Here is a 202,288-nt window from a genome sequence, read left to right as displayed (position 1 = left end):
ATCCTAAGGCTAAGCTGCTAATTAGTTGTTATAGAGCGATAGATACATACTATATCTATGCGTATGGGGGTATATATGTAGATAGTTGGTGGGGGGTGGGGGGCAAGGGGGAGAAAGTAAACAGTGAAAACAGTGAATACATTGTAAACAAGGGTGAAAACAGATTTTTGTATAAATTGCACATAATTTTAGACTTATATAACTACCACCATACATGTTTTTGTTTTGTTTTCAATGATAAAAAGTTTCAATTTGGTCGATGCTCCTCCTGCTCCTTTCTTTCGTGTGTGTGTGTGTTTGTGTGTGTGTGTTGGAGAGGGGGTGGGCTAGGAGGGGGCTTGACATATAATTTACAATTCTCACTAGGGGTTTTCATACATATATGTTTTTCTTTCATTCGTTTTTTGTTTTCTATTTGCAATTGGCACATACATAATTAACTACTAAAACGTTTGTGTGTGTATGTGTTTGTGTGTGTGTGTGTGTGTATTGCACGTTATAACGGTACAGTTCCGCCAAAAGGCAGCGCCCCTCTGTACTGAAGAAAACTGAAATCAAAAAGTCCACAATAATAATCGATAAGCAAATCAATAAAACAAATAACAAATTAGTTAACTAAACCATTTACTAAACATTTATTGAAATCAAAAGTAGTTGTTGTTGTTGTTGTTGTTGTTGCTGTTCCTGCTGTGGTGGTGGGGGTTTGGGGCCGAATCGATACTCCAGTCGACAAATCAAAAGTTAAACTTGCCTAAAAACTAATTGCATTCTTCTTCTGCTTGTGAATATCGGCTTGAAATCGGGTTACGAGTACGAGTGTAAGTGTTGAACAACGAACAATAAAAAAAAAATAATAGTAATAATAATAATAATTAGTGTACGTATCCAATATGTATATAGTATTTATAATCCAAAGTGATTAACTGATAAATCGGCTGCATTCTCCTGCGACTTGTTGCAAACTAAACTACGATACACTTCACTTTCGATCGATAAACGATAAACGATAAACGACAATCGATAATAGATTACAGATTACAGATTAAAAATTACAGATTAAAGATTATTGATATAGCATTAGGGTGGTGTGTTCTCAAAAGTAAAATTAATAGAATAAAAAAACATAGGTACTTCTTACTAACTAATTCAATAGTAATAGACAGTAATAGACAGTAATTGGGTGCCGTGTGTGTGGTGGTGGTGTTGGTGGTGTGGATGGGTGGGTGGTCTGAACCCCATTCATTATCCTTCGCCTTCCATGTTTCGCAAAACACAATTTGTCCGTCAGAAACAAACAAAAAAAAATACTCTTTCAAACGAAAAAAAAAATCTAAATATATATATATATATAGATATAGATAAGGCGGAAAAAAAAAAACGATTTTCTATTAAGGCAAATCAGGTTAAAGCGATCGATACTCTCTCGTTCTCTCGTGTTTAAGTTTTAACATAATATTGAATATAAAGCTGCCAAAGCCATGTATGTGTGTGTGTGTGTGTGTGGTTGTGTGTGTGTGTCCTTAAAGTAAATTCTAATTTATGGTTTTTTTTTTGTTGCTTCTTGCATTAAGTGTGGGGGGGAGGGGGGAGGGATATATCCTATAATTTATCAAATGTTTTGCTGAATTTCTCTCCTTCTTCCTTTCGGTTACTTTAACTACTATTTTATGCAGTGTGTGTTCCGTTTTTTGGATTCTCCCCCTCCTCTCCACTCGCCACTCTCTTTTCTGGAGTAGAGTGGTGCTCTTTTTTTTTGTTTTGTTTTTGAAAAGGTTCCGTTTTCCCTCAGATGGAACAAACAAATTTAACTAAATTCCATTTACAAATATAATTTAGTGCACTCCTGGATTCACCCTGGAGCGCCCTGGGGCCGAGTGGCTTTTACAACATTATATTATTCTCATCTTGTGGTTGTGTTTCTGTTTCTGGTTCTGGTTTTTGTGTGTTCTCAATTATAATTCTTACAATTAATTTAACAGCTCCACTCCCCTTTCACTCTCTCCTCTCCGCCGTCGCTGGGTGGCAGAGCAACGAGTGGATGGTGGATGGTGGATGGTGGAGTTCATGTCATATCATCCACAAATATAGGGATCGCCTGGTTATACACTATATATATTTAGATGATTACAAGCTTAAGCTTCTATTCTGTAACTCTTTTTCTGTCTTCTAACTGTTTCGGTTTCTCTTTCTGTTTCTTCTTTCTTTCTTCGTGTTGTTGTGGATTGTGTTCTGTTGCTTGTGGAACAAACTTCAAGCATAAACTAGTAAATGCTAAACAAATAGGACAAAGTTGAGGGGTTGAGGGGCTCGATGAGAGGTTGCTTAGGCAGCCGTGTCCACCTCCTCCACAATGTGATTGGGCGGCACCTCGCTGCTGGCCCCCGATGCTGCTGTGGCTGTGGCGGTGGTGGTTGTTGTTGATGTTGTGGTATTTGCTGCTGCTGCTGCTGCCGCCGCTCCTCCTCCTACAGCTGCAGCTCCTCCTCCGGCTGTTCCCTGGGCAGCAGTGGCCACCAGGGCACTCACTGCACTGTACTGGGCGCCCGCGCCCACAGAGGCAGCCTCAGCGCCCGCACTGGCCTCCGCAGCCGCTTGCCTGACATTGACCGCATAGGGTCCGCACTTCAGTTTGCGCGCCTCGCGCTTCTGCTTGTGCTGCTGCATGACCAGGCGCAGCTGGTCCATTTTCGACTTGGTCTTGAGATTGTCCAGCTCCTGGGTGCACTTCTGGCACGTGTGCTCCTTCTCGCGTTCGCGCTCCTCCCCGCCGGCCACAAGGCGATAGCGACAGCTGCAGCCATTCCCGTTCCCATTTCCATTGCTGTGGATGGAGGCCGATGTTGCTGTTGAACTGCCGCCGGCATTGCTGCCCTCCAGGAGGCAGCAGCTGTGCGTGGACTTGGACGATGTGGAGGCGGAGGATAGTGCTGCGGCGGCGGATGCCTTCGATGCGGAGTAGCCGCCAGTCAGGGCTGTCGACACGGCTGTGTATTGGTGGGCGCGACTGCACTTCACGCAGTTGTGGTGCTTCGATGAGTACTGCGGAGGGAGGAGGACGATTAGGGGATTAGTTTTTGGACTCTCAGGAGATGGGATCTTCGGATCACTTACAATTTTACCGCGGGATCCATGATGCAGTCCACTGACTGCAGCTCCTGCTGCTGCAGCAGAGGAGGAGGTGGATGCAGACGAGGATCCGGACCCGGACCCACTGGAGACGGAGCCACCACCCGTGCCACTGGGTGTCTCGAAGCTGATGCGCGCCGCGCGACTGTACTGGGGCGTGGCACTCAGCAGATCGTTGAGAATGTGAATCACCGTCGAAATGTCGCGCTTGGGGCGACCGTAGCGGTCCTGCAGGGCGGGATTTAGGGTGCCCGAGAAGGTGCCAGAGTAGATGCCTTTCCCATGGTTCTTCATGGACTCAATGACGGCCCCGGATCCGCCCTTTCTGGGCGTCTCATCGCCTGCACCCCCCGAAGAGCCGCCGGCCACGTGGCTGCCACCACTGCCGCCGGACCCCGAGGAGGAGGAGGAGCCACCGCCGCTGCTGGAGCTACTCACACTGGCCCCGGACAGATCGATCTTGTTGGTGAACACCTCCTTAGAGAGCTTGCGCAGCGTCTGGGTGAGATTGCGCGATGCCTCGGCCAGTGTCCGGGTGTCGGACACACCCAGCGATGCCTCATCCGGCTCTGAAGAGGCGGAGCCCGAGACGGTGGCCTGGGGCGTTGTTGCTGCTGCTGGAGCCGCTGTGGGTCCTGCTGCTCCGGCCTGCTCCTGCTTGCGGCGCGACCCCGATCCCGAGGCGGAGAAGGCGGCGGCATTCACGCACGGCTGCTGGTAGAACTGATTCTGGCTGCTGTGGCTGTGGAAGTGGCGGTGCTTCGAGCGCGCAATGCGGTTGTTGCCCGTCTTGTGCATCATCGAGTTACCCGAGAAGGTGACCCCGAGGCTGCCGCCGCCGCTGCTGCTGCCGCTGGTCGTGGCCGAGGAGCGGGACGCAGCGAAGCCAATGCAGCTGTCGGGGCATTTGTTAGACCTGGGTGCCATTGGGGCGGTGGCAGAGGCAGATGCAGGTGCAGCAGTGGAGGCAGTGGAGTCCGTCGTCTGTCCAGCTGGCGGTGTGGCCAGGCGCGTGCAGAGGCACGACGTCAGCTTGGCGGCTATCGGATCCTGTTGGCAGCCGTTGCTGCTGCAGACCACGCCACCCGATGCTCCCGACGAAGCGGAGGCGGAACTGGATGTGGAAGCAGGTGCCGTGGCGGGGTTTGCGTTTGAGCTGCAGCTGCAGCTCGAGCCCGAGGGAATGTTCTTGATGGCCGTCATCTTAATGGGGCTCGAGACGAGATTCGAGAGCGATTTGATGGGCGACTGCTCCAGCAGGGTCTTCCCGGTGGCGGGGCCAGCGGACGATCCGGAGGACCCAGCCGATCCGTTGGCTGACGCGCGCGTGGTCTCCTTGAGGGCAAAGCTCTTGACAATGTTTTGGATGCCGCCCTTGATCAGCAGTTTGGTCAGATCGGGTGCATTGATGAGGCCCTGGCCCTGGCCCTGGCAATGTCCCTGGCCCTCCTGCTTGCCCCTGGAAGCACTCGATCCTCCCCCTCCCGTGCTGGAGCTGGAGCTGGAGCTCGTGTTGGTGCTGGGACTGGAGCTGGGAAGCTCAACGTACATCTTGCGAAGCGAGGACATGCCCCCGCCGGTGCCGGCGGCCACCGCCGAGGCGTTGTGATGGTGGTGATGATGATGGTGGTGGTGGTGATGATGGTGATGCCCATGCCCGTGCCCGTGCCCATGCCCGTGCGCGTGGCCGTGCCAGGAGCCGTGATGCAGGCTCGGATGTTGATGGCTGTGCACGTGGCCATGCCCGATCTTGCCAAGGCGCTGGCCGGACGGCCGAGCACGTGTGTGCGACGATGAACTATTGTTGGAGGAGCCACCGCCCCCCAGCAGCACGGCTGATGATCCGGCAGCGGCGGAGGAGGTGGAGCCGCCCCCGGCTGTCGAAGCGGCGGCTGCAGAAGTCGCGTTGGAACTGGAGCTGGTGGAGGAGGAGGAGCTGCCACCCGCAGAGGCGGACCCGCCGCCGCCCGAGGCGGACACCACAGTGGCGGCACTCGGATTGACGGTGCTCAGCTGGAGCTGGATGAGCATCATGTGGTCGCCCAGGCGCATGCTCAGATTGAGCGGAGTCTTGCCGCTGAGGAAGTCGTTAACCTGCGAGTCGTTGAGCGATTCAAGGGCCTGCATCACCGTGTTCTCCGGACGCTGGGCCTGCAAAAAGGAAAGCGAAGGAAAGGATAAGAATATTAGATGTGTGAATATATTCGGGAATCTACTGCTTGGACCGCTTAACACAGTCTGCCCTGCAGTGAAGTGCTTCTAGTGAACTGCTTCTCCTGTACGTACTCCTTGCTTGGACTGCTTGCTGTTTAACTGTTTAACTGCTTCCCGCCCTTTAACCCACTTTCCGTTACATAACGAGAGTTCGGTACGCGGGGGGGAGTATAGCATATAGTGTATATTCCCCTGCCCCTCCCCCTTTCCCTCCACACCCACCACAACATTCCAGAAACAGAACCAAAGCCAGTATAATATTTGCTTTTGCTTTTGTCGCTACGTGATTCAATGCACTGCCTTTGTTGACTTTTCTCTCTCTAGTCTCAGTCTCTACTCAAATAAAACAACAGCCGCGCTGTAGTACAGCGAAGTCCCTATGTACGGACATTCCAGAGACTGGAGATCCCGCCCGCTGATCTCTCCATCAACCATTTCCCTGAGACAGGCTTCGATCTGGATGCAGGAGAGCTTTCGTTCCCTCCACAAATCGCGTATTCAAGGGCGACTCAGGGGTCGGACGCTGGGGGTCTGCGGTTAATTAATCATTTTCATTCCATACACACAGATATATGTATCTGACAGATGCACTCTCAAGACAGAGTGCGAGTGAGAGTCAGAGCCCCGCTTGGGGGTTAATTTTTATTGACTCTCGGGCTCTGGTGCTCTGGTGCTCTGCCTCTGTGACACAGTGACCCAATAATATTCAAATGAAGAAACTCAACTGATGGGAAAACACGACATTGACGCTACACCGATACATGGCTACATCTACACTTTCCCTTTGCCGCATTTGACGCCGCAGCAGACCTTATGCAACCCTACCAAAAAAAAAATATTCGGCCTAGCAACCGGACGGACGACCAACAAAGCGAAGCGAAAAGCTAGTCTTCGGGGAGATCCGAGGCTTTGGATACTCTCTCGTTTCAATGAGAAGATTCGTCACAGACAGAAGGAGGACCTCCCTGGGATTACATCGTTTCAATCTGGGTATATCCCACTCTCCTCTCTTGTCTCGGGAAAGGGCATCACAAAGGCTAAAAAGGCCTCGATGCGGTTCAGGCCTATTTGGTGACGTTGCTGCTGCGCGACTGTGACTGTGACTGTATCCATGGCTGCTGGCTAACTGTACCAAGGTCAACTGACGTCGTCGCACGCAACTTACGTCACCTCTCCAGCTCCAGTGTCGGCGTCAACGCCTGCGTCTGCGTCGTGGACAGCAGCAAAATCGAAATTTTCAAATTTCAAAGCAAAAACAAAACCAACGCAGGCGGCAATGCTGTAATTTATTAACTTTTTGCAAATTGAGTGGACGTTTTCTCTCTTTTGGTTTTGATTTTGTTGCTTTGGTTGTAACTCTGTGTTCAAACCGGTTTTTTAAGGGGGCCTGGAGGTTGTGGTGAGTGGGGGGGGGGGGGGGGGGGGGGGGGGGGGTTGTCTCCATTAGCTGTGTGCCAAAAATCAGATAGCTATCAACATCATGAGCTCAAAGTGTGTCGTCACCAAAGATTTCCGTCATCTTCAGGGGAGAGAGAAAAGAGACACCCTCTCTTCTTATATTCCAGCAGTCACGTGCTGTACTGCTTGCGTTGATGCTCTGTTCTGTGCACTGCTTGCGTTGGTGCTTTTTACTGTACAGCACCATAACTGTACTGCTTCATGCAGTATGCATATAATTATGTATATTTCTTCATCTACGCCTCCATTTCCCTCTCCATCACCGTTGCTTGGCGGCTCTTTTCACTGGTTTCAGTTGCATTGTACTGCTTGCCGTGCATACACTTTTCATCCACTCCTCCATCTCCCCTTCTCCTTCAGCGTTTGTTACTGTTTAAAAAACAAGCAGTGAACACGCACTGTTAAAGTTACAGCGCTGCTTACATCTTGCCCATATGTACTGCTTTATGAAGTAATAGCTGCACTCCTCTCCTGCTCCCTCTTCCACACCTTTGACCAAGTTTTGAGTAGAGCTATGTCCGTCTTGCACTGCTTGATGGCTCATCGAACAATTGGGGGGACATGCAAAGAGCTTCCGTTCCCTTTCCCAGGCCTCTGCCGTCTTCCTCGTGCATCTTCGATCGAGCAGCAGCAGCGGGCAGCAGCAGCGGGCAGCAAGCATCGGGCAACAAAGCGCTAAACACAGGCAACTTTGTTCCTACACATATGTATGTATGCACCTACATACATACACTATTTTTTTTTTTGGACAAAGCAATCTTTTCTTTCTTGTTTTTGTGTGTTTTCTGCGTTAGTTTCTCTTTCTGGCTATCTGTTCGCATGTGTGTGTTCGTGCGTGTTTGTGTGTGCGTTCCACGCTCGTGTTTGCTGACCATGAAATTATTTTTATTGCGTAGCTTTTTGTGGCCTGCCATTCCAATGGAAGTTTTTTTTTTCAGCGCACTTTAAAATTTGTAACAAATTAAATTGGTCGCTGGCCGGCGGCCTGTGTTTTATAAGAGTAACGGAACACAACTGTTAAGCAGGGTGGGCGGCAGGGGGGGGACGTATTAGTTGCACCCCTTTTTTGTTGTTGTTGTGTTTTTATTGCACTAGTTCCAGGCACAGGCACTGGCACGGGGACAAAGACAAAGACAAAGACCGGCGCCAGTCCCAGTGGGCCCCGTGTTTGCGTTCATTATCTGGACAAGCAGTGCGTCAGTCGGCACACAGTTTGAGGGCAACTGGTGCTCGTTGTCAATTGGTTTTTCGGCTTAAAAATAAGTTTATCTTAAGACAAATATATGTATAGTAGGGCCGAAAGGCATGTGTCATGGGAGTACCCGCCGGGGGTCCCTGTCCATCTAGTGAGCTTTGATCCTCCCTCCCCCTCTCTCTCTTGTCACCCTCCTTTTTCTTATCAACTTAATGATGGGAAACTTTCTGTGCACTTCGAATCGAATCGAATCATAAGGCGCCACAAGACGGGGGGACAACAACAGCGACAAGTGAATTCCTTGGGCATTTATTACTCATGCCCCCAAAAGCAATTAAAGCCAACTAATAATAGCCATTTGTAAATGGCAACGCGGACCCTGTGCTCCCCAACAAAATCAAAAGCAATAGAAATAGAAATATAAATAGAAACAGCAATAGCTTTGGGATTGCGAATCGATTCCACAGAAATGATAAATATACATGAATATACAGATACAGATACAAATGCTTGTATCTACTTTTGATCAAACAGAGAAAAGATACAGACAGAAGAGAGCGCCAGAGAATGATTGGAATGTTATCAATCGGAGAATTCTGGTATCTGGAATGGAATGGAATGGGTCATCGGGGTACAGTCATCTCCCCGACTCCCTCAAGACGTGTCTCGCACACACAGTTTTTTCTCTTTTTTTTCTGCAAATCTGTTGCAGATCCCCCCAGCCACTGATCATGGGCTGATTGCAGATGAAGCAAGTGGCAGACGATAAACCGGATTCACGGAAATTAAGTGAGCAAAAGCAATTTTTTATTTATATTATTTTTCTTGTGTATTTCCGTTCCATTCCAGGCACAACTTGTTGACACATCATCCACACGGACGGAGAGGATGGTGGACATGCAGATTATGTTGCATCTGTGAGGGGAAATGATATGAGTGTTTCAGGGAGTTTCTATCCAAAGACTCATCCGAGACGAGGGAAAGACAAAGCGGCGAATAGAACTGGTTAATAACCTGTCCACATTCTTCATCTGCCTCCCCCCCCAGATCGTGCTGGTGCCCAAAAAGAACACAACATACAAAGGACACATAAATTTTGGTCTGTTCTGGTCTCTGGTCTCTGGTCTCCATGGCATACATATATCCACGCATCTGTAGAGATTTTCAATGTTTCTTTGGCTTTTTGGCACTTTTAATGAGCCATAGCATCCCACCACCACCACCACTGTTCCATTTCCATTTCGTTTCATCTTTGTTGCTTTGTCTTTCACAGCCACTGCCAGCATCCAGCGAGCGCCCTTTGTCTGCGCCTTTTGTCTTTGGCTTTTCTGCGCGATTAATGCCATTAAAAATCATTTTCATAAATCTATGCAACATCCCACTCGTCTCGCTCCCCCTCCCCCCTCCCCCCTCCCAACTCGTGTCCAAAAGGCCAGACCCGAAAGCAGAGTTAATTAATTTGACAGGTAAACGCCAGCGCATCATTTAAATGGCATAAATAATAAAAACGAATCGAAACGGAACGGAAGGGAAGCGAACGGGGAACGGGGGAACCACTCGACAGATTGTGGCCTCCGATGTTCTCCTTTCCATTTCTTTTGCTGCCACCCACACGCTGAGACAGTCATTCGGTTGTTGGTGGTGCCAAAAATAAAGAACAGGGGGATCCATCCCACATTCCCCATCCCCCATGCCCCACCCATGCCTGAAATGGGTGAAAGTGTCGTCCAATTTCGAATCAAACAACACCTCGGCATAATCGCACAGTTTAGAAACAAAGAACGAGGACTTTACAGCTCTGTTCCATGCCACTGTACCAAAAGCAAGTGCCATTTCCATTTGTTTCGATTCTGTGAAGCGGATACGTCCCTAATTCATGGAAGCACAGATTCCTTCGAAGCCCTGCATAAACATACAGTTTAGAAACAAAAAAAGAGGTCTTTGCAGATATGTTCCATGCCACTGGTCCAAAAGCAAGTGCCATTTCCAGCTGTTTGGCTTCTGTGAAGTCCTAATCACAGATTCCTTCGACGCCCTTTCGTTTAAGGAAATTCTGTTCTTATTCTTGCTGTTCCCCGTTCCATTCCAAAATGATTCATTAGTTTAAAATACGTGTTCCTCTTCCAGCGTTCTCTTTTCCTCCCTTATCCTATTCGTATTCATAATATCGGTATTTATAGAAAACTAAGCAAAATCGAAAGTTTCGTCATCAGCCTCCCACCCACAACATCCACTCATCATCTGGCGGAATGATGACTATATAGACTCTATACAGTATCGATGGTGTTGCCAAGTCTGCAGTTCCCCTCGCCCCCTTCCCTCTCCCCCGCCCAAGCAGCACTGCATTTCGTGGCGATAATAAACTTTACAAAATATTATTACTGTTAATAGCAGCTGAAATAATTCTCTCTCTCTCTCTCACTCATTTCTCTTTTTTCGCTGTAGATACAGATGTATCTGTGCATCTGTATCTGTACGGAGGGGCGGACAGAATGTGTCAAGATAAAATTGGAGCAATATGCAAATGCCGTGACAGATACATATATACATTATATATCGGGTTGGCCCGTACTACTATATTTAGGGGGTATGTTCTCGTTTATTTATACTTTTCTGTCTCTTAGACGAAATGGAAAGGAGTACGATTTACGATATACGATGCTGTGCAGAGGAGTATGCCTTTGGTGGTCACCTTTTGGGTTACTCATCCCGAGAGAGGCAGAGATCCACCTGTCACATGTTAACACACATTTCGCAGAGGCGGCCTGCCACCGAATTGCAAGTGTTTTTCGACTTATTTTTCGCTTGTTTGTGGCGTTAATTAGGAGGCGGCAATGGCAATGAGTCACACGGCGAACAGAGCACAGTCCAGGGAGCAGGGTCACCTCTTTTCCCAAAAACGGGGAAAGGTCACACCTTTTCCAACAGCTGACACGAGAATGGTCATACCTTTCTTTAAAAGGGAAGGCGGGTGCTGCAGTTCTCCCCCACAAGCCCCGAATTTCAACAAATACAAAAAAATATATATGTAAATAAAATAAAAACAAAACAAAACAAAAGAGCAAGAATCAGCAGAAAGAACAACCCAAAGCCAAACCCAAGAGAGACGCAAATTGTTAATTGGCTATTTAAACATTTCTTTTCGGTTTTTTTTGTCTGTGGATTTTGTTTTTTTTTTTTGCACGAATATATTGCAAATTCATTTTGTTTTGTAAATAAATTTTAATCAGCTTTTTTTTATTGACTTTCCAGCAAGAGACAAAGAAGTGTCCGTCCCGTTCCGTTCCGTCCCGTCTGGGGCCGTCCCGTCCCTTCACCTCAGCGGAAGAGGAGCTCGAATTTGAGTTTCGGTGAATTTCGAGCCGCGTGCCCTCCCATTTCTGCTAGCGCTCGATGATCCAATCGCTTAGGGGAACATTTGTACGAATGCGAATCGGGGATACTCTTCTGCAGGCAATAATAATAATTTGTTTCCCTTTTTTTTTGTGCACATTTATGGGAACGTATGTAAATTTACCTTCGGTTTTGTGCTGTTTTTGTGCTTTGGATTTTATTTTGTGTTGTTTTTTTTTTATGGATTTTTCGTGCACGCCAAAATATTTCTTTGTTCGCATCACGAAAATTGCATGAAATTTTATGTACGTGTGAGACACAGAGACGGACACACCCACACGTTGACAAGTGTGCTTTGAATGCAATATGAAATGCAATAAATATTCAATATTTCACCGAATTTGGTTACATTTTCAATGACTTTGAGGAGCCCACAAGTGAAAGGTATCCTTGGGATTCCCAGGATTTCGATGCCATTCGATTCCAAATATTGCAAGATTGAGGAATCAGTGGTTTCACGTTTCATTACCCACGGGTTCCACATCGCGGCTCTTTGTTTCATTCCAGCAAACCATTGTACCATTCCATATTCCATAACCAATTGGCTAAGGATGTGGGCCGTTTCGTTTCACACGTTCTTTTATGGGCCTTCCAAGAGAACAGAAGAGAGTCCAAGTTTTGGCATAACATTTCCCAAAAACCAACTTGAAACATTCTTCGTTTCATTACACACATTCCATCATGGGAAATGTTCCGTGTTTCAGGCTTTCAGACTTTCTTAATCAGGCCGTTTAGGCCGTGACTTTTGCGGAGCTCAAAGATGGGCTATCTTTCTGGTGATTTTCTTGATGTTCGTGCAACTTTTTCCTTCATTGAAGGGAATCAATTTCACACGTTTCAGATGAACATTGAGGGAATTTATACGCAAAGAGGAGATGGAGGAAAAGAAACCGAAACTAAAGCTTAGACTGCGAAAAAAGAAAAAACAACGCATGAGGTAGAAAGAGAGAGATAGAGAGTAGTCTCTCAGTCAAGATTGAAGGCGATTGACATGGCTTGGATAATAAAACGGTGATGTGAAGCAAGGGGAGAGGGGGGGTGGGGAAAAAAGAATGGATCCAAGATATCTATGGAGCTCATAACTCGAAACGGTAAACGGTACATCAAACGGTTGTGTGTGCCGCAACCATCGCACACACGACGCGCAAAAGTGGGCCACAAGTGGAGGAAAAAGAAGTGCAAAGAAGAGAGAGAGGGAGAGAGGTAGAGAGAGAGAGTACTCCCTCCCCTTCCCCTCAATATCTCTGTCTATCTTTGCATAATCCGTATTTCCACTCTTGTTGCCATGCACACACAGACACTGCTTAGCCGCACTGCTTACCTCATCCCAGACTGCTTACACCAACAGAGATGGCGATGGCGATGGAGAGGAAGAGGGACAGCGGTAGAGAGCGAGACAAAGCTAGGGCCATGACGCGCATACAAATGCAAACTTGACCTTTAGATGGCGTCGGTTGTCGCATAAATTTTCAATTTCAACCAAAAACTTTCTCATTAAAACAACGCACAAAGAAGCGACACACAAAGAAACCTTCAAAGGGTAGAAAGAGAGAGAGAGAGAGAGACAGAGAAGGAAACCCAAAGACTTGGCGATCGTTTCGAACCCCCGAAAAAAAAAGGAATAGTTTTATTTCGATTCGAGTTGAGATTTGTCACAAATTAAAGGCCTGGTGTACTGCCCCACTGCCACTGCCTCCTGAGGCGTGTACTCCATCCGAAAGTAGGCTAAAAACCCGTTTAGTCAGAGTCCAAATCATCGCAACAAAATGTCTGTCTGTCTGTCTCCGTCTGTGTCTGCCTTTGTGTGTGTGTGTTTTTTTTTTTGGTGTGTAATAAAATAAATATGCAAAGAAATTCAAATTAATTAATGTCAAACAGCTTTTGGCAAACGAACGAACAAATGACGAACACATGAAAACGATCAACAGCAGCAAATCGAGCGGAATGCAAATGCAAATGTCAATTCGCAATCGAATTCCAAGTCAAAGTCGAATTCGAGTTCGAATTCGAGTTCGGAATAGAATTAGTCACAAAGTCCCAAAAACAAGAGACTAAATTCGGCATTAAAGTCTCCTTAGTTTCATTCTTCAAGCGAATATCGATAACAGTTCGATATATGATCGATAGCTGCTAGAAAGTGTGCAAAATGGCGATTATATGGCTACAGGTTATAGGAGAATAGAATTAGTCACAAAGTCCCAAAAACGAGAGACTAAATTCGGCATTGAAGTCTCCCTAGCTTCATTCTTCAAACGAATATCGATAACAGTTCGATATATGATCGATAACTGCTGGAAAGTGCGGAGAATGGCTATTATATGGCTATTATTTTACAGGTTATAGGAAAACGAACTCGATTTCGGAATATAATTAGTCACAAAGTCCCAAAAGGGAGTCCAAATTCGGGTTTCAAGTCTTCTTAGTTTCATTCTTCAAGCCAACATCGATAACTGTTCGATATATGATCGATAGCTGCTTGAAAGTGTGCAAAATGGCGCTAAAATGGTTACTATTCTACAGGTTATAGGTTCCTGGTTTGAGGCCTACGAATCATGTACTTTTTTTTTCTCCTGTTTTCCCTTACTATTATTTTTGTGGTAAATTAATCGCGATTCGCATGATGTTCTTGCGATAAACTCAATGCTCAAAACTTACCAGTAAACCAGTTTCCACATTTGGTATTAAAATGATCTTGGAACCATCCATTAAGTTGTGATCTTTGAGTGTCCCATCCTGTAGTTCTCTGCAAGAAGAGGGCAAATGATAAAAAGGTTACACAGAGAGAAAGGAAATATATAACTAGAATAAAAGCAAAAGGTGTGCAACAGAGATCCCAAAAACTTCAAGGTACAGTGACGCACAACCAAAACGAGGAGAGAGAGAGAGGGAGAACAGGAAAGGAGATCGAGGGACAGGCAGACAGACAGACAGGCGTTGATTTGCTGCTGTCAGCACTCGCGCGCATGCGCAATGAAATTTCAAGTGACATTTCATTTCAAATCTGACCAAATCCGAGAGATCGGCAGGGGCCAAGCAGCACCAATTGCTACCCTTTCGGATCCATTCGTTGTGGATATGTATAGAGATCCGATACGATTACACACTGTTGGGGAAAATATTCGAGTACCCCTTCAGAAAGAGGATAATTCAGGGGCAAGGGAGGCAGAAAATGAAGATGACATCAATATCGATGCGTTTTTTGCCACTTTAACAATACAAAAAAAAAGTTGCATATCAATTATCGAGAGACATAACGATACATATGTATCTCTGAGATACATATCTCTCTGTTTTGATAACTACAAAAAATGGGAACAGAGAATTTAGTGACAAAACGAATTGTGAGAAGATTAGAATCGGCTCTTAAGGACATGCAAAGATATGGCCTTGGACTGCATCATCGGCGGGATCTGTTACTGTGCTTTAAATGTTCCTTTCACCTTCATTCTTCAGCCTTTGGTTCATTCTTCATTCTTCATCCATTCATTCTACATCCATTCATCCCTTGATTCATGCCTCGTGGATTCACTTTGCCGCCTTAACTGTTGCCAGACCTCATAATCAGCTGCAGCTTGCACTACTTTCCAGTGTTGCCTAATGCCCGAGACAGTGTTGCCCAAGCTCTGCCACTATCTAAGGTATGCGCAAACACAGGAGCCCACAGCCCCAGCAAACACAGGGTTGCAAAACCTTGGAATGAATGAGAGTCCAGAGGCGGTGGAGAAGGCTAAGGGCAACGGGGGGTCTACTCACTGCTCTTTAGAACTTTAGCAACAGCTTTTTTGTTTTTGCAATATAATCCCCACACACAGCACTGGAGAAATACGACAAATTGTCAAATTGCACTCTGATCCGCAGAATAAAATACGAGCAAAGCAGGGAGAGAAGAGGAAAGAAGAGAAGAGGAGAGGAGAGAAGAGAAGAGGAGTAGGAGAGAGTAAAACCTAAATGACAATTTATAAGCGCACAAGCAAAAAAATTAAAGGTTCAAGCACTTTACAGGTTTGCCCTCACAGTCGGAAGGGGGAAAGGGAGAGAGACAGAGACTGAGAGAGGGAGAGAGAGAGAGGTAGAGGTGCCTGCTGCTGTTACTGTTTTCGGGTCCCTCCCCGTTGATCCGATCTGTTATTTTTGCTGTTTTTTCAATGAAGATTTGAAGATACAATGTGTAGAATATCTTCAAACCGAATACTGTTTATGCCACAGCTATGGAGCGGCACGGAGTGTACACACTTTTCACCTGCAGCGGCATCAGGTGTTGAACAGCGCCCCACAAAAGTGGCCGCAGCAGGAGGGTAGGAGGTGGCATGTGGGAGAGAAAAGATAGGAGATAGGAGGCAATGGCAATGCCAGCAACAAATAAACAACACAGCTGGTTTGGCTTGGCTTGGCTTGGCGGCTATTTGTTTAATTCTGTTGAACTTAATAAATAAATAAATGTAAGAGACGGTTAAGAGGCGTTCAGCCAGTCAGGGGGTAGGGGGTTGGGGAATGGGGAGTGGGGGTGGGCGTGTGCATGAATTGTTTAATAAACAATTGCGTCTGCGTCTCTGTGGGTGACGAAATGCTTAGCTTTTGTCTGGCATGAATCGAATCGGATCGTAACTTTGGCAACGTCGCCAGGGCAATGGCGGAGAGAGAGGAGAGGGGAGGGGAGGAGAGCCTGGAGTCGCTCGGAATCGAATTTGTGCACAACGAAATCGAGTTTCAAAAATGATATTCTATTTTGGATCGATCATATTTCCGAGGTTTTCTCAAAAGCTCAACGAGATATTGGAGGCACTTTAGGAACAAAAAGTGCCACAAAGCACATGGGGCTTAAGAGTTCTTTTAGGGCCACCGAACCGCTATATAATCGTATAATCAATGCCGATGCAGAGGGAGAGCGAGTCCTGCATTTGTTTTGGCTAGCAACGCAGCTCAAGGCGACTCCGTGCCCACCCATCAAGCCATAACAGAAAAAAAAGGCTGCAATCGAATACAAAAGAAGAACAAAAAAAAACACGAGGCAGTGGCAGAGAATGCCCTGGCGACAGGTGGGCATACACCAGAGAGAGAGAGAGAGAGAGAGAGAGAGAGAGAGAGAGAGAGAGAGAGAGAGAGAGGGAGTGTTGTCGCAGCTTCGCTTCCGTTGCAAAAGACAGAAAGAGAGAGGTGACTGTACGACTGCAGAGAGCAGAACATTACTTAACTGTAATTATGCTCCAGAGAGAGAGAGAGAGCGAGCGTTATTCAAACACAAAGGAAAGGTTAAAAAAAAAAAACACACAGACCAGAGGTGTTTTATATATCTCCAAAGCTATACAAATGGGCTTTGGGCCATTGCATCAGTGCCGTGCCTGGCTTTAAGCAGAGAGAGACAGCGAGAGAGAGAGAGAGAGAGAGAGAGTTTACTATCCGATGCGGTAACCCCGGCAACACCAACATAAAACGGTAGCCATGGAGCGCGAGAGCGAGCAACGAAACGAACCGAAGCGAAGCGAAACGAAGCAAAGAGAGCGCATTTAATGACTGCATGCATGATTGATGAATTGATAAGATTTCGGGCTAGCGGGCTAGCTGCTGCCGCCGTCGCTTGCTTTTCTGCTCCTTTGCTGCAAGGCACCGAAAACCGTATTTGGGTCAACGAAAGAGGCGTGGCAGCAAATGTTGCACGCAACCTCATGGACATGGTATACACACGCACACGCACACACACACACACACAGGAGTGGGGGGGGGAATGCCGCAACGTCACGCATAACGTAACCAAGCAGAAGCCGGCCCATCACGTAAGCGGAGAGTAAGTTTTTGGTCTTTTCCATAGATTTTTCTTGGCCAGCCACATGTTGCAATAATGTCAGCAGCCACAAGCGAAACTCACCACAGAAAGAGAGAGAGACGCAGAGAGAAAAAGAGGAGGGGAATTTAAGCTTTAAATTTGATTTTTCTTTATTTCTTTTTTCACGAATATTACTGGAAAAAGCTCTCTTAAAGCCTAACACGAGGCGATGTGTGTGTCTGCGGGGGTGTCTGTGTCTGCTGCCGGCGTCGCTGCTTTTACGCAATAGGCAGACGACGCGACGCAAAACGAAGGCCAAACGACGAGCCGTCGTCGCCGCCGTCGCCGCCGCCGTCACCGCCTCGTGGCCCGGGCCGAGTACTGGCAGCCCAGACAGACACAAGGGGTGGGGGAAGGGAGTAGCAGCTGAAGAAGGCATAGACAGCATTTGGGAGTGGGAGTGTGAGGTGAGAAAATACAAGGCGAAAAGGGAATAGAAAATTCAATTGGCTTCTGGGACCAAGCGGTAGAGGGCTTCTCAAACTGTCAACGCTAGAGGTGCTGCCTCTAAAACTGTACAAATTGCTCTTTTGCTATTTTTGGGGGATACATGGAACAAGTTTACATCAGGAAAATTTTGTATTGAATTCACTTATATTTCGTATTTGTATGTGTATCTGCAGGTCCTACAGTTGAGGTTAGGTTTAAATTTCACCCCCTCTACTCTTTTTACACCTCTCTGCGGGCAGAAGACAGAACCGTAGCCCGAATGTAATTTCAAACCGTAAAGAAAACCCAAGTGAATCTCCCCTTTTGTTGTCGTTAAATTCCACCACCCTGCGGCACAGACACATGGCTGCCACTGCCACTGCCACAGGCACTGCCGCTGCGTAAATTATCAGGTTTAGTGCCTAGAAATATGTACAACATACAGCAAAGGAAGAAGGATATAGATGTACATGTATATACATCTGGATTTGCCATCTATGTATCTAGCCATCTCTTTCTCGCTCAGTCGCTCTCTGTGCCTCTACTGCCGTGGCACAAGGGTAGGCCTATCCTTAAAAGAAACAACATAAAGGCGATGGAGAGAGCGCAAAAGAGAGACGAAATTGAAGCTGTGCAATGAGAAAATTCCACCAGCAGAGCCGTGGTGGAGTCAAAGCAGTAGAAGTAAGCAGTTCAAGAAGGAGAAACAGTAAAAGGAAATGAACGACAGTTACGCACTTTAAAGCGAAAGACGCAGAACCGCCTTTCCAACAAGGCTCAAGGGCAACTGTACCACCACCCCCACACACCCCCACCCCCCCACACACACGGAGAAAACACTGATTGAGCATTAAATAAGGAAGAAGCCAGGAGACCCTTTTCCTTCTATACTTTTTTTTTTAGGTTTATTTTGGAATCCTTCCATTTGTGTATTCCTTTTCTTCTCATTTTGTGGAAGAACGCCAGCAGACCTTTAACATTTTCTAATTAATCGAACCGGATCCCCCATCCCCTCCCCTTCTCGTCACCATACCCATGGAAATCGGAGAGAGGGGACAAATTTAATAGATCTGGTTTTAAATTTCGTTTTTTTCTTTGTTTCTTTGTTTGTCTATTGTTTATAGATTGTTGACTATTTGAATTTCAATTTCGTGTTATCTTTCATCGAGTGGTGGAGGAGGAGGATGAGGAGAGGCAAGCAGATAACCGGAGGAAAGAAAAGTCAACGCGTTCTACAAGAAATTGTTGATTAAACAACAATCCCAGACGCGACACAGACGAGGCGACAGCAGAATCTTGAAACTGAAGAATTTTCGCCGACCATTGACGAAATATTTGCCAAAGATATGAGGAAGTGTTTCACGTATTTTTTGTGGGATACATACAAAGATACACACAGATACACAGAAACGTGATAGCCGAAACAACAGTCGATGCTTCGGACTCAAAGATAGCTGGCCACAAGATACTTTTCCACATACGCTCGTATAGAGGGGGAGGGGAGAGATCCACCAATCCCCCAGATAATAGTATAAGATCCTGTGGGATGTCCCGGAATCGTGTCGTTCTTAACGAATGTGTCCGTTCGCTTATGGGAAATTCGCTTCATTCTTTTCATTTTCATTTTAGTTCCTTTTCTACCATCATTTCATACTTTTATCAATATTGCATCTCTTTCGCTCTCTCGTTGGCCACATCGAAATTGTGGTGTAGATACTTTGGACTTTTTATGGCAGATACTAAAACATTTTGATCCCTATGTATCTGTATCCCCCGAGGGCTTGCCACCCCCTGGGGCAGAGGCTACTTTAAAGTCAACTAATCCCAGGCTCTGATTGCCGGGAACACCCATAAAAGGAAGCCTGCTTGATGCATGCACCATCCACAGGCACATCCACCCAGAACGGGTGGGTGTCAGCAGCAGCAGCAGCAGCATTTCTATTCAGCTTTCACTTGGAAGAGGAAGCTTTTCCCTGACATCTCGGCCTCAGTCTCATCCCTGAAGGGAGGGTGGGGTTGGGGGTTGTGCTGCAGCAACCACAGACCATCATTCGTCCGCCCATCCAAGGCCCAACGCTGGAACCGGATGACTTTCATTCATTTCCGGCCCAAAAAGCTATTGAAAATGTTGAGGGGAAGGTAAACGGGGGGGTGGAGTGATTGGAGCGGGATGGGGGGGATGATGTCCAACCAACCCGGGGACTAGAACCAGGAACTGGCATTGACCATATGCTCCTCGGGTGCCGCTCTCTTGGCCGCTCTCTTTCGCCTCGCTCTCTCTCTCTCTCGCTCTGGTTGTCGCTTTTTTCCACCTAACCTCAAACCCCAAGAGCATTTTGTTAAAGCCTTTGTTTAGGCCAGAGGGGAGGGGGTCATAAAAAGCACACGCTGCAGCAAAAGGGTTAAAGAAAAAGGGAGAGAGAGAGAGATGGAAAGAAAAATCTGCTGGGAAAATCGATGGAAACAGCTGAGGGAAGCTGTGCAACAAAGCTGTGCCTCTCTGCCACACACTCATACCCTTTTTCCACCGTCACTTTTTTTGATTACTATTTTTCCCCCATTCCTCCCCCCCCCAGGCCACCGATGGAATGTTTTTGGGGGATGTTCGAAAGGCGTCGGTGGAAAAGGTATCATGCAACGGTGGCAAGGCATTTGCATGCAAACAGAGAGGCTCAAGCAAAAAAGAGGAACAACGACCGAGGCAGAGGGGAAGTGCTAGGAGGCAGAGCCATAGGCAGAGACGGCAGCAGCGACAGCGACAGCGAACAGCATCCATAACAAAGACAAAATCAAACAAAGAAATCAACGAAAGAGCGGCAGCGAAGGGGAGGGGGGGTCTGCGCAAACAATACAAACAAAAAATCACAGCAAAATGCGAGCAAAAAAGCAACTAAAAATAGCAAAAACAAAACGCAAAGAAGAAGAGAATGCAGAAAAGGCAAAACGCCCACAGCAGCAGCAGCAGCAGCCCCACCCGCCCACAAATGATTCTAATTTGAAAAAATACAAATACAACAAAAAAAAACTATTGATTCAGAAGGTTGCTATGCTGCTGCTGCGCTGCCAGTTAGCGGTAATAACAAGCCACGTAGTCGACGACGGCGATGAAGCAGCAGCGACGGCGGCGGCGGCGGCGGCAGCGGCAGCGGCCACCGGAAGGCATTTTGCGAAAGGGCAAACATTGAAAATGCAAATATAGAGAGAAAGAGAGAGAGAGAGAGCGTGGTTGAGCAGAGGGATTTGTGTTTTAGAACAGCCAAGGTATATCCACTCTAAAGGTGCTTTACCGCTCTCGGAAATACAATTACCAGAAAAAAGCTCACCTTACATTCATATACCCTGGACACTGCACTGCGCTGCGCACACACGAGCACAAGAGCAACAGAGGGAGGGGGGGGACACAGGCGGCGACACACTACACTGCACAAACAACAATTGCCGGCCGGCCGCAACAGATCAAGATGTGAAGAGAGAGACAGAGAGACGGAGAGAGCGCAGCAGAGCAGCAGCAGAGAAGAGAGCACACATGCGAGGCTGCATGCGAGGGGCATAGCAGAGAAGCAGTGGAGTGACTCCCTCTCTCTTCCTCTAATGACGTTATTGATGCCGTAAGTAGTTGCTTTTTGTTGTTGTTGTTGTTCTTTTTTGTTTTCATTGAAAGTAAATACCCGATGACGCTGACTGTGACGGCGACGACGACGGCGACTGCGACAGTGACGCTTGGAATACCCTGCTCCTTCTCTTGTATGGGAATGCAAAATAAGCAAAGGAAAGGCTAGAGATCTACTGTTGCCATGAGAGCATCTCAAAGTCGGTTATCCCCAGTCAAAGAGCGCATTCCCCAACTTGTTTTATTACCCCCCTACCGCCCACCCTCCCCTCGCTGTGGCTCGGAATGAAAATATAGCCGTAAATATGAATGAAAAAAACCAGAATCAAAGAATCTATCTATATTTATGTGGATAAGGGGGAAGGGGGAGGCTTCCAATGAAGTGTGAATATCATAAGCTGGATCGGATGGCCCCCCAATCTGCAGGCATCGTCTATCAATCCTTTTGTGAAGAAGAAGTCTTTCGCCCAAGGGCTGCTGGTGGGTGGTGGGTGGTGGGTGGTAGGTGACAAGTTATGCGGGTGGGTGGTTGGTTTACAGTTTATGAGCAACATTTTAATATGAATTTGCATAAACAAAACCAATTTGTGATGCGTTCATTTCCCGGTAGACGACTTTTGGTGGTTTGTGCCTGGTTTGTGGCATGCGGCAAGAAGGGTGGATGTCAATGCACCACCAGCGACGAAGAAAGTGTCTTTCTCTGTGTTCCATAAATAGGATGCAGAATGTACATCGTATCTGTGGTTGCCACAGCTTCCTTTCAGGCGGCTGCTGCTGCGGCTGTTGCATGCAATTTGGCACAATTAAAGATGTATCTGGCAAATACAAGATACACATTCTGTGCCTGTGCAAAAAAAAACAGGCAAACGTGCCGTTAGCTTCGATTTGGACTTTGTTTATTTTTGTATCTTTCAGATACACACACAGAGACCCGCACAGATATGTATGTATAGGCCCCGGAACACCTTAAAAAGCCCCCAATTCCCACCGACAGCAGAGAAACTACCCACTCTGCGCCGCCCACTCCCACTCCCCACTCCCACCATCCCCATTCCCATTCCCAATTTCAGTCCCATTCACCGTTCAAACCATATTCTGCCCCTCTGTCTTCCCATCACTCTCTCTCTATCTCTTGCTGCTTTCTATTTTTAATGTATAGCGACTGCTGGCAACTTTGTTGCAACATGCGATGGTTGCGGGGGGGGGCAAGCATCTATCCCTGTATCCTATCCCAAGTGGAATTTTGTATTCTAATAAATCAATGGGTGGAAAAAGATACATACATTTGTAGAGAGGGGTAGAGAAATCAGCATGCAGCAGATCAAGCAGTCTACACTGCTTACAGGGTATCAAGCAGTGCCATCGATCGAGCAGCGACCCATCACCATTTTGGGCGTGGCGCCATCTAGCGCCGTACAAAGCCAAAGCCTGGAGGGCAGCCATAAAAAAATGATGGACGACCCTTTAAGAAGCGTGGAATGGAGACGGGGTGCCGAGGCACACTTGTGGGGCTTGGGAATTGGCCAGCAGAGAGCGAGTGAGTGTGGGGGGAAGGCGTAGGGGGGGGGGATAAGGGCAGCAGGTGATGGCTTCAGTGACTCTCCCCCCCGCCCCAGCGCTGGGTGTTACTTTCCCAGAAACTAAACGAGTTTTCGTATACAAAGAGGAAAAGGGAGAGAGGAGGGTGAGAGAAACGAGAAATGTAGTGCAGGGTATACCCCTCTCTCTCTCTCTCTCTCTTGCCCAAAAGGACAGGCAATCAGAGAGGGAGAGAGAGTGCCCAGGCTGCCGCTTAAGTCTTGTGTAACCTGATCTTCACTCAACCTCTCTCTCTCTCTCTCTCTCTCTCTCTCTGTCCGGCTAGAGATTGATAGAGGGAGACAGCAGCAGCAGCAGAACAAAGCATCGTCTCGTCTCGGGCACGCTTCCCAAACAACATCTCGCCCTAGTCGTGACTGCTCGCTGCCGCTCGGCTGCTGCCTAATCAACGACAAACAACGCAAAAAAACGAGCTAACAAAAAAAAAAAACTACGCAGCAACTACTTTTTGGTGGGGGAGGGAGGGCACTGGGGATCGGATCGGGAAGAAATGGCAGGGGGAGCCTGTGGGATTCTGCAAATTTTGTGGAAGGGAAGCCCCCTGAATAGGGCTAGGCGAAGATTCCACGCTTCTACAAAAACAACAACAACAAAAGCCCAGTACTCGACAAAACTCACCACACACAGAAAGAGAGAGAGGGGGAGGTGGAGGGGAGAAAAAAGCAAAGCAGAAAAGAGAAGAGAAGAAAAATAAATACACGCGCCGCTAACTGATGACGTCGCAGAGGGCAGTGCCAGAAGTGAAAGAGGAAGAGGAGGAGAGACCCTATCCGACACCGAAGGGCTGACCGCCTGCCTTCATCCCACCCCTTCCCCCTTCAAGCGGCGTTTCGATGGCGTGGATGGATACATTTGATACCCTGCAAAATGCACAGAAATTTTCAAATGATTCTAGTCATTGCCTGTGAACAGAAGAAAATCACTCGGACTAAAATTAAAACTGTTGTTGATTATAAAAGCAGCGGCACCAGCAGAGGCGATCCCAGGGCCAAGCCAAAACAGAACGACGCTGTAGACTGTAGACACTGCTTTGTGCTGCTTCGTTCCACACACAATTAAACGTATACATATCTCTATCTGAAGAACCCTAAGGTGACATGTGGGGCGCCTTTGGCTTATGTCATAGCTGGAACAGCCAAGCACACACCTTGAGAGTGCGCCGTACTACAAAGTACTCGGTAGTAGTGGGGGGAGGGCGAGGCTGATAGCAAGCAAATCTAATCTATAAGAATTTTGTTGTTCTGATATGGTATTTCCTACTTTATGCAATGTGCAGTACAAAACATACACAAATAAATACAGAGACTACCTTCTGGTAGAAGCTAGATTTGGTATTTTATACCGTATATACTAAATGGTATCGATTTGGTGCAGAATATATTCTGTTCCGTTTTTATTTTAAGTTTTTTTTTGGTTGCCTGCTTTCAGCGCACGTGTTAAAGGGTTGATGGTATAGATCATTTCCTCTTTTATCATTCTGTTCTCTGTTACTTTTCTCCTTTTCTGCTCTCTCTCTCTCTCCGTCTTCCTGCTTCGCTTCCCACATGGGCAATATATTCATGAGGAATGTCTGGGTTGGTTTAGGCTGGGTTTTCATTTTGGGTTTGGTTTTTCGTTTTTGGTTTTTGGTCTCTGTTTCAGTTTCAGTTTCGTGTTGGGTTGGGCTTTGCTTTGGGTTTGGTGGTGTTTGGGTTCGGTGGTGACTTTATAATGAATGCCTCTCACAGAGAAATTCCCATTCATGTGTGCCAGTGCCACATTGTCTTCATTTGTTGGCTAGTTCTTTCCCCAAGTTGCTGCGCGTCTTCTAGCTGGTGGTTAAATGAGGGTTTTCCGGCCTGCTGCTGGCAGTGGCAGTGGCAGTGGCATTGGTGGTGTGAATAAGCTTTCACCGAAAGCCTTGTTTCTTTGCTACTTTCGCTCTGGTGGTGGTAGTGGTGGTGGTGGTGGTTGCTGTTGTTATCAGTCCTAGGCCATGCGGGGGTGGCATCTCTATGGCTGCCTCTCATCTACGGGTTAACGATGCATGTGTATGTGTGTGTGACATTCAAACAAAGAGAAACCCAAGTCCGTTTGCCTCTGTGTCCGATAAGCGCAGCCTGTCGGTCGGTCGGGTCTGTCCACAGCATCATCGTTATGAAGCAGAAGCAAAATTAAGCCGATGAAGAGGACGGGAGAAACCAAGAACAAAGGCACAAAAAAATCTTCTCCACACACACACACACACACGCGCATAGGCTGTATAGAAAACACACCACGCACACACACACACACACACACAGGCACATGTGACCAGCGCGCCGGTTAGCAGCGCTGCCCAAGCCGACGCTGGCAGGGAGCATTAAAACATGAAGAACGAAGAGAACTTCAAGTGGAAGAAGATGAAGAGAGAGAAGAAGGAGAAGCAACCGTGACGCCATTGCCCATTTTGCTTTTGGTTTTTTTTTTTTTGCTTTCGCTGTAAAGTGGCATAAAACAGATGCACCAACAGACAGACAGACAGACAGACAGAGAAAGAAAGAAAGAAAGGCAGCAGAAAACCAAATCAAAAAAAGGATTTCAAGAATCAGTCCGGCAGCAGAAGAAGGCACCAAGAAGAAGCCGATAAACACCACAGTAGAGAAGAAGAGAGATGTGGGCACAAATTCTTATCAGTCAAGTTTTGAGATTTTTCTTCTTTTTTTTTGCAGAAGCGGCAGCCGCAGACAAAGGTAAGATAATGGGCAGATGGAGGGAGCAGTAAGATACACATCTCTCGCTCTCTCTCTGTCTCTCTCAATTAGAAATCTATTTGCAGAAAATACAAATGAAGGGAGTAAGGGGCGGGAGGGAGACGGATGCACAATGTCTGAGTACAGTCGTCTGTCTCGTGTGACGGAGGAGACGGACAGAAACCCGCATGCATTATTGTTGCGAAGCGACTGAAAGAGAAGCCACTGTAATGCGCGAGGACTCATACGCACACACACAAACACCCACACGAACAGCAAGGGAAAGGGAAATAATCAGCAGAGCCTTTTAACAGCTCACTAACAGAGGATAGGCAATAACAGCAGGCTGAACAGACAGTTAACAGTTAAGCCGAATAGGTAGAGCGAGGGAGGGGGGCCGGCCAAGCCATTCAACTGTGCAAGTAGTTGTTGCTGGGGAAGTAACAATAGAAAAGGAGAAAACTCCACCGTTTATGCTGATTAGGAATGTACAATTCTTGGGGGTACAGACAGAATGAGTAGGAGAAAAGCAACTGTAACAGCTTCACTTAACAGCGGGCATTAACAGTTCTTCTTGTGCTGCCGCTGCGGGCCCCTCCATGCAACTAGTTGGCGGCGCTGCTACAGCTCCTACTCATTCGCCCGCTCTCTCTCTCTCTTCACACACACACACACATACCGACCGACTCGTTTTGCATTTTCTGTTTTTGTTTGATTAATTTTTATTTTTTTTTTTTGCCGGTTTCGTGTTATGTGCCGCACATTTTCCCCCTTTTTTTTGTGTTATTTTTCTCTCTCTTTCTCGCCGTCTCTTTCTTTTGCGTTGTTTTGACTAAGTAACGAATTGATTATGAAATCGCTTTGCCCATGTATATGTGTTTGTGTGTGTATGTCGTCTCTCTTTGTGTGTAGATCAATTTGCACTGCACTGCACAATCCCCCACCAAGCCCCTCTTATAGCACTTGGCCCTTCAAACGTTTTTCTTTTGTTTCTTTTTTAGTGGATTTTTTGGAGGTTATATCAATAATAATAATCATACCCATAACGAGAGAGAACGAGAGAAAAACTAAACAAAGAACGAAAAGGACAGGGGCTGGTTTGTCCAGAGCGTGGAGCGAAAGAGAGCCCACAAATAAACGATAATCAAAGGCAGTTACTATAACAGAGGCAAATAAAATAGCCTCTGGGGGGGGGGGGGGGGGGGGGGGGGACAGAGCAGGGGAGAAGCAAAACTAACAGTTTTGGGGGAAAAAGTGGATGACCAAATAATGCCGCAACAACGAAAAGAAGGGTTAAAGCAGTTTAGGAGTGAGCTGGAAAATGTTGAACGTAGGTTTGGTTTCATTAATGGCGGAGGAGTGCTCACTTTTCACGGTGCAGCAGACATATACGATCCTTTGCCACCTTCAGCTTTTTGGCGATGATCTTTTTGAGGCTCTCCACGTTGATGTGCGGCTCCACGCTGACGGCAAAGTTGCCGCCGGTGGTGGTGCTGATATTGAGGTTAATCAGCATGCCAGCGTTGGAGGAGCCACTGCCACTTCCACTTCCGTTGCCGTTGCTTGTGGCGTTGCCATTTACACTTGTTGTTGTTGTTGTAGTCGATGATGATAAACGCTGCAAGGCGACGCCGTTGCTGTGGCTCCTATTCCCGTTACAGTTGTTGCTGCTGGTGCCGTTAGTTGTGGTGGTGCCACTGTTGTTGCTTTTGTTGTTGTTGTTGGTGGTGGTGGTGGTGGTGCTGCCACACCCAGCATTTGGCTGTGTTGCCGCTGCTGTTGCCTCATTCTGGGCATCGGCCGGGGCCGTGTTCGTTGTGGTTTTTGTTGTTGGCTTATCCATTTTCGATCCGGAACGGAACTAGGAGAGAGAGATGGAGCGATAACGCTCTTGCTTCTTCTCTATCTCCTTTCAACGCACGACACGCACGCACACACACACACACACCCACACGCAATCACCGAAAAGCGGGTGGCACAGGCAAAAAATATTTAAAACAATTTTTTGATATGTTGCAGAAAACGGCGCGCGGTGGATTGATTTAACAAAAAAAAAAACCGCAGAACGGCTCAGAAATGTTGGTAATGGAAAAAATCGTAACAGCACACGCGGCTGCTGCTACGGCGACTGCGGCGTTGGTTCAATTGCAATCGATTTTCTATATACACCACACCTTACGCACACACACACGCACCGTCGAACAGAAAGATGAGAGGCACAGCACGCACGACGTAACCGCTGCCGTAGCGTAATGCGCAATGCGAAGCGACGCGGCTAAAGGCAGTGTGTGAGGCTGTTATGTGAGGGCCGACGAGGTTGCGTTTGAATTTACTGTTGCTGCCAGTCACACGCACGTCTACGGCAATGCTGTAAATTGTTTCTTCGTACTTTTGGTTTTGGGCTTGCCACTTCGTGCAACTGTTTTTGCACCGATTCAAACTGGGCTTTTTCTTCTTCGATCTCCGCGCTGCCTATTCTCTACACTCTGCTTCTCTGCTTTTCCACTTTTCTCTCTACCTCGACCACACACACACACACAGTCGGCTTCAAGTCGCACACCAGGCAGTGTGACCGCGGACTTAGCGCTAAAATACATCGTCCGAACCTCGGAAATATAACAAAATATACAGTCTTATTTTAAAAATATACCGGAAATATACTGACGACTTCAAGTTATATTTTATACTACTGGAATACAACTAGCCATCTAGATCTCTCAGCCCAGCCCACACAGTGCTGCTCGATTTCTCGGCACACGACTCTGGCCCATACAAATTGAATGTTGCCAGCAACATTAAGCGTAAGAAAACCCATACCCTTTTTAATAGCCCATTCTAAATTGCGACTCATTTGTTTGTTGCAGTAGAGAGCAGCAGTGTGACCATCTGACCCTCAGAAATATACCGTCTCATTTTCAAAATAACCCCCTTTATTCAAACAGGGCGCCGAGTTGAGCCGCGCAATGTTATACTAATAATACTAATAAATCTTCTGGTAGATCCATTGGTCCATGATCCATTGATCCATCCATGGTCTTTCGTTCTCTATCCATGATCGGAAATCATATTCCTTGATTTGTCTTTTGTTGAGCCCATAATTTTAGCCCATTCATGATGAAATGTTCTAGGTTAGGTTAGGTTCAGGCGGTAGCCTGCGGGAGTGATGAAACCCTCCCAAGCTCAATGTTCTCAATGTTCAATGAAATGTTCTAAGTGAATGGCAAATTTTAAGGACTCTCTTTAATTTGATCGTGTCCAAAATAACGTTTTTTTCGTTTTCTACATATGTTTGAGCCTGAGACGAAAAATACTTCATCATTCAAGGGTATGCGGAATGCTCTTCATTGTTGCATTGCTGCGCGGCACATGTGGCTGGTCCATGCAAATGGAATGTGGCCAACAGTGTTGCTATCTCGCTTTTTCTTCCGGGCAACAGCTGTTACATGTATTAGTGTTAGAAAATGCATATAGCTTATCGATATACATCGTTATCGATCATGCTGTAGTTGGATTTTGAAATAAATGCACCGAAATATATTTAATTCACCGCCGTTTTATCGCATTAAAGTACCAATAAGTTCAACTACCCTGAACATTAGCCAGCAACTTAGCCAGTCTTGTAGGAAAGTGATTCGTCAGCCGTATAAAATGAAATGCTCAGTGCTGAGGGTCCTAGCTACTATTTTGTTTAAGCCCTGTTTTAGTTAAAATACAATAAAAGCAAGGACTAAAAACCTACCAATCAAGTATAGAATTGATTCACCAATCCTATAAAATTATGTGGGCATGGCTAAATCTTCCATATAGCTGATATTCTACAGAAGATCAAAATTGAGGGAATCGTCGTATTTGTTGAATCGGTAATGGCCCGGTTGACAACATTTAAATCCTTGTCGCTCACATTCAAAAAAGTTAGATTTGGCGCGCACCACTCGTAACCAGTCGATAATATCGATAGCCGAACTTGAATCGGGTTAGGACCTCTTTTACCCGATTGACAACAATGAGTCTCATTCCATACACACTGTTGCGGCAACATTAATTTGTAAACCGTGATTTAGTCAAAATACAATACTTAAAAGCAATTTAAAGTTGTTAAAGTTGTAGAAAATGTATTCATCAATGGGATAAAGCTAAGTGGGCAAAGCTGAAAACTCTATATAGCTTGTAATATTCGACGGGAGATATTTTTGGCAATACACGGTTTGCAGCATTGAGTCCCATTCCATACACAAACATGTTGCTAATTCCATGCACACATACCCTGGGGGAAATGGATGATATAGAGTTGCGGAAATGTATGTCACCCCATGCTCTAATTAATGCAGAAACTAGATAGTCTCTGTTTTAAACGATATTTTGCAGCTCATCGTCTGTCTACAGAGACCAAGAACTGGTACTGGGATCAGGATTTATTTACAAACACCTAATCAAATGCATGAATAGACCAAAAAAATGCAATCTAAGACAAGGTCTTTACTAAGTACGTTTGAAAGCAGGTTGGAAAACAGTATCTTTATATAATATTCACGAAATAGGGTATACAAATAACCACACTCTGGTTGACAAGAAATGAGTCTGCAAATACCAGCAACATTGACGTCACAGCCTGCGACTATTGAACATTTTTGTTGAAATCGTGTTTTTGTCAAAACAAAAAACATGCAAGTACTTAAACGTAGTTAATCCTGATTAAAATTGATTCAACAATCATATAAAATTATCTGGGCTAAACTGAGAGATCTATATAGCTGGGAATATTCGACGGAAGAAAGAAATAACCAGGAATTAGTCGTCATAACCGGTTGACAACAATGAGTCCCATTCCATGCACACATACCCTGGGGGAAATGGATCTTATAGAATTGTGAATATGTTTGTCATTCCAGGCAAAAACAATTTATTTTCAATATATTTTAATATTATTCAATATTATTTAATATTATTTTCAATATTTCAACGATATTTTAAAGCTTATTGTCTTCTTGCAGAGACCAAGAATAGGTATCAGGATCGAGAAATATATACAAAACACTCATCATATACATGAATATGTCTAAAAAATGTCAATTTGAGAAAAGGTCTTTATTAGTTACGTTTTATCTTAAAATCAATATTTATACTTTCATATAAAATTAACAAAATAGAGTATACAAAGGCATATACTACGGCTTACACGCAATATAGCGACTCTTTTTTGTTTAACTTTTTCGTTAAAACCATTTTTACAATAAATACAATAAAAGCAAGGATTAAAAACAATCCAATCTTGTAGAAAATTTATTCATCAATGGGATAAAACTATGTGGGCATTGCTGAGAGATTTAGTTAGTCAGCATTATTCAATGGAATATCCAAATTGAGCAATTTCCTTTTTCGTTTGTTTTGATTGACCTATTTCGCTACTTGTTTTTTGTTTGACTTATTTCGCTAAAACCTCTTTTTACGCAAAATTCAATAAAAGCAAGTATTAAGAATACACCAGTTAAATAGAAAATTGATTCATCAATCGTATAAAATTATGTGGGCATGGCTAAATGTGCTATATAGCTGAGAATATTCCACGGAAGATCAAAAACGGGGAATATGTAAAATGGAACTTGAATTCGTCAGCATATTTACGGTATATTTTCAAAATGAGACGGTATATTGCGGTATATTTCTGGGGTCGGACCGTATATCTTATCGATAAGCCCGCGACAAAAGTTCTTTTCCGGTTTTGTTCACCAACCAAGGACTAAAAACTAGCCAATCTTGAAGAAAATTTATTTATCAACGGCCTAAAATGATGTGGGCAGAACTAAGGGTTTTAGTTAGCCAGCATTATTCAACGGAAGATCAAAAACGAGGAATAAAATTGACTCCACTGCACTTTTCAAAATCAAAGTAGAGATGGGGAAGTGAACGATAAGAGCTCTATCGAGTATCATGAATAGTAGCAAAACCATCGATAGTAGCACCAAAAAACATCGATAGTTCTCCACCTCTACGCCACATGGTATCTGCCGCCACACTAACGTATTAACCGTTCAACTTGCTCCCACGGCCCACTGCTGGACTGGTAAGTGGCAAAACCATGTGCTCGGCCCTCCACTCCCACCCCCAGCCCTGTCCGGACCCCATTCCACGCAATAGAGGACTGCAATTAACCTTGTTTCTATGCTGCTTTTCATTGTGCCGCCGCCACAGCTAAAGGTTACGTCTCACTGCAATTGCGTTGTTCCATCGACAATTGGACAGCCCTCATCCGCATCTAGAGTGCCAACCAGCTGCCACAAAAAGCGCCGCCGCATCGGGAATCCGTTGAACCTGTGTGTGTGTGTGTGGTGTGCGTCTGTGGAACAGAGCGCCATTAAAAAAAACCCGCGGCATTGATTGTTGTTTGTGTTATATTTTTTTGTTCCTATTGGCTCTTTTTCCTATTTTGTTTATTGTTATCGCCGTCTTTGTCTGGCCCAAATTAAACGGACGCCACTGCCGCAGAGATGGATAAAAGCAGTAACAACAAGCCCAAACTCAATGGCTTTGTGGATGGAGAATCATCCGCTGAGGATCAGCTGCAGGACGGCCTCAGCTGCAGGGAGTTGTTCCAGAACGGGGATGGACTCACCTACAAGTAAGTGCCAGGCCACCACAGAGATCTTTCTGTCAATCAGTCAATCAATCAATCAACACATCCCTGACCGTATCCTAATCCTCGCAATCTCAATCTCAATGTCAATGTCAACATCCCCAGCGACTTTCTCATATTGCCCGGCTATATAGACTTCACTGCCGAGGATGTTGATCTTGGGTCGCCGCTGACCAAGAAACTTACATTGAGGGCACCGCTGGTTAGCTCGCCCATGGACACCGTAACCGAATCGGAGATGGCCATAGCCATGGCGGTGAGTACTGTCTCAGAATCTAGAGCGGATTGGGGGCTCGACTCGGATTCGATCGCATCGCTCTAGCTGTGGTTGTAACTCAACACTCTTTTGTGCCTCTCTAACCGCTCAACCGCTAACCGTTGACTGCGCTCTGCTGCCCGTCCGTCCTTGGCCTGGACTGCCTCCCATGAACTGTGATGGACCGACACTCGACACTGTCGTCCGACGCGCAGCTGTGTGGTGGCATCGGCATCATCCATCACAACTGCACGCCGGAGTACCAAGCGTTGGAGGTGCACAAGGTTAAAAAGTACAAACATGGCTTCATGCGCGACCCGTCCGTGATGTCGCCCACCAACACCGTCGGCGATGTGCTCGAGGCCCGCCGAAAGAACGGCTTCACCGGCTATCCGGTCACCGAGAATGGCAAACTGGGCGGCAAGCTCCTCGGCATGGTCACCTCCAGGGACATCGATTTCCGTGAGAATCAGCCGGAGATAGTGCTCGCCGACATAATGACCACCGAACTGGTCACCGCGCCCAATGGCATCACCCTGCCCACGGCGAATGCCATTCTGGAGAAGAGCAAGAAGGGCAAACTGCCGATTATCAATCAGGCTGGCGAACTGGTGGCCATGATTGCGCGCACGGATCTGAAGAAGGCCCGCTCCTATCCGAACGCCTCGAAGGACTCCAACAAGCAGCTGCTGGTGGGCGCCGCCATTGGGACGCGCGGCGAGGACAAGGCCCGGCTCCAGCTGCTGGTGGCCAATGGTGTGGATGTGATCATTCTGGACTCGTCGCAGGGCAACTCCATCTATCAGGTGGAGATGATCAAGTTCATCAAGGAGACCTATCCCGATCTGCAGGTCATCGGTGGCAATGGTAAGTGGCCCATCCACTAATCTCTCCTCATTAGCACATCCTAACCACATCATCGTCCTCGTTTCTCTCCTCCTTTTGTGTGGCTCCTGCTTTTGGTCCCCCCACCCCCATCCAGTTGTAACACGCGCCCAGGCCAAGAACCTCATTGAGGCGGGCGTGGACGGACTACGCGTGGGCATGGGCTCTGGCTCCATCTGCATCACCCAGGAGGTGATGGCCTGCGGCTGTCCCCAGGCCACGGCCGTCTACCAGGTCTCCACCTATGCGAAGGAGTTTGGGGTGCCCGTGATTGCCGATGGCGGCATCCAATCGATCGGACACATTGTCAAGGCCTTAGCTTTGGGCGCCAGCGCCGTGATGATGGGCTCCCTACTGGCCGGCACCTCGGAGGCGCCCGGTGAGTACTTCTTCTCGGATGGCGTGCGCTTGAAGAAATACCGCGGCATGGGCTCCCTGGAGGCGATGGAGCGCGGCGATGCCAAGGGTGCGGCCATGTCCCGCTACTACCACAACGAGATGGACAAGATGAAGGTCGCCCAGGGCGTCAGCGGCAGCATTGTGGACAAGGGCAGCGTACTGCGCTATCTGCCCTATCTGGAGTGCGGACTGCAGCACAGCTGCCAGGACATTGGAGCCAATTCCGTGAAGAGATTGAAGTGAGTGCCTAGAATTCATTGCTTGGAATTCCATCATTGAAGATGTGTCTTTACAGGGAGATGATCTACAATGGCCAACTGCGATTCATGAAGCGCACCCATTCCGCTCAGTTGGAGGGCAACGTTCACGGCCTTTTCAGCTATGAGAAGCGTCTCTTCTAACATATGGCCAGTGCTGCATCGGCCACGGGCAGCGGATTGGCTGCCTCTGCATCACAGCAGCAGCAGCAACAGCAGCAACAGCAACAGCAGCAGCAACAGCACCAGAATCGATCTGGGGCAGCCAATCCGAACCCCTTTGCCCGGCTATACGATCGCAAGTGATTTCGAAAGGGTTGAGAGTTTCCGCGCATGTTCCGCGCATGAGGCATCCTCGAATCAATGGTCCCAACCATACATACATGTGTATACCTACCTTATCCATCTGCCCGCGCTGGCAGAAACCTAATCTTAAGTGTTTACAGACCACGATCTGTATAGAAATATGTACTCTAATCTATATATCTACAATATCTCGTATCTATGGGCATTGAGCGCCCACCCCGTTTGTTAGTTGCATACACGCACTGTTTATCGCACGATCGGTACGATTATATGGACATATATACATACTTGTATTCTATACCTACATCGGACCTTATATTCCGGTTGTGTTGTTTTGTAGTATATTGTATTGTAGCAAACATACATACACACATACACACATATATGCTCGCTATATGCAGCTCCTCTCACTGAGAACCTTTCAAATTCCTTATGCCAAAACTTATTAAATGTGAACTGAAACTGAAGCTGAAGCAGGATTCCCTTCCCCCCGTATGTTTGTACTTACCTGCAAAAGTTTTTAATATAATGGAACTTCTTAGCTGTTTCTGAATCTTTGAATCTATTAAATGTCATATGAAATATGCTAACAAAACGTTTTCAATTGGGTAGTCGTTCGTCTCTGGCACTTAACAATAATCAAGGAAAATTCTTAACAAAGACCAATATGGTTATACTATACATCAGCGGTGGGCACGTCCTTGTCTCGAGATGCACAAGCGAATGCCCCCAAAAAGAGAAAGAAGAGAGTCGGTGTCTAGCCACAAAAGCATATATTTTACGGCTTCAATGACTTTCTTCTGGTTGGGCAAAGATCTTTCTTTGTTGGTGCCTCATCTCATACAAAGAACATCATAGAACCCGCCGTTCAGCTGCAGAGCCTTGCTTTCTCTTCGCTATACTTTGTGGAACAATTCGATGCTTTAAAGATAAAAGTTCCAGTGCAATAATATCCTATCCCATCCAGAGAATGAATATAAAGATTGGCTGGCAGGCAGAATCTGATCGACTCGGAATGTTACAAGTTTTAATGCTGCTAGATGGATGCAAGAGTTCCAATTGTATCCCGATATTTATTTCGATATATATTTAAGTACATAAATAATTAGTTTTGATTATAGATTGAATTTAGCAATAAATCGAAATTATTTTGATGTTGATTAACCCTTGATAAGGACACTTAAAAAAAAGCTAGTATATACAGTTTGAATGTATACAAAAATGCCGATAAGAGCCGAAAGTATATAGAACAGATATAGAAAAATTGAGGTTATATACGAGATATCGGAAAGCAGATACACAAGCGCACTCTCTCTTTCTCTTCCTCTCTATGTCTCTCTCTCTCTCTTTCTTTCTGTCTCTCTGTCTGGCACACACACTCAGGCAGGCATATCAAAAATATATATATATGTATATGTATGTATGTATGTATAATATATATGTATGTTATATTACTGTATTACTATTTATGTGTATATTTGGAGCTAAGCGGGAAGGATCGGTTGGGTGTTTGATTGGTTGTGGAGCAGCCGTAGCCGCACCCGCTAGTGGGCGGGATTATCGGGGGCCAGGCAATGCCACTTCTCATGAAAGTGATCAGGCAATCGGATGCAGTCGTGCCACTGCTGGAGGCGTTCGCCCTTGCTCTGGGCCCCCAGCTGGAGGCTGCCCAGGAAGTCGTTGCTTTTGCCCAGATCCTTGTCCCACACGGTCACAATGAGCATCTCCTTGTTGAGATCGTGGGGACTGGCCTCAAAGTAGAACTCCTCGTTGTAGATCGGGTTCAGGGTCCGCCACTTGACGCTCGTCTTGTGCTTCTTGTTCTTGTGCGCATCCGGTTTGAGCTGACTGGAACGGAACATTAGCAAATTAATGATACAGAAGTACAATAATCTTGAGGATTACTCACAGCTTGACAAAGGGATCGGAGCTGCCGTTGTTATCCATGGCCATCAGATTGATGCACTGCTTCACATTGACGACCAGAGCCCGCCGCTTGGTATTGTAGCACAGGGATATAAGAATTTTGCCATTGGGCCACTCCTGGGCCATTTCCGCCGCGCTGCTGTACTGATCCTCCACGCCAAGCGGCAACGAGATCCTGTACTGGGATGTGCTGTGCACCTGCAATGGAAACGGAAGTCGAAATGGAAACGGAAACGAAACGAAAGGCGAAGCAGCAAGAATTAGTAGGGTTCGCTTTGTTCGCCTGCAATTTGACGCTTAAAGTTCCGTCCGTTCTTTAAATTCAATTTCAGATATTTTCAGCCTAAAAATGGGCTTCATTTGAATATTTTTGGGGTTTATGTTTTGCTGCCAATTGCTCGGCGAAGATGGGCCTAAGGCTTGCTCTTCACTTTCCTCACGTTTCCTTGCTTGCTGGCTTGCTTGCTTGGAAACCTGGCGGCCATCATATCAAGGTGAAAGTGAAAACCGGAGAATTAGCTTCGAATTGGCCGGTGGATGTGGCACCTTATCCTGGAACCCTATCCATCGTTGGACTCACCGTGGAGAGGCAGACCTTGGCTGCGCCTAGGAAATCGTGCCCGTACTTGTCGTCGTCGAAGAGGGCCACATACAGCAGGGAGTTGCCGAGCTCCTCGGGCTCCACGCCGACAAACTGGAGGGTTTCGTTGAACTCTGGATTGCGGGTCTTGTGCACGGTCTTGGTGCGCTGCCAGCGCGTGTATTTGGTGAGCGCCTCGGGCGTGATTATGTTGAGCTTGCAGTAGGGATCGGTCAGGCCAGAGGCGTCCATGGCGGGCAGGTCCCGTGCCCGCACCATTGTGCAGTCCAGGCTGTGGAAGTTCTCCCGATAGCAGATGGCAATCTCCAGCCAGCCGAGCAGCGGATCCCGGCAATGCTGTTGCTGGGCTTGGGTGTATTGCGATTGCGATTGCGACTGGGACTGTGACTGGCTGCCGGAATTACCGGAGCCAGAGCTCTCGCTGATGGACCAGGAGGAGCTAACCGAACCACGGCGCAGGGAGCTGCTCTCGCGGCGCAGCTGGGCCACCGCCGAGCCGTTCGTGAGGCTGATGCTGTCGTAGTCGGTGCACTCCGACGGCCGGTGGCTCTGCTGTCGACCGAAGAAGAAGGAGTTCGACAACTTTCGCTCGCCGCCGTCGATGAAGCTTCGTATGGAGCCGTATGCCCGCAGCCGGAAGCTGTCCTCCCTCTGCAGGCGGCCCACGGCCGAGCCCCTGGCACCGCCACCGAAACCGCTACCACCCCCGCCGTCCAGCTCATCCTCCGGCTCGGAGGGGCCGCTGCTGGAGCTGCTGTCGTTGACCCGTATGGTCAGCTTCTTGACCCGCGCCGGCCGCGTCGGCGTTCCGTGGCAGCTGTGCACGGCCCGCGTGTCTCCTACGATGACATAGAATATCGATATTAGCGATGGTTTCGGTCGATTCCCGACGCAAGCCTCCGATAACAGGTCGATTAGATATCGATTGAAATCGATAAGGTGCTGAAATAGGGCAACGCAAGGGCATGGAAAGGGAAAAGCAGCGCAGCTCATGCGAAGCCAAGTTCCGGTCTTAAGTTTCAGATTGATAATGCTGATAACTATCATGAAGCACAGCTCTGTGCTGTCGATAACAAATCGATTGATTACTGGCTTAACTAAAGATCGAATTGAACCGCGATTATTAATGGACACAGGCAAAAAAGGAATGGATCAAAGGACTGGACTGGACTGCGAACCAAAGTCGAGTTCTGGGTTCTGGATAGTTTGGATAGCGAACGAGACTCATTTGCAGGCATAGCATAGCTGTGCCCCACTTTGCACTTTGCACTTTGCACTGGTCCTTGCGAAAAGCGGAAGTGGATAGTAAATGACGCGACAGGACATGACCAATCCCTACCTGCCATGGATGCCATCCCTCCTGGTGTGGGTGTGGGCGTAGGCGTGGCGCTGGCACTGCGCGGCGTGTCGTACCGCGGCAGGCCCTTGAAGAACCAGGCCCCCGACTTCTTCCACATCTCGCGCGTCTCCGAGCAGATGCGACACAGCCAGATCTCCCGTGTCCGCTCGCTGGTGTGATACCGGATATTGATGTCCACGCTGCACTTGGTGCACACGGACTGACGGCAGTCCTCGCAGATGATGCGATGCGGCCGCAACAGCCCAAAGGTGTCGCCGCAGAGGCGACAACAATTGGGGCCCCGCTCGACAGCGTGCTGCTTGATCTTCTCGACTCGCTCCACCAGACGGCCGACCCGCTGCCGTTCGGCAATCTCGATCTCCTCATTGCGCCGTATCACGGATATGATGGCCTCCTGCTCCTCGGGACGCAGGGGTTCACTGGTCTTTGAGCTGCTCCAGCCGGCCCTCAATCTGTGCGGGAGAGATAGGAAAAGCCAAAAAACGGGGAGACCTTGTTAATGTGCCAGCTCCAAAAGTGCTTCAAGTGGATGGAATGGTATGGGATGGTATGGGATGGGATGGGTGCCCTGCCTAATGAGCATCGTTAGTTGCGGGCTGGTTAATGCGGTTTCCATGTTCCTCAGCAGCAGCACACGGCCAAAATGTCAAGTTCAAAGTTAATTAACTCGCCCATGTTTAGGACCTATTCCCGTACCCGTTGCCGTACCCGTAGCCGGCGCCTAGCTCGGGTTCATTATCCCCCGCTGTACACCCAGTAGAAGGCAGAAGCGGAGTATGTTGTATTCGTGTGGCGCTATGCTCTAAAGGAGACCCACAAATACAAGGGGTATCTGCTGGTCGTGTCACTCTAGTAAAAAGCTTTTAATGCTGTTTTATTTCCGTTCCGCTCCCTTTCGTTGCGTTGCGTTTGGTTTCAGGAGGTGTTCGGGGTCCGAAAGCGTTTGTTATAGCCACTTTGGAATCACTTACACATGGCATTAAAAAAAAGAAGCAAAGCCGAGCCAAGCGCCACCCCAAAGCCCACATACGGGCACGCACAGCAACCAGCGGTCGGGCATGCAAATCCGGGCGTAGAGCCTCTACTTTACCTAAACATTTTTTTCGCCTTCACAATGGGTTTATTGACTTGACTCTGCTCTTGCCCTGAACTCGTACTTGTACGTGCAATTCATTGTGTGCGACCGTGGGCCCCGTGTCTGTGCGTGCTGTGGCTCCATGTGGAAATGCCCTTGCGGGTTCTCCAACATCATAATTAAATTACAAATTCGCTTAGTACTCTATCAACATTGGCCCGGACCAAAATAAGTGCTGTGCTCTCCTCTAAGTAACGAAATCAATGGGGAACCGAATACCAAATCAAATCACTCTTGAAACGGGCTTCAAACGGGGTCTCAGCTGTCGTCCTTAGCTGAGGCAGAGCCAAGGGCTTATGTTTCAACCAGATCTGATTGTCGCATACGAAACAAATCTGCCAATTACAAGAGCTCAATCCAAAAGCTGTCTTGTCGAATGGCAAAGGAAAAGTGTATGGCTTCGAACATGAGGAACAACATATTGCACAGTTTTTACAATGAACGGAGAAAAAAACACTGATTTGTTGAACGGTTTCCTTTCTTCCCTTAGCCTTACGTTTATTTTTTGTACGATTTCTTTTGAGGACATCCCATATTTCCTTTGTATTTCGTTGGGACTTGCTGGAGATCGGTGTGACGATGGCCTGCTCTTTTCTGACACTGGCTCCATAGCACTGCCTGAATGTGCTCGCTCCTGAGTGAGTGCTCATTGGCTTACCCTTGAACAGTTCTCCTTGCCCCCTTTGGCCATGATTTTCCTCTTCCTGATGTTGCTCCCTTGAGCTGTAATTTGAATTTCAAGTACAGAGCCAGCCAATGCCAGAAAATGAGAGTCAGAAATGAGAGGGAGAGGGAGAGAAGCGAGAGGCGAGAGCCGCTAAGCGGGAAGCTCTCTTCTTTCCCTGCCCGTCCTGTCGCTCGGTTAACGGCAAAAGCTCTTTGTTTCTATGCTTCTGTATGTTCGTGTGCGTGTCTGTGCCTGTCTGTGTGTCAGGGTGTGAGTGGAGTGGAGTGTCAGTGTGAATGGTTACAATGTAGCGAACGAATGAACGAACGGAAGTGTAAATTGCACACTTGAAACCTGCCCTCCATGCCCTGCCTACCGCCCACCCCTCCGCTCTATTTTTCGCTCTGCTTTCCGTTCAAGCTGTGCCGTGCCTGTCGGTGCGTGTCCGTGTGGCGGTGTTTTTGTATTTTTAATGCGCCCAAGTCGCATTTACAGTCAGCTGGGATTGATTTGAGCCGTGCTCTTGCTCCTGCCACTGCTCCTCCACCCACGGCTGCCCCACGCAGTATGCTACAGGCTCGTACAACCAGCATATGCTGGGCATACATATGTATATGTACATATACAAGTAGGAAAATGGTTTCGTTTTGTGGATTCTGGATTCCGGGTGCGGTATGAGACATGCGGCATGCGATATGCGATATGCGACATGGGCGTGTTGCTTAAATCATGTAAATGGCTCGGCCATGCCCCAATTCCCACCCCCCGTCAATTGCAATAAATAAATGAAAGCCTCTCTGTCTCTGGACCATTATGTGTATGTGTTGGTGGGGGGGCCATAAAAAATTGAACATTATTAAAATTTAATTAATCTGTCAGCGTGCAACAATTATGATTAGAATTGGGCCGACACAGAAACCATGTGGATCCCTTCCCTTTCAGTTTCAGTTTCCACTCCCCTTAGCCTTCAAAGTTGTTCGCTCAGGGACATGGCTCCCGCGCTACATAGCCGTCGTCGTTGTCGGCGTCTGACAGTGTGTGCAGCACACACATGTATATTATTTGATTAGGCCACAGTTTAGGGCTGTGTGTTTTGGCCAATCATGCACACACACACACGTACACAGACGGAGTAAAAGTTAATTAAATTACAACTAAAGCTTTTGTCGAATTTTGGTTGCTGTTAGCTCTAACCCTAAAACACACACACACACACAGAAACACACATATGAAAAAAATAACATTTGTTGCTATTTCGCGACTGGCCATGAAACGGAGAAATTATAGGATAGCCAATTGTTGCATTAGTCTCCCAATGCCCAATGCCTAATGCCCAATGACAATGACACTTTAGCTTTAAGCCCAACTTAGCTTTCAGGCCATGCCTGTCGGTTACTTCGAAAGCTAGGCTTTTGGGGCTTATAACGGTACTTACTTGGCACGCAAGGCCAGCTGCCTGTCGCTGGGACAGACGAACTTGTTGGCCGTGTTATTGCGGTTCTGGAAGTCCATCTTGTCACATTATATTTGGATGATGATATTTTTTTGGCTGTCTGGTCTTTGGTCTGCAATGCTGTTTATCACTCTCCCGCTCCGCTGCCGGATAGTGTGGCTGGCACTCAATCAGAGTAAACAACGGGAATCATTGCCTGCCGATAGGCGCGGCGCACTCACTCTCTCCCTCTCTATATCTATTCTATCTGCAACGTTGTTATTGTTTGTCGCTGTCCACGGTTATTTTGCGGCTCCGAACGAACGAAACGAAATGGCAACAAGAACGAAATGGAAACGAAATGGAAAAGCACGCAGGGGCACGTCCAAGTGCGCACGCTGGCGCTGGTGTGCGTCGTCTGGTGCAAAACAGCTAGCGACAGCCGCAATTATATTAATACAGTTACAATCGCAGCCAGTGATGTGCCGATAGGAGCTGTCCCGACAGATGCGAGAGTATCGAGGGGAGTTGCGTTGCCCCACATCACTGGCACGCACACTATTCGTTTGTCCTCTCGTTGAATATATACATATGTAAATATCACAGGTAACGGTCGCTTAGCCGGAGCTTCTGCAAATGTAAAGCTTCTTGCGATCCATGGTTTTTGTGTGATCTCTGTTAAAGGATTTAAATTGGCATAATTTGAGACGCCCCGAGTGTTATCTATCTCTCTCGTTCTCTGGATGTGTGATAGTCTACACATACTTTTGGGTAACTTGAATAAAATAAGCAAACTACCGTTAAGATCGGTCTGTGGCAAGGCCTCACCTTGTGGAAATACACCTTGCATAGGCCTTAGAACTCAGCGATAGGTGCGTATACTATCCAGTGCCATCTCTAAGAACTTTCGCCCTGCCGGAGTGACGGACGCACGTCGTCCCTGCGCCACCCGCTGCTCCCTCTGCCTGTTGCACAGTGGAGTCGTCAGCTAACGGCCATATGGCCACGCGCAGGAAGCTGTCAAAGTGGCGGGGTAGTGCGGCGCGGTAGTGCTCGCGGGGGGGAGCCACTTGCCGGAGGAGCTTTAGTCATATTTGCACGCGAGCAGGCTGAAAGCAAAGCTCCGTCGGAAGAGGGCGGCTGAGGGGAATGGAAAGTGGTAGTGGAGAAGTAAAGCACTTGAGCACGAATAGACGCACACGCGCTCGCTCGCTCCCGTTCTCTCTGTCCTTGATTTCCCTGCTCTTCCTCCCGCCTAGTCATAACTGTATCGCATACTCTGGTGAGCCGACAGCAATGCAAACGTGTTTTTAGAGCGGCAGCGGAGTGGAGCTTTGCTGCCCTTCACTGGTGGTAAAATGAGGGGGGATGGTTGTCTGAGTAGGAATCAGGGGGCAGATCGAGTGGGAGGAGGTGGCATTAGTAAGTTTTATGACTAAATGCTGTCAGTTTTTTTTTGTGGTTTTTTTGTCCTATCTGAAAGTAGTGATCCGGGAGCTGCACAGGCTGTGTATCAGAGAACGCACTGAGCGGCAGAGAGAGACAAGCGATTGCCCTGCCGAAAACGTCTCTTCATCTTCGTCTCTGTCGTGTCTGTCTGTCTGGGCGTTGGCATGGAGCGTGAGGTGTGACCAGTTTATGCGCACACGACCTCCCCCTCACCCGCTTCTATGTTACCTTTGCCCTGCAGCTAAATCCTTGACGGTAGCAGGAGACCACTGTAGCTGGTTTCCCCCCTTTCAGTGGGAAACGACCCGCCGTAGCAGAGCAGTAGAGAGGAGTATGGCCGGGAGTGGAGCGGGGCAGTAACGGGTGGAGAATGTGTCCATTTTAAAAGAATTCTGTCGACAGCTATGTAAATGAAAATATTTCTTGTTGCTGGCATTCTGCACGTCCTGTCATGTCCGAGTATGTCAGTCCGTCAGTGCCCGCCCCTGCCACTGTCACTTTGCCTCTCGCTCTGGCCAAGTGTTGACATTGGACCGTTAGCCGCTGGCAGTTGTCATCGCTGTTTGCATTTCTCCTTGCAATTCGCTTCCAAAGGGCGTTACGACTTGTACGAGATGTTTCACGCTGGAAGCATGTAGTAGCATGTGCAGCATTCCGTATGTCCTTTAGTTACACTCGTTATAGTATATGCACATACATATGTATGTAAGAGCTAGCCGCTAAGATCATAGTCGGGTCGCTGTACCATAGCAACGATCGATCTGCAAGGGTATCAGACGATTCGGTGGTGCCGACGCCTTTCTTCAGTTCTTGTTATTTCAGCTGTTGTTCTTGTTGTTTTACGGAACTGTAGTTGTTGACAGGATTAGGCATTCAAAGCGCGTCGCAAAGCTCGTTTATTCCATCGTCTCCCATCCCTTACCGTCCACTCCACCCATCCACGTGGACGCGGCAATTGTCCTTCGAGCTGGCCACTCGACTATACGTAAGACATCACGTGGGCGGGGAGGGACAGTTGTGTCGGCAGTCGTACCCGTTGCCAGGGGCTTAATGAAAGCCAACTGTTGATGACAGATCTGAATCTGGAAATGAAATCTCAGTCAAATGGAGCGGATATCTTAATGCAATCAAGAGAATCCAGTCCGCTTGATTAGGCAAAACGTCCGTCTGTGCATTTGTTTATTCATATTACGTTTATTTTTCCTATTTTCTTTTTTTGTTTCTGTTTTCAGCATTTCAGCAACCATTTTACTTCTGCTTCTACTCTTCTTCAATGTCTTTTTGCACAATTTGCATTTTAACTGCCGACTAGCTAGCCCCTCTCTGTCCGTCTGTCTGTCTCTCTCTCTCTCTCTCTCTCTTTCTCTTTTACTTTTCATAGTACAGTCACACACAGATGCATACATACATATACATATGTATATTTCTACTTATTTTGTTGTTGTTGCTGTTGTATATTTGTTTTTAATTTTTTACTAGTAATTTTCTTGCTCCTTAATCTAAGTTCTCGAGCTAGCGCCGCCTTATCCGTTCCGTACCGGCCGGATGCATCTGCCTCTTGACATCCCATACAAAGCGTACACTTCCAAGCTGAAAATTTGACTAAAACAAGGACTCGAAAAAAAAAAAAAAAAAATATACATATAGGTACAATAACTTAAGACTTCGATAGGAAACGGGTTTGGAGGGGGTTCTGGAAATTGTATCAACTCGAGAGATTTTGGGCTTGGGGCTTGTGATTTTGGTTTGAAGTCTCCTCTATTCGCGTAGGGCCCGCTGCTTGGCATGCTTTTTGGATGTGCCCGTGCCCGTGGCCGTGGGCGTAGGCGTGGTCGCAGGCACTGGTACTGCCTTGACCGTCGCCGAGCCCGAGGCCGAGGCCGGACCCGTCCCTAATGCCGGTGACGGAGTCTTTCGGTGCAGACGCTTGTGATAGCTTTGCGCCAGAGAGTTAACAATTGACACGACAAAATAGCACACCATTCCAATTACAAACGCCTCGAAAATCTTCGATAGCAGATTGCCTGAATCGGGGCCAACAGCAGCACCTTTGCCACGCTGTTGACGATGGAGGCGCTGCTTTTGGTTTTTGAGAAAGGCCTTAAAGGGCTCTTGCAGCTTATGACCGAAGTAGGGCAGCGAGGCCAGAAGATCCACTGCTCGCTCAATCAGCGTTTCATTAAAGGCAATGATCACGAAGATTTTCTGTATGTGCATTTTGATGATGGCCTTGCCGATCAGTGTGGCTCCGAAGAAGGTCCAGAATGGCACTAGAAAATGGCCGCAAGTGATGCCAGCCAGATCGAATAAGGGATTCGGAATCTGCAAGGGATTTCATAGTCAGTATTGTTCTAGGATTTTCCACATCCGTTCCCACTTACACTTGCACAGGCCAAGATGCCAAAGAAGCCAATGCGCTCCACCACGCGCTCCATGAACAGCTTGCCCTTGTCCATTAAACTGAGGTTCTTCTGATTCCTCTTGGCGTTCAGGGCTTCGAACTCGGCCAGCTCCTCAGCATCGTCCGGATCGTACCCGGAGAGACGCGCCGCCTTGGCCATGAAGTACGGCGGCAGCTCGCCCAGGGCCGTGCCAGCGCCCCAAAGGAATGCCTCCAGTCGAACCTTTGACATGATGGCCCACAGATTGGGCACCCGTTTATCATACGGCTCCTCCGGGCAGATGATGCTGCAGATGAGTCAGAAGTATGACAACGGGGAACGGAGAACGGCGATGGGGAGATACTCACTCATCTGGATATGGAGGGCGCGGGAATTTCAAGGAATTGCACTCGTATGCGGCAAGCGTGACGCTGGCTATGTGCGGCCCCAGATATAGAAGGAACGTGTGTAGGCCAGTGCCAAGTCCCACTGAGGAGAGCACGCCCAGACCCAGCCAGTAGACAAAGAACCAGGTGTTACGACGCACTAGCTCAATGGCCAGCTGATGTGGTCCATCAATTCTGTAAATTATACTAAATAATACGCCTAATACTATCAAAGCGGCCAGCAGGAGACGTTGCTGCAGCAATCTGAAAGATGAGAACGGGTTTGAGTATCTGCCTGAACATACCTCACCTCACGTCTCGTCATTCAACATTACCTTGAGCTCCATGTTCGCAGCAGCGCCATCAGTTCGAGGCCACAATACAAGGACGTATCCAAGGGTCGACGCCAGAGCACAAACTGCTCGCGCTCGATGCGCTCCCTCTCGCGCTGTTTGTCTTTTTGGTTCTTCTCCTTTTTGCTCATTTGTAATTTTCCCTGAACCTGCGACAGTAGGGGTGCCGACGATGAGCTGGATGGGGAGACGGAGGAGCTCGATCCTGATCCTGATCCCGATCTCGATCCCGCTGCCGATCCTGTGGCCAGCATTGTGGATACCTTGGTGGTGGTACTGCTGCTGTTGGAGTTTTGGTTTGGTTTGGTGTTGGAATTGGCCTTTAGACTGCCGTTGGGCATCTGCTTTTTGTGACTGTGTTTATTCGCGCTGCTACTGCCGCTCGTGTGGCGTGTGCTCTGGGCATGGCTTTTCGTGCTGTTGGCGGCTGTGTCCTTTTCCCTTTTCGAGTGTTGTGACATTTAAGCGGTTTGCAAGCGGCTAAGAATTAAAAAAAAAAACCGATGCAAAAATCACCAATTTAATTATTGAGGCCAATATTATCGAAATAAAAATCGTATTTTACTGAATTGAATTTGAGTTTCGATGCGAGAATGTCTGTTAATGACACCGATTCTTCGATATCGTAATCCTGGTAATTGTCGTGGCCTACTACAATTTGGTTTCGAATTTTCGCAGAAAAACCGCGCATGCAGGCGTTGCCAGATCGGAAAGTAAAAAAAAAAAAAAGCTGTGCAACTAAGAATGAAATGGACTTAATTCTCCACCGTAACTTTCCCACGAAAACGGAAACACACTGTGAATTGTGTATGCACTTTTCCCTCCAATATACGTATGCGGGTCCAATTATATTTCTAAATTGAATTAAAATGGTGAAAATTTTCGACAGGTTGGCAGCCACTCAGCAACACACACATGCAGAGCTCCCACATGCGCTGCGTACGTGTACTGTGCATGCGGATGTGTGCGAGAAGCCCGCGGAAAAGCACAACAAGAACAACAATAGAACGGAGATTATCATACGATACTTGTGAGCACCAATAAAACGAATCCACATGCGCGTTTCACAGAGCAACGAAATACTGTCTGTGCCGCTGGCTGGTGTGCGGTGTGCGGGCGGGTAGGGGCACGGTGTGGTGCAGTGTCTTCCCTCTAATCAGCGTTTTTGCAATACAATAATTGGAACGGACACACGGGCGCTCGACTCTGACCAACTTCACACCCAAAGTCGATGTTTTTGATGGCATTGCAGCTGTTCTGCCCTTGGAGGGTCGGTTTTTTTTTGGGGTGGTAGGGCGGCCCAAGAGTGTGTTGGAGCGACACTGACACCAATAACAACAAAGAAATGACAGAAAGCAGTATCTCCAGGGGGAGGGGGTGAGGGAAGAAAGAAAGAACTGGAGACAGGGCAAAACAACCAACAAACACAAAAATCAATTGCATTTGCACAAGTGCAAAAACAACGACACGAAAACAGACGACCGCGAACCGAGAAAAAAAAACCATGAACTAAACTACGCCACTTCTTTGCTAATTTGTACGTCACGAGAAACCCCAGCAGCACCAGCAACAACAACAACAAACACAAAAAACGTACAGCAAAAGCACTTTTTTCGCTGTTTTGTAACTGAGTTGTAAATTGTTAAAAAAAAATTGCCGAAAAAAACGGGGTAAAGGTGAAAGGTTCGTCGGGGTGGCTACTGCACTTTCTAATCAACGGCCATATTTACCTGGAACTCTAAATATTTTCTAATGTCACCGGAATGGTTTTCAGCCGTATTTGCACTGGAACACGACGTTTCACATGAATGTTATTAATAATGTTGTTAATAATAGTAGAAGGTGGAGAACTATCGATGGCACTATCGACACTATCGATGGTAGGGCACTATCGCGCTACTAAACTATCGATGGTTCAATGTTTCGATAGTGGGCGATAGTGGTCGATAGTATGGTTTACCCATCAGCAAAGAAAATTTGTGCGCATTTATTCAAAACTCGCTTCTTTCAAAATGGTAATAAATACACTTCGCAAGATATTAGAAAGTATTTTTACGAATTTTTTTACTTATTTAAGGCAAACGTCGCAGTTCTACAGCGAATTGCGAGTGCAGCAGCACCGACAGCGAAAAAAGTTCTGTGACCGAAAAATCGACAAAGACGAAGAAAAATAAAATTTCGGATGTATGGAAGTATTGCAAAAGGTGTGATGACAGGAAATTCGCCAAGTGCCTAAATTGCAACAAGGAGTATAAGACCAGTGGAAACACTTCAAACTTGCATGACCACCTAGCTAGGTTCCACCCGAATTTGAGGAGCCATACTCCCGATTCCGGCATACCAGCTGCAGATGCTTGTACTGCCAGCGAAAACATTGCATCTACTAGCAGCAGTTGCAGATCGAGTATGCGGTCAATAGAGTCGTATTTTAAAAGAGCTGTTGTTTATGACGCAAACTCCAACCGAAAAAAAGACATTGATAAAGTTTTAACAGAGATGGTTGCAAAAGATGTGCAGCCCTTTAGTATCGTTGAGAACGAAGGCTTTATCAAATATTCCCAAGTTATGGACCAAGTATATGAACAATATACAGAGTTTTTAACTTTTATTATTTTTAGCTTCTAGTTGGACCGCAAATTGCATTTAGAATTGTAATAATGCTTTTAGCATCGAATCAACCGTCTTTTTACACTTTTAAAAACACTCATTTTTATTACGACTATCGACCAATATCGATGGTTTTGAAAATACTATCGTCCACTATCGATGGCGCCTACTATCGATAGTTCTCCACCTCTATTATACATATTCCTCGTTTTTGATCTTCCGTGGAATATTCTCAGCTATATAGCACATTTAGCCATGCCCACATAATTTTATACGATTGATGAATCAGTTTTCTATATAACTGGTGTATTTTTAATACTTGTTTTTATTGCATTTTGCGTAAAAAGAGGTTTTAGCGAAAATGGTCAAACAAAAACCGAACACTCACAGGGCAGTGATGTACAGAACTGATATGGCAAAATAGGGGTGCCAGACCTGGAGCGGCTGCTGCCCATCTGGTTGCAGGTAAGCGCCAACTTTAAATGTAAATTTTTCAAAAAGTTATTTAAATTATTTATATGCCGACTACGCCAGTTATTTATTCTGCCTCTATAATTCCCTGACTACGGCAGTTATTCATTCTGCCTCAACTTTTCTCTGGCCGCGCAAAAACAGAATATTGTAAATTATTTTCTGAAGCCCGTAAACTCTGTTGATAGAACTCTCCATTGAATGAATCGATCTCCTTTTAGCCAAGCAAGCCAAGCAGAATGACGCATGCATAGATATATTGCAGGTGAAATATGCATATTGCATCATTTTGCAATGCCGCAGCGAGAATTGCTTCATTGAATGTAGGGATTTCAATGGGCATGGCATGGCCTCATTCACAAGACGAAGTTCAAGCTTTTTTTTTTTTATTTAATAATAGATTAATTACCGTAGACTTAAACCGAGAGAGTCCTATTCATAACCATACACACTAAATATGCACATCATTTGCTGCATTATTACACAAATTAAAAGCAAAAAAAAAAAACAAAAGAAAATTGAAGAAAAAATTACACAGAAAATAGCGATTAAAGCAATGTATGTATGCACGGGTGCGTGTGCGGATGCGATTGCACGGACCTCCAGTACAGCTATGAAACGTAAATGGGGGAGTGGGGGCTGAACAGAACGGGGGCCCGAGAGTTAATGGTAGGACAAAAGCATAGTTTTAATCGAAAATACTAAGGTGTATAGAAAAAGTTATATATATATATATAAAACAAGGTTCACATAACACTTCATTTTTGTCGGTTTGCTCATTTCCTCTTGTTCAGATTTTTTTTAAGTTCTTCTTGTTGCATTTTGTGGTGTTTTTGTTTGTTTTTATCAATTCGTTTAGCTAACTCGCGTCGTATTTTATAAGCTGCATGCTAAACATAAAATATATTTATTTATATATATATAGATTTCTGTATAGGGGGTTCTTTTCATCTCCATCTCCTTTAATGATAGTAGATTCCATAGACATTCTCATCGGAGTAGGCTATGTACAGGAAGTAGTCCTCCTCGTGGTGCTCCTGCAGGATATTTATAAAAAAAGTAAAGGTTAGATGGTATTGTCCAGCGGAGGGGTTGCTTCATAGGACGTACCTGGTACAAGGAGCCCATGGTAGCCGATGTTGGTGGAATGACATTGTTCACGAAGAAAAAGAGGGCATCTTCGGGACGCAGATGGATGCGCTTGCGTATGAGGAAATAGAACTGGCCCACAGTCAAATCCGATGGCACCAGATACTTCTTCTTGTCCAGATCCCCGATGCGTGCCTTGGGTGCCTTCTCTACAATCACCTGCAGGAATACAGATACAACAAAGAGAGGCGAAATCAGTAATGTTGAATAAGAAGGAAATAGAAACAGTCTATAGAGAGGTACGTGCCCTTGAAATATTTCAAAAAACACATACATTTGGCGAAAATCAAGAAATTGTAATTGCATTTAGCATTTTTCAGTGTCGCCACACAAGTGGCTCACAGTATGCAACACGACTACGTGATACCTCGCAAATGTTTGCAAGGAATTGAGGAATTCCTCAATTATCTCTGGGGCTAACTGGTTTCCCCCCCTGGCTATTCGGCAGCCGAATTGAAGTTGAGACATTGAGCAGGAAGCATAAGCATAATGAATATAATGCATAATTAATATGAATCGTACGATTAGAGTTCCGACTGATTCTCAGTTTTCTCTGTCTTTCCTTACCCTGCTCACCCCACCACCCCTTTGTTAGCCGCATTAGCCAATCTGGTTAGCGTCATTGGCCGCAGCCAAGGTGTCGTATATGCTTAGATATAGCAGTCGTTTGGATATATACATATGTACATACATATATATGTTTGGTATGTATGTATATGGTCTGACCAACCAGCTGGCCTTGCCTCTCGCTCTGACGTTCGGTCAGCTGTTATGTGATTTGTGTGGTTGCCAAAAACAAAAACAAAAGCAAAAAAACATCAAATAATCAAACTGGCAAAAAGCAATACACCACATATGTACATATATGCAGTCGATTTCTCCTGGAATATGACCACATATGTAGTATATATGTAGTTCAGGTGACCCGCGTCCGACTAGGAACACTTAAATTGATGCAGATGCTTCAGAATGATGCAGGGATTAGCATCATATCACAATGGAATCGCATATGTAAATACAAAGGATGGGATGGGGGAGGGCACCTCCAGGTGGACTGCACTGATCGACTGATCAAGGAGCTTTCGCTGATAAGGCGGAATGGTATGGAAATGGTGAAATAGCGATAGCAAACAATGGAGAAGTTCACTTTCAGACTATGACTAATTTCTGGGAAGCAGAGAGAGGGTTCTGTTCTGGTTCTGTTTTTGCGGTTGCTGCACAAACAAAAACAATTCCTAAAAACACAACAACAACAACCCACTGGTTGTACTAAAGAGCGATTTGCTTTTATGCGCAGTATTCGTTTTTGTTTTTGTTTTTGCAGGCAAACAAAAACCGAAAAACAAAGTCAAAAACAACTGGTTGGACGATTGGTTAGGACGGGCAAGTGGTAAGGGGCTGCTTGGTGGGTGAGATCTGTAGCAGGCAGAGCAGAGTGGGAAGAGAACAACAGCACAACAGCTGAGCAAGTGGAACAGCTAGCTGGCTTGCGCACACTCGCACACACACACTCAAAACGCACACCGAAAACAGACAAAAAAAAAATGGAAAGAACAAAGCAACTCTATATGCGTGTACGTGTGTATGCGTGCTCGCGTGTGTGTGAGAATGACAATTTTTCATTTTAATATTATTTGGCACCTGCTGTAATGCGTTTTATGCTTAGAAAATTAGATCTGGTTAATAACCGCAGATATACATTTTATTAACAATTACCCACAATATCAATATGCGCATTATTGATTTTTTTCGCTGACTACAAAAAAAAATAAAATGATACGAACGACGCAAAACAAACGCATACATACATAGCCACACTCTTTTGCAGGAACCACTCATACAAACACTTACACAGATAATTTATATACTTATATTTTGTATACTTACGGGTACACGATCTGGATATTTACGACGAATCTTGTCGCCTTCAGCGCGACGCTTCTCAAAAGCATGTTCTTCCTTATATTGGAACTTCATGATTTTGACAAGTTTAGCACAATCAGCTAAGAAACGCAGTTTTCACTTTTTTCAGACCAACGAACAACAAAAACGATATAGCTTTTTGACTGTGTGTGTGTGTGTGTGGGTTTGACTTTTTCAGTTTTCGTTTTTTTGCTGCCTGCCTCCGTTACTCGTTATTCGCTATTGCCGTTCGCTGCAGTGTGACCGCGGACTTATTGAAAAAATATACCTTCTGACCCTCAGAAATATACCAAAATATACCGTCTCATTTTTAAAATATACCGTAAAAATACTGATGAACTCAAGTTCTATTATACATATTCCTCGTTTTTGATATTCCGTCGAATATTACTAGCTATCTAGATCTCTCAGCCCTGCCCACATAATTTTTGCCAATTGATAAATCAATTTGCTACTTGACTGGCTTGTTTTAAATACTTGACTTGTTTTCCTGCTACGGTGATTGCTATTTTTGCTTTTCAACAAAAAAATGGAGTCTCGTTATGATAAAAAATCAAACTTAGCCCACTTCAGCCCCTTTATTTAAATAGTTCAACTATTTCAGGTAAATGGATGAAAATGAAACCATATTATCCTCCATTATGATATTCCGTCGAATTTTACTTAATATATAGATCTCTCAGCTTTGCCCAAATAATTGTATCCTATTGATGAATTCATTTTCTACAAGTACGATTTGTGAACGACAATTCATAAAAAAACCTACGTATCTGTGTTCTTAAATATACCATTAAAATTTAATAGATTGAAGAATTGATTATGTACCGAAATGCCGTAAATATACCGTCTGCTCAATTTTCACGATATTTATTTTAAAGTTCGACGACCAAGGCCCTCTACTGGTGTTGCTTTTGTGGGTCGAGGTGGGACTCTTGATAGGTTTGCATGGTCGTCTACTCTTCACCAATGGTGGATGTAAAGGATTCTTAACAAATATAAATCTTACAAATACAAATATATTCTCTGGCCAATGACAGTGCTAGAACTCGCTCTTGCCATCGCAGGCCACAATCTTCACCTTGTCCACCTTGACGAACTCGTGCACCTCGCGAAATTCCACATCGTTCAGCATAAGCGTCCAGACATTGTCACAGAAACGGTAGGTGTTCAGCTTGCCCGCCTTGAAGGTGACGCGCGCCTTTACGCGCTGGTTTAGGGCATTGTTGATGCTCTTGTCGAACTGGAGGAGCACCTTGAAGGCCAGTCCTGGCGTGATCTGGCCGTACTGGATCAGCTCGTCTAGACTCTCCTGCAACGTGTTGCCCAGGGTGGTATTACGGTACAGCTGGTAGGACATTATTTCGTTGTTTTTACCGAAAAATTGCGTTTTTAAATTAAAATTTTCAAAATATATATAAAAGTATTAAAAATATCGTAAGCGGTCACCCTGGTTCGCTGGGAAATTGCTGTACAAAATAGGATAGAATAGGCAAAACGCCACTGAAAGTGCAACGGATGGCAAGGTAAAATTCACCCCTTTTGCTTAACATACCTTGGAGACTAAAAGCCGCTTTTCCTTCAAGGTATATTGTGGTCATACGCGAGGTGAGGTTCGTACGAACCTTGCAATTTGCCTTGGCTGGTTTTGCCTGTTGTTCCTACCCCTTTTTATAGCCCATTCAAAATTACGACTCATTTTTTCGTTGCAGGAGAGAGTCAGTGGGACCCTAAAAATATACCGTCTTATTTTCAAAATATTTTTTCGCTTCCGTTATGGCTCTTTTTTGGCATTTGTATACCCTATTTCCTTTAATTTGCATTACATTTCTGTTTTCCAAGGGGATTTGAAACATAAGTAATCTACTCTCAGATTGACATGTTTTCGACCTATTCACGCATTTGAGTTTCGATGCGAGAATGTCTGTTAATGACACCGATTCTTCGATATCGTAATCCTTGTAATTGTCGTGGCCTACTACAATTTGGTTTCGGATTTTCGCAGAAAAACCGCGCATGCAGGCGTTGCCAGATCGGAAAGTAAAAAAAAAAAAAAGCTGTGCAACTAAGAATGGAATGGACTTAATTCTCCACCGTAACTTTCCCACGACAACGGAAACACACTGTGAATTGTGTATGCAATTTTCACTCCAATATACGTATGCGGGACCAATTATATTTCTAAATTGTGTGGTGTGGTGCAGTGTCTTCCCTCTAAACAGCGTTTTTGCAATACAATAATTGGAACGGACACACGGGCGCTCGACTCTGACCAACTTCACACCCAAAGTCGATGTTTTTGATGGCATTGCAGCTGTTCTGCCCTTGGAGGGTCGGTTTTTTTTGGGGTGGTAGGGCGGCCCAAGAGTTTTGTTTTGTTTTCAGTTTTGTAACTGAGTTGTAAATTGTTAAAAAAAAATTGCCGAAAAAAACGGGGTAAAGGTGAAAGGTTCTTCGGGGTGGCTACTGCACTTTCTAATCAACGGCCATATTTACCTGGAACTCTAAATATTTTCTAATGTCACCGGAATGGTTTTCAGCCGTATTTGCACTGGAACACGACGTTTCACATGAATGTTATTAATAATGTTGTTAATAATAGTAGAAGGTGGAGAACTATCGATGGCACTATCGACACTATCGATGGTAGGGCACTACCGCGGTACTAAACTATCGATGGTTCAATGTTTCGATAGTGGTCGATAGCATGGTTTACCCATCAGCAAAGAAAATTTGTGCGCATTTATTCAAAATTCGCTTCTTTCAAAAAGGTAATCAATATCGCAAGATATTAGAAAGTATTTGTACGAAATTTTAGACTAATTTAAGGCAAACGTCGCAGTTCTGCAGCGAATTGCGAGTGCAGCAGCACCGACAGCGAAAAAAGTTCTGTGATGTATGGAAGTATTTCAAAAGGTCTGATGACAGGAAATTCGCCAAGTGCCTAAATTGCAACAAGGAGTATAAGACCAGTGGAAACACTTCAAACTTGCATGACCACCTAGCTAGGTTCCACCCGAATTTGAGGAGCCATACTCCCGATTCCGGCATACCAGCTGCAGATGCTTGTACTGCCAGCGAAAACATTGCATCTACAAGCAGCAGTTGTAGATCGAGTATGCGGTCAATAGAGTCGTATTTTAAAAGAGCTGTTGCTTATGACGCAAACTCCAACCGGAAAAAAGACATTGATAAAGTTTTAACAGAGATGGTTGCAAAAGATGTGCAGCCCTTTAGTATCGTTGAGAACGAAGGCTTTATCAAATATTCCCAAGTTATGGACCCAAGTATATGAACAATATACAGAGTTTTTTAACTTTTATTATTTTTAGCTTCTAGTTGGACCGCATATTGCATTTAGAATTGTAATAATGCTTTTAGCATCGAATCAACCGTCTTTTTACACTTTTAAAAACACTCATTTTTATTACGACTATCGACCAATATCGATGGTTTTGAAAATACTATCGTCCACTATCGATGGCGCCTACTATCGATAGCTCTCCACCTCTATTATACATATTCCTCGTTTTTGATCTTCCGTGGAATATTCTCAGCTATATAACACATTTAGGCATGCCCACATAATTTTATACGATTGATGAATCAATTTTCTATATAACTGGTGTATTTTTAATACTTGCTTTTATTGCATTTTGCGTAAAAAGAGGTTTTAGCGAAAATGGTCAAACAAAAACCGAACACTCACAGGGCAGTGTTGTACAGAACTGATATGGCAAAATAGGGGTGCCAGACCTGGAGCGGCTGCTGCCCATCTGGTTGCAGGTAAGCGCCAACTTTAAATGTAAATTTTTCAAAAAGTTATTTAAATTATTTATATGCCGACTACGCCAGTTATTTATTCTGCCTCTATAATTCCCTGACTACGGCAGTTATTCATGCTGCCTGCCTCCGTTACTCGTTATTCGCTATTGCCGTTCGCTGCAGTGTGACCGCGGACTTATTGAAAAAATATACCTTCTGACCCTCAGAAATATACCAAAATATACCGTCTCATTTTTAAAATATACCGTAAAAATACTGATGAACTCAAGTTCTATTATACATATTCCTCGTTTTTGATATTCCGTCGAATATTACTAGCTATCTAGATCTCTCAGCCCTGCCCACATAGTTTTTCCCAATTGATAAATCAATTTGCTACTTGACTGGCTTGTTTTAAATACTTGACTTGTTTTCCTGCTACGGTGATTGCTATTTTTGCTTTTCAACAAAAAAATGGAGTCTCGCTATGATAAAAAATCAAACTTAGCCCACTTCAGCCCCTTTATTTAAATAGTTCAACTATTTCAGGTAAATGGATGAAAATGAAACCATATTATCCTCCATTATGATATTCCGTCGAATTTTACTTAATATATAGATCTCTCAGCTTTGCCCAAATAATTGTATCCTATTGATGAATTCATTTTCTACAAGTACGATTTGTGAACGACAATTCATAAAAAAACCTACGTATCTGTGTTCTTAAATATACCATTAAAATTTAATAGATTGAAGAATTGATTATGTACCGAAATGCCGTAAATATACCGTCTGCTCAATTTTCACGATATTTATTTTAAAGTTCGACGACCAAGGCCCTCTACTGGTGTTGCTTTTGTGGGTCGAGGTGGGACTCTTGATAGGTTTGCATGGTCGTCTACTCTTCACCAATGGTGGATGTAAAGGATTCTTAACAAATATAAATCTTACAAATACAAATATATTCTCTGGCCAATGACAGTGCTAGAACTCGCTCTTGCCATCGCAGGCCACAATCTTCACCTTGTCCACCTTGACGAACTCGTGCACCTCGCGAAATTCCACATCGTTCAGCATAAGCGTCCAGACATTGTCACAGAAACGGTAGGTGTTCAGCTTGCCCGCCTTGAAGGTGACGCGCGCCTTTACGCGCTGGTTTAGGGCATTGTTGATGCTCTTGTCGAACTGGAGGAGCACCTTGAAGGCCAGTCCTGGCGTGATCTGGCCGTACTGGATCAGCTCGTCTAGACTCTCCTGCAACGTGTTGCCCAGGGTGGTATTACGGTACAGCTGGTAGGACATTATTTCGTTGTTTTTACCGAAAAATTGCGTTTTTTAATTAAAATTTTCAAAATATATATAAAAGTATTAAAAATATCGTAAGCGGTCACCCTGGTTCGCTGGGAAATTGCTGTACAAAATAGGATAGAATAGGCAAAACGCCACTGAGAGTGCAACGGATGGCAAGGTAAAATTCACCCCTTTTGCTTAACATACCTTGGAGACTAAAAGCCGCTTTGCCTTCAAGGTATATTGTGGTCATACGCGAGGTGAGGTTCGTACGAACCTTGCAATTTGCCTTGGCTGGTTTTGCCTGTTGTTCCTACCCCTTTTTATAGCCCATTCAAAATTACGACTCATTTTTTCGTTGCAGGAGAGAGTCAGTGGGACCCTAAAAATATACCGTCTTATTTTCAAAATATTTTTTCGCTTCCGTTATGGCTCTTTTTTGGCATTTGTATACCCTATTACCTTTCATTTGCATTACATTTCTGTTTTCCAAGGGGATTTGAAACATTCTCAGATTGACATGTTTTCGACCTATTCACGCATTTGAGTTTCGATGCGAGAATGTCTGTTAATGACACCGATTCTTCGATATCGTAATCCTGGTAATTGTCGTGGCCTACTACAATTTGGTTTCGGATTTTCGCAGAAAAACCGCGCATGCAGGCGTTGCCAGATCGGAAAGTAAAAAAAAAAAAAAAAGCTGTGCAACTAAGAATGGAATGGACTTAATTCTCCACCGTAACTTTCCCACGACAACGGAAACACACTGTGAATTGTGTATGCAATTTTCACTCCAATATACGTATGCGGGACCAATTATATTTCTAATTATCTATTGAATTAAAATGGTGAAAATTTTCGACAGGTTGGCAGCCACTCAGCAACACACACATGCAGAGCTCCCACATGCGCTGCGTACGTGTACTGTGCATGCGGATGTGTGCGAGAAGCCCGCGGAAAAGCACAACAAGAACAACAATAGAACGGAGATTATCATACGATACTTGTGAGCACCAATAAAACGAATCCACATGAGCGTTTCACAGAGCAACGAAATACTGTCTGTGCCGCTGGCTGGTGTGCGGTGTGCGGGCGGGTAGGGGCACGGTGTGGTGCAGTGTCTTCCCTCTAATCAGCGTTTTTGCAATACAATAATTGGAACGGACACACGGGCGCTCGACTCTGACCAACTTCACACCCAAAGTCGATGTTTTTGATGGCATTGCAGCTGTTCTGCCCTTGGAGGGTCGGTTTTTTTTGGGGTGGTAGGGCGGCCCAAGAGTTTTGTTTTGTTTTCAGTTTTGTAACTGAGTTGTAAATTGTTAAAAAAAAATTGCCGAAAAAAACGGGGTAAAGGTGAAAGGTTCTTCGGGGTGGCTACTGCACTTTCTAATCAACGGCCATATTTACCTGGAACTCTAAATATTTTCTAATGTCACCGGAATGGTTTTCAGCCGTATTTGCACTGGAACACGACGTTTCACATGAATGTTATTAATAATGTTGTTAATAATAGTAGAAGGTGGAGAACTATCGATGGCACTATCGACACTATCGATGGTAGGGCACTATCGCGGTACTAAACTATCGATAGTTCAATGTTTCGATAGTGGTCGATAGCATGGTTTACCCATCAGCAAAGAAAATTTGTGCGCATTTATTCAAAATTCGCTTCTTTCAAAAAGGTAATACGCTTCGCAAGATATTAGAAAGTATTTGTACGAAATTTTTGACTAATTTAAGGCAAACGTCGCAGTTCTGCAGCGAATTGCGAGTGCAGCAGCACCGACAGCGAAAAAAGTTCTGTGACCGAAAAATCGACAAAGACGAAGAAAAATAAAATTTCGGATGTATGGAAGTATTTCAAAAGGTCTGATGACAGGAAATTCGCCAAGTGCCTAAATTGCAACAAGGAGTATAAGACCAGTGGAAACACTTCAAACTTGCATGACCACCTAGCTAGGTTCCACCCGAATTTGAGGAGCCATACTCCCGATTCCGGCATACCAGCTGCAGATGCTTGTACTGCCAGCGAAAACATTGCATCTACAAGCAGCAGTTGTAGATCGAGTATGCGGTCAATAGAGTCGTATTTTAAAAGAGCTGTTGCTTATGACGCAAACTCCAACCGGAAAAAAGACATTGATAAAGTTTTAACAGAGATGGTTGCAAAAGATGTGCAGCCCTTTAGTATCGTTGAGAACGAAGGCTTTATCAAATATTCCCAAGTTATGGACCCAAGTATATGAACAATATACAGAGTTTTTAAACTTTTATTATTTTTAGCTTCTAGTTGGACCGCATATTGCATTTAGAATTGTAATAATGCTTTTAGCATCGAATCAACCGTCTTTTTACACTTTTAAAAACACTCATTTTTATTACGACTATCGACCAATATCGATGGTTTTGAAAATACTATCGTCCACTATCGATGGCGCCTACTATCGATAGTTCTCCACCTCTATTATACATATTCCTCGTTTTTGATCTTCCGTGGAATATTCTCAGCTATATAGCACATTTAGGCATGCCCACATAATTTTATACGATTGATGAATCAATTTTCTATATAACTGGTGTATTTTTAATACTTGCTTTTATTGCATTTTGCGTAAAAAGAGGTTTTAGCGAAAATGGTCAAACAAAAACCGAACACTCACAGGGCAGTGTTGTACAGAACTGATATGGCAAAATAGGGGTGCCAGACCTGGAGCGGCTGCTGCCCATCTGGTTGCAGGTAAGCGCCAACTTTAAATGTAAATTTTTCAAAAAGTTATTTAAATTATTTATATGCCGACTACGCCAGTTATTTATTCTGCCTCTATAATTCCCTGACTACGGCAGTTATTCATGCTGCCTGCCTCCGTTACTCGTTATTCGCTATTGCCGTTCGCTGCAGTGTGACCGCGGACTTATTGAAAAAATATACCTTCTGACCCTCAGAAATATACCAAAATATACCGTCTCATTTTTAAAATATACCGTAAAAATACTGATGAACTCAAGTTCTATTATACATATTCCTCGTTTTTGATATTCCGTCGAATATTACTAGCTATCTAGATCTCTCAGCCCTGCCCACATAATTTTTCCCAATTGATAAATCAATTTGCTACTTGACTGGCTTGTTTTAAATACTTGACTTGTTTTCCTGCTACGGTGATTGCTATTTTTGCTTTTCAACAAAAAAAAATGGAGTCTCGTTATGATAAAAAATCAAACTTAGCCCACTTCAGCCCCTTTATTTAAATAGTTCAACTATTTCAGGTAAATGGATGAAAATGAAACCATATTATCCTCCATTATGATATTCCGTCGAATTTTACTTAATATATAGATCTCTCAGCTTTGCCCAAATAATTGTATCCTATTGATGAATTCATTTTCTACAAGTACGATTTGTGAACGACAATTCATAAAAAAACCTACGTATGTGTTCTTAAATATACCATTGAAATTTAATAGATTGAAGAATTGATTATGTACCGAAATGCCGTAAATATACCGTCTGCTCAATTTTCACGATATTTATTTTAAAGTTCGACGACCAAGGCCCTCTACTGGTGTTGCTTTTGTGGGTCGAGGTGGGACTCTTGATAGGTTTGCATGGTCGTCTACTCTTCACCAATGGTGGATGTAACGGATTTTTAACAAATATAAATCTTACAAATACAAATATATTCTCTGGCCAATGACAGTGCTAGAACTCGCTCTTGCCATCGCAGGCCACAATCTTCACCTTGTCCACCTTGACGAACTCGTGCACCTCGCGAAATTCCACATCGTTCAGCATAAGCGTCCAGACATTGTCACAGAAACGGTAGGTGTTCAGCTTGCCCGCCTTGAAGGTGACGCGCGCCTTTACGCGCTGGTTTAGGGCATTGTTGATGCTCTTGTCGAACTGGAGGAGCACCTTGAAGGCCAGTCCTGGCGTGATCTGGCCGTACTGGATCAGCTCGTCTAGACTCTCCTGCAACGTGTTGCCCAGGGTGGTATTACGGTACAGCTGGTAGGACATTATTTCGTTGTTTTTACCGAAAAATTGCGTTTTTTAATTAAAATTTTCAAAATATATATAAAAGTATTAAAAATATCGTAAGCGGTCACCCTGGTTCGCTGGGAAATTGCTGTACAAAATAGGATAGAATAGGCAAAACGCCACTGAAAGTGCAACGGATGGCAAGGTAAAATTCACCCCTTTTGCTTAACATACCTTGGAGACTAAAAGCCGCTTTGCCTTCAAGGTATATTGTGGTCATACGCGAGGTGAGGTTCGTACGAACCTTGCAATTTGCCTTGGCTGGTTTTGCCTGTTGTTCCTACCCCTTTTTATAGCCCATTCAAAATTACGACTCATTTTTTCGTTGCAGGAGAGAGTCAGTGGGACCCTAAAAATATACCGTCTTATTTTCAAAATATTTTTTCGCTTCCGTTATGGCTCTTTTTTGGCATTTGTATACCCTATTTCCTTTAATTTGCATTACATTTCTGTTTTCCAAGGGGATTTGAAACATAAGTAATCTACTCTCAGATTGACATGTTTTCGACCTATTCACGCATTTGAGTTTCGATGCGAGAATGTCTGTTAATGACACCGATTCTTCGATATCGTAATCCTGGTAATTGTCGTGGCCTACTACAATTTGGTTTCGGATTTTCGCAGAAAAACCGCGCATGCAGGCGTTGCCAGATCGGAAAGTAAAAAAAAAAAAAAAATCTGTGCAACTAAGAATGGAATGGACTTAATTCTCCACCGTAACTTTCCCACGACAACGGAAACACACTGTGAATTGTGTATGCAATTTTCACTCCAATATACGTATGCGGGACCAATTATATTTCTAAATTGAATTAAAATGGTGAAAATTTTCGACAGGTTGGCAGCCACTCAGCAACACACACATGCAGAGCTCCCACATGCGCTGCGTACGTGTACTGTGCATGCGGATGTGTGCGAGAAGCCCGCGGAAAAGCACAACAAGAACAACAATAGAACGGAGATTATCATACGATACTTGTGAGCACCAATAAAACGAATCCACATGAGCGTTTCACAGAGCAACGAAATACTGTCTGTGCCGCTGGCTGGTGTACGGTGTGCGGGCGGGTAGGGGCACGGTGTGGTGCAGTGTCTTCCCTCTAATCAGCGTTTTTGCAATACAATAATTGGAACGGACACACGGGCGTTCGACTCTGACCAACTTCACACCCAAAGTCGATGTTTTTGATGGCATTGCAGCTGTTCTGCCCTTGGAGGGTCGGTTTTTTTTGGGGTGGTAGGGCGGCCCAAGAGTTTTGTTTTGTTTTCAGTTTTGTAACTGAGTTGTAAATTGTTAAAAAAAAATTGCCGAAAAAAACGGGGTAAAGGTGAAAGGTTCTTCGGGGTGGCTACTGCACTTTCTAATCAACGGCCATATTTACCTGGAACTCTAAATATTTTCTAATGTCACCGGAATGGTTTTCAGCCGTATTTGCACTGGAACACGACGTTTCACATGAATGTTATTAATAATATTGTTAATAATAGTAGAAGGTGGATAACTATCGATGGCACTATCGACACTATCGATGGTAGGGCACTATCGCGGTACTAAACTATCGATGGTTCAATGTTTCGATAGTGGTCGATAGCATGGTTTACCCATCAGCAAAGAAAATTTGTGCGCATTTATTCAAAATTCGCTTCTTTCAAAAAGGTAATCAATATCGCAAGATATTAGAAAGTATTTGTACGAAATTTTTGACTAATTTAAGGCAAACGTCGCAGTTCTGCAGCGAATTGCGAGTGCAGCAGCACCGACAGCGAAAAAAGTTCTGTGACCGAAAAATCGACAAAGACGAAGAAAAATAAAATTTCGGATGTATGGAAGTATTTCAAAAGGTCTGATGACAGGAAATTCGCCAAGTGCCTAAATTGCAACAAGGAGTATAAGACCAGTGGAAACACTTCAAACTTGCATGACCACCTAGCTAGGTTCCACCCGAATTTGAGGAGCCATACTCCCGATTCCGGCATACCAGCTGCAGATGCTTGTACTGCCAGCGAAAACATTGCATCTACAAGCAGCAGTTGCAGATCGAGTATGCGGTCAATAGAGTCGTATTTTAAAAGAGCTGTTGCTTATGACGCAAACTCCAACCGGAAAAAAGACATTGATAAAGTTTTAACAGAGATGGTTGCAAAAGATGTGCAGCCCTTTAGTATCGTTGAGAACGAAGGCTTTATCAAATATTCCCAAGTTATGGACCCAAGTATATGAACAATATACAGAGTTTTTTAACTTTTATTATTTTTAGCTTCTAGTTGGACCGCATATTGCATTTAGAATTGTAATAATGCTTTTAGCATCGAATCAACCGTCTTTTTACACTTTTAAAAACACTCATTTTTATTACGACTATCGACCAATATCGATGGTTTTGAAAATACTATCGTCCACTATCGATGGCGCCTACTATCGATAGTTCTCCACCTCTATTATACATATTCCTCGTTTTTGATCTTCCGTGGAATATTCTCAGCTATATAGCACATTTAGCCATGCCCACATAATTTTATACGATTGATGAATCAGTTTTCTATATAACTGGTGTATTTTTAATACTTGTTTTTATTGCATTTTGCGTAAAAAGAGGTTTTAGCGAAAATGGTCAAACAAAAACCGAACACTCACAGGGCAGTGTTGTACAGAACTGATATGGCAAAATAGGGGTGCCAGACCTGGAGCGGCTGCTGCCCATCTGGTTGCAGGTAAGCGCCAACTTTAAATGTAAATTTTTCAAAAAGTTATTTAAATTATTTATATGCCGACTACGCCAGTTATTTATTCTGCCTCTATAATTCCCTGACTACGGCAGTTATTCATGCTGCCTGCCTCCGTTACTCGTTATTCGCTATTGCCGTTCGCTGCAGTGTGACCGCGGACTTATTGAAAAAATATACCTTCTGACCCTCAGAAATATACCAAAATATACCGTCTCATTTTTAAAATATACCGTAAAAATACTGATGAACTCAAGTTCTATTATACATATTCCTCGTTTTTGATATTCCGTCGAATATTACTAGCTATCTAGATCTCTCAGCCCTGCCCACATAATTTTTCCCAATTGATAAATCAATTTGCTACTTGACTGGCTTGTTTTAAATACTTGACTTGTTTTCCTGCTACGGTGATTGCTATTTTTGCTTTTCAACAAAAAAATGGAGTCTCGTTATGATAAAAAATCAAACTTAGCCCACTTCAGCCCCTTTATTTAAATAGTTCAACTATTTCAGGTAAATGGATGAAAATGAAACCATATTATCCTCCATTATGATATTCCGTCGAATTTTACTTAATATATAGATCTCTCAGCTTTGCCCAAATAATTGTATCCTATTGATGAATTCATTTTCTACAAGTACGATTTGTGAACGACAATTCATAAAAAAACCTACGTATGTGTTCTTAAATATACCATTGAAATTTAATAGATTGAAGAATTGATTATGTACCGAAATGCCGTAAATATACCGTCTGCTCAATTTTCACGATATTTATTTTAAAGTTCGACGACCAAGGCCCTCTACTGGTGTTGCTTTTGTGGGTCGAGGTGGGACTCTTGATAGGTTTGCATGGTCGTCTACTCTTCACCAATGGTGGATGTAAAGGATTCTTAACAAATATAAATCTTACAAATACAAATATATTCTCTGGCCAATGACAGTGCTAGAACTCGCTCTTGCCATCGCAGGCCACAATCTTCACCTTGTCCACCTTGACGAACTCGTGCACCTCGCGAAATTCCACATCGTTCAGCATAAGCGTCCAGACATTGTCACAGAAACGGTAGGTGTTCAGCTTGCCCGCCTTGAAGGTGACGCGCGCCTTTACGCGCTGGTTTAGGGCATTGTTGATGCTCTTGTCGAACTGGAGGAGCACCTTGAAGGCCAGTCCTGGCGTGATCTGGCCGTACTGGATCAGCTCGTCTAGACTCTCCTGCAACGTGTTGCCCAGGGTGGTATTACGGTACAGCTGGTAGGACATTATTTCGTTGTTTTTACCGAAAAATTGCGTTTTTTAATTAAAATTTTCAAAATATATATAAAAGTATTAAAAATATCGTAAGCGGTCACCCTGGTTCGCTGGGAAATCGCTGTACAAAATAGGATAGAATAGGCAAAACGCCACTGAAAGTGCAACGGATGGCAAGGTAAAATTCACCCCTTTTGCTTAACATACCTTGGAGACTAAAAGCCGCTTTGCCTTCAAGGTATATTGTGGTCATACGCGAGGTGAGGTTCGTACGAACCTTGCAATTTGCCTTGGCTGGTTTTGCCTGTTGTTCCTACCCCTTTTTATAGCCCATTCAAAATTACGACTCATTTTTTCGTTGCAGGAGAGAGTCAGTGGGACCCTAAAAATATACCGTCTTATTTTCAAAATATTTTTTCGCTTCCGTTATGGCTCTTTTTTGGCATTTGTATACCCTATTTCCTTTAATTTGCATTACATTTCTGTTTTCCAAGGGGATTTGAAACATAAGTAATCTACTCTCAGATTGACATGTTTTCGACCTATTCACGCATTTGAGTTTCGATGCGAGAATGTCTGTTAATGACACCGATTCTTCGATATCGTAATCCTGGTAATTGTCGTGGCCTACTACAATTTGGTTTCGGATTTTCGCAGAAAAACCGCGCATGCAGGCGTTGCCAGATCGGAAAGTAAAAAAAAAAAAAAAGCTGTGCAACTAAGAATGGAATGGACTTAATTCTCCACCGTAACTTTCCCACGACAACGGAAACACACTGTGAATTGTGTATGCAATTTTCACTCCAATATACGTATGCGGGACCAATTATATTTCTAATTATCTATTGAATTAAAATGGTGAAAATTTTCGACAGGTTGGCAGCCACTCAGCAACACACACATGCAGAGCTCCCACATGCGCTGCGTACGTGTACTGTGCATGCGGATGTGTGCGAGAAGCCCGCGGAAAAGCACAACAAGAACAACAATAGAACGGAGATTATCATACGATACTTGTGAGCACCAATAAAACGAATCCACATGAGCGTTTCACAGAGCAACGAAATACTGTCTGTGCCGCTGGCTGGTGTGCGGTGTGCGGGCGGGTAGGGGCACGGTGTGGTGCAGTGTCTTCCCTCTAATCAGCGTTTTTGCAATACAATAATTGGAACGGACACACGGGCGCTCGACTCTGACCAACTTCACACCCAAAGTCGATGTTTTTGATGGCATTGCAGCTGTTCTGCCCTTGGAGGGTCGGTTTTTTTTGGGGTGGTAGGGCGGCCCAAGAGTTTTGTTTTGTTTTCAGTTTTGTAACTGAGTTGTAAATTGTTAAAAAAAAATTGCCGAAAAAAACGGGGTAAAGGTGAAAGGTTCTTCGGGGTGGCTACTGCACTTTCTAATCAACGGCCATATTTACCTGGAACTCTAAATATTTTCTAATGTCACCGGAATGGTTTTCAGCCGTATTTGCACTGGAACACGACGTTTCACATGAATGTTATTAATAATATTGTTAATAATAGTAGAAGGTGGAGAACTATCGATGGCACTATCGACACTATCGATGGTAGGGCACTATCGCGGTACTAAACTATCGATGGTTCAATGTTTCGATAGTGGTCGATAGCATGGTTTACCCATCAGCAAAGAAAATTTGTGCGCATTTATTCAAAATTCGCTTCTTTCAAAAAGGTAATCAATATCGCAAGATATTAGAAAGTATTTGTACGAAATTTTTGACTAATTTAAGGCAAACGTCGCAGTTCTGCAGCGAATTGCGAGTGCAGCAGCACCGACAGCGAAAAAAGTTCTGTGACCGAAAAATCGACAAAGACGAAGAAAAATAAAATTTCGGATGTATGGAAGTATTTCAAAAGGTCTGATGACAGGAAATTCGCCAAGTGCCTAAATTGCAACAAGGAGTATAAGACCAGTGGAAACACTTCAAACTTGCATGACCACCTAGCTAGGTTCCACCCGAATTTGAGGAGCCATACTCCCGATTCCGGCATACCAGCTGCAGATGCTTGTACTGCCAGCGAAAACATTGCATCTACAAGCAGCAGTTGCAGATCGAGTATGCGGTCAATAGAGTCGTATTTTAAAAGAGCTGTTGCTTATGACGCAAACTCCAACCGGAAAAAAGACATTGATAAAGTTTTAACAGAGATGGTTGCAAAAGATGTGCAGCCCTTTAGTATCGTTGAGAACGAAGGCTTTATCAAATATTCCCAAGTTATGGACCCAAGTATATGAACAATATACAGAGTTTTTAAACTTTTATTATTTTTAGCTTCTAGTTGGACCGCATATTGCATTTAGAATTGTAATAATGCTTTTAGCATCGAATCAACCGTCTTTTTACACTTTTAAAAACACTCATTTTTATTACGACTATCGACCAATATCGATGGTTTTGAAAATACTATCGTCCACTATCGATGGCGCCTACTATCGATAGTTCTCCACCTCTATTATACATATTCCTCGTTTTTGATCTTCCGTGGAATATTCTCAGCTATATGGCACATTTAGGCATGCCCACATAATTTTATACGATTGATGAATCAATTTTCTATATAACTGATGTATTTTTAATACTTGCTTTTATTGCATTTTGCGTAAAAAGAGGTTTTAGCGAAAATGGTCAAACAAAAACCGAACACTCACAGGGCAGTGTTGTACAGAACTGATATGGCAAAATAGGGGTGCCAGACCTGGAGCGGCTGCTGCCCATCTGGTTGCAGGTAAGCGCCAACTTTAAATGTAAATTTTTCAAAAAGTTATTTAAATTATTTATATGCCGACTACGCCAGTTATTTATTCTGCCTCTATAATTCCCTGACTACGGCAGTTATTCATGCTGCCTGCCTCCGTTACTCGTTATTCGCTATTGCCGTTCGCTGCAGTGTGACCGCGGACTTATTGAAAAAATATACCTTCTGACCCTCAGAAATATACCAAAATATACCGTCTCATTTTTAAAATATACCGTAAAAATACTGATGAACTCAAGTTCTATTATACATATTCCTCGTTTTTGATATTCCGTCGAATATTACTAGCTATCTAGATCTCTCAGCCCTGCCCACATAGTTTTTCCCAATTGATAAATCAATTTGCTACTTGACTGGCTTGTTTTAAATACTTGACTTGTTTTCCTGCTACGGTGATTGCTATTTTTGCTTTTCAACAAAAAAAAATGGAGTCTCGTTATGATAAAAAATCAAACTTAGCCCACTTCAGCCCCTTTATTTAAATAGTTCAACTATTTCAGGTAAATGGATGAAAATGAAACCATATTATCCTCCATTATGATATTCCGTCGAATTTTACTTAATATATAGATCTCTCAGCTTTGCCCAAATAATTGTATCCTATTGATGAATTCATTTTCTACAAGTACGATTTGTGAACGACAATTCATAAAAAAACCTACGTATGTGTTCTTAAATATACCATTGATATTTAATAGATTGAAGAATTGATTATGTACCGAAATGCCGTAAATATACCGTCTGCTCAATTTTCACGATATTTATTTTAAAGTTCGACGACCAAGGCCCTCTACTGGTGTTGCTTTTGTGGGTCGAGGTGGGACTCTTGATAGGTTTGCATGGTCGTCTACTCTTCACCAATGGTGGATGTAAAGGATTCTTAACAAATATAAATCTTACAAATACAAATATATTCTCTGGCCAATGACAGTGCTAGAACTCGCTCTTGCCATCGCAGGCCACAATCTTCACCTTGTCCACCTTGACGAACTCGTGCACCTCGCGAAATTCCACATCGTTCAGCATAAGCGTCCAGACATTGTCACAGAAACGGTAGGTGTTCAGCTTGCCCGCCTTGAAGGTGACGCGCGCCTTTACGCGCTGGTTTAGGGCATTGTTGATGCTCTTGTCGAACTGGAGGAGCACCTTGAAGGCCAGTCCTGGCGTGATCTGGCCGTACTGGATCAGCTCGTCTAGACTCTCCTGCAACGTGTTGCCCAGGGTGGTATTACGGTACAGCTGGTAGGACATTATTTCGTTGTTTTTACCGAAAAATTGCGTTTTTTAATTAAAATTTTCAAAATATATATAAAAGTATTAAAAATATCGTAAGCGGTCACCCTGGTTCGCTGGGAAATTGCTGTACAAAATAGGATAGAATAGGCAAAACGCCACTGAGAGTGCAACGGATGGCAAGGTAAAATTCACCCCTTTTGCTTAACATACCTTGGAGACTAAAAGCCGCTTTGCCTTCAAGGTATATTGTGGTCATACGCGAGGTGAGGTTCGTACGAACCTTGCAATTTGCCTTGGCTGGTTTTGCCTGTTGTTCCTACCCCTTTTTATAGCCCATTCAAAATTACGACTCATTTTTTCGTTGCAGGAGAGAGTCAGTGGGACCCTAAAAATATACCGTCTTATTTTCAAAATATTTTTTCGCTTCCGTTATGGCTCTTTTTTGGCATTTGTATACCCTATTTCCTTTAATTTGCATTACATTTCTGTTTTCCAAGGGGATTTGAAACATAAGTAATCTACTCTCAGATTGACATGTTTTCGACCTATTCACGCATTTGAGTTTCGATGCGAGAATGTCTGTTAATGACACCGATTCTTCGATATCGTAATCCTGGTAATTGTCGTGGCCTACTACAATTTGGTTTCGGATTTTCGCAGAAAAACCGCGCATGCAGGCGTTGCCAGATCGGAAAGTAAAAAAAAAAAAAAAAGCTGTGCAACTAAGAATGGAATGGACTTAATTCTCCACCGTAACTTTCCCACGACAACGGAAACACACTGTGAATTGTGTATGCAATTTTCACTCCAATATACGTATGCGGGACCAATTATATTTCTAATTATCTATTGAATTAAAATGGTGAAAATTTTCGACAGGTTGGCAGCCACTCAGCAACACACACATGCAGAGCTCCCACATGCGCTGCGTACGTGTACTGTGCATGCGGATGTGTGCGAGAAGCCCGCGGAAAAGCACAACAAGAACAACAATAGAACGGAGATTATCATACGATACTTGTGAGCACCAATAAAACGAATCCACATGAGCGTTTCACAGAGCAACGAAATACTGTCTGTGCCGCTGGCTGGTGTGCGGTGTGCGGGCGGGTAGGGGCACGGTGTGGTGCAGTGTCTTCCCTCTAATCAGCGTTTTTGCAATACAATAATTGGAACGGACACACGGGCGCTCGACTCTGACCAACTTCACACCCAAAGTCGATGTTTTTGATGGCATTGCAGCTGTTCTGCCCTTGGAGGGTTGGTTTTTTTTGGGGTGGTAGGGCGGCCCAAGAGTTTTGTTTTGTTTTCAGTTTTGTAACTGAGTTGTAAATTGTTAAAAAAAAAATTGCCGAAAAAAACGGGGTAAAGGTGAAAGGTTCTTCGGGGTGGCTACTGCACTTTCTAATCAACGGCCATATTTACCTGGAACTCTAAATATTTTCTAATGTCACCGGAATGGTTTTCAGCCGTATTTGCACTGGAACACGACGTTTCACATGAATGTTATTAATAATATTGTTAATAATAGTAGAAGGTGGAGAACTATCGATGGCACTATCGACACTATCGATGGTAAGGCACTATCGCGGTACTAAACTATCGATGGTTCAATGTTTCGATAGTGGTCGATAGCATGGTTTACCCATCAGCAAAGAAAATTTGTGCGCATTTATTCAAAATTCGCTTCTTTCAAAAAGGTAATACGCTTCGCAAGATATTAGAAAGTATTTGTACGAAATTTTTGACTAATTTAAGGCAAACGTCGCAGTTCTGCAGCGAATTGCGAGTGCAGCAGCACCGACAGCGAAAAAAGTTCTGTGACCGAAAAATCGACAAAGACGAAGAAAAATAAAATTTCGGATGTATGGAAGTATTGCAAAAGGTCTGATGACAGGAAATTCGCCAAGTGCCTAAATTGCAACAAGGAGTATAAGACCAGTGGAAACACTTCAAACTTGCATGACCACCTAGCTAGGTTCCACCCGAATTTGAGGAGCCATACTCCCGATTCCGGCATACCAGCTGCAGATGCTTGTACTGCCAGCGAAAACATTGCATCTACAAGCAGCAGTTGTAGATCGAGTATGCGGTCAATAGAGTCGTATTTTAAAAGAGCTGTTGCTTATGACGCAAACTCCAACCGGAAAAAAGACATTGATAAAGTTTTAACAGAGATGGTTGCAAAAGATGTGCAGCCCTTTAGTATCGTTGAGAACGAAGGCTTTATCAAATATTCCCAAGTTATGGACCCAAGTATATGAACAATATACAGAGTTTTTTAACTTTTATTATTTTTAGCTTCTAGTTGGACCGCATATTGCATTTAGAATTGTAATAATGCTTTTAGCATCGAATCAACCGTCTTTTTACACTTTTAAAAACACTCATTTTTATTACGACTATCGACCAATATCGATGGTTTTGAAAATACTATCGTCCACTATCGATGGCGCCTACTATCGATAGTTCTCCACCTCTATTATACATATTCCTCGTTTTTGATCTTCCGTGGAATATTCTCAGCTATATAGCACATTTAGGCATGCCCACATAATTTTATACGATTGATGAATCAATTTTCTATATAACTGGTGTATTTTTAATACTTGCTTTTATTGCATTTTGCGTAAAAAGAGGTTTTAGCGAAAATGGTCAAACAAAAACCGAACACTCACAGGGCAGTGTTGTACAGAACTGATATGGCAAAATAGGGGTGCCAGACCTGGAGCGGCTGCTGCCCATCTGGTTGCAGGTAAGCGCCAACTTTAAATGTAAATTTTTCAAAAAGTTATTTAAATTATTTATATGCCGACTACGCCAGTTATTTATTCTGCCTCTATAATTCCCTGACTACGGCAGTTATTCATGCTGCCTGCCTCCGTTACTCGTTATTCGCTATTGCCGTTCGCTGCAGTGTGACCGCGGACTTATTGAAAAAATATACCTTCTGACCCTCAGAAATATACCAAAATATACCGTCTCATTTTTAAAATATACCGTAAAAATACTGATGAACTCAAGTTCTATTATACATATTCCTCGTTTTTGATATTCCGTCGAAAATTACTAGCTATCTAGATCTCTCAGCCCTGCCCACATAATTTTTCCCAATTGATAAATCAATTTGCTACTTGACTGGCTTGTTTTAAATACTTGACTTGTTTTCCTGCTACGGTGATTGCTATTTTTGCTTTTCAACAAAAAAAATGGAGTCTCGTTATGATAAAAAATCAAACTTAGCCCACTTCAGCCCCTTTATTTAAATAGTTCAACTATTTCAGGTAAATGGATGAAAATGAAACCATATTATCCTCCATTATGATATTCCGTCGAATTTTACTTAATATATAGATCTCTCAGCTTTGCCCAAATAATTGTATCCTATTGATGAATTCATTTTCTACAAGTACGATTTGTGAACGACAATTCATAAAAAAACCTACGTATGTGTTCTTAAATATACCATTGAAATTTAATAGATTGAAGAATTGATTATGTACCGAAATGCCGTAAATATACCGTCTGCTCAATTTTCACGATATTTATTTTAAAGTTCGACGACCAAGGCCCTCTACTGGTGTTGCTTTTGTGGGTCGAGGTGGGACTCTTGATAGGTTTGCATGGTCGTCTACTCTTCACCAATGGTGGATGTAAAGGATTCTTAACAAATATAAATCTTACAAATACAAATATATTCTCTGGCCAATGACAGTGCTAGAACTCGCTCTTGCCATCGCAGGCCACAATCTTCACCTTGTCCACCTTGACGAACTCGTGCACCTCGCGAAATTCCACATCGTTCAGCATAAGCGTCCAGACATTGTCACAGAAACGGTAGGTGTTCAGCTTGCCCGCCTTGAAGGTGACGCGCGCCTTTACGCGCTGGTTTAGGGCATTGTTGATGCTCTTGTCGAACTGGAGGAGCACCTTGAAGGCCAGTCCTGGCGTGATCTGGCCGTACTGGATCAGCTCGTCTAGACTCTCCTGCAACGTGTTGCCCAGGGTGGTATTACGGTACAGCTGGTAGGACATTATTTCGTTGTTTTTACCGAAAAATTGCGTTTTTTAATTAAAATTTTCAAAATATATATAAAAGTATTAAAAATATCGTAAGCGGTCACCCTGGTTCGCTGGGAAATTGCTGTACAAAATAGGATAGAATAGGCAAAACGCCACTGAAAGTGCAACGGATGGCAAGGTAAAATTCACCCCTTTTGCTTAACATACCTTGGAGACTAAAAGCCGCTTTGCCTTCAAGGTATATTGTGGTCATACGCGAGGTGAGGTTCGTACGAACCTTGCAATTTGCCTTGGCTGGTTTTGCCTGTTGTTCCTACCCCTTTTTATAGCCCATTCAAAATTACGACTCATTTTTTCGTTGCAGGAGAGAGTCAGTGGGACCCTAAAAATATACCGTCTTATTTTCAAAATATTTTTTCGCTTCCGTTATGGCTCTTTTTTGGCATTTGTATACACTATTTCCTTTAATTTGCATTACATTTCTGTTTTCCAAGGGGATTTGAAACATAAGTAATCTACTCTCAGATTGACATGTTTTCGACCTATTCACGCATTTGATTTTTTTTCTCTACATATATCGCGAAACCGATAAGCATCCGTGGTTCTTGTAAAAAAAAATAATATAAAATGCGAAATTTCGGTAAGATAGCTTTCAAATAGAGACTGACTAGTTTCTCCATTCATTGGGGCCTGGGATGTCAAAACATTCTAACGAATGGGCAATGTAGATTTGAAAGTTTCTTAAACACTGTTCTGTATAATATATCTAAATTAGGTTAAAATTGGATTTGAAATATGTCCAGGCGCGATTGCCAGTCACTGTTTTCAGGGCTGCATTTGAAAACTATCGGCTATATATCTCATCCCGGATGGATGGTGGAATAACTGGAAAATTTTTGGAACGGCAAAACCTTGATTTTCAACGTTATATAGAAATCCAATAATATCTATTATTTAAATTTAGCCAATCAATTAGAAAATTGATTCATTAATCGGATAAAATGATGTGGGCATGGTTGAGAGTTCTATCTAGCTAGTAATATTCCACGGAAGATCAAAAACGAAGAATATGTAAAATATCACTTGAATTCGTCAGTATATTTAAGGTATATTTTCAAAATGAGACGGTACGTTTCGGTATATTTCTGAGGGTCGGTCGGTATATTTTATCGATAAGTCCGCGGTCACACTGGTTAAATCTAAGTGGAAGTGCGAACACCGTTGGTGGCGATAAAATAGTAATAATTTTATATTCTTTTCAACAATTCTTGTGTTATTTTTTGTTTCAAAACGCTGACTAGGTACAAATACCTTATATATGTGTACATGAAAAGAAGTGCTAGTAGTGATAGTTCACTGAGTCAGCTTCTGCGGTGCATGCGTGTGTGTGTGTTTTGTGTGGGCAAGCAACTCCACAAGTGTGCGAGAAAATCAAAATAAAAGGCGCAAACCCGCCCCTGATGGAAATACATTGTTCGAAATCCAATTGAAAACGCATCAAACATTGATTTCAAGTGGTGCGAGCGGCTAGAGCGCGAGTGAAATATCTTAAAAGTAGTGAAATTACGTAAGAAATGCTATCAATTTTGACTGCAATTGACCAAAAAAGAAGTCATCCACACACAAAAAACCGTAAAACTGGATATGTGCTGTGTGCTCTCTCTGTGTATTGCTCTGATGATTTCATTCGCAATGACGACACACGCACACAGACACTGACACAGAAATATATATCTTATTTGGCTTGCTGAATCCTCTACAGGGTGTACTCTGCCTGGTGTGACAGTTTTTTTTTTAAGTTTAAAGATCGGCCGTACGCCTCAAATGTTGACGCAGTTGTTGATTACTCTTTATCTCCATTGCGATCCCCACTCCACCTCTTACCCCCCTCTCCCCAGACACCAGACACAACATGATTTTCAATGAGAAGGAGAGACAGTGTGCGCCCTCTGGCAGCGTTGGAACTAGTACGCCCACATTTATGTGCCGCAGATGTTTGTCTGTTGGTCTGTAGGCGGGCCGCACAGTGGAGATTCAGCGGGGTGATCCAAAAGCAATGGCCAAAGCTGATCGCAACACTTCCAATACCCCTACCCCCACCTCTCACCCTGTTTGCAGATGTGGGATTCAGTTTTTTTCGGCGGTGGCGGCAGCACGAATCTCGCAAATAGCGTCTCCCCTGTGCGTGGGCGGCTATATATAGACCTACTCACCCACACGCATACATATGTCTGCATATGTAGCTGCAGGCAATGGCAAAGTGAGAAAGAAGCCAGCCCTTCTGAGATTGCATTGAAAATCTGTTCTGTTATTGAATTGGAATGAATCATTACGGGCGATTTCAGTCGAGTGACCGGATTCATCATGCGCGGGTTCCCGGAAGACATGCTGAGCCATTCGGAAGTGGCCCGAACCCCGTAACACCCTCTTAGGGAGTGCACTCACAAAGAGCTGGCATTGTTTGGGTCTCGTCTCTCTCTTTTGCACAACTCACATTCATCCTCTCTGCGGCCGACCTTTGTTTACGTTTTGCATTTCCTTATGGAAGAGAGTGAAAAGTCGGGGGATTCAGGAAAAAGAGAGGGAGTGACTAAATGATGAATGAGAGGGGGAGTGAGCGGGTGGACGAGCTTGAGTGAGTGGTAGAATAAGGAATGTGGAGAGGAATGGCCAAAGGGAAAACAGGGAATAAGGACTTTGAGGAGTGGTAGTGTATGATGAATGACAGGGGGGGAAATGCGTGCTAGCGAGGGAATTATGAATGAGAGGCGGAGTGAGCAAGTGTCGCTAGCGAATGCTGAATGAGAAGAGGAGTCAGTGAGGGCCATTGACAGCTCCAAGGTGTCCACTCTATCCTCTTTGGCACAAATATTGAGTGGAGCAAACACACACACACACACACATGTAGGTATAGCTGCAAATGCGAGAGCGAGTGCTGGTGTGTGTGTGTGTGTGTGTGTGTGTGTGTGTGAGATGAGTCATCTGGCCGTGATGATGTTCCATTTCATACGCTGGCCCGATAACGGGGCGGGGAAATATATAATTAAACGCAAAGGTAGAAAGACAGCACAAGGCAAAAACTAAACAAAGTAAACAGTAAACGACAAACCGGCTTTAGCGATACCCTCTTAAGAACAAGTTGAAAATAAGTTAAGGCTAAAATGTTCGTTCAGTTTTTGCATAATTAAAAAATTATAATTAATTCAAAAAAGTTTCCAACCTACCCGTACGTCCTGAGAGTACGGGGTATGATATCTTCTGACACACAAATGTATGGAAGATTAATGGAAACTCGCGGATGCCAGCGGTGTGACCAGAGTGCATATACACACCCAAACACACACACACATGCATACATGCGATGCAATTCCTAACGGATATACTCCAATTGGAAAACAAACTCGATCACTCAATTGCAGTTATTTTTTTGTTCTTTTGCAGCCGCACAAAAACGACTGAGAAGGCTGACAGCGAGCGAGTGAGAGGTGCGACAGAGATAGAGAGCCGAGCAACGGCTAAGAATAAGAGCAGCAGACAACACACAGAGAGAGAGAGAGAGACGGGGAGACAAGAGCAACGATAATGTACGTCGCAAAGACAAAAAAGAGCTGCCATTTGGCGGTGCTATCGGTCATGGTCCTGGCCCTGATGCACGCCTGCCTGGTGCAGTGCCAGCTGGCGGGGAAGCTAGTCCAGAATCCGTGCAGCGGCAAGGACAAGTGCCACACGTGCATCCAGACCCAGAGCTGTGCGTGGTGCATGCAGCCAAACTTTGAGGGGCGATCGCGCTGTTTCCAGCACACTTCGCCGGATGTCTGTCCCGAGCAGTTCGTCTGGAATCCCGACACCTCGGAGCAAATTCTCATCAACAAGAACCTGACGCTAGCTGGCGAGAGTCAAGCCTATGGCTCGGCCGGTGGCTTTGGCGGCGGTGGCGCCGCCGGCGGCGGTGGTCAGTACATCTCTGGCGGCAGCTCCTATCATCAGAGTTCCTCCTCCTCCTCCTCCAGCTCCAGCGCCAGTTCCTATGGCTCCCAATACTCTGGATGGTCGGCCAGCTCCGGCGAGATTGTCCAAATCAAACCCCAGTCTGTAAACCTGAAGTTGCGCATCAGTAAGTCAGTCCGGGATCCACATTCGAAGCCCGCCCCTAATCCGGCGGCTGTCTTTTCTGTTAACAGATCAAGTCCACAACCTGAAGGTGAGCTACACCCAGGCCGAGGGCTATCCCGTGGATCTCTACTACTTGATGGACCTCTCCAAGTCCATGGAGGATGACAAAGAGAAGCTGTCTGCCCTGGGCGACAAGCTGTCGGAGACCATGAAGAGCATCACATCGAATTTCCGCCTGGGCTTCGGTTCGTTTGTGGACAAGGTGCTCATGCCCTATGTGTCCACCATTCCCAAGAAGTGAGTACCATCCAAGATGGAGCAAAACAGAATAGAAATTAGGTTTTAGGATTACCAACCAAAAGATTACGAGTATCGGTCTTTTGATGGACCAGCGATGACTCATGAGTATTTCTCTGGAGCCGGCCGCTGATTGTATACGTTTATATAGTCGATTGGATCCTAAGTATGAGTAATTGTTGAGTCAGGCTATGACCTAACGCAGCGTCAAGAGTTTTCGCCATAACAGCCATACAGCCAAGCCTCTCCTTTTGGTAGAATTTCCCTTCTAAAAATTTCTAACCTAAAAAAACTCATTAAATATTGATCGAAAGATGCGAAATCTTTTGAGCTGCTGTTGATGATTATATTCTCATGAATAAATATCCTTATCCGTACCTACATACATAGTATTTACTTATGTTTAAGCTTTATATTATAAACTGACTTTTAACCTAATTTATCTAATTTTATTAAATCAATTCACTAACTTTTGATAATTTATATGATATATATACACCATATATATATATATATTACAACAACATCATGTACACCAACAACAACAACAACAACAAACTACAACAAAAAAACAACACCATCCAATGAATCCGAATCGGAATCGGAATTTGTAGACTCGAGCATCCCTGCGATAACTGCAAGGCTCCCTATGGTTACCGCAATCACATGCCACTCAACAATAACACCGAAAGCTTCTCTGTAAGAGACAATTAATCAATCTATAACTACATATATATATATATAGCTATGCCTGCACCAAATACATATATCCATATCCCCATATCCCCTATCCCTACTCATTTCTTGCTTATGTTTGTGGCGTCCTTCTAACCCTATAACTAATACGTATACCATATCCCTGCTTATGATTATTATGCTATATACATATATACCACTATATATTTATGATATTTCGCACATACAATAGATCGTAAGAGCTATATATTGTATCATTAAGTGTGTGTGTGTGTTTGTTGTGGAAAATCCTACCATTCAGGCAGATGGAATGGGGGGGATCTATTATACTACATACTCGTACAAATATAAATCGTATTGCATTCGTATCGTATTATTTATCGTAATTTAATGCACTTTCTCGATGTCGTCTAAACATTTTTATACAATTTTTCTTTTGTGTTTCTCTCTCTCTCTCTCTTTCTCTCTATCTATCATTTATATCACTCTTTCTATATCTCTATGTCACTATATACTCTTTCCAAAATATTATACAAAATTCAAAAACCAAAAAAAAAATACAAATTAAAAACTAAATTAGCCTGGAGGAGCCATGCCCCAAATGCGCTGCTCCCTATGGCTATCGAAACATAATGGGCCTGAGCACGGACACATATAGATTCTCTGTAAGTCGTCGTCATGCGCCAGATCCAGATCCAGGTCTATATCGGATTGGATCGGATCGGATCGGATCTAACACACGTCCGAGACAAAAACATAACATGCATATTTGGCATTGCATTAGCAACCCATTTAACATATTATTTTTTGATTTTATTCATTATTTTTACTCTAATTTTAATTTATGATAGTTTGCACGTTGCTTGGGACTTTATATGGTTTTGGCATGCTACTTATCTATATCTAATTCTATATAGTATACACTGTGTTCCTTATCTATATTTAAACTTGATATATGCATGGGCATTGGAACGAATCGTTGTTGCATTGCGTGCTATTTCTGTTATCTATTTAACACCTTCATATATCCTCTACCACACATATATCCCTCTCCCACTACTATGATCCCTACCACTGAGAAACAGTATGCAAGGCTATGGCCTCTGGCTTGTGCCAAACAGACTGTCCAGCAGTTCTTCGCCCTAAGATCAGGGAAGATCAATCTTTGAGCCAATTCCAAACAGGTTCTAGCCCCTATATGATCATGAAACTTTAAGAGAACGACTAGCAAATAGCTTCCAGTATTGGCCTATATTTTTGCCCTTAATATGCTCATTGTATCGCTAAAAATATGAGACCGATTGACCTATTGATCGATCGAGTATGATGTCATGAAACCATAGAACCGATTGAATTTCAAATATCGTAAAGTTATGCCTAAATATATATACTGTATGGCTTCTATGGAAACCCTTGTTTCTTGATAATGGAACCTTGAACAGAGCAACAGTTCGTCATGTATGCATACTGTATCTTATCGGGCATAGAGCCGACACCCCTTATCTTGACTAATATTGATAGAACCGAATCGGAGGTGGTCTAAAATTCCTACTTCTCTTCTTCCACATCTCTCCCTCTCACTTTCACTTGCTTTCTCCTTGGCTAACTGCTCGAACAACACTGCTAAAACCCATCAACAACGACCCAACAAATAACTAATCCTGTTTTTCTATTCGCCTGAGCACAGAACGAGGTGAAAGATGCCGCTGTCTCTGGTAATCTCGATGCGCCCGAGGGCGGATTCGATGCCATTATGCAGGCCATTGCCTGCCGCCAGCAGGTGGGATGGCGTGAGCAGGCCCGTCGCCTGCTCGTCTTCTCCACGGACGCCGGCTTCCATTATGCGGGCGATGGCAAACTGGGTGGCGTGATAGCGCCCAACGATGGCGAATGCCATCTGGATCTGCAGGGCATGTACACGCATTCGGTGATTCAGGACTATCCGAGCATCTCGCAAATCAACCAGAAGGTCAAGGAGAATGCCATCAACATCATCTTTGCGGTGACCAATTCGCAGTATACCGTGTACGAGAAACTGGCCGCCCACGTTCAGGGCTCCTCGGCGGCCATCCTCTCGAATGATTCGTCCAATGTGGTCGATCTGGTGCAGAAGGAGTACAACGTGAGTGAACAGTAACTCTTTATGCTCTCTGAACTGTAAAAACTATAACTATACAATTACAGAAAATCTCCTCGTCGGTAGAGATGAAGGACAATGCCACAGGCGACGTGAAGATTACGTACTTCTCGTCCTGTTTGACAAACGGACCCGAGATCCAGACCTCCAAATGCGACAACCTGACGGTGGGCAAGCAGGTGAGCTTCACGGCCCAGATCCAGGTGTTGAAGTGCCCGGAGGATCCACGCGACTGGAATCAGGTTATCCAGATCTATCCCGTTGGCATCAACGAGAGCATGGTGATCAAACTGGAAATGCTCTGCTCCTGCCCCTGCGAACATCCCGGCTCCATTGGGTATGAGGAGCATTCGCCGCACTGCAACAACTACGGCACCTACATGTGCGGCATCTGTGACTGTGGCGAGCATCATTTTGGCAACACCTGCGAGTGCTCCGTATCGGACATGAACTCAACGATCAACAACGATGCCAGCTGCCGGGCGGACAACACCACCAATGTGGACTGCAGCGGACGCGGCAATTGCGTGTGCGGCTTCTGTGAGTGCTTCAAGCGACCCAATCCGGAGGAGGTAATCACTGGCAAGTTCTGCGAGTGCGAGAACTTTAGCTGCGAGCGTAACAAGAACCAGCTATGCTCTGGGCCCGATCACGGCACCTGCGACTGCGGCCGTTGTGTATGCAAGCCCGGATGGACGGGCAGTAGCTGTGCCTGCCAGGCCTCCAACGACACCTGCATACCGCCCGGCGGTGGCGAGCTCTGCTCCGGTCACGGCACCTGCGAGTGTGGCGTCTGCAAGTGCACGGCCAACGACCAAGGCCGCTACTCTGGCCGCCACTGTGAGAAGTGCCCGACTTGCTCGGGCCGCTGTCAGGAGCTGAAGGATTGCGTACAGTGCCAGATGTACCACACCGGAGTGCTGAAGAACGTGGATGATTGTGCCCGCAACTGCACGGCCTTCACGCCGGTGGGCGTTGAGAAGGTGACAATCGATGAGCACAAGGACGAGCAGATGTGCACATTTTTCGACGAGGATGACTGCAAGTTCATGTTCAAGTACAGCGAACAGGGCGAGCTGGTGGTCCATGCCCAGGAGGAGAAGGAGTGCCCGCCCAAGGTCTTTATGCTGGGCATCGTGCTCGGCGTCATCGCCGCCATTGTGCTCGTGGGCCTGGCCATTCTCCTGCTCTGGAAGCTGCTCACCACCATACACGATCGCCGTGAATTTGCCCGCTTCGAGAAGGAGAGCATGAATGCCAAATGGAATGCGGTAAGTCATTGAAAATACTTGCTCATGCTTGCTCGTTCGTTATTCTGATGATCTGTCTGTCTTCCTTTTTCTTTTAGGGCGAGAATCCCATTTACAAGCAGGCCACCTCCACCTTCAAGAATCCCATGTATGCGGGCAAATAATCAAATCAACTGGATTCACTATCCACCATCTAACTAAATATTAGTGAAAAATTCTGTGTCATCCATGGATGGATTGTTTGTGCCTGGGGAGAGACACGAGGCACGAGACACAAGAGTGTCTGTGTGTCTCTTCCCCCAATTAATATCTAAATCTAACTCAACAAAAGCTGCGCCCGATAGTTTCCTGTTGAAGTCAACTGCCACTGAAACGCGTTCTAAACTAAGTCAAATTTATATATACAGATATAGAGCTATATATATACACCCCCCGCAACACCCACCCCCTTCGAGGGCAGCCTTTATACAATGCGTATACTTAACGAGCAAACGATGTGTGCCTTGCTATAAAATGTTTTAGACTTGTAAAATCCATATATACACATATATTGTATAGAGAGCTTCCGTCTACAGAGAGCCAACAGAAACAGACAGCACAAACAAACAGCCAAGAAAATGAACTACGAAACGATTATTATTAGGAATAGATGATTATGATTTATGATTTATATAATGACATCTGTGTTCAGCAGTTCAGCAGAACCCACCCATTACCCCCAACAAATTATCCAGCCAGCACATGAATTTTTGTTTGTATTTTATTTCTAATTATTTGTTTCTTATAATTTGTATTCCATTGATTTTGATATTCTTTCTATTGATTTCTTTTCGAACACTTCTTTCGAGTAGTTTTTAAGCGCAATGTGTTTTTGTACGTTTTATTTACATTTACATTACATTTATATATATATTATATATATGTATATATATTTGTATGTGTATCACTCTTTTAAAGGCAATATATTGCAAATTGTATTGAAAATGACTTAACTCCCTGCCTGCCTGCACCGAAACGGCCCCACCCTCTGATGTCTAAATGTGTTTTCTTTTGTTAAAAATGAAAAAAAAATAAATCTAACTTTAAAATTGTAATATTTAAGCGTATATTAACATTTAAGCTTTTGTAATTGTTAATCTAAAATGCAAGAGTGCGACCGGGAATTTGATTTCTATACGATTTTCATTTTCGTTTTGAACTCATTTTGTACGTTTTTAATTTTTTTTTTAGTTTTTAATTTTCTTTGTATTTATGAGAATATAGAGATAGTCTCTTTTGTGTGTGTTTTGTTTTGAATTGATTTTCGTTCATTAATAGTGAATTAATACTACTATATAAATATTATATCTTTTGCCATTTGTACTGATTACTGATTAACATTTTAAAAGTAAAACAAACGAACGAAAAAAACATTTGTATAAACAAGCAAAAAATAAGCAAAAAAAAAAAGAAGCGTAAAACATTTTGGAGTCATTTTATTTAACGAATACCAATACACTGGCAATATACAAAAATAAGATGGTTAAGAAGAAGAAAATCAAATTGTTTGACGCTAATTTTAGAGGAAATCAAATAAAACGAAAAACAAGTAAAACAAACCAAACGATTCTTGGGGATGTACTATTTTAATGTGTCAAAGTCCAGTCAAAACATTAAGGGGCAAGGGTGCAAGGGGGACAGGAAGGATGGAGCCCAGCTACTATACATGCGCGTGTATATATGTATGTAAATATATCGAATCTATATAGATATTCCCCCCGATCTAAATGAAATTATGGTATATTCTTTATCTCTTGTGTGGGCGCAGGTTTAAGTGTGGGAACAGCCATCGGTTTGGGTGGTTTCGGGTATGGTATGTACGGATGCATATATTTACAACATACATATATGGTATATGGTTTATGGTATATATGCATTTCTATATATGTATCAATCGATTGTGTTGCTCTTCAGCAGAGGGGCGGTTTTTAAAACAAGTCTAGGCAATCGTACGTACTACTATGTGTATGGTTAATTTATACTCTGATCTGCTCTTTATGTACACCATAGCGGAGGGTATCGGATGGGGGAGGGCCTTATAATTTCTTGAGCTGCCATGCCGCTCGATCTGTGCTTGCGTGGGGCATGGCATTGGCAATGAGTGTAGAATCTCCTGGGCTTGCTAGCGCGCTGGCGATGGGTCAAAGCGGATGAGCGCTGTGGTGGGAACTCAACTTAAGTACGGTATAAAAACGTGTATGTCCAGATGTCCTGTGCCTGAGGATTGGACTTAAGCATGGACATGAGACACGGTGTGGATGTGGAAGTGTATGTAGGTTCCTGCAGTCAGAGCATCACGGACTCTTGGAGCACATTTTCCCTATTCGTATTCCCTGTTACAATATTTCAATATTTCGTAAACTTGAACGTTGTTGGGGGCACCATCCATCGTCCATCATCCGCTTTACCCATGGTTACTGCGATGCCAGTGTGTGCATTCCCTGATTGTTAGCTTGACTTGGATTGGTCTGGGATCTGTGGCCCAGAATCGGCCTGAGGCTGTCTGTAGCTGCTGGGCGTCTCAGTGAAATATGAGATCCGCATCGGGGGCGCCCTTTTGGTGTTTGAACTTGTTTTTGTTGGGCTTCTGGTAGTAGCTCTGAGTGAAATTTCGATGCTGCGGCGGCAGGAGCGACTCCTGATAGTCCTCCTCCTCTATGCGCTCGGTGATGTTCAGTGTGAGGCGCTTCACCTTTTCCTTCTCCTCGCGTATCTTCTGCTCTTGCACCTTCAGATTGATGGCCAAGTGGGAGTCTGAGGCACAGACAAACGATTTAAACTGCTGCTTGCCGCCCCTGTTGCCGCGCACCATCAGCACAAATGGAACAGCTGCTGCTCCTCCTCCTGCTGCCGCTGGCGGTCCTGCTGCATTTCCTGCACCTCCTGCATTTACGGGCGGTGCCTTGCCAGAGCCCTCGGGCAGATCGGGTGCTGGCGAGCGAGGAGGCAGGTCTGGACAACTGACTACCTTTGAGATCTGGCCAGCTGTGATCTGCTCGTACGACTTCTTCTGCAGACGCGCCATCATGGGTACGGGTATGTCCTTGGCAGTAGCCTTGACGGGCTCCTTGAGCCGTTCCTGGTACGAATCGGTAGTCATTCTCTCGTATTGCTGCTCGAAATCCAAGTCCTCCTTGGACCATTCCGGCGGTGGCGGTGGTCCCAGTGGCACATCGGTCTCGTTTTCTGTACATTCGTTGCTCTGCTCCGGCTCCAGGCCGGCAGCCTGACGCTCCCGCTGATCGTTCGAGGAGCCAGAGTCCTCGTCAGTGGGCTGTGAAAATGGTCAACGCCGTGAATCATCGAATGGAATCAAGAGAGTTCAAATCTACTTACGCCCTCGTCTAGCTCGCTGTTCTCATTGATGCTGGTCAGATTTGGATCGCTGGCATGCGATTTCAGATGGGGGAAGAGTCTCTCCTGCAACTGATCGATGGACTCCTTGGCCTGCTCCAGGCTAGTGTACAGCTTCAGCTTGGGACGGACAGCGCTCAGACAGTCGCGATATGTGTGATCAACCAGTATGGGAAAGAGATCCGCAGAGCTCGCATTATCCCTGCAGAATACGGGATGGGACTTCTTGAACCAGTAATAGTGCTGGAAAAAAACCAGGAAATAGTCCAGCCTGAAACAGACAAACAAGCAAGAAAGTGAGTGATTAGGTGGGTGTTTCCTTCCCCTCTCCTTCTTGGTTCCACTTACTTCTTGCGCGTGGCCTGGCTGGTGAAGTAGGGGCCGCAGGTGTCGAGAAGCATGCACGCCAGCTTCAGGCGAAACAGGCTGTCCGGCGGATCCAACGGCGACACCACGCTCTGATCCGTGGACACACCCAGCGAGATAATCGAGTACAGGGTATTCAGAATGTGTGTGGACTCCACCAGCTTGTAGTTGTACATTTCGCCCAAATACTTGGCCATGGCTATGCGACGCTGGGCCATACGCGGCGAATGGATCTCGAGGCCGGCGCGTATGTCCTCGAACACATTGTCAATGACAATGGTGACGGCCCGGGGCTGGTAAGAGCTGAGGCCGGACACCAGATCGGCCAGGCAGCGAATGAGTGGGAAGCGCAAAAGAAATGCTTTGCTTAGGCACTTGATGGCATAGCCGCTGGTCTCCGGATCCAGCCAATTGATGCGCCGCAGCATTTTGATGCACCGCTCGACGTTCTGCTTGCACAGCTCCTCGAAGATCAGGTGGCGTATGTACTCGTGAATAACGGGACGTGGCGCGGATTCGCGCTTGGACGACTCTGGGGGCTTCACCAGATAGTAGACACTCTCAATTTGGGCGGCATGACGCGAGTCCATGGCTGTGGCCATCTTCAGGCGAAGCATCTGGTCGAGGAAGACGTTCATGAGCAGACGGGAGTCGCGACAATTGTACAGGTAGACACCGGTCACCTCCACAAATGCGCAGGCCATCTCGATCTGATGATGCTGGAAGTCGCGCAGCAGCATCTTGAGGCATCCGAGGGCGTCGAACTTCTTGAAGAGCCCGAACTTCACTTGCTCCCCAATGAAGCGCACTATCTTTAGCTTGGACTCGATATTCAGTTGATTCTTTTTGCGTATATGCCACTTGAACTCCTTACGCAGCAGCTCGGACAGATCGGCGGCCACGTCTGTGTTGCACATATGAACGATGGCCATGAAGCGCGACAGATAGGGCAGGATATCCAGGCGGGTGCGCTGCACCGAGAATATCGTCCGGGTCAGCTTCTTGCGCTGGTGTTTTGTGTTGAAGTTGAGCAGAAATTCGATGGCGGCCGAGTCGATTAACTCCTTGTTGACGCAATTGAAGAGATTTACGAGGAATATATCGAATTGCTGGCGTATCTGTTGCTGTGTCTGGGCCGTGGTCTGCGGTTGGCTTTGCAGCTGCTGGCGTCCCAGCTCCATCAAAGCGCTGCACATTTTCTGCGGCTTCAAATCGTTAGCCGAGGAGCCCGTGGTTGCCAGCAGGGGTGGAGTGCTTGGCGGTGGCTGGTCTTCGGCTATGTTCTCAGACGGTGGATCTGAATTTGTGGAGGGTGGATCGTCGATATCCATTTCGGCGTCTAAATTGGCATCAATGGCCTCTTCGGTGAGCTCGCTGGGCTCTTCCATGGTCTCTAGGTCCACCTTGGGGGCAGAGAAGTCGGGTAGGAACTGGCGCAGATCGGGCAGATCTGTGTAAAAGGCACGTGTCTCCTCATCGCCCCAAGGATCGAGCACCCCGAAGGCGGCACTGTCCAGCATGTTGTCAATCACTGTACCCGGACTGCAGCACTCAGACTCCTTGGCCAGCTGCGGCAGCGGCTCGGCCAACAGCTCCGACAGGGTCTGGGCGGAGGCCAGCAGCTTGTCGAAGCTCGCCTGCATCATTTCGCACTTCTCGCGCTTCTCAGAGGAGATCTCGCCCTTGCACTCCATCGTGCGGCGTATGTTCTTTGTCATGTTCATCAGTTCGGTCTGCTCAGCCAGGACATGCTTGCACAGGGCCTTGAAGTAGCCCTTGAGCATGGTGCGCAGGTTTGCCTGCTTGTCCGCTGCCAGGAAATCGGATTTGGGCACCTCGACGCCGTACTTGAGAGCCAACTGCTGCATTTTCTGCGGCACCAGGCCAGCATATTCCTCCCCGCAGTGACGGCAAAACGAGAGTATAATGGAGAAGTTGTTATGACCGTCCTTGTCCTGGCCGATTAGCTGCACCAGTACCATGCCCAGCAGGGCCAGGCCGGGCTTCATTTGGATAACACCCGAGCTAATCAGCTCCGCAAAGAGGCGCAGGTCGACGCGCAGCTTGCTCGGGTTGCTGATCTTCTCGGCCTTGATGTTCAGCACCTTCTGCCAAGCCTCCAGGAAGTGCGTGTCGAAGTCCACATAGGTTGCGTGAAGGCGTGAGGATAGCATCACCACCGAAGGTACATCGTTCATCTTGAGCTTGGCCTCCGCCAGGGCGGCACAGATCTCCGAAATATACTTGCTCAGATTCAAGGCGGACAGTTCACGGAGCAGCGGCTCCAGCTGCGTAGTGGTGAACATTTTCAGCTTTTTCACAAACGCTGTGTTCTTCTTCAGGCTGGAGTCGAGGCGGGCAAAGAACTCCTCGCCGGGCAGCTCAATGTTGGCATTTTGCTGACGCAGCAGCCGCTTGCTCTCGATTTTCTCACCCAGCTCGTGGATAAACAGCCGCAGCTCCTCGCGCTCCTCTGCCTCTTTGGCAGCCTCATCGCCACCGTTCGGCGACGCCTCTGGGGCTGCTGCTGATGATGGGGCGGCATGGGATGAGTTTGTTGTCGCGGTTTCCGGTATCTCTACCGGTCTCACTGCTATAGTTGCGCCCGACTTGTTAGCGGGCATGGTGATGGCGAAAAATGTAGTATAATTTTGCCTCACGCACGCCTCGATGTTCTTGTTTTACCGCAAAATCGGGAAATCTATGTTAGGCAAGAAATTTGTTTCATTTAGTGTTGGATGTTAATTTATTACATGCTACACGGCAGGTACACGGTAACTACACATTTGCTACATAATGTGTAGGAAATGACGGTGTGGGCAACAGGCAACAAGGTCCAGCAAGTGCAATGCATGCTAGGTGAGATCCACCCCATATGCCCGATATACCTTGGAGACGAAAAGCCGATTCTTTCTTCAAGATATATTGTCCTCACACGCGAGGTGAGACTCGTAGGAACCTTGCAATTTGCCATGGCTGTTTTTGCCTGTTGTCCATACCCTATTGAAATAGACCATTACAAATTACGACTCATTTGTTCGTTGGAGAAGAGAGCAACAGTGTGACCCTCAGAAATATACTGACGAAATTATATGTATTCCTAATTCCTCATATACCTCGATTTTGATATTCGGTACATAAATTTATCCGATTGACGAATCACTTTAGTAGAAGACTGGATAACTTGAAGTTCTCATTTTTAAATTGTTTATAACATAATGGTTAACACTTTCGACAAAATGAAGTTGCTAACTACACATTCGCTACATATTAACTACACTTTTAAGTAATTATCAAAAGCGACACCGGAAGAAGACAAGTTTGGCCGTTATTTTCTAATTTAAGCCCAGTTAAAGCACCAGTGATCAAGAATATACATTCGATGTGGCCTGGGACATGCCAACTAACAAGGTGAGATACTTAGATAGGGAAAAAAATCGATTGAGCTTAAATAACGACCTAGTTACCCAGAACGAACTTTTTCAGTAATAAATTAACTAAATTCGTGTGCTGTGTGTTTTAGAGATGACAATACCTGCAATTATTTATAGTGACTGCTCCTGGTCACTGCTTGGAGAATACTTTGATAAATATAAGGTGGCTAATCCAGGAAAAATTCAATTCAATACTGAAATGTAAATTTGTTTTTCAATGTCAGATTAACTTAAATTGCAACGGGTTTATGATCTGGGATATAAGTACTATTATAATCTGAGCTAACCTATTACTTGTTTCTTGTGCTCACTGTCACTTTGCCTATCAATACTTATACCAACAACAGAAAAAATCGAGCATCAAGTTTGTATCGTCCATTTTCCTGTTGTTTTCCATAAAATGATTTATATCTATAATTTGGTTGCTTTCCTCGTCATCAAATACACAAAACAGCTATTCTCATGACGCAATAACCTGCGTCTGCCAGTGTAAACGCATATTCTGCGTCATTGCGTCATTTCCGATATCGATGGTCGGCAGTGTAAAAAGACTATTACAGTCACAGCCGTGACTTCTGGAACTCTCTAAAAAATGAAGTCGATTTAGTATCGGTTAGTATCGATTCCATTGCTGTGAATATTCGCGCGCTGCGAAGAAGAAGAAACGCCAGTTACAAGCGGCAGTCTATCGTTTGTTTATTCCGTAAAATCTTATTTAAAAAAAATGAAAAATCTCAGCTTTCGTTTCACATTCAATCAAATTACGATATTTCACACAAGCAACAAATATAGCAGAAATATATATATATACAGAAATCGGTTGAAGACAGAACATTAACAGAAGGGCAGCCCCGTAATGTATCAGAACCAATTTATTTTTTCGCGAGAGCGACGCCTCTTCGGGCGCCAGTGTCTGTTCCAGGACCGCAATGAACTGATGGTCAGTGTCCATCCCAGTGGACGACTACGTCTGAAGTACATTTTACGCGATCCGGCAGTGCATCCCACGCAGCTCAGCGACCAGATGGCCCTCAGCATCATGGAGACGGAGAATGTGAGCTTCGATAATCATGGGATGTTCCATTACGAGGGCGGCTGGCCCAGAGAGGTGAACATCAACGACGAAGAGCAGACCGTGCGCCATCGCAAGAAGGTGGAGCGCGATGACAGCTGGGGCGAACAGGTCGCCGACATGATACGCGCCATGATGAATGTGGCCGAGCAGAACAACGCAATCAACATCTATCAGAACTTCTTTGCCGATCTGAACCCAGAGCTGGGGCAAGACTTCCGTCTGCGCTTTACAGCGCGCGTGGTGAATGTGTTCCACGACCTCTGGGTGCCACCGCGCCAAATGACCGTCATCGACTGGATGCCCAACAACGATAATCAGTTTATGGCCCAATTCACGAACCAGTACCGGCTGCGTCAGGAAGCAGATACGATGGTCCCAGTCGATGCGTGGAGTGGCGGCGACAATGCCTTCTACATCTGGGAGATGAGCAATCCGCTCAAGCCGAAAATTTTCTACGACAGCAAAGAAGTGGTGACGCGTGCCAAGATCTGTCCCAAGGACGAGAACAACCTGGCTGGCGGCACCTGGTCGGGCAAGGTGTGCCTCTGGAACACCTTAAAGAGTGGCCAGCCGTTGCGCATCTGTCCGCTGGAGGCGGCCCATCGCGAGAACACCAAGGCCCTTTGCTGGGTGCACTCCAAATCCAACACAGAGTTCTATACGGGCTCCCTGGACGGCTCCATCAAATACTGGGACACACGCGACCTCATGATGCCGGTGCACGAACTGCTGCTGGAGCCGGTGCCGCAGGAGCGCCAGAATCGCCAGGACGCTCATGGGGTGATGGTGCTCGAGTTTGAGTACACCATTCCCGTGCGCTTCGTTATTGGCAGCGACATGGGCTGTATATTTGTGGGTAACCGCAAGGGAATGACCCCCCTGGAGACGCTGCTGGCCTACTATCAACTGTTTGCCGGTCCCGTGCGCACTATCAATCGGAATCCGTTCTTTGTGAAGAACTTCTTGGTGACCGGCGACTGGCGGGCGCGCGTTTGGTCCGAGGAGTCCAAGGATGGCCCCAGCACAATGTATTTCCGGAAGAAGACCCAGGTCGTCTGCGGGGCCTGGAGTACGGGCCGATGCTCCCTCTTCGTCACCGGCGATAACAAGGGCGTTGTGGACTTCTGGGACCTACTGTTAAGTCAGCGTGTCCCCATCTACAGCATAAACTTTGGTTCACCGATCCAGGACGTGGTCTTCCGCTCGGAGGGAGCACTGCTGGCCATTGCCCTGGCCAATGGCGATACGAAGATCCTCGTGCTGGACGATGCCATGAAGTCGGCCACCGGCAAAGAGAAGGCCCTCATAGCTGCCGTAAGCGTTCTCAGGCTCTCCGGTTATATTTTGATCTTATCTAATCCCCCAACCCCGTAGATGTTTGAGCGTGAGATCTCGCGTAGCAAAATCCTGGAGGCGCGCGTCGAGGAAATAAAGCTGAAGCGTCGCACCCAGCTGCTGGCCGAGGAGGAGCGCGCCAAACGCACTGGCGATGACATCGAACTAGATCTGGAACTGGATCCCGACAATCCCGATCAGTTTGTTCAGCTAATCGAGAGCGACGATCAGTTCCGCATGGCCATTGCCGACTTCCAGGACATGCTCCTCACTGTGGAGCGCAAGCGTTCGAAGCGTAACATGATCATGGAACGCACAGCTTTCGAGCAGTACTACGTGGAGGAGGCTCAGGTGGTCGAACCCTCTAGAGAGTCCCAAGAAGCTGTTAACCCAGAGGTTTCGGAGCCGAAAAAGAAGGCAGAGGCCGCAAAAGCCAAATAAACATCCAGACCCCCAGACACCCCGGAGGCACTCTGGCACCCAGGGCCTACTCCCGCTGCACACTGACCCAACGCTCACCGAGTCATTTATATTTATGGCGACTTTATTACGACCCACACAATTAGCATTAAAGCATTTAAGTAACAACCTTTTTAACAGCTAAATTGAGCTTGCTGAATTCCCATTTCTCACAGAAATGAGCTACAGTTATACACACAAAGCAGTTACGGGAAATTAATTATAAAAAAAAAAAAAAAATAATAAAGCTCTAAGACCTAAAGCAGAGTGTACTCTCGTGCGAGTACATCCTACTCTTTCAGGCGGTAAGGCCATTCCTTTCCATGCCATTCCAGTGCATTCCATTCCATTCTAGTACTTGTCGGTGTCGACGCCAGCGTCGATGAAATCGTTTACCAGTCGCATTGCCTTGCGAGGAACGAGACGTCCGACCTTCTCCAGCGTCAGGTAGCTGCGTGGAATGGCTGCCTCCTCCAGGCCCTCGCGCTGGGCCTGAATGATGGAAGCGGCCGCCACGTCGGCGGAAATCAACTGGAACAGGCTGGGGAAGCGGTAGCGGGGATTCTTGCACAAGCCCGTATCGATCATGTACGGATAGATGGTGGTCAGTTTCACCTGGAAGACGAACAAGAACATTCAACACAAGCTGTGCTTGGCGCAAGGACCAGGCAGGGGCCACACTTACGTTGTTCTGAGGATTCTTCTGGCGCAGCTCCTCGGTGAGGGCGGCCATGTAGCCACGGACAGCGAACTTAGTGCCGCAATAGGGCACCAGATTGATGAGACCAAAGAGTCCGGCACAGGAGGAGAGGGCCACAATGCTGCCTTCGTTGCGCTCCACCATGTCGGGCAGGAAGGACTGAATCATCTGAAGAACGAGAGAGAATCAATGAGGATGCCACATCGAATGCAACCGAAAACGCCTACCCAGAAATGAGAGATCACATTGATGTCGTACATGAGACGAATCTCGTTCTCGGTGTGCTCCAAAAGGGGATGGCAGGGCATGATGCCGGCATTGTTAACCACCACATGGATGAAGCCATGCTCCTTGCGCACCTTCTGGGCCAGCTCCATCAGCTCCTCGCGTTTGGTCACATTGCACACATAGCCGAAGGCCTTGCCGCCCTTCTGCTTGATATCCTTCACCGTCTGGTTGTTGGTCTGCTCGTTCACGTCCCAGCAGATGACGGTGGCCCCCAAGGCGGCGTACTGCAGGGCCATCTGCTTGCCCATGCCATGGCCAGTGCCGGTGATCAGCACAAACTTCCCGTTCACATTATCCTGCGGCTTTGTCTGGAAGAGGCCCACTATCGACTCAACTATCGCCAGCCAGAACTTGACAATCAGCACCACAATGTCCACCACTAGCAGCACAATGTTGTAGATGTCGCTGCTGTTCGTGGTGCTGCTACCGTTAGCATTGCTGGCGCTAAAAAAAAGAGGAGATCAGTGGATTGTTCAGGGTGCTTTGGCGGGGCGGGACGGGGCGGGGGCCATGGGAAGCGCGAGTGCGTGCCGCCTGCTAATTAGACTCTTGATCTTTGCATCATAATTATTAAATGGGGAGTCGACTCGAATTCGACTGTAGTGGACTCTAATCTACTTCTGTGGAGTGTATGGACTCTAACTCTTGCCTGACCCACGGCATTACCAGACTACATACGAGTACTACAGTTCGTGTGTGCTTTAATCTCGTTCACAGCGACAATCAGCTGACCTTTCTCTCCTTAAGATACCCTTCCTCGCCTGGAAAGGGCAGTCTTCCTTTGATCAAATGCTTGCAATTAATATCCTGGATCAGCTGGCCCTTTTCCTCCAACCTCATCTGTTCCACACACAGTTCATGTAGAATACGTGGAATATCTATATGATTTAATGGGCGACATTAATCGGCGATCGAAATCCCATTATTGTAAAGACTTAACAAGCTGTAGTTCAGGTTTTTATTGGTCATAAAGCCGGTATAGAAACGATTGTTCTGATCTGCCCAGAGTATCTTATGGTTCGGCTCCCTCCTCTCCGCTCACTGCTGTGACTGCTGACCGCTGGTCTGGCCCCACGCGGAAGTCGTGAGTCGGGGCGTCGGTAGAGGGGCTACGGGGCTACCGGGCTCGTCTTTGGTCAGCTTTTTTTGTCATGTATGTATGTATATACCCCCGTGCTCGTATTACAATAACAATTACTGGCCTGCAGCTGCGTGAGATCTCTTGATAGTGCCGAAACTTTTTGTCAGATGTTTCTTTGTTTTTCTTATTTTTCTGCTACTTGTGACACACATCCATAGGCGAACGGAAGATCAACCACATATGATATACATTTATGTATATATGGGTCTGGGTATAGACAGATGATCGTGCCATCAGTTGACCAACCATGACCGTGGCCCCCACTGCTCTCGACTTCTCCCTGTCCCGCACCTCCAAAGAATCTCTTATTCGCTCTTATCGCTGCACTTTTGTTCCATTCTATGCTTAAGCAATATATAGCCCATGTACCTCTTACTGAATACCAAAACGAACGCCACTTGAAACACATATCGAATAGAGCGATTCCATTCGATTAAAAACATTGTAGATTATGTATTTTACAAAGAATAATAATAGTTTCTATAATTTGTGGATGACTGCAAATAGATTTTGGGTCTGAAACTTGTGTTAACGGATTTCTCATGTGTGTAATATGTGCATATACATATGGTTCATAGGCATTCTTTGGGAAGAGCTAATAGCTTTTATGCCTATACAAATATATGGTTTCGTTTGGTTGATCCTACATAGAGAATTTATCATGATTCGTGATCACTGATCATGAAGGACAACAGCTTATTGGAACCGGCTTCCTGCTCTGCTCGAAAACGTATCATATACGTATCAATTATCAAAATTTGACGCTCGTTATTCTTGGTCTAGTGGGCAGCATTGTACAGATTGTACAATGCATCCCGATTAGAGGTAACCAGAGCCTATCGGAACTGAAGCGTGTCGATCAGGGTCCATCGCGAGTTCCCTGGGGGCGTTGCACAGTGGCCCGACGGTAAAGGTTAACGAAATACGCTTACCGGTCATGCCAACCGGTTCGATTCGCGATTTGGCAATTAATCTGGTAACAATAATTGTAATAATAATCTGGATAATCGCCAGCACTTACACACATCAGCGACCCCATTGGACCCTGCGAACCCTGGCCCCATCCGAGGGACCGACCCGTCGATAAGGAACGGACTCCAACCAAGAACCTCAAATGGGTGTTATCTGGCGGGAGCTCTCTGGTAGAACAAACTATATATTTGTACAACAAAATTCCCATGTGCATATACTATGTAGCTATAGCTATGTTTTTCTTTCTGCTGTTTCACGATGATAAGATTATTTTGCAGTTGCTAACGAAGGTGTTCCTCCGTGACTGTTCGCCTCTTTCCGTTATTCCCCTCACAAGAATCGTATGTATTGTACATATGTATTACTGACCTTTGCGACACTTTGGACATGTTGGCGAGGATGTCTGTTCAAGGATCGATGGAGGGGTGCTATGTGCTAGCAATGCGAGATCGTGGAGCAGAGCAAGAGCAAACCGTTAGCGGCTGTTAACGAATTCGGACTGAGTTTCCACAGAAGTAAACACTACGCACCGCATGCCGGTCGTATAAGTTATTATTTCAAATATACTCTCACTCTCACTCGCAGTCGCAGTCGCACTCACACTCGCACTCGCACTTAAAGCTGGAGCACGCTCACATTCACATCTACAGTGCCACTCATAAGTAGATACACGTCCACCAGTAGCACGACGAGCCGACAGCGACAACGACAACGACAACGACAACGCCGACTAGAGCTACAGCTACGGGCAGAAGCGTTCTATAAACAGTGCTCCGATCCGATCGGATCCGATCCGATCTATATGGAACGACGGTGACAGCATGCAACGACGAATGGGCTCGTTCAGATTAGTCCAGCTTTCCAGTGTGTGTGTGTGTGTGTGTGTGCGAGAGCGAGTGCGGAGCGTAGCGTGCATGTGTGGGAATTAACCGGGGTCCGATATTAATAGTACACCACTCTGGGGGGGAACTGCTTGTAGTCCCCCATTATTAGCCATCAAATGCAGTGCTCATGTACGGCGCCGCATGCACACATCCAAAGATCTGGAAAGAGTTTGCGTTTACGATCCCCAGCGCGGATGAGCCACGAGTAAGAGCCGACTAAGAGCAGCACATTTCTATCAGTGAGATCGGAGGCTAGTTTGGCTTTTTTGACCCAAGTCCATGCACTATCTACCAAAATTACGATAAGGTACATACATACATACATGCACACGTGTGTACATCTGTAAGTGCAAGTGCACAATCAACAAAATAAAATATACGTATGTACTTTTCTTTAGAGCTCTCCCTCCGCCCAGTCATTACAAAAGTGTAACAAAAAATGAGCTAATTAGTACTTTGAGCACTCATTACATCATCCCAGCTTGAGGTGGCTTTAATTTTCGGAAGCAGCGATAAGATCTCCTATCTACAAGTAGGCGAGGGTCCTAAGTAATGAATCACTTTTTTAATACGGTACTAGGGTACTAAGTGCACACCCCAGGTACTGAGCAGTCCCAACCCTTCAGAAGGTGATTGTGATTTGAATGTACGATAAGCTGGAAAAGTCAATGAAAACGACGCGGCAATGTTTACAATGTGAAATCCATATGTCAAACAAAAAATAAACAACTTCACCAGATCCCAGACATGACTGCATTGGACACCCGATGATTAGAAGTAATAACACCTATGGCGAAAGACAAGATTACCAATAAAAAGGCCTGAAGATTCATCGTTCCTTGCGATGGACATATACATAGATAGGATCAGGTTCTGATAGCTTCGATAGAGACAGGGTAAACAAAGTCGGAGTTCAAGATCTACAGTCTTTGTACAACTAACAAAAAAGAAGATCAATGCTCCAATGAAACCAATCAGTAATCGAATTTGTATACCCTTCAATCAATCAAATAAGTAGCAGTGAACTAATCTGTATCTATCTCGTAATATACAAGATCAATGATCTAGCGAAATGGAAAAGTTGAAGCATCTACGAATCCATGTTCTATGTTAGATATTCTCAAAATCGGACCTAATCTTGATCAGATAGCTACCATAGTAACGAAATATATATTGTGGTTTTGTTATTGGATGCTAGGGACCGACTCAGTGCAACCGAATCGGTATTAAAACCTTACCAAAATCAATCGGAATCGATTGTCTGTATGATAAGTTCTCAATGGAATTGTGAAAGAGCCACACCTCGTAGCTGTGCCATTAATATATGCACGTATGTGCACCAACAGAACATTGGTTATATCACCCTTATAGATTCCAGATTCAGTCAAGATTCACACATGACTGCCAAGGGCACTGGCTCTAGAGTGGCTTCTTGGTTTCGATCCGATCAAATATCGTTATCCCAAGCCGGCGCGGTCCGGCCCGGCCTTCCTTTCCTGCTACTCAAAATGTGTGTACGAGAATATATTATGTAATTTAATGCCACTGTCTGCTGCACTCATTCCGGTTCTATGCCAAATCCGGTCCACCTTCCCAGTCATATTCAGTATTGAGACGGTTCACGGGCAAGTGCCATGTGCCATGTGGCAGTCCGCGTCAGCGTCGCAAGTGGAATGGGAAGCTAAACAGCGTGGAACTTGCTTTGGGCGTTGCATGAATGCATTCGATAGATAAACAAGATTCGTGACCATTTGGGTTATCTGTATGTGTGAGTGTGTGTGTGTGGATGCGGCTGGCTAATCGAATAAATTAGCTCGCATTACCGGACCACTCGACTCGGCTTATTGTTTCACTTGACGCTTGCATAAATATGACTATGACTAGCTGTGGTCCTCAACTTGCAACATGCCGCCTGACACCGACAATCGCCGGAACTCGAACCTTCATGTACGGCTCGATGGCACAGACGAACGTCGAGCAGTGCCTCATCTCAGTTGATTTCTTCAGTATTACGTGCAAATTGCACAGACATCTGTTCGCAGAAATGAATTGCATCTCTGTCATTGGTCGGGGTCACCTTCTGGGCACTCTAATCAAGCGCATTGTCTCTTCGAGTATGGGGTGACACCACAGACACTGCTCGGGGCGTTTGTGCAATAAACCAATAAAGAAAGCAGTCCAGAAAATACGATAGCATCCCATGGCATCCCAGTGGTCTGGGGTCAGCCATCTCTAACATACGCTGGAACCACAAGAGATATAATATAGGTATAGGTAGCATTACTCCCGTTCTACAATAATCTAGCCCTGTTTTCGGGGTCACCAGCTACCAAAAATGGGCCATCAACATAAGAGATTAATTGTAGTTCTATTGGCTCGATGGTCGCTCAAAGTTTGGGTTCGTCCTCCTCCCGCAGATATTATGGCCAATCCGTCGCAATGCGGATTTTCATGAATTTTGTATCATTAGGGTTCATTCCAGAATGGTCTCCAGAATGGCCGTGTTCCTGGAAACCACCAAAAAATAGCGAACAAGCTCCTTCGTATATGGATTGTGGATGGGATAGCATAACCTCTATAAATCATCGATATTTTCGGGTCTCCCGAATAAAGTAAACCTTCGCATCGACTTTCGTCTAACGTACTTTATTCCCCTAATTCACAAAATAAAAAACAAAAAACTATTGATTAACAAACCCACCAAATATCGTACCGTAACATATGATATTGTGCCTGTTCTGGTTCGATTCGACCTACACCTGCAGCGTTGAGAAAAAGGAGCCGACAGCACTGTCCGTGGGCAGGCACTGGCCAAAGGCTTCAATCAGCAGCGGTTCCGCCGTGACTGTGGTCATGAAATCCTCCAGCGAGACCTGAGAGAGGTGGGTAAATGCTTATAGAAGGGATTCAGGGAAATGATGGGGCATTGCTCCTACCTTGCCATCCTTGTCCAGGTCGAACTTCTTGAGGACGATCTCTACAAGATCCTTGACGCCCTCGTCGGGATCCTCGTCCTGCGGCTGCTTGATAAGGCAGTTCCGCAGCAGCGTAAACATCTCATCCTTGGTAATGAATCCGTCCTGATTCAGATCGTACACCCGAAAACAGAAGCCCGCCCGCTCCGTGGACGTGCCGCGCAGAAACGTTGACAGCCCGATGAGCCAGCCCTCGAGCCGCAGGGGCAGGCCCTCGTGTGCCTTGTCCCAGCTGCAGAAGATGCGCTCCATCAGGATCTCCTCGGTGACAATGTCGAAAGTGCTGTGCAACAGCTCCCGGAACACGATGCGGTCAATGCCCTGCGTGGCCAGAATATGTACACTCGTTTCTCAGAGTCTGAGGACGGGTATCCTCGGCAAGACTCACCTCCACGGCCGCATGGGGCTTGGCTATAGCTGCACTGGAAGAGCTGGATGCCAGCGTCTTGGCCGCATACTGGCAGTTCGACACGAGCTTCCGATAGATCCGGCACAGGGAATCCAGTTCGTCTCTGTAACGCGGGATTAGATGGATGTGGATTGGGTGTTGGCTCTCGGAACGGGCCTACTCACTTGCTGAAGCGCGTCTTCTTGCGCAGACTGTCCAGCAGCTTGGGATTGATTTTGCCACTGAGCTCCTCCATCCTCCTTTGGCGCAGTTGCCGCTTGTTCTGCAGGGCCGCCGCGGCGGCCTTTGACTGTTGGTTGCTCGAGTTACGTTTGCCGCTGGCGAGGAATACCGAGACCGTTTTCAGTATCGTTTTGTTCGCATGTAGTGTGGATCTGCCGGCTGTTGTTGCTCCGGCTCCGCCTGACGTTGCACCACCACCGCTGCCGCTGCCGCCGCCCCCTCCGCCTCCAGCTCCAGCTGCGGCTCCACCTCCAGCTCCGCCCCCACCATTATCACGATTGGGTGTCGGAGTTGGCGAACGACCCTTGGTGGCGCCTGCTTTGCCTGCAACAAAACAAATTTCCAATACATGGCCGTGTGTGTGTGTGTGTGTGTGTGTGTGTGGATAGATGGGTTCCCTGTTCCTCTTTATGTGTCAAAGCCAACACGCTCATCCCCCTCCCCCACCTGGACTCCCCAGTCACTTCCAATATGTACATACAACGCCCAGGTATGTGGATATGTAGCCCAAAAGATATGAGCAAACAAAAGACAAAAGGCTAAAGGCCCAGGAGGCCCAGGAGGCCCAAAATGCAAATGCCCTTCACATCGCATTACATCCGAATGGGTAATGGCTAATGGCAGCGTTCACATTCACATTTCGCCCATAAATTGTTTCAGCCAGCGCCGACTGCAATGAGAGTACACTGAGAGAAAACTTCAAGGAAAGGGCAGATCCAGTAAATCTAATTAACGGGGAGATATACGTGGAGAGAGGGAGAGAGAAAAGGTCTTGTTAATCGGTGACCAACTATCGTTGGCTTTGGCCATGTCGTAGTAATGCACTGTAGATTAATCCAAGGACACTAGAATGGATCGTAAGTAGTGGGTCCAAGCAGTGTAGATGGATCGTAAAGTAGGGTAAGTGGATCTTAAAGTAGTGTAATTGGATCGTAAAGTAGTGCAAGTGGATTCTAAAGTATCCTTAAGAATGTAGATGGGTCCTAAGGCAGTGTAAATGGGTCCCAGTGTTTATGGGTTCTAAAATTATGCATGACGTTCTTAATGGATGCTTAGAGAATATGGACCGGTCCAAAGGAGTGTAGATGGGTCCTAAAGTAGTGTAATTGGATCCTAAAGTAGTGTAAGTTGATCCTAATTAATACTTAATAATGAAGATGGGTCTTAAAGCAGTGTAAATAGACCGAAAGACAGTATATGGGCTCTAAAATTGTGCATGGCATTCTTAATGGATGCTTAAAGAATATGGATCGGTCTTAAAGATGGGTCTTAAAATAGTGTAGTGGATCCTTATGTAGTGTAAGTGGAAGCTAAGGTAGTGTAAGTAGATGGTAAAGTAGGGTAAGTGGATTCTAAAGTATCCTTAAGAATGTAGATGGGTCCTAAGGCAGTGTAAATGGGTCCCAGTGTTTATGGGTTCTAAATTATGCATGTCGTTCTTAATGGATGCTTAGAGAATATGGACCTGTCCAAAGGAGTGTAATTGGATCCTAAAGTAGTGTAAGTTGATCCTAATTAATACTTAAGAATGAAGATGGGTCCTAAAGCAGTGTAAATAGGCCCAAAGACAGTATATGGTGCATGGCGTTCTTAATGGATGCTTGAAGAATATGGATCGGTCTTAAAGATGGGTCTTAAAGTAGTGTAAGTGGATCCTTATGTAGTGTAAGTGGAAGCTAAAGTAGGGTAAGTGGATCCTAAAGTAGGGTGAGTGGATTCTAAACAATTCTCAAGAATGTAGATGGGTCCTAAGGCAGTGTAAATGGGTACTAAAATTGTGTATGTTGTTCTTAATGGATGGTTAGAGAATATGGACCGGTCCAAAGGAGTTTAGATGGGTCCTAAAGTAGTGTAAGTGGATCACCATGGACGGATCGTGTACAAGATATGAAATAGTATAATAAGATGATATTTGATAAGATATATGTAGATCTTTGGTATGGATCCTACTTAAGATGGGTCTTAAGATAGTGAAAATGGAGTGTACAGCAGTATATGAATGTGAATGTGTCCGAGGGCAAGATTATCCATATTTAAATAATTTTGAAGCAAAGAAAATAGATCTTAAGTAACCGAAAATCTATCTAACGATATCGAACAAAAGGAGAGAACACATGCCAGAGCATAGAGTAAGAAAGGGACCACAACAGAGCCACTTTAGGGAGGAATGAGAGAGAGAGAGAGAGCTGCTGTATTTCTGCCAGTGCACTCATTTACTCTTTTGCTCATTTAAACTTTACTTCAACTCTCTATCTCTCGCTCTCTCTCAGTCTCTGCCCCCATACAATGAGGGGGGGGCATTGTATTGTTGTATCGCGCTAGACCTGGCGATATTTCATTTGTTCCTTACTCTCGCTCTTGTGTGCAATTCCGTTGCGCAAAATGTTATTATCTTTTGATTACCCAAGAAGAGGGAGTAGCCCCGACATACAGACCAGACCCACCTTCTGCCTGTCTGTCTGTCTGTCTGTCTGTCTGGCGGTAGCTATAGCTATTGCCATATCGTTTCCACATACATATATGTATTTATGGTCGGCTCCGCCCTTGGCACTATAATTTTATTTGCGTTTCCACTGGCTTCGATGCGTGCCAGTGTCGGGGACGAACCAATACTTTGGTATGCAACGGTCTCTGGGTCTTGTATATACACATGTATGTACATATGTAACGGTTGTAATTTGTTGATTTTTAACCATTTGCTCCGATCCGTTGCCCGGTTGCCACCCAAACAAATCATGTATTGGGGGCTTTTTCCTCGAACTCTTTGTCAGGTTGCAAGTCCACTGACAGCCCTGAAGGGAGCAAATCAAACATGTTTGGACTTGGCAGTACATCAACAGCAGCTGCTACTCCTTCTCCACACACACACACCACACACCACACTCCACACACACACACACACACACACGAGCACGAGGATGCACATGTACTTGGACCAATTGGCAATTGGTAATGCAACCGATAGTTGGCCAAGACCTCTCCATCCAAGCAGTTTAATTGCCCTTGAGCTCGGAGCAATGATATCTGGGATATCTGTTAGATACTCGTACAGTGGATAGATACTTTGGAGTGCAGCTGCCAAAAAAGGAGCCCCACTTCAGGCAAGTCCCAGGGTCTTTCTATCCAGTGATCTTTTCATTATTCCAGGTAGCGATAGCGGCACTTCTTAATGCTCATTTCTGACGTCATCGGCATAGGTATATGTATCTTTGTAAAGTTCCAGCGAAAGACACCTCCGTCACGTCACGGCATCAGCAGACTTCAAAGTGGAACACTTTCACCATTTCTTCGAATATGTTCTTTTAGATATGTATCTCCCACAGGTGGAGGACACGGACATCTATTCAAAGCTGAAGAAGGCTCTTCTTCTCCGTTATGACGACTCGTCATCGCCATATCCCAGCTCCGTATCAGCGTGCGCTGCAATGTATGCTATGGAAATTGTCCTCATGTCGGCCGTAATTAAAGTCTAAACTGGTTTAAGATACACCCACCACACAGTCACACACACACACACACACACACAGAGAGACAGAGAGAGGGAGTGATAGAGAGAGGGGAAGAGGGCAAGCGATGCACAGAAAGAGTTGTAGAGTTTATAGATCTTTAAAGTAGATACCCATGTCTAGGTTGTTATTTTGATTGCCCGATAGACTCCACGCAGGAGCGTTAAAGCGTGTCCCTTGGCCCTCGGGCTCATCCACAAATGGCAAACGGCCAAAACAAAAGGAATCAACAAACTGCAACTTTCTTTCAGTTTCCAAGGCGAAGACAGGCCACAGAGCCGCCAGAGTCTCAAAGTGTGTGCTGACAGTCCCCAGGCATTGTCAGTTGGAATAGGTAAGGGCAGGCTGTGGGCCCCCAAGGAACTCTATGGATAACCACCACACACCGGAGGGGGGGCGGGCCAAACTATTGACAAAACAAGGCCAAGATAAGAACCAAAAACCTTTCATCACCCCTACACCCATCGCACCATCGCCAAAATCGTTACGAAGATTTTATTTGCATTTATTTCAATTTCCTTTCTATTATTTGTTAGATTTATATTTCTCTGTAACAACATTTGGTTTTTTTTTTTTGCTTTTAAGGATATATATGCGTTATTGATCCCTCCCGCCGACTGACACTGACTGCCTTTAACCTACCCACTGATTTCGGTCTCGATTGCTTTCAATTACATTTCAATTATTGTATTTTCTGATAGATATCATATATTTTGTAGGTATATTGTGTATACAATCACCAGATTACATGTGCACACATTAATTGTTCAGCTTTTAGTGTAAACTTAGGCCTAAAATATGGTTATACATACGGTTCGTAGTGCTAGTTAGTAATACTACTACCTAAATAGTACAGTAGATCGATCGGTAATGCCTATATACGTAGCTATTGTATGTATATGTCGCTCAGCTCATCATCTCTGACTCGCGATGCACTTTGATTTGATTTACAGCCCCTGTACTGCACTGCACTTTCCATTGAATCCATTGTGTGCTGTGATGATCAAGCACAAAGGGCACAGCACAGCACTGCACACGATTCAAACAATGAGAGGGATAGAGGGATAGAGAGAGAGAGAGAGGGAAATCTCCCGCATGTTCGTTTTGGACCCCAACTCAAGGAAATAAAAAAACAATAAATACTCAATACGCAATAAAAAACCGATTTTGTTTTGGCTTAAACACAGGTGGCATAAGTTAGGCATAAAAGTTATTGCATTTAATTACACGCTCAATTAGAATCCTATTTTAAAACATTACATAATAACCGTATGATAATATTAATTAACAAGAAAAGAACTGCAACGTTTATTTGTATCTCATAATGCTTCAATTCTTTTAGGATTTGTCTTGGTTGTCTACTAGTTCTATGTACGTTTACGATCATTTACGTTTCGGGCAGGGCCAAGGCTGCTAAGTCAGATTGGATTCTGCATTTTGGGCTCACAATTTTCAATTTTCCATTTTCAACATTAAAGTTTCATTTGTTTTCTACATACGAGTACGTGTATACGTTTTGTATATCTATATTGCGAATTGTGTTGAATTGGAAAGTCCTATAAAATGATGGCGCCAATAAGGCAAACCAAAACACAAATTAACATAAATTTTAAAATACTCGCACACTTCGTTGATCTACTCGTACTCAGAAGCAATCCATCCTTTTACGGGGGTTACGTTAAAATATACTATCTGGGATTGTGGGGCCTTTGGGGGATGCGATGTGGGATAATGATACAGAACTTGCTGTGGATGGTGGTAATTGTATTTCATCTCGATACGTTTTGCACTTCTTGCACTGCTTAATTGCTATATTTTGAAAGATCGGGCCTCGTCCTCGTTATCCGTTATCCGTTCTCCTTTATCGTTTATCGTTTATGGTTATGGTTATCGTCATCGTCTGTTTAGTGCCAGACCAAGGCCAAAAGCAATTTTTGTTTCATCATTATCCGATTTGTTCCGATTTCAGTTATTTTATTTTGATCCACTATTTTGTTTTTTGTTGTTGTTTGTTGTTGTTGCCTTTTTGTGTGTCTGGCCCCGACTCGGCCTTACTCTCCGACATTGTATTGCGTGTGTACTTTACTTATTAGAACCATTTCATTCCATTTAATATTGATGCTCCGCTCCGTTATGTTCTTTTCGTAACTGATCCTTTCCGTTTCCGTTTCTGTTTCGATACGAGATCCTTTACTCCCTGGTCAGATCTTAGACGTTTCTTTGTCATCGTTTTGTTTTTGTTTTTTATCAGCTACTAAATGGCTTAACTAAGAGTTTTCAAATCTTGTTTTGTTTGCGCTTACATTAATAAATATAAATTTATGTATATATATATATATATATATATTTATATATGTTGTATGTATATGTATATATATATATATATACATACATATGGTATGCATGTGCATTGTCGCCTCACTCTCTATCTTAAAATTCAATTATCATTCCTATATATATATATATATATATATATAGATGTATATATGTATAATTTTGTTGCCGTTTGCTGTTGATTTGCTGGTTTGAAAGATCGTCATCGTCATACTCAAAAAGGGAGAGATGCAGGGCGAGAGAGAGAGAGAGAAGAGCTGCGCTAAAGCATTAGTATTAGGCATTTGTCGTTAATGTTAATGGTATTTGATTAGAGTTAAACCGATATTATAACTCCATGTCCCGGGCCTCATCCTCACTGTAGTCGGACATGCTCGACTCGCTATCGCTGCTCTCTCGCTCCTGTTGCGCCGCCCGCAGCGCATCCTCGGTGGCATAGCGTTGCACATAGTCGGCCACCTTGCGATGGTACTCTTCCGGCTCGTGCAGGTACAGGGCGGCGGCATCCCGATTGAGCGGATCCACCGGATTCGGATATGTGAGCAGCTGCGGCAAAAACGACTCGAATATGTTCGATAGGTCGTACAGGGCCGTCCAGGCCTGATTGATCACATCTAGACAGACCGTGCCAGACGATTCGTCAATGTTCGGATGGTAGATCTTGTTCACGAACCCAATGCTCGGCGACTTGAAGGGATAGTTATCCGGCAGATAGACGCGAACCTTCCACACACCGCCCTCGTAGGGTGTTTCCGACGGGCCAAAGAATTTCACATGGAACTCGTTGAGGCCCCCGAGAATGGTGACCTCGTGTTTTGATTCAATCAGTTTGATCACGTCATTGTCCATGCGACGCTTTCCAGCACTGGGTGACGACATATTTGTAGCTTTAGCTTTTGATTGACTTTTGAATTTGGGATTTGATAAGGTTAGGATAGTGCTTTTGATGAAGTCGGTCTCGATCTCGATCTCGGTCTCTCTTGTCCTCTTCTTGTCGTTGTATTTTACTAAGGCTAAGGCGGTGTTTGTTTATTTGTTTCTTTGTTTCTTTCTATCTCTGTATTTGTTGTATATTGTAAATGTTTTTATTGCTGTTCCGGTTCCCGTTTGTGGTGCTATTCTCCTTCTTTCCGTTTCCTGTTGCACGGCTCCTTCTTCCGCATTCGTCAACTCTCACACACACAATCCAGCGCAATCAGAAGCGTCGCAAAGGGGCTGCTGCCTAAAAGAGCAAGAGAGAACAATTTGAGTATGTGAAAATTTGAATGTTTCCTTTTGGGGGGTATAAAGGGATTTATTAAAATTTTAGTTGTTTTGCAGTACAAGCAGCTAGTCGCAAGACCACTTACACATGTATGAACATGTATCCATTCCATTCTATTATCTAGGTCATTCAAGACCCAACTTTTCCTTTGATTCTCTTTTGCTCACACACACCCACACCCACACGTATCCACCCATAGGAATGCACGTGGCCTAACTGAGGAAACTATGTCAGCCATCTGTGACGTCGCTCTCCTTTCCATTTCCACTTCCACATACACTCCCCTTCCAACAGCCTCTCACAACAGCCTAGCAGCATCCCTCTCTTTCCCGCGAAGTCCTACTACGTCGTTGCCATTTGGCAATTGGTTGTCCTTCAATGGAAGGTCTCCCTAATTCCGTTTATTTTCCACAAATATCCCCGTGTTGCATACTTCGGGGATGCCGCAGCGCTCAGTGTGCCCCCACAGTTACGTTACTGTTAATTTTGGGCAAGCTCTCAGCATGCATTTCTTTATGGCCTATGACTGCTGTCCTTTCACGAGAACTTCTGGTGCCGTCATATAGTCGTCATCTGCCACTGGCCCCATTTTCAGGGCGCACCCATACCAAGAGGGTCGGACGGAACGGGATGGTTGACTGTTGTTTTCAAACAAGCTCAGCTGTTTAATGTTGTTGCTTGAAAGAGAAAAGCGAGAGAGATGGAGAGAGCGAGAGAGCTGGGCAGAGAAAACCAGCTTGAGCCAACCCCAAAAATCATCTTGAAATCAACAATGTACAGTGGGCTCGGTTCAGCTCGGCAGCTGTTCAGCTGGACCCAGTCGACACTCAAGGCTAAATTCTATTGTTACACACGGGCAATGGTATGTCTTCTAGTTTTTATCATGGAGCATAGTCACAATTAGGAAGGTGGGTTCATTTGAAATACATTGGTCAAAATGTTCGTAGAAAATGTATAATGTAGAGATTGTCATGTAAAAGCCGCTATAATGATTACACTTGAAAAATTAATATTTCCTCGTACCGGCAAGCAACAAAAAGCTAACAGGCCCCACTGTGCCCATGCACTTTTACTGTGTTGTCTCCTCTATATCTTTCTCTCTCTCTCTCTGTCAGACTGTTGGATGAGCTAATTCTGCTTTTACTTTGACCCTCTCCGCTCTCACTTGCTGTTTCTCTCACGCTTACTTGTTCGCTCCCTATGACTATCTGTGCCTCTATTCCTATCTCTATCGTCTATGCCACTGCATGCTCCACGGTCTGGCTTCGATCGGGAAAACACAAAAACTGTGAAATTCTCTTTCGATTTGCTTGTGTGGTGAATTGGTTTTGGGCACCGAAGTAATACTGTAGGTTGTTTAGGCTCCACAGTGGGGCTGCTTCTGGTGTTGTTGTTGTTGTTTTTGTTGTTTGCGTTGCTTTTGTCAGACATTTGTCTTTTGGCTCTTGCGTATACATACATATGTACATATCTACATATATACCTGCGTATGTGCATATATGTATGACATTTATGTGTGCGAGATGCGCCCACGGTTCTCTTGTCACATGGAAGATCGTCAACAGCAATAACAATGAGAGTCATCCCAAAATGAGAGTCAGCTGCAAATTGAAGCATTTGCCGTCTCTTTCTCGCTCTTTGCCTCTGCTTATATTTTTGAAATATTTCACAATAAAATATAAACAGGAAAGAGCTATTCAATAATTTATCGCGCACTACCGTTTGAAAGTTTATAACTGTTTTTTCTTTTGCACAAACACACAGCACATGGAGGACAGTCACATATGTATGGATGTATGTATATGGATTTGTTATACAGTGGATTTTTGGAGTTCTACATTTAATTGCGACTACTGCTGTTCCTGGTTTTGTTGTGCCTCCCTTTTGGCTTGGCCTGCACTTACATATGTACATATATATTTCTTCTTTTTGGTGCTCTTTCTTGTTTTGTTGTCTACTTCAACTAGTAACTGAAAATTAAATGGCATCTGAGCTGAAGCCCCCAGCGAGCAGAGCAGAGTGGAGCAGAGACACTGGCAGAGGCAGAGCAGCGCCTCTGAGAGCAGTGAGCGAGCAGCATAAGAAGTGAAAAAAAGCAGCGAACGGGAGAGCAACGCGCACGGTATATTCAATTAAAGGTGAGACAGTGTCATACAAACCTGTTTCCGATTTTCCCCACAGATGCCGGCAAGCAGTAATACAACTCTCAGAAATAATACAATTCGATTGGAAACTAGGGATAGTTTTGAAAATATGAAGCGTTTATTTATACCAAAAAAAATCTTTGCTAATCAGATAGAAGGAGAATATTCAAATTGTAATATAATTTTGACAATTTTCAAAACATGTTCAATGTCCTAGGCTTCTAAGATTCAATGATATCCATGGTCGTTTCCATGAAAAAAATCGATTTTAGCATTGTACATTTTCGGAGACGAGTAAAGGTTTTAAGTTCTTTAGTATACATACATATGTATGTATATATAAATAACTGCGAAACATGGCAAGTGGTCGAACCAATGCCAACACGATTGGAGCTCTGATCTGTGCATAAATATGTGAATTAAAACCGAATTTGGCTCGATAATTTTGAGAGATGAATAACGGTTTGAGTTTTAGAACAAAGCTTTCCGTGCAAAGGTAACCACAAAATAAACAGAACGAATGCTAAGAGGGATACAAATCACAATGAATAGCAACTCGAAAAAAGAGAACGCCACAATCAGAAGGTGGTACATACTTTTTATTTGATGTACCATGGCAGCGCGCACAGCCACGAAAGAGAGCACGAGAGAGTGTCAGAGAGAGCAACCAGTGCTGAGGGCAGAGCGCAGTGCAGTGCAAAGTGCTTGCTTGCTTCCCCACGCGCTTACCTTACCCTTCACACCCACCAAATGTACAAAAGCAAAATCATAATAACAAAGCGAGCGCCAAAAGCCAAAGCGATAGCAGCAGAAACAACAAATTAGACGGAAAAAAGCGCACAAGCAGAAGCAGCGAAGCAAAAGGCAGCAGCAAAACCAACAACCAGTCGTCAGTCCACGATTCTGCCAAAGCTAAGAAAAGCTATAATCAAGGACAGCGACAGCTAGCAGTAGCAGTAGCAGCAGCAGCAGCTGTAAACCAAACACACAGGCACGCACACACACATAAGCATACATATGGATGAGAGAACCAAAATGCAGCAAAGGCAAAAACCAAAAGCAAATGCAAATGAAACAAGCTATAGAAAAGAAATGAGGAAATAATGATTTACGAAAACACTGAAAAGTCGAAGACTTCATGCCCTTTCGCATTGTCAAAATAATGACAGTCTCATATTCACAGTGATGCAAACAGAGCTCTGCTCTCCAGGCATCCACATGAGCATATGCACGACGAACCCATTGAGGTATGTACACCCACGTCCCTTCATTAGGGGTAATTGATTTGAGGACAAAAGCTAACGAGGTCACATGCTGGGACAACTAGGATTCCATTCCTGCGAAAATCGTTTCCCAATGGATGAACGTACATATGTATGTTCGAGCATGTTAGACACAACCACCCACAACTACCGCAGTCAGCGTAAACGCAGGACACAAAAGAGTGCGGTCGTTGACTGCGTATACATATGCATGTGTATATATTCAAGTTTTTTGCTTAGTTGGTCGTGTGGTATGAAAGCTGATGATGTGCGGAGAGTGGGGCATGGCTGTTTGATAAGGGGTTTTCGCTTATGGAGGGGAAATACACACACACATACACGCATATATGGGCTAAGGCCAAACGACAGTTGAGAACGGTGTGAAAGAAACACGACACATGATCATATACATATGTACATATTTATTTATGCATGTGTCGTATTGCTGATAAGATTTAAAACGCAAAAGCAAATGCAAAACGAAAAACAAAAAGAAATCGGTAAGCACAACGCAATAAACGGGGCCAAAACCAAAGTGCGTAGTATATGGTAATGGTTGGGGAGTTAGAGCTCTAACAAATAGGGGAGGGACAATGGCAACAACACAAAGTAAATTCAATTTGAGTGGAGGATACTTCTTTTTAATGTTATTAGACATGAAATACACATTCACACGTCCATAGAAACAATAGAGAATTGAAAAACACTGAAATATAAAAATATAACTTTGCACTTTTTTTGGAACAAGAAAAAAAAACAAACGAAAACATTCACAGCTGAGTGGCGGCGGCGACCCGTCACTATCGCACACTTCCTTAGCATTGAAACACCGACCCAAGGGAATTGTACACACTCACAGACACACAATACAGGGGGACAAGAACTATTTTTTTTAATAATACAGTTAAAGAGTTTCATTTAAGTACTGTATTTACATATATTCCATTAAGCACATACACATACACACGCTGCACACATCTCGTAATACCTTTTATTTTGATTTCTCTGTTATATATTTTTGTTTGCTGTTGCTGCTACTTTTTCTATTGAGGTGTTGGCGTGGGTCTTGATGGCTGGGGCTGCCGCATTTGGTTTTTTACGCATCGATACTTCTCCACATTGTTAAATGCACTGGCCGCGATCTGTGCATTTTTCCACGTCTTTCCCCTTTGTCCGCGCAGTCACGACGATTGCTGCGGTCTTTGTTATTTTTTATTGCTCAACATTTAAAAATGTACTGCGTCGCTATCGGTGCCATACCTATTTGGGGGCGGCTGCCCTGTATCGATACATCGATATTGTACTCGTACCTTCAGGGGTGATTTCAGGGGCCAGTCCTATCGATAGGTGTTGCATTCGACTAGAGCCAATATTGTCGCGGCAAAATACATATATCGTGTTTGTTAAAATAATAAAAATAAAGAATCTAACTTTGCACCATCTTTGCACGCAGTAATATGACATTGACCCCCTACGCGGACGACACTTCCTTCCCAGCAACCATATCCTCCAGGAGGACTTCATCCCGTCTTATGACAGCTGCTTGCTCCCACCTGGCAGTGGCTCTAGGGATGAAGTCTAACTAGTATGATTTATTTATTTATAGCTAACACAATAATATGTGCACCTGCAATAAGTGATCGCACAAATACATCGATATAGATATTTTTCCAAGCCGCCAAAAATCATATCATCCATATATCGATATAAACAACATAGGAGCATCACATATGCATCTCTAATTTGTTAATATTTCTCGCTCGGAACGGTTGTGGTTTTCGCGGGTTTGACCATTTTTTGTTGTAGTTTTTTTTTGGTTACGGGCTAAGCGGCATCGCTACCTGTCCATTAGCCGATTTTTCTGGCGTGTGTGTGTGTGTGTGTATGTGTGAGCGTTCTGGCTACATACACCTTACTTTTTATGGCCGAATGTTAATCTTATCGCAAATCAAACTGCGAGCATGAGTCCGCAGCAGAAATTGTAATTGAATTTAAGTCTTACATTCGAACGGCCCAATTGGAACTTTACTTCTTCTGGTCCTGCTGATCCTCGCAAAAGCTCATCTATCGACCACAACGCATTGAGAGATCCCCCTACACCACCATGCCTGTAAAGACAGTGGTCCGCCAGCAAAGCCAGACGCCCGCCCAGCAACTGCAGCAGCAGCGGCAGCGGGATGTGGAGAACGGCCTTTATCCAAATATACCACCCGAGCGGAGATCGCCGCCCTCACGGCCCCAAACCCTGCGCCAGGACACCATCGACATGGAGGAGATACCCCTCAATCAGACAATATCGCAGGAGCCAGAGGATCGGCGCAAGATGAGGGAAGTATTTGACAAGGTAAGCATCACAGATCACAGCACAGGAAATAGGGGACCTGTTTCTGGGGAATTTCGTAAAATTACTCAAACCATGGGAATTTTTTTGCACTTGAGCCGGCAAAACGATTCTTCGTCTTCCCCCTTACCTCCTCGTTCGTGTGTGTGTGTGACTGAAAATTTTTCTGGTTTTTTTGTTTTTGTTGTTGCCGGCGTTGCCATTGGTGAAAGTTGGTGAATTAATGAATGAATCATCATCCATGGCATTGCATGTGGACGGACACCCTTTCCCCACTCTCAGCTGAGGGCGGCTCTTCCTTTCCTGGCTGCCACTCATCTTCGCACCTTGCGTATTTACGGCAAACATATGTACATATATGTGTACATAGACGTTTTTTGATTTCCCCCTTTTTCTTTAATACCCTATACTACAAGTAGGTATATAAATTATTAGTAGTTGCTATGGGAAAAGGTTTCCGTTTATAGTACCTTCTCCGATATTTTGAATTGCAGTTTTATGTATTGATACTCGTACATATGTACATATATTACACAGCCCTTTGAACTATCGGTCGAAACTACTGCCATAGGAACGATCGACGCGGAAGGGTATCACAAGCTTCTGCACTTTTTTATTTGTTGCATTCTATTTTCTTAGCATTTGGTTGGGTGGGGCAGGGAAGGGGGAAGAGGCGTTGTCTTATCGCTGACAGCTGTTGGTGGAGGGAGGGGCAGGGGGCAGCGAAAGAACCGGTTATAAATTATTGGTTGCTTTGTGTCGGGTTCCGTCTTTCGGTGGTGGTGGATTGTTGTTGCTGTTACTGTGCCTGTTCTGATGTTAGGGGAGGCAATAAAGTGGCGTTAGTCACCTTGACCCCCCTCTCCCAATGCCAACTCCTCGCACCTGTTTGCATGTTCTTGTTGCTTGGTGTTTTATTATCACTTCCACAAAACGGATGTGCAGAGTCCCGACCATAGTCGCGTATTTGTGTTCTAAAGGCTTCATATTATGCATACCCTGGTTGATTGGCTGTACTGTATATATTTCCCACAAACCTGCAGTGCTATCCTTGATTAAATATGTTCTTCAGAGTTTTAGATAATTATAGGTCGATAATAAAACGAGTCAGTGCTGACTGAGAAAAGAGAAAACTGAACGGCAAATTGACACTCACGCGTGAACGTGTAAATAAAGATTTCAGGGGAATGGTGTTTCTGTTGCTAACGGAACTCTAGCCAAGAATTTTTTTAGAATCAACAAAAACAAAATAGCTGCTGGTCAGTTGCAGAGGGTTCGGGGGTCTGAAGATAGTTTTTATGTGTGTTCTTTTTCGATCCAAAGAAAGTTGTCTTCTCTTTGAATGTTATTCCGCTTCGTTCTGTTCGGATGGCAGAAATTAGCATTGGCCAACTCCTCCAGTCCGATGCGATATCCATCCTTTCAAATCAGACTGGAAAGAAAGCGAAAAGCATTTCGATTGGCATTCCACATAGCGGTTCAGCGTTCTGCCACTCCCCTCCCTCTCGCAATCTAATCGACTCGACTCTCTTCCAGCAAACATTCAAGTGGCAGAGAAGCAAAAACAAAAAACCCAGCAGAAGCAGCAGAAGAAGAAGAAGCAGAAGAAGAAGAGGCGTGGCATTCCTTAAGCTTTCATTCAATAACGCAATCTATTCATGATATAACTAGACATACACTAGTCTTTAGTATATATGTATATGCATCTATCCATATGTATGTATGTTGTGTACTGTGTGCTGGAACAAAACAATTGGCGTCCACTGTCTGGCCACTGGCTAAGAGTGTGTGTGCGTGACTAAACCCCATTCACTCTCTTTCTGGACTGGGCGACTTGGCTTCTTGGACTACCATGTGGGAAAGATCAGGAAAAGCTTCCATTTAGGAGGAAGTTTCCTGCTAGCCATCTACGAATTCCCACTCTATCTATTTGAATGGATTTCCAGCAGTTGGCTGGCTTTCAATTTTGATTTTGATTAGCCTCGTTTTGGTTGCAGCATTCCAATGTGACCTGGTCCTGGAACCGGACCGGACCGTATATAGCCACAATATGTTGCAGTCGACACAGACGACCAGCACCAAATGCGGTGCTGTTACCACATCAATGTTGCACGATGCATGATGCAGTGCGCTTTTTATTTTGTTGTTAATTTATTGTGCCGCTTATTCTTTGAATTTGGATTTAAAATTTTGTATGAGACCCGATGACCCAGGCGATGCTCTGGCGTTGGCTATGGCTTTGACCTCTATTTATCGTCCGACAGGATGTCAAAAAAGCAGTCGCCCTGCTGCTGATCATCCTCCTTCTCGTTCTCGTTCTCCTTCTCCTCCTGGTTCTTGTTCTCCTTCTCCTCCTCCTCCTGGCCAAAGGGATCATGCCAGACATCTGGCGTCGACGCGACCCTCTCTGTTGCCTTCCCCTGACGCTTGCGGGGACTGACAGAGTGACGACGCCTGCGTGGAGCGATGGAGTGATGTCGTCCCGAACGCCCGCTTTGACGGCTCTTCTTGTTGAGGCGTGACTGGTGCTCCGTGTGTTGGTTGGTGAGGCTGTTGATGCAGAAGAAGACCACTGCCATTCCGAGGTACAAAAGGCAGAAGGTCCCAAAGCCGGATGACTCCTGCTGGGGGGTCAACTCCTCGTCGCTGCCATTGCTGTCGCAGGACCAGCCAGAGAACAAGCTGCTCAAATGTTTGGTTGTTATCTGTTCAAGCGGCGACATTCTGAAGTCAGTCGGAAGGGGAATTCGGTAAGACCTGTGGGATAGTTGGGATCGGGTCGGGTCTCTGAACTTTTTGAATGTGTGTAAGGGAATGATTGATATACGATTGATTGCTTTGATCGGATTGGATGCCACGAAACTAATCGGGTTTTTCCCAACTGTTTTCTGTTTACCAGCACGACTCCGACCGCGATGGCCTGATCAGCACACACGAGCTGAAGGAGCTCATTTCGGACGGCTACTGCCGGGATATACCCGCCTATATAGCCGAGCAGATACTGCGCCGCAGCGATGTGGACAACAATGGGCATCTGGACTTTGAGGAGTTCTACACGATGTCGCTGCACCACAAATGGATGGTGCGCAATATCCTGGCCAGATACTGCCGGTATGTGGTGCCGCCGCCCAAGCCGCTGGAGGGCGATGAGCCCGACGGTGCCTACGAGAAGCAAATGTCTATCTGCCCGCCGCCCCTCACCATGGTCATCTTCTCGATCATTGAGATCATCATGTTTCTGGTGGATGTTATCCATTTTCAGTGAGTATGCAGCCACCATTGTCATGCCACCGGTTCAATTGTTCACCTGTTAACCTGCCTCTTTCCACACAGGGACGATCCCAACCACAACGATCGACTGGGCGAGAGCACAAGCGGTCCGGCAGCGACGCTCTTTATCTACAATCCGTACAAGCGGTACGAGGCATGGCGCTTCGTTAGCTACATGTTCGTCCACGTGGGCATCATGCATCTGATGATGAACCTGATCATTCAGATATTTCTGGGCATTGCCTTGGAGCTTGTACATCACTGGTGGCGCGTGGCGCTGGTGTATCTGGCCGGCGTCCTGGCCGGGTCCATGGGCACATCGTTGACGAGTCCGCGCATCTTTCTGGCCGGCGCCTCCGGCGGTGTCTACGCCTTGATCACGGCGCATATCGCAACCATCATAATGGTGAGTGTTTCTGACATTCGATCCGATTTTGATCGGATAACCACACGGATATGCTTTGTCTTGCAGAACTACTCGGAGATGGAATACGCGATAGTCCAACTGCTGGCCTTCCTCGTCTTTTGCTTCACCGATCTGGGTACCTCTGTGTACCGCCACCTCACCGATCAGCACGACCAGATCGGTTATGTGGCGCATTTGTCTGGGGCCGTGGCCGGGCTGCTGGTGGGTATCGGGGTGCTGCGCAATCTTGAGGTGAGGCGCTGGGAGCGCATCCTCTGGTGGGTGGCCGTCATTTTCTACTTTGCGCTCATGACCACCGGCATCATCATTCACATCTTTGTGCCCGACTACTTCCCCAAGCAGGAGTACAACTGAGAAATGCCCGTGCGCCGTATCGACCACAGAAATATGTATGTAGCTTTAAGTCGTCGTCCCCTTAGCCCTAGACCTAAGATGACCCCCTGTCCACCAAAGTGCACTTGATGTGGATGGTTGAAGCGGAGGCGCTGCGCTGTGCAACTGCAGCTGCAGGTCGCACAATGCTTTAGCCTTGCCTGACCGCTAGCCGCCACCCGACACCGCCTGGACGTGTCGAGCCTGTGTGTGCTATATAATTTATTTTCGTACGACTATTTTTTGATGCCCTTTTGCCGAGAGTCGTCCCGATCCTCTCAGAGACAACCGTCCACACAGATGGAGTCTGTACGCACAGATGTATGCACGAGCATGTGTGCATATTTATACGTATTTTATATATATTCTCGATCGTCATGATCGTCAACGAAGCAACGATTTGAATGCACCCCATAGACGGGGATGCGTGTATTCCCGTATTCCCGACAGAGAACAAAACTCACTTGCATTTTAATTGTACAATTTGCCTATCTTTTATAACTATTTTACCGAACAATAAAAAGGTATCTTGCTCGAAAGATACACATCCATAAGTATTTACTTATTTCATGCCATATCCCAGCTTAAACTTATTTTTATTGAATTTAGAACTTATGTAGAAAGTTATTTACTTAAATCTAAAACTTGTCCATTAACCATTAACCTTTTTATTAAATTTTGTATAAAAGAGATCATTATTTATTACTATTTATTAGGCAGGGAAACGTTGAGTATTCCCACTAACATTCTGTAGTCCTTCTGAGGTAGTACTTTTCCATTGCGTTCTGTTGTACATGGGAGGCAGGTTCTCAGTTTTTCCGTTCGCCAGCAAGACGCCTTCCTTAGCCAGAACGTCCGCTGCCCCGCTTCCTTCGATGCCTTGCTGGCTGGAGAACCCAATAGATCCGCAGTGGGCATACCTAGCGTTGAATTGTAGCTTTGGTGCTCCAAAGATTATATTATATTATATTATATTACCAACCAACCTTGATCTCTTATCAGAATATGGCCATTTCCGATCGTAAATAATACCGCAAAAGTCTGCAGTCTGCAGTCTCTGGAGTTGCTAGGTTCTCATTTTATTGTAAGATAGCCGTGATGTTGTGAGTCGAGGCACACGTGCCGTGACACTAAGATATGCACAGATTGGAGCTCTATTTAATTAAAAATTGCATAGCAGAAGCTTTAATCGGGCCCATATCATTCGTATGATATAGCTGAATATAATGCGATTTTTAACAGTCATCAATCTTCTTAAGGCCCAAATATCATCACGATAACTCTTTATTTACGCTTGTAATTAATTTAATGCCGCAAGATTTAAAATTGAAAACGAGGTGGAACGTTGTGAGTTGCTGCGGACACCGCAACTCTACGGTTATACCCGATACTAAGTCAGTATGGCTCTCCTCCGGCAGACGCCGCTAATATTGAACGACACGACAAAGAGTGCGTGCGAGAGAGACAAAAAATCAGTCTGAGCGTGACGTCGGGGGCTGCGTAGCCACTGCAAATTGATTTGTTCCTTTTGGCTACAAAAATGATCCGATCTGATCCAGATTCAGCAATCTGATAGATATGGTCATTATCTATGATTCTGCGTTTTTAGTTTTCTCGAATGTGCAATATTGTGGATGCAACAGATTTTCGTCTTTTGTGGGGGCGGAAGGGGGTGGGGCGAAATTCTGAGATATACGTTTTATAGTGAGATCTAACAGGAGTGCGGATACCAAATTTGGTTACTCTAGCCTTAATAGTCTCTGAGATTTGTGGATGCCCCAGATTTTCGTCCTTTGCGTGGGCGGAAGGGGGTGTGGCGAAATTTGGACACGAAACGGTCAAGGTCCGATATCACAGGAGTGTGGATACCAAATTTGGTTGCTCTGGCTCTTATAGGTTCTGAGATCCTTGAACTCATATTTTGCAATTGGCAAAACCGACCATGAAACCTGTGTGTTAGAGAGAGACAGAGCGAGAACAAAATGAAATTGTTTTCTTGATTCTGGCTATAATAATTATACGATCTGGTTCAGATTTTGCACTCTAGAAGATATAGTCATCTTCTACGATTCTGAGTTTTTAGTTTTATACTATCTTTAAAAATGTAGATGCCACAGATTTTCGTCCTTTGTGGGGGCGGAAGTGGGCGGGGCGAAGTTTTGAAATATTTTTGTAGCAGTGACATATCACAGAAGTCTGGATCCAAAATATCGTTGCTCTAGCTCTTATAGTCTTTGAGCACTAGGCGCTCAAGGGGACGGACGGACGGACGGACGGACGGACGGACGGACGGACAGACGGAAACGATTCCTTCTGGACGTTACACACATCCATTTTTACCACAAATCTAATATACCCCAATACTCATTTTGAGTATCGGGTATAATAAAACAAATATTTATTATTATGTATAACTCTCAATAGGTACGATGGTTGGTGGTAAGGTTGATTTTGAGCCAATTTTAGTTTATTTCAAAAAGAAATAATTACCAAAAACCGAGGCACTTGAAAAACTTGAGGAAATCCTTCATTGAAGTCTCAAAAATGGTTTTGATAAGAGCCAAAAACTATTTATTTTATACCTACAACCTAACCTACAAATTTCTTAAAACTAAGACTTAAGACTTAAGATGGTTCCATGCTTCTGGGATCATTGAAAGATATTTGAATATTAAAGAGAGACTTTTATCACACACATAGGAGATAATAATAATGGAATCTATGGCATAAAAATAGCCAACAAAATGAGCTTTTGCTGATTTTAATATATTTTTACATAAAAGTTTATGAAATTGTATTTCAAGTTTGTTAAATTCAAAAAATTTATATGAAGGAACATGGAAATGTGTGTGTTCATTGGCTGTTTTTAATTTTTCTTTCCTTGGTAGTGGTCCTTATATGCAGGACTTCCGGAATAACTATAGCTATACCATGGTCAGGCGAGAAAATCGTAATATAAACTTTAAAGACGGTTAACGGAGTTACTTCTATTTAATGAAATCGATTCTATATGTTTGTTTGCTGCTGTAAGGCTTTTTCGATTTCAGTATCCATCTAGTAGTCCCCTTATTTCAAAACAGAAATACTTTATTCTACTCTACCATATCGTTTGATGTAATTCAATTTAAAAATTCAGAGGTAATCGAACACTCACAAAGAAATATACAGCCCGTCAAATCAAATCAAAGATCAACGAATATGAAAACGATGTCAAAGAATCTTTTCACGGGTCTTATGACGCGGAAGGGCACGGCCACGGCCACGGTCCATGCGAGAAATTACATCTTTCAGAAGAGTTTCAAGGCTCGCCAAGTGCTGATGGCCAAGGCTAAGACGAATGGGGCACCAGAGCCAGAGACCTTGGAGGACCAGACGCCGAAGCAAACGCAGCCGGAGAGTGCTTGTCCGGAAATGAAGACAACAGGAACAACTGCTGTGCCCTTGGCTGAGAATACACGCAAGACAGGTGAGACTTTCGTGTACTTTTTTGATGCTCAGAATGGCAATGGTATATCCTCCTTCTCTTGCAGTTTCCCTTAAGGAAAGCTTTTCCGATCAGAGAGAGAGGTGGATGGCCAGGACCAAGGAGATCCAGCGCAAAGCCATGCTGGCAGCCAAAGAAAGTCCTTCCAAGGCTACAAGGAACAAATGGTCGACTCCCGGCAAATACGACTGGCAGCAGCAGCTGTCGCCGCAAAAGAAGCCAAATGGCGATAATGAGATCATCTCCCCAGCGGAAGGCCAACGCGTGTGCTGGACGAATCGCGTGCACGGCTCACAGATGCAGAAGCAGGAACAGACACGGTTCCTTGAGGAACCGAGTGGCAGGCAGCACGCCAGAAGGGATATAGAACAGAAGGGACATGGGATACAGCAGATATCCAGAATGGGGTCCAGAGCTTCAGCAGCAGCAGCCCCTGCAGAGCCAGAGGAACCGAAGAAGAAGTCGCCCGAGCGTTTGGCTTACCTGAAAGCCATCCAAAAGCTGAACAGCTACCACGCTTTCGACTCGGAGCCCGGGCGGGTGGGCCGGCTGGGCTCCTATTGCCAGCCGGATCCGATAATAGAACATACCCTGGAGTGCTTGCAGAGGACGAAGCTGTCTAAAGCGCAGTTGGAAAGCATTCCCGTCATACAGGTAGCCGGATCGAAGGGCAGAGGAACCACTTGTGGCCTCGTTCAGAACATCCTGCTCTCGCATGGTATCAAGACAGGGCTACTCTGCTCGCTCCATCTCTTCTTTTCCTGCGAGGGAATACGCATCGATGGGCAGCCCTTGAGTGAGGTTCAGTTCACGAAGCTCTTCTGGAAGATTCACGCCAGGCTGGCGAAAATGCAACCACCGCCAGCCTACGACCAACTCCTGACGGTGATGGCCTTCCATGCGTTCCGCCAGGCGAATGTGGATGTGGCCATTGTGAAGGTGGGCAGTGGAGGCGCCAGCGATTGCACCAACGTCACCTCGCATGCGGGAACCATCGGCATCAACACTCTGGGCCGGGACCAAAGGTCGAATCTGAGGCATACCATGCGGGACATTGCCTGGGCCAAGGCGGCAATCATGAAGCCCTCTGCCAGCATATACACGAATGTCACCCAAGCAGAGTGCTGTGAGGCCCTGGCCCAGAGGGCCAGGGAGCTGGGCGTCCAGCTCCATCGAGTGCCCACATTCGCAGCCCTTATCGAGGCAAACCTCAACCAAAAGCACTTGCTCTCCAAGGCAAACCATTCCGTGAAGTTGAATGGCTCTTTGGCCATCCAGCTGGCGTGCGACTATCTCAGGCGCCACAAGCCGGAGTTTGTGGTGGGATTGGATAAAAATACAATTAAATTGTCTCAGGGCGTGGTCCACGGAATTGGCAGCTTCCAGCCGGCGGGACATTTCGATGTGATCAGACAGGACAGCCTTAATGTCTATTTGGACACGGCTGATTCTGTCGAATCGATGATGGACTGTAGGGAGTGGTTCTATGCCGGTACTCGGGCCAGTCGCTCGCCAAAGATTCTGCTGTACAGTAGGGGGAACGACTTCAATGCCAAGGATCTTCTAGCGATCCTTCGCTTCAAAGTGCGCTTCGATGAAGCCTGCTTTGTGCCATGCCCCAGTTTCTTCGAGGGCGAAATCGTGGCCGAGGAGCTATCCGCGGCCATGGTCTGGGACGACAAGGAGGAGCTGCAGCGGGCAAAGAGCAATGCCAGAGCCTGGTGTCGTCTCTGCGAGGAGATCGGAAAGAAGGACACCTCCCATCTTACCCTCTCGGTCAACTCATGCTTTGAACACGTCCGCACCAAGTATGGCCAGCAGAGTGAAGTCGATGTCTTGGTAACTGGCTCCCGCCAGTTGGTGGCTGCAGCCATGACGACGCTTAACAAAATGAGGGGCTCTAAGGCTCCAAGCCACCACAGTTGATCCATTTAAATTTTGTAGTTTTTCTTCCAAATTTCGAAAGCCAAACGAATATGGAATGGAATCACCACCAAAAACTCCAGCCAGGGGAAAGTACGATTTTAAATAAACCCCAAACAGAATAGTTTTTATCATAGACCAATGAAATTTACGCGATGCCAATCTGTGAGGGAGTCATGGCCTTTATCTCGTGGATCTGTTGGTCTCTCTGGAAAGCTCCATTGTCCCATTGTCCCATTGTCGGTCCCGAAACCCAGTTAAACACAGTTGTAGTTCGGAGAAACTCACACAGATTTTAATGGTAATATATTCGTGCTCAAAGGTCAGCCAGCAAGTCGCAGTGCAGATATGCAGTCCAGATATGGCTGTGCTGCGGCTGTCCTTGAAATTAATTAACAGACTGAAGGGCTTAACACTACAAAATCAAAGTCTATACGATTGAATATAGTCTATTGTTTTGTTCGATTCCAGTCAAACGTCTCTTCCACGGCTGGCATGTTTCCTTTGGAATGCCAAGCCCCTTTTGATTATCTTTCAGTTTAGTGAACTTCTATGCGGCCATCAATCGTAATAGCAAAAAAAAAAATAAAAAAAAAATATCTTTTCATTGTAGTGGGTAGGAGTACTACACATCGAATTAAATTGAAACAGTAATAGTAATAGTTATATCTAAACTAAACGACTACACTTTCTTCTCTGGTGTATATACGAGCATGTATATACGGGTTTCGTGGTGTGGTCATCAGTTAATTCTTTCACTTCAGTGCCGCGTTCAGTGCGACGTTTGAAACGCGCCTTAAACTAAGTTAATCCAAAATGTAATGCAAAAATCAAAATAAACAAAATCATTTCCATTTGTAGCCACTTGGCAGCTACGATACATGAAATACGATAACGTAAAATAAAGCGTCCTAATACTTTCATAGCTTAATTGTTTAACTCTTTAACTTGTGTTTATCCGTGTGTTTGTGATGGCTCTCAAAGACTCAGTCTTGACTTTCTCTGATGAAGGTGTATTCCGTTGGTTTGGTGGGTTGGGGAGGGGTTGTCCTGGGTAAGAAATGACAGGATATTATTTTGTTTGGCTCAAAAGTTCAGGATCATTATTGGTGTCGGGACCGCCGCATCGGGAGGAAGACGCTCAAGCTGGATTGAAGGTGTGTCCACCATGGCCGTGGTGACTACAGACAGAGACGAATACGGCATCATCTCTGCCATTATAACTTTCAAACGTTCGAAGGGCAAAACGGCCACACACATGGAATGCCCCTGCTGATGACATTCATCCGAGCAGATGTTCAAGGGATCGTTGAGCGGTATACCGGGCACAGGACGGACTACGGGGACCATGGGCACATCGGGATTACCGACCAAGGCGCTCGTTGCGGTGAGCAGCTGGGTGACGAGCACCAATTTAAAGAGCTTTAGCTGATTTCCATTTTTGCTGATATCCATTACGGCGCGCATCATGAGTGCCGAGTTGGTCTGGCATTTGGGGATCAGCAGCAGCTCTTCCACCGTGGGACACTTGGACAGCAGATCGCTAAAGTTTCCGTCCAAATCCACGTTGACCAGCTCGAGGCGACGGACGCCCCCGGCTTGGGCGAGTCCCCTCATGATCTCGTCGACTGGGAACAAAGTCTTCTTCCTTTGGTCCGTTTCTATGCGGAACGTCTGCAATTTCGTGTGTGTCGGGAGCACCTCGTTGCCCAGCTGGAGGCGGTGCATGCTCTGGCAGTAGCCCAGAATCAGAGTCTCCAGATTGGGTAGATCCTTTAGAAACAGCAAGCTACCCAAATTCTTAACGCCGCGCAGGCCCAGGGCGCGCAGGTGCGTCAGTTTGCCTACGAGGGGCAGACCGGTGATCGATGCCTTCGTATCGGTCATGCGAACGCGCAGCTCCTTCAGGTTTTCGATCTTATCGATGTCGGTCATGTTGAGGCCCGAGCTGACGCAAGTGCACATCAGCTTCTCAAGTTGAGGCAAGCTACGGAAGATCTGGTGCAGGAAGTCAGCTTTCATATGATCGGTGCGCAGCGAGCGCATATCCGTCAGCACGCGCATGTCCCCAGCGACGAGGGTACCGCTAGTGGGTATGATCGCGCCCATCATGTCCAGATCGCGTGTGCCGTTGCGTGCCATCTCACGCACCAAAGCTGGCCAATTGTTGACCTTTGTGTCGCGAAGCGAAACTGATTTCCATACTTCAGCGTCACGGGAGCACAAGTGCCACAGCTTGGACACTTCCGAGCAATTGGCCCTTTCCTGAAAGATACATTGATTCGATTCGGTTCGGTTCGGTTGGAGCCTGCCTTTCTTTAGATTCTTTTGGTAATTACCTGCTGGTTTAGTGTCTGCATTATGCTGGTTAAGTACCGGCAATTGAAGCCGCTTCCAAACATCTGCTCCCACGGATTATCGGGTGGAGACGATTGCTTGGGTGCAGCAATCCGTTTATCGTAGACTTCATAGTAACTAGTCAAGTCCGGCGGATTTGGGACAAGTCTGGTTTGGGGATAGGGCAAAAACAATGACAAAAATTTATTAGTGGACTGTTAAGGAAGAAAACGGGTATGCGAAGGCATCAACCACTAATCTAATCAGACCTCAAGGTCTCAAGGTCTCAAGGTTCCAAGTGCCTAAGTGCCCAAAGACTCACACTTTTTGTTGGCTTGTCATAGCCGGCTCTGCAACGGCGGAAATCGCCTTCTGACCGCTGATGACCACGACTTCTTGGTGCGTGTACAAATTAATGGGCGTAGGGGATGGGGTTGTGTCTGTGCTGAGTAGCTCCGCCGGCGGCATCTCGCCAGGCGGCTCGAGCACTTTTATGTCGTCCAGCCCATTGCTAACAGTGCCCGCCTGGTAGCTCTTCTCGCTTTCCCCCTCGCCGTCCTGTAGCTCCCCGTATGCACCCATCAGGGGAACAGCATCCACTCCCTCCGCCGACTGCACGCAGCTCTGCAATTATAAAATCGTGCGATATATGTGACAGTACACACAAAATGTGAAACACAAACACTGACCTGGCAGACGCTCCCCTCGATTAGCTTTAGGCAGAATCCACAGGTCTCGCGCGTTTCCTGGCGCACTGGGGCGGCGCTACAGAGTAAAGGATTAAGGTCAGAATTAAATCAGGAATGCACAGGGTAAGGGACATGCTTACCATGAACTGCTGGTTACGGTCGAAGATGCAGCAGCTCTGGCGTTCCCATTTATGGCGGCGGCAAGGAGGCGCGCATTCCCCTTGACGGCCATGGTGGCGGTCCAACTCTCAGGGACAGAGCTGGCGCCCTTCGGCAACTTGGGCTTGGGTACGTGTTTGCCCATTACAGGGGCTTCCACCACTTTGGCTGCCAGTATTTTCACAGGTTCGAGTGCCAGACGTGTCATAGATTCGTCTGCCATCGACAGCAAATCGTCGATCGATTTGAGACGTTTGCCAAACGCCGCTGTGCCAGCTTCTGCCTGGAGAACCGAATGGGACTCGGCTCCGATCGTCTGACGACGTTTCTGTTTAGCCTTTGTTTTGTCGGTTTTGTGGCGCTCCTTTAACGCGGCAAGGTGCTCTTCACGATTCAAGGCCTGGCGGATCGTCTCGTACTGGGCTTCGGCACCCAGGATATGCGTCCCGAAGAGAAAATTTTCTTTGGTGAGTTCCCCCTCCAGCATTGGTATAATTTCACTAATTTTTCGGCACTTCTTGCCTGAGGGCGATGTGTAGAATATGTGATTCGAGCTGTTGGTGGAAGGGCTTGGAATTACCACCTCACGCGTCCAGCCATATTTGAACGGCACGCGATAGAGCTCGTCGATAATATTTGGCTTTACCCTTTTGCCTGACTCCGAGTAAACACTCTTGCGTCGATTGGTCGTCGCGGGTGGCATCACTTCCTCTGGATCGTCGTCATCCGCGCAGATGAGTCTTGGTGGTGGCCCACGATTCCTCTTCTTGTTTTTTGAAAGATCGTCGTGGTCCTTAGTTTTGATTGACGACCCTGGGCGTTTTCGTGAAAAAGGATTCGAGGAACCGGAGCGAGACACCGGAGCCGTGCCAGCAGAAATCACCGCCTCATCCTAGTGGGGACAAGAGGAGTGGAAGAGAATGTCAAAGGTTAGTGTGTGGTTTTGTCTGGTCTGCGTGTCTACAACGATATCAGTAGGCATTAATTATTTGTTAGTAGTTATATTTCTTATCTCTTATTGCTTTGTTTTGTTTTATTTGAATTTTAATTGTTTTTCACCACCTTCTTGTCTAAATCTGTTGGTGTTTGCTGCTGCTGACTTGCAGTTGCTGTTGTTGTTGGTGGTGGTGGTTCTGGTTCGCTTATGCTTGTGCTTGAAGCCACAGACGAGTTGTTTGAGATGTTCTCCAAAGAGTGGTTGCTGTTGTTGTTGGCAGGTGCCGTTGGTGAAAATGTTGGGCTGAGAGGAGTCGTCGGAGTCGGAGGGGTCGTTAATGGTGTTACTGGTCTTACTGTTGATGCGGACGATACTGGAGTGGTTATATTAGGACAGGAGGAAGTTGTTGTTGTTGATGTAGTTTTTGTTGCTGTTGTTGTTAGTTGGACGGAAGGATGGGTCTTCTCCGTGCGGGAGGATGGTGATGGTGATGTTGACATCGGAGTGTCCAGACTAGCGGGATCAGCTGGAGCACCAGCAACGGCCTGTGCTGCTGATTTTGCCGTTGATTCTGTCTGTTGTTCACGGGGGAATACCCTCAGACCACTCGTGCAAAGGGCCCTGATCTCAGCTGGCGACTGTTGTAGTGGATTATAGATAGAGGTATAGAGAGAGAGAGAGAGAGAGAGAGAAAGAATATAGAGAGAGCCAACCAAAAAGAACACCCTCTCTACGAATTCGAAAACGTATCTCTAGTCAGGTGCTACTTGCCCGCGTTTCCTCTTCGGAGTCATCTAACATTCCTTGCTGCATATAAGATAGGGAAGGATTTGTTCCGGAATATCCCTTCAATCCGGCATTTGTCGGTTTGCGGTCTTCTTTCGACTTTTTATTCTTCTTTTTGTGCTTCTTATCATTGTTTTCTGTGTTTTGGGAGGGGGCCAAAGAGGAGGCGAAAGCAATTAGAATCTGGATATTGGAGTTGATAATATTTCCAGCCCCTTACCTTTGGCCAGCTTCAAGGGGCCATACACATTGTATTCACTGTTTGGGCTGCTGTTGGATTCGTTTGCGGACATTTCCGCAGCAAAAGCATTGGCCACCAGCACGCGATCCACCATTCTGGAACCATTGACGCCATTACTGGGTCTGTTCTCGGGGCGCCGACCAAAGTTTCCCGATGGCGACGGCATGGTTCCGCTGCTGGAGTTTCTGCTGCGGGAATGCCATTTGTCGCGTCGCTTTGAGCGCGACTTTCTGCCATTCGACGTTCCGGGAATGTCGTCGTGCGAGCTCATAGCGTTCTGCAAAATTGGAGGATCAGACTTGTAGCTTTTTGTTTGAATATTTAACAGCTTCGCTTTCAATATCTCCCGAATAATTAGAGTCTAATTAATGACTTCTTTGATAGCAAACACACACACACACACACACACACACACACACACACACACACTCACCCGTGTGGTGAGCGGGCAGTAGAATACCACCACAGCATGTCACAGCTTGTCGTATGAGGCGACTAAGAAGACACGGGGATGTTCTGCTCCCTCTAAAGAGCACTAAAGCAACTCGTAACCGCCGGCACATGCCAGGTATCCCCCGGATAGGTCTAACACACTTGTGAAACACCTAGCTAATACGAGAAGGCGACTAAGACGGAGACCAGTAAAGTCTTAGGATAGGAACTGGACCCCCCTTTTTTGGATTGATGACCCCAGGGTTGACGGAAGCCAGCATTCTAGCACTTTAGTACGCGGAATGAAACCCCGCCGAAATGGCTGCTAGGTTAATGCTGCTTCTGCCCCCGTCCCGTGAAAAATTGGCAAATCTCTAAGCACGCTCCTTGTTCCGTAGCCATTAAATTGGACGTACAGGCTCAGTTGAGTCACTCCTGACTAGCGCGGATCCGGCTCTGAACTCCCGACCCCATAAGGGCGGGAGTCAACCCTCGCATGGCCTCCCTGCTTGCATAGACAACCATGGGATCATAACGCGACTGTACAACAGACAAGGACAACGGCTTACGAGTTGGGACCCAACAAAATGAGTAAAAGTATCACACCCATAACGACGAACGACTCGGAAGGCTTCAATAAAAGCAAAAAAATGGCGAGAACGCCAACTGGTGAGCGGACCGACGCCCCGCTGCCGGCCCTCCCTGGCCCGGAGCAGCACCAAAAAGCTCAGGGCAGCACAGCGCTGCGCGATCTAGGACGAGAGATCACGCAGCTAGTGGAGATGCTCGAGGATGGCAAGAGGCGATCCATACACCAACCCATGCGGGACTCGATCGAGAGCATAAGGGTGCTGTATGAGCTGGTTGCTATCCAGCAGCACGACGAAGAAGCTAAGGCGGTGATCAGGACCCACCAGTCCTCTCAGACGTCACCGATTTTCAGACCTCTCCCGGAGCCTAAGAGGAAACAGGCTGCAGGTGCACCAACACCCCGGACAAAGAGGACCAAGGCAGCGGTCGAGGTCCAGACCACACCAGGAGTAGCAGTTGAAAAGGACGCCCACGCTGAAAGGGAGAGAAAGGAGCCGGAGGAGACCCCATTTCTGACGGTGACCAACCGGCGCAGAAGGAAGAGGCCGCAAAAGCCGACTGGAGCGCTCGCGGACAAGACGCGACCAGACGCCATCGTCATTGCCACCAAAGGTGAAAAGACCTATGCAGAGATACTGCGCAAGGTTAGGACGGACGAAACCCTGCGTGGACTCGGTGATGCGGTCGCCAGGATCAGGAGGACCCAAAAAGGAGAGCTACTTCTACAGCTCAACAAGTCGGGAGAGGAGACGGAGACGTTTAAAAGCCTGGTAGCCAATACGCTGAAGGAGCACGCAGAAGTCCGTAGCCTGTCGCACCGGGTGACCGTAGAGTGCAAGGACCTGGACGAAATAACCACCACGGAGGATATATGCGAGGCTCTGAGAAGCCAGGTGGAATTGGCGGAGCTGTCTGCGGATGACATCCAGCTGAGAAAGGCATACGGCGGAACCCAGACGGCCACAATCAGGCTGCCAGCGGAGAGCGCTCAAAAGGCTCTGAAAATAGGAGTCCTAAAAGTAGGCTGGGTAAGATGCAGACTGCGTGAGCGAATCAGCGTCACCAAATGCTTCAGATGTCTCGAGTTTGGGCATATGGCACGACAGTGCAGTAGCAAAGTAGATAGGTCCAAGCTGTGTAGAAGATGTGGAAAGGAGAACCACCTGGCAAAGGACTGTAGCCTGGAACCACAGTGCATGCTCTGCAAGAGAACGAGCGCAGACTGGAAGCACGTGGCCGGCAGCGGTAGATGCCCCCAGTTTAGGAACGCCCTGACTAAAAGATCAGCATGAGGTGTACTCAGCTGAACTGAAACCATTGCGAAGCTGCTCAGTCTCTCCTGAGACAAGCAGTCAGGGAGAGGAAGACCGAAGTCGTGCTCATCTGCGAGCCATTCAGGGCGATACCAGGAAGCGGTTGGACCAGCAGCAGTTGCGGCAAGGCGGCCATCTGGGCCGTACAAATCCACCCCCAGGAGATATGCGCAGCCAACGAAGGATTTGTTAGAGCGAGGCTTAGAGAGGTAACCTTCTATAGCTGCTATGCCCCGCCGAGCTTGGACCTAGCGCGCTTCCAAAGTATGCTAGCGCATATAGCGGAAGACGCGCGCGGAAGAGCCCCCGTAATAATAGCGGGAGACTTTAATGCGTGGTCCGTAGAGTGGGGCAGTAAGGAAACCAACGCCAGAGGCACGTGTCTGCTCGAGGAATTTGCGTCCTTGGACGTAATACTCGCAAACGATGGCAGGAAGCTAACCTACTTCAAGGCGGGTCGAGGGTCCATTATCGACCTAACCTTCATGAGCGTCTCACTCCATAGGGGATCTACGTGGAGAGTAAGCGAGGAGTTTACGTTCAGCGACCACCAGGCGATCCACTTCGAATGCGGAGCAGCAACGAAAAGACAGCTAGCCAAAATTACCGGACCTAAATGGAAGGGCGACCACCTGGATGTGGAAACCTTCACGGAATATCTGCGCAACGCCAGCTGGAGCCCTGCGCGAGAAACGGCAGAGGGCCTGGCTCAGAAACTGGCGAAGCTCATGGAGGAGGTATGTGATGTGGCAATGCCAAGAAGGAAGCCTTGTAAAAGAGGAGCGCCCTGCTACTGGTGGAATGCGGAGGTTAACCAGCTAAGGAAAGCCTGCCTACGAGCAAGAAGGCGCTACCAGAGAGCACGAGGTCGGCCTGAGTTCGAAACCAGGGGAGAGGAACTCCGATCAGCGCAAAGAGCCCTTAAACGTGCCATAAAGGAGAGCAAGTCAGCCTGCTTCAGGCAGATATGCGAGGAGGCGGACGTCAACCCTTGGGGGACGGCATATAAGGTCGTCACCAAGAGGATAAGGAGCCAGTCAACACCGGAAGTGACCTGCCCGATCCTGCTTCGTAGCATCGTGGAGGCCCTATTCCCACAGCACCCGTATAGGGAGGAGAGCGTCTCGAGCCAAGACTCCGAGCTGTGGCAACAGATTTCTGTTGAGGAGGTGATAGCGGCTACCAGGAGAATTGGGGATAAAAAGGCACCAGGACCGGACGGTATCCCAAACAAGGCATTGAAGCTTGGAGCAACCACCAGACCAGAAGTATTTGTTGACACGTTCAACAAATGCCTACGGGAAGGAGTGTTTCCAGAGCAGTGGAAAGTGCAGCGGCTATTACTTCTACCCAAAGGAAATAAGTCCCCGGAGGAACCATCAGGATACCGCCCAATATGTTTGCTGGATACGGTCGGCAAAACCCTGGAGAGAATCGTCTACAACCGACTGCAAGTTGTGATCCAGGAGAAGGAGGCCTTATCGGAGTCCCAGTACGGATTCCGGAAGGCCAAATCAACGGTCGACGCCATCAAGGCAGTCACCGACATTGCATCCAGAGCGATCGAGGGAATAAGATGGAGATTTGGCACAAAGGAGTACTGCGCGGTGGTGACCCTGGATATCCGTAACGCGTTTAACTCAGCGAACTGGTCTCGGATAAACGAGGCGCTCGGGAGAATTGGAGTTCCCACCTACCTGCTTTGGATAATAGCCAGCTACCTGTCGGGTAGGGTACTGAGGTACGAGACGGAGGAGGGACCAAAGCTCTACAGGGTGACAGCCGGAGTTCCACAGGGATCAGTCTTAGGACCTCTACTGTGGAACATAATGTACGACGACGTCCTGAGACTCCAGCTCCCGCAGGGATGCACGCTTGTCGGTTTCGCTGACGATCTCGCCCTGGTCGTGGTAGCCAAAGAGCTCCGAGATGTCGAGGCGACGGCCAACGAGGCAATCCGGATCGTATCCAACTGGATGGAAAACGCGGGATTGGACCTGGCTGGCCACAAAACGGAGGCTGTACTCATCACGAGTCGGAAGAAGGTGGAGTACGCGACGTTTCGCGTGGGTAATGCGACTATTAAGTCGCAGGAGTCAATCCGGTACCTAGGCGTGATGCTGGATAACCGATTGAACTGCCGGGCCCACATCGAGTACGCGAGTCAAAAAGCCTCCCGGATGCAGGCAGCACTCGCAAGGATGCTCCCCAATATTGGTGGACCCAAGGCAGGTCGTCGCATACTCCTGGCGAGAGTAGTGGCCTCGATCCTACTGTACGCTGCGCCGGTGTGGTCTTCAACCCTATCCGGCAACACGAGTCTAAGAAGAAAGATGTCAGTGCCATATCGGCTCTGCGCTCTTCGAGTAGTGTCTGGATATAGGACGGTGTCGGATAACGCAGCCCTGGTCCTCGCGGCCATGATACCGGTGGATATACTAGCGCTCGAGATGACACATGTATATGAAGCGCGCGCAGGGATGCGAACTAATGCATCGCTAGAGACCATCCGTGCGTCGGAAAGGCGGGCGTCGATAGAAAAATGGCAGGCAAGATGGGACACGGCCACAAATGGACGGTGGACCCATAGACTAATCCCGGACATTGAGTCATGGATAGGGCGGAGAAGCGGAGAGATGAACTACCACCTCACCCAATTCCTGACGGGTCACGGAGGATACAGGAAGTATCTACATAGGTTCAAACACGAGGATACTCCCGAGTGTCCTGAGTGTTCGAATGAGAGCGAGGATCCGGAGCATGTGATCTACCACTGCACGAGGTACCGCTCAAGTGCAGAGTATTTCCCACGACCAGAGGAGTTAATGGCGTTCATGACGGAGTCCGACGAGAACTGGCAGCGCGTTAGCAACACCCTAATAGCCATCCAGAGCGATCTGAGAAGATGCGAAAGGGAGCGACGCGTAGAGGAGAGTGCCTAACGTAGGCAACCCATCCCCGCGAAGTAATACCTTTCGGTGATCCCGCGGGGAATGAGGTGTGCAGCTGTGCGTGGTGGTGAGTTTAGCTGGGAAGCCCCGAAGGGGTAGTCCAGTTCGTTGACTGGTACGGGCCGGTCGCGTCTCTTAGAGATTCTCACCCGCCGTGGCGTATCCATGGAGAAAAAAAAAAAAAAACACACACACACACACACAGAAACGAGCGCATACGCAAAGTTCGTGCAGAACGACGCGTGTCCCAGCGGCCATTTTTCGTACTAGGCGCTTCCCTAATGCAGCGTAATTTGTGCGTGTTCGTTCGTGCGCGCACACACATCAGGAAATTAAAGTTGCACACGAACATGTGTACGCACATACACACACACACACACAATTGAGGCTCTGGACGACTGCGGTTGCCGCAAAGCCCGATTTTGCGTTTCGTATTTCGCCCTTTGAAAATGGGGCCATTTTCAAGTATAATAAAACACACAATTAGATTTATATTAGTATGTTTTCGCGATGCTCTTTGTGTGTGGTTTTTTTTTTAGCTTTTCTACGAAATGAGTACGTTCGCAGAAAAGCACGCATTTTCTCACATTTACATGTAGACACAAATCAGACCAGCAACAAATTAATTGAGAAGAAAAATATGAAGCGGCTCCCTATCTCTTGGGCGCTGCGTTTGTTTTGTTTTGTGTTCTATAAAATACTTATGCATGCACACAGACACACACCACGACAGAAAGCACCGCTTCCCTTTGAGACTGGCGGCACGCACAGGCGAAGCGAACACAATGATGTAGTATACCAATAACTTTGCGAAAAATTAAACTTTGTATGTATAATCGTAGAGTACGGGAAAATAGCTAAAATTACAATCTAATAGTTATCTTCAAGGCTCTCGCTGTTGCGGCTTATTTCGCATTTCACATTTTACGCATGACTTTGCGTTGGTATGTGTGCGAGACAGCGAAATTTACTGTACATGAGTGACGCCACTCAGCCGCATTCTAAACGGAGCTGCGAAAATCTCATTTCCGAAGCGAAAACGTGCTCAATATGAATATTTTGTGGCCTTTCCAACTCACCCTCTCAAATAGTCAAATAATTAAACGAACACTTGTGCAAAGTTTGCCTCTCGGCTCTAAAATTAAAACAACGACGCGCAGAAACTGTTTCAGTAATGAACAGTGTGACCGCGGACTTATCGATAAGATATACGGTCCGACCCTCAGAAATATACCGAATAATACCGTCTCATTTTAATAATATACCGTAAATATACTGGCGAATTCAAGTTCTATTTTACATATTCCTAGTTTTTGATCATCCGTGGAATATTCTCAGCTATATAGCACATTTAGCCATGCCCACATAGTTTTAACCGATTAATGAATCAATTTTTTACTTAACTGGCTTATTCTAAATACTTGACTTGTTTCCTGCTACGGCGATTGCTGTTTTTGCTCCTCAACAACAATATAGCGTTTCGTTATGATGAAAAAACGAACGTAGCCCACTTCAGCCCCCTATATTTAAATAGTTCAACTACTTGAGGTAAATGAAGGAAAATATTAACGATTGAAAGTTCTTCTTGTAGATCCATGCCATTTTTCCTCTGAACTTCAAAAAACACCACGATATCTTTCACGTGAACTGCGCTAAATTATAAAATTTTCATTATTTTCGGTGGAAAACTGAGATTCCCCCTTTGCTTATAATAGGTTAACCGTTCTCCGTCAAGGATTGGAAACCATATTGCTTCATTTTAATGTTCCGTCAAATATTATATGCTAGATAGAACATTTAGCCATGCCCACATAATTTTATACGATTCATGAATAATTTTTCTACTTAACTGGCTCATACTTAATACTTGCTTTTATTGCAATATGAATATTTTGTGGCCTTTCCAACTTACCCTCTCAAATAGTCAAATAATTAAACGAACACTTGTGCAAAATTTGGCTCTCAACTGCTCTAAAATTAAAACAACGACGCGCAGAAACTGTTTCAGTAGTGAACAGTGTGACCGCGGACTTATCGATAAGATATACGGTCCGACCGTCAGAAATATACCGAATAATACCGTCTCATTTTAATAATATACCGTAAATATACTGGCGAATTCAAGTTCTATTTTACATATTCCTAGTTTTTGATCTTCCGTGGAATATTCTCAGCTATATAGCACATTTAGCCATGCCCACATAGTTTTAACCGATTCATGAATCAATTTTTTACTTAACTGGCTTATTCTAAATACTTGACTTGTTTCCTGCTACGGCGATTGCTGTTTTTGCTCCTCAACAACAATATAGCGTCTCGTTATGATGAAAAAACGAACGTAGCCCACTTCAGCCCCCTATATTTAAATAGTTCAACTACTTGAGGTAAATGAAGGAAAATATTAACGATTGAAAGTTCTTCTTGTAGATCCATGCCATTTTTCCTCTGAACTTCAAAAAACACCACGATATCTTTCACGTGAACTGCGCTAAATTATAAAATTTTCATTATTTTCGGTGGAAAACTGAGATTCCCCATTTGCTTATAATAGGTTAACCGTTCTCCGTCAAGGATTGGAAACCATATTGCTTCATTTTAATGTTCCGTCAAATATTATATGCTAGATAGAACATTTAGCCATGCCCACATAATTTTATACGATTCATGAATAATTTTTCTACTTAACTGGCTCATACTTAATACTTGCTTTTATTGCAATATGAATATTTTGTGGCCTTTCCAACTTACCCTCTCAAATAGTCAAATAATTAAACGAACACTTGTGCAAAGTTTGCCTCTCAACGGCTCTAAAATTAAAACAACGACGCGCAGAAACTGTTTCAGTAGTGAACAGTGTGACCGCGGACTTATCGATAAGATATACGGTCAGACCCTCAGAAATATACCGAATAATACCGTCTCATTTTAATAATATACCGTAAATATACTGACGAATTCAAGTTCTATTTTACATATTCCTCGTTTTTGATCTTCCGTGGAATATTCTCAGCTATATAGCACATTTAGCCATGCCCACATAATTTTATACGATTCATGAATAATTTTTCTACTTAACTGGCTCATACTTAATACTTGCTTTTATTGCAATATGAATATTTTGTGGCCTTTCCAACTCACCCTCTCAAATAGTCAAATAATTAAACGAACACTTGTGCAAAGTTTGCCTCTCAACGGCTCTAAAATTAAAACAACGACGCGCAGAAACTGTTTCCTAGTGACCAGTGTGACCGCGGATTTATCGATAAGATATACGGTCCGACCCTCAGAAATATACCGAATAATACCATCTCATTTTAATAATATACCGTAAATATACTGACGAATTCAAGTTCTATTTTACATATTCCTAGTTTTTGATCTTCCGTGGAATATTCTCAGCTATATAGCACATTTAGCCATGCCCACATAATTTTATACGATTCATGAATAATTTTTCTACTTAACTGGCGCATAGTTAATACTTGCTTTTATTGCAATATGAATATTTTGTGGCCTTTCCAACTCACCCTCTCAAATAGTCAAATAATTAAACGAACACTTGTGCAAAATTTGGCTCTCAACGGCTCTAAAATTAAAACAACGACGCGCAGAAACTGTTTCAGTAGTGAACAGTGTGACCGCGGATTTATCGATAAGATATACGGTCCGACCCTCAGAAATATACCGAATAATACCGTCTCATTTCAATAATATACCGTAACTATACTGACGAATTCAAGTTCTATTTTACATATTCCTGGTTTCTGATCTTCCGTGGAATATTCTCAGCTATATAGCACATTTAGCCATGCCCACATAGTTTTAACCGATTAATGAATAAATTTTCTACTTAACTGGCTTATTCTAAATACTTGACTTGTTTCCTGCTACGGCGATTGCTGTTTTTGCTCCTCAACAACAATATAGCGTCTCGTTATGATGAAAAAACGAACGTAGCCCACTTCAGCCCCCTATATTTAAATAGTTCAACTACTTGAGGTAAATGAAGGAAAATATTAACGATTGAAAGTTCTTCTTGTAGATCCATGCCATTTTTCCTCTGAACTTCAAAAAACACCACGATATCTTTCACGTGAACTGCGCTAAATTATAAAATTTTCATTATTTTCGGTGGAAAACTGAGATTCCCCCTTTGCTTATAAAAGGTTAATCGTTCTCCGTCAAGGATTGGAAACCATATTGCTTCATTTTAATGTTCCGTCAAATATTATATGCTAGATAGAACATTTAGCCATGCCCACATAATTTTATACGATTAATGAACCTATTATTTTAATGACTGGCTTATTTTAAACACTTGCTTTAGTTACATTTAGTCTAAAAAAAGGTTTAAGCAAGAACAAACAAGACGGACAGACGGCCCGGCTATTGATGCTGATCACGAATATATACATATGTATGTACATATGTATTCTTTATGGGGTCGGAAACGCTTCCTTCTGTGTGTAATAATATCGTGGATAATAATATAGTCTGTGGCCGAGGCTTTTTTTTTTATATTTTTATAATCTTGCAATCGTAAGTAACTCAGTCAGGCAACTCCTTTTAGACTTTCGTGGAATGAAACTTTTGAAATTGAAATTTCGACTAATTGTCTTTGTACATTTTTAGATTAGACAGCAAAAACCGCAACTTTTTACAACAGAACATTTTTAAGATTCACAATAAGTAGGAATAAATATTTACAATATTCATATTGCAAACTGAAATAAATTTATTATATTTTTACTGTCATCAATGAATAAATCAGACTTTAAAAAAATGCCCATTATGCGTTCCCCGAAGATGTGCTGTGTGGGAAAAGGCTATAAGGCTGTTACGAAGTTAGACTTTGCTAAATTTCCTGCGAAGAGAGATATAGGAAAGAGAGATAGATAAAACGCAAAATTTGTATTCGTAGCCATCTCTAAACACACCTCCCAGCTATTAGTCGAATAAATGAGGTACACCCTATTCTGTTTTTACACTGTTCCTTTTACACGGTTTTGAAATAAAATTTGAAAATCAAAAATTGTATATCTTTTTACACGATTTTATTATATTTAGCACGGTTCAAAATAACATAATACAAAAAGATAAAAACACACACAGAAAACAAGAAAGATCATAAAGTACATACATACATATGTACATAAAAGCAAATTTACTGGTCGGAGCTATTGTAGATAGCAGATACATAGATAGATTGTAGATAGATTTAGGGAAATTCCCTTTTTGTAGAAACCATTTTTTTTCTTTGTGGCAAGGCCGGCTAGCCAGTCATCCCAGGGCTGAGTGCTTCCCAAGCCCCCAGGTCGCACAATATACCAACTGATTGGACATCTCGGACAATTGAAATAACCAAAATAGCCGAACAAAAAATTGCAAACCGACTCTACTCGACAAACAATATCCCATGTACGTGGGCCAGGTTGAGGTGTCGGTATCTTACCTCTGACGTACCCACCCTACCTGAGATCCGGATCATAATGTTCTGAATCTCCCTGCCATGCGCAGTCTTCTCACCCTCTCGCTGTTGTGGCTCCTCCTCCCCCCATTCGTAATACTTAGCAAATAACAAATAGAAATGTGTTAAAATTTTCTTAAACTAACAATCCGATCAGACGTGTTTGATAAAGATATTTTTTTTACTCAAATTTGTTTTTCCAACGTTCCCTAATTTTAATAGGTTTTAGAGTTAAAAAACCAATCACCTATTTTTGCATACGATCAATGTCTTTTTTTACACGGTTTTTGTCAGGAACCAATCTACCATGTAAAAACAGAATTGGGTGTACCATCACTGGGTGAACGAAGACCCTGGAATCTAATCCAGAAAGTTCGCTTGCGAAATGCTCAGTGTATGAACTGGGACATCTTTATACTACTGTATCGTAAGTGTCTGAGTTCTTTGTTCTGGCCTTCGAGAAGGTATGTACATTATTATATGTCCCTTTTCACAGCTGGGAAATGTATTTGAGTCCTCGAAATCTCCGCCTCTACAATACTACCTATAACCTTTAGGCTTGCCCTCATCCACAGCATTAGATTAGTCATTCTGCAGTCTGGGTATCCTATAGCCTTGAAAAAGGGGCCTAATAGTCCTAGTTGTCCCGGTCACTCGGTCAATCTCATCCAAAATGGAGCTCTGGATATCCACATTGCAGGATCGCCATCTCATAAGATAGATCTGCTGGGTTCGGAGTTCGGTAGATCGACCTCCTGAGCCAGTGTTGCAGTGGGAACCCCGACCTCCCCAGTCTCTTGGTTGGCGTTTGTGCATATAGGAGCCACTGGTGCCTGCCACACTGTCGTCGTGTTCTTTGGCCCCGTGCTTTCCGCTCAATAAATCAATTTCCGCAGATTGATTGATTAATAATCCAATATAAATACCTAGAGGAGTGCTTTAGATATGTATATAGCTCTACAGTTATAGATCTGCAACCATCTACCATCTTCAGAATCATCGAGATATTTTAAGTGGACTTATGGTTGAGTTCTCCAGCACTCCATGAATATGCTTGTTAATCCAATTAAAGGGTTCTTTGAGGGTTGTGATTCCTTGTTCGCCCTCGAGACAGCCCCCTGGAATGGTCTGTGCACCACCAGCCAGGAGCACACCATCTGCTTCTGGGATTTGGAGGTGTCCACCAAAACCACACCTGGATCTTGGGATAAAACCCTGAAGTTCTAAGATCCTCGCACCCTGTAGTCCGTGGCGTGTATACTGATGCCCTACCCGATGCCTGTGGTTGTCTGTGGAGGGCCTTCCAGCCACAACTCCGATGGGATGGCATTTACCACAATATCTGCCAGTATCGCCGTCACCACGAATGGAAAATGTATGTCCAGAACTTCTGTTCCTAATTACGAATTGAAATGGCAAAGGCTCCATATTGGATCAACATTTCTTCGCATCAATTGAGAAGGATCATTTTTTGGGCCAAGCCAAATTTTGTACTGTCTGATGCAATATTCTGCAATGGGTTAAATGCATTTTACTTTTTTTTCCCGGTAGCTAATCAGGATGCTTTGTAGAAATCCTAGAAAATCATCGGACGAAAGTTTTTCCAAGTTAATTTTATGTTTCGGTCGGTGAGACAGATCATTTTAATCATTTTTGTAGCGAAAGCTATAGGTATATATTGTATACAGGTAGGCTCCGTTTTTTATACCCGATACTCAAAATGGGTGTGTAACGTCCAGAAGGAATCGTTTCCGACCCCATAAAGTATATTCTTGATCAGCATCAATAGCCGAGTCGATTGAGCCTTGTCTGTCTGTCCGTCTGTCCGTCCGTCCCTATGAGCGCCTAGTGCTCAAAGACTATAAGAGCTAGAGCAACGACATTTTGTATCCAAACTTCTGTAATATGTCACTATTACACGTATATTTCGAAATTTCGCCCCACCCCCTTCCGCCACCGAAAAGGACGAATAACTGTGTCAACAATATTGAAGATACGAGAAAATTAAAAACGCACAATCATAGAAAATGATCATATCTATCAGATTGCCGAATTTGGATCAGATCGAATTATTATTATAGCCAAAAGTAAGAAATCAATTTTCAGTCGCTGCGCAGCGCCCGACGACACGCTCAGACTGGTTTTCTGTCTCTCTCGCACGCACTCTTTGTCGTGTCGTGAAATGTTAGCGCCGTCTGCCGGAGGAGAGCCATACTGACTAAGTATCGGGTATACATACATAAATGTAGAGTTGGGGTCGCCGCAGCAACTCGCAGCGTTCCCCCTCGTTTCATTTACTTTCGCGGATTATAAAGAAAGCAAAAGTTATATTACCCTGATAGATGTAGGGGTCAAGTTTATGTTAATGCATCAATAAGTCAATTATTTTTAGTCCAAATAATATCATATCATATTTCGAAAGCGTTGGCCGCATAAGGGAGCCCCGCCGAGTGGGCTTCTACTGGAGAAGATCCTCTGGATGGTGGCACGATAGCGGATAGTCTTTCAATCTGCAGTTTTCAATAACAGTTTAATTTTAATGTGTGCGATGACATAAAAGTTACACGTTTATTTCGATTTGTTGCCAGCTTTCAGATGAGTCCTTCAACACTTGCAGGACATTTGCCCAGGCCCACTGCCGGGAATACTCGTACATATATTGGATTTTTATCGGACTCCGGCATCGGCTTGCGGCGGCCTCCGGTAATTGAATTTTATTAATTGGCGGCTTGGGCGGACCTGCCCCCGCGTGTGCTCTTGGCTGTGTGCCAGTGTCGCAGGGTCGAGTGGGTGCGAAAATCCATTTATCCCTGGCCACTCCCAATGCTCCCAGCTGTGGCGGTGGGACACGTGTGGTTGTTTGCCGACGCTTGCCTCTTATCGGTGTCGCCACACACGCGCCATCCCATCCCCAATCCTGGCAACCAGTCTGCCGGGCTGGCATGCCACTGAATGATAAAGAATTAGCCACCAAACTGCTGCTAATTTGATTTTGATGCTCGCGACGGGTGGCGCTGACTTTTGACTCCTTATTTTTGGGTAGTTTTGATTTGATCTGATTTGATTGCCGCTAAGCGGCTTAGTGGCATCCCATTGAGGGTTGCTCTACTCGGATCTGCCTCACATTGCATCTCCTGTGAGTGAGCGCGCGCGGTCGATCGACTGAGAGCTGGATTAGGATTGGGTTCTCAGGCCCCTGGCTCCTGGCACTGGCACTGGCCCTGGCACTGGTCTAATGTCAATGTGATGATGATGATTATGTGGTTATGTGGCGCGTGTGCCACTGAGACCTGCTCATGAATATCAGAGGCGATTAGAGGACAGTAGCCGCTTCAGGTGAACAACCATCATTGGCTCTGGCAGCAGGAGACCAGCAGGCTGTCTAGGCTGTTCTGTTAGCTGTCATCGTCTTTCAGTACGGCTCCACATATTTCGGAAGCATTCCCATAGTCTGGCTATTCCGGCAGCAGGAACTTGGCAACGATGGACGCGCCCAATGCAATCGCATACAGCCGCAATCTGCGGGATCACCGCACCAGCGGAGGGCGGCTGGAGGTCGAGAAGAAGATCGTCATCGGCAGTTTCGCGCGACGCCTGGAGGAGCCGATCGGAGAGTGGAGTCACCACTTCCAGGTGTACCTCAGGAGCATGTACGAAAACGAGAACCCCAACGCGGCCGGTGGTCAGCGGAACCCGCAACAGCCTCGGGTGTCCGATTTTGTGGCAAAGGCCGTGTTCCGGTTTCTCGGCCCGTGCGTCGAATACGTGGAGGTCGTTGAGCGGGGGCCCTTCACCGTCAGCTCCTACTGCTGCGGGAGCCTGAAGGTGATCGTCACGCTGATCTTCAGAGTCCGCTACCACACCTGCAGCATTGTGCGGCACCTCATCACGGTGCCCGCCGACGGTGTCCCGCAGATTTACTCCCTCAACAAGCGGGTGCAGACCATCATCTTTGTGAATCCGTCGCCCCGCATGAAGCGGATGCTGCGCTTCACGCCAAAGCCCGTCGACCTCACAAAGGATAACCCGGATCCCGAGGAACAGGCCGAGTACCTGCAGCGCGAGCTGCGGCGCGTCCGGAAGTCCCTCCTGAAGCACCCGCGGTACTTGATCAATCCGCCAAAACGAAATAATGACACGACGACTCCATGAACCGACGACCCGATGACCCGATGGGCCGATGATCTCTGAGCGGTGGTAGTCTGCTTTCAACACCGCACTTGTTCCTGTTCGCACGGCTCAGATTCCAAATATAAATTTACACCGCAACAGATTTCCTTGGGTCCCGGGGTCCTGGGTTTTGTGGGGGTTGCTGGCCCCGTGGCTCCGCCCCCGCGAGTCTGCGCAGTTCCGACCTCCCCCCAGAGGCCGGACCCCATTCTTGGCTGGGACTCCCGCCGGCCTGCCCGCCGTTTGAGGGGGATGGGACAATTAGGCGTGGCATGGGGCGTGAAAGGCATCCGCGTAGGCAAATTTCCGTGGAAATTTTCACGCTTTTGGAAAAGTTTTGCCGGACCTTCTTCTGGCTGTTTTTTTTCCTTCGCGGCCCTCGCTGCTGATAAGATCCCGAGCTTTGCCCGGAACGGAACCCCCTTTCCCTTCGTTTTCGTGGCAATCCGGCGGGCTCCGAATCCCAGTTGGCCGAGACTTTGGTGCCTTCAGTCATTCAGTTCTCAACCACTTCTCAAAATGTTTCTAGTGCTCTAGCTTTACGATTAAATTGCAAATTTTCGGTTTATTTGATTTCGCGCTGCTCTGTTTTGGGTACCAGCAAGTGCCCCCACACCCGCACCCACCAAACGCCGTACATCGTAACAGGTCTCGAGGCACCGACAAGATGATGAGCTACAGGAGCGCCATGCGGCACCAGAACGTGGTCGACGACTGCCAGCGGATTAGCTGCAACAAGGGTCCGAGCAGCGCCCTCTTCCAGCTGTCCGGGCGCTGTGTGATCGTCAAGGACATCGTGCTGGGCTGCCGCATGGAGTGGAGCGACCCCGACATACCCTGCCTGTTCGACCACACCTGGTGCGTCTACCTGCGCCAGCAGGACAATGTCAGCATGGAGAATTTCGTCCGCCGCGTCACGTTCCGGATGTCGCCGCGACTGCCGCTGCGTCTGCAGGTGGCGGACAGCGCCCCCTTCGAGATCACCGAGGTGCTGGTCACCGACTTTCCCATCGAGATGCAGGTGGAGTATACGGACCCCAAAATGACGTCCACCACCTACGTCTTCAAGGCGCCCCGCCTAGCCGGTCGCTCGCCCGAGGAGACGCCGGACAAGATGATCTTCGTGAATCCGTCGCCGGCCATGCGTCTCAGTCTCGCCGCGGGCAATCTCTCCACAATGGCCACGGCCACGGGCTCCACTTCCTCGCTGCTATCTGTAGCCGGGGTCAAGGGGTTGGACGGACAGGTCGGGGATGCGGCGGAGAAGTCCAAAAAGCCCGGGCTGGCCGTCAAGAAGCATTACCAGTGAGTGCGCCGTCCTGCGTCCTGCGTCCCGAGTCCTCCGGCCTGGGCGCAGCATCCTCCCCTTTTCTGTATGCCTCGCTCTACGAGGGTTGTTTGTCGCTGGCTCTGGTCCCGCCTCCTTCGCACGGGGGATGGCTGGCGGCTGGCTGCTGGCTGTTCGCTGCTCATTTCCCTGCTGGCCTTTGAGCACTCCGGACGTCGAAAATGGCCTGGCTACCGAGCAGCTCGAACGGATCGGACAACGCGGATGAGCGGAGCACGGCCTCCAGCGCCAGCTCGGCCGCCGGCAGCAATGGCCGACGGGAGGAGGCCAACGGCTCACCCAGGCCGGCACCTGCCACCGCCACTGCTTCAGCTGGAGCTGGGGCTGGGGCTCGCCAGCCGCCGGCCCTGCTGCGGCATGCCACGCCCTATCTGCAGCCCAAGACGGAGTCCATTTCGGACGGAGACGGCGACTTGTCGGACTTCTCGCTGAACGACACCGAGGAGGATGAGGAGGATCTGCGCGACTATATCGTGCTGAACGGCAATCAGGCGGATGGTAAGTGGCCTGACCCCTGACCCTGAATCCTTACACTTACCGGCCTTCCCGCAGGCTGTCGTTCCCTGTCCAACTCGCCGCGCAGCGGCAGTGGCTGTGGCAATCCCTTCGCCAGCTCCCGGACCTCGCCCTGTCGCAACGGACAGCTGACGGGCACGGCGAACGGCAATGGCGCCTCCGCCGGGACTGGCGGTGGCGTCCGTAAGGTGTTCACCAACACCCGCGAGCGCTGGCGCCAGCAAAACGTGTCCGGGGCCTTCGCGGAGCTGCGCAAGCTGGTACCGACGCATCCGCCGGACAAGAAGCTGTCGAAGAACGAGATCCTGCGCTCGGCCATCAAGTACATCAAGTTGCTGACCGGCATCCTCGACTGGCAACAGCGCCAGGACGGGCACGGCCACGGGCACGGGCAAGGGCACGAGCAGAACAACAACGACAACCACATGGCCAACGGCCACGCTCCGGACGCAGCAGAGGCGTCAGCCGCCCTGTCCGCCTTCCGGCACATCAAGTGCGAGCGCCTGGACGGACACCAGCAGCAGCGCAACGGTGGCAACGGCGGCAACGATCTGCTCATGATTGCCCCCGAAGCAGTCATCAAAACGGAGCTCCAGCAGCAGGCCACCACCTTCCCCGATCCGCCATCCGCCATGACGGTGGCGGTGGCCGAGGCCCGGGTTCTGGCCGCAGTGAAGCCGACGACAACCGCCTCGTCCGGCGGCAGGAGCAGCAAGCGGCGGGTCAAGCTGGAGGGGGGCCTCGGCCTCCCCACTGACCTGAGTGTGGTCAAGCGACGCAGGACGTAGGTGCAAAGCCAAGGATCGGCAGCAACCACCAGATAAATAATGGTATATACTAGTAAAAAACTTTTTTTTTCTGTTAAATAAATTCGAGTGCGACTATTCAATGCTCGTTTGTGGCTGGGATCTGCGTTTGGGGGCCGTGAGTACCCTCTCAGGGATGGATGATCTGGCAATAGCAGGTGCACCCCCTGTAGCATACCGGAGGAGGTCTCCCTATTGCCGTAGTCCCTCTAACTCTGTTGGTCCCGATGCGGTTCCCTGACTTTGTCTCTCATGCTCCATTATATTTCGATACTACGCGATGGCCCAATCCTAAGGTGTCTACGAGGCATGGATGATCTGGCAATCGCAGGATATACCTGGCATAATCCTCTCCTCTTTTCGAGACCTCGCGAAGGCCCAATCCTAAGGTGTCTACGAGGCATGGATGATCAGCTGGCCGGAGCCTCTGACTCGGCCGTGAGTGCCCTTTCAGGCATGGACGAGCTGGCAATCGCAGGTGTATCCCCTGTAGCACAACGGAGGATGTCTTCCTATTCGCGGGATTGCCATAGTTCCCTCCGCTCATCCTGTGGGTGAGACTTTTCGAGACTTCGCCATGGCCCAATCCTCAGGTGTCGACCAGGGCTCAATGTGCTGCTTCGTGGCTATTCTTCGCAATACCTCTTGGAGCAGCACTCGACCACCATCGATTTATGCAGATTATATGCTCGTATTAGGCCCAAAGCCTTGCCTCATCGAGCCCCAAAAAGTATGCTATGCCTCGAGCAGGTGAGCCTGTGTATTTCTTGAATTTGAATAGCCTTGAATTCTTCAGGCTGGAAGAATACCTACCTTTCATCTAATAAGCCACGAATTCTGTGAATGCAATCTGATGTTCCTTAAGTCCGTACTTGGAAAGGCACTCTCAACATACTGGTATTCACTGGTAGGATCTTTTGGAGTGTAATCCCCTGGCAGTCCCCAAGCCGACCCCACACCGCTCTGGTTCAGGCGTGGCCAGAAACGCAATCCGAAAGATACACACCATTGGTGCTACTTGTTTGAAATGAAACCCATGGGAAATGCAATCATTTATATATATTTTTGTTTGTAATTTTTATTGTTTTTAAATTAAGGTTGTTCTCTTTACGTTTTTATGTCGTGTTGTTCTTTGTCGCCATTTCGTATTCATTTTTCAATAATATTTTCGGGGCTTTCTTGATTTGATTTTCCACTTTTCATTTCTCATATCTCATTTTTCATTTTTCATTTGCAATTAGTTTTTTTAGGTTTTCTGTTCTGTGTTTATTTGTTAGTTAAATTTAAGTTTCATTTTTGGTTTTTTGTTTTTTGTTTTGTTTTGGATTTGTTCTTTTTGTAAGCGAAACGTTGAAATTGTTCTTCATATATAATATATACTATATATGTATGTATGCCACTATATATATATATATATATATATATGTATACATATATACTATGTATATACATATATATACATATATATATAGTATACATGTATATCTAGATCTTTGTTTCTTAAATGTTTTTCCAAATTATATATTATTTTATTCTATTTTTCTTCGTGTATGTGTGTGTGTGTGTGTGTGTGTGTGAGAGAGTTACAATAGTTATAATAAATAAAGTGTTTGCTGTATTTGGTTTACTTAGATTATTCGCTAAAAGTGTATTTTGTTTGGGAAAGGGGCAAGGGGCAAGGGGCAAGGGGCAGGGGTGGGGGAAATTGGAACATTATTTATTTATTTTTTAGTTTTATGGAAATTAGATTTGCAGGTCTGTTGTGTGTGTGTGTGTGTATATATATATATATATATATGTATTGTATATAACTAATTTTGTATTAGTTTCTTTTTAATGGATACAAAACTCAACGTTCATTAAATTTATAAATGTATCTTTTAGTTAGTAAAAAAAAAAATATATTTTGTATATGTATATGTATGCTGGGAGCTCTATGGAAATACATACAAATAGATTTGCTTTTGTTCTATTCAATCGAAATCGGCTGGTGACTGGGGGGGGGGGGGGGGGGGGGGGGGGGGGGGGGGGGGGGGGGGGGGTATGGTGTTGCTATTGGGGGAGGGGGACGGGGGACCGTAGTATGTAGTATGTGTGTACTACGTGGAGATATCCTTCAAGCAGTGCGTTCGGGGAGGGAGAGTGGAGTGAAAACCAATCATAGAGCCTTGATTAGAGGGGATGGGGTGAATGCTCGAAACTGTCTTAAATCTAAATTAACTTCCGCTTCCGCTTCCTCACACCAACACACTGTCACCGTGTATTGCATTTCATTTCCGTTCGTATTAAATTAGTTTAAATTGTTCAATTGCAGCTAAATGTGTTATTTGTTGATTAGTTGTACGCATAAGTATGCATCGAGACTCCTCCCCCTTCACATTCGACCTTTAATTAGTATTTGTTTTTTGTTTTTTTTTTGTTTTTTGGTTTTTGGTTTTTGTTTAATTTAATGTTATGGGTGGCGTCGCGCGCTAAAAGCGTTTTTTTCTTACTCAATTTCATCAATTACAGAGTACGATTACGAGTACTTCCTCCTCTCCTCCCACTGGTCTGACGTGTCCTTATCGCAAACCGACGTGTCATACGATTATAATTTGTTGTATATTTGTATTTGTATATTGTATATTGCGTTTTAACGGACTGGACTCCGAGCTCCAAGGTCCCATCTCTCTAACCTCCTCTAATCGTAGTTAATGCTAGACTTTACTTAAGAACAGGCCACCGAAAAAAACTCTTTGCTAAGTGGGGCAGGCGGGGCGGGCCCTCCGATGGGGGCGGCTGCCTGGAATGGGGTTATTGCTACTAGGATTACGACTGTTTGTTTATTTTCCTCTTGTATATATGTATATATATATATATATATATATGTTTAATCTATACCGTATGTGTGTGGCTGTGTGTGTGTGTGTGCACTTGCGCGAGTTTAGTAAATGTTTTTTTTAAATCTTTCGGCTTCATTGTTTTATTTTTTGCTAGTTTCCTTCTTCTGATTGCTTCATTCTCTTAGCCATTTCCTCCTTCCCCACTTGCCTCTCTCTCTCTTTCTCTCTCTCTTGCTATTATGGAGTGCTATGCTATAACTATGTATATCTGATAGATATCCGCATAGATACTCGTAAGACTCGTAAGTAATTATATGGTACGTTAAAGGAGACACAAAATTTTGATTTATTTCACTAAGTACCGAGTATTCCTCTCATTTGTTGTTGCCGGGCCTCGACTGTATTTTCCATTAAATTTGTTCTCTACTTGGATGGGGGGGATGGGGATGGGACGGTCGGGAGCTGGGGTTGACGCCCCGGGGCGTATTTTTTGGGGCGGGTCTTTGGAGCTGTTTTTCAATAATACATAATACAATATTATACTCGTAACTGGTATTTTATGCATAGTTTTAAAGTTGATTTTCTTGTTGGTTTTTTTTTTGTTGTTGCTTTTTATGCTAAATATTTTCTCTTGCCTTTGCCTTTGCCATGCACATAGTAGCTACATATACATACATACATGTGTGTGTGTTCTTGGGTGTTTCGGTGTGGTCGTGTGTGTGTGATTGGCTGAGGCTCTGTTGCCATCACGCTCCGTTACCTATGCTGAATGCTGCGAAAAAAAAACTAACTTAGGCCTGCTCCAACCCTGAGAGCGAGCGAGAGCGAACAAAACATACATATGCGATTAACAGTACAGTACGCTGTAGAAAGAGCATTTTACATTAACAGAGCGCAGCTGTTGCGCTAACCGGACGCTGCTGCTGCTTCTGCCTCGGTCTCTGCTGCTGCGGCTGCTGTTGCTGCTGCTGTAGCACCATTCTCGTCCCCTCCTGCAGCGGCTGGCGTTGCGGCACTGCCTCCGGTGCCTCCTGCTGCTGTAGTCTCCCCGTTTCCGTTGCCGTTACCGTTACCATTGGCTGTGCCGCTGCTGTTCAGAGCGCTGTTAGACTGTGAGCCTGCGATGGTTTTAGGGGATGTGGAATATCGATATATTAGTATTCTATTTTTTATTTTTTGTGTAAATATAAATTTTTAGAGGTTATATTTTAATTGGTAGGTGATAGTGTTTTTCTCAAAAATTGGAATTTGATGATGTAGAGCGAAGCCGATGAGAGAGACCTACAATGCCATGGTGTCCATGCAGAAGAAAGGGAAGACAAGTGAAGACAGACGGTAAGAGGCAAGGCATACTTTTATGGGGTGTGGCATGGGCCTCACCTTGCACAAACACACCCACTTTGGGTGAGAGACAGAAGGAGTGGCCAGAGTACATAGTAGGACGAAGAGAGAGAGAGAGAACGAAGCGTCAGCTGACGGCGACGCCAACGGTGGTTTCGTTCGGAATGGAACGATCGATACCCACAATTGTATCGGCAGTGTCATCGTTTTCATCGATACGCGCCGACCGCCCCGCCACCCATGCACCATGCACACGACGACGAAAACAATAGATAGAAACCAATAAATCGCACACACAATAAAAATGATATGGGTAAAAAGGAAAGGCAACGAAACGGGTATACTTTCGTTTAAATATTGTATTTGTTTTTCTTTTTTTTTATTTGTTGTATTCGTTTATTATCAGTATCAGTATCAGTATCATTATACGGTTCTCAGCCACTGCTCATTCTTGCTTTCGCATCAATTATCATCAACGGTTCTATATATTATCATGATTATTACACCATCGCAAGTACAATGTCAGAGTATGCGTGTGTATAGCTTTATTACTTTTTCTTTTTGTTTTGCTCTTCTTTCTGGTGTTATGCAATTAGGAATTTTAAAAATAATGTATGTAAATGTTTTGAGTTTTTTCTTTTTTCTTTTTCGGTTTTCTCTGTTGTAGTGGATCTAAAGTACTAGGAAAAGTGTTGTTTTTTTTTGTGTTTTTTTTTTAGTTTTAGTTTTAGTTGTGTATTCATTAATCGTTTATAATTAGCGTAATCATTAGTTTAAGGTCGGTTATAATAAACTATATAAATAAATATATACGGTTTTTAGCGAATTTCTCTTTCGTACATCCTCGTTTTTTCGCTTATGTTTGTATATTCTGTTTTATGCAATTGCTCTCGTGCAAATTGTCGATAAAACATTAAAAAAAAAAAATATATTAAAGCAGGCTGGCAGGGCTAGCCCAGACCATCTCTGACTGTACCCAGGGCCTCGGTTGAAGCGGCTGGGTGTAAGGCCTTATGGGGAGCGGAGCGTGGGCGTGGGGCGTGGGGCGAGGAGGAGGATGTGACGAGGCAAAGCGACACTGACTACGAACTAATGCGGCTACAATTAGATTAGAGTAACAGTTACAGTTTATATTCAGCGAGCGGCTATTAGCGGCCAATCATCGACCGATCATCACCAATCGAACAATCGACCGACAATTTGACTTTATCTACATATTGCAACTAAACCGTTGGTTCTCGGATCCACACACATGGCTATACTGTATGTACGTGCGATCTACCCTATCCACCACATCCATGGATCTCAATGATCTGCTCAATCGGATGCCTCATCATCAGAGACCCTTTACATTTCCACTTCTATTACAATTTCAATTTCAACTCGACTAATTGCTAAATAATAATACATACATACATAAGTTAAGGTATAACTCCGTATATATGTATATATACATATGTGTGCACACACACCGCAATATATGCGTGTATAAATATTTATATTAAAAACAAATATATCTGTATTTGTATATGTATATGTGCTGTGGGTTGTATGTATGTATAATTTGTTCAAACAATTGAATATCTTTTGCTTGTTTTTGTTTAATTAATGAATTTTATGTGTTTTTATTTATTACAAAATAATAATAATAATTATTTTAATAAAAATAAAAATAATTTATTTATTTAATCTGTATGTATACATAATGCGTGTTGCAAAAAAAAAATATTTCTTTATATATACATATGTATGCATATATATATGAATGTATACATATATATATATATATATATATATATAGTTTGTGTATGTATAATTTTTGTTTTTTGCTTTTAATCAGTTTTCCACTAACTTTAAGGTTTAACATAACATTAACATTAACATTAACATTATGCTTCTGTTTTAGCTTTCTCCTCTTCCTCCTTCCATCTCTGCTTTTGCTTTGTCAGGGGCCTACTGTACTTTTGCTGTCATTTCATGGTATTTTCTGTACTATTATGAATATCTATTGAATTTGTTTAAAACGTGCGGCTCTGTGGCCCAACTTTCGCTACGAGACTCTGTTTAATTACCTTTATTTATGGACTTTCTTCTTAAAACATATTAAAAACAAATTGGTAAAAGTAATACACAATGACTCTGCTCGAAATACATATATATACACATGTATATATATCTATGTATATGTATGTATAGGCATATATAAATAATAAGTTGGTGCATCTACAATTTCTGGTAATCATTCCTAGTGCTTTAAAAATTGTTTAAAAACAAACAACAAAAATAATTACACAAAGATCGAGTGAGAGAAAAGGGAGGAGAATCGATTGAATAAAATAAATCAGGACGCCAGATGACGGGGAGGGGGGTTTTTTGTATAATCATCAATCATCAATCATCATTATAATTATTTTAATGGTGTACTTGTTTTTTATTATTATTATTGTTATGCTTATTAGTTTTTATTTTAGATTTAAAATAAATCGAATTTTACCTAGGTAAAATATTGTTTTCTCTTTTTTTGTTTTTTGTTATATAAATTTTTGCTGCAATCTTTTTACGATATACGTTTTATTTGTATTATTATTATTAATTTAACTTCTACTTCTACCACTTCCACTTCTTCTTCGGCTTCTTGTTCCTTTTCTGTTTCAGTTTCCGTTTCTGTTTCCTCTTCCACTTCCACTTCCTCTTCAGATCTGATGATGCTCGAAGCGGGGCGGGGGGCGGGTGTGTGGGGTTCGGGGGCTTGCTTGAGTTGTCGTGTTTTGGATTGGTTTTTCTCAACGATTGCAATTTATTGAACATTTATGAATATAACTTTTATATGTATAATTTTGTATTGTTTTTGTTTTTGTTTTGATGTTGGTTTGCATCCCTCCGTTATCGGTTATCGGTTAACGGTTATCGTTTATCGTTTATAGTTTATAGTTATAATATATATAATTTTTATTGTGGTTCTTGTTGTTTGTTTTTTTGTGTGTGTGTGTGTGTGTTTCTAGGGTTCTTTTTATATATATTTATTACTCTATATATATATATATACACATGCTGATATATATATATAGGTAGTACATGTGTGTGTGTGTGTGTGTGTTTGTTTGTATGATACTATCGTCCCTATGAATCTGTAAATAAAACAAAAAAAAAAGGAAGAAAAATCAAAACAAAATTAAAATCATAAGCGTTTTTTTTTTTTTTTTAAATTGAAATAAAAATAAAAATACACATCATACACAATCAATCGTTCTGCTCGACAAATGAGAATAGAAAATAATCCACCCAAGAAATATAGAGAGCCGACAAGGACCACGATCAGAATGGAATGGGATCAAATTGGGATAACAACAGTTTATTGGGGGGCAAATCCATCAAATGCTTTCAATTTGGACTTCGAACTGGGAGGCGAAAGGGCGGCGTGGCGTTCCGATTGAGCTCTTCTTGAATTGAGGTGGAGACGAGACTCTTGAACTCTTGACTCTCTTGGGCTTGAACTGTCGGAAGGATGGGTCTTGATCTGCGTATGACCCCGCCTCTGTGGCTCTGTATGGATTCTTGTGGATTCTTGGATCGAATGCTGTTGTATTGTATGATGGATGACCGATGGACGACTATGGCATAGCTATGGCTATCGACATTTGCTGACCTGCCTGAGGCGCGGCGGCTTCAGACTCTTGCGCAGCCCCCTCAGTGCGGCTGGGTGCAGTCCATGCTCCACTAGGCACGGGTGACCATCGCAGGGGGGGTGGGGGAGGAGTGGAGGGGAAGGAATACAGTGGGGGGGACAGGGCGAGGGATGGCCAACGCTCACTCACCTGTCACGTTGGCGCCACCAGCATTGGTCGCAGCTATGGAGCCGGCTGCAGTGGCAGCACCCGCCGCACCACCGCCGCCGCCACCACCGCCGGCGGCTGCAGGGCCGCCGGCATTTGCCTGCTGGGCAGCCGGGGCAGCCGCAACGGCGGACGGCGCACCGGAGCCGGGATTGCTATTGTTTCCTTGACCGCCGGCACTCGAGCCGGTCGCCGGTCCACCGACGGACGAAGCGGCTGCTCCTGTTCCCGACACGGAACCGACTACTGACGATCCAGATGTCCCGCCAGCCTGGGCCAAAGCGGCACCGTCCGCCGAGGCGCCGCTGCCCGTTGAGGAGACGCTGGTGGAGCCGCTCACAGCACCGGCAGCTGCTTGGCCGCCGGCCGACGAGCGATTGGCCAGATGCTTTGGCAACAACTGCGGCACCAAGCTGGGCTGTATCGAGAGCTCTGCAGGTAGGGTGGAGGGAATCAAATCATTAGAACGATCTGCATCTGCATCTGTATCTGTTTGTGGATCTTACCGTGATCTGTGAAGTTGAATAGCGGCGGCATGTCGCGGCCATTGGGCAAGGTGTGGTTCCCCTCGAGGCGCAGCTCATCGAAGAACGGATGTGCACAGGCCTTCAGCGGTGTGATCCGAGCGCTGGGCGTGTACTCGAGCAGCAGGGACACCAAGTTGATAGCTTCTGTCGGAGTGCGTATACGGAAAACCTGTAGGAGTCGCAGGAGAATGATCGGATTAGTGATTGCCGACTGCTGGGTGGCGTTTGGGGACACTTGACTGGATTGGATCGTCAAAAGGCGGCAACTCTCACGAGGAAAAACAACAGAAACAGAACTCGAATCGGCAGGACAGAACAAGACATGGCGGAGCTGGGGCAGTAGCACAATCATCGCTAGAGGACAGGACACATTGCGGTGCACTTGAGGCAGTGGGACAGTGAGACAGGAGCTGCAACAGCAGTTGGACAGGCGGGGGTTGGGGCAAGAAACAAAGAAAAGAAAGGCATCTTGAGCCGTAAGCGGTACGGAATCGAAGCTTGGAAAGCAGTTTGGAGGCGTTTGTGGCGCGGGCTATGGGCTGCGGATGGGAAATGCTTTTCGGCACGAGTCCTCCCCATAAAACTATGGCAAGGTTCTTTTCTCTGCTGCCACGTTGCATGAACTGGAACCTGGAATATGGAACCTCGAGGGGTACCCTGTCTGTTCGTCGATTGTCTCTTTGTTCATTCAATCTCCTGGCATCCCTTGGCATCTCGTGGGATCTCCTGGCATCCCTTGGCATCGCCTGGCATCCCCTGCCATCGCCTGGCATCTCGTGGCTTCTCGTGGTGCGAGATTTTCTACTCTAGCACTCTGGTCTCAGTCTGTAAATGATCCAATGTGATTCGTCATGCACACGACATGTAATTTTCTTTTTTTTGCCTTCTTTTGCTTTGTCTGGCGTCGATTGTGGATGAACAAGTCTCAGAGCAGCCTCGGAGAAAGAAGACTTCATACTTTCGTGGCTAGAGACCTCTCAAAAATAAGATTACTTGTTCAACAGTTTCCCCAAACTAACCTCATGGACAGAACAACACAAAAAGAAGCCCAGAAATGATTGATGGTTGGAATATGTACAATCGAATAGAATGCAATGCAATGCAAATGTTATATGGTGGCATATTCCGGCATTCACGGGGCTGGCTTTGCTCTTAGATCTTTGAATTTTAATTTGCATTTGCATGGTTTTGGTTTGAATTTTGGTTTCATTTCGTGGCTTACTCTCAATCGTTGTTTCTGGTTTAGGGCGTTTGGAAATTGGGTGCGTTCGAGTAGTGACTGCAACGAGTTTTTATATACACTTTGAATATATATATATATACACGCACACACAACGAGAGGGGTTGTTGGCTGTTAGGGAACAGATTACAAGTGCAGGTGGAGCGGACAGCGAGAACCCAAGAACCTCGACCAGCAGCACCATCCAAGAACGAGGGACGAGATCTGGGGACATCGGATGCGGATGCGACACTTACTTTCTGCCATGGATGACTCTTAATTTGTGGGAACTTGAATTCCGTGTAGTTTGGATTCATTTCGCGTATTTGTTCTCTTGTCGGTGTGCCCAGGACCTTGATGACCTCGACCAGCTGATCGACACCAGAGTCGCCAGGGAAGATTGGCTGGCCCAACAGCAGTTCGGCCAGAACGCAGCCGGCACTCCACACATCTAACGAGAGAGAGAGAGAACAAAAGAGATTATAATGGATGTACATGTAGATATCGAGTAGTTTATGTGCACTCACCGATCTTTGTTGTATAATTAATGGCGCCGAATATTAGCTCGGGTGCGCGATAATACCGGGAGCAGATGTACGAGACATTCGGCTCACCGTGGAGCAGCTGCTTGGCGCTGCCAAAGTCACAGAGCTTCAGCACAGCCGTTTCGGGATCGAGCAGTAGATTCTGTGGCTTGATATCACGATGGCAAATGCCCAGCGAATGGATGTAGGCCAAACTTCTAAACAGTTGATACATGTAGAGCTGTGAGTGGAGGAGCATTGGCATTAGAGAGATACCGATCTGTATGTAGAGCATGGAGTGCTTACCCGAATAAAGTTGATTGGTATCGTTTGCTTGGTTTTGGCATATTGGCGAGCCACTTTGTATACGGTTTCTGGTATATATTCGAGGACTAAATTCAAAAATACTTCATCTCGCTGTCGGTCGGGATATAGACACAAGATACAGAGAAGAGTAATCGATTAGTTGGGCTTTCTGCTGCGTCGTTTGTCGAGAGTTTTGTTTAGTCTGCGAGGAGTAGTGTCTGTCTGCATGTGTCTGAGCGTGTATGAGCGATGGATACATCATGGATATCGATAGCATACACACATACAGAGGGAGGGAGGGTAAGGATGGGATGGTGGATGGATTTGGGAACGGTTTGGGATCGGGAAAGGTTGGTTGACCGATGATTTTGCGATTTCGCATGCGTCAATAGGTACAGTTGGTGACAAAAACACACACATATGTATCTAGCAGATAGCACATAGCAGAGAGAGTAGCGGAGCAGGGTATAGGGGGGCGGGAAAGTGAGAGAGTGAGCGAGAGAGAGAGAGAGGGAGAGAGAGATACCATGCGGCGTACTCTTCTGTATAAGTTCACTGTACGTTTCTCTTTCTTTTCTTTTCTTTTCTTTCTTTTTTCTTTTTTTTTTTGGTTTAGCAGGGATTTATATGAGAGATACGATAGATAGAGATAGAGATAGATGGAGAGAGAGATAGATAGATAGAGGGATATAGATTGATAGATGGATAGATAGATAGAGATATATATATATAGAGAGAGAGAGAGAATTGTATGACCAGTGGAATGAGATCGAGAGATCAGAGAAAAGGCTCTTTCCAGAATTAGAGATTACGAGAAAAGATACCTGGGGCTTGAGCACACTGGCAAATATTCCCAAATCGATGGGAAATTCAGCCAACTTGAGCAAGTAGTTTTTCGGTTTTTTGGAATATGAAAATGAAAGAGATTTATATAACACAATTCACAATTTGGTAAGACTTTTAGATAGATTTTAAGAACGGGCTTTTTCTTCTTCTATTTTCCTTTTTTCCACACCACTCCCCCTCCCCCACCGTTCAGTTCCCACCCCCCCAGACCGTTCTATAGGAGGCACTCTCAAGGATCACAGGGATCAAAGGAGGAGGACTGGGACACTCACCTTTTCACCGCTCGAATAGAAAAAGTACAAAAGCTTCACAATATTACAATGCTCCAGCTTCCGCATTATTTGCAATTCGCGATTCTATAAAGGTATACAGAGAAAATATATCAAATATACAGATTCTACAGAGGTATGGACTCAGGGTTACGTACCTTAAATCGTCTGTCTTGTAGAACTTTTTTGATTGCCACCAGTTCGCCGGTGTCGCAGAGCTTGGCCTGGAATACCACACCGAAGCTGCCATTGCCGATGACCTTTGTGTCTGTGTAGGAGACCTCTTGTACGCGATCGGTGCCCTGGCCGGGTGTTGCAACAACTGTTGTAATTTTGGAACCATCGCGACCTGTTTTTGTGGAGGAGAAAGAGAGAGAGAGGTAGAGTATGTTAGTATTATGTGCCATTGAATGTGAAAGATATCCCTTAAAAAAAACCCCTCCATTGGTGTTCCCATAAAACCCACACACACACACACCCCCAAAGAGAGTGAGAGAGAGTACCTGTCGTCTCCCAGGCGCCCTCCAGCTTCTCCTTGCTCCTATCGACCTCCTTTGGAATGGACAATGCGACGCTGTGCTCGGGCCACAAATCATTCAATTTGCCGATCAATTGCTTCATGCCTAATCGCAGGGATCGATATATATCAGATACAGATATCAGAAACAGAGGAGAACAGAAAACGTGGGAAAAGAAGTGTGTTCCAGTTCCACTATTCCAATATTTCAGGTAGCACGAAGAGCGGCCACAATCGATTGGAACAATGGAAACGATACACAAACAGAGAAACAGGGACAGGGAGAGAGGGAGCGAAAGCAGAGGAATAAAATGGAGGATAAAATGGAAAACTGGAGAAGGACATAGACTGATCATCTTGATCCCCTTCATTCCAACCGATCTGCACACACACACACACACACACACACACACATATATATATATGCATGTGTGTGCATGATATGAAGGTCTGCCTTCTGCCTTCTGGCTTCTGCCTTCCGATTCTTTTCGCATTTGTTTTTTCTAATTAATTTTGGCATTAGCGCCAAACTGTCGACGGTGGCAGCTGCTGCATCGCATCTGCCCCCCCTCCCCCAGCCTCTGCGCGGGGCGACACATTTCAGGTTCAGGTTGTGTGGCAGGCGACGGCGACATCGACATGCAGGAGAGTGAGCTGTGATGGACTTGGACTACGGGCAAGGGTTACAGAGTGGCGGGGCGGGACGGGGCGGGACATCTGGGGGGTGCTCTTCTGTACTTGGATCCTTGTACTGCTTGCCACCAACACTGGCCGTGCTGGCGCTGGCCGAGGACGAGCTCTTGGTGCTCTTCTTGAGGGCCGCCAACGACGAGGAGCAGGTGGAAGCCGCCGCAACAACTGCTGCCGATAGGGACTTCGGTTTCTTCTTGCCATTCGCATTGGCGGCATTGCGCCGCCGTCGCACATCCGATGGCGACGACGAGGAGTTGGAGCTGGGCGACGACGAGGAGGAGGAGGACGTTGACGCTCCGGTGGAGGAGGAGCAGCCCTCCGACGACGAGGCGGAGCTTGAGGCCTCCGAGGAGGAGTGACTGCTGGAGTTGCTCGAGGAGCTGTTGTCGTCGCTGTCGTTCGAATCACTCGAGGACCGACGCTTCTTATCCTTCCGCTGGCGCTGTTGCACGGCCTCGGCTGCTGCTGCCGCCGCTGGCGGGGCACCCTTTGCGGGTGGCCCAATGCCGCTTCCGCCGCTTCCGCTGCCCGTCGATGGACGCCGCTTGATCTTGGCCGCCTTGGCGGGCGGCTTGCGTGGCGGCATCGGTGTCCAGGGTCGACTGCTGCTGGCTCCCGGCGCTCCTGCTGCCTTGGCCTCATCGATCGAGACTGGGATGGCCATGGAGATGGAGTTCTGTCTGCCCGAGGCTGCTCCCGAGCTGGTCGCCGTATCGACGCCCGCACCACCGCCGTCCGATTCGCTGGCATCGTTGATCGAGGCAGAGGCTGACTCCGTGCCCGTGCCCGTGCCAGTGCCCGTGCCCGTTGCCCGCTTCTTTTTTCGCACCACGCGTACCACTTTGCGGACACGCGGCACCGCCATGGGCACCACCTGTGACCTATCCACCTTGAGACCGAGGAGCACCGCCGCACGACGCTGAAACACTGAGCCACTGCTGCTGCTGCTGGTTCAGCTGCTGCTGTTTTGGCCTAGTTTTTTGTTGCTTTTTCTCGCTTCAGTCACTTGACTTGACCAACTTTTGCACCGACACCATCGACAGCACCGCTGTGACCGCTGATCGGTTGACGTTTCTTTCGCTTTGTTCTGATCAATCGATCAAAAGATCCGATCCGAACCGAGCCGATCGATCTTCAAATAGAAAAAACAGATAGAGCGAGAGAGGGAGTGTGTGAGAGAGGGAGAGAGAGACACTTAAATAGCACGAATTCGAATTCGGGTTATTTTCGTTGGAGGTTTGTTTCACTTTTATCGATCTATATCTATAAATATATAGACGTGTGTATCTTTGGCGGCTATATTGATCCGATCTGAACCGTTCTGTTATGTTTTTGTCTCTGCTTTCCGTTCCGATCCGAACCGATCGCTCGAACTTCCGTTGCACAATTGGCCACAGATCTGACATATCTCGCAGTCAGTATCGCTCTATATCTCTGCCCACGACGACGAACGGCCCGAGGCTCGGTCAAAGGGGTTCGGGTTCGAGTTCGGGTTTTGGGTTCGGGCACCCACCCACCCACAAGACGGAATCCCCTGAGCGTTTAAGCTGCGGCACGCACTTGGGCGCTCGAAGAAAATTGATCATAATTATTTCGGCAATTTGTTGTTTTGCAGAAATTTAATTGCCGCAAAATCTCAGCGAATCTCTGGGAATGCCACAAAACGATAAGGCGAGGTCGGGAGAATGGGGAATGGGCAATGGTTCGGCCAGATAGATAGATACATAGATACAAAGACAGATACCGAGGAAAGGCACAAGACAGAAGATGAACAGCGGCAGTCAGGTGAAGCCAACCATGCGACACAGCAGCCACGCCCCTTTGGCCACCAATCTAGAGAGGCGGCAGTTCTCTGACAGTTCAATGCAGCAGAGACAGCGGCGGCAACAGAGAACAAGAGGAAGATTCAGTTGAAGACGCAAAAGAAGGCGAAAAAGGAAACGACTTGGAGGAGGAGAAAGCTGTAGGACGGCGGGAAGCAGTAGAGTGGGAAAAGCGGTAGACTAAGCAGTGGATTAGGCAGTGGAGGAGGCAGTGGAGTAAACAGTAGAGTAAGCTGTAGAGTAGGCAGAAGAGTAAGCAATAGAGCAAGCAGTGAAGTGAGCTGTAGAGTAAGTAGTAGAGTAAGCAGTAGAGTGAGGAGTAGAATAGATAAATAAAACAGAAGAAAGAAGCAGTGAAAAGCAAGCAGTATAAAAAGAGTATAATCAATTAATTAGGCAGGGAACGAAGCAGTAGAAGATTGATAGTAGAGACCATTCAATAAGCAGTAGAACAAAATTAAATAAGTATAATAAAGCAGTAGAAGAGAGGAAAGCAGTGCACTAGAAGGGTAAAACCCGTGCACAATAAGGCTAAAAGCAGTATATATGTATGGATTTAATACATGTGTGTGTGGTAGAAGTAAAGCAGTACCAAGCAGTTAGCCCTCGATGGCAAGCAGTAGAATACGAACGAAAAGACAAAGCACTAGAGCAAAAGAAGCCCAAAGACAAGCAGCAGGACGCGGCGTAACGGAATGGAACGGAATGGAACGGAACGGAACGGAGGAAATGCAATCTGCCATCGAAATTTATTTAATTTTAATGAATCAATTAAGAGACATAAATCAAATCAAATCGAAATATATATACTCGGAACGAAATAAACGTTGAGAATGTTGAAGAACCCAAAAAAGCGAAACCGAAAGCAGATTTAACCCTTGGCATGGCATTGGCATTGTTTTTCATACAGAGATGTGGCACGTATCTGCAGAGGCGCAACAACAATGCGTTCCACAGAGTGACAGAGATCTGTACCATATTCAGGGCAGGGCAGGGCAGGGCCATACTCCGAATACTCCTCGAATGAGTGTACAAATCGGTTAACCAGGGTCTCCCCCTTGCTGCCTTCTTCCCGGTTCGTTCTCTTTGGCAGCCTTCCCTTGAGTCGCGGATCGATGTTCCACTTCCATGACGCTTCCCGTTTCGATCCGCTGCGAACTGGCGGCGGCAATCGTCTAAATATTCCTGTAGTCTTCGTGGTGTTCAATTAATTAATCAATTGCCTATTCAGGAGTGCAAAACATTAAAGATTTATGCAGCAGCTGAATCAATCAAGTCATCAGAAGAGCGCACAAATATGGTCTATGGTCTATCGTCGAAGGAATGCCACTGTGGGATACCCTTTCCTTCATCGAATACTCCGTGGTTTCTGGTTCAGGGTGGGGGCCAAGGCATGGGCTGGCTGATGCGATCCACACAGTTGGAGCTCTGTCTAAATGGGAAAGCAATTTGTTTGCGGGCCCCTCTGCTCGACAGCGTGGACAGAAACTAATCGATATACAAGGCAGTTGGCACTACTGTCGGTTGTTCGGGGATGGCGCAAGCCGAAGCAGAAGCAGAAGGCAGGGGGGCGTGGCCGTGGTCGTGGGGGTGTTGCATGCAAATGGAATGACGCAGTGCAGAAAGTGGAGAATGGAAAGAAGGACGGGGGCACACAATAGAGAATAGAAACGGCAGACAAATAAAAAACAGAAAAAACATACGAGACCGTCTTCCCTCGGCCCCCCTCCTTTGCCACATGCCCCATCCACAGGCAGAGTCATCGCATACGCTTGGATCCATCCTTTGGAGCCGTGTCGAAAGCAAATTAACTCAACGAAACTGTTTATGGTCTAAAATTAAACCCGACCACGCCCCTCCACGCCCACACCCACACCCACGCGGCTGTCCACCCCATTTTTCATTTTCTATTCTCCATTTTCCTCGTGGAAAAATAATGAATGAATGAATGAATCATTGAACAAATGGTTCGTTGGAGCCCCCTTATTTTTGTTGTCTTTTGTTTCGGGGGTCGAGGGGAGACGATTGAAAATTGATGGGCAATACTTGTGCCAGGAGGATACTGAAGGACTCTTTCCGCTTCAGTGCTACCCCGAAGGCTTTAAGCAAGGAACTCTACCAAAAAGGTTCCTCTAAAGCAGTCACCATCTTTAAGGTATAGAATTCTTTAAACAGAGAATCATTGAGTACAAAGTTTTCACGATAATCTTGGGGGAAATGTATAATAGAAAGAATGAACCCTTAGGGATGGTATCATATGCCCATGAATCCTTCGAGAGGAGTCCTTGATTGAGTAAACCCAAGGAATATAGCTGGATGAGCCCCTCAAAGAGTTCTCCCTTAATTATATTTGTTATTTATTTATTTTACTCATTTATTTATCGTTTTTTGTTTTTTGGCTGCCATCGCTGGCTGTCGATCAAGAAGCGAGGGACCGACATGCGACAAGACACGCGGGCGAGATCACGAGATGGCCCACAGAGAGAGGGAGAGCGAGCGAGAGAGAGAGATAAAGAGAGAGTGCAGGCAGGGCAGGGCACGGCACTTGGCAGGCATCATCGTCAATCCGAAACCCATGCCTCCGCCTGCCATTCCACTCTTATATTTTTTAGAAAATTTTGCTCAACAAGTTTTCATTGCATACTTTCAGGCGAGCGGCGGAAATTCAAGAGAGAACGAGAAGCCGCAAAAGTGCGTGCGGAAAACAGCCATAGCCGTTGTGTGTGTGTGGAAGCCATTTTGCCCCAAGAAAAGTGCAACAGCAGCAGCAGAAGAGAGAGAGAGGGAGCGAGAGAGAGAGCAAGCGCCGCAAGAGAGTGCAGCAAATAGAGTCTGCACACTCTGCTCTCTCTGTCTCTCTCTCCTTCTCTTTCACACTTTGGCAGCTGATCAAACACCAGAGAGAGAGAGAAAGAGCGAGAGTAGGAGGAGGGACTGGGACTGCGACTGGGGCTGGGGCCGGGGCTGTTGGCAACATTAAAATAATGAAAGCAAAGGAAAATACACATAAAAATAAATACAATGTAAAAAAAAGATACTGCGAAAATAATTAACAGCTGAGCAAAGCAGCAACAACAAACGAAGAACTCGTACGAGATACGGAGAGGTCCAACTGTGTGGAGGGGCTACTGCCCGCGGGTAATGGCGATTCCGAATTCAAATCAAAGAACAAATCACTCTGGCCATACTCTGGCATCAAATGTGCTGCGTCATGCACACGACATTCATGTTGTTGCACTATTCTGGGGGCATATAAACAGCACACAGAGACAACATCTTCTATATGTCTCTTTCTGTCTTCTCAGACCCGAAAGAGAGGGAGCCCTCAGTACTCGGTATATTTTTTTTGTCAAAAGATTTGATATACCGCTTTTCAAAGGTTTCACCATGTACGAGCTAGATCCCATCCAATCAAGGGGTATATCGAAGGGATGTTCTGCACCGGATCCCAAAATTTGTAGTACGTAGGAGAGCTATCACAACAGGTTGCCCCCCCCCACTGCCCTCAGGTGCTTCTAGATCTTTTGCCCCATCGGTGGATGGATGGATGGATGGATGGATGGATGGATGAGTGCTTGCCATTGACACAAATTGATTCAAAAAGCAGCAACAGCTGCCACTAAAACCAGAGGCAAGAGGACCCCCCCCTCAGAACAGCTGCTTTTGCTTCTCTCTCTCCCGCTCTCTCTCTCTCTCTCTGCTGCTATCATCAGCCTGCTCCCAAATTGACCTTCCTCGTCTCAACCCCCAGCAAAGAGGCAGGGAAGGCAGGTCCAACGGATGTTGGAGGTAATCCAAAAAAAAAAACACCATTTGAACAGCAAAACAACGCAACGCCCAGGTCACATACAAAGTGGGACTGTGAGACACGCCTCCGTTTTGGCCCATAGATACAGTGACACTCAGACACTCAAGCAGTGGAGATCTTCATACAGTGAAGGCCCCTGCGGGTGGCTCCAAGCACAGTAGCTGTCGGCCCGCTCCATCCATGAGAGCCTTCACTGTACTCCACTATATGTATATGTATAGATGTATTCCCAAATGTATGTTTTGTTGGGCTTTGATATTTTTGGAAAAGTGTTTTTTTCGCTCTGTCATTCGTTTGATGAGACAAGCGCGTGATTATCGCCCCACAACAACAGCAACAACAACATCTCCTCTCCCTTTCTCCTGATACGAGAGAGAGAGAGCATATATACATACTGCATATATATATATATATTGATTATATACACATTGTACATATAATCACTGCCTGGCCTGTGGGTGATATAGCGCGTGCTTGCCGCCAGCTTCTTCTTTCAGTCCCCGAAGATCATGCAGCAGCGGGAGAAGATCCCATAGAATCCAGAAGCTGCAGAAACGAAACGAAAGAAAAAACTTCCATTCCATTCCACGAAACGAATGACTTTTGTCCGTTCGTTTATGGGGAATTTGCACAGCGAATCAACGTGTAATGCAATTCCCCGATCACAGGGCTGAAGGCCACTGCATAGCCATTGGGCATAGGGCTAGCCATAGGGCTAGCCATAGGGCTAGACATAGGCATCAGAGGCCAGAGCAAAGGCTCTATCTCTATCTATTCGTAAAGCTCATAATCAGTGGGCATCAGAAAATGCAAAATCATTTATATGACTGTACGGATGGATGGATAGAGAGGCAGGGAGATAAACGGCAAGCAACCTGTCACTGGAAAACCTGAACGATCATTCCGTGTATGAAAATATTCTCAGCTGTTTCATCATCAACACGAGGGGAGCCAAGGGCTGATTCAAGTGGAATGTATAGTGCGGATCTTTAAATTTTGCTCAAGCCGATGGGCTGGCATAAATCATCGAGACTGGCGTGGCACCCGAAGCCAAACAAGACACAACAGGGTACGGTCTGGGTCTTATCAACATTATATGTATATTATGGCCTGTTGTAGAGCAGGAAGGCGGGGAAAATCTGCTTTCACTTATCAGTGTTGTGTGCTGCCTTCAAGATTTTTCACATTTTACGACATGCACACAAGATTCACTTCTCAGTCTCTGCTCTACGGAGCAGGAGATGGAGAGGAAGCACTTCTACATATATATATACGTATATGTATATCCCTCCACATTTCCGCCTTTTAATAGTATTTTCCTTATTGTGTTTTATCGCAATTCCCAATGCAAAGAGCCATTGAACTTTTCTCCGCTTCTCCGCTTCTCCTTGAGTATTTCTCAAGCTATCTCCATGCAATTGTTCATGATGAAATTCTTCTTCTCAGATGATTTTCCACTGCGTCAACCTTGGCGTTTTCTTTGTTTTGCAGTGCCTCGGTCCGGAGAGTGCAAAAACAAAGTACACGTCGTGGCCATAGGACGAGGGTGGGTGCCAGACGAACCTCTTGCTACACCCAATACTCAAAGAGTACGAGTATGGGGATATATGGGCTTTGAGGTGGCTGAGAAGGAAGCGTTTCAATGGCCTAGATCTCAGGGGTTATGGGAGCTACAGCAGGCTGTTACAAGTGCATTTCCAACAGCACAAAAGAGTCCAGCACAAGTCTGATTGTCTCTCGATTTACTCTGCTTATTCTTATCGATTTGTCAACTATCGATTCTGTCGTATCACAGGCGTTCCCCACAGAAATCCATCATCTGATTGTATCGTCTTCTCATCATCTTTCCGGGGATCCTGTGAAGATCAGGCAATCCATATTTCCGATAGAATCGCAGTTGTTCGTAGAACTCTTGGAATTTTTCTTTCTGCAGTTGGTTTTCTTCTTATCATCCGAAATTTTCCAACACAATACTTATCTGCCACCCCCCTTGTCTGCGTGTGTGTGTATGTGTGGGTTTTGTAAACAGTCTCACCGATAGATAAACCTCTGGAATTTTCCAAGGCACTGGGGCTTGGACCCTTTCAAACGATTCAAAAACTTACCTAGAAAGAGACAAAGAGAAACGACAAAATTGATTAGAGGATCGTTGCGAGTTCTAAGAGATATATACATATATATATATATATAGAATATTTAGGGGGTATATGGGGCAGCGAAAGTCTTGGGGGACAAGGTGTGGGACATTTACCTAGGATATTCTTGAACTTTTGCACCACTTTGGTCCAGCTGACGCAGGACTGGGTTCTGGAGAGCTTTGTGTTTGTGGCAGTCTTGACGCTGTCGTCGAGGCTGTCGAGGCCATCGAAGGCGGGCTCGGCCCCCTGCTCGATGTCCTCCTCCTCCTGCTGCTGCTGCCGGCCGTGGGCCTCCCCGTGGGCGTGGGTGTGGCGGTGGTGCTGTGGGTGCTGTGGGTGGCGGGTGTTGGAGCTAGCATCGTAGTGGTTGGTGCCGTGGCTGTGGCTGCGACCTCGCAGCTTGACCACATCCAGATGCAGCTCCTCGTCCTCGTCGTCGTCGTCGTCGACGGCCACACCGATCTGGACGTCCTCCTGGACGTCGAGATGCGAGTGCTGGTTGGGGTCGGAGCTGCGCTTGTGGATCGTACCGGCTGCGGTGGCATGGCGGCTGGACAGGGTTGTTGTATCACAGTGTTCTTTGGTGGTGGTGGTGTCCACCCCGCTGGCCGCCAGATTGGAGGCCACCGTGGTGTTGCGCTTCTTGCGCTGCTCCTCGCGCTCCCGCTTGAGGAGGGCCTTCTGCTGCTTGGCCATCAGCTGCTTCTGCTTCCGGGCGAACTTCTCGCGCAGCTTGGGGCTGCCGAACTCGTCCAGGTAGTACATGGTGTCCTGCAGGCCGTCCTTGCGATTGATCAGCCGCGCGTCGATGTGCGGATCCTCGCTGATCTTCAGCAGCGGAAAGTAGATGTGCCCATCGGTGGCCAGACTCTTGATGTCCCGCCTCTTGGCCGCCGCCGCGGCCACCGTCAAAGGGGCCTTGTCGAGGGGCAGTGGCTGCTGGTCGGTCGTCTCGTTGCCACTGCCTTTGCCACTGCCTTTGCCTTTGCCGCCCATATTGATCACTATCCCGGACTGTGTGTCCGATTGGGTGTCCGCCTCCTCGGGATCCTCTCCGTCCACATCATCCACAGCCACGCCATCGTCCTCCTCCTCCTCGTCCTCGTCCTCCTCGTTCTCCACCAAGTGGAGACCATCGTCATCATCGTCGTCGTCATCGTCATCATCACAGATATCCACCTCGTCGATGCGATCCTCCACATCGAATCCCTGGGTGCCGGTGCTGTTGGTGCTCTTGTACTTGATCCGGCGCAGGGCGTTGCCCCCGCCTCCCAGGGCCACTCCTCCGCCCACGCTGCTCAGCTCCAGGGCGGAGGCAGCGCGCATGCGTCCTCCCGGCGGATCGGATGCTCCGCCGGAGCTGCCCAGCGATTCGCTGCTGCTGGTCGACTGCCCCCCCGCCCCCTCGCCACCGCCGGCTGCCGACGAGGACCCTGCCACTCCATCGTTGGGCGCTCCTGGTCCTGCCTTGGCCTCAGCCGCTCCGCGACCGCCGCCCCCCACATGCTCGATGCCACTGTCCTGGCTGAGCAACTGGCGACGCTTCTGCCACTTGGGCTGCGCTCCGTGGAGGCTCAGGGAGCCGCTGCTGCTGCGCACCGGCGGCAGCTGCTGCAGCAGCGTCTGCTGGGAGGCGCTCGAGACGATCACCCCGCTGTCCGCCGATCCTGTCGAGGTCTGCGACGAGAAACGCTCGCTCAATGGTATCTTGATGGGTATCGATTTCTGGCTCTGCTTCTGGCTCGAGTTGCCGCTGTTGTTGTTGTTTTTGTTGCTGCTGTTGCTGCTGCTTCGACTGCTGCTCCGGCTGCTGCTGCTATGGTTGTTGTTGTTGGTCGACAGGTGGACAGCGGGCGGTGGCGGTGGCTGCTGCTGCTGCTGCTGCGGCTGGGCGGACGGCGCTGCTGCTGCTGCTTCTATGGTTGTTGTTGCCATCAGGTTTTGGGGCTCTATCCAGGCCTATGTCTCCTATGTTCCGTCTAAGGGTTAAAGGTCTTTCCGTTGATTTTTTTGTTTTCTTTCTGTCTTTCCTTCACTTTTGCTTTAGCTCTTCCTTTTGGTTCTTTTTCTTAATTTCTTTCTTGGTTTTTTTTGTTTTGTTTTTGTTTTTGCACTCGCGGCGCTTCAGAGTCACATTGCCTGGAGGATCGTTGCAACAAAATTTTAATTATAGACAAAATTATACAATTTTCACTTGTTGTTTTTGTTGTTGTTCTTAATTTTATTTTGTGTGCACTTTTCCTTTTCTCCGCTTGGGTTTATTTTTATTATTTATTATTCTTGTTTCTTTTTTGTGTTTTTGTTTAACATTTTTCTGGCTATTTATAGCGTCTCATTTTTTTTTTGACACACAGAAAACACAGAAAACAATACAAAAAAAAACCAAAAAACAAAAACACTTTAAATTTAAACACACGCAGAAAAAAAAATATATTTAAGAGAGAGAGAGAAATATATGCAGAGATTCTTTGAATTTTCTTCTGCAAAAAAAAACACACAGACTGCTTATCGAACTGCTTATCGAACTGTTTCTTCTACTGCTCTGCTTATCCAGCCAGCCAGCCAGATAAGTGCTATTGAACTGCTTTGGCCGCTCCTTTTCTTGTACCGCTTTATTTTCAACTGCTTCCTCTACGCCCTGCTTCCTTCTGCTGTTCCCGTTCTCTTTCTTGCTTCGTTCTGCTTCTGCTTGTACTGTTAACCGCCGGTAAGCGCGCAAAAGCAACATGTGCTCTGGTGAGGTCGCCCGCTAAATGAAACTGAAACAGCAACACCAGAGCGCCAGAACCCCAAAGCCAGAGGCAGTGCCAGTGCCAGGCGTTGCGGCGGCTGGTGCGGTGCTGCTGATGCCGGGGGAGACTCAAATTCCAAATTATTATCGCTGACGCACGCACACATACACACAACAAAAAGCACAGCCATAGAGAAAGAGAATGAGAGAGGGGGAGAGAGAGCAAAAGAGCGCCAGCGACAGAGAGCGAAAGTTAGCTTTTTGATGTGCGATGTGCGTCGCTGCCTTTGCGGAACGTTTGGAATTGAATCATCAATGCCAGAGCGGAACGTTTGGAACGAATGAACCCCCTGCCAGCCACCAGAGCAGCGACTTTTTTGAATGAAAGAAACGACGCCGCCGCCGCCGCTGCTGCAATTTTTTGGCAGAGCGAGAAACAGAAGCCACCATTCCCTTCGACTAATCTGGCACCACCCCACCTCCACGCCCATAATCTTATCAGTGTCGAAATTCAAGAAGAAAAAGATAAGCTTTAAAATACAATAATTTTTTTTTTATTTTTTATTTTTTTTATGCATATTCTCCACAGGTCCCTTTATGGTATTGTTTTTTAGACTGCTATTGTGATTTACGATCGGAGGAGGAGGAGGAGGTGGAGGAGGAGGAGGTGGAGGAGGAGGAGAAGGGGTACGTGGAAGGTGTTAAATCTAACAAGAAAATCCAGTAATAACGCTGTGGCTTAAGATTTCACCTATGGGATGGCTTATCTCAATGGACTTTAGATAAAAGTCAAAGGTGTATGCCAGCTCACAATATGCACAAAATGATGGGCAGCACTGTCTCAGAATTGGTAGAAAGAATGGGCAGCACTGGCTCAGAATTAGTAGAAAGAATGGGCAGTACTGTCGCCTCACAATAAGTGGAAAAACAGTAGATGCTCTGCCCGATAAATGTGCAGGGATTTGGGGCACAACTGATGCTCCCTATAGAGCGATCCTTCAGATATACGATGCATCTATAGCTGAAGAAAACCCGAAGGGACAAGAAAGAGAAACTTTGTTTGTGGAGATTTCTTCACTTGGCAATATATTCTGCCCATATATTTCACTATCCATCCAATAAAATCAATGAACCAGTGAATTGTTAAGGAATTGGTCATATGGATAGCTATTTTAGGTATTCCTTTCCTTTGCTCAAGGGCAAAGTTCCTTTGGGGAAAGTTTCTTGTGTGTGCCCGCGACCAATCGATGCAAGAGGACAAAGGAAAATGAGAGTGGATGGGTGGAAAAAGGGTATCATCATATAGAAGCAGGATTGGATTGGATTGCGATGGGATTGGAATGGGTTTGGGGCTGGGTTTGGGTTTGGCGACGCATTAGCGCAAATTAGAGGAGTGTCGAAAGCAAACCAAATGAAACTGAAACGAGCATAGAGCACAAGAGAGTCCAGTCCAGGCAGCAGCAGCAGGAGGAGGAGGAGGCAGGAAGGTAAACAGTGAGACCAGAGACACTGCGCAATAGACCGCACGCACAGAGGGAGAGAGAGGGAGAGAGAAACAACCGACCACCAACCAAGTGGATTATTATTGCATGAGCCGCGTGTACGGTGTGGTTTCAGGTTGAAAGCAGGCTGGAGGGAGGGGGACTGGTGGTAGGGGCTTGGGTCATTACGGGGTAGGTTCTTAGGTCAGTTTGTTAGTTTAGTTGGTTAGGTCATGCCATGGCAGAACAAAGAAAGAACCCCAGAACCCAGTGCCCAGTCCCAGAACCCAACGACTGCTCAAACAAATGTAACAGGAAACCTTCTGGAAGTAGGAACAGGAGCAGGTGGAGCAGAGTGCCGAACATAACCATAGAGGAAGCCTCCTTAAGGGCATACCAGTGCCAAAGGTCAGTCTTTGACAAACAAGTTTCTTGATTTAGAAACGAATTATAGGTATGCCCACTATATGGTATAATAGTTCTTAGAGGTAACCTTCTACCCTGCCCCTTTTTCTTCGAGTGTATAGTAGTTGTAGTTCTATTCCGTGAATGAATACCTAATTCCTTGAGGTCTATTCTTAGAGGAAATGGAACCGAGTCTTTCCGTGGGCCTGGGGTTTCCTTCTTTCTTATGACTATTCAGTGGAAAAACCCTGTGCCGTCTGCAACCCTCCTTAAACTTTCCAGAAACTTTCTTTGGCTTAAACCATTCGACTTTGACTTTCTCCGCACGAGTGACATTTAGAGACATTTGCATTTACCTTCAACCCGCTGCAGTGGCGACCCATCATAATTTGTTTTCATTTCGATTGACTTGACATTGCCCCCCCACCCCTCCCATTTGTATCTGTATCTGTGTGTAGTTCCCTTTTAATAATTTTATTCACTCGCCGCCAGACTGGAGACTTGCACTGCGCCACGTGCCTCCTAATGGGGGGCACGAAAGGGGGTTGGTAGTCGAGTCAACTTTAATTTGAATATCAAATGAGTTGATGGTGGGGGAGTGGGGCGTGGGGCGCCTTGGGGGAGAGGAGTTCTTTCTTCTGGCACCTGGCGCCTGGCACCTGCGAAGCCTCCCAGTGGACTTGAACTTGCATGTCGATAATTCCCTGACATTTGCCGTTGTTCTTGCTTTAGCTGTTGTTTTGGTATTAACGGTGTAATTGCCCAGAGACATGGGCCAAAACAGGCAGCCCACGAAAGGCCAAGACCAAGACCAAGACACGGTGTACGTGTGCGTGCTCCACGCAGCCCCCCCCCCCCCCCCCCCCCCCCCCCCCCCCAGAAGACGCAAGAGACATTGTTCCACCATAATCCCATTCGTTCCGCTCCCTTATACGTGTGCCTGTGTGTATTTTGGGGTCTAGGCCGATCGAACTAAGCCGAAAATAAAATATAAAAATAAGTTGCAAAGAGAGAGAGAGAGTCAACAGAAGATCGAAAGCTGCACACAAAAATAATGCAAATGTGTTTAAATTCCCAATTTGTTCCAAGGCAGTCTGGCGGCGCCACCTGCTGCACAGAATTGGAAAGTGAAAGTGAAAGGAGAGGAGAGGATTATGCAAAAGATGCCACCTACGTTTGACGCCACAGATCTGATTGCAGATTGTTTTCTATGGCTGGAATGACTGGAACATTTTGGAACAAGATGATTACCCTTTGTTACCGTTATCGCTGTCACGTATCAAGAAGCACCACAGCTGCTAATGACCGACCAGCGACCACCAACGGCAATCAATAATTATATTTAGAGCTGGCCGAAAGCAATTAACCCATGACAGAATGGACGCCACCCCCGGCACCCAGCGACCAGCGACCAGCAGGAGAGGAAGAGCCGACACTGGACTTCGATAACAAAAACAGTCACATTACCGTACCGTACCGATAGCGATAAACCAGAGAAAACTGGTTAAACAATTAAATGGAAACGGATCGGTTCAAGAAAGGGCAGGGCGTGCCCTCTCGCTCTCTGTTTAAGGGGTACTCTACAGTCGAATATGCAGAAATATGACAAACAAAGAAGCGTATCAGTGCATGTACATACTGTACGGGTATTTACATGCTTTGTACACATCCATAGTTAAATATTTATGTGCACATTGTCGAGGCGAATCGATAAAGAGACAATGGCGACAAAGGCAACACCCACAAGGCAGGGCAGGGCACACAAAGAACCAAAGAATCCCATCCTTGCTCTAGAGGAACGCTGGAAATGAAGTAGCAAAAGAGCGGCCAGGGTTGCCAACACGCCAAGCAGAACGCAGATGAAATCAAACGGCAAACGGCAACTGCGTCTTAGGCTGTATCGATCAGCGATCGCCGATCGCCGATGATTTGTAGTTAATAAATAAACAAATAAAATTATATATAAATTAATGCCATTTACTGCATGCATGTCTGTTTGTGTGTGTGCACATGCATCCGACTTTGGAATGTGTTTTTATATTATTAGAACAGTAATTATATGTTAATTATTTAACCCACTGGGGAACAGCGTGATAGAAAGAGAGACAGACAGCGAGGGGTAGGCATATCGATAGACTTTGACTCTTGGAATCAGTGGCAATGAATGTCACAATCGATTCTCTTCTGGCCCAGAAAACAGTAGCATCAAATGGCATTCAAAGGGTGACCAATTCGTATAGATTATAAATAGCTAAATGGCTGTAATCGTGCACATAGAAATGGTATCTAATCGGCGAAACTCGCAACTCATGCACACGACATGTATTTTGGTATTCTCTTTAGCTCCGCCGAGGGGAGGGGTCTCCTGCTCTCCTGCAAGAATTGGGTACAGAGGCAATTAATTTTGAGATCACTTCAAATCGAATGCAATTGAGAGCCGCATTGAGAGCAATTGAGTGCAATTCGTTTGGTATTGAGAGACAATCGTTCGGCAAATAATGGAAAACCAACCAAAATGTGATCGTAATTGTGCTGGTTTCAAATCTCTCTCTGGAGGAGGCGTCGTAAGCACTTCAATCACTTATTCACACACTGATTTGTTTAGTCAGGGCTGAAGCTCTATTGAATGTCAAGCTATTCCATCCGCTAATCGTCGAGTGACCTTCAGCGTTCGAGTGGAAGTGGAAGTGAGAGTGGGTGGGTGGGCGGCACACGCCTGGCTACTGGCTACTGGCCGCGCCATCGCGCCACACAGTCGCACGTGCAAAATAACACGAGCCTCGATCCCGAGAGTCCATCGCGAGTCGCAATCTTATCGCACTCTGCAAATTGCCTAATTAATCAAAAATAATAATGCAAAACGCTTAGCGATATATGTGTGTACGATAGGTGTGTACGATATGGGGTATATATATAATCAGATCAGAGAGGAAGAGAAGTAGGGGCTTAAGTACTTTTCCCCCTGCATTAATGCGGAATGAAATGGAATGGGATGGAGTGGAACGGTTATGGGTGTTTGTGGACGGGGCGGGGGGTGGGGGGATCGGGTTGGTTGCTATAACGATTATTGAAACACGTCCGTAGCCACAACGGGATCGTGCAGCGGCGTATCTATATGGCCCCCATTTCATACACTTTTATAATTGTACACATACACACACACACACACACATATATATACGATTAAGTAGAGTTGATAAGCAGCTCCGAAACCCCTTCCTCCTTCCTGCTGCGACTGCGACTATGGAAAGGCTCTACTTGTTTTTCCAGTGCTTCAGCTGCCGCTGCACTTTATATTATCATAATTATTATATGTACATACAAATATGTATGTATGTGCGAGTACATTACATATTATTTCACTCGATTGCCAAAGAACGTCATGAGAAAAACAAACAAACACGGCACAAAATAGTCAACAACTACAACGATAACAACAATAACAATAACAATAATAACAATTACAAAATCTCAACTGATTTATAATCGTGTACCCTTTCACAGAGTGCGAGTAAGAGAGAGAGAGCCATAGATCTGACCATCTGCTGATCTGCTGCTTTGGGATTTGCCCTGGATCTTGGGACTATTTTCATTTATGTATCGCTATGTTCTATTTTTAGACTGTAATATTTAAATATTTGACCATTTCACAATTTTCGATAGCTTTGGAACACTTTTGATAGATTTCGATAGCTTTAGATGACTTTTGATAAGTTTGGAAAGCTTTTAATAGTTTTCTATACATTTTGATAGCTCCCGATAGCCCTCGATAGCTTTCGATAAATACGTAATGATATATTTATCGCCAATTCGAAAAACTAATATTCATAATTCGAAAAATTTACATTGTGCGATATATATCGATATATTCGGTTTTTAATTATTAATTATCAATTATTAATTATCCACAATATTTGAAAAAAGGGCATAACCGCTTCGGTGTGAAAAATTTGCGTTGTCTTTGTTTTGTTTTGTTCTTCTTGTTTTTTCTTCTTCTAGTTTTATGGAAATTTATGGAAATTCAATTCAGGCCACAACAACACAACAACAACAACCACAAAAACATCAACAACAACAACAACCACCACAACAACAAGCACAAAAACCACAACAATAACCACATCAACAACCACAACAACAACAACCACAACAACAAGACAAATCAAAACAAAATGATTCATAAAAGTGTAAGCAAAAAGGGGGGAGGGGGTCCCCCGGAAAAAACACTTGAAAACTTCATTCAAATGCCGATCCTTAAGTAATTTATTATGTATTAAATATGGATTGCTGATTGCTGATCCAAAGAAGCACACACATTATTTCCAAAGTCCCCAAATTCCTATGAAAATCATTCAAAGGAACCGATAATCCCAATTCCCATTCGATATGCACAGATGTATTTTAGTGAGGATGATTAAGAGCTAAAGGGAGCTCCAAAGAGAAGTAGTTTCCCTTAAAAAAAGGAGGAGGAGCGAAGGAGGAGAAGGAGGAGGAGGGAGGGTATTCCCCGATTACTCATACCCATCGAAAATGCACTGTCTGTGGCTCTGTCTCTGGCTCTGCCTCTGTCTCTGCCTTTGGCTCTGCCTTTGGCCCTGCCTCTGGCTCTGCCTCTGTCTCTGGCTCTGGCCCTGCCTCTGGCCCTGCCTCTGGCCCTGCCTCTGGCTCTGCCTCTGGCCCTGCCCCTGTCTCTGTCTCTGCCTCCGTCTGCTCAAACTCCATGGAGTGCCATCAATGGAGGGGCTGGGAGGTTTGGGCTTCACCAGCTGCGCTCCAATTTCATTCTGCATTTGGCATTGGCTTAGTCATTGTATGTATGTTCTCGTATCTGTATCTTTGTATCTTTGTATCTCTGTATCGGTGGTTTTTTTTGGGTGCAAGAGCAAGCCCCCCCCCCCCCCACAAAAAAAATAAACAAAGACAAATAAAAGTCAACTATTTGTTGGATGCCCAGCATCAAAATGTTGAATTTTGTACGCAAAACAATTTATGAATTGCATCAGCCAATTCGATGGAGAGGCAGAGAGGCAGGGGCAGAGTGGCAGGGGTAGGGGCAGGGGCAGGGGAAGAGACAGGGGCAGGCAGCAATTTTTGGGATTTTCTTCAGGTGTTTTTCTTAATACATATTTCTTTTATATTTATTGTTGGGGAAAGATGTTTTCGTAGGTATTTTAGCCACAAAAATCGAATCAAACAAGCCCAATGGAAAAAACATGTCTCTCTCTCCCTCTCTCCCTCTCTTTCTCTCTGAAGCATTAATGAAAAAGTGAAAATTGATTTGATTTCCCATTTAAAGCCAATTACGCATAATCATCCACGCATCCATCCCTTTCCCTCCCACTCGCACTCGCACAGCCACCGACTCCGCTCTCTCTTTCTCTCTCTCTCTCTCTCTCTCTCTATCGCAGCGCATAACTTTAGTAATTTTATTTATAGTTGAGAGCCATGTGTCATCATTGGAGAGCACCCAAAAATGCCGCCGAAAGAGAGCAAGAGAGAGGGAGAGCCAGAAGGGGGGGAGGGGGAGGTGTTGAAATGCCCACGCACCGCTCTGCCGCTCTTTGACGCTCTCTCTCCCATTCTAGCACAGAAGATAGAGTGAGAAGAGGGGATGGGGGAGGGAAGGGAAGGTAAGGGGAGAGGGTAAGGCGGGAGGCAGGGCACAGTGACGCAATGGCGGCGTTTACGTCAGCCACCGCCGCCGTTTTTCCTTCCCTTTCATTTCTTTTCTTTACTTTTCTTTGTTTTTCTTTTGTTTCCTTCATTTTCTTGGCTTTTGGCAAGAAACAGGGTCCCAGGCATCGGGCATCAGCGTCAGAGCCAGGATGTCGCGTCTTTCCCCCCCCTAACCCCACCATTTATTATCCCCAATAACCAAATAAAACACTCTCTATGATGCCACATAAAAGTGCGACCACTCCACGGAGACGATATGGAGACCATGATGGCTTTGGCGATAAGATTGGCCCGCAGACAGAGCGAGACAGAGAGGGAGACCCAATTGTTCAAGTGCGGCTGCACTTGCGCAATGCTCAAACCAGGCCAGACCCGGACAAGACCAGTCTAGACCGGAGACCGGAGACCGGAGACCGTATACCGTAGACCGCAGACAGTAGACAACCTTTGCGTCCGTTTGTTTGGAATCCCACGGCACGTGACAGGCTCTGATCGGATCCGCTGGCTGGCAGGCAGTTGCTAAATGCCTGAATCCACAGAGCGTGTGTTTGGCTCTGGCAAACTGCATCCCAATTGTCCCACGAGGAGGGCGGAAAATTATCAATTTTTACATACAAATGCGAGCCGCAGAGTGGTGCTAATTGTGGATCAACAGTGGGGCCAGTGGAGCCAGTGGGACCAGAGCCAGAGTGGAAAATTACCCCCGCCGTAAACAGGGTAATTGGCAATTGCTGTTCCCATATTATTGATAGCGGAAGGGCAATCAATGGATCCCCAAAAAAAAAACCACAAAAAACAAAAACAAAAGCCATTAATATTTATTCCATATGCACCTTCCTCTCGCTGTCGCTCTGTCTCGCTGTCTCTCTGTGTTTGGCGCTGCTTTTGTGTGGCACGCTAATTCAATTTGCACGCCAACAAGATGGAAAGAGATAGCCAAAGAGGGACAGAGGGAGAGGGAGAGATAGAAATGTGCTAATTGCGCGGTCTCCCACTCGCTAATCGCCAAAGATTCGCAACGAAACGGAACGAAACGAAACAAGAAACAGAGAGAAATACCTGAGATTATGAGGCACCTTAGAGCCGAAGCTTTTGATACACTAAATATGTAGAGGGGATATATGGATAGAGGTTTCCATTCCAGAGGGTTTCCACTGTTCCAATTCCCCCATAAGCCGAATGCCGTTTCAAGAGACATTTCTTTCTCTATGTGAAAGTTCAGATGATGCGGAAATATTGAGGGATAGGTTCAGGCGATAAGCTATGGGAAAACTTCCTGCGCGATTCGGTCGAAAGTGCTTCGTTCTTGCCGATAGGGTATGCCGTTCGTCCGTGTTCCGTTCCACATTGTTGTGCAGCAGACTGGAAACTTTTGGCGAGTGGTGAAAAATCTCACAACGAAGGGTGGAGCGGGTGGAGCGGGTGGAGCGGGTGGAGCGGGTGGGGTTCCTTACAGTTGGTCGAGGAGAGGAGAGGAGAGAGGAAGCGAAGCAGTGCTATTTCTTGGTCATGCGATAATTTTGGTAGACGCCACGCGCCGCTGATTAAATGCCGTTCCCCCCCACCCAGACCCCACCCCCCTGACCTCTTTCCAGTCATTCCACAATCCATCCCGAGAAGGCATCGTTTAGCAAATTTGCATTTAAAAATAGCCCAAAACCAAGTGATAAATATCGAAAGGGTGGGGCGCCACGGTGATGTCCAATAAAAATGGACTGTGGGGTCTATTTTTGGACTCGAATTCGCTTCGCTGCGTTTCGCTTCATTTCGATTGTTGATCGACAGTTTGGCGTCTGTTTGCTAATCGGAAATAACACCCAAGCGAAAAGAAACAAAGCGAAACGAACTGGAAATGAAAATGGCAACGGCACTCCATTCCACCATTCCAATTAAAGCAATTCCAAGGTCAACCAGCAACGAAACAGCGGCATGGAAATGCCAGTAGTGTTCCGTTCCGCTGCGTTCCGACCTGCACACAAATCAATCACAAATCAAAACTCAACTTTGCAACTTTCAAAATGTTTTCAAAAGGCTTTTAATTTGATTTGTTTCTTTTTTTGTGTGTTGCTTTTCGTATACCCTTTTTGTAAGGGAATATTTGAATGATTAAAATATTGTGGCCCAAGGACTAAATGGAAATGTGTTTTAAAACAAACCAGAAACCATTTATGTTTCTATTTATTTTGAAAATATTTAATTTCTTTTTATTTATTTTATTATTATTTTTTAAATTTATTATTTATTTTATTATTGTTTATTTTATTATTGTTTATTTTATTTCTATTTATTTTTTTAATAATAATAATAAATAATAAAATGCAAATATTTTATTATTATATTTATTTATTATTTGTAATTTTTATTTATTTTATTATTATTAAATTTATTTTTATTTATTTTATTATTATTAAATTTATTTTTATTTATTTTATTATTATTAAATTTATTTTTATTTATTTTATTGTTACTGATTTTATAATTATTTATTTTATTATTATTAAATTTCTTATTATTTGTTTGTAATATTATTTATTTTAAATTCGAAAATAGTAGCCGAAAGACAACTCAAAGGCAAGGCTATACTCTTTTACTCTTTCTTTCCAGCCTTCAGCGGTCAGCGGTCGATAAACGGCCTTGCGCTGTGGGGTTTCAGTGGCAGGTGGCACAAGTTGCAGGAGCCACCGACTGGTTTCGGCCTGGCTTACTGGCCTGGCCTCGGCGCGCCACGTCACGTCACGTCACGCCAACACCAACACCACCAACACCGTCAAAAGAACCGCAAATAGGCAAAGCCAAAGCCAAAGCCGAATTCAAAACGTCGTATCCAGTGTGTGTGTGTTGCAAACCGCTAAAGGTCAAGTCAACTAAATGCTATACAATCTAGATCTGGGAGCTGCTTGTGGCAAAAGGCACAGAGAGAGGGGCGGGGCAGGGGAGTGAGAGAGCGAGGGAGAAAGGTGAAATGTCTTTCCGCATATCCACATTCCGGCATAAATTAATAGAACTTCCGCGAAATCAGACGGAACCATACATCCGAGAACCGATTCGATCCGATTCGATTCGATGACATTTCCATTTAAAGTCCAATTAGTCCCATTAATATATTCAGGCAGTCTCCGGTTCTTTCCGCTTCACTTTTGAAGAATCACAAATTGGCGCTCCGAACTATTGATGGAGCAACGTAGTATGTGCCCTTTTCTAACCGATTCTCGAAGAGTAATCGTAGAGTGGGCCCATGTCTAGCAGATTGCCGAACCTGAGTCAGATCGGTTCATTTTTATAGCCAGAAGGAGTGAACACGCCACGCCCTTCCCTTCTCTCCCTTTCACGAACTCTTCATCGTTCAGTGTGTGCCCTCTGGCGGAGGGGCAGAGCCGCTGCCTTAGCTGCGACTCAGAACGTTCCTCGAACCTCGAATGTGGCTCGGAAATCGGAAAAAGATCTCTGTTACCCATAACATGGGCTTTTGCGGGTGTTGCACACTCAATTGTAGGCTAAACAGACCAAAATCTGCGAATACGGGAGAACCCACAAAAGCGAAGCTCCTCCTGGGGAAGATTTACCAAGGCGCGCATGGATGGGTTGGATTCCGTTCCAACAGAATGAAAGATTGCCTTTTTTTGTGTGAGAGAATCAGAAGAAATGGAGCGCTGATAAGGATGGGCATTGGGATTTCCCGCAACAAAATGGAATGGAACAGCGCGTGTTTTTTCGAGTATTTTGGGTGTGGATTTTTATTGCTCATCGGTCACCCATACCGCTTCGTGTCATGTCGTATTGCGTCGTGTGGCCATTGTTTCCGTTCGCCTGCCTGCCTGACGACATATCCCTGCCTCAGGCTCTGCCCCATCCACGTATTGTCATCGTTATTGTTGGCATTACTTTTTTTTATTGCAAATTGAGGTAAACAAAAGGAATTGTTAATTGAACGATAATAGCATCGCATCGCGAGGCAGCAGGTTGCTGTATGAGACATGTCTCTCATCGAGTACAGTGCGTGTTCGAAATGGTAAGGTCGTTCGCCCAAAAGTATTAATCGGTATTTAATTTAATCGGTTTTATACGAAGCACTGGCCTTATTATGGCTCCCATTTAAATCTAGTATTCAAATCGGGTTTAATCGGAGTCCATAGGTGAATCGATAACTGATCGATGGCAAAGCCGATACTAAATTCGATGTGCCTCGTGCCTTCTTTGTCCTTTCTCCTTCGCTACTAAATGCGAAATGTCGATAATTATCAAACATTTCGATGAATTATCGATCAGACGCTCTCTAATGATTATTTTGTTTGATTTTAAAATAAATTGCATTCCATTTTTAATGAAAAATACAAAAACAAATTGAAAATATATTTTATATATTTTTTTTAATTTTAATTTTTTTTTTATTTCTATTAATTTTTTTTATTTAAAAAAGTGTTTTAATTATTATTTTTTTAATTTTTAAAAGTTTTTTATTTTTTTAATTTTTAAGTTTTTTATTTATTCATTTTGAAAAGTTTTTTAATTATTAAAAGTTTTTTTATTTTTAAAAGTGTTTTAATTTAAAAATTAAAGATTAAATTTAAAGTATCTTTTGAACGAAAACATATGCGAAAACATATAAAAACATAAATTATGTTTTTCATTTATTTTTCTATTGATTTACTTTAAGGATCATTACTTTTTGTATCGCACTGTACAGTACACCCCACACTCCAATCGCGGGCAAATTGAATATCGGGGAAGCATTATTTATGACTGTGTATTTTTTTTTTTATTAATGGGCTGCACTGGTTTTTGTGCCATTGGCCGTATTCCGTATTTCTGTCGAACGACATTTCTGGTTACCAAAAATGCCCCGGCATTCGTCTCTGTCTGTCGATCGGTCTGTCTGTGAGCCCAACGATCCCCCGTCCTTATTTGGCAGCCCCAAAAATGGGCGTGAGAAATTGTCAGACCAATTAAATACCGTAGTTTTGTTGTTGTTTTCGCGTCATATCGAGAGCGTCATTAAGACCATATATGTATGTAAATAAATTAACAAATACGTGAGGAGATTTCCAAGTCACTCTCTCTCTCTCTCTCTTTCTCTCTGCTCCAAGAACGAGGAGGCTCTCTGGGGGAACGCGTGACAGGCAGGCAGTAAGCTGGCGAGAGCCGAATCGAATAAAGATTCAAGATTCAAGATTAAACACGCACATAACCAGACGCAGCTGCATTTAACAAGATCGAATCGGTATCGGTATCGGTATTGAGATGAGCGGAAAGATGAGAGCATAAGAGAGAGCAGAGGCTGCTGCATTTTTGGCTTCCAAAAAGCTTTCCAGGGGAGCTTTCCCAGAGAGAGTAGTAGAGAAAGATAGCTTTCACTTGGTGCTTCTCTCTCTCTCTCGTTCTCTCTCTTGCTCTTTCTTCATTCGACTGCCTTGAACCATTGACACATTTAAGGCGGGGGTGGCACTCCACTCGAAGAGCGATCGCGCAACGGTAAATGCCCATCCATATTCTCTCTTGGCGGCCGCAGTGGTGTGTCCATTCGCTTAGGGACAATTTGTGCAGCCAATTGGAGGTAGGGGGGGGGGGGGCGCCTAGTAGGAGGTCAGCGGCGTCTACAAATTGGCGAAAAACTAAACAAAAGCAAACGCAAGAAAAAAATTAAACAAAACGAACAAGAAAATTAGCACATGTCCCCCCTCTCTCTCTCTCATTCTCTCTCTTTCTCGAAAGTGTACATTGTGTGCGTTTGTGTGAGTGTGCAAATATTTCTTCGTCTGTGCTATTTTTATAAGAAATACAAAAAGAAACTGAAGCGAAAGAGCGCGCAAGAGCAACGGGGTAACACTGCCTCAGGCGGGGGCACACCACACACTCCACGCCTCAGCGAGGGGCAGGCGGCGGCGGGGAGGCCTCTAGCTGGCGCTCTGCAAAAGGAGTAGGGTAAGGGGCAGGGGGCATGGGGGCAAGGGGAAGAATTCCGCTGCAGAGTGCTGCCCGGCCCCGGCCCCGGGCCCGTCCCCGGCACAGTTCATGCGAATTTTTTTTGGGAATTTTCCACTGGCCAAGCGGCATAGTCAGACGCTGTCGAAAGGAATTCCGGCTAACCGAAGCATTTGATACCCTTTTGAGGCAATGAAAAGACAACGTACGGTGGCATCTATGGGGCATATCTCTCTATCCGCTCCCCAGGGGTTTCGTTTGTGGCGAATCATTGAATAAAGATGATATTCTGCTTGATATACCCTCTCCTGCGGCAAAGGGTATTGCCAGCAACATGAATAATTCACTTTTGGCCCATGCACACACACACACACAGATAGCCTATGAGTGCCTGTGTGTGTGTGTGTGTGTGTGTGGAGTGCATATTTCAACATTGTCGCACAGCAAATAAGGAATTGCATGCACGTACAAGAGACAACAACAACAACAACAAGACCCCAGACCCGCCACTGACGTCCATAAAAAGTCAAAGCCGAAGGGGACTGCTGGAGGGTGGAAAGGGGAGCAGCACTAAAGCTGGGAACAGAGCTTGAAAATAGAGGGGCCTGCGGGTGTGGAAGAGGAATTGAATTGAGTTAGGTTGCGATACACATCATCGTGGCATCATCGTGAGGCAAGGAGAAGAGCGGGCAATGGGAAGAGTGCTTGCGAGAGAGAGAGGGAGGGAAAGGGGGAGAGCCGCCAGCAGCACCAATTAGCGCGCAGACGCAGCCGCAAAGCCGCAGCAAAAAACTGGTTTGAAGACGACGCCGTCTCACCACTTGTTGCCGTCAGAGTCAGATGGGAACCAAAGACCGAGCGAGAGAGACGGAGAGATTGCAAAAAAAAAAAAAAAACTTTTCCATTGATGAATTTTGTGTGTTGCTTGTGGCATTACAGCGTCTGTGTGTGTGTGTGTGTGTGTGTGGGTGGCATTAAGATAAGAAATATAGACCCTCAAAAGACCAAAAAAAAAAAAAAGATTACCAAAGAGAGAGCTCTCTTTCCAGAAGATTCTCTTTCACCACGCGAAGCCATAGTAAACAGAGTGGAAACATCTTCTTGGTTCTACGGAATATTCTTTCCCAGCATTATCTTAAGATCCATCCAGATGTACAATCCCTCGCATTCCAGAAGATTCGAAAGAATACCCCAAGTGGATTTCTGATTTTCCAACCTTCGAAGGCGATCCTCTCTTTACAAGACCATAAAACCCATTGATGATCTTAAAAGAACCTTTGGGACACCTTGGAGACCCCTTTGGGACTCCTTTCAGACCCCTTGGAGACCCCTTTGAGACCCTCTCTATCGCTGATCGCCTGCAAATTTCACAATCCATTGAAACCATTTCGTATAAGGGGGGCGCTCTTTTGGTTTTTTTTTTAAATTTATTTTAAACATTTTAATTTGGTTTTTTTTTTCTTTTTTTATCGTTTTCTCTCCACAACAAAAACAACAACAGCGGGCACTTTTGGAAATTGAATTGTTTGATGGAATTTGTGATTAGTGGGACATTACACTGTCCCACAAAACTATGCACACACATATGTATGTCACAACAACAAAATACATAATAAAAACAAAAACAAAAAATTGTGATTTTTGTATTACACTTTGGTGTTTGCCCTGCTTCTTCTTTATCTTCGGATTCTTTTTAGTTTTTTTTTTTGGGGGGGGGCAAAATCGATGTGAAACGAAACGAAATGGAAGGAAACGAAACGATACAAAGCGGACGGTGGAAAGTGCGCGGCGCTTGCTCGGTAGATGCGACACGATTGAAACACGATTCGGTGGGACGAAGAGCCAAAAACCAAAACCATAGGCAAAGCCCCACCGCTCCACCAGCAAAAGCAGCGGCAGACCAACGTCAGCGTCGGCAAAAGCAGCGCAGCTGGCGCTAAATGCGTGCGCGACTGTGTGCGTGCGTGAGAGCGTGTGGGACGTGCGCAAGGTGTATTTGTGCAAGGTGAGGCGAGTTTCTCACCGAAAAACAATCAAAGAGAAAGGATTTTTTCACCATTTACAGAAGCAGAAGGGTCGGAGAGAGAGAAAAAGACAAACAAGACAGGAAAATGGTGTGAAAGGGGCTTGGCGCTTTGCATTATTTATTATATTCAGCCATGCATAATATTTTTGTAGATAACCATCGATATTCCACCTTTTTCCCTCATTCAAAAACTTTTAATCAGCTCTTTGCAAAAAAATAATTGTATATTCCGAATAAAATACATTTTTGCCACCACTAGGCCCCTATCCTTCGCCCATTCTCACTGAAAAACAATCAAAGAGAATGGATTTTTCACCATTTACAGAAGCAGACTATTCTTTAGGAGTGTTCGGAAAGAGAGAGGCTTGGCGCTTTGCATTATTTATTATATTCAGCCATGCATCATATCTTTGTAGATAACCATCGATTTTCTACCTTTTTCCCTCATTCAAAAACTTTTAATCAGCTGTTTGCAAAAATAATTGTATATTCCGAATAATATACATTTTTGCCACCATTAGGCCCCTATGCTTCGCACATTAATCGATTGCAACTATTTTTGGTAGATCTCTAATAGGTTTTCATGCCTCTCAGGGGGGTTCTCTTATAATAATCCCGAAAATATTTATATAGCACCCCGTACGGGGAGGAGAGCGTTGTCTGTGGACAGCTTCACCTTATTTTAATGCACTTTGGGTGTTCGTGTGCGTTTAATTCACATTTATATACCTGCATGTGTTCGTGTGCGTGTGCGTGAGTGTTCGTGTCGGAGCATTGAACGTTCTGAAGAGCCGATAAACATGGATCCCCAGGTGGGCGAGAGAGAGAAGAGAGCTGGCGCTCACACGTCAAAATGAGAGTGCAAAACGAAGAGAGAGAGGTAGAGAGAGAGAGCGGGCAAGAATTTATAGTTCGCCCAAGAAAAAAGCTCATTTGCAAGCAGTGCATGCCGCTATCTGTCTGCCTGTCTGTCTGTCTGTCTGTCTCTCCGTGTTCTGGCTGCACCGGTAAACGGCGTGGCGTCCGTCTGTGCGTCGACTTATGCAAAAATTAGGTAACAGACGGCCACAGCCGAGCGGCGGCATCGTCTGCCGATGATTCAACACGACAAAGATGCGAGTGGGTGTGAGGGAGAGAGGGCATGCATGACGACCCCAAAAGTGTAACCTCTCTCTCGCTCTCTCTGCTGTTTGTGGGGGAGGGGGACCGACCGCATTATTGAGGGCCGCCCAAAAGTATGCAGCGCAAGCGAAGCCCTAAAGACGAGGGTACGAGTCCGAAGATATATATTCCTTATCGAGGCTTTTCAAGGGTAAGGATATTTACAAACGTCACCTCATACAAGCCACAATAAGTGCGAGGGAGAGCGAGATCTACCCAAAAACAGATCCTTTAATTATCTTTTCGGAGTAAAGACTAAAGCTAATATTTAAATAATAATTAAAAATTAATTTCTTAATAGTACAAAGCGATGTTCAAGCCATAGATCCATGGAAAGTGGTCTTAAAAATACACAAAAATGATGGAGAATATCTCCAAACGCGGGGGGGTTTGTGTGTGGGGGGTAGTTTCTAAACATAGACTTTCGCTGGCTTACCCTTCGATATACCATTCGATTGCGGTTAATAGATTACACATAAAAAACGGGATCTTCAAACTTACCTGAAAAGAGAGAAAAAAGAAACAGAAAGAGAAACATGATTATCGTAATATTGGAAATATATGGTTATGCATTGGGGGGGACAGGGGACACTGACTGTTCAATAACTGCCCAAACTGTTTCTCAAAGAATGATCTATCGACACTCTTGTCCTCCGGAGTCTTGATCAACATTGTCCCCCCGAATTTGGTGGAACCCGATGGTTCCTCACCGATCTTCAGCTTCATATCACGCACTTTGGCCGTCACCGCCTTGTGGGCATTGGGGTTGGTGCCATCGACAACCGCCGCTGGTATTTGAACCGTTTGATCCTGCATCGGCTCCAGCGAATGGTTCGGCTGCACCGGTTGTGCCGTCTGTATCGGTTTCTTCCTATGTTCCGGATACATTTTGCCCATCTTTCGATTGTGATGGTTAGCGCTCATTCTGGTTGCTTTTGGGCTCAGTTTTTTTGGTATCTTTGTTGTTTTTATGGTATTATATGTGGAAATTTTTACAGAACTGTTTGACGAAAATTTTGGCATAAAAAGCATGAAATGCCTATTACATTCCTTGTTGATTGGTTGTAGAAATGTCCCATAGGCGAAGGGAGACCAGGGATTCGTAAACTTAGGATACACTGGAAGATCTATGATTCTTGATCGGAATGTTAGCTCGAAACGGAATAGGTCTTTCTCGGACTCTTCCACAATGAATTCCCTATACAGGGATGGGGTCCTTGGGTCCATTCGAATGATCTCTGAGGATCGTGAAACAAAATAAATGGCATCGGTTCTACGAAGTCTGTCTGGGGAGCAGCCCATCATTTCCAAAGTATCAGAATCCCATTTTCTTGGGAATTTTGTGGCTTTTCTTGTCAAGCGCAAAAAAAAACATTCAATTTTGGATCGTGGTCAAAGTTTATAGATCTTTAGAAACACCTAAAAGCTTTGGGGGGTCGCCGTATAAATTTATAAACGAATGCATGGATTGTTTCGTCCATCGATTGTGGTATTTTTTCGACCTCTCTCTCTATCGGTAAGGGTATCCACGAATTACATAAATATTTGATGAACAGCAGCGGCAAAAAAAGAGATACGCAAGCAGCGCTGTCGGCAGCAAAAATTCGCTGCATTTGCGCCGCTCGCTTTGACGCTTGGAATGCGCTCACCCGCGCCCGTGCCCGCGCCCTCTCTCCCACACACGCCTCCCGCTCTCATGGTCTTAATCACCTCACCTCACCACCTGCTCATCCTCTCTCTCTCTCTCTCTCGCCTATGTGGGTCATTATCTTGTTTACGCCAAGTGACGACGGCAACAGCGACCGCGATGTCGATGACGCAGCAGCAAGCAGAGGATAGAGAAGAGGCGGGGAGCGGAGAGGATAGACAGCGCATTCAACGCACGATCTGCGAATCAAGACCGTAAAGAAAAAGAGAACAAGTGAGAGGCAATGGCCGAGAGGTGTGCACAGAAAGAGAGAGGGAGAGATGCAATGGCCCAAAGACGGACAGAGAGAGAGAAAGATGCAGCAGAACGAACGCCCACGCCAGGCATGGCCACGCACAGATCACGGGGGGGTTGAGGGTGGTGTTTTTGGCATTCCAGGAGAGAAAATTCAAGGCCAAATAGAGACAGAGAGAGGGAGGGAGAGAGAGAGACACAAGCCAGTAGCTAAAATGTGTGTTAATATTCGATAAAACTTGCAAATAAATCGATTAAAGATTCTCTGGATAACGACAACCCAAAACGGGGGTCCATCATCTCTACAAAATAAATCTATTCTGCGTTCCTTTATTTTTATACAAAATGTATCTGGTTCGGGATCTACGAGGGAATATTTCCAGCTTACGAGTCCCTTGCATTCTGTGGACTCAGCAGAATGCCCAATGGATGGGGTGCGGCGGGGATTGTATATTATTCTTATGGCACGATCTCTGGAAACCCGAAACCCTATCCCCATTTTTTTACGAGTAGTATGGACGCTCGGTCGCTTCTTAGTTTGCCGTCACTCACATAGTATTTCGCTGAGTATTTGCTCTAAAAGGTTATGCCATATACCTGCCATTGAAACAATGGATCTTTTCGAATTAACTTTGGCTTTTATGTACCTTCTCGTTTTGCAGTCGACTTTAAACTAAATCGAAACTAATTCGAAACCAATGCCAAAGGCTTCTAAATACCCAGGATCGGGTCGTAGGTCAGGGTTTAATTTCAAAGATAATTGAAGCAAACTTCACTCAGCCTTGGATTTAATCAAAATGGAATTACTATGTCCATCAGAGCTGTCCGGGTGGGGGGGTGTTGGGCATCGATCCCCCGATGCGGTCTTCGGGGCTAACCTTTTCGTTCCACTTCCACCTCCCCCTTAATTATTTACTGTGTATGCCAGCCAGTATGCCATTCCATTTACTTTTGGCAGTTCAATTTACGTTGTTTTAATTGAATTTAAAACGGAGTCAAAGTGCTGACCACATTTGATTACTATATCCCCAAGCCAGACTTTCTTTCTTTTTACAAATTGGATTATGAACCAATTTCTTTTTGTTTGCTAAATTATTAATAAATATTAATTAAATGTTGTGCTCGATTCTGATATTTTTAGATGCTTTGCCAGAGAGCGAGCGAGAGAGAGAGCCCCGGTGCCCAGAGAGTTTCATCTCGGACTCGTCGCCTGCTGTACTGTTTTTGCACTCACGCACACGGCCACATCTCTCTCTCTCTCTCCCCTTCTGTGTGTGCGTGTGTGTTTGGGCAAAAGATGTCTTTAGACAAGGTAATGCTTTTCTCTGCATTATGTGTTTTCCAAAGGCATGTTTTTGGCAAATGATCGTAAGATACCAAAAGTAGCTCGAAAAAGGGGAGATTGGAAGGCGCAGATTGTTGCAAAACGGACGTTCCACAGATCTTTCCTATTATAGTGAGTATTTGTCGTGGGATAATCAAGGGAAATGCTTGACAACCGAGAATCAATCCTCGGGAACTGTTGCGGGAAATAAGTCATAAGCCGGGGCGAAGAGAGATTGTGCCTCACCTTGTCTTTAGACACTTTGCCCATGTTTTTTTTTTTTGGCTTTGCTTTTTGCCAACAGTGGGGAGAGTAGGGTTTCTTTGGGGCTCTCCCGCCACTCCCCACCCCACCCCGAACTTCCCCTTCCAACCACACTTCTCTTCTCTTCTCTTTTACCTTCGAACAGCGAACTGCGATTGACCAACATGCTCGACGCCTTCGTCAGCCAGCAGTAGAAACGAAAGAACAGAAATACGCTGGGCAGCGACGCCACTGCGCTGCTGCTGCTGCTGCTGCTCCGGTACGGGGGGTGATACGCCGGGTGTTGTCCAAGAGGGAGGGTGGGTGGCGAGCTGTGCTGACCTTCTTTCTCTCTTTCTCGTGAATGGGGTTTCTTTTATTTTCTTTTCGTTTCTTTTTGTTTTTCTGCTCGGTCCCGAGACCGAGAACTGTGTTAGCGGCAGCGGGCCAGCGCCAGCAGCGCAGTCCTGTAGGGCACCGTCGGGCACACACCTATACACACACACACACACACACACTTACACAAGAACGCGAGAGCACGAACAGGCAAAAACACGCGCGCGCTCACGAGAGCGCTGGGGCGTGGGGGCCAGCAGGGGAATACACAGCCCGCAAATAAAACAAAAAAGAATAACACAATTTTGTGAACAGGAAAACCGTTTACACACACACACACGCACACACACTGTTCGCTCAATAAAATTATTTCAAATAACACACAAACGGAGAACCGCCTTGCGGTGCAGCCACGGGATGCCCTGAGCGTGAAAACTAAAAAAAAAATTAAATGTTTAAATGGAAGTTGGAAACGCGCGCGTTTTCATTTAATCCGCGTTGTGTTTCTCGGCTCGGGCGGCTAGCGATGTTTAGTATACACTTGATATATCGATATATACGATTCTGGGTTATGTTGTATCGATATTATTGTGCGATAAGAACAAACTTTTCTCAAAACCCCAGCCAAGTTAGCACAAAAACATTTCTGTAAGTTTTTCGTTGTCCGCAAATGCTCAGTTTTTCGTTTCATCAGCGCTACTAAAATTTCGTGCCGTTTTCGCTTCGAAAAACAACAACACGCACACAGCCACAGAGATCGAGGGAGACGGCAACAGCGACAACTATAACTGTATGCAGTGACAGCAAGAGAGGCAGAACACAGAACACGAACACACAATGAGGCGACGAGAGCGGCTGCACAGCCGAACGGAGAGAGCGAGACACAGCCAGAGGAGGCCGAAGTAACCACAAGGCGTATCAAAGCAAGGTAAGGAAGAGCGGCGGCCAGAGCCAAGCCGTCTCATGGCGCGAGAGAGAGCACATCGCACAGAGAGAGAGAGGAAACCGAGAAAACGAGTACGAGGCAGCAGGTCGCGTGAGGTGAAAACCGCTGTGCGGGGCATGTGTGTGTCTGTGTGTGAGTGTGCTGGCATGCGCGTCACTCGACGTCGTCGCCGTAGTCGTTGCTCGCCGCAGTCGCCATGCGGCGACGATGATGATGTATCTGGTGCCGTGCCTGCACAGTGGAGCGGAGCGGAGAGGGACCGGTTGCATCTGCATACCACTGTGCCAGCCACACGCCAAGCGGCAAATTGGCAAATGTGAGCGAGCGGCTAGAGAAATATTGAGATTGAGAGAGCACACCGAAAATGATATTGAGACAGCGGACAGAGAGGTAGAGAGAGAGAGTGACTAAAAAAACAGATTACTGATTAAGAGATAGATTGTACCTCACCTTGTACCAATACACACCATTATGCGAGCGTATCTGTGTGCGTGTGAGGGTATCGGGGACGAATACCGACAGTGGGCCGCACAGGTGGGCGCACATTCGTTCGCTGATAAGAAAAAAACAAGGCAATCGCTGAGTTTCTTTAGAAAAACAAGAAGATTGGGTATTACCATTTCTATGCCATGCCATTCCAACGAACAGCAGGAAGATTCTGTGTCGTATCATAGATAATCCCAATAAAGAATTGGTTTATCAATGGATCTGGATAGCTTTTAGGTAGATAGTAATATTCCATAATTGTTAGTTTCTCGCATTTTTTCGAAGTTTTGGGAACTGCTTCTCTGAATGCATTTGGGATGCGATGCAGGTGGATGGGTGGTACAAGTGTGTGGCGTGGTGTAGCACACTTTTGGGCAGTCTGGGAATTGCAATCCATTGCACGATACTCGCAGGTGCATTCATGAAGAACGGGCAATCACAGCATTCAACGGTACAAAATACATCTAGCGATCTTAAGGCAAGGTATAGAGGCTATGTGTCTATGAGAGGACAAGATCTACAGTGGTGAAGGTTGAATCACACACTTTTGAACGGTGGATTATCACAAATTGTCTCATATCCTTAAGAATAATTATCCTAAATAGCAAAAATCTAGGAAAATCCACTGGGAAAAACTTACAAGATACATAATTCTGAAGGTACTATTCAGTACTTCCCTCAAAAGACCTAAACAAACAATAAACAAAGAAGGAAGAAAGAGGCTCATCGATCGCAAATATAGGACTTTGATAAAAACCCCCGCCCCAGCAAGCTCTCTTGGACCTATAAGAAATCCATTGAGAGCAGACTACTGCAGGTTAAGGGCAGTCCCTTCCGGAGGCTTGGATGAATTTGGACAAGGTCCCTGGTTTGATCTCGGACAGGTCCGAAATGTCCGTAAGGAAAGCGGCCCCGAGAATCCGAAGACGACGATTTCCAAGGGCCGGGCAGTGGCAGAAGAAGTGGGGGACTGATTCCTCCTCTTCCTCGTCGCGACAACTCCTGCAGAAGTCGTTATGAGGGATAGTGTCCCATCTTTATAAGGAAAATTACAGTCAAAAGGATTCTGTGTGGCCTGCAAGGGGGTGAGCTATGCGGAGGATGTTATGGGAAAATACTCTTAAACAACCAACGATCTAAAGATCTAAGTTTTCAAAAACGAATGCTCCCCGCAAAAGAATGATCTCATTTGTAATAGAACTGATTATGATTATTTCTTATAATGGTCGATGGTCGATGGAGTACCAGGGGGAGGTGATATACATCGAGTTTTGTGGGGTACTTACTGCATGTTTTGACGCCTCCCAGCACCAGACTCGGTGACTGTTTGTTGCCCTCGGCAAAGGAGGAAGTTCTTGGACGTCCGCTCATCGTGACGCAGCGCTGCTTGCTCTCTTCTGCCTCTTTGCTGCTGCTGCTACTCCTTTCTCCTTATATTGCTGTGTGCTGTCACCTGCTCTCTCTCTCTCGCACTCACTCGCACACACACTTTTTAATTGCTGTTTTTTTTTTCCAATAATAAAATATCCCGGCTGTTGTTCGGTTGTTCTTAAGATGGCGGGCAAGCCCTGCTTTTTTCGATCAATGGACTTGTGCCTTGTCCGTCCGCACAAAAAAACTGATCGGATGGTGGAGGAGTAAGGAGCGTGTTTGTGTGTTGAAGTGTTCGGGGGAGGGGGGGTTCCCCAATATTCACAATTGATTATTTTCCTCTCTCCCTCTCACTCTCTCTCTCTCGTTGCCACACGCTGTTGTTTTTTTGCTGCTGCTGCTGCTCCTGTTGGTGATGCTGCATCCACTGCTTTGTGCACTGCTTGATCCTACTGCTCCCACTGCTTCTTCTTCTTCTGCTGCTGTTGCTTCTTCGTTCCACTGCAATGCACGGCCATTGGCATGCCACGAACTTTTTGTCTGTTGTCTTTTGGCTTTTGACTATTCTTTTATTGCCTATTCCTGTTATTGTTTCTTGCTTCTTTCTTTGTTGTTTTTACACACACACACAGACACACTCGTCAAAGGATCAAAGAATTTGTAACTGTTAAACGGCTGGAAACAACATAATAAATATACATATGAAAAAATACCAGTAAAACAATAAAAAACACACACAGCACAAAAACACACACAAAAAATAACAAATCGAAAAACTCGCGCGCGCGTCACGTCACGTGTCTTCCTGTCGTTGTTGTTGTTGTTGCTACACTGCTTGCTGCTGCACTGCTTCCTCTTTACACCCACACACAGAGAAAACTATCTCGTTTCTCCTTTCTTCTTTCAATGGCACGTTTTTGGCGATTATTTTAATTGTCGCTTTTTTGTTCCTTCATTTGTTCTTCTTTCTCTTTCAAATTGCACAACACTCACAAACACAAACGCGATTCAACTGCAGTTAGTCTGTTATTACTGCTGCTCTCTCTCTCTCTCTCTTTTTTGGCAACACACACATCCACTTCAAGCGGAAGCAGAGAGTACGCTATGCATGGGGCGGCGTCCAACCTGCAATTAGAGCAAAAGAGAACAAGAAATTGGCATTTAGTTTGATGTATATAAACAGGTACATATACATATGTATATATCGATATATTTGATGTATTGGAGATGACACTCGAAGACTTAAATCCCCTTAGAGACCAGTCGAGGCGATATGCCTGGATTTTAGAGACTAAAGCAGTTAGTAGGAGCGAAATATGCTTAAAAATAACACAAAGCAGTGTTCCGAACCGCTTTTTCCCCCATAAATGCAGGCCTATGGCATGGTGCCTAGTCATGCACACGACATGCGCGGGCATTTCTTTGTTGAAAGCAGTTTGTAAGCAGTGCAAATATGTATTATTAGCATAATTCCATTTGAAATGTATTTAGGATTGATTCTTTTGCAAGTTTCGATAATGCTTGGTGGCTACCCTCTCCCGCTCTCTCTCTCTGTGTGTCTTGGGTCTCCCTCTCTCGTGTTAAGGCAATAAATTGGACGGTAATTCACAAACAGATGTTAATCAAAGCAAAAGACCGAAGGGAGGTGAAAGAAGAAGAGAGTAAGAAGATGAGCAAAAGGAAAACAAAACGAAAGAACCGACTGTCAGTCAGTGCAGTGCAGTGGCGTAGTAGTAGGGGGGGCTGGGGGGGATGGGCCTTTGTCTATGCCCTGCTTGGGCGTGGCTCAAATTGGTCGATCCATATGGGGGGCTCGAGCCCCCTCCCTCGAGCTTTTATCGCTAAAATAATTGGAGTAATAATATTAAAAGGATAACAAAACAAAGCAAAAGCAAAAAACCACCAACAATTCAATTAAGCGTCGAACCAAACGGTCGGAAGGCAGGCTGATTGAGTGGCTCCCTAATTGTCTGTGTACATTCCCCTCCCCAGAGAGTGGAGAGAGAGAGAGAGAGAGAGAGCACGGAGCGGCATGGGCCGTGTGCCAATTGCAAGCGACCGCCTGACAATGACACCATTTCATTTTTAAATAGATCAACAACAACAAAAGCTCCCAAAGAGACTGACAGAGAGAGAGGGCAAGCACACAGCAAAGAGAGAGAGCACATAATTTATGACTCTCAACCACGCAAAAGCCGGCCGCGGCCCCAAAAAACTGCATGCAATAAATTCTATGCCAAAAAAAAGGGACAATAACGGCGGGGCGGCAGGGCCAGCACTCTCCAAGAAGGGACTAGGGGGGGGGGGGGGGGGGGGGGGGGGGGGGGGGGGGGGGGACGCAAAGTAAAGAGCAAGCGAGACAGCAACAATGGCGACACCACGACGACGAGGACGCGCTGTCGTCATGCGACGACGACGACGACGGCAGCCATTTGACCCACAAAAACCAAATGCCGCAAAGTCCCCGTTTCCCCACCCCCTCCCCCTAGCCTACCGACCACTGCACCACCCTTTGTGTAGGTGTGCACACACACACACACACACACAGCCATAGCTTACATTTCCATTCATTCAATTAGCTCTCATTCAAAATTTGACCAAAGAAAAATGTGTGCAAAAACGAAGTGAAATGAGGCGAAGGTCGTACGTCACCAGACCACCCCCTTCCCCCCACACCATACAGGTGTTAAGGGCAGGAGAGAGGGAGAGGGCAAGGGAGGAAGGGATTTTGATTTGATTTTATGGAAGCAATCCACAAGAATTTTATCGTGAGTTATCATCACTAAATCATTAGTAAGCACACACTTTCCAACACTAAAACAACACTAGCCACTAAAATCAAATTAGAAGGGGATGAAGGTATATGAAAATGACAATCGTCGGGGGTTTTCGTGGTGCAAAACATATATATTATATCTCTAAATTATATGGACAAGTTTTGGATCGTCGTGGACTTATATCGGCGCAAGCGATCGAAGCGAGTGAGCCGGTGGTTGGCGCACGATAAGAAGCAGTGCTCACACACGCACACACACACGCAGATCATCCGTTGGTCGCGCGACGCACAGGCGAAAAGTGCAAAAGAGAATGCTGGAGAACCCATAAACAAAATACATGTCGTGTACTAGATTAGAATGCTGTTGTTACTGGGCATTAGGTATACATCAATATTAATCAATTTAATATCAAGCGCATTATTTCTGAACCAAATGAAGAAGGAAGAGGCGTCAAAAGTCGGTAGAATGCGCAGATATATGTTTAAGGATCTATGGTAGAGTTCCATTTCGAGGATTGGATGTTTTAGCAGGACAACGCTACTAAACATGTGTGAGGGTATGCGAGGACGACAGACATGCTCCTTCTCTAATGAAGGAGGAGGACCATTTGGGCGTCCCGTCAGGCCAAGTTTTTGGGGGCCCTTAAAGTCCCGACATTTGATATGGGTATAAAGGAAGGGAAACACTATATCCTACTAACAAAAGAAACCAAAAAAAGACAAACAAAATAAAAAAAGGATTTGAAAAGCAAACAATTTTTAAAACCGAAAATTTCTTTGAAGGAAATAATTTTTAAACAAATATTTTCTTGATACAAAAATTAATTATTTCAAATATAACGGGTGCCCCAATTTGTTTTTGTTTTTAAAATAAAAAATAAACACAAACGACATCCCACAAGGCATTTTTTTTTTTTGCTAATTTCCCCCAGAAATGGGGGGGATTCCATCATCAATGGGGGGAAGGCTAGAGCTATGCGGATGGCTATCAATTATCGACCGCTGGGGTCCGCCCAGGATGGTGGGGAGTGTGGGGCAAGGCACACACAAAAAAAAACCGCAACAAAAATAAATCAATGCCCAGTCAAGGCGACACTGGGCGCTTGAAACAGCACAAAAGAAGTGGGGAGGGGGGAGAAGGACACTCCAAAAAGTATGCTATGGCATTTGCTGTCAAACAGCAGGGGCTTGGGGGGGTAGGAGGGTAGGGGAGGGGTGTTGGGTGTATCCATCAAGGTTAAAAGCGTCAAGGCAAACATTTTGGCAGCAGCCACAGATGCCGCATGAGGAAGAGGTCTGCACGAGTGGGAAAGCTCTCTGGCTCTATCTTTTGACAAGAGAGAGGGAGCGAGAAACAGAGAGAGGGAGAGAGAGAGAAAGGGTAAGCCTTTGAAATCGAACACCAAACTGAAAATTGAGGCCCCTGCCACACTCGCGACTCAAAGCGTGCCCTTATTTGTTTTCTCTATAAACAAATAGGGGGAACCCCCATGCTGTCGCCTATCTTTGTTTGTTTATCGATCAATAAAGCTTCAAATCAATATTATTTCTGGCAACTGGAAACCCAAAACCGATTCGAAAACAATTTAATTGCAGCCCAGGAGTCCAGGCATTCATGGCAGCCTATGATGAAGATTCGTTCAAGGCCCAAAGCTCCTAAGGAAGGCAGTAAAGGATCAGGGCAAGAACTCGTTTGATTCCAAAGATATTTCACAGATTTCCCGGCACTGTGGCAATCGAATGTCCATCAGAGCTGTCCCGTGAGGAAGCGACTTCACCTCTATCTCCATATACCATATCCCCACCCGCTCTTTCTTTCCCCCCTCCCGAATATCTGTTTGTTGTCGCCAATTGGTTTCTATTTTTAGACAAAAAAAGGGGGGCCGGGTCCATTGGGTACTCGCCCCCGCAGCAACAAAAACTGAAAGCTGCTTCTTTTCCGCACGTCACAAATTCCTCGGGCCCACCACCTCCACCTCCCCCTCCACGTCTACTTTCTACCCTCTCGGCTTTTGGCCATATTCCACTCTCTTCGCGCCGGCTATTTTCGCGTGCTTCTCACACGTATTTTTAGTTGCTTTATTTATTGATACACGCGCCCCAATCAGCAGCCCAATAGGTGCCACAACAGAAGGAGGAGGTGCCACAATCCTTTGCGTGTTTTCTCTTTGGGTTTTTGAGGGTTCTCATTCTCATCCTTTCATCCTAAAGAGGACTTTGGTTCCCAAGGGACGAGAGAGAGAGAGCGAAAGAGACTGCAAAACGAAGAAAAACAAATATATGAAAACTACTGACTATTGATTTAGTGTGTCTACTGCTTGGCACTGCTTGCACACGTTGCGCTTTGATCTTGGACTGCAGAACTGCTGCTCTTAAAGTGAACTGCTTGACAATTACAGTAAACCATCAAGAGCACTGCTTCCCCGCCAATCACTTTCCAAAGAAATTGCTGCCCATTGCACTTTCCGAACATTTCGAACGGACTAATGGACTTCCATTCCCAAGCCTGTTCTTTCTTCTACCCCACTCGATCGACAGCTGTCTGTAAAACAAAAAAAACAAAAAACAGCTGTTGATAAAATGTTTCCACTAGACTTGACTAGCCACCAATTAAGCGGCTAAAACTATTTACTACGGTTGAGTACCATCCCCGACTATCAAAAAAAAGATTCTGAATCACACCAAACACCAAACACTTTTCGAAACGCAAGAGCTGGGCCATAGAGCCACAAACAAAGGTAAAACTACGTAATTTCATGGAAATAAATATAGTACATGTGTACGTACATATGTATGTTATGTATATTAAGCAACAAAGAAGTCGAACCGAACACGAACAGCCCCCCCCCAACCGCCACCCCAAGCCCAACCCGAAAGCCCATCATAATCTTATCGCATGGAATGAGTAGCGGAGTTTTAAATCTTTATATTTGCACTTTATTCTTTTGTTTCGAAAACGAACACACACACACAAAGGAATACCAGGTTAATTCTATCAGTAGATAGCGATAGAATCGTTCATAGATTACACGTTTGGGCGGACTCATTCTCTTTGGTGGGCTCTTTTCACCGTTCTGGTCAGTGTCAGCTGATCATCAGGATCTCAGCTGTTGAGCCCTGGTTTGGATAATCTTCCAACCAACTTACGGCGGGTTTCTGTGAATCCTTCCATCGATGTCCCAGCCTTTTCACGAATGAATTCTTAAGACACTTTACACCCGTATTCCAATTGTTACACAAAAAAATCATTGCACTTAAAAAAAAGGAAAGCAGTTGGAGATTCACAGGTTTTTAGATAATTATCATAAAATTTCACAAGCAAAAAAAAAACAAAATAAATCGTTCGACAAGCAGTTAACCACTTAACAAGTGTTAAGCAGTGTATCCTGCCGCTCTAACCACGTGACGGCATGAAGAAATGCCCCGTTAGTCAGCAGAGTTCAGAGTTCAGAGGCAAGCGTCACAGCAGCACCCCCCCAAAAAAGACACACGTGACACACAATTATGTAAGCTCCTCCTGCTGGTGCTGGTGCCCCAACAACAGCTGATTGCCGCACAGGAAAACGACACACACAAGCACAGAAAAAATTCGCCAAATATTTTGTGTGAAAAGTAGCGAAAAACACAAAAACGTCAGAGAGACCCAGCGTAAAATTTGTGTAGCAAGAAAAATCATCGCATTGATTTTGGGAGCACCCCCCCTACGAGGCGGCGAACGACAATGACGAGGACGAAACACGACGACAATGAGGCACTGCCTCGTGGAAGAAAGCAAACACCGAGTGCCCGAAACAAAGGGGGTGGTGGGGGGGGGTCAAGTACAGCAAGGACGCCGCATCAGACTTAAGGCATCCCATCCAGCTTTGACTGGCACCAGGCGGAATGTGGCTGCTGCTGCGCCTGCAGTGGGGGCGCAACTAGTGCGCCACGCTGTGGCACAGGGTAGCCGCCGCCTCGTCGTGTGTCGGTTCGGCTCGCTTCGGTTCGGTTCGGTTCGGTTGGGGATGCCCCCGATATCCTTAAAGAAAGGAGCATTGAATGGGTATATGAAAATAATAACCAGATTATTGTTTTTATATACATCTTTATGAAATGGCCAGGTGGTGCTGCACCACCACCAGCTGCTCCTGCTGCTGGGGGCTCCTGCTGGGGCTGCTGGGTGGCTCCTGCTATGCGGTAATCGATAAAATTGTGTACAAAGTATCGGAATGTCACGCGCAGGCGAAGGACAACTCTGGCACGCGCAGCCTGGGCAGTGTTGCTAACGAAACGGCCCACACACACACACACACACATACACACCATGTGCTTGCATCTGTATTGGTAGGACACAAACAGCTGTGTGGAAGAAAAGCAGAGCAGAAAAGAGCCCGAAAGAAACTTGTTTTAAATAATTCCGTAATAGGTTGCCAGGCCATGCTCTTCGGCTCTCCCCATCTCCCTCTCTCTAGCTCTCCCTCTCTTTCGTTCTGTTTGACTGTGTGTGCACACACACGTGTCTGTGTGCCGCCACAGGAAGTTGACAACTCTGGCATTCAACCTTTTGGCATGACTTCATACCGATGTATGTGTGTGGCGTGGGCGTGGGTTTGCTCTCTCTCTCCCTCCCTCTCTCTCTCTCTATCTCGTTGCATGGCCTGCATGCAGTAGTCCCCCTTTCATTTGCCATCAAATTTCACGCGTGACTTGTAATAAATAACAAAGACCAGAATGGGACTGCCTACCAATTGATTAGATTATCCCTTTATCGGGGATCCCTTTCATTTGAAGGGGACTTTTCCATAGTTCTCTGTAGGACTTGTAGCACAAGTATTTTCCGTATTTCTTTTGTGCGGTTCTGTCTGTCTTAGAGTCATTTTCAATGTCATTTTTCAATCCAAAAATTGCACTTTGCAACCAGAATAATGATGAGGGTGCACCACCACCACCACCAACCACCACCAACAACAACAACAAGAATCAAAGCCAACGCGACACAAAGAATTTTCGCACAAAATTTCATTTTATTTAATTGAAATTCCTTTCGACCGGCGCGCCGTACGGTTCATTATGGAATCATCGCCGCATTGCCGGCACCCGGCTATCCGTCACTGGCGGCACAGTGGGTCACAAATAAATATCATCAATTACTCGTACGATGGGCCCCAACCCACTACAGACAGACCGACCGCCCGACCCACCTCCTCCATCTCCATGAGTAATCCCCGTCCATGCCGCTGCCGTTTGGAGAGAGAATATTATGATTTCGAAAATGTAGGATCTTGGGGATTACCCTGAGAGATACCTCGTGAGATCACGTGACAATACTCATAAATAATGTACAGTCGGAATGAAGACTGAAATCAAAAGCATTGGCAACAGTCGGAACACTTGTTTGAGGATTCTGTGTGAGATCATTTGGGGGACATGAAATGAATCCGTTTAGCGGATCAGCTCCAAAGAGTAGATGATTGTCTTGCCCCTTTGCTGGGCTACCACAACAGAAACACCGTTCTATATGCTATATATGCTATCATTCAGGGAAGCTTTACTAATCCGCCTAGTCATGCCGTGTATGTAGACTTGTTTCATTCCCAAATGACATAATGATCCAATATGACAGTTGCAACTGACAAACCACATAGCTACAAACATAAACGTCATATATGAAGCAAAAGAAAAAAGGCGATGACTATGTTTCACTGCGCTGCAAATATCTGGTCAAAATCGGAATACCCTCTCCCTCGCCCTGACCCAAGATAAGACACTGCGCTCCTTCAGAATGCGCTCCTGGCGCTACGACTCACCTGACTTTGCTCCACTGTGCAGCGACGGCGACGGTGACGGCGACGTCAGCGCAGGCCATAGGCATTGGCAGCAACGTCGTCAATTGCAGTTTTATGTTCATTCGCTTTCGGCGCGGAGCAGAGCGGAGCGGAGTGTGTGTGCCTGTCCGTGTGTTTGTTTGTTGTTTTTCCTTTGCAACAATTTCATGTAGTATTTATTTATTCATTCAATTTTTGCAGCACAGCACTCGAAAAAAAAAAACCATTGAAGTCACTCGCACACACACACAAATAGGCGGGGGACACGCGACACTCACGTATGTACACTTGTTCACCTATCGCCATAAGGAAGTGGGAGGGTACTGCATGGGCAGGGGCGGGGGCGGGGGCAGGGAGAGAGTGAGAGAAGGAGAGTTTAGTTTCGGCAGCGGGGGAGCTTGTGTAACGCTATTCCAATTTTCGTGTAGAATTTTGTACTGAATTTGCACTGCTTACAGAACACTCTCCCCACCACTTCACAGAACTTCCGCTTTAATACGTTTTTTTCTTTTTTTTTGTAATTAACAAAAGTAAAGCAGCCACACACACACATACACACATATGTATATGCAGGCGCACGAATGGGGTGAAAAAAGAGAGAGAGCAGAGTGAACACACACACACACACAAGCACACAGTGGCGAGCGCCCCGAATTTGTATTTATTTAAAAAAATATATAAATTGTTAATATACGATTATTCATTTTTAGGTATATACATTTTTCCTACATTTCTTTTCGTTAAATTTTTTTACTGCTTTCTTTTAGCTGCCGCCTCACGCACACACACACAAAGGCACGCGCGCACACACAAACACACACGCAGAGGGCAGAGAGAGGCCGCGGCCGCTGCTCTGCTGACTTTTTCCATTTGCTACACCTTGCTTCCGCATATACTTTCCTGCTCCTACCAAAAAAAAAAATTTGGAAAAAACAAAAAGTTGCATATGGCTTTTCACTGGCACTTTTGCTACCTTATTCGCCTACTCTTCTCCGCTTTGTACAGGCTTCTCGTTCTAATTACTTTTACTTACAACGCGTGCGTCTCTCTTTCGCTGTTCACGTTGTACAATACATATATAACTATATGCATACATATACATAAGTATTTTTTTTTTTTGGCACTTTGTACTTGGCGTTTTTTTTTAGTTCCACCTTTTTTCCATTGAGTATTTGCGGATTATTCGTTTTTATTCGCTTTTCGATTCGTATATGCGTATATGTATGCGTGCGTTTTGTTGGAGAGTGTGATTATTTATCGAATGCCGACGACGACTAACTTTTTTGCCATTTTAACATGGCGGCGGCCCCCGTGTCCGTGTGGTATGTGTATTTGTGCACAGAGGGGCGCTGCTGCCGCTGCAACAACACCAACAACATGAAGCACTGGCACAACTACTTACACTTTCACTAAACGAAAAAATAATTATGCGCCGCGCGTGCGTTTTTCACGTTTATTCGTGTTTAATGTTTAATTTTTCGGAGGCAAGCAGTGTGACTTATCGATAAAGTAATTTTTTCATTTGGTGTTGGATGTTAATTTATTACATCTTACACGGCAACTACACGGCTACTACACATTTACTACTTAATGGGAAGAAAAAGAGGGTGTGAAAAACAGGCAACACCGCCCAGAATATGCAATGCATGCAAGGTGAAATCCACCCCATTTGTCCAATATACCTTGGAGGTGAAAACCGATTTTGTCTTCAAGGTATATTGTCCTCACACGCGACGTGCGAGGTGAGTTTCGTGGGAACCTTGAAATTTTCCTTGGCTGTTTTTGCCTGTTGGCCATACCCTTTATTATAGCCCATTCAAAATTACGACTCATTTGTTCGTTGCAGGAGAGAGCAGCAGTGTGACCGTCTGACCCTCAGGAATATACTGACGAAATTATTTCTTTATCGGGTTGGTTTTAAAATAAGGTTAAAGTAAACCCGGTCAACAACAATTTCCACAAAACTAATGTTTTCACATGTTAACTACACACTAACTACACATTTGCTGAATATTAGCTACATTTTTGTGTAATTATCGAAAGCGACACCTAAAGGGGAAATGTGTACTTTTGTTGACAAGATTGGCCTTTCTTTTCCCATAGAAGCACCATGGAAGCGCCAGTGTGAAAACCGCCTGTTATCCACTTTTTGACATGCCTTTTTACCGACATTTTGAAATAATTGAGATTTTGATGGAGAACGATCAGGAATTCAATGTTTATCACGAATTAGAATTCGATGGGGCTTGGGATATGGCTTTAAATAGTACTTCTACACGACTTTTACATTGTGCATTGGACAAGAGGGTGAGTCCATACATAAAAAATACTGGAAAATACTAGAAAATGGTATGAAGCGTATACAATTTTCAAGGTGTGTGTCTCTGCTGGCAGGACCGCGGACTTATCGATCAGATATACCGTCAGCCGCTCAGAAATATGCCGGATCATTTTCAAAATATATCGTAGGCGAAAGTATCGAAAAAATCGAACTTAGTCCAGTTAGGCCCCCCTTAATTAAACAGTTAAAATATACC

The 202,288-nt window shown here is 45.5% G+C and overlaps 24 protein-coding genes and 10 long non-coding RNA genes across 55 annotated transcripts; 11 read left to right on the top strand and 23 right to left on the bottom strand.

Annotated features, from left to right (window-relative positions):
* Window positions 1-607: 607 nt before the first annotated feature.
* Window positions 608-28,258, bottom strand: LOC108159344 (midnolin homolog). 2 transcript variants are annotated; one of them, XM_017292548.2, is made up of 4 exons: window positions 26,924-28,258; window positions 14,042-14,129; window positions 3,112-5,277; window positions 608-3,039 (listed from the first exon to the last, which is right to left on the bottom strand). In XM_017292548.2, exons 1-4 carry the CDS (start codon window positions 27,397-27,399, stop codon window positions 2,323-2,325), a joined length of 3,447 nt encoding a protein of 1,148 aa, XP_017148037.1. In that variant the 5' UTR covers window positions 27,400-28,258; the 3' UTR covers window positions 608-2,322. The 2 variants fall into 2 exon arrangements, with proteins under 2 accessions (XP_017148037.1, XP_033242238.1); XM_033386347.1 differs by lacking the exon at window positions 26,924-28,258 and adding an exon at window positions 24,571-25,073.
* Window positions 28,259-31,509: 3,251 nt separating this feature from the next.
* Window positions 31,510-34,874, top strand: LOC108164632 (inosine-5'-monophosphate dehydrogenase). 2 transcript variants are annotated; one of them, XM_017300476.1, is made up of 6 exons: window positions 31,510-31,617; window positions 31,746-32,172; window positions 32,293-32,443; window positions 32,659-33,310; window positions 33,426-33,966; window positions 34,023-34,874. In XM_017300476.1, the coding sequence occupies exons 2-6, from the start codon at window positions 32,042-32,044 to the stop codon at window positions 34,126-34,128; spliced, it is 1,581 nt and encodes a 526-aa protein (XP_017155965.1). In that variant the 5' UTR covers window positions 31,510-31,617; window positions 31,746-32,041; the 3' UTR covers window positions 34,129-34,874. The 2 variants fall into 2 exon arrangements, with proteins under 2 accessions (XP_017155965.1, XP_017155966.1); XM_017300477.2 differs by having other exon boundaries at window positions 31,517-31,617; window positions 32,040-32,172.
* Window positions 34,875-35,343: 469 nt separating this feature from the next.
* LOC108165066 (rabphilin-3A) lies at window positions 35,344-41,850 on the bottom strand. The gene is made up of 5 exons (XM_017301114.2): window positions 41,415-41,850; window positions 38,157-38,629; window positions 36,797-37,656; window positions 36,200-36,414; window positions 35,344-36,138 (listed from the first exon to the last, which is right to left on the bottom strand). Exons 1-5 carry the CDS (start codon window positions 41,489-41,491, stop codon window positions 35,835-35,837), a joined length of 1,929 nt encoding a protein of 642 aa, XP_017156603.1. The 5' UTR covers window positions 41,492-41,850; the 3' UTR covers window positions 35,344-35,834.
* Window positions 41,851-44,123: 2,273 nt separating this feature from the next.
* Window positions 44,124-47,851, bottom strand: LOC108164638 (vacuole membrane protein 1). 2 transcript variants are annotated; one of them, XM_033388835.1, is made up of 5 exons: window positions 47,711-47,851; window positions 45,963-46,460; window positions 45,610-45,891; window positions 45,242-45,548; window positions 44,124-45,182 (listed from the first exon to the last, which is right to left on the bottom strand). In XM_033388835.1, the coding sequence occupies exons 2-5, from the start codon at window positions 46,439-46,441 to the stop codon at window positions 44,619-44,621; spliced, it is 1,632 nt and encodes a 543-aa protein (XP_033244726.1). In that variant the 5' UTR covers window positions 46,442-46,460; window positions 47,711-47,851; the 3' UTR covers window positions 44,124-44,618. The 2 variants fall into 2 exon arrangements, with proteins under 2 accessions (XP_033244726.1, XP_017155974.1); XM_017300485.2 differs by lacking the exon at window positions 47,711-47,851 and adding an exon at window positions 47,578-47,613.
* A 1,608-nt stretch (window positions 47,852-49,459) lies between these two features.
* On the bottom strand, window positions 49,460-52,365 carry LOC108164796 (gamma-aminobutyric acid receptor-associated protein). The gene is made up of 3 exons (XM_017300720.2): window positions 52,095-52,365; window positions 50,169-50,366; window positions 49,460-50,095 (listed from the first exon to the last, which is right to left on the bottom strand). Exons 1-3 carry the CDS (start codon window positions 52,182-52,184, stop codon window positions 50,021-50,023), a joined length of 363 nt encoding a protein of 120 aa, XP_017156209.1. The 5' UTR covers window positions 52,185-52,365; the 3' UTR covers window positions 49,460-50,020.
* A 400-nt stretch (window positions 52,366-52,765) lies between these two features.
* LOC117188014 (transcription initiation factor IIA subunit 2) lies at window positions 52,766-53,607 on the bottom strand. Its single transcript, XM_033391145.1, has one exon. The coding sequence runs from the start codon at window positions 53,485-53,487 to the stop codon at window positions 53,170-53,172; it is 318 nt and encodes a 105-aa protein (XP_033247036.1). The 5' UTR covers window positions 53,488-53,607; the 3' UTR covers window positions 52,766-53,169.
* Window positions 53,608-56,472: 2,865 nt separating this feature from the next.
* Window positions 56,473-57,314, bottom strand: LOC117188015 (transcription initiation factor IIA subunit 2). Its single transcript, XM_033391151.1, has one exon. It carries the CDS (start codon window positions 57,192-57,194, stop codon window positions 56,877-56,879), a length of 318 nt encoding a protein of 105 aa, XP_033247042.1. The 5' UTR covers window positions 57,195-57,314; the 3' UTR covers window positions 56,473-56,876.
* Window positions 57,315-57,659: 345 nt separating this feature from the next.
* On the top strand, window positions 57,660-58,233 carry LOC117188018. The gene is made up of 2 exons (XR_004472419.1): window positions 57,660-57,984; window positions 58,048-58,233. It is a non-coding gene; the product is annotated as an uncharacterized LOC117188018 (long non-coding RNA).
* Window positions 58,002-58,746, bottom strand: LOC117188020. The gene is made up of 2 exons (XR_004472420.1): window positions 58,593-58,746; window positions 58,002-58,489 (listed from the first exon to the last, which is right to left on the bottom strand). It is a non-coding gene; the product is annotated as an uncharacterized LOC117188020 (long non-coding RNA).
* Window positions 58,747-60,483: 1,737 nt separating this feature from the next.
* On the bottom strand, window positions 60,484-61,325 carry LOC108164962 (transcription initiation factor IIA subunit 2). The gene has a single exon (XM_017300971.2). It carries the CDS (start codon window positions 61,201-61,203, stop codon window positions 60,886-60,888), a length of 318 nt encoding a protein of 105 aa, XP_017156460.1. The 5' UTR covers window positions 61,204-61,325; the 3' UTR covers window positions 60,484-60,885.
* A 586-nt stretch (window positions 61,326-61,911) lies between these two features.
* Window positions 61,912-62,247, top strand: LOC117188992. Its single transcript, XR_004473048.1, has 2 exons — window positions 61,912-62,004; window positions 62,062-62,247. It is a non-coding gene; the product is annotated as an uncharacterized LOC117188992 (long non-coding RNA).
* On the bottom strand, window positions 62,004-62,736 carry LOC117188998. Its single transcript, XR_004473055.1, has 2 exons — window positions 62,607-62,736; window positions 62,004-62,503 (listed from the first exon to the last, which is right to left on the bottom strand). It is a non-coding gene; the product is annotated as an uncharacterized LOC117188998 (long non-coding RNA).
* A 1,759-nt stretch (window positions 62,737-64,495) lies between these two features.
* Window positions 64,496-65,320, bottom strand: LOC117188925 (transcription initiation factor IIA subunit 2). Its single transcript, XM_033393557.1, has one exon. It carries the CDS (start codon window positions 65,213-65,215, stop codon window positions 64,898-64,900), a length of 318 nt encoding a protein of 105 aa, XP_033249448.1. The 5' UTR covers window positions 65,216-65,320; the 3' UTR covers window positions 64,496-64,897.
* Window positions 65,321-65,431: 111 nt separating this feature from the next.
* Window positions 65,432-66,264, top strand: LOC108164639. Its single transcript, XR_001775882.2, has 2 exons — window positions 65,432-66,015; window positions 66,079-66,264. It is a non-coding gene; the product is annotated as an uncharacterized LOC108164639 (long non-coding RNA).
* On the bottom strand, window positions 66,033-66,776 carry LOC117188926. Its single transcript, XR_004472985.1, has 2 exons — window positions 66,624-66,776; window positions 66,033-66,520 (listed from the first exon to the last, which is right to left on the bottom strand). It is a non-coding gene; the product is annotated as an uncharacterized LOC117188926 (long non-coding RNA).
* A 1,943-nt stretch (window positions 66,777-68,719) lies between these two features.
* On the bottom strand, window positions 68,720-69,355 carry LOC117188272 (transcription initiation factor IIA subunit 2). The gene has a single exon (XM_033391829.1). It carries the CDS (start codon window positions 69,232-69,234, stop codon window positions 68,917-68,919), a length of 318 nt encoding a protein of 105 aa, XP_033247720.1. The 5' UTR covers window positions 69,235-69,355; the 3' UTR covers window positions 68,720-68,916.
* A 95-nt stretch (window positions 69,356-69,450) lies between these two features.
* LOC108165441 lies at window positions 69,451-70,284 on the top strand. The gene is made up of 2 exons (XR_001775962.2): window positions 69,451-70,035; window positions 70,099-70,284. It is a non-coding gene; the product is annotated as an uncharacterized LOC108165441 (long non-coding RNA).
* Window positions 70,053-70,788, bottom strand: LOC117188281. Its single transcript, XR_004472540.1, has 2 exons — window positions 70,645-70,788; window positions 70,053-70,540 (listed from the first exon to the last, which is right to left on the bottom strand). It is a non-coding gene; the product is annotated as an uncharacterized LOC117188281 (long non-coding RNA).
* A 1,746-nt stretch (window positions 70,789-72,534) lies between these two features.
* On the bottom strand, window positions 72,535-73,376 carry LOC117188275 (transcription initiation factor IIA subunit 2). Its single transcript, XM_033391834.1, has one exon. It carries the CDS (start codon window positions 73,252-73,254, stop codon window positions 72,937-72,939), a length of 318 nt encoding a protein of 105 aa, XP_033247725.1. The 5' UTR covers window positions 73,255-73,376; the 3' UTR covers window positions 72,535-72,936.
* A 1,022-nt stretch (window positions 73,377-74,398) lies between these two features.
* LOC108156923 (integrin beta-PS) lies at window positions 74,399-82,599 on the top strand. 3 transcript variants are annotated; one of them, XM_017288679.2, is made up of 7 exons: window positions 74,399-74,480; window positions 76,684-77,356; window positions 77,424-77,652; window positions 78,267-78,351; window positions 80,036-80,470; window positions 80,533-81,756; window positions 81,834-82,599. In XM_017288679.2, exons 2-7 carry the CDS (start codon window positions 76,825-76,827, stop codon window positions 81,897-81,899), a joined length of 2,571 nt encoding a protein of 856 aa, XP_017144168.1. In that variant the 5' UTR covers window positions 74,399-74,480; window positions 76,684-76,824; the 3' UTR covers window positions 81,900-82,599. The 3 variants fall into 3 exon arrangements, with proteins under 3 accessions (XP_017144168.1, XP_033241937.1, XP_017144176.1); XM_033386046.1 differs by lacking the exon at window positions 78,267-78,351 and adding an exon at window positions 78,929-79,013 and having other exon boundaries at window positions 74,430-74,543; XM_017288687.2 differs by having other exon boundaries at window positions 74,431-74,543.
* Window positions 82,600-83,044: 445 nt separating this feature from the next.
* LOC108156916 (regulator of nonsense transcripts 2) lies at window positions 83,045-89,048 on the bottom strand. Of its 2 annotated transcripts, XM_033386045.1 has the most exons (4): window positions 89,030-89,048; window positions 85,477-88,195; window positions 85,111-85,399; window positions 83,045-85,048 (listed from the first exon to the last, which is right to left on the bottom strand). In XM_033386045.1, the coding sequence occupies exons 2-4, from the start codon at window positions 88,116-88,118 to the stop codon at window positions 84,296-84,298; spliced, it is 3,684 nt and encodes a 1,227-aa protein (XP_033241936.1). In that variant the 5' UTR covers window positions 88,119-88,195; window positions 89,030-89,048; the 3' UTR covers window positions 83,045-84,295. The 2 variants fall into 2 exon arrangements, with proteins under 2 accessions (XP_033241936.1, XP_017144156.1); XM_017288667.2 differs by lacking the exon at window positions 89,030-89,048 and having other exon boundaries at window positions 85,477-88,351.
* A 590-nt stretch (window positions 89,049-89,638) lies between these two features.
* On the top strand, window positions 89,639-91,935 carry LOC108164850 (dynein intermediate chain 3, ciliary). The gene is made up of 2 exons (XM_017300777.2): window positions 89,639-91,317; window positions 91,378-91,935. Exons 1-2 carry the CDS (start codon window positions 89,785-89,787, stop codon window positions 91,777-91,779), a joined length of 1,935 nt encoding a protein of 644 aa, XP_017156266.1. The 5' UTR covers window positions 89,639-89,784; the 3' UTR covers window positions 91,780-91,935.
* On the bottom strand, window positions 91,862-95,433 carry LOC108164851 (17-beta-hydroxysteroid dehydrogenase 13). Its single transcript, XM_017300779.2, has 4 exons — window positions 95,268-95,433; window positions 92,725-93,229; window positions 92,483-92,665; window positions 91,862-92,412 (listed from the first exon to the last, which is right to left on the bottom strand). Exons 1-4 carry the CDS (start codon window positions 95,285-95,287, stop codon window positions 92,149-92,151), a joined length of 972 nt encoding a protein of 323 aa, XP_017156268.1. The 5' UTR covers window positions 95,288-95,433; the 3' UTR covers window positions 91,862-92,148.
* Window positions 95,434-98,231: 2,798 nt separating this feature from the next.
* On the bottom strand, window positions 98,232-100,198 carry LOC108157212 (EF-hand calcium-binding domain-containing protein 1). The gene is made up of 5 exons (XM_017289202.2): window positions 100,180-100,198; window positions 99,331-99,712; window positions 99,146-99,269; window positions 98,719-99,078; window positions 98,232-98,655 (listed from the first exon to the last, which is right to left on the bottom strand). The coding sequence occupies exons 1-5, from the start codon at window positions 100,196-100,198 to the stop codon at window positions 98,536-98,538; spliced, it is 1,005 nt and encodes a 334-aa protein (XP_017144691.1). The 3' UTR covers window positions 98,232-98,535.
* A 5,065-nt stretch (window positions 100,199-105,263) lies between these two features.
* On the bottom strand, window positions 105,264-111,156 carry LOC108158793 (ubiquitin-conjugating enzyme E2 H). 2 transcript variants are annotated; one of them, XM_017291483.2, is made up of 2 exons: window positions 110,887-111,156; window positions 105,264-106,450 (listed from the first exon to the last, which is right to left on the bottom strand). In XM_017291483.2, the coding sequence occupies exon 2, from the start codon at window positions 106,105-106,107 to the stop codon at window positions 105,556-105,558; it is 552 nt and encodes a 183-aa protein (XP_017146972.1). In that variant the 5' UTR covers window positions 106,108-106,450; window positions 110,887-111,156; the 3' UTR covers window positions 105,264-105,555. The 2 variants fall into 2 exon arrangements, with proteins under 2 accessions (XP_017146972.1, XP_017146979.1); XM_017291490.2 differs by lacking the exon at window positions 110,887-111,156 and adding an exon at window positions 108,397-108,498.
* An 846-nt stretch (window positions 111,157-112,002) lies between these two features.
* Window positions 112,003-116,862, top strand: LOC108158786 (protein rhomboid). The gene is made up of 4 exons (XM_017291470.2): window positions 112,003-112,242; window positions 115,139-115,500; window positions 115,573-115,915; window positions 115,982-116,862. Exons 1-4 carry the CDS (start codon window positions 112,003-112,005, stop codon window positions 116,288-116,290), a joined length of 1,254 nt encoding a protein of 417 aa, XP_017146959.1. The 3' UTR covers window positions 116,291-116,862.
* LOC108158809 lies at window positions 112,827-113,386 on the bottom strand. The gene is made up of 2 exons (XR_004471284.1): window positions 113,277-113,386; window positions 112,827-113,213 (listed from the first exon to the last, which is right to left on the bottom strand). It is a non-coding gene; the product is annotated as an uncharacterized LOC108158809 (long non-coding RNA).
* On the bottom strand, window positions 114,370-115,071 carry LOC117185784. The gene has a single exon (XM_033386339.1). It carries the CDS (start codon window positions 114,960-114,962, stop codon window positions 114,486-114,488), a length of 477 nt encoding a protein of 158 aa, XP_033242230.1. The 5' UTR covers window positions 114,963-115,071; the 3' UTR covers window positions 114,370-114,485.
* A 2,502-nt stretch (window positions 116,863-119,364) lies between the features above and the next one.
* Window positions 119,365-122,288, top strand: LOC108160620 (putative folylpolyglutamate synthase). Its single transcript, XM_017294740.2, has 2 exons — window positions 119,365-119,774; window positions 119,839-122,288. The coding sequence occupies exons 1-2, from the start codon at window positions 119,507-119,509 to the stop codon at window positions 121,716-121,718; spliced, it is 2,148 nt and encodes a 715-aa protein (XP_017150229.1). The 5' UTR covers window positions 119,365-119,506; the 3' UTR covers window positions 121,719-122,288.
* On the bottom strand, window positions 121,989-135,697 carry LOC108160603. Of its 3 annotated transcripts, none has more exons than XM_017294719.2 (9): window positions 135,679-135,697; window positions 126,844-127,141; window positions 126,609-126,760; window positions 125,963-126,475; window positions 124,882-125,792; window positions 124,742-124,817; window positions 124,375-124,676; window positions 124,055-124,220; window positions 121,989-123,980 (listed from the first exon to the last, which is right to left on the bottom strand). In XM_017294719.2, the coding sequence occupies exons 2-9, from the start codon at window positions 127,133-127,135 to the stop codon at window positions 122,802-122,804; spliced, it is 3,591 nt and encodes a 1,196-aa protein (XP_017150208.1). In that variant the 5' UTR covers window positions 127,136-127,141; window positions 135,679-135,697; the 3' UTR covers window positions 121,989-122,801. The 3 variants fall into 3 exon arrangements, with proteins under 3 accessions (XP_017150208.1, XP_017150200.1, XP_017150217.1); XM_017294711.1 differs by lacking the exon at window positions 135,679-135,697 and adding an exon at window positions 133,231-133,339; XM_017294728.1 differs by lacking the exons at window positions 125,963-126,475; window positions 135,679-135,697 and adding an exon at window positions 133,231-133,339.
* A 6,576-nt stretch (window positions 135,698-142,273) lies between these two features.
* LOC108165124 (YEATS domain-containing protein 4) lies at window positions 142,274-143,118 on the top strand. Its single transcript, XM_017301187.2, has one exon. It carries the CDS (start codon window positions 142,456-142,458, stop codon window positions 143,095-143,097), a length of 642 nt encoding a protein of 213 aa, XP_017156676.1. The 5' UTR covers window positions 142,274-142,455; the 3' UTR covers window positions 143,098-143,118.
* A 153-nt stretch (window positions 143,119-143,271) lies between these two features.
* On the top strand, window positions 143,272-144,536 carry LOC108165123. The gene is made up of 2 exons (XM_017301186.2): window positions 143,272-143,634; window positions 143,689-144,536. Exons 1-2 carry the CDS (start codon window positions 143,298-143,300, stop codon window positions 144,438-144,440), a joined length of 1,089 nt encoding a protein of 362 aa, XP_017156675.1. The 5' UTR covers window positions 143,272-143,297; the 3' UTR covers window positions 144,441-144,536.
* Window positions 144,537-147,975: 3,439 nt separating this feature from the next.
* Window positions 147,976-201,280, bottom strand: LOC108156039 (protein kinase shaggy). Of its 10 annotated transcripts, none has more exons than XM_033391490.1 (11): window positions 201,154-201,280; window positions 191,087-191,846; window positions 156,304-156,494; window positions 156,149-156,232; window positions 155,855-155,908; window positions 155,031-155,141; window positions 154,728-154,965; window positions 154,458-154,651; window positions 152,961-153,150; window positions 152,437-152,886; window positions 147,976-148,398 (listed from the first exon to the last, which is right to left on the bottom strand). In XM_033391490.1, exons 2-11 carry the CDS (start codon window positions 191,169-191,171, stop codon window positions 148,187-148,189), a joined length of 1,809 nt encoding a protein of 602 aa, XP_033247381.1. In that variant the 5' UTR covers window positions 191,172-191,846; window positions 201,154-201,280; the 3' UTR covers window positions 147,976-148,186. The 10 variants fall into 10 exon arrangements, with proteins under 10 accessions (XP_033247381.1, XP_033247387.1, XP_033247384.1 ...); XM_033391496.1 differs by lacking the exon at window positions 201,154-201,280 and adding an exon at window positions 200,785-200,874; XM_033391493.1 differs by lacking the exon at window positions 201,154-201,280 and adding an exon at window positions 200,725-200,740.
* LOC108156054 lies at window positions 167,042-168,407 on the bottom strand. 4 transcript variants are annotated; one of them, XR_004472490.1, is made up of 2 exons: window positions 167,733-168,407; window positions 167,042-167,442 (listed from the first exon to the last, which is right to left on the bottom strand). It is a non-coding gene; the product is annotated as an uncharacterized LOC108156054 (long non-coding RNA). The 4 variants fall into 4 exon arrangements; XR_004472488.1 differs by having other exon boundaries at window positions 167,042-167,263; window positions 167,623-168,387; XR_004472489.1 differs by having other exon boundaries at window positions 167,042-167,263; window positions 167,627-168,387.
* Window positions 201,281-202,288: the final 1,008 nt, after the last annotated feature.

This window comes from Drosophila miranda, chromosome XL (assembly GCF_003369915.1).
Source record: "Drosophila miranda strain MSH22 chromosome XL, D.miranda_PacBio2.1, whole genome shotgun sequence".
Lineage (NCBI taxonomy): Eukaryota > Metazoa > Arthropoda > Insecta > Diptera > Drosophilidae > Drosophila > Drosophila miranda.
This window is presented reverse-complemented; position numbering and strand designations above follow the sequence as displayed.

Bases quoted from the DNA above. Each gene is read 5' to 3' on its own strand.
- LOC108159344 (XM_017292548.2), bottom strand. From the start codon at position 27,399: ATGGATAAGCCAACAACAAAAACCACAACGAACACGGCCCCGGCCGAT. The intron at 14,130-26,923 runs GTGAGCACTCCT...CTCTTCTTGCAG, and splicing joins TGTCTGCTGCACCGTGAAAA to AGAACTACAGGATGGGACAC. The intron at 5,278-14,041 runs GTAAGTTTTGAG...TCCTTTTTGCAG, and splicing joins ATGTGGAAACTGGTTTACTG to GCCCAGCGTCCGGAGAACAC.
- LOC108164632 (XM_017300476.1), top strand. From the start codon at position 32,042: ATGGATAAAAGCAGTAACAACAAGCCCAAACTCAATGGCTTTGTGGAT. The intron at 33,311-33,425 runs GTAAGTGGCCCA...ACCCCCATCCAG, and splicing joins GCAGGTCATCGGTGGCAATG to TTGTAACACGCGCCCAGGCC. The intron at 33,967-34,022 runs GTGAGTGCCTAG...GTGTCTTTACAG, and splicing joins AATTCCGTGAAGAGATTGAA to GGAGATGATCTACAATGGCC.
- LOC108165066 (XM_017301114.2), bottom strand. From the start codon at position 41,491: ATGGACTTCCAGAACCGCAATAACACGGCCAACAAGTTCGTCTGTCCC. The intron at 38,630-41,414 runs GTAAGTACCGTT...TCTCCCGCACAG, and splicing joins CAGCTGGCCTTGCGTGCCAA to ATTGAGGGCCGGCTGGAGCA. The intron at 36,139-36,199 runs GTGAGTAATCCT...GTTCCGTTCCAG, and splicing joins TCCGATCCCTTTGTCAAGCT to TCAGCTCAAACCGGATGCGC.
- LOC108164638 (XM_033388835.1), bottom strand. From the start codon at position 46,441: ATGTCACAACACTCGAAAAGGGAAAAGGACACAGCCGCCAACAGCACG. The intron at 45,892-45,962 runs GTAATGTTGAAT...CTCATCTTTCAG, and splicing joins CTGCGAACATGGAGCTCAAG to ATTGCTGCAGCAACGTCTCC. The intron at 45,183-45,241 runs GTAAGTGGGAAC...AATCCCTTGCAG, and splicing joins GCATCTTGGCCTGTGCAAGT to ATTCCGAATCCCTTATTCGA.
- LOC108164796 (XM_017300720.2), bottom strand. From the start codon at position 52,184: ATGAAGTTCCAATATAAGGAAGAACATGCTTTTGAGAAGCGTCGCGCT. The intron at 50,367-52,094 runs GTAAGTATACAA...GTATTCCTGCAG, and splicing joins AATATCCAGATCGTGTACCC to GTGATTGTAGAGAAGGCACC. The intron at 50,096-50,168 runs GTACGTCCTATG...AATATCCTGCAG, and splicing joins CCATGGGCTCCTTGTACCAG to GAGCACCACGAGGAGGACTA.
- LOC117188014 (XM_033391145.1), bottom strand. From the start codon at position 53,487: ATGTCCTACCAGCTGTACCGTAATACCACCCTGGGCAACACGTTGCAG.
- LOC117188015 (XM_033391151.1), bottom strand. From the start codon at position 57,194: ATGTCCTACCAGCTGTACCGTAATACCACCCTGGGCAACACGTTGCAG.
- LOC108164962 (XM_017300971.2), bottom strand. From the start codon at position 61,203: ATGTCCTACCAGCTGTACCGTAATACCACCCTGGGCAACACGTTGCAG.
- LOC117188925 (XM_033393557.1), bottom strand. From the start codon at position 65,215: ATGTCCTACCAGCTGTACCGTAATACCACCCTGGGCAACACGTTGCAG.
- LOC117188272 (XM_033391829.1), bottom strand. From the start codon at position 69,234: ATGTCCTACCAGCTGTACCGTAATACCACCCTGGGCAACACGTTGCAG.
- LOC117188275 (XM_033391834.1), bottom strand. From the start codon at position 73,254: ATGTCCTACCAGCTGTACCGTAATACCACCCTGGGCAACACGTTGCAG.
- LOC108156923 (XM_017288679.2), top strand. From the start codon at position 76,825: ATGTACGTCGCAAAGACAAAAAAGAGCTGCCATTTGGCGGTGCTATCG. The intron at 78,352-80,035 runs GTAAGAGACAAT...GCCTGAGCACAG, and splicing joins ATAACACCGAAAGCTTCTCT to AACGAGGTGAAAGATGCCGC. The intron at 81,757-81,833 runs GTAAGTCATTGA...TTTTTCTTTTAG, and splicing joins TGAATGCCAAATGGAATGCG to GGCGAGAATCCCATTTACAA.
- LOC108156916 (XM_033386045.1), bottom strand. From the start codon at position 88,118: ATGCCCGCTAACAAGTCGGGCGCAACTATAGCAGTGAGACCGGTAGAG. The intron at 85,400-85,476 runs GTAAGTGGAACC...TGTCTGTTTCAG, and splicing joins AGCCAGGCCACGCGCAAGAA to GCTGGACTATTTCCTGGTTT. The intron at 85,049-85,110 runs GTAAGTAGATTT...CCATTTTCACAG, and splicing joins ACAGCGAGCTAGACGAGGGC to CCCACTGACGAGGACTCTGG.
- LOC108164850 (XM_017300777.2), top strand. From the start codon at position 89,785: ATGTATCAGAACCAATTTATTTTTTCGCGAGAGCGACGCCTCTTCGGG. The intron at 91,318-91,377 runs GTAAGCGTTCTC...CCAACCCCGTAG, and splicing joins AGAAGGCCCTCATAGCTGCC to ATGTTTGAGCGTGAGATCTC.
- LOC108164851 (XM_017300779.2), bottom strand. From the start codon at position 95,287: ATGTCCAAAGTGTCGCAAAG. The intron at 93,230-95,267 runs GTCAGTAATACA...TCTTTTTTTTAG, and splicing joins ATGTCCAAAGTGTCGCAAAG to CGCCAGCAATGCTAACGGTA. The intron at 92,666-92,724 runs GTAGGCGTTTTC...CTCGTTCTTCAG, and splicing joins ATGTGATCTCTCATTTCTGG to ATGATTCAGTCCTTCCTGCC.
- LOC108157212 (XM_017289202.2), bottom strand. The intron at 99,270-99,330 runs GTGAGTAGGCCC...CCCGCGTTACAG, and splicing joins AAGAAGACGCGCTTCAGCAA to AGACGAACTGGATTCCCTGT. The intron at 98,656-98,718 runs GTAGGAGCAATG...CACCTCTCTCAG, and splicing joins ACCTGGACAAGGATGGCAAG to GTCTCGCTGGAGGATTTCAT.
- LOC108158793 (XM_017291483.2), bottom strand. From the start codon at position 106,107: ATGTCGTCACCCAGTGCTGGAAAGCGTCGCATGGACAATGACGTGATC.
- LOC108158786 (XM_017291470.2), top strand. From the start codon at position 112,003: ATGCCTGTAAAGACAGTGGTCCGCCAGCAAAGCCAGACGCCCGCCCAG. The intron at 115,501-115,572 runs GTGAGTATGCAG...CTTTCCACACAG, and splicing joins GTGGATGTTATCCATTTTCA to GGACGATCCCAACCACAACG. The intron at 115,916-115,981 runs GTGAGTGTTTCT...TTTGTCTTGCAG, and splicing joins ATATCGCAACCATCATAATG to AACTACTCGGAGATGGAATA.
- LOC117185784 (XM_033386339.1), bottom strand. From the start codon at position 114,962: ATGTCGCCGCTTGAACAGATAACAACCAAACATTTGAGCAGCTTGTTC.
- LOC108160620 (XM_017294740.2), top strand. From the start codon at position 119,507: ATGAAAACGATGTCAAAGAATCTTTTCACGGGTCTTATGACGCGGAAG. The intron at 119,775-119,838 runs GTGAGACTTTCG...CTTCTCTTGCAG, and splicing joins TGAGAATACACGCAAGACAG to TTTCCCTTAAGGAAAGCTTT.
- LOC108160603 (XM_017294719.2), bottom strand. From the start codon at position 127,135: ATGAGCTCGCACGACGACATTCCCGGAACGTCGAATGGCAGAAAGTCG. The intron at 124,818-124,881 runs GTAAGCATGTCC...TTTACTCTGTAG, and splicing joins ACCGTAACCAGCAGTTCATG to CGCCGCCCCAGTGCGCCAGG. The intron at 124,221-124,374 runs GTGAGTCTTTGG...TCCCCAAACCAG, and splicing joins ATGACAAGCCAACAAAAAGT to ACTTGTCCCAAATCCGCCGG.
- LOC108165124 (XM_017301187.2), top strand. From the start codon at position 142,456: ATGATGAGCTACAGGAGCGCCATGCGGCACCAGAACGTGGTCGACGAC.
- LOC108165123 (XM_017301186.2), top strand. From the start codon at position 143,298: ATGGCCTGGCTACCGAGCAGCTCGAACGGATCGGACAACGCGGATGAG. The intron at 143,635-143,688 runs GTAAGTGGCCTG...GCCTTCCCGCAG, and splicing joins GAACGGCAATCAGGCGGATG to GCTGTCGTTCCCTGTCCAAC.
- LOC108156039 (XM_033391479.1), bottom strand. From the start codon at position 166,450: ATGCGCGCTGCCTCCGCCCTGGAGCTGAGCAGCGTGGGCGGAGGAGTG. The intron at 156,233-156,303 runs GTACGTAACCCT...ATACCTTTATAG, and splicing joins TACAAGACAGACGATTTAAG to AATCGCGAATTGCAAATAAT. The intron at 154,966-155,030 runs GTAAGCACTCCA...CTCCACTCACAG, and splicing joins TACCAATCAACTTTATTCGG to CTCTACATGTATCAACTGTT.